The 211,765-nt window shown below is 43.2% G+C and overlaps 3 protein-coding genes across 7 annotated transcripts; 1 reads left to right on the forward strand and 2 right to left on the reverse strand.

Moving 5' to 3' along the window:
* The first annotated feature begins 7,213 nt into the window (after nt 1-7,213).
* Nucleotides 7,214-12,560, forward strand: ZCCHC9 (zinc finger CCHC-type containing 9). 2 transcript variants are annotated; one of them, XM_050987244.1, is made up of 5 exons: nt 7,214-7,518; nt 8,690-8,840; nt 9,067-9,159; nt 10,069-10,137; nt 11,636-12,560. In XM_050987244.1, the coding sequence occupies exons 1-5, from the start codon at nt 7,258-7,260 to the stop codon at nt 12,049-12,051; spliced, it is 990 nt and encodes a 329-aa protein (XP_050843201.1). In that variant the 5' UTR covers nt 7,214-7,257; the 3' UTR covers nt 12,052-12,560. The 2 variants fall into 2 exon arrangements, with proteins under 2 accessions (XP_050843201.1, XP_050843202.1); XM_050987245.1 differs by having other exon boundaries at nt 7,218-7,518; nt 11,631-11,970.
* A 1,285-nt stretch (nt 12,561-13,845) lies between these two features.
* Nucleotides 13,846-37,388, reverse strand: ACOT12 (acyl-CoA thioesterase 12). Its single transcript, XM_030237429.2, has 15 exons — nt 37,280-37,388; nt 34,660-34,729; nt 31,362-31,422; nt 30,295-30,396; nt 28,264-28,396; nt 26,023-26,173; nt 23,264-23,383; nt 22,496-22,646; nt 21,305-21,360; nt 20,882-20,942; nt 19,517-19,600; nt 17,647-17,780; nt 16,588-16,716; nt 15,481-15,607; nt 13,846-14,679 (listed from the first exon to the last, which is right to left on the reverse strand). The coding sequence occupies exons 1-15, from the start codon at nt 37,386-37,388 to the stop codon at nt 14,545-14,547; spliced, it is 1,623 nt and encodes a 540-aa protein (XP_030093289.1). The 3' UTR covers nt 13,846-14,544.
* Nucleotides 37,389-40,941: 3,553 nt separating this feature from the next.
* SSBP2 (single stranded DNA binding protein 2) lies at nt 40,942-176,690 on the reverse strand. 4 transcript variants are annotated; one of them, XM_030237598.2, is made up of 17 exons: nt 176,482-176,690; nt 144,219-144,291; nt 140,105-140,166; nt 138,842-138,926; nt 85,442-85,531; nt 73,128-73,187; nt 71,405-71,471; nt 71,141-71,211; nt 69,035-69,126; nt 64,968-65,016; nt 63,935-63,970; nt 62,010-62,064; nt 60,383-60,453; nt 59,580-59,658; nt 58,398-58,426; nt 55,530-55,628; nt 40,942-53,215 (listed from the first exon to the last, which is right to left on the reverse strand). In XM_030237598.2, the coding sequence occupies exons 1-17, from the start codon at nt 176,538-176,540 to the stop codon at nt 53,186-53,188; spliced, it is 1,107 nt and encodes a 368-aa protein (XP_030093458.1). In that variant the 5' UTR covers nt 176,541-176,690; the 3' UTR covers nt 40,942-53,185. The 4 variants fall into 4 exon arrangements, with proteins under 4 accessions (XP_030093458.1, XP_030093459.1, XP_030093460.1 ...); XM_030237599.2 differs by having other exon boundaries at nt 69,035-69,102; nt 176,482-176,688; XM_030237600.2 differs by lacking the exon at nt 85,442-85,531.
* Between the last annotated feature and the right edge of the window lie 35,075 nt (nt 176,691-211,765).

Here is a 211,765-nt window from a genome sequence, read left to right on the forward strand (position 1 = left end):
CTTGGGTTGCAGCAGCCTGGCCCAAAACCCAGCAGGCAAATCAGTTTGCTGATATTCTGCATCTCACCTAAAACTGCCCAGCTCCAGTCCCCTCCTGCAGCTCTCAGCTTCAGAAGTAACAGGGTTTGCCTCAGCTGCCACTCCCCAGAGTCCCTGAGGATGTGCTGCCACTCCGAGGGACATCTCCGTGGTCTCCATGGTCCCTGTGCTCAGCAGCACAGCGGAAAGGAAAAAACCAGCAAGTGCTGACAATCCCACTGATTGCTTCTCTTTTGCATATGGAAACACAGCGTTTCAGAGCCAGAACACCAGCTCCCAGGCAGGTCCCTGGGTGAGTCATATCTGCAGAGCTGTGGCTGGATGGCTGGCCCATAACTGGCTACAGACTTCTAAAAGTCACAATTGGAAGCTAATTGAGAGCTAGATGGTGAATTAGCTGCTCTTGAAAATCAGCAGCAGGGTGTGCTCAGAAGGAGGGCAGCTGAGTGCAGAGCAGGCTGGAGCTTCCATGTGATTACTGCTACTTCCTCATCTATGCTGGGTGCATTCCCTAGCATTTTGCTGCTGGCTTTCCAAATGGTGGTTAATAATAGTAATTCTGGGGGAGGGAATCAGACTATTGCTGATTTTACATAGACAAATAAGCCAAACTGGAAAGGCTTCACTGTTAGCCCTCCAAAACTCTCAGCTCAACACAAAATCCAGCTGAGGCCCAAGTGTCCTCAGATTTTAGCCTGTATTTTGCTTTTCTCCTGCTGACTTGCCAACTGCTGATGGGCAGCAGCACAATGTCCAGCAGGCTGCCCCTTGCTAACAACAATCCTGAGGGGCTGGTGTGCGGCTGATGGCTCTTTCAGTGCCTTTAGCAGCCTGCAGGATGAGGTGCATCACTCACCAGCCAGTCCACTGATGGTACCACATAGGAGCTGGAGAGCAGGGCTGCTCTTCAGACAGTGTTTCACAGTGCAAATGGGCTGCTGGAAACCTCGTGGGGTCCAGCAGAGGCACAGCCTGGCAGGAGAAGGTTAAGAGGGTTTAATGATGCCCACCACTGTCTGCAGCAGGGGAACACAGGCTCAAGGCTCTCCTTGGGGGTGCAGAGTGACAGGACAGGAGGCAACAGCCTCAGGATGAGACACTGGGAATTCCTGTTAATTATTAGAGAGGGCTTCTGCCCTGTGAAGGTGGTCAAATGTTGGAACAGACCCAGAGATGCCCAGAACTCAGGGAGCAAGGTTCTGATCCCCACTGAGGCTGGGGTGGGACTGGTGGGTGTTTTGGGATAGAATCCCTCCAGAGCCCCAGCCTACATAAAGGTGTGATTCCTGGCTGAAACAACCACTGGAAAATGCCTGAGATGAGCAAATAACCCAGAGCAATGCCCTGGCCATCCCGTGCTCTGACCAGACAGGGAATTGTGAGTCTGCACAAAACAGGGACACCCAGGTATGACTTACCCCCTGCTCTGCTCCAAGTGTGGCATTCTCTGTATTGCTGGCTTCCAAGCATGTCCCTCACAACCAAAATACTCCTCCTCACACGGATTATTTTCCAAAGGGTTGCTGTCAAACACATTTTCCACTCCCGTGACCTTTCTCTCTGTCCATGATCTCTGTACAGCCAGCAAGAGCAACTCAGCTGCTTCACATGAATGGTGTGCTTTCATTCTTCATGCCACAGTGCTAATAATATTTTAAATTAAACTTGGACAGTGACAAGTCAATGCAGGATGTCTTTGCTCAGTCCTACTCCCTCATGACAATGCTCAGGGCAGTTTTCTGTGTGCTTGGAGCCTATTCTCCCCTGAGTGGAGCCCAGCCTGGGGATGAGGTGTGGGGAGCAGGGTCTGTGCCCCTCAGGGCCTTCAGGGGCAGCTGGAAGGTGGCTGCTCTGCTCCACAGGGATATGTTCAGGAGAATGAACTCATCCTTGTGGAGCAGAGCAGCATGTACCATGCACAGTTTGTTTCCTGCTGCTCCTTGAATGCTGCAGCAGGGAACAAACAACCTGAAAGGCTGTGTGCCCACACAAAGAAAGAAAAGCATACAGATAATGACTCAACAAGTAAATATTAAAGGTTCAAAAGCTGGGTTTGTGCACTAACTCTTGACATAAAATGCTACTTCTTGTTTCTCATATTTATTTTCTCCACGCCACAAGTACTGCACTGCTGAGACCCTTTTATGCCAACAAAACTCTGCTGATAGACTCTGATTCTCTATAAATCTTTGAAATTTATTTGATTAAGTGCCCCAGGAGCTATGTGCCGTGCCTCAAGCACTTCTCTAATGCTCTTGACAAAGCAACTAAGGATCAGCAGAAATAATCTCTCAGGTCAAGTTCCATCAAAGCCCAAATGCATCAAAGCCCACCTGTGCTCCATTAGGAAGTTCATGAAGGGTGAGAACTGGGCAGGAATTTCCCATTACAAGACCAGAGAAAACAAGCACTTTAGATAAGATATTGGGAATTAGGAATTGTTCCCTGGCAGGGTGGGCAGGCCCTGGCACAGGGTGCCCAGAGCAGCTGGGGCTGCCCCTGGATCCCTGGCAGTGCCCAAGGCCAGGCTGGACACTGGGACAGTGGGAGGTGTCCCTGCCATGGCAGGGGTGGCAGTGGATGGGATTTAGGGTCCCTCCCAACCCAAACCAGTCTGTGAAGTCTGTAACTACAGCAGGAGTACCTGATCTCACATGTGACACTTCACACCTGAAATCCTTGGCTGCCCCAAGAACAAGTGACAATGGGCTCTGCAGGTTCATGACTCTGTCACTCCCACAGGATCCACACTCACCTGAGCATGCCTGATATAATGATTCTCTGGAAACACCAAAACCAGAAGGGAGCAGATGACATCAGGAATGACTTACAGCTGATATTTATATGCAGAATTGCTTTACAAATGAGATTCACTGGAATGCAATTTAAGAGCTGCATGCTCATCTCTCTCCTGCAATGCCTCTTACAGTCTGCCTGCAGCCTAAGGTTTAACTAAAAGATTGAAGACTTAAACAGTCACTTCTTTTGCTGCAAAAATGCCTGTGGGAAACACCAAAATGCACTGCATATGGCACAGAAGTCCTACCAAGCCAAATCTCCCAAGAGTCACCTGCTGCCCAGCCTAGTGCTGATGACTGACATCACATTTTTAATTCACTCTAAATTGCTACACAAAAATATTGAGCTCCTAATGAGAAAATATCAGTTATATTACAGTAATAAGTCTATCAGTAAACAAGGGTAATGTAAGTTTGTTGGTTTTTTTTTATCTACCCACTGTTCAGGGAACTTAGGTGGACCCAGCAGAGAGGGGAAAAAAAGCTGATAAATTATGCCAGTTAATTTTTAGCTATTTATGTCTATTCTGTTTTGAATATGCTGTAAGTTTTCAGTGTACACCTTTAAGAAGTATCTGTCTTAGCTCTCATTCTCTCATTCCAGTTTTACGTTCTGCTTTCTGAACCAGCATTTGGGCTTTGAAATTACTGATAATCTACCTGGTACCTGGCCATACCTGCATAAACTACTGGCATATTTTTTAAAAAGTATTTGTATTTATTTTTATTTTGCTGTAGAAATGAGGAATTTATCCTTTTTTTGACCAAGAGGAATATAAAAAATTAGTAAGACTGAAAAGACTAGAGCACCCTCCCTTGTTGATCCCTCTGCAAGGAATCTGTACCTCTGCTGCTGCCTGCAGTATCAGCCTGATCCTTCTCCTTTTCTCTGTGAAATGCAGCAGTTTTCCAAAGTACAGCCAGTCCTGCAGGAAAGGATTGTATCCAAACACAGGAGGATAACCCACTCCTCTTTGCTCATCCATACCTTCCACCCTAGAACTGACAGCTTGGTGATCTGAAGACACAAGCGAAGTGCTGTGGAAATCCAGTTTAAATTCATTCATCTCCTCACTGTGAGTTTCTGGAAAGAACAACATTGCATTCTCCCGTGAGAGAACAGTGTTTCCTGCTCAACAGGTAGCCACCAAAGCTAAAACCAGGGGAAAGTCTTGTGCTGTCCTGACAGTGAATGTCTAACATTCCAACTTGAGCCAGTTCCTCAGACTGTCATTTTGATACAAGAATAACAAACAGCAGCTTTGCAGGGGAAAACAGCCAAATAAAATAACTGACCACAGACCTTAACCTTCAAAGGCTTCAGTCCACCCAGGCACTTAAACATTTCCCTGAATGTAAACCAATAAACATCTGAGTTGATCCAGCAACAACAGTCAACGGAGCAACTTATTTAAATATTGTTAAATATTTGTACAGCCTGGTAGAAATGACATCCAGTGCTGGCCAGCTGAGCAGGCTCACTGAAGGGGATGCTGCCCTGGCTGTAGCCATCAAAATTCACAAATATTTAAGTTTAAATATAGCACAGGTAATCATTTAAAACTGAAAAGAAAGCAGAGCAGTAAATGCTGAGAAATCTGTTCATCTTATGGAGAATAAATCAAAGTGAACCACCTGCACAGGAGTCTAAGATTATTGCAGATGTAACAGAATTTAAGAGGGAACAGGGTCTAATTTTCCTTTCTCTCCTCAGGCTTACATTCAAAGTAAAAAAACCAGGAAAATGTCACCCTGACACTGCCAAGTAGTATGAACTACCCAAACCATACAGGCAAAAAAGTGCTAAAGTGGTTCCCCTTTAGCAGAAAAAACCTCCTTTTTGGGATATGAGAATTATGAATGTATGAACACTGTGCTGTGTTCGGACAGTTACTACCTGTTTCTTAGGAAAATTTAAAAAAAAAAATTAAAAAAATTTTTAAAAAGAAGTTATAATTATTTGCATTGCTGCTGTCTTGCTCACAACTCACCTGGTGCCCAGGTACAGGGGAGCTTCCAGCCCAGTAATGTCAACCTGGAACAAATCCCAAACCAGTGCAAATTTAAGCAGGTGTGGCCCCTGCCAAATCAGTGATATTTGAGGTAAATACTGTCTGACTGATTGAGCAGGAAGGTGTTAAATACCCTTTTCCACTGCCTGCAGAGCTGGATCTAAAGGGTGCCTGATCCTGCCCAGACACACACATAAAATTCCAGGCTGGTAGAGACAGAACAGCACATTTAGGACTTTATCAAAGTAAAAAGAAAGCAAGTTGCAGGAGCAACGGGGACCTCATGCTGTGGCTGAGCTGTAACTACACCAGCAAAGGAGGTGGTTTTAATTTTAAGAAGACCTACTGGACCCTTCTGGTTGTATTTCCTGGCTTTCATAAGTTGTTATTTTTGTCTGCAGTCAGGGCTAATTGCTCTCAAACGCGTGCTCGCCCCGCCAGGCAGCGGTGCAGTGTAGAAAACTCTTTGTGCACAACTCCCTCTAGTGGGCTCAAAACCCCGGAAAATCGGCAAAATCCGCGAATTCCTCTAGCGAGAGACGCAAGTGCTCGGGATAACTACTAGAGGAAGTGTAATATTCTTTATATATGTTTTATATAGTGTACGTACAATGCATAAACTTTATAACACCAACCAGGAAGCGTCATGGGGATCCAGTGACGTGCTAAAAACACAAGACTGCAGCAGCCTGACTTGGGCCAAGGGGGAAGAATTACATGGGTCAAATAATGGCTCATAAACGTTAATTTCAGCTGCTGAGTGGCCTCCTCCGAGAACACAGCCAGGGATTTACCTGGTCACCCCTCACTGTCCCCAGGTGAGACCCCACCTGCAGAGCTGCCCAGCCTTGGAGGAGCCCTGGGGCTGTTGTGGGGCAGGGCCGGAACCCCAAACCCTGAGCTGGGCTGGGACCCCAAACCCTGAGCTGGGCTGGGACCCCAAACCCTGAGCTGGGCTGGGCTGGGACCCCAAACCCTGGGCTGGGCTGGGACCCCCAAACCCTGGGCTGGGCTGGGACCCCAAACCCTGAGCTGGGCTGGGCCGGGACCCCAAACCCTGGGCTGGGCCGGGACCCCAAACCCTGGGCTGGGCTGGGACCCCAAACCCTGAGCTGGGCTGGGACCCCAAACCCTGGGCTGGGCTGGGACCCCAAACCCTGAGCTGGGCTGGGCTGGGACCCCAAACCCTGGGCTGGGCTGGGAACCCAAACCCTGGGCTGGGCTGGGACCCCAAACCCTGAGCTGGGCTGGGACCCCAAACCCTGAGCTGGGCTGGGACCCCAAACCCTGAGCTGGGCTGGGCTGGGACCCCAAACCCTGGGCTGGACTGGGCTGGGACCCCAAACCCTGAGCTGGGCTGGGCTGGGACCCCAAACCCTGGGCTGGGCTGGGACCCCAAACCCTGAGCTGGGCTGGGACCCCAAACTTGTCCTGAGCTGGGCTGGGACCCCAACCCCTGGGCTGGGCTGGGACCCCAAACCCTGGGCTGGGCTGGGCTGGGATCCCAAACCCTGGGCTGGGCTGGGATCCCAAACCCTGGGCTGGGCTGGGACCCCAAACCCTGAGCTGGGCTGGGACCCCAAACCCTGGGCTGGGCTGGGACCCCAAACCCTGAGCTGGGCTGGGACCCCAAACCCTGAGCTGGGCTGGGACCCCAAACCTTGTGCTGAGCTGGGCTGGGACCCCAAACCCTGGGCTGGGCCGGGCCCAGAGCCCAGAGCCCCGTGCTGGGCTGGGCCCAGCGTGGGCAGCAGGGCAGGGGGGATTCTGCCCCTCTGCCCCTCGGTCAGAGCCACCTGCAGAGCTGCCCCAGCCCTGGGCCAGCCCAGGAAGGAGCTGGAGCTGCTGCAGCCAGGCCAGAGGAGGCTCCAGGATGGGCAGAGGGATGGATGGAGCAGCTCTGCTGGCAGCCAAGGCTGGCACAGCTGGCACTGCTCCCCCGGGCAGGAGAAGCTTTGGGCTGAGCTCAGGGTGGCCTCGCAGGGCCTGAAGGGGCTGCAGCAAAGAGGGACAGAGACAATTGCCAAGGGCTGCAGGGACAGCCCCAGGGAATGGCTCCCAGGGCCAGAGGGCAGGGCTGGCTGGGACCTTGGCACTGAGGAATTGTTCCCTGGCAGGGTGGGCAGGCCCTGGATCCCTGGCAGTGCCCAAGGCCAGCCTGGACACTGGGGCAGGGGAAGGTGTGCCTGCCATGGCGGGTTCCCCACAGCCCCTCACGCACCGGACAGTGGGGCAGGGGAAGGTGCCCCTGCCATGGCGGGTTCCCCACAGCCCCTCACACACCGCCTCCTGCCCAGCTCCCCGCTCCGCCTGTCCCGGCTCCCGCTCCTCCTCTTCCTCCTCCTCTTCCCGTCCGTCATCAGCGTGCGCGGTCCAGCCGTGCGGGGCCCGGAGCCTTTGCCGGTGCCATGACCCGCTGGGCCCGGCGCAGCGCCCCTCCCGGGGCCCGGGCGCTGTCCGCCACCCCCTGGGAGCAGCTGGCGCCGAGCGCGGAGCCGGAGCCGCCGCGGGCAGCCCGGAGCAGGAGGAGGAAGAAGGAGTACGAGAACCAGGACGTGAACGGGTTCGCGGCACACCGCGGGGAGCAGGAGGAGGAGGAGGCGCGGAGGAAGGACAGGCGGCGGGAGAGCAGGAGGCTGAGGAGGCAGGAGAGGAAAAAGAACGCTATGGTGAGTCCTGCCCTGCAGACACGGGAAAAAAGGGAGAAACACTTTATGCTCGACGTCTGGGGAGTGTGTCAGCGCCCTTGAAGGGCTGGCAGGAACAGTGAGCAGAGTTACACCCTTTGTAATAAAATGTGTGGGGTTAAGGCTCGGGGGGGATGCCGGTGGCAGCGTGTCCAAAGCAATGTAATCAAAGCAATACAATTACAAGCTCTAATTCCTTATAAAGCTCACACAGAGCACAGGCTTCACTCTGTGGGGAAGAGACAGTGGGTTCAGCTGATCCCACAGGTTATGATGTAGTCCTCCCAAATGTTTCCCCATTCCTAACCCACTTTTATACTGTTTAGTTTACTTTTAGGTGGAGATTCAGTGATTTCAGTCACACATCTTAGGGGTGGTCGTACCTGGGGAGCGGGTCGCTCAGGGTGACCCTGGGCTGGGATTTGTTCAGTCCAAAGAGAGGGATTTCACCACAGCTGCTGATCCCACAGAACATCCTCCTTTATCTCCCTTGGCTTTCAGCTGCTGTGTGGCTGATCAGATGCAAGGTTCCTTCCTCTGCAAGGGTTTTGGCAGGGCTGTGGGGTCTCTGCCCTGCTCCACCCTCCTGTTAGTCCTGCCTGGATTGTGGTGTGTGTGTGGGGGGGTCCCATCCAGGGAGTAGCCGCTGTATTTTCCCCTGAAATTTCCCCTTTTAACCCCCAGTCATTTTCCCACAATGTTGTTAAAAGACAGCCCCGTGTAGGAGGCACAGGTCTGTCTCCCTGTGGTTGTGCTGCTGTGGGGCTCAGCAAGAGCTCAGCCCTCCCCTGCCACAGGCACAGCGTGATTCAGGTGAAAGAGGGGAAGTTTGGAACTAAAGGTGGTATTCAGCTCCAGCTGTAGCCTTTGGCATGGCTCTCCTGGCTCAGCACTATGTCTGAGGATTCCCCAGCCCCTCTTGGTTCCTGGGTGAAACTAACTCAGGTAATTTCAGTGTGTGATTCATCAAACTGTGTGTTGCTGGTTAAAGAAGGAGAAAAGTGTCCATGTTTTGTGGTTTGATGGCAGAGCATAAAGTCTCTTCCTGGCTGCTTTTTCCTGGGGACAAAATGGTCTTTGCTCTTTAGGCCCTGGGATTTCCAGGTGTTGAGTGCAGCTCACAGAATTCATCACTGGGTTTTCCTCTTCCAAGGTGTGTTTCCACTGCAGAGAACCTGGCCATGGTGTGGCTGATTGTCCTGCAGTGCTGGAGAGCCAAGACATGGGGACAGGGATTTGCTACCGCTGCGGATCCACGGAGCACGACCTCAGCAAATGCAGAGCCAAGGTGGATCCAGCTGCTGGTGGGTCTCAGGAATTGGTGCTGTTGTGAAGTGCTTGGCTCTGAATTGTCTGGGTGCTGACCCTGAAGCTTTGTGGGATAGAATTTTAAGTTTTGCAGTATGAACAGGGAGCCTGACAGTAATTTATAGCATGAATTGATTAAAATACTGTCATTGCACTTTGTTGGGTCTGTGACTTCACCAGGGTTTTGATGCGGACCATAAACCCTGTTGTGGAATTTTGCAGGGCCATTTCCATATGCAAAGTGTTTCATCTGTGGTGAGATGGGACATCTGTCAAGGTCTTGTCCGGATAATCCCAAGGGCTTGTATGCTGAAGGTGAGTGTTCTGATTCACTAAATTTAGTAAAAATAAAATTTCTGTGTCCTTCCTACCCGATACAGAACAAAGTAACTTCAAGAGAATGAGAATGTGGCTGAAAGGAATTCCTGTGTATCTTTCAGTAGAAGCAGAGTAATTCTGGGGAATTCGTTGTCAAATAAATTACCTGGGGATTTCTGTTTTAAGGGTAGGTTTAGTATTAAATGACGTGATGGATGAGGTGCAAAGTGTGAGACATTGCTTGTGCCTCAGCATCAGGACAAAGGAATAAAATCCTGTGTGAATGTAGGCAGTATATTTACATGCACCCATGTAGGTGGTAGGAACATTCCCACATGGTAGCTTAAAATTCTGGGAATTACAAAACATGGACTCTCACTAAAGGGAGAAAATCTTCAGTCTGAGCAACTTTAATGAGAAATGGGGTCTAACTTTGAAAGCTTCACTCCTCCATTGGCTCCAACAACCAGCATTCTGTCTCCTGGTGTTTCCCAGCACAAACGTGGAGTCTTGGCAAACTCCAGAGGGTGATCTTGCAGCACAGCTGGAGTGGAACAAAAATCACCTTGCTTTCAGGTGTTTGTGTTGTGGGATTTTGTGTTGTGTAGCATTTCACATCTCAGTACAGTACCTGCAGTTTGATTACTCTCAGGAGCACCTGTCAATTTTGTAAGTTCCTTGGAGTGTGGATTTCAGCAGAATTCAGCCTGTTTCTCCATAAGAGAGCTTCCAGCAAATCAGAAATACCAGTGAGCAGTGGCTGGAATGTGTGGTGCTGTACAGCACAGTGTGATCCCAAACAGCTCTTTCTCTCACAGACACAGGGAGGGTGTTTGGTTGGGCATTTTTTGGGTGTTTTATGGTGGTTTTTCCCCTCAGATGAGTAACAGCTCTCTGTGTGAACAGGTGGGGGCTGCAAACTGTGTGGCTCCGTGGAGCACTTCAAAAAAGACTGCCCAGAGAAGCAGAACACAGGTGAGCTGCAGGGCTGTGGGGTGGCTGTGGGTGCAGCAGGGTTCAGCAGCTGCTCTGCATGGCTGTGCTCAGGGAAAGGGCTGTGGGAAGAGGGCTTGGAAGCAGCAGAGGTGACCTTTTGTTGGGACACTCAGGGAGGGTGTGGAGGAGGCAGTAAATTGCAGTGCAAAACTAAGACAAATCTTTTTGTGAAACAGAAAGTTCATCTTGTGTGTGTCTGAAGGCCATATGAAATAATCTGTATTTTTTTTTGGCCAGTAATTGTGCTGCTGTTCATGGTCTGGCAGCTGTACAGCAGAACTGGTGCTGCATTTTGCAGATCTCAAAAAAAGCAGTGGAGTGGTGGAGCTGTACCCAATGCCATGTGCAGGGTGGTGGTGTGTGCAGGCAGGTGTGTCAGGCTCTCAGGACAGGGACAAGGAAGATCTGTCCAGCTGGATTCACAGCTAATGAACTGCTTCTTTACGTGTTCCTCAGCTATCCACGTGGGTGGAAAAATTAAATTAAGTACCCTAAACCCCCACTGTCCTACAGGTGGCAAAGCATCCAGAAAGGGTTTGAAAAATGATCCTGTTACTGGAGTGGTGACACACTTGTGCATTTTTCTACTTTGTTTCTATGACACTTATTATTGTGCCACTTTATAATAAGCCAATTTGGTGAAATTTATGTAAGAAATATTCTCTATATCTGATCCTACATTTATGATATTTTTAGGTCTGAGACCATAGGTAGGATTCTAGGTATGTTCTGCTTTGCCAGTTTAGAATGGGTCAGATTCAGTCTGAATTGATGTGACGGAAGTTTATGACACCAAAAGACTCTGAAATTGCCCCAAACTCATCTGCAAGTAGCAAGGCTGTCCCCATTGAGTGACTGATGTTTTAGAAGCCTGTAATTAGATTTTTTCCTACCTTTTTCTGGTAAGTTTAGCATCCATAATGAGGACTGTAAGTGCTGTTTATTTTCCCAAGGGACTTTTTTCAAAACTAGCGCCACTGGTTAAAAGCAGTTGAGTTACTTGAACTGTGACACCACTGGCAGGAATTATGAGAATTGTGATATTTAACATCAAGTGTGCATTGTGCAGGGTATGTTCAGGTACAGGAGGACAGGTGAGAGCTGGCAAAGAAGTACAGCTTCCAGTTTCCTCAGGCAGATTGGGCCAGCCTCAGAGGTTGATGTTGGTTCCTGTGGCATTCCCTGCAGGCTCAGCCCAGCTCGGGGCTCTGGGCTCGGCCCAGCACAGGGTTTGGGGTCCCAGCCCTGCCCCACAGCACTCCCAGGGCTCCTCCAGGGCTGGGCAGCTCTGCAGGTGGGGTCTCACCTGGGGACAGGGAGGGGTGACGGGTGAATCCCTGGCTGTGTTCTCGGAGGAGGCCGCTCAGCAGCTGAGGTTAATGTGCCGTGCTGGGTGTGCTGCCCTGCTGGGCTCAGCCCAGGCTGTGCAGCTGGCAGGGCTGGCCTGGCACTGCTGTCCTGTGTCCCTGCAGAGCAGGTGACAGTCGGGCGCTGGACCCCCGGCCTGAGCGCGGACCACGAGGACGTCGCGGCCGCGCCGGCGCCGCAGAGAGCAGAGCCCAAGCGACCCAAGGTTGTCACTTTCTGAAGGCTCCTGCCTCTCAAGGAGCTCTCCTGCGCTGCTGCACCCGAGCGCTGACGATGGAGACTGGATCCAGAAAATCAAGCAAGCTGCAGAGGGACTGTTGGTTTGCTGTCTCCCCTACTTTTCCTGGTTTGCCTCCCAGACTCGCCTGGCACACTGTAAAGCTGGGAACAAGAGGAGCACAGCAAGTGGCTGTTTTAATAAAGGAATTGTGGGTGTTTTCTAAAGGCTCTTGTCGGATTCTGGTTTGGTTTTGCCTTTTCCTTTTAGGAGTAATGAACTTATTCCTCAATATTGTTCCAGCTTGAGAAGTCTTGTAGTGAAGCTGTAGATCAGCCCTGTGGGCTGCCGGGCTTGGGGTGCAGTTCCTGATGGTTGTAGTTGTAATTATCAGCCATTAACCTGATTGTTGTGCACATTGGGTCATTTCAGCTGTTACTGACAGAATCCAGCCCTTCCTCTGAAACCTCTGGGGAAACATACCCCTAAGGAACTGGAGAGCAAATGAGAAGCTTTCTTAGATTATCTACTTCTTTTTCAAAGAAAATGCTCAAAAATCTGCAGTGTTTTCATGCCTTGGTGAGCTGGGAGTAAATTTTTTTTTGGTTTTAAAATAAAAAACCTGGTGGATATTAAACAGAAAAATTAAGAAACCAACTCCAGAGTTCCTGCATCCACCAGTGTTACTGGAGAAGTGCACCCTGAGCTCCCCTCACATACTTTTCTTGCAGCAAAAAACAAATACGGGGAATTATATTGTGTGGAGATATTTTATATTTGTACAGGTAAATATTTTTAATAAAATGTTGCTAAAGAATACAGTGGTCAGAGGTCGTATTTTAGATTTCTTGGTGCTGCTATTGAGACTTGAGATAGGGGGTGTACAATTACTATTAATAAGAGCACATTTTTAAATGGGGAAGAGGAGTGGATGTGAATGAAACCAAGGATTAATAATGGAGTTTTAGTTAACAATTGGATAACAGCTCAAAGACATTTTGGACATTTTGGCAACAGACATTTATCCCAGCTTAGGAAGCATTTCCCTTTCTATTCTATGAATTAAGTACATTGTTTAAAAAGTATCTTTTAAGATAATTTCCCAGCTCCTTGCCTCTGTGATGTGTTCTTGTGGATTTGGCCTGTCCTGGTGGTACCAGTGCTGCCCAGTGAGGGCTGGTGCAGGCTGTGGTTGTGCAGCTCCTGAGCAGGGGCTGATCTCCAGCTCCTGCAGAGTAATCAGAGCTGTAACTGCTGGACAAAACCACTGGCTAGGTGCACCCACTGCTATTTCACAGAGGCATGGGGGGCTGCAGGAAGCTGTTTGGAAAGTACCTGTGAAAGGTGCTGCTTCTAAAGGTGAAAATCCACGAATTTACGGTGCTGGGTGCAGCAGCATCTGGACTGGCTGTGTCCAGAGCCAACATTAGGGGTCTCTCTTCACCAGCGCTGGGATCCCGGGTTACCTGTGCAGCCCAGAGCTGCTCTGCCATCACCTGCCTGCCACAGGGCTTGGGGACAGAGCTGCCGCCGGCAGGGAGCTGCACCCTCGCAAGCTGGGAGGTGGCACTCACCACCTTGGTGGCTTCTGTGCTCGGGAGGGGCTGCACTTTGTCCACGTGAGGGAAATGCTGATTCAGAACGAGATCCGGATCTGTGGTCCCTGCTGCTGAGCCAGAGGCCTGGAGCTGTGTCTCACCCTGCATTCCTGGTGAAGCACAGCCCGGTGGGGTGGCCCAGCAGGCAGAGCTGTGCCCAAACGGAGGCACAGGACAGGGGACACCGGAGAGGTGACACCCCCAGGGCTCCCCTCGGTGCCTCCCCTGCCATGCTTCTCCCGTGCAAAGAGCTGGTGGGTTCTGTAAATCCCTGCAGCAGGCTCTGGTCTGGCTGCAGGGCACGCCGAGGGTGTGTCCCGTGCCAGCCCTGGCGGTGGTGGCACTGCAGTGACACGGAGTGGCAGTGCTGCAGCTCAGGCCCAGGCCCTCGCCAGGATCCAAATGCTGATAAGACACTTGCTGCTCTGATCAGGCCTCCCTGAGCTCAAAGAGAGCAGCACACAAAGCAGACACACCTCAGCACCGCCCTGGAGCCATCCTGTGTTTGCCGGGGACTCCTGCTGTGTGTTTGTTTCAGCCTGGCACAGCTGGCACAGCCTGGAGCTCAGGGCTCTCCTGCAGAACCCACCAGCACTGCAGGGCAGCGTTCTGCACCCCCAAAAACCGGGGTGAAGTCTATGGTGAGCCTGTAACCTCAGAAACAATAATTTATTGGGAGTCACAGACAAAGGGACGAGTACTGAAGTACAGGCATTAGCAAACACTAATTTACATGGGCTGTAATCAGATTATAAATAATGGTGTGCAAGGACCTGCACGGCCAGGTCAGAGCACTGGTAAAGCTACTTGGTAGCACTGGTTTCTGCAGATTACAAGGGATGGTATTTTAAAACTGCCTGGATGCCACTCTAGGTAATGTAACATTAAAATAGTGAAATAGTCTTATGAAATACAGCTCTACTGAGCCAAGTTCTGCCTCCATTTATATAAAATTCATTAATGCAATCAAAAGCAGAATCTGTTCCTTAATCTTTTTTAAATTAAAGATTGAATTTAGAGCCTAAGGCCTAAGCTTGGTTTGATAGGAAATGCTTGTACCAGGTATTTTCAGGCTGAAGGCCAATACTGACTACATGATCTGAAGCAAGTCATCTACAGAAGAATGATCCACACCCTTGCAGGAATTTCAACCAGAACTGCTTGATAATTTCCAGATGTCCCATCAGAAATCTGCTTTTAACTTCAGCACTTGCTGTCTTCCAGCTCCAAGAACTTTATACACTCCAAAGCAGTGTCTTCAATGGATTTGGATGAGCCAGTAAGATTTGCAGCTAAGTAAGGCATAACTCCTGAAGTCACTTGATTGAAGTAACACACCTGTTTGAACAAAAGTAAATGAAACAAAAAAGCCTATGGATTGCAAGTTAGCCATTTCTTTGCAGAGCCTGGATGAGTACCACAGCTCTTTTGGATGTAAATAGAAGCACACAGTGCTTGTGAAACTGAAGGCAATAATTTGCAAAAAGGATGCCTTTTTTACAGCACTCCAAGTGATCTGGATGTCCTCGCTGCTCCCAGACCCTCCAGCATCTGCAGGTAAATGTACAGAGCAGTGCAGCAAGAACTTGTGCAAAACATGTTAAATATGTGTGCTTTGTGAGCAAAGCTGTTGCTCAAAAAAAAAAAAGGAACTGCAGCCACAAAGAGCTGCTCAAAGTTTTCAGAAATGTGTTTTCTTCAATGGAAAAGTTTTAGCCTTCCCATGGCAAAGAAGACTGGCATGGGTCCAGAGATGGGAATCAGATTGTATGATTGCTGGCACATGGAAGTTCAGGCAAGGAATTTAATTTGAACTAAATCCTAGGCCTTTGTAGTCAGTGGAGAGAGAGACCCACCACCAGAGACCAGTGCAATGAACATCCTCTAGGGTGTCTTTTTGGAGTCAGTGAATGACTCTGGAGGGACAGGGCAGCCTCCAGTGCTCGGTTCAGAGCTCATTTCTAAGTCAGTTAGAAATGGCCAAAGCTGGGCAAGACGGACTCCACACACCCAGACTGAACTCCTTTCTTGGAGATATTTTGTTGTTTCTTCCACAGACTGTCAGCTCAGGTGAGGTGACAGCCCCAGGGCAGTGGGGACAGGACAGGGGGCACAGCTGGGCCCTGCAGGACTACTCACAGTGCAGGAGCTGCTGCTGTTGCTGTGGATCTGGAACCCAGCACAGAGGATTTCACTCCTGCAGAACTCCGGGCTCGGGGGCACCGCCCTGAGGGTCACCGACCTCACAGCCACCGTGTAGGGCTCCCTGCAGGGCGGGGACAAACATCACACCCTTCCTCTTGCTGAAAACCTCCTCGGCAGTGACTACCACGTGTCATTTTCACAGGAGGGCAGCGGAGCTCGGGTGTTTTCAACGATCCCGGTTCAAAGCTGGGGCCCTGCTGAGCCTCAGTGAGGCTTCAGCACAGACCCCAGCCCAGGAGACCTCTGTCGCAGCCAGAGAACAATTCCCCACCTTTTCTTTTTAATTTACCCTCTGCTCTCTTCAGCCCACGCTTACTGCATCAGGGAACAAACCTTACCCAGAGGCTTCACAGTAAAGGTATCCAAACTCCTTCAATCCCCTCATGGAGGGGGAAAGCAAGCACAGTACAGAATACTGGCTTTTAGTGCTAACCTGAAGAATTACTGAATGTGAAAAAAGAAACAGAATAAAGACGGGTAAAATACACCAAAAGGTTCCATTTGCCCATGTCTCACTATGTAAGAACAAAAGATCTAATAAAAAATAATAAAACATTAAAAAGCAGGGTATGTTAAACTGAGCAAGGGACTTGACAGAATTTACAGATAAAATAAATGTGTGAGGTTTCAAGAACTTCCTTGACTAAGTAAAAACTGTCACTACATGGAACGGGAGTACAAAGTCACTTCAAATAAAGAAAAAAAAACTCCAGCCAGGTGCTTCAGCCCACTGACAGGCTCTCTGGGACATGATTTTTTCTCCATTTGCCCATTTGTAATTCTGGCCTATTTGCCCTCCTGGTAGACCACTCCCAAAGAGTCATTATCAGAGAATCAATACGGGACTATGCTAAAAATTTGTGATGATCTGGATTGTTTTCATTGCACCTTCATATTGCAGAGCAAATCTGGCTGTACAAACTCGGGCATCACTCCTTAGAAAGTAAAATGCCCTCTTTGTCACCCAGCAACAGATCAAGGTGACAGGACTCCAGGCTGTGGCCCCAAAGTGCTCAGAGTTAAAATCAGAGCCATACTCACTGTGGCTGGCAGGGCTGCCTTTGGGACACCAGAATCACAAAGTCCCTGGGCTGGTGGCCTGCTGTGGGGGCAGAGGTGACGTGGTAGATCTTCTCCTCTTCACTCACAGCCTGCAGGACCTCACATGTGCTGTGAAGACATTTAACACACACCTCAGGCCCTGGTGGGTGCAACAGCAGCTCCTCCAACAAACTCAGTGCAAACGAGCTCCATCCTGACACTGCACCTTTCATCTTCCAGCAGCAAGGCAGAGAGAGTGAAACACTGAGGTTTTCTGCAACACCTCACTGACACTATTTCTTTAGGTTTTGTTTGTTACAAGCTGTAAATTCAGTAGAGTTTGTAGTTTTTTAAACATCCCTAAAGTTCCACTTCCACCCTCTGGTAAAATCTTTCAGCATAGAATAACTAACTGAAAATGCTTCACCATATCAAATCAGTATAATTTCAATTCAGCTGTCTCTAATCACTATTCTACACCATAAAAGGCAAATTAAAAAACCTCAAACACCATTTAGAGCCATTCCTAAACCCGTTTCAAATCATACAGACTTTCAAACGTTATTTTTCTGAAAATACACACTTTGAAGGACCCCGTTTCTTGATTTTTCACTTTGACTGTACAGTGAAACTGAGCATCAGTGTCCCAAACAGCACAAACAGGAAGGAATCCAGCTTTTCCTTAATTTTTAAAGCCAGCACACACAATATATCCACCTCAGTTCTTACTTTAAACTTTTTTTTACTTGTTTTGGGTTTTTGTCACTTTTAACATACACATGTCTAAGACTGGAGCTGTGCTCATTTGAGGAAAAGATGACCTCTCCCTGTCCTATCCCTCTCTTTCGACAGAGCACTCTGTGGTTTGGAACCAGACTAAGCACAAACCAAATTTTACTTCTACTCCGAAAAAGCCCCATAATCCGTATTTTGACTAAGAAATGTTTGATGTCAGACCCTTACAACGCTTTGTTCCTAACAGGGCAGGGTCTCACAGGAGTGTCTGTGACAGAGGAGTGGCCAGGCAGCTCAGGGCCCCAGACAAGGACAGGGTCTCACAGGAAGTGTCTGTCCCAGCGCTGGCGGAGGCTGAAGTCGGACAGGAGGGAGAAGGCCACGTGGGATGGGACCTTCACCTGCATCTCCACCTTGAATGACAGCACAGCACCTTCCTCGTGGGTCCAGATTTTCACCTGGGAAGACAAAAATTGGCAGCGTGTATTAAAAACCAAGGATTATGACTGTAAATGTTTAGATGCATAAATGTTACACATTTAGGACTATAGGCAGATTTTTTCAGGAGTTCCTGGGAAATGCCACACACCTTTGTCCAGGCAAATCAGCCACACATGGCTTAGCCCTCTTACCCCAAGAGCAACACAGCACTTTCCCTTTGCAAAATATCCTTACTTTTCTCCCTTGCTCTCTTCTGTGAAGCAGAGCACCCAGAATTACAGCCTGAGTAACTACTTAAAATCACAGTTTTGCATCTCTTGTCCCCCACCTGTACTATCTTGCCTTGATTATTCTGGGTCTATTTCTAGTCATAGGCCTAAACCCCAAAACAGAGATTTCAAAAGGAACAACCTGTACATAACAATGCATGCACAAGAAGGGTTTGTGACCTCCCACAAGCCCCATCAAATGGAAGAGGATGGGTACAACAGAATGTTTAGAATTAGAGGACTTTATTCCCAAATTCATGTGTTTTATTACTTCTCAAATCCTGAGAAGTTTATCAGATTTTCATTTCCAAGTGATGCAAAATTCATAAGGTTGAGGTGTTGTTTTGGGTTTTTTTTTTCCTTTTTTTCAAAAAGGAGCAATCTTTTGTTTTTTCTGCATTTCTGCAGCAACAGAGATTCTGTATTTCTCTGGATTGTCCTATCTAGGAAGAGGAAATAAACCCACACTAAATCCAGCAAGCACCTTGCTGAAGTAAAGTTTGGTGTAAAATTAAATGCTTAAGAGCTTTTAAAACCATCTGCAGGAGGTCTGCATCAATACTCCTCTAAGGCACAGAACAGAAATCATGTTGTTCTAGTCTTCCAGACTTGAGAAATCACAAAACAAAGCAAGAGGTGCAGCTGTCAAAAACACCTCTCTGCTAAGTGAACACTGGCAAGGCTGGATTATCTCTGCAGCCTTTCAAGTCTTGTGGTTTTGTGTCAAAGACATCAAGAATGCCATTTTTCTACCTTCAAAAACTGTCAAATCAGGTTGGGATCATTCCAGTTGCAGGGAAAAGGGAACAACTCTGCACTTTAGGATCATTCCCCCTTGTGCAGTCCCTCTCCAGACTTCCTGTACCTCCCCCTTTAGGTGCTGGGAGGTGCTTCAGGGTCTCCCCAAAGCCTTCTCCTCCCCAGGAGGAACAGCCCCAGTTGTTGTCCCTGCCTGTCTCCAGGAGCTGGTTCAAGCTTGCTTTTCCCAGCACCAGAGTAGCCTGCTGTTTATTTGGCACAGCAGTGTTTACTGAAATATTGAACCACTGGAACAACCTACACACAGCACTGGCAGCTTTGCCATCACTGGAATCCCTTATGATTTGTATCTGCTCTTACTTAAGTATCTTATGGAATGTTTCATAGCCTGCAATGCACAGGAGGTCAGACTAAAATACTGAAAAGGTCGTTTATTGTCTCAAAACACCTCTGGATCAGCATGATCTGGAAGTAAACTGCCAGTCTCTAGCCACATTTCAGAAAACCAGCCCTGGCAGATGGCAGATGTCTCTCCATTTTCCATGCACTGCAACAGGGTTAACACCAGGTTTTCCCCTGACTTTCTTCTGCTTTTCCTAGCAGCATCATCCTCTGCTAAAAGTGGTTTACACAAGTGTTCTCACTGGTTTTGGGTTTATAACAACATTTCACAAACAGGGAGGTGCTTTGCTTTCAGATTTCTGTAATTTTTTCTCTGCACTTACATTATCCAGAGTCTTGGTTATGTCCCACCCTGGTTTTCCTGCCAGGTGTGTCAGTGCAGCTATGTTGCTGTAGCTCAAATATGCCTGAAACACAAAACAGGTGTCTGAAAATGGAGAGGTAAAGGTGCATTTCACTGAACATTACAGAAATGAGGTGGTCTTTTTTCCATCATTATGCTCCAACTGCAAACAAATGTTTATTTTCCTTGTAAGTGAAAACACACTTCAGTAGTTTCTGAATTAAAACACTTCCAGTGGCTTCCTGATGCATCACATGGCTGTTGGCAAAACGATTTTAATTAAAGGACAACAAAACACTATTTTCAGCTTCTCCAGTTATAAAGCTGTGAAGAACAACTTTGACCACCAGGGAGACAATACAGATAACCTCTCAGACCACTGAATTAATGGTTTTGTCCATCATCCTCTTAAGAAATTAGAACCTACTTGAAAAGTAACCTCTTCTTTGCTACCAAGCTGGGTCCATCTTGGCAATTGTTTTTCACAGCAGGCTCACAAGCAAAGAAAATGCAAATATTTCCATTCTTTATGCTTGGCTACAGTGGATGGAGTTCTCATTTAACCACTCTATAACGAAATACAGGCCTTAGGGTCTTTATTGACAGGTTTTGATTTCATAGGAAATAAATCATAACCAAGTAATTTTTATCATTGTGCGCATATTTACATTTGTTGTTCTGAAGAAAAAGAAAAAAAAAAAAAAGCTGCTTTAGCCACAAAAACTGGACACTGAAACAACATTTAACTTCTCTATAAATCCACCTAAATTCAGGTTCAACACCATTCAGTGCAGGACACGGGCACAGTCAATGGCCCAGCATGTCCAAACCAGAGACACTTGGTGCAGGGAATCTGGGGATGAACCAGGATTTCACCTCTCTTTCCACGGATTTATGCTATTCCAATGTTCTTCTCTCTGTTGCTATCTCTCCCCCCACTTTTAGCCCTTACTAAATGGTTTCCTTAATGCAATTTTTCAGACATTCTGTGGCTGGATAAAGACAAAAACCAAAACCCCAAACTACTTCCTCTACAGGAGAATTTAGCTTTTACAACAGCTGGGGACACTGAGGGATAAATCTGCAGGAGACCTTAAGGGACCACTTGTATGTGTGTGTCTTAAAGACGATTTTATATCCTTTCTATTGAACTTACTCTTACAGCAGTAGTGAATCATCTACTCTCTCTTTTTAAAAGAGGAATTTCACTGTGTTACACATCCATCCATTCCTCATGACTGCCACAAAACTTCAGAGGGTCAACTGTACTGCCACAGCCTGAACAGCTGCTTCACACACCCCAAAAGGTGCACAAATACAGTTTTTTTATTCACCTACAGATTACCTGGTTGCTTGTCTCCCAGGCATCAGAGGGCTTGTCTCCTGTAGCAGATAGCATGCATTTTCTAAAACATAATTAAAGAAAGACAGTAGCATAAACTGGTCCTTTATACGTCTGTGTATGCTAGGAAAAATCAGTTTCTATAGGCTTAAGTGCCTTCTAAGTACAGGTACTTTATCAATTTTTGGTTTGCAACAACTTTTTCTTTCCAAGAAAGACAATGAAACACAATAACCTCCAGAGCAAAGTAATTTTGAGACAAAAGGCCTCTTAACAATTTCAGTGCCACTGAAACAAAATTATTTGTAAATGTAAGCCACATAACAGTCATATATATACATATGTTAAGGAGAGTTCAATTACTTTATTTAGAGGACTATGAAATTAAGTTTTCGAAGTCAAGACCTGCCAGTGACCCTGCTATACCTGGTGAGTCGAATCCTCCTCCTGGCAATAGCTCCGTGGTACCTCCTCACACCGTCCTGCATGGAAAGTGAATCAGAGAGCAACAAATCTCATTATTTTAGAACAAAGCCTGAAAAAAGACAATTAAAAATTATTTATTCGACATGGGCACATGCCAGAGCAGAAATACAAGCAAATAAAGAGTAATTGTGCAATGGTCTTTCCATAAGCTAACCCAAGTAAACTGGTGGTTCACTTTTTGCCTTAGCAATATTATCTGAAATTTGAAAAAAAAAAAAACAATGTGATAGAGGAGTTGTATTATTGTAGCATCCTCCTGGTGCTCTTTGGTCCTAAAGCAGTTGCAGCTGGGCAGAGCATCAAACACATTCTGATGTTTCTAAATGTGCCACCCACCAAATAAACAATTAACCTAATTTATCATCATCTGGTGTTCAAAGGACAAAGGAAAATTGTATTTCTCACAGTCAGTTTCTCCTCTTGGGACAGCCTGCAATGGCAGTAGTGAAACTTACTGCCCCAGTGAGTACATAAGACACCTTGATTCATTTGTCTAGTTCCCATCCTATAAAAAATAAGATCTCTTATGTTAAAAAATAATTTCATTTCTGCCTACACTAGCTCTCTAAAATTCTTGTAACTGGAACAGGAAGATTAGTGACAGGTCTTAACACAGCAAGTAATTCAAGAATAGCATTCAAACTCCTTCAAGTGCTTCATGAACCACTTTCAGGGAAACATGAACTGAGATCTCCATGTCAAAGCAACTGAAAAGCCCACCCACATCATGGGATTTGATTCCCACAGACTTCTTTATTCACTCTATTTCTCATCTTTGTTAAGGGTTTATAAAAATAACTATTCAATGAATACTTATAAATTTCATCTACAGTCAGTGGAACATGCATGAGATGCAGATAAGTGGAAAAATCTCCAAACACATCAGATTCTTCTTCTCTGTCCATCAACCCAAGAATTTCTAGTCATGAGGATCCTCCACAGAGCCTCTCACTTTTGGAAGACAATAACAAATAACAAATGTTACAATAATAACAATAACAAGTGTTTCACTTGAGGGCAACCATTTCATTTGGAGCTTTTCTCTCCTGCAAGAAGATGCACTGCAGTGCCCTGCTTGGTCCTTGCTTCCCTGGGAAGGCTGTGGTGACCACCCCACTCCTGAGAACTCACCTGAGTAGTGGGCTTGACCCTGGGGAAGGTGAGCAGCTCCCCTTGGTCACTCAAAGCATTAAAAATAAGGAATGCACTGTTAATGTGCCGTGGCTGGTCCTGGATCCACTCCTCACAGTTGTAAGCCTCCACACGGACACCAACCTCCACACTGAAAGGACAGTTTAAATAAGTCACTGAGCTGCTGCCAGTGGTGCAGAAGCAGCCCTGAGACATGCTGGAAAGGACTGCAGTACCTCCAGGTGTGCAGGAAGCCTGACTCAAATACCTTCTGTAGCATAGCAAATCAATTACTCAACCTGGACAGGCACACTTCTGAAATAAAATAAATGATGGCAGCAGCTAAATAGCATTTACAAAAATAAGCAATAAATAGAATGCAGTCTGTCAACCAATGCCAAGATGGGAAGATCCTGGCAAGAAGCTGGCATCTTCTGAAGAGTCAAATCTCTGGGAGCAACTCAGCCCTTGCAAATTGCTGAATTTCAGAGGAATAGTTATTGTCTGAATTTACAGGAGTGGGATTTGGTAACAAATGATCTTTAAACTGGAAGTCCGAGAATAATTTGTTTTAAAACTTCCACTGATAAAAGTGAAACAAAAAAAAAAAAAGGCACATATAGGCAGTTACAGATATAGATGTATGCCTCAAAGTCCCACCTGAAAAATAATTAATTCACTAATGAAAATCCTACTGATGAAAGGTGAAACAAACAGTGTCGGCTGGTGCTGGAGATGCCCAGGGAGACAAGGGATGAGGAACTTTACCTGTTGTGGAAAGTGTTGTTGACAATGGCATTGAAGACCAGGCGGTCACCCACAAAAGATGGCCCCCAGAATTTGAACATGTTAACTGCCTTCAGGATGGGGTGTGAACGACACAGGCGGCTGAAACAGAAAGCCAGAGAGACAGACCAAATCACACAGCCAGCCTGACTGACTACAGAAACAGGGTTTGCAGGAGCTGGAAGGTCACTAAATTACACTGATCTACTCCATGCTAGCATGTTCGGCTCCAAGAGCATGCAACTCGAGCTTCAACCATCATAATACCACTTATGTCATGCTGTTTCATCTCCAACACGTTTTACAAACACCAATTAATTCTCACTGCTTGAGACTGCCCTCTCTTAAAGCCAGATCATGAACCCCTTACCTACAGAGTAACCACTTACCTCACAGTTTCATTAATTTCTGCACGGGGAGCAGGCTCCTAAGCAGTGTAAAAATGCCAGACCTTAAAGCCTTTAAACAATTAAAGGAAATCTGAGTAGAAAGGCTGAGCACCAGGGACAGTGTCCAAGCAATGCCCTGTCAAGTTATCTAGTCATAATATTTGTACTTTTTTGCTCGTTTTTAGATTCTTTCTGCTAGTGTGATATGAAATGAGACTAAAAAAACCCTCACATGGCTATCAGATGCAGTCTGTGTAAACAGAATCTTGTTTCCAAGCTCTCTGGAGCAGGCAAAAATCAGGTTTCTTCATCAGTTCCGCATGTATTCAAGGCCCCTCACTTTCTACTGGGATGTGCATCACAGGAAGAGAGAACAATATAGAATATATGACATTTATTTTTAGCAACACACAGCTCTCAGTGAGGAGCCCATGTGCACGTCTAGGATAGATTGTTCCATGGTGAAATTTTCTAAATTTGAAAATACAATTTTGTAGCACTTCCAGCTTTTAACTCAACTGCACTTTGAAAACTAATGTACCGGTATTGTTAAATGCACACAATTATCTGCAGCTAATTAACTGACTGGTACATCTCTTCAATAGTCTAATACATTTGAATTACTTTGTAATTAAATTAAAATAATTTGCTCCTCTGATTTAAAATGCTAAGCGTTGATTTTATTTACCATGTTCACTCTAAAGATGCAAACACCATAATGATGAGGAGAGGAACAAACCAGAAACCAGGCTTAAATATTCATTTCTTTCCTGGAAAAGTACACCCTGAATGCTTTTATTGCAAATGTAAGGAATAAGAAAGTATCCATCAAGTTCAAGCTAATATTACTAATATTCAAATGGTTTTATTGCTGTCTGCACTATTTTATGTATTGACCAAAAATAGGTGGTGGGGAAGTAAGAAGGACAGTGCATGACCTTTAAAATGCCCTTAAAAATTAATTTTTTCGGGCTTATCCCTCCTCTTCTGTTCCTCCATCACAGTCTGTGGCCATAGAAACTCTCACCTGGCACCTTCAGAGGTGGGGTCTAACTCTGAGTGGCCTCACAAAAGGTTCACAGTGAGAGCAGTTACTTCTCAAGCAAAAACTACAACATCTCTGCTTTCAACCAGCCTCTGACACCAGCTATTATTCCTGAAATTCTCAACATGACTAATCATGTTTGACATTAATTAGTTCAAAGAAAATTTGTCCAATACTCCGTTTGCTGGTGTCTCCCTTCCTTTTTTAAATCTAAATGTGACTCCCACAAGGTAAAATTTATCAGATGAAAACAGGTAAATATTCCGAGTCATATTATGGCAAAAAATCTGCAACAATCCCTTCAAGCCACTGGAATTGCACATGGGGGTGAGGTCAGTGCACTCTGTTGTTACTAAAACAAGTTGTTTATCCAACCACTACAGAAAATCTGTTGTTATCAGTACAGCCACTGGCTACAAATCAAAACCATATGAATAATGAATGGAGAAGTCATTTAATTATTAAAGATAAAAAGGGAAAACATATCTAACGTCCCTGCAGTGAATTAGGTCACTCAGTATGCAAAGAGAATTCAGACTGAAACTTGAGTGCTGCTTACAAAGAAGCTTTGTGCAGTGTCCAGGAACAGGAAGGAAGACAAACAACGGTTTGACTCCAGGGAAGAGGAATTAAGTGATTATGTGCCCGGGTCACACTGACAGGCAGCATCACAAAACATACTTTGTTCTTTCCACCTGAAGATGCCCGAGCTCTTTAAACTGCTAAAATTGTTGCAAGCCATAGGATGTGCAACTCAGAGGGACTGAAAGGTCAAGTGACTTGCTGAGGGTTATGCATCCATTCTGTGCACACACCAACAAAACAGAGCCTATTTATGTGGATCCTTTTTCTCTGACTTATTTTTCTTCTGGCATCACGAGGATCTGCAGGCTAAGTTCTAGCAGGCTGTTCATTTGTGGATGTCACTTGATACAGGGTGAGTATTGGTTTGATCCTGGTTAAACAACTAACTTTTTTTCTAAAACGCTGCACCAAGCACAGGGAGAGCAGGTTTCTGTTCCTGTATCCAATGTTAGCTTTCTGCAAAGATTCCCAGGAAGGTAACAGAGCCTCTTTTGCCTTAGGCTCTGTATGTGTAACAGAATAATGTCTGAGTCTCAGTGGCATGGCATGCTGTGGGAGATGTACCACTTAAATAGTTCAAAGACCTCCTGTAATGTGAGGAGGAAGACAAGTCACAAAGGCCTGGGTCTGTATTCTTTGTAAAATAAACCCCTGTGAAACCTTTAACATTAAAAGCACATCCACTTAGAACCACATACAGAGACAATGCTGTAGGAAAGTACCTTGCTGAAATGCTTGCCACTGTCTGCATCCAAGCCATGATCTGGCCACCAAAAGTATTTCCATGATGGTTTGCATGAGTAGGCAGGACAAGCTCAGTGCTCTGTACGTGGGTGTGCTCAGTTGAAACTGCATCTTGTTCTTCACAAGCATCTGAAACAGAGCAGCAATGCATCAATGAATGCTTTCAGAAGAAAGCACACCTGGTGAAGAGAGCAGCTTGCTTCAGACTCAGCAAAAAGAAGAAAACCAGAAAGGCACAGAAGAGCCTTGTGGTTTGCAAGGGAAGCAATAAGAAGCTGAACATTTTCTCTATTCTCCCAGGAGCTGCTGCTGCCAGCCCTCAGTGCATGCCCACATCCCTCTGCCAGGGGCAGCCCTGTGTCATTTTGTCAGGGGTAGTTCCTTGTCAGGGGTAGTTCTGTGTCCCACTGTCAGGACAGTTCTGTGTCAGGGGCAGCTCCTGTCCGTCTGTCAGGGGCAGCTCCTGTGTCCCTTTGTCAGGGACAGTTCTGTGTCCCTGTGGCAGGAGCAGTTTCCATGTCAGGGGCAGCTCCTGTGTTGCTTTGTCAAGGGCAGTTCTGTGTCCCTGTGTTAGGGCAGTTCCCGTGTCAGGGGCAGATCCTGTCCCTCCGTCAGGGGCAGCTCCTGTGTCCCTGTGTCAGGGGCAGTTTCTCTGTCAGGAGCAGTTCCTGTGTTGCTTTGTCAGGGGCAGTTCCTGCAGGGGAGCAGCAGCTGAAGCCCCAGCGTGTGCTGCCTTTCAGGGGCTGTCAGAGCAGTTCAGCACCGACTGAAATATCTGTCAAAGACTGCACTGTGTGTGTGATGGGCACCTGTACAGGTGTGTATAATTAAGACTAGAGCAGAATTATTTCACCTTGTTACAAATTTTGTAATTGCCTGAGACAACACTTGCCTGAAATGAGGATCTGAACCACCTTGTATTACCTGAGCATTTCTGATGTCACTTTCGAGTGTTTAGCCTTGTATCCTCACTTTAATCTCAATTCTTTTCAGTGGTGTTTTGCAGGAAGATTTAGTCATGAGATTACATCAAGTAATTTTAAAAGTGCCTATCTTGTGCTAGGAGCTGCTTGACCTGAATTGTACTTTTGACTTGTGCCATAATTAGCCAACTTTGTGATTATGTAAGCGTGTGGAAACATTTGACTAACTTGTACTTTGGACCTACTCAAGGTGTTCCCTAAGATCCACTCGTCAAATAAACCTCACTTTCAGGGTATGATTTGTACATATGCTGCTACCTAGCACCTAGCAGCCTTTACACACAATGTTCTCTCCTCTCTTCTCCCACTCTGCTTGTTCTGTCTCCTTAAGGAGGTGAATTAGTGCTACAATAACATCCTTCAAAGAAGCTTCCAGGAAAGGCAGTGGAGACAAAACCCATCGACCTCTGATTTGTCACTCAGGTTATTAAACTGTACCCTGTGAGACAGTTACCATGAAGACAAATAGCTTATTTTCTTGTACCAAGCAAGACTCGTCAGTTCTACAAAGTCCTACCAAATTGTTAAGGTTAGATCTTTGCTTATAACACGTTTAATCTCTCCTCACTAAAACTACAGAATGCCTGTTATTTATACATGGAGCTACAGCTCAGATTTTCCAAATACCAGCATATTTTCTTAACTGCTCTGAGTAATTTCTTTTGTGAGGGAACACAACAACTTACAAGCACAACTTTCCTTAAGAACAGAAATTTCTACCATAAATAAAGAAGAACCTGTTTCTATGTTCCATTCTTCTAACTTTTTTACCTGTTCTTACCTCCATGTAATGAAACTTCTGCTTGTTGGGAATCATCTCAGGGCACAAGTTCTTAACTTTTCTTTCTGGCAAAGACATGGCCATAAGCCTGAATGAAACTCATGCTTCTGTCTCCATCACAGCTAGTGTCACAGAAGTTTATTGCTGTGTTTATTGCTGAGTTCTGTGTGACCTGTGAAACCTCACACACAGAACCACGTGAAGATCTGCACTGCACATCTATTTAATGCATGCCTGGCCTACAACCCTGTGTTTTTACACCTGGAATTTTTGAGTGACAAAGAAATACCACTCTGTTAGAATAACTCACACCTCTAGCATCTCTATTCACAAATCTGGCACAGACTTTTCTACCTGACACCACCACCCCAAGGAGATGTTTTGCCTGCTTTTTTCCTTCCTTCCAGCTGCCCATAAGTGTTTGTTCCACCTTCTGTGCTGAGTACAGGAATCACCTTCCTTATTGCTCTCCTGCATCAGCTTCTGAAAGACCTGGACATAGCCCAGACGGATTCTTCTCCTCTCAATAGCCAGGCTGTGCTCCAGGTGGTCTTCTGCAGACAGAAGCTGTACAGGTTTTAACTCAACCTGTGCAAATGGAGAGGAAAGAAACACAACAATTCTGAGCTTCACAATCGTAACAAAGCACACTTTGAACTTAAAATGGCATCAGCATTTTCCACAACTTTTCCCTATCAGCTGTCCAAGATGACAAGTTTAATAATACAACTAACAGGGAGTATAAAGTTCAAGAGATTCTGCATTATCCTTTCAGAATAATTTATTAAAACTCAGTGACAAAGTGCTTTTGGCTTATAAATACAAACATTCACAAGAGCACACAGTGTTTAAGACAGTTCTAATTTAAGAAAAAATAAATAAAAAAGACAGGAAAATATGAAGAGATGAACTTAATATGAAGGTTTCAGGATAGAATTATTGAACCAGAAAATAAATTCAGCTGCACTGGTCAGTGGTGTCAGTGAAAATTCCTGTGTATTTCAGTTCAATGACAAACTGCATCCAAAGCAAATGCAGTAATTTTAAGGAAATTACTGTATTTGGATAATTACACCACAGGTGACACTGAGCAATCACTTGTGAGATTTGTCTAGAAGGCCTAGTCTCATAAGCATTAAAATAATGCACAAAGCAGTGCACCACAGACAAATTCAACATTTTTCGTCTTTCAGTGCTGCCACTAATGTTGCTCAGCCTTTGACTCTTCCCTCTAACCCTCTTCCAGATTCATTGCCTCCTTTCCAGTCCTTTTCAAGAGCTTCCCAGATTTTCCCACATGGCCCAGTTAAAAAATTAAGATGGTGGTTATACTGACATTTTCTCTGTACAACCTTAGAAACAGTTGTTCAGAAAAGTGGATTTGAAAAAAATATTCTTCAATGTCTCTAAGACTTTAGTTTGTGATGGAATTTGAACTGAACTCTCAAACTCCCTCTGGGACATTCCTGTCTAAAGCCTAATCTTAGTTAATCATCACCAATTTAATCCTGAATTAATCTCCCCAGAAATTTGTGCAAAAGGTAAACAGGTTTATGTTATGAGTATGATATCAAAGTAGTAACAAACAAATCTTACTTGATAATATTTTAGTGCTATCAGGGTAGCAATTTAGCCATTAGCCCTTCAGAGACAAGAGCTGTACTTTAGTTTTAGTGAAACTGCTCCAGTCTGTTTCTTCTCCAAACTGTGGCACATCCTCACAGAACAGAGAGCAGCAGTGAGTGAATGTATTAATTGCTCATGGGATGACTCTGCCAGTCTCCAGGGGATGTTTAACAGCCAGATGTGCTGTCATAACACATGCAGTGAGACAGGAAAGTCAGATCCAGGATGACACATTCAAGAAAGCACAATTTTACATGCAAAGGGAGTTTACTAAGAGGGTCTGAGGAGTGTTTGGCCCTCCCTACAAGACTGTGCCTGTCTGGCACAGTGATGTGAAGGCCAATGGTACCATGACTGATTTCCAAACACCTCCAGAGAGCCAAACAATGGGGAGCAGAAACAGCCCTGGCATGAAAACCAATCAACACAAATGGCAAAGAACCAATTTAGATTGGAAGTGAACTTAAAAATAATGTCTTCTGTCTGAGCCCACCCTGCAATCAACTTCTGAAAAAGAGAGAGATTCACAAGGATCTCCCTTCCACTGCTTGCCTCAGTCAATACTGTAGCCCCCCACAAAGACCTCACTTCTATAATGAACAAATGCAAAAGGAAATGGAAATAGAAATAATAATAATAACAATAATAATAATAATAACAATGACAGCAACAACAACAACCTAACCATTTCAGACAAACAAATCAGAAATAAACCCCCAAACTCTACCTTATAAAGCCTGAACTTCATGCTTTTTTTGTATCACTGCTCAGAATAAACAGTGTTTCTGCTGTGTTTCACAACCTGAAAAGTTGGGTTATTTCACAGAAACAACAAGCTTAGGAGAAAACAGGAAAAATACCTTTCCACCACCAACTGGTTTGGCCACATATGTTGCATATGCCACACTCACAATCTTTTCAGCATTTGTTAAAACATCCTGTACTGTCACCTTGATGCCAACCTACAAGGAAGAAGGTGGTGGAGGAAGGAGACAAAAAAGGTATTTACATCATTGTCAACTGATGTGAGACAATACAGTGCTGTTCTTATCAGTCCCTTACACCTAAAGGGAAAAGGTAAAAAACCTGCTCTAATCACTGATACATCTCTGGTCATCACAATATTCAGTCAGCTCTGAAAGGTTGTTTAGTGCCACAACTTTTATGTTTGTTTAGCAACACGTGTAAGGTAAAATTACAAAAACAGGAAAGACACTTAAATGTAGTTTTATGGATATTTTCTTCCATTTTCTTATGTAGCATTTGGAGTCCCCATCTGAGTTTCTAAGATCTATACATGCAAAAAAAGTGTGTTTAGGGGTGCAAAGCAAAATGAAACACTTGAATGTGAAACACTGGATTTGATCCTGTGGCACAGGCCTGACACACATCAAAATTCCGATTTTTTTCTAATTTTTAGAAACTTTTGGAATACATTACCTGTGACACGCATCACTCCCATTAAAAATAATGGGATTTGGACACAGCCACAATGCACAAAAAGCACCCCCAGAGTTTAGTACTGATTTGAAGTGATCAGGCAAGGCATTGCATGCTGACTGCAGTATGAAGATTGAGATCATTGTACACCTGAGATCTGTACATTTGTATCAGAAGTTTCAAAAATGCTTTGAACTCCACCTATTCTGTGGATCTGGCCTAGACAGCAGCACCTATCTCATCCTGGCCACTACACCTGCCAAAGGCTTTAATTCTTCAGGGCCCAGTTGCTACTCTGACATGGATTATTTCACAGGAAACACACAACTGTAACACTCTGAAAGCAGTGCCATTAGGCAGTGTTATTGGTCAGATATGTGCAAATACCTGGAGCAAATAAACCTGGACCCACGCTGTGCTCCTCTGCTGCTCCCACCTCTGCTCTATTCCTTCACCATCTTTAGAAAAAAGAGTGATGCTCTCTTACCTCCATGCTGGTTTTGAATGCTCTGTTCACCTTTGTTCTGATGGCAATAGTTTGTCCAACCCTGTTAAGAAGAGTAAGACCTTACAGCAGGCAAACATGCAGCTTTATAAGGGTTTGAATCTGCCTCTCTGTGTACTCCTAAAAGTAGTGAAGAACATCTCATTAATCAGTCTGAGTCTCCCACACTGCACTGAGAATTCACTGAAAAAAGTGAATTTTTCACTGTGTTCAATTCAACACTGTTATTCTCCAGTTAGACTAGGTCAATAAAATTACAGCCACTGCACAACCTTAATGGCAAGATTCCTTCTCTCTGCTGGTGTCTGAATGGCAGCAGGTGTGCTGCAGGTACACCCAGAAGTTCTGGGTTTTGCTCACAAGCATATCCTGCACACATCACTGAGTACATCTAGCTGCAGAAGCACTCAGACACACTGCGCAATATGTGCACATGAGGAGATAACCCCAGGGAAAAAGTGCTCTTCAAAGACATCTCTAAAGGATGGGGAGAGAGTTCATGTTCCAAGTCTTGGCCAAGAACAGGACTGCTTGTCCCTTCTGTGCTAACATCATCCCTCTGAAAACCACTCTTCCCCATCTGCCTACCTAACACAACTAAACAGATTTTTTATTTTATTATCAAGTAAAAATTATAGAAATTTTAGATTACTAGATGATTATCTAGTGTGATTTCATTATATTATCTATTATTTTACTACATTTTAATTTTTATTACATTATTTATTTTATTATTTATTAGCTTTTAAATTATCATTATTACGTCAACAAAATAAATTTAAATGAGGAGGTATTTTCTTTCCTTCTGGAATTCCTAAAGCAGCTGCTCCGTGTTGAAAACAGGAGCAAACCATGTTTCCAAACCTCTCAAATCCCAGCCCTAAGCAGTGCTGAGAGGGTGGGAGGAGGGCAGTTTGCCCTGGTTTTCCCAGTGAGCAGGAAGTAAAAGGACACGATGTGCAGGGTAAGCCAGAGCCACAGCCAAAACAGAAGGGTGTCAGGCCACTGCCTCCAGGGAATGCAAACTGAGTTACAAATGCTAAAGAGCAGCCCTGGGGCAGGAAAAGTGGAGCTGAGTTCAGCCAAGACTGAAGTAAAGTGTAACTCAGAGCACTTGGGTACTGACAAGACATTCACAGCAAAGGATTTCGCACAGTTGTTACCCCAGATTATTAAAAAAAAATAATAACAACAGTTGCTTCCTAATTTAAATGAATGAAGTTGGGACATTTAAAGGTAAAGGCTTATTCCATTGCTGAAGTAGAATGGGAAATAGGAAACCTGCTCCTCCAGAGGACCTGACAGGAGCAACAAACTACACAGCAATTTTCTCTTTCTTGCTCTCTCCCAAGAACACAGGTGGAATCCTTTGGGTGGACAGGGCAGGGGGAATGGTCAGTGCAAAGAACCAAGACCATCTACAGGTGCACAGCCCTCATTAGCTTCTGCAGAAGATGCTCAGAAGCAGTTTTTGCATCATGCTTTGCAAAGAAAGAGCAGAACTGTTAAGGCAGTTATTCCCAGCTGCACAGCTGAGGGAGCCACCAGCTCCCTCCCAGAAAGGAGAGTGGGCAGAGCTACAGATATGCAGGGGCAGAAGTCACACAGCACCACACTTCCACTTAAAACTGTGAGAAATTCACCAGAATGAAGTGAGTATCATTCACATACAGAACACTAACAAAATTTAAATAACTGCAATTTAAAATCAGATCAATTTAAAATCAGCAGTTCAGTAATACACTGAACTGCTGTGTAGGACAAGAAAAGGAAGAGGTTATCATGGTATAAAGCTAAGTTTTGAACTATATAGATTGTGACAATTTCTCTTTACATCTCAGCTGAAATAAACACAGAAGACTTAATCCCTGCAGAAGATTTAGTAACCTGGTTAGGTAAATAAACCCTAGAGTAAGCCACTTACTTAAAAAACATCTTATTATTTACCAGAGAGAGAAGCAAGAACTCTTTTATTTATGCAAGATGTTTGTATAATGAACTAGATGTGGCAAAATTTAGGAAATTGCACAGTAAACTACAAAAAGGATGTTAGGGATGACCTGGCAGAGAAAAATAATTTCTTAAATGATTTCTTTCACAGTTAGAAGATTGGTACCTGAAATTCTTGTTACAAATGGAACATTGGTATTACAAGTGAGAGAAATAGAAATATTCAGAAACAAATTTGGAAGGAAAAGTATTTTCATCATATCCCAGAAGCTGTGTTCTGCTGTCATGAAACAAGACAGAAAAGTGCTCTGAAGCTACTGACTCTGAACTATTACACCTGAAATGGAAACATTACCCTAACTTTGATTAGTTTTCACAAACAGGATTTTTTCCTAAGGACAAAATTAGAAATATAAAGCAATTCATTGCAGGACAAACACTTCAATATTGTGAAGCAGACCAAGAAATTCTGAGTTCCAGAAATGGTATGATCACGTTCTTTTCTTTGTCCCTGGCTTTAGTTCTTACTCTATTGGGCACTGCTCTAACAGTCTCAAGTCTGAGTGGATACTTATTTTACACTTATGAACAGTTTTTACTGCCATCAGCTGTACCTCTGGCAGCCAGTGTTGCTGTGTTCACAGCCACAACAACTGCAGGTGCTCTGCTCCGTGCAAGCAGGTCTATCCCATCTAACCACTCCTTAATTGCTAGACTGCCTTGTGTAAAACCACACAAAACCCACAAAGTAATGGCTTCAGGTTTCTGTAAAGGTATGGTTTAGGAATAAAGGGCCTATTTCCTCTGACGGTGTCTTTTATCCCACTGAAAACCATGAAAAATGGTAAAACCAGTTCAGTCCTGTGTTATTTCATAGACTCAGTTAATTCAGTGCTCAGTGAATGTAAAACATTTATCTTTTTTATAAAACAGCTGAGAGAGAAAGATGGTAAGAAATGAACTGAAGGAGACCTTGCAACAATAAAAACACTGATAACAGTAAGTTTATAGGTAGTATTGCTTATTTAACAGAGATAAGCAGTGGCCTGCAGCCATTCCCTAGAGCCAGAGACCACTGGGCCATCAGTTTCTCACCAGGCATCCCAGCTGCCAAGTGAAGTTGACAAGGTTTACTTCTGCCCTGTGAGATGGATCTGCTCTCTGGGTGGGTCAGGCTATCACAGGTAGAAAAGAGCAGTTTTGAGACTTAGCCCTGTGGCTCTGGTGAGTTCATGGGTCTGCTATCTCCCATTTATAATGCCTCAGTTTATCTCTGCCAAACGAGGACCTGCAGAACGAAAACATCTGACTGTTGTCAGCTGGTTTGTACCTGGCAGCCTCTTCAAACTGAATGTCATCCATGGACGCTGTCACGCAGGACACCCCGGCATGTTTCTCAGCTTCAAAAGAGACACAGGGGCACACAGTTACCACTCTGCACCTGCAGGGAACTATTCACCCGTGGGCTGGTGCCTGACAGGCAGGGACTGCACGCAGCAGATCCCTCTTCTTCCTGGGAGCACCATAATGCAACTCTGCAGGCGCCCCTTAGGAAAAAAAGAGAAGCTAAATAAGATTAAAGTTTACATTTTTGTCATGATTCTGTTGTAAAGGGTGTTTGTATTTATGGGTACCATCAGGAGACGAGACTAGATGATAGCCCTGTCTTACTCAGTTTGAAAATTTACACCTAAGGTCTTTTTCTAAAAATGAACATTCTGGTAAGAGAGCCTTAACAAGCATTTTGAATGACAGAAAGAGTCACAAAGTGGTACCAAGCTCACAGAAAGCTCATCATTCTCCCTCAAAACAATATGTCACCAGCATCAGCTAGGGCAATCCAGTGGGGAAGTTTTATGTCAGCAGAAGATTCTGAGGTAGGAGATAGGAGAAAAACCTACTTATTAGTAGGTAAAAACCTTAGCTTATTAGTGCAGTCACAACAGTGGAAAGCAGATAAGTACATGTCCTTAGTGCTGTACCAAAAACGCAGGAATTACTTAAAAACAAAGACAAAATTTAGAAAATTCAAAACCAGAATTCACCTGCTGTAAAATATTTTCACCTAAATTTGAACTGTTAGTAACCTCCGTGGGGAACATTTGGCTGTGAAAAAGAGCACGTGTTTTTTGTATTAATTAGGAAAGCTAATCTGGAAAGGGTAAACATCTTATTTACTGTTAATATTTAATCACCTGATAGTTAAGTTTTACAGCAAGTTAATATGATATATTATTTATTTGACCATAGCACCTAGGGCTTCAAGTCAAAAGGTAGATCTGCAGTGTACTAGGAGCTGTAAAAACACAGAGAACCTCTGCTCCAAAGTCCTGAGTGACAGAGGCAAGAGAGGGGACCAGCAGGAAGCCTGAAAAATAGCACTGCACAGCAGGCAAGAGCCCTCACTCCCCAGCAGCCCCATATTTTTAGTGAGCATCACAAGAGGAGCTCAGAGAAATCAGATGTTTTATATCAAAATCTGAAGACCGCCCTCTGAAAATACGAGGGGAAAGCACAGCCTCTCCTCCAAAAACCACTTCTGAGGGTTAAAACACTGAAGGGCTGGAATGGAATCACTCCCTCGTGCTCCTTTGGGGGGAGCTGCCCCAGGCGGCTGTGGGTGCCAGCCCCGCTCGGGCACGGCGCTGTCACCGCGCCGGGGACAGCCAGCCCCGCACCCGGCACCCCGCACCCGGCAGGGGCTCCGGAACGCCGCCAGGCTCGGTACCGGCTGCTCACGCGTGCACCGGGGCCGCTGCTGCCCGCCAGGCTCTCGCCGTGCTTCCCCCGCAGCCTGCGCTCACAGCACTCGCCAGTCACTTGTACGAGCTTTGGAAGCCGAGATACAGGGAGACACGGAGTGCTCTGCATGCTGGCTGGATTTGTGGCTATTTCACAGATCCACAAAATGCCAGAATAGCTAGGGCTGGAAGAGTCCTCTGGAGATCATTTAGTACAATCCCCAGCCAAGGCAGTGGCACCTTTCCTTCTTTTTTGCACACAAGTGCCAATAATCTTAAATTAGTACTTTCCTTCCTTCTCTTACTTATCTTTTACCACCTCTTTTCTTCCCTTCTGCTGCTCCTTTTTAAAATTCTCCTCATCCTCACGTTCCCTCCATCTTCCTCGCTCTCCTGTGCCATCTGACGCCTCACCCTCGTGGTGTCTATTCCTAACTGGTCCCCAAATCTCCTGGGCTCCTCCAGAGAGAACTGGAGCTCCTGGAGTGGGTCCAGTGCAGGCTACCAGAATGACTGGGGGCCTGGAGCATCCTCCTCACCACGGAAGGATGTGGGAGCTGGGTCTGCTCGGCCTCGGGAAGTGAGAGAGTCCTTCATCCATGTGTACAAATGTCCAGAAAGGACGTCAGTGCATGGATCAGGCATTGCTTGGTGGTGCCCAGCAATGCGACGTGAGGCAAGGGGCAGAAAATGATGCCCTGGAAGTTCCTTCTGAACATGGAGCTGTGTCAGGGTGGAGATAAGGGAAAGGTTCTTCCCTCAGGGGGTCGTAGGGCACTGAACAGGCTCTGCCGGACCTCCAGGAGAGTTCGGACAGCGCTCCAGGGATGCCCAGGGTGGGATTGTCGGGGTGTGTGCAAGGCTGGGGTGGACTGGGTGATCCTGTGGGCCCCTTCCAGCTCAGAGAATTCTATGATTCTGTGATGAAGAACTTTTTCAGGGAGCACTGAACACACTGCCCAGAGAGGGTGCGGAGCGGAGCTCACCCGTCCCGTCCCAGCAGTGTCTGTACGATCCTCTGTCCCGGGCTCTGGGATGACCCCGACACGGGACAGGATGACCACTGTGGCCCCTTCCACCCTGCCCGGTGCTACCTCCAAAGGCCTCTCTCCCTTCCACGGCATGACACCTTCCCTCCAGAGCCTCCCCCGGGCGGGGCTGTCCCCTCCCGCTCCCGGGCCAGCAGGGGCCGGGCCCCGCTGGCCGTACCTGCGAGGCAGGCGGCGGCGTCCATCCATCGCAGCAGCGGCCCCGCGCCCAGCTCCCCGCGGGGCCCGGCGTGGGCCGGCAGCACGGCTCGGCACATGTACACAGCCATGGGAGAACGCAGCCCGCTCCGCCCGGCACCGCGGCCAGCGCCCGCCGCCGCCTCCGCCTCAGCCAAGGGCGGGACCGGCCCGCCTGGCGCCGCGGCATGGGGCGGAATCGCCTCCGCCGGCCTCCCGCGGAGGCGGGACGGGCTGAGGGGAACGGGAGCCCGGGGTGAAGAGAAAGAGCCTGGGCTGAGGAGATGAGGGGGAAGGGAGGCCGGGCTGAAGGGAAAGAGAGCTCGGGGCGAGGGGAAACGGAGCCTGGGATTGGGGGGAAAGAGCCCAGGGAGAGGGGCAAGGCGTGGCCGGGATTAGGGAGAAGGGATAGTCGGAATGAGGGGAAAGGGAGCCCGGGTTGAGGGATTAAGGGGTAGCTGTGATGAAGAAAAGAGTCGGACGGGGCTGAGGGGAAAGGAGGGCCCGGGATGAGGCGAAAGGGCATGTGAGGATGCGGGGCCAGGGGTGAGGTGCTGAGGGGAAGAGAAGTGTCTGGGGCTGAGGAGGTAAGAGGTAGCAGGGGTCAGGGAAAAGGGATGAGAGTAAGGGGGTCTTGGGGATGAGAGGGTGGGGTGCCAGTGCTGAGGGGAACCATGGACTCGTTTGGGTTGGAAGGGACCTCAAAGCCTACCCAGTGCCACCTCTGCCATGGCAGGGACACCTTCCACTGTCCCAATGTCCAGTCTGGCCTTGGGCACTGCCAAGGATCCAGGGGCAGCTCCAGCTGCTCTGGGCACCCTGTGCCAGGCCCTGCCCACACTGCCAGGGAACAATTCCTAATTCCCAACATCCCATCTTCACCTACTATCTCAGTTTGGAGCCATTCCCCCTTGTTCTGCCACTGCCTGCCCTGGTACAAAGTCTCTCTCCAGCTCTCATTTAGACCCTTTAGGTACTGGAGGGTGGTCTCAGGTCTCCCTGCAGCCTGCACCTCTCCAGGCTGAGCAGCTCCAGTGAAGGGGGTGCTGGTGGTGTCCAGGGCACCAGGGACTGGATATCCCCTCCACTCCTACCTCAGGATTCCTGAGGTCACCTCACGGCCTGGCAGTAGCCACAGCTAGGTTTGGTCTGTCCACTGTCACTGAAATGCCTCAAATCTGGCTCATATTTTCATTTTTATTTCTCTTTTGGAGTCATGCCCTCTTGTGCTGTCACCAACTTGACATCCTAGCAGATGCATCCAGGGCAAGCATGTTCCCATTCCAAAGGCAGCGGAACCACTGGCACTTCCATCATGGATGTTTGGATTCCCACCTCTGTGGCCACAGCCCTGGTCATGTATTCCTGCAGGAGTCAACAGCTCGAGAGACCACAGAGAGCTCCTTCTCTTACCTCCTCCTCCTCTTCACACGGTAAGGATACTGCTGCTCTTGCACACCGTGAAAATAGAAAGCTCTGCTGAGGAAGAGCCGAGCAATCACTTCGGAGCTGTCAGGAAGGTCAAGGTTTTGCTTTTGCCATGGATACAGTGTTATTGCTGCTGAAGGCTCAGCCACTTTGGGGATGCTCAGTGCCTGGGCTTGTCAGCTCTTGGTGAGGCAGCTATTTTACTGCAATGTAGTAGAGGGTATAAACTGTAAATGGTTTTCAGAAAAGAATGCAAGGCTTATATTTGACTATTGTGCTGTGTGGTTTCACTGCAGCACCAGGACTGTTTTCTGTAGCCCTTCCTTACAGCCTTTCCTCCAGGTAGTCACTGTTCCAGAGAGGGCTTCCCATGTTTCTCAGAAACATACATCCATGAGATCCATGAGTTTACATCGTGAACTCTTGTTCATTTAAACATTGTTAAAGATCCAGCTTTAACCTATACCAGCCAGGAAAATTTGAATTTTAACAGAGTTTCTCAGTGCAGTAGGGGTTGTCTTCCCACACTGTCTGTTACTGTCACTGCACTGCTATAGCACTATCTCTGTTTCTATGCACATACTCTTTTTATCAAGCAACACCACGGCTGTATCATCTCAGTTGTTACATTTCAGAAGATACTGGCTCTGAAAATCAGCATGTTATGCTATGCCCTACATTTATTTTCATCCTGTTGCTTAAAAAAAAAAAAAATACTGGTGTGTCTCTCCTTCTCTGGCTTCTGTGAAGGGAAAAACCAGCCTGTCATGGCAGTGAGACACCTTGGCCTTGCCATCTGAAGAGAGTCTGTAAAAGGTTTGCACCCAGTGTTTTCCCCTTCCTCAACTGCTCAGTGCAGATGACAAAACCTCAAATTACCAGTTTCTCACACTGTGGATTCTGGATGCCAGAAGAAAAGGTCTGTAAACAGAACTCAACATTTCCCTATTTAAAAAACCCCTTACATTTTGTCTCCCTAGGCCAGTAATTTGTACGTTTTTTTTCAGGTTTACCTTGTCACGCTCAGGCATTCTCTAAGATAATGCTGTTTGTTGTTCTGTTGAACACAGTCCCAGTGATCAGGTGCCTGGCCTGGTATGGATCTCTTGTTTGCTGTGAGATGAGGAGCTACAAAGCTGCTGGAGTCACAGGGGGGCAGAGTAAAATCGAAATGTGCTCACGTGAACAACCTGCAGTGTTGGGGTGAGGGGAAAGAGGAGCAGCTGGAGCAAGGGAAAGCTGCTGTTTCAAAATCACACCTCTGATATGCACATAGCTCTTGGGCTCCAGGGAAGGAAGGCTTCATTCAGGGGGTGTCCTGTGGGGAACAGGGATACAAATAAGCAGTGCCCGTGGCAGGCACACCTGGGCAGTGCAGCCAGGTACTCGCACTCTAAAATGAGCTTTCCTAAATGATTCTCTGCTTTCACAAGCTGCATTTACTCTGCCCTCCAGCTACAGAGATAGTAGCTAAAGGAGCGTAATGGACTGCAAAGAAACCACTGAAGCTGACTCCTGTAGTTTCTAACACAGTCTCCATTGGACTAAAACAGTGTTTTACAGCTTTTGGTGCTCAGGTAATAGCTGCCAAGTCGTACTGTTCTCCTTTCACTGCTGAAAAAGAAAAATTAGGCTGCTGGCACCAGTGTGGTGGTTTCAGTTTGAAACCAGGTAGAAACATTAATTTTGTGTAGTGGTTTTGCTTTGTTAATTTGAGATTTTACTAATTTTGAGGTTTCCTGGCTAAAGAGTGTACTAAAGAGTGTGGTGGGTTTGGTGGTGGTTAATTATTAGTGTAGTTCACTAATAATCATTTCCCACTTGAAAAATACTTTCTGTGGCACAGCTACAGCAGCACCTGTGGCATCACCGAGGTACTGGACCTAAGGCAGCCCTTGTGGAAGCACCTTTTGTGCATCTTTTCCAGTTAATAAACAACTCAGTCTTAGATGTGAATATATCTGTAAAGTACAGTCATTAGAGCTAGCAAGAAGTGCTCCAAAATGCATTGTGTTGGGAATGTTTTAGATACAGATGACAGCTACTGCAGTAAATCAACTGCACTACAGAGCTGTGCATTTCTGTAGTCAGCATACTTCTGTGCTCCAGAAACAAATGTATTACTGCCTGAAGTTATAAATAACCTTTGTTATTTACGGAAAAAAGGTGTTTGGTTGCAGGGTTTTTTTGGGACACAGCTTGTGAAAATACAACTACTTCTTGTAAAATGAAACTTTATTCTAAAATGTATCCAAAATTGCAAGACACAAGCACCATTAAACAGATAAATAGACATATATTTATATACAGAGAGCATCAAAACACAAAACAATTGTTAATATAATTCTTATACCATTTTAATGAGTATCCATCAATAAAACTTTACAATTTAAAGGAGACTTTTCAGTTGCAAAACAGTTGTAAAATCATATGTATAAATTATGTTTACTACAATTCCAATGACAGAGGCAAAGTAAAATACAAAAATAATAATCAATACTGCAAATTCAAATACAAACCCCAAAAGTAATGCTGCACAGGTACGTATGTACACTGGATGAATTCATGCAGCCAGGCAGTGCAACAAATTAACTGCTGAGTTTAACTTATCACAAAATGGAACCACCATGTCGAAAAACAGAAGAAAATATACTTTTGTAATAAATCATAGTGCATTTTGAAGTTAGACTTTATAAAATGATTGTTGAGTGATATACTTCTAATATTCCCCATGTGATCTGAGATCCCCCCAACTCCTTTTTTCACAAAATAAAATACAAATGACAAAAGCTAAAAACCCCACTGTAGAACGGAGTCTGATGTACTGGTACCATCTTGAACACATTTGTTTTAATTCTTGGTATCAGACTTGTTTGTAAGTGCCCATGTCCACAGGGACATGAGTTTTTCCTTGCTACCAGAAGTAAATCTTTCACGCTCCAATGCTATCTCCATAAACTGCATCTCACACGATGCTTAGACTGCACTGGTTTGAAGAGACACAGCTGAGCCTTGAAAAAAGAACCCTTAAATCCCTATGCAGCACAGAGAGAGTAAATGGAGGATAGAGAGACCTCATTATTCCTGAAGCTCCTATCCCTAATTGCTTTAATTACATAAACAGAGATTAACATAAGAGGCTTTTATGGCTTGGGTGAAATTTCTGCTAATTTGCTGGGCAAGTGCGCAGCCCATGTCTCTCCACAGGGCTTTGCTTTTCACAGTGCAGAGGGCTACAGACTCTTTTGGTTGGTGAAAGGAAGCCTCAGGTAACTATATAGAAAAATACCTCTGCAGTGAAAATGTGGTCAAGAAACAAAAATTCAAAACAGAACCTCTGGATAACTGTGACTTCTTGTGTAACAAAAACATGGCTGTCACCTTTCAGGTCTGTGTTGGTTGGTGTAGCATGAACACGTAGATAAAACTGGTAAAGTGTCAAAATTATATGAGATACAATTACACAGTCTGACAATTTTTTCCTTAAAATTTTAAGTGATAAGCACGCTCAGTGTTTTCACTAGGAAATTACTGCTGAAATGCTACATTTCGTTGCTGAAAAGACATTTATAGCAGCCTGTAAACTACTGAAGAGTTGCTTCCTGCATCCTTTGTGATTCCAAAACCCCCCTTTGAGCCATCACTAACTTCTGAGTTAATGGGAGTTTTGAGCAAAAAAGGGATGCGGAAAACCACCTGTACTGGGTAAATAATGTAGCAATTTATACAGCAGCTCTTCAGATCTTCCAACATGCAAGCACATGTAGAGAGAGGCTAAGAGACAGCATGCACTGCAGTGTTATGTCATTGTGCTTATGTCTTGCTGAGGGCACTATGGCATTTTCACTCAGAAAAACAGAAATGTTAGCCCCACAAGACTTAAAGAGCCAATATTAATGAAGCCATCAGCTACTGTTGCAGTAAAGAACACCCCAAAAGAGGGAGGAAGTTTGTCTGCTTGTAGTGTATACATACTGAAGCTGAAGAGAATTACAAAGGCACAATACAAGCCTATATTTCTGGTAAATTATATATATTCATACATTTCTGTTCATACCACCTCAAGATAGTGAATGGTACAATAATAACTGAAGGTACAAATGTTAATTGAAAGTGAAGCTCTAACAAATAAAGGACTGTTGGAGAACATAGCTCATTACTTGCTACATTTCTACTCTTCCCAGGTGGTGAGCTCATCCACCTTTCCTCCACTGGCTGACAACAACATGGTGACCCAGTGAGGAAACTGGAGCACCATCAGATGACAGACAGAATGGCTTTATGCATCTGAAAAGGTGTCAGTGAGTGGCTGCCACAACAATCTTTCCCACTGCTTTACCTTTGGCTCAGAATTCACAGAAAAACCAGGAACAGCAACTGGAATTTCATACCCATTCTCATGCAGAGCCGAGGCTGAGATAACCAATGAAAGTAGCATTTTGGTTAACTTCAGCACTCAAAAATATGAAACAGCAGAGCAGTACCAGCTCATCATAAGAAACAAACCTCAATTTTTCATTTGCAGCTGCACAAGATCTGTATCATATCCAGAAGCAAATGACTCACAACTTAGGAAATAAAGTGAATGGATCAATACTGCTCCTGTTAAACTCATAAAAAGTGACACCCACTTTTGTGTGATGGAATTACAGGGCAGCTGTGGAGACGACTGCTGTCCCAGCCCAGCTCTGAGAATGTGGATGCCTGATGAAAGTGGAAGGTGCAGCTACAACATTTGAGTTTTAACCTGGAGCTGTTCCTCAGCTTGCCACAACAACTGGCACAACTACCGTCAGGATTTCGTACCACAGGTAATGGGGAAGGGATGGAGGGGACCGAGAGGAGGAACCTGCAGGAAGCAGGCTCTGCTAACCCACAGTAACGCTGCCTGCAGATCTGCTCTATCTGACATGGGATATTCCCTCATCTCCAAACCAGCACACCAAATCCCAACATGTTTATCGCACATTTCCCTCAAAAACCCTATCAGAAACTGCCAGTACTACATATATTCTCACAATCCTCAATCAGCACCTCCTAGATTTATTCCTTAAAGCTCTCAGGAAAGGAATCTTTAGCCACACGTGGAAAGCATGAACATTAATACCTTAGTTACAAGCTCACAGCTGAATTTAAAAGCTGCATATGCTGTTGCTGGTGTTGATTGATCTATGCAATGGTTTTTCCCTGTGTTGCTTCCAAAGAAAATCAGTGCAGGTAACAAGGAAGCCCACTCTAACAAATACAGGTTAGGTTTCCTAGGCAGAGCTAATCACTCTAGAAATGTTTCACCAAGTTGCAAGTTCAAGCTACAGCTGTTCATCAAAATCGAAGTAAAAATAAAGAAAATAGCACTACAGGGCAGAAATCTCATGCTTGAGATTTAATTCAGAAAATCATCTGTAAGACACTTGGATTCAGGTTCAAAGGAGCTGCATTATTCTTGCCCATTCCAAGCTCAAATAAATACAAGTTAGTGTAGAGGTGTGAGAAGCCAATTGTACACACTTGGATTCATCCCACCTAATTCCAGCCGTTCATCAGTGGTGAGGGCAAATGATGCCATAATGCAGTCTTCCAGAGGCATCTCCACTCGTGTCCCTCCTCTGACTGACACACAAGACCCAGGCTGGTAATTTTTAGCCAGCTGAAATTAGGGCAGGATGAATCAGGCCGCAGCATGGAGCGGAAACAAGTCTGATGTGGTGGCACAGTATCACCATGACAATCCAGTCTGTCACAGCCCTGTCTGAGGCTCCCAGCCAGACACGCTTTGGGTCACTGACCCACACCACCCGTGCCTTGGCAGCTCACAGTCTGGCAAGGAGCTCATCACACACCGAACAGTGAGGCTTGAGTTCATGACGATCCCCCAAAGCAAGATCTGGAGCCACCTGGGATGGCAGCACTGCCAGGCAGCTCTGGTGCACAGGGACTGCAGCCCTCCCAGACAGCCCAGGGGCTGCCCTGCAGAGTTACACACAAGGTCTGGAGGGGTTTGCAGCCGGAGTGGTTACTCATCCTAACACAACATGCACACATGCCCATGTATCCATGTGCTGTGGGAGTTCTGCATCCCCTCGCCTTGGCTAGGGCATGGGCTGGCTCTTGGCAGGAGCTGTCGGTAATGAGGATGAAGCACACACTGAGGAGAAATACAGCGTTCTGAAACACACATTTGTGAGATCCCCAATAGTATCAATAGTAACGATTAAGGTCAGAGGCAGTATCAAGTTTTGCATGCACTTTCTACATTAGTATTTATATAGACAAGTTTCATTCTTGCTGGTTTGCAAAATTACTGAGGTTTCCTTTACTTCCAGAGACTGGAATATTGAACATTAGTTTCACTTATGATGCTGAAAGTCATTCTTTGTCTAAAATACACCTACAAATACTTAGTATTATGGGACAGGGATTGCCCTGTTGTTCTCTGTAAAGGGCTCAAGTAACTGTAGAAATGTTTTTTGATCTTAGAAATACAGGGAATTTCTCTACAAATTGGTCTGTAAGCATGAGGAACACTTATTGCAAGTTCTCAAAGTCTTACATGAAAGGGTGAAGGTGCAAAGTCATTAAGACTGCCTTGATTCTAAAGATTAGCCTACTCATTTAATTAAACTATCAACAGAAACACAGAATTTGAAGTAATCCATGTAAGAATCCCCTTCAACTTTCCAAGCTTCTTTGCTTTTCCCATCGTTGCCTTTCAGACTAGACAGGACTTGAAATTCTGATGTCAGAAACCAGCAAAGAACACACAGACATTTTCATGTCTTTGTTGTGTATCATAAAGTACTGTAAAAAAGAAATGCAGAGTCCCAGAATTCAGGTTATTTTTCTCTCTCAGTAACCAGACAGAGTTCAAATCTCCTTAAAACACCACCTCAGGTAAAGCCTGCGGTGGGTGGGGATGAGGACACAATGCAGAGGCAGTGCTGTGCCTCTCATATGTCCCTAGAGATGGGCTTCTGTCTTAGCACTGCTGCAGTTTGTGAGGAATGAAAAACACACCAGCTCACACATCTTTGTAAGGCAGCAGCCTGCCCAGGTGCTGTGCCTGGGGCACCCCTTTGCCAGGGGACACTGCACAGGTGTGACACCTCTCAGGTGTGCAGGCACAGGCACCTGGGATGCCCCAAAACCTGCAGCTGCCAGCTCCAATCCAACCCCAAGCTCTCAGAAAAGGATATGAACTGGGTTGAATTCTCTTACATTACATTTAATATTTCTGTAAATGGCTTATAGATCTGCTGTTTGAAATAAATTCTGAAACCACTAAGCGTGCTTAACAGAGCTTCAACTCCATGTGGACAGTGAGTTCAGAGGACAGAACAAGGACTGTTGCAGTATATAATACACACGGCTGTACAGTCAAATGCCACCTCTTGCTTCAAAACAAGAATTTACAGTAGCAAGCAGTGGTGGCAAGATTTCTTACACAAAACCTACAGGAATTTACAGGATATGCATGGATCACCCAGGTTATAACACCAGCAACAGACAACACAAAGTATCTTGTGCAATGTGAACAAAGTTGACAGTAGTTTACCAATGCTGTAAGTAATTCACATAAATATGCTAACCCACCAGCTAACAAAACTTACTCCTCTTTCCACCAGAACCAGATGCTTGTACAGCAATCCATAAAAACAAAAGTTGTTTGTTTTTGTGGTTTTAGCCAAACATGCACAAAGCAGATGCACTACAAAGGAATACTTGTAAAAAAACAAACAAAAAAATCCCCTCAAAACTGGTGTCCAAGCACACACAGCAATTGGATTCATGCTTCTCAAACAGCCATGACAGAGCCAAAGTTTATTGTATGGGTGCTTTTTGTCCTGGAAAAATAGTAATATAAAAATTCACTTGTTTTATAACTGACAGAGAACTCCAGCTTTACGTACACCACTCTTCCGTGTCTCTAATTCTAGCCTTAAATCATGCCAACCCTACTTTGGGAACTTGTGTTCTCTTCCTTATTCGTTAATGTAAATGCAAATCAAATCAAAACTACAACATAATCAGAAAAAATAAAAAATACTAGAAAAATGAAATTGAAAATAGCTTATACCTGCTTTTGGATGTTATGTCTCTTGACAACAATTTAATAACACCACTTTGCTTTCCCACTAAACCACTGGATGTGCTCTGTGTCTCTGTTACAGAGAACTGTAGTAAATTTCTACCTCAATTAAATACATCCTGTATTTGGGATTTTATTTTCATCCAATCTGCAAGACAAAAATGAGCTTTTCTTTCAAGATATTTTCTATCATTGTTAGGAACCATCTCGTCTGATTTGTGAGTATGTGGGATGCTAACTGTCCCGATCTCAAGCAGTGAGAGCTCTCAGGATGCTGCACTGCCACTCCTTATCTGGTGTTATACTCAATTCCTCTCTATTAATGAAATAAACTCTCAGCAGCAGGGCTCTAGTTACAGGTATGAACAACTTCCTGCATGCTTGTTGGGCAAAATACTCTTATTTTTGTGCAAAGATCTGGCACAGTACATTTATTGGGGAAGTCCAAGTGAGAGAGGGTAAACATGAAGATTAAAACAACAGAAGTGAAGCCTAAAATATCCAGTTGTCAATTTGACTCCTCAGGGGTCAGAGCAGTTGTTCCACAACAATACTTTTTCCCATCAGAAGCAATTACTGATGATTTCAGTATCTCTGCAATAGCTCAAACTCCCAGACTGTACAGTCTATTTCCTAGGCTATTGAGAACACATCACCTTTCAAAATCCCCATGGTTTGTGCTGTTTCCCTATGAAAGCTGATGCTAAAACTGCCAGAATTTTCTCTTAGCAAAATCCATTCTATTGTCTCAGCATTGCAAGAAGAGTTGTGCAAGTTCTCAAGAGAACAGCGAGGTAGCGAACCAACACCTTGTTTCTGGTGGATAACTGCCCAGTCCTGAGCCACCTGACCCTGGGAACAAGCCTGCTCGACCACTCAGTCACTGCTCTGAGACCACAGAACCCTGAACCATCCATGGGACACACTGAAAACACTGAACAGGCCAATTAAACCACTCTGTGACTTAGGCTTTGGACAAGGTCACACAATTCAGATGTCAAGCAGTACACTTTTGGGGATGCGGAAGGAGCTTTCAGCATGAAGTCCAGCTGTATTATTTATAGCAACTAGGCAGCAAATCTCTTTTTTATCTGATTTCCCCAAAACCGTGTCTTTCAGCAAATATTTACAATGCTGAAGTAAGATAAAGAAAAAGAAGGTGATTTTCCTTTTGTCTCTCCGTTTCTTTTGTGCACAAAACTGAAATAGTGGCTAGAAAGTGACCATTTCAAATTATAACTGAAAACTGCATTTATTAAATTTGAAAACATGTACCCAAGAAAACCTTTATACATTTTTATGGCAAGTTTTCCTATTACATGAGAGGCTTTCTTACACATTTTAAGCTTAAATGAAGAACAGCAACCAAACAGAAGTTTGGAATAAAACTGCAAAGCTGTTGGCTGTGTGGAGGGAAACTATGGCCGCACAACTGAAAACAAGATGAAAGAACAAATTCACAGAAATAGTTCATGTAATAGTGAACAAAGCTCTAATAAAGTAAGAAACAGAAGAAAGCCAAATCTGCTCTGCATGTCAGTACTATTGATACATAAACATGCTCCTGCACTGGTAAAATCTGTGAAATAATGTCTTCTTAGGAAAGACTTAATTTGAGCTCTAGACTGTCCATGTTCAAGCATGGGTTTAGAGTACTACAGTCCTACTTTTGTAATTTCCTGAAGGATACTACCTGTCCTTAGATCTGTTTAAAGTTAACTACGTGCAGGCTCAGTTTGAAATCAAGGTGAAGCTGTTGGCAGGATCAGAATTTTCATGTGCTGAGTAGATGATCCAATTATTTTTTCTAGATATGCTACTGTAATTTGTTTCCAATATGTAGATACTATAGAGGAGTGCACTCAAAGCAGTATTTTAAACTCTCTTTTCTTATTTTTCAGGTTGAAACATCGTTTTGGTAATTTCAACAGACCCTCTGTATTTTTCTCGATGTACTCAGTTTTTACATCTGCCAAATAATGTTACACCACAGGTAAGTTATATATTTGACCCAGACTAGGGTGAAATCTTACCCAAAAAATGACCTTATGTGAATGGTTTCATCAAAGTTTCAGCAGAACTGGCACAAGCAGCACTTTACAGAACTGTGCCAATATCTGAAAAGTAGAGAGAGCTGCATACATCAAAATTTAAACCTAACTGATTTATTTCTGAATTTCTAGAGTTGTTTTGAGTCACTAAATCATGAATTGGATCCTCACTGTATGGTAACAGTGCTGAAATAGTTTATAGGGGTTTATTTGAAAGATGTGCTTTGTCAGGATTCCCATCCTTAAGGCCTGAGCAAACCCAAGTGTGTCTGTGTCAGCACCCACAGTAACATCACCACTTATGGTGAATTAAAGAAAAACAAATTTACCTGTACGTTTTACATCATTAAGGTATATTTTACACTCTTGAAATGCAAACATGTAGGGTGAAGTACTGAAGAATCCAGTCCATACTAAGCCATGGCAACAACAGTGGATCAGAGCTGACTAGGAACAGGGGAAAACAATTAATAATTAACTGACACAGAAATAAGACCCTGTGTAACATGTATCAGCTGGAAAGTCATTTTTGAATAAAGTGATCGACATTAAATATTGTAACAGCTGGTCCCTCATTAAATCTAATTCCCATCATTTGCACATGCAGTATTGCCACAGAACAGAGGAGAATTCAATGGGTTTTAGGCAGCTCAAGAAGCTGTCCTTTGATGCATCTTTAAAGAGGCAAGCTTCCATTCACTTCTTCCCAAGTGGATGTAAAATAAATGACTAGCCTCCGTATTTCTCTTTGGGTATTCCAGTTGGAAGGGAAAGGAACAGCTGGATGTCTTGGGACATGGAACATTCAACCCTACACTATGGGGAACAGGCTGAAAGCCTGGAAGTTGTTACTGTCTCTGAGGATCTGACATGTTGGGTGGCCAGGGCTCTGCAACCAGAGGGCTTCCAAATAAAAAATGGAATTTCTGGGGGTTTGAAGTACAACTTCCAAACTGCAGGTTTTCCTCATTCTCAGGCAGTTAAGAAAATAATGTAATCCCTACATGCAAATATCCAGGTGTTTTGTTAATGCATGCCAGGCCACATGCTTTACCTGTGATTCAGACAGCTTCTTCCTAACCTCAGACCCCGCAGTGAGACATGGCAATAAAATCTGGGTGACGTGGAGATACATCTGGATCTGAGCACTGCTTTCCATAGGTTTGAGCAGCAGGTAAGACCTGGTTTCACTGTGAAGTCCACAGGTGAATCCAGTTTCAGCTGATTTCTATAAAGCTGGAATATTTGCAAGAGTTCACAGAGCACAACAGATCCCTTACTCTCCATTTCTGCTACTGAAAGATTTGTTCACTTCTGTTTTTAAAAAGGCTTACTTCACCTTTGCCTGAAATACCCATTTACAGAATCACCTTCTATTTACTTCCATACTAAAGAGCAAGATCTATCTAAAAACCCAGTGCGAGAAGATCTACTGTGCACCACTTAAAATAAAATTCCTACCAGAGCTGGACAAGTTTTGACATTATCAACAATGCTGTTGCATAAGGACAGAACCAAACACCAGTTACATTGCTCCTGGTATCTGGAGCATAAAAAATGTAAGTGGGAGCAAAAACAGAGTGCTTGGGAATAGTCTTCTTCCCATATTGATACTCTAGATACCATGAACATCCTACAAGGATTTGTAAGCAAAGGAAAGAAAAATGAACAAGCAAAAAGCCCTGTGCATCTTAAGAAAAAATAATCCAAAGGTGTAATTTAGAATTTGAGTAATTAGCACATGGGATTGTTTTCTAATGGTTCAGCTGCAGAACCTGGCCTCTCCAGGAGCCTGGTAAAGCCTTGGTCTAAGCATTAGTGGCACCAGCTGCTGCCTGTGGGGCTGCATGGGTGTGAGAAGTGCAGGACACAGTGAATCAATCATGTGCTGAAATGCTCCTGTATCAAAGTGAGGATAATGTATTTTAATATTGATATCCAATCTGTGTCAGCAGTTCCATGCACAGGTTTAAAGGTCAGACTTCATCCTTCCATGGTGCCCAACAGCTCACTGACCTGGGAATGGCCTTTGGCACTCGATGCACTGTTCCCATCTACCTTAGGCCACCAGCAGTGACACCATCTGACTGAAACTGGGCCAGGAGGAGTCCTTGGGTCCCTAGAAGGCGACCACAGATAATACAGGTGGCCAACCCAGGCTGCAAGGACACCTGGACTCTGGGTGTAATGGGGACACACCAGTGGCGTTAGTGACAACAGCAAAGGGTCTGAAGAAATTACACCTGATTTTGTGTTTGTGATTCAAGCCAATAGCAGGGTCTGCCAGCATCTTTGGAGACAGCAACTAAGTGTTTTCCAAAGAGAAGCAAATGAATGTGACCTTCACAATCAGTAAGAATACAGTCTACAAAACCATATAATGACTATCTAGGTCATGTTTACATCTAATCAAGTAGTTCTTACCAAAAAGTAATGCTAACAAAATCTGTGATACTTCAATGTAATTTTGATCCTCTGAGACTTTCATCTTTGAGTAACCCTAACAAGAGAGTAACATGTTAAGTCTTTTTATTTCCATATATCATACACGTATAAAATATGGAAATAAAAATTAGTGAGGAGATTGTAGAATTCCTTACACATCCAGCTACCATCACAAGCCCATCACATATGGGTGATATTCCTTTACCACAAGTTCATGAAAGAGAATCCCCTTGCACATGGATATACCATATCCCAGAACTGCTCCTCCTCTGCAAGTGGCTCTTCTGGAATTAAGACCAAGGAGAGGAAGTTGCTGTTTGTCTGTAGCACAAATTTCTGCTGAGCCACTTTGTGCCTGCACTGCTGATCATCAGCCTTTGTATCACTACAAACTGAAAACCTTTGTTTTCCTGGGAGAGCTGAAAATCATCAGGAACTAAGTAAAAGTACCATAATCTTGCTTTCAGAGCTCTGCCTGAAGAGAAATGGGAATGCTTCCAGAAGCGTTTCCTTTTGGCCTTTTTCTGCATTCTGGCCCCAGCTTTCATACCTAAATGGATGTCCTCCTTCTAAAAGGGCCCTGTCCTTTGTTCCTCTTCTGGTCATGGCAAAAGGTAACACCCTCACAACAAGGCTAGTAGTCATAAAAAGTTTACTGTGGCATTTTGGCTCAAAAAAAAAAAAAAAAAAAAGGCTGCTGACTGGAAAGTTTTGTGGGAACTAATTCTGGCAGATATGGCAGAAAACACACATCCAAGCAGCAGGGTGACCTGATTTTCTAAATGGGCTTGGGAATTTCTGTTTATAATTAGGAACACAGATTGCTCATATATGTTTGAGAATCACCGAAAATGGGAAACATAATTGTAAGTTGTTGGAAGATGTTTCGGTGATAAGGACTCTACTGTCTTTCCACTAACTACCACCCCTACAGAAGACCATGCTAAATAGAAAACTCAATTCCAAGGGCAGGAGAAGCCCTGACACTTTATTGCTAGATTCTATAGCAATTGGAGCTCACTTACAGTAACCTTATAGTACTCTATATAAACTGAGAAGCTTGTATCAAATTCAGGCTTCCATTTAAAATAGATATTGCAGATATTAGGCTTCAATTAAAGAAGAAAAATAACCTTCAGTGCTTTTTTTTTCTCTTAAAGGCAAAGTATCAAAAAAAATCCCCGAACTAGGTGGAAGTTATTAAATTTCTCCAGAAAATTAAGATGAGCTTTCTTCTATTTCTTGAGACAGTACAATTTGTGAATCACAGGGTAGCTGGTATCAAACACAAGGTAATGAAAGCTCGTATAAGCAATTTTATTCCTATCCATAATGGCAGACACTAACAAAATCAAAAGAATTTCTCCTTTGAGTTCAACTTAAAAAATAACTTATAAAGCAGTGATATATGCAACATAAAACAGTTCAGGATGGGAAAAGGAAAGCAAATTTTAATAATTAAAATGTAAACGTGGAAAAAAAAAAAGGAATAAAAGTCCCTACTTCTGATTTCTACATAAGATGTCATGTGATCCTATTTGACAGTGTCCTGGGGTCGGTGTGTGTGTGTGTGTTTGGGTGTCACACACACACACCCCATGCTGACCCACACATGTACACACACAAGACAGGCGCTGGCAGCTCCACCTCGGGCACTTCTCTCATGCCACTCCTTACAGTTGTCTCAAGCATGTTTGGGACCCACTTTCTTGACAAAACAGGGGAGATGGTAGGAAAAAACAAAAAAACAACAGGTGGGTCTGATTGTGTCTGAGATCCTTTAGTTAAACTGTACACTGGGACGAATAAATTTCTTCTGCAGTAGCTCTCTGGAGAGGGCCAACTCACTGTGGTCTTCATGGCGACACTTGTGAACGGGTCACACGCTCATTGTCATGCTAGGGGAGTACTGGAAAAGAGGAATCCACATTTTAACAAACATTCTTACCCCCACCCACAGGTAGCCACAGGTAGCAATGGCTTCAGAGCTCCTTCAGCTCCCTCCTGAATCTGTGCTGCTGCCTTTCTTGGGGCTGCAGTTCAGTTTGTGTCCCCAGAACTTCTGCTGTGCTTCTCTCATGCCAATACAGCCACTGCTGACAAGGGCACCGGCCCTGAGGCCTGCTGTGGTGTTACCTGCGTGCTGTGATGAACCCACACCTCACTGAGGCCTCCCACTCCCCTTCCTGCCCACTGCTGGCTACTGGGGAATTTACCTGGGCAGGTGTCTAGTCTGAAACAGACTGGCTGCATTCGTGGCTAGCTGAACCACACAGGATTTTGGGGAGGTTTTGATTACTTTAGGGTAAGAAAGGAACAAAGATATGTATGACTGTGATTCAGGTAGGCTTTTGGTCTGTCTTATTTTGTGGTAGCAATTTTAGGGAGCAAGCTGAATCACCAGTGCTCATTCTCCTTTATGTGACCCAAAAATCCAATCACCACATCATGTGATTGTAGTGACACAAACTGAACTGCAGCCTTTACCCACAGCTACAGCCACTCTCAGGTTAGCACTGCTTCACTGAACTAATCAATGGGACACCACAATGCCTAGAAGAAATGTACATCCATACACCTACCTTGCTTTTAAATTGAAAACTGTGGACTGCAAAAACAGTTAATTTGGTCCAACATCCTCTAAGTCGAGGAAAATGTTCAAATGCAAGAAGATCAGCAGTTTGAAAATTGACAGAAGAAAGAGGAAAGATAAATTTGCCTGTGCAAAACCACATGTGCCCTACATATCCTGCTGAGTCTTGAGTTCCAAGCTGGCCATTTCCAAGTCCAAGCATATAGAAAGAGTATTTTATATGGGTCTTCCCTGTACTGTAAATTAGACAGGTCTGACTACCAGATCTGAGGCTTAAAGCAAAGCACCTGCTCAAGTAATCTCCTGCATCTGAGCCCAGGTATCTGGGGAATCACTTTGGGAAAGGAATCAAAGCATGGTCTCAAGTTGTTTAGGATTTTCAACTTGTTATTAAGCCCTGCCTTGCTACTTAGCCCTAACCAAAATTCCCGGTGAACTGAACAGCAAATCTCCCTGAGAAAGGACTCCATGATAACACCTATTCTGAGCAGCCAAGTGGCAAAACATGGATCAGAAAGCAAAGCAGTCCCCCAGGACGAGAGAGCAAGCAGTGTTACAGAGGCTGCAGTCCCTGGGAGCAGACAGGGACACCCCTGGCATGTGCCATTCCTGCCTTGCAGGCACACATCTCAACAAAACCTTGAGAAATCTGAGTCCCTGGCTCTTGCAGGCAGCACAAAAACACCCAGAACCCAGGGAGTGCCTGAGAACAGTGATTGTCTCCAGAGTACCACTGATGTCCTCTTGTTCCCACAGCCCTGTTTCAGTGACCCTGGCTGCCCTCAGCACAGCAGAGTGTGCCACACTGGGAGTCAAGGGCTGCCAGGAACAGGGACCACATTTCATGGAGCCTCTGTTCTTACTGCCATTTTGGCAGATATTAAACATTGCTCTTTTTAGGTTGTGTATGACAGTTTTCTTCAATACTCCACACAACCTGAATGTGTGCCCACCAACAGCTAACTGGCAGAAACTCTTCCTTTTCACTAGCTGAAAAAGAAAACCTCCCAAAGCCCCTCAAAATCAGATTCCCAGGAAATTCCATGCTGAGATCTAACAGAAGCTGTTTACTGAGCAGCAGGTCACCACTGGCACAGGTAAGGAGGTCACACTCCTATTGAGGGACCTAGAGGTGGATTCAGAGACCCAGCCTCAGGCACATGAGTATGACAATATCACAGTCTAGCTCTGTAAAATGTTTACAACACATTTTGCTGCTTTTAGCGTTCCATATATATAAAGAAAAAAGAAAAAAGCGTAATTTTCCCCAGAATGAACACTAGTGGGAACCTCTGCCTTTTATGGGTGTAACAGCACACTGCACCATGGAATCTGCTGGTGCTCTCATGACAGACTTCAGTGTAAACCCTGCTTTTTCACTGACCTCGTGGCCCACAGAGTTTCTGCAGTAAATCTATCCCTCCCACCTATTCCAGCTTCAGCTCTCTTTTCCACAGCATTTTTTATTCAAATCAATACTGTAATTTATGAAACTATTAAAAAAACATGCAAGACATAGTGCTGCACTACAAGCACACTACAAAACTTGTGAAGTTTCTTTTTCTAAACAAAAGGGCACAGAAACAGGTTCACCTTTGCAATCCAACAACCCAGGTAATGAAATACTTACACTCTCACTCTGAAAAGGGTTTAGGAAGTTTCCACCCATCTCACTGTCATCCCTGGGAGTGCCAGGCTGGTTGCTCATGCTCATATTACTGGGAGAGTTCTGTTAAAAAAAGATTGCAAAATACAGATTCAGTGCTGCAGGTTTCGGTTCATTTCCAGCCTCACCAGGTGAGCCCAGGGCATGCTCCACACAGAACTTGGTGCACTCAGGTGCACTGGGCCTCTCAAGGATGAGAAATCAGCCACAGCAGGGTTCTGCATGATTCAGTCACTAATTTTAGTCTGTTAAGTACTGTTCTCTTCCCTGAAGCAAGGATTATTTACCTGTGCGTCATTTTCAGGCTATAGCCAGCATCTGTTTCTGCTGAAGTCCAGAAAAGCTACAAAAGGCTGCAGCAGGGATATGAGGAAGTTCTGTCACCACATTATATCATGTGGTTGAATGCAGCCACGTCTGTGAGCCCTGACATATGTGAGTTATGGGTATGTACTTAAAGATAGACAAGAGATGCACTTAAAGGCAGGATGGATCAGGTCTGCACTGACCTTTGCACAGGCCTGAGGGCTGCTCATCATGGTCACAGTTCACTGAAATAGTAACAACCTAAAGCCTTCCAAAAATTCATTGTTACTCCTTTCCTTAGTGCACAGAGACCTCTGCAACTGCAGGAGCAGAATGGGTGAAACAAGGTAACTGCCACAGAAATTACTGGGCATCAGCAGCTCACACATGGTGATTGTACACACTACCATCAGTCAGGTGCTCTTACAAAGCTGCTTTCCACCCTGCCATGCTTGGACCATGGGCAATCCTCTTTCCATCACTGCTACATCTCCTACTCAAAAGACTCATGGTGAAAAAGAGTAGTCAGGGAAAAGAAGGAGTGAAACCATGGACCTCATAATGAAATACTTACATCGATGACAGTTCTTTCCTTGGCTTTTTTTTTTTTTTTAATCAGAAAAATGGAATGCAATATAAATATAAATACCAAACTAGTTACATACATGACCTGCAAGAAGAAATTCTTTACCAGCATCTGAAATGCAGCTCAGGGAGTCAGGACAAAAGCCCTGCCTTAGCCCTTCTGCTTTCTTCAGTCCAATTCAGTGCTCCCCCAGCTGTGATCCCTCAGGCCATGGACAACACGTCTATCAAAGACAGCTGAAGCCTAACAGGGTTATGGGCACCAGTAACAATAACAATACTGACATCAACTGACATCAGTTAATCAAGTCTGCTCTCCAGATATTCAGGGACCCACAGCTCAGAGAAGGCTGCACCTACTGCCCTGTCTCTGCCACTGCTGCTGTGCCCTCAGCAGCATTAATGCAGGGCAGCCCAGAGCCTGGCTTACACAGGAGGTCAGGCTACACAGTCACAGCACTCCTGCTGGCCTTGACATCCAGGAACATACAGACCTTGCCACATTTATTTTGTATGATGCTCCTGCACTTTTGCCTGTTCCTGGGGGACTCCCCCTATTTCATGTTGCTCTGCGTGGAACCAGCTTTGGCATTCTGCCATTGCTGCAGCACGCCAGCCCCAAAGGGCCACATTCCTGGAAAAATCCCATTGTAGTGACTCCCCCAGGCTGCTTTTGTGGCCACTTGGGGTCCAGCACTATAGCTCCAACCTGGATTTTCCAAAGCAAGGGTGCCCCTGATGCCTGCACAAATTCCATGGGCATTGCAATAAATGCAGGCTGGTAATTTTTATTTAACATGCATAATTTCAGTTCATTTACTGCCCTTGTCTGAGCTTACTGTATAAAAAACTTTATGTTCTGCCATTCAGCTAATTCAGTCAAAATCTTCTCTAGAAAGCTATGAATTCTGTGAGCTGTACTGATTCTGCCAGGACTGGATCCATTTTCTATGGACAGCTGTTTTACAGGCAAAATTAACAGCATTTTTCTTTTACTTATTTAAAAAACACATAGATCAAAAGTTATTTCCACGAGTTATTCATGCAGGCAAACATATTATGAGACTTTCAGGTAAATTGTTTAGGACCCAAGTTTTCAGAGCTGCTGATACCTGTATCAGCATATACTGACCAACTTGCAGTGGAACACAGGCTTTAAAAATTATCCCATGGGAATGGAAATGTTTTGGATTTTTTTCCCTGAAGAAATGCTGCAGTTTGCAGTCAGATAGTGAAGAAAAACCACAGACTGTGATAGAAATGTGCTGTATGCTGGTCACCTCAGAGGAGGGTTTTACTGAATCCCTCACTGCACAGCTCAGCACAGCACAGCTGAAGCAATGGGCTCTTTTCTTCCATCAGTTTACATCATGAAGAGTCTGAAAATGTTATGAAATTTAGGAACACAGGGTCCTCTTTATTTATGCCCCTTTACCAATACTACATCAGCTCATTAATTCCTAAGTTAATGATGATCACATCCATAAAAGTTTTATTTTTACAGAAGTAACGTATTCAAGTATTATTTTTGTAGATGCAAAATCCCTGCAGATTAAACTCACATCCTTTTCCAGCTATTTAATAATCGTGGCATCAAAGCAGTGCTTCTCCTGAAAGTACTTCTTAATCCAGGTTTTTGGAAATTTATCCTGAGGATTAAGATATTAACATTACCTTAGAGGGGTGACAAACCCAATCCTGCGACACCCTAAGGAGATTGTCCCAAACTTACATTTGACTAGAATTGATTATAAGAACTGGTTTCATTTATTTTAAGAGCACCAAAGACTACAACGTGATCAATCAGATTATGAACTGGAGGTAAATATATATAATATAGATGTGGTAAAAAAGTTTAACAAAAAGATTCATAATGGAGAAAAAGGAAATGAGTTTAGAGTGAACACTCTAGAAATTCCAGATATTTGATTAGATACTCACTTTGGAAATACTGTCCATGTCTCCTGAGCCTGAAATTAAAACAGACAATTGCTCAGTTAGTTTTGAGCTGAAGCTAATCCAATATTTTTTTTTTTTTCACAGAAAATACACAGTGCAACATCAACACTTTAAAAAATAACCAATTTAGTAAAAGTTTACATTTGGTAAAGAATAATCCACTGAATCCATCTGAGGCTCCATCAACTGTTGCTGCACTATGTGTACTGAGTATCTCGTAGAAGAAAACAGATGATCCTGATGAGCAGAGTAATGGAAACCAAATGAAATTAAATACAGTGAGTGCAAGACTATTGAAAGCTGAGGGCTTTTTTCACATGCTGTAGCTTTCACCTCAGGTAAAGCAGAGAATAAGGGAAATGCAATTTTAGGATGGATGAACGAAGAAAAGGGTTTTTTAGCAGCAAAAGACAGGCATTTTCAGGGAAGACAAATTCTGGAAGGGTACTGAGTACAAAACTAGAAGAGATCACAGCAAAACCATCAGAAGTGGAGCTGTGGGAGAAGACAGAAACAGCTCCTTCAAACACTCAGGCAAACTAGAGCTGAGAAGGAATATGATTTCTCTCTCCAAAACTTCCAGATACATAGATGTTATCAGGAGTTATTTTGTCATGGCCCAAAAGGATAAACTATGTGCTAGGTACACCTAAAATTCTCTCATAACTGTTGCAATTTAATTTTTCATTTTAGCTGAGAAGAAAAAATTCTCAACCTGCAGAAAGCGATAGAGAAAGGTGTGGCTGCCTCTCACACAGATTTTCATTGACTTGAATGCAATGTGCATCATTAGCAGTTAAACCAAGTATCCATTTTAGGATTGTAATAGGTAAAAAAGGCTGTAAAAGTGTCCCTATTTAAAGTAATCTTAAATTGCAGGGACACGTTTCCTACAACAAGAAAGTAATTCTCTTTAGGAGATAAAGAGAGGCCTTTGCTGAATTGTTATTGTTCACAACAAGTCTGCTCACTGGGCCTCAAAGGCTTTTTTTTCCATTGCCACAGCCTCTTCAAATCATTCCCTTCATCACCTCACTGATGTACACTGATTTTTTAACATACATTTCAACAAACTGTCTTCCACAGAACTGTAAGAACTAGTCACAGAGAACAGCAGGGGCAGTGGGAATTCAGCAGGCTGTCAGGATTTCCTGTGGCTGTTACCTAAAGATCCGTTCATGTGGTGTGAGTCCATTCCACCCAGTCCACTCATGGGTCCATCTGAGCCTGGCCCCAGTGGAAACTGCAAAAGGAGCAGGCATTTAAAACTGCATAATTATTTATCACACAACCTAAGAAAGAGAAAATATTCCTCAGGAGAAGGGGGAAAACAAGTAAGGACAAATCCTCAGCTCTGAATGAGAAGAGACTCTCAAGTCCCATTCAGACCTTTAGGAGAAGATGTCTTGTGAAGACTGGAAACCAGCATTTTTGGGGTCAGTTTCATTATTTTTGGAGACTGTCATCTCTGTAGGCTGGAATCCAACAGAGTAATAATTTATTATTTACTTCAGTATTGTTTTTATATGACTTTTCAGACTGCTGCTGGCCTATCCCCACTGGAGTTATAGGGAACTTTTATAACTCCCTTAAATTCATCAGTGATTAATTAACAGCTTTCAAACCCCACCTGACCTATCCTAAGTTGGAAAGCTCCTCATTTCCTTCACAACTTGAGCAGTTTTCTATCCAATTACATAATTAACCTTAAATTTGGCTCTTCACACATTTAAAAGATGCTACCATTATAGCCAAACAATCTGCACTTTACTGCATAATGGCTTAGCATATCTACTTATATTTATCTTTAAGTTCTACTGGCAGGTTTTTTTTCCCAGAGGCCTATAACTGGAGAGCCACCCATAAAAAAGGAAAGCTTAGCAATAATGATAGCTGCTGGAAACACGGTGTTTGGATAACAAAAGGCTGCACTACTCAAAGAAAGATGTAAGAAAATTCATATTTACATTAGGTCTGTTGGGCCCAGGTGGCACAGCGTTCATTAAAGTGTACATGTTGTCTCCCGAGTTGGTTGAATCTGTAATAAGAGATTATTTTAAGTGCTAAAATACACTTTTCAATAACATTACTCACCTCATACATTTCCTGTCATTTTGTTCATATTATTACTGTGCCTCAATGCTATACACAGTGGCAATATAATGGCAGATTTTATTCTGTTTCTATCCACTGCACCACACAACAGGGCTATGAAAAGAAATAATTGCCATGGTCCCCAGGTGACTACTTCTGGGCTCTAGCTTTATGCATGACTGTTAAAAGGTTTATAAATCACCAAGAATCTGTAACTATTAAATTCATAAAGTCCTGTTTCCTGTAGTTCTAAATTTCTTCACTCATCTTCAATATTACTCATAGAACAGGAGTTTGTTTCTTATCAGTACTTCCTGTTATTTGTTTTCCATCTGTAATAAATGATAAAAAGCTTCTCCTCACACAGACTGAGAGTTACAGTTTTTCACTCTCATCCCCTGTCAAGTCCATATGAATCTGAATATATCCAAGTCTTTGGTGGAACACTGTGCAAAGATCCTTCACTCCTGAGGGAGGCTTTAGCTGATCTATCTTCATGGTACAGCTTGGTGCAATGCTTGCAAAAAACCCCAAAAATGACAAAAGCTGAAAGGATAATGACCTGACAAAAGTCTGCATACATCCCTAAGGGGACAGTGTGATTTTAAAAAAAATATTGGCAACTCTGGAAAATCAGTATCTGCACAGAGAATAAGAAGAGCTCAGCACTCTGCACCAGCCCCTCCACAAGCCCATTCCACACCCAATGATATTCTATGTACAGCAGGAAGATAAATCAAGGATTTTGTCTACTAATCAATATTTCCAAGATGATTTTCTAAGCATTAATCCAAGCTAACAATTCCATTATATACAGAGCACTACATATCACTAGAACTAGAAAGATGCTGTCTGAGGAAAAGGGGAAACAGAAAGGTTTTTAGCCTGCAGTAAAATCAGCCTATTAAGTTTTTTTTAATATTCAGTGAGGCAGGCAAAAAGTTCTTTATCCATCAGAACCTTGTGCAACACACATCCCTGACTGTCCCCAAATCTGGAAAAAAGCCTGTCTGCTGTCCTGGCTCTTGTCAGAACACACAGGGATGGTTGGGCTGTGGAATCTTTGAGCTGCTGGTCTCAGAGCTGAGTAAATACCCTGGCAAAACTCACAGGTAGCCAATTTCTAAGTGTTTTCATGCTTTGGAAAACAGAACTTCAAAATATCTTAGCCTTAGGTTGCCTTTTTTGTTGGTTCATTTTTTGGAGGGGTTTTATTTGTTTTGGTTTTGATTTTCATTTTGACATTTTTAAATCTCTAGAATTGTATGCAATTACATTGTATACTGATGCAGTAAGTTTTTATGGCCAATTTGGAAAATTCCCTACCGTCCTGTGCTGGAGAGGTTAGCAAGTAGGAAAAAAACCTGATGCAGAAAATATAGACCCATAAATTTGTTATCTGATTCTTTATTAAAAAAAAAAAAAAAAAAGAAAAAAAAGAAAGAGGTGTACTTCCTAAAATCTCTTTAAATCGTGTTATTTCCAAGTATATTTCAGTACCTGCAGGACTAGGCATGATGGGTGTTCCTGGTGGCCCTCCACCTCCTGGAGGACCCTGGGGAGAATAAAAACTATCAGTTAGCATGAATTAAAAGGTTAGAAAAAACGAAAAACAGACACACAAAAAACACCCACATCAAGGCATGTATATTTTTTAAAGTTTTGGTTATTTCCATGTCACAAATCTGATCAAGACTAACAAACACAAAATGCTCTGGCTGTTAAAAAAGAGTTTTAGGGTTCTTTGAGCTTTCTCCAGGCATTTTATTCTAATCACCCTAATCATTTACTAAGCCCAAAAACATAACATCTTGCTTCCTATGTTTGTTGAACCCCTTCAGAAAACATGAAAAACCACCAACCTCCACTTTGGAAAAAACGCCTACATCAATAAAGTCAATAAATATTGACCTTCTCTAGCAAAACATACATAGAAATAGAAATAATTATTATTTTCATGGCCACCATGGATACGACTGTGCTTCACCTCTTCTGTTAAAATGTAAAGCAGCAGATACTGTGCTCAGACAGGGATATCTTTCCAGTGGCAGTGATTACAAGGGTCTGGGTTTTCTCTCTGCTTACACAATACTGTCCATACATTTTTTACCTCCAAACTTTTTTCCCTAGATTTATATCCACATTTTATCCAAACTCATATGACTCCCTAGGCATCACAGGCTCTCCATTTACTTCTTACTATATACTTGTGTACTAGCTCACTTACTTTATTTTTTTAAGGGCTCTCTCTGCATGTTTTTAAACATCAGATAAAAAGATGTAGGAACAACTAACTGACCATTTATGAGAAAAGTTACTTGTCCTTATTAACTTTTTCATCTCACTTTCAATTTGCTTTTACTTTCATTGTTTTTCCCCTCTTAGAGAGTTTCTTGGTATCAATTATTTTCACTCTGAGAATATAATACTATTAATGTATACAAAGTACATATTTGTATATTTATACATATTATATATACTTCTATATTTTAGATAAGTTTTTATATCAGTAGATATTAATATATTATATGCAGATTAATCTTATTAAGTTCTCAAAGTGAATAATTCCAGATTACAAATCTTTTCACTGAAAACATTTTTTGTAGGAGCTCTCCAGCCCATCCCTCATCCCCAAACACTCCCTCTCTATGAAGTCAAATATTCCCAAAATGTCTTTAAATTCTGCAAAAACAGAATGTGGCAAACCCACAAAACCTCCTCCAAACAGAGAGAGCTCTGTGAAATTCTGCATTGAAAGAACTGATTTGGAGACAGCAAATGCTGAATGTTTCCACTACGTTGAGACAAAATGAAGCCTATAGTTGCAGACACTTGCAAGAATCATAACTTTTCCCCCATCTAATCTTCTAAATAAATGACAAAATAAATTTCTTTTAATTATATAATTTTCCCCCCTCAGCCTGTGACACCAGCCATGTGCATGTGATAAAAGCAGAATAAACAATCTGCCTTAGAAGAGCTCCTCAGCCACACAGACAACCTGAGTGCACCAGCAACTACAAGAGTCTAAAATAATAAACGAAGTTAATCTCCAGTGGCAGAGACAAAATCCAGCTCTACACATTAACAGCTTTTTCCTGCAGAAGTTCAGGAACTCTCACACAACAAGGTTTCCTGAGAAAGCCAAGGGCCTCTTTGTCCTTCATTACTGTAGACAATACCTGGTATGAGGTACAGAAATGTTTTTTTCTGAAGTGAAGCAGCACTGAGGGCAATTTGGAGCAGGCTGACAACGATTCTGGTGCTGAGCACCCACATCTGCACCAGAGGAGGCTGGGAAACCTTGGTGCAGGCCAGATGTTCAGCCCCCTGCCAGCACACGGGGGCTTCCCTCAACATCTGGGCTGCTGTTTCTCTGCCCAAATGAGCTGTGATATCCAACAAACACACACAAAGGCACTCACCACGTAGTTCCCAGGAGAGGCTGAGGAATAAGGTATCTGCAACATCAACAGAAAAAACAGTGATTTTGGGTCCCTCTGCACTGGGATGGGCTCCTGCAGCTGCAGGGGAGAGCTGATCCAATTAGAGTAACTGAGGACATAGCTAAAGTCACGGGGAAATGCCTCTGCTGTCAGAATGAACACCTCTTTTCAGCAATTTCAGAATACTGACTAAGAACACAACAAAGTACTCAAATGTTAAGGTGTAAGATTCCTAAGACAGTGCAGTTCATAAGGTGCATGGACTCAGGCAGCACAGACTTGCATTTCAGTCAGCAGGACATCAGTGTCAGCCAAGCATGAACTGAATTTGTATGTTCTCAGAGATTCTGAAAACAGTCTTGACCATGAAAGGAGAAGCTACCACATTTTTCACCTCAGAACACACGGGCATTTATATCCATTTTTTATTTATGTGTTTTTAAGGACAGTGTCCTGGAGAAATCCTGTGAATTATCTGGTTTCCTTCTCTGTTCCTGCCTTTGCTGTTATTCTCTCCAAAGGAACACAGGCCAGAGCTGCTGTGGGAGCAGAAACTGTACTGACAAACACACACTTCTCTACAGACAACTTGCCAGCCAAATTAGTGTTACAAATAAATCTATTATTGAACTTGCCAATTGGTTTCAGGAACTGTAAAGACTTCAACTATCAGCTAAAAAATATCAATTTTAATGGAATACATGCAAAATAAAATTGAAGAATGTCACTAATAGAATTAAAAAGCCAAAAGTGAGAAAACTAGGCAGGACTGTTTAGCAGGGCAAGCCAGACCCACCTTATCCACCTACAAATGCCAAAAATGGACACTTTTAAACTCATGATCTATGATCCCTGAATGACAATGAAGATTTTCTGCCTTCTGGGGAAATACCAGACACTGCTGTTCATGCAGGATCCCAGGACAACCTTCATGTGACAGCAGGGCTGGGCCTGGCATGAAGATACCTCCCTAAATATAAAGATGTCAAATAGATTTGTAAGATTTACTTACAGAATTGGCATTGGTTGGGTTTGGCCAAGGTCTACCACCCCCAGGACCCCTGAAACAGAAGAATAAAGATGAGACACAGAACCACCCTCATCCTTTGACCAGCTCTGAGGAAAAGAAATCTGAACAACCTGCTTCCAGAGGAAGGAAATGGCTTTTTTCAGGCTAAGGTGTGTTTACAAACCATAACTACAATAAGTTAAAATGCAAGAGCAGAATTTTTGTTGTTGCACTGCTATTCAGTCATTTGGTGAGTTGATTAATGTATTTACTACTCAGAAAATAAATTCAAGTAATAAAATAAATAAATGTTCAGTCCTAAAACCAGTAATCTTGCTCACAGGATTAAGCACATGCCTGAAGTGCTAAGGATGCACTCATTCACTGGATGTAGAATACTGCAGTATAGCCAGGTTTCATTAGCAACACTTGTGCAATTAGCTAATAAATGTTTTGGGAACACCTAATTTATAAAAGAACAAGACACACAAAATAGGTTGCTATGACCCCTGTATGGTGATGATGATGATGATGATGGTGAGCATGATGATAACAACAACAGCCATGATACAAATTTCATGTATTACACCCAGAAAATCCTCAGAGGGTTTTTCTCACAACTTTTGCTGTTATTTTAAGTTTCTCACCCTCAGCAAACCTTGGAAAAATATTTTGGGGGTGAGGCTTCATCTCTTAACAACACAGAGGGGACTCAGACACACTAGAGGTAAAATCTCCAGGCTCACAGTCACAATGTCTGAAATCCAAAGTTATTTCTGGGAGTACCAAGAGCTCCTGCTTATTTACAAACAAGACTGAATCACTGCTTGAAGGCCCTGACAACAGAGAGGCAGAGCAGATGACAAAACTTCCACATTTTCCATGGCCTTTTGGCCTCATTAGCTGTAGAAAAGCAACATTAAGCACTGCAGCTCGCCAGGCACAGGAGAGAGACTGAAACAGACAGAGAGAATCACCCTTCATTAATGAGTTCTGAGTTTTCTAAGTCTTGCAGAAATAAAAGCTATTAAGTGCATACATTGCCCGAGGGATTTAATACTGAATCTTATTTTTTTTTTATTGCATTGTTGATGAAACTATAAAGGAACAATCTCAGGAAAAAAAAATCAACAGAAAATTTATTTATTCCCACTGCCTTTATTGTTGGAATGCTAGAAATCAAGACTGTTGGTATGGTCTTCTGTATCATTCAAAGAAAGACTGAGAGAGGAAATGCTCCTCAGGTCAAACATTCAGCAATTTCTCCTCTGCTGATGATCACATAGTGAAATATTAACTTTTATTTTTTTTTTGTCTTGCTGGTCTTTTTCTTATTTTTCATTGGTTTATTGGATCCTCTCTGTCAGAAAAATCAGGAATATTTGTAACAACATTGTTTTCACCCCAAACCCTTGCACTCATTTCTGTGACATTACTGACTCAGAGACAAAACTGGGGTAAGCCACAGGAATATGGAAACTCAGAAACTGCACTGAGACATGGGAACTCACCTTTCATCTAAAAAGCTGTTGGAATTTTCAGATTTATTGAACAGCTTTTAGTACAGGCTTAGAAATGACTGCAGCAGATTCTGCTGGAAAGCCCCATGGATGTTGTGGAGCCAAATGCTTACAAAACACACAGGAAGCCCCCCAGACTGCAAATTTGCTGAATTTTTTTATAATTCCATGCAAGAAGGTCTTTTGCCTTTTACTAAAAGGTCATAAAACATAACCATACAAGCACCAATTCCAAAACCCTTCACCAATTCTCTGTTGCTATGACCTTTTGTTTGGTTTTTTTTTTTTTTTTCACATAATTTTTTTAGAGTTTATCCCGTTAGTGTCAATTCTGGCTTGAAAAAATAAAAGTCTGAAATTCCAGTTTCCCAAGAGGCAAATATATTCCATCAGGAAATGAAACATCTAGACTCAAGTTTGTGAATTGAAGTTAAAAGACAAAATCACACCTTTTTCTTTTATTTCTTTTTAAATCTGAGGCATGACTGAGATATTCTTAGTGCTTGAGACAGCACTGCAGGTCACCCAGGGTGTTAAAAATCACCAGTGAAATATAACACTGAGGCTCCCTGAAATCTGCCTTTTTCTTCCAAAAACTGGCAGGGACATGAAATCTTCCTAAAAATGGCTGTGCCAAGTTCCAACTGAAAAACTTACAGCCTGAAATGAAGTTACTCTGTGAAGAACATGGGTTGGGCATCAGCTGTGTCCAACAGCAATCTGATGGTGTTGCTGCTGACAAGGGCAGGAATTACCAGCAGGGCTGCAGCTGTGGATTCCAAGGGCAGAAATGTTGCCTTATGAGCCCTCAGGCTGCCCTCTCTGATCACAAACAACACCTTCTCACCCAGAAAAATTGGAACATTTCATCTGGCAGATAGCCTGCTCTTAACCAAAGCAGCTTCCCCTGGCATTCCAAGGAGGAAAAGCTGGATTTGAAACTGCAGCTGTTTCTGTGGAGCACACAGTTTTGCACTTGACACTGGCAAAAACCCAAGAAAATTAAGGACAGAGCAGTGGGAAATTGTCATGTAAGGCAAACACTCAGGGAGGAGGGGACATCCTCCTGTACAGGTGAAATGTGATTTTCCCAGTGACCCACAGTGGGTACAGGGTGAGGGGAGCACCTCTGGCTCCATTCTCTGCCACTGCCCCCAGGCCAGCCCTGAGTCTGAGGCCTCACTACAATTTTAGAGACAGCAGGGAAACACCCTCATGTCCTGAAAATGCAATTCAAAGGATCCCAACTCAGAGCAAACCTTTGATAAAACGTGTTTATAAAGAGCACAGTGTAAGTACTTCAATCCACTTTCTCTCTTTCTGGTATGCCAGGAAATCTTTTTGTCATACAGAAAACTCTTTCTTATTTTTCCTGGGGAAACTCTTATTTATGTGAATACATAAGTTTCAAAATATTTTATCTATCCCTCAATTTACTTCTGGAAAGTTAATTTCCTTTTTTTTTATACAGTCTTCTGCTGAGGAAAACCTCTACGCTGCCTATACTTGACTCACACTGGTTTTCAAATGTCTAAATACTTTTTCCACATCAATTTAACTGAAAACCATAAATGCCTGCCCTCAGAAAGGCTCCTAGAATTGTCATAAATGCCCATTTGTGATTTATATGATAGAGCAACAAACAACTTCAGATTTTAATTTATTTGCCTCAGGATTTCAATGTATGTCTGGAAATCCAAACCCATTAGAGGTACTGCAGATTTTTAAAAACTACATTATCTATGTCTGTACCTCTTTGACTTCTTCAGGGATAACTTTTCACTTGAAATTAAAATTATCATTTCTTATTTATGTTTTCTATAAAAAGTAGACTAAAAATGGGTATCTATGATAAAATGAGAAAGCATACAGAAATCTTTACTGTTTTCTTAATGTTACATCTGAAGTATTTCTACACATTTAAAAGGGGGGCTGTCTTCAGGGATACAAGGTGCAACACCCTGCCATGGCTACATTCACATTTAGAATAAATCTGAACTCAATTATATCCATTTCCACCAGATGATTTTCCAGACCCAGAAATACACAGAAACACTGAGAGAAATGCACTCATATTTGCAAAGCTCCTCTATCTGTTTGGACTGGAAATAAATGTATTTAAGGAAATAAGAACTGCAGTGGAGGAAGACTTTGAAATCAATTCTGTCTTTCTTACAAATACTTCTAGACAAAAGCTATTTTGCTACAATTAAGTACTGGTTTATTTTGCAGAGAAAAAACATTCCTCACAAGATATTTAGTAAGTAGGAATATAAATAATGGTCCTTTTTAAAAATGCATACAAGGATATATCAGTCATTATATTGACAACATATTCTCAGTATTTCAAGTTTGATCTGTGAAAGAAACTGAGTATTTGTACAGACTTGTTAGGACAGCCAAGGCTCCTGTAAGACCATGGGTTCACTTCTTACAATTGTAATTACTGGTCACCAAAGCACGTTCTCCTTGCCTTGTCTGTCCCAACTGCTCCTTCTGCAATGCAATAATGGCATTTCCTAGGCACAGTAGGATTTGTGTTGTGCTTACATGTTCATCCCAGGCATCCCCGGGCCACCTAAAGCGTTCAGAGGGGGTCTCATGGCACCTCCATAGTTCTGCAACGACAACCAAGGGTCAGACTACCACAAAACAAAAAAACAAAACCAAAGAGGAGGGGGAAAGAAAGGACAGCAGGTTAATGACATCCCTGTGCAACTGCTGCCAGGACAGGCCATGCCATTCATGCTTTCAGGATTCCCTGACTGTTGACTAAAAATTGGGATCCTTAACCCCAAGGAGAAACAATACAAACAACAGAAATTGGCTAAGAATGATTAACATGGTTTCAGGGGGAATTATACTATTTACACATATTGAGCTCAAGTTAATGGCTAGTAAGGGTCAGGTTTTATTAATGAATTAAACTTCTAAACCAAGGCAATTCAATATCAAAATCCCCTACTAAGATTATGAGATCTTAAATGGCATTATTTCTACCTAGATTTCATTATGTTTGTACAAAATTAAACCATATGATACAACTTTTCTAATGTACCATTACATTTCTCTTTCCATGACTCAATTGTAATAATCACAGAATCCCAGGATAGGACCTTAAAGCCCATCCAGTCTCACCCCTGGCCTGGGCAGGGACACTTTCCACTATGCCAGGTCTTTGACAATCAAAATGAAGAGTATTTAATATGATAAATCATGTCCTAGCAATGCTAACAAATTAAATTCCCAACGCCCATACAATCTGAGTTTATGTCCTGATGCCATGACCAAAGCTTGACTGCACTACTTACACAAAAATATAAATAAAACCTATTTTTATTCAATGGAATAGGAGCAGAACAATCTGTCTCACCTGACAATTTTCCACCTTAGTTACTGCTAATCCTAGGCAGATTTGCTCCTCTGCCCTAAATAACAGCACTGCCCCCCATACAGGTGTCCCCCCAGAGCAGGGATGCTCTCTGCAGAGCTCAGGTATTTGCTGATCCAATTATGGAGTCATTTGTGATCTTAAATTTTGTGGGCTTACATTTTGTGTAGGTCAGGAGGTTAAGCACAAGAAAGAAGCAGCTTACAAAAACACTGGTTAAATGACGGCAAAAATGGAAAAATTATCCTCCTAAAAAGTGGCAGGAGATTTGCCTGCTGTGTGACTAATGGTGCTGCATAAAGGATCAGCTCAATCTCATATGGCAGCACAGCAGAGTCTCTCTTTCTACCTCCAAAATTGGCAAATACACCTCAGTGCCACATAAAATAACTATTTAATTTTACATTTCTATATGTTTTGCTGGCCGCTCAGCAGAGATTGTGAAGAACTGCACAACTGGTTTGTAGCAAGAGGACAGTTGTGAACAGACTTGGAAGGCAAAGCTATTCAATAATTTAGAGCTTAGTTGTTATTCAAACAAGAAGCCACCAGGGAGATTATCTGAAATGGGGAAGCAGAAATGCACAGTGTGGGCACAACAAGCACACTGTGAAACAAAACACTGGCAGCACCAGTGAGGAACAGCACCACCCCCGTGCTGCTGACTGGAGTGCTGACAAAGCCCAGAGGAAACTCCTGGAGCTGTGTTCCAGGGCTGTACCAGGACTGTTGGGTCCCTGCCTTGTCCCTCTGGGACAGAGCCACAGGGATGCTCGAGGTGGACATGGGGACAAATGGTAGCCTGGACATCTCACTTGTCACTAAAATCTCTGCTGCTTGTGCCAAAATTTAGATCAACAGTGGATGAAATGAAAAGTTTACAGAATTTGGAGTGGTATTTTTGGCAAAGTTAGAAGGTATTAATGTTTTCCTCCTAAACAACATAATCAGTGAGGAGGAGGAGGAAACACCTCCTCCACTCCTGGTCTGCCTTACCAATGTCAGTCTTTGATTACAACACACACTTTTCTAAAGAAAGGAAGTTAAGGGATGTCTCTTCTAATCCCAAATATTTATGAAAATGGCAGATTTTTAATCTCAATTTTGTACAGCTGCAACTTAGAACAGATTTTTTTGGTAAAACAGGAGGTTTGTTTTAAAAAGAGATTACGAAAACAAGTCCTGGGACTCTCCAAGCTAAGCAAAGACAGAATACAGACTAAGTATAGGCTTGTCACTAAGGATAACCCCTCTGCAGAAAATACCTGTGGTCCTAATGGCACCATTCCCCTTGGAGGAGTCATCCTCTGCATAGGCCCACCCATGTTTGGATGACCTGCAAACAAAATATAAAACACATTATATTTGTATATGCAATACACAGCTGATTTAATTATGCAAGGCACAATCACCTTCTACAGCTACTTGTAATGAATCTCCTCTTTCTAATTAACAAAAAAGCCTAAGGATCAGCAGGAGGAAAGGTGCCAGTCTGTGAGGACAGCACTGAGGAGGGGTCCCACACTCACCCTGCTGCCGTGTGGGGTCCATCCCGCTGGGCAGGAGGGGCTGACTCCCTGGGACACCTCCGAGGGCCTGAGGCAGGGAAAACACAGCATAAACCCACAGAATGCCTTGAAATCCATGCTAAAGACACAGCACACACGTTTCATTCCTAATTCCTGGATGTTCCCTCTGAGTCAGGTGTTAACGTGCTTTTAAATTCCCACATTAATCTGCCCTCTGGGTTTACTGAATTAGGTTTAAAGCTCATTTTTACAGGATTTTACCTGCAGCTGGGTCAAGTGGAAAAATGCTTTTATGAATGGATCTTTGTAGCTGATCCATGAGGTGCTATTTAGCACTTCAAAGCACCATCACATTTTCAGTAAAAATGTATCCTGAGTGAGCAGAATGTCAGAATGGTTTGGGCTGGAAGGGACCTTAAAGCTCATCTCCCTCCAACCCCTCTGCCATGGGCAGGCACCCTTTCCACAGTCCCAAACCAAACTACCACCTAATCACAATTTGGCCCTTAAAGCTGCACCACAACAGTTTCTTGCTCCCACACCTGCCCATCCATGCCATACCTTGAGTAATGTCAGTGCTGCTAATGCAGCAATTAATTAATTTGGCATAATGTGAGTGCAGCAAGAGCTGCAGCTGACTAGAATTATGTGACTACCTTCCACTCTGGACCGAAAATACCACAGTGTGCAGAGAAAAACACTTCTGAAACCAAACCTGCAGGCTGGCAGCACTTCCAGCCACCACATCCCACCTGCCAGGATTCACTGAGCTCAGGCACAGAGGGTGTGAAACCCAAGCCCTTGGCTCTGGAGCTCAGACACCTCTGGCTAAAATAGTATTGGGAAGTGTAAAAACCAGGAGACAACTGAGTTACAGCAGTAAAGTGTTATCAGATATTAAGTGCTAATGGCACTGCACAGATGATAACCTCATCAAGGTTAATTAAGTCCCCCAGTGCCCTGGTGAGACAGCAGCCCTGGATCAGGTAGCTTTACCTGATCCCAAATATCACCAGGCAGAGCAACACCTGGACAAGTCTTGCCACCTGATACATCCAACTCACTGAAATTTAGATTTTCTAACTTCTGGTGATAGTGTGTCAAAAGTAATGACACATTTGTTGAAACTGTGTTACACAAATATAAAAAACAGCCAGAAATGAGGCTGGGGTATAGTGTGACAATCGAAAGGCAGTCCTGGAAACCAAATTACCTGTTCCATTTATCCTTTCTACTTTTCCCAGTATTGTAAATGACCTAGTTTTCCTCTCAGAGCTCCACTGATGTTTTCCTGTCTGCTTGTCTTTAACTTTTCATCTGCTGACAACTCTTTCTCCTCCTCTTTCTGCACTATGGAGAACTTGAAAACACGAATGTTCTCTACTTCCAGAACCCTCTTCTCACAGATGGGCCAGAAAAGGTCCCTGCTGACGAACAGCAGCTCATTACTCATCCTTGTCTTGCTGGCATTGCACATCCTTAGATGGAGATGAGAGAAAATGGGGAATTCAGTGCTTTTAGAAAGTTGCCAGAGTGTCTTTGGGGGCCACAGAGCACTTCATGCGACCTCTGTCTCACCAATAATCCCCACATTCACTGTGGAATAAATATAATTGGTAAGTGCCCCAGAGATGGGCAGGGAGAGAAGCCTCTGACACAGAAGTGAGCAGCAGAGGGACAGACCCTCCCCCCGGGCCAGCAGAGCAGCAGGGACCAGCCTTACCTGGTTGGGTATTCTGAGAGGTGGCCTTGGGCCTCCAGGGTACCGGGGGGACATGAAAGGCTGCAGGGAGAGAGGGAACACTGCTGAATCATCCTGCTCATCCTGAAACCCATCCATCCATCCCACCCTGTGGCACTGCCACGCTCACACCCATCCAGCCTGAACACTCCCTCAGAGAGCTCTGGACATTTTTCCACAAGGTTTAGCAGTATTGCAGAAATTCAGAGATTCTCAGCCAACCCATCCATCAGGATAAATTATTTAACAATTTGTTTCAGCACTTTTAAGTGCAGAATATAAAAAACTAATGCATTAATAGTGAAGAATAAACCAAAATGAGACATCTATACTTTCCACAGGAGAAGGAGGAAAGGTGGAACCTTGGAAGATAAAACGAAAGTGTTGCTGGGAGAGTTCAGAGGTAAGGAAGATCAAAATAATTCACAAACACTTTTCATTCCCTTCTTCATAATACAATGAAAAGCAACACAAAATTTAACCTGTGGGGGCACAGATTCCCAGTTCATGATGCAAATATTTAGAATTTTTCTGGTTTCAGTCACCATGTCGATTCAGTGCTGTGTTCCTGCCATGCCTCCCTGCTCACACACTGGATCTCCTCTCTCACCCCTCACTTTAAACCCAAATCTGGCACACCATCCACACCTTGAGAGGTTCTGCTGGCTCTTGGCTACCCCTCAGCTACCTCATGGCCCACAGACAAGGCCAGGCCCCCAGATAATCAGGTGGTACTTGGCAGCAAAAACACTTAACTTCTCAGCTCATTCCACCCCAAAGTGTGGCAATAGCCTAGAAATATAAAAAGATTAGTGGCAAATCTACAGGGAAAAGGCACAAATATCTGACTAAACAGAAGATGAAGAGGATGGCTTTGGCAAGCAGGAGTACCTACAGCTCCAGAAGAAAGTGAAGAGATAAAAGTATGCTGTGTCTGAGCACAGGCACAAAAAGACTGATTGAGAGTAGCAATAGCTAGCAGAGAAACTGCAATTATTTCACCAATAATTACTACTGGAATTTTTCCTATGATCTTACATCAATAAATTAATGAAACCTTTCACATCCTGGAATCAGATGAAAGCTGAAATAATGTAACCTACATAAACACACACTCAAAGTAGTGCTAGAAAGCAATTTAAAGTACAGAGGGTTTACAAACTGGAGAAGAAAGTCCAATAACAATTGTGAATAGATTAATAAAAAGATACTTGAAATGATGTGCTGTAGAAGTGGGAGGCTCCTTTGTGCATTTTCTGATGGTGAGAACCTCTGATAAGAAAGAGAAAGGGCTGTGCATGTGACGAGGCCCTCTGAAACAGTAGAACTGACAGGAAATTAGAATTTCAACCATTTCCACAGAGGTGAACCGAGTGCAGCCACTCCAGTGAGGACCCTGGGTTTGACTTGTCTCCTCCAGCAAATGAAACTCAACTGTAGTTACAGCTGTGCAGCTCAAAAAAGGGGAAACCTGAATTGTCTCTGAATTCAGCCATATCTAAAGAGCAGAAACAGCCGACTAACATGCAATACTAATAAAAAAACTACTCCTTCCAAGGCTACAAATATTGCATACTGTACATATTCATGTTTCTATATATTGCCCTCACACCCAGGTGGAGCTGCAATCAGTGACAAGCAGATTTCAGGTAGTTCCTATGGTTTGGCTTTCCAAAAAAATGTTACCAGTACAAACTTAAATACTCTCATTTTTCTGTCAATGACTGAACTTCTCCCTCTCCACTACCAATGTATTGTATATATTGTATTGTGTATTGTATGTATTATTTGTCCACAAAAAGGTTCTACCAAGAGGTTTCAAGGCAACAAAGAATTTGTGTCCAACATTTTAATGAAAATATATTAAATTCTCTCAGCTTTTCATGACAGTGGAGTGGGTTTAAAGTCTCCACACACATTATTGAGCACTGGATTCTGAAAGACACAAACTCAAGCAGCAGAAACTTTGTGCCGTGTATTTATTCACCACTTCCCTGTCATTTCCAGAACACCTGGCATTAGTCTCTGAGTTAGTTTTACTTTAATTTCCTCCTTTTTTTTTTTTTTTATTAGGAGTTGCTGGCATGTCCATTAGGGAGGAACCACTCTGGGCCTGCACTTCTTACAGCAGGCATCCTTCTCTCCCTGACTCTTGGCATCTTCTCCTTCCCCTTCTCCTGAACTCACGGGGCTCAGAACACTGGCACTAAATTAAAGCAGTGCCCACAGACCCTGAACTGGTCACTCAGATCTTGCTTCTGAAGGTGGAAAGAAGATGTTTGCATGCTGAACACTTTGACATTTCTGCCTATTGCCCCAGCCTTGTGTAACTCAAAATTCAGCATATAAAATGCACTCAACATGGACGCTCACACTGAATTTTCAGGAAGACAGACTCTATTTGTTCTGGAGTTAAGCTTGAAAAATACTCAATAATGCAGCAGGCAATTTCAGCTGTGGGCTAGGAAGAAGACAGAGGGACTAAGATCAACTTCTCCAATGGAGTTCAAGAACTGGCAGACAAGATAAGGTGTCAGGAAAAGCAGAAGAAAACACTCCAAAACAAGCAAGGAAACAAACAAATGAACAACAATAACAACAAACAAAACAAAACCCCCAAAAGACAAACCCTCAAAAAAACCAAACAAACCCTTCAAAAACCCAAATAAAAACTCCCAACCAGACAAAAAAAAAACCAAAAAAAAACCCAAACACAACAAAACCCAAACAACCAAACAAACAACACAAAAAAAAAACAGGAAAAAAACAAACCAAAGGACACATAAAAGACTCAACCCACTTAAAAACCAAACCTACACAAACCAAACCAAACCTCCTGCAAAATCCCTCAAAACTAAAACTTAAAAATGAGACAGAAACCAACAAGCAACCACAAAAACAAAGGGGAAAACCCCCGAATTTAAAACAAATCCCAACCAAACCCAAATAACCAACCAAAAAACCCCCCAGAAATGAATAAAACAAAGAAACAGGCAAGCAAGCCAGACCTAAGCCACTGCTGAGAGTGGAGGTGCCACCAATATCTGCTGGCAGCAATATATTGTAATTCCTACCCTCAGGCATGAAATTCACTAATTTGGCATCACAAGATGTATCCTGAAGGCTGCCAATCCTGCAGCTGAGAGCAAAGGAAGAAGAAACTTCTACTAAACTGAGTGGATAAAAAGCCAGAAAGAAAAAATATTTGTGTAGTCACTGCGGAATATTTGCATCTACCACCCTAGAGTGAAGGTTAAAATAAAAAGTCAAAAACCTAAAAGGAAGAAAGTATTAGAATACTAGAATAATAGAGATGACACAAAATGAAATCAGGGTGTGAAATCTTAAATTTAATAAGCTTCCTGCTCTTACAGCAACATTTCGTGTTGAATTGCTAAAAGTACTTTAAAGAAAGGCAAGTTCAGGCACCTGAATGATGGTGCCAGAAGCTGTGGCACTTTTTTGTTATCTCTCTGCTCAAGAATAATCCATCTGTGTACAAGGACAGCAAAGGGTATCTCATAACCTGTGTGTTTAAAGCAGGTCTGGGGGGTGCGTGTGCTCTGCAACATCAAAACCTTCTAAAATCCTATTTTTCTTGGTTCTCAACACAACAGAAAATAAGTTTGTCCGTGGGAAAGCGTTTGAGAAAGCAATGTGAAGCACAATGCCCTCACTGCCCACATTTTGGTGCCAGAAAATGTGATTTTACTGGAAGCATCCAGCAGGAAGCTGATGCCATGAAGGCGTGGAGGCTGGGATGTTTTTACTCTCTTCTTCAGTTGTTCAGGAGACTCTCAAATATGATGTGGATCAGTTTTCACTTCCACCTAATAGTGGTGAATGAAGGCATTCAGAGAGTGATGTTCTACTAAGCATGACATACTGCAATAAATCTATTGTTTCTTTAATCTTACTTCCCTTCCAAAAGCTGGCAGTGTGATTTACTTCCTTCCCAGATACAGGTTTCTTGCACTGACATTTTTATCCTGTTTTTCCTCATACCTTTGCATTTATCAATCACATTTTGTCTCACATAAATTTGTAAAATTTACAATAACCCACAGCCCAGAGAAGTGATTCTGAATATTTAAATTCCTATTGAGACTAAATTGACTGTAAATATATTGACCACAAATTAAAAATCACATGGTGAGACACAGCTTCACACTTGGTGCGGAGAAGAAATGGCAATAATTGATTTTTACAACTCAGCCACCTACAGCACAAACATAAACACCACTTATCCTAGCAGCTGAAAATGGAACCACAGACCTTATTTGTACACACTACAAGTGATCTTAAATTAATTGTGCTGCTACTTGAGGTGCAAGTACTGGAAAACAGTTCAAGCTGCAAGAGACAAGGTGGCATTTCCTCTGGTAATTCTGAAATTGACCCCATCTTCATCTATCCATTCAAAAGTTCTAAATGATCACAAGCGAAAGAATCCAAAAATCTTTGTTCTCCTCTCTGTTTAAAAATCAGTAGCCAAGTCACACATTCTGTGTAAAATACAATTATTATTCACCTTTATTGTGTTTAAACTCTACTCCAGACTAAAAGGTTGGGCATCACTTATTGCTATGATTATTAGTATCCAAATGATAAAAAATAAGACTGCTGGCCATTTTTATTTCATTTTCCTATAAGGGTAAATAATATGTTATTATAGCTCTTTAAGACTCCAGTGTTTTAGGAAACGCTCCAGAGGTGTTTTACACCTACATCTCCCATTCCCAAACCAAGGGGGGATTTCCCTCCTCCTTGGACCACTGGGAACCAGTAAATATGTGTGAATTTAATTTATCCAAGTTACCCTGCAATTCATTTTTCATTTCATTGCTTTTTACTTTTTAGTTTCCTCTGTGATTTTTTGGTGGCATCTCTCTCAGCAGTAACAATCACTCAAGTTTCAGGACACTCTTCATTAACACATTTTAGTTTTAACCAGGACTAAACCCAAAATTATTTATTTCTGAAATATTTTAGGGATGAAATTTGTGTTGCACACTGCACGTCTTGCAGTGTGCCAGTGCAAACCAAACCAGCTGATTTTAACTATGATATTTTACATAAAAACGTGTTATTCTCAGCAGTGAGAGAGGGTTTCTCTCTATCTCTCTGGCCTTTCCTGATGACAAAATCCATTTCCATGAGCAAGTTCTTTACTGTGCTTCAGAAAAAGATCCCCAAAAAATAATTCCTGCATTTACGATTTTCTAAGAGCAGACTGACAACTTATAAATAGCAACAGTAAGAGACCTGATTTAATTCAGAATAAGAGCAATTTTTTTTTCACTAAATTGAAGAGCTCCTTCCACATCCAGAATTCCAAGTTACAGCAATACTTTTAAAATATAAATTTAATGTTTATCCCTGGCCAAGATAGAAGGACACTGCAACACACACCTTGTTTGGTGTGGAAAAAGGTAAAAAACCAATTCCATGCTTAAAAGAAAGAAAGAAACAAACAAAACCAATTAGAAAAGCCACAAACAAAATGTTTGGTCCCCAGCTAAACATGTGTCTGAGATGCTGCAAGCCAGGTCTGCTTTCAGATGATCTGTAGGAAGTGCACTGTTATTATATCTGTGTCACTTTGTGGGGAACATAAACATCTGAAGCCCAAGAGTTGATAACTGTGAGAGAAAGCTGCTAAATTCTGCATGTGATACCAGAGGAATTTTTAAAATACATTCAAATTTCATAAGATTATTTATAGGAATTATTATTACTTAGATGAATTTTATATCGGGTAAATAGTTTTTATATTAATGTTATTAAATGCTGATAGAAGGGAAAACAGAATATTTCATACATGACAAGCCAAAACATCCCAGATCACCTTAAAAGCCCTCAAAATAAAAATCTGTTCATTTTTAGAACTTAGACATCATCCAGACAGATGACTGAAAGCATTTTCCCCAGATTGAAAACCTGATTTTGGTACACAGCTGATTCTTTGGAACAGCTGATTAACTCCTCAAGCTGAGCATTTTAAATTTGTTCCCATAGTTATGGGCAGTGAAAGCATTGCCACAAGTGCAGGGTGGGAGTATTGAGGGCAGCACATCCTGGATAACTTTACTTTTTAGCAGTTGACTTTATTGCTGGTATTTAGGGAAAGGAACCCAAACAGGAGAAAACCACAAACTACTGACAGATCTTTCTAGATGATAATACCCTCTCACGTAGTGTAGTAACTCAAACCAATTTTAAAAAACTGAGTATTTTAAAATGCAGAGTGATACTGCTGAGGACAAAAATGCACATACGCTAATTCTGCAAAGAATCAGACCTATAATTTTATAATTTTGAGTATTCCCAGACTGCTCCACTGGGGTGGGTGTATGGACATTCCATAAATACAATAAAGTTCTTCCTACCAACTGAAATTATATGAACTCAGAGGGGAAAAGACCCCCTTAAAATTCTTATTTTCAAAGTTTCTCCAGGCTACCAAAGCTGCTGTCTCTGCTCCCAAGCTGCACGTGCAGCCCTGGTGATGTTCCATTCTCCCATCACCATCTTTTCACAGCCCAGGACAGTTCTCTGGCACTTCCCTGCATCTGCCCTGCTCAGAATCTTTAACTTTTCACTCCTTCCCCTGCAATTGCCCCACCTGCTCCACTGGAATGAGGCTGGCTGTGACCCTGTGCCCAATCCAGCTAATTCTGCCCTTCTGTTACAGTCTGTAGCTACCTCAGTGTTACAGAAAAGGGAACGCTGCAGAAATGGGGAAGGCAGGAGGAGGATCAGCACTGGGAGGTGGGTGATGGATTCTGGGGCAGATAATGAGCTGTGGCTGCTGGAAGGGAGGAGACAAAATATGGAAAAACTCTGGAAAACCAGGAGACTGGGTGAGCATTAGGAGGAGAGCTGCAAGAGTTCCAAGGGACTCAAAAAGAAACAAAAAGTTTTTAGTCTGACAGAGATACAGGTGCTGGTTCTGCACACACCAGGCTGAGCCACAGCACATCCTCTGGCTCCAGCTGTGACAGGGATTCCTCATTCCCTGCACAAATAACAACTCCAGTGGATAAATCACTCCAAAATGGCTTTAAAGAGGTGCTGGGGGAGTCCTTCCTTTACTTGCTGTAACCAAACCCTGCATTTATTGGGTCTGGAATACAAACTCTATTTTTTAACAATGTTTCATGGCATGACTTTACTGTAAATATGGTCAATATTAACCATGAACTAAAATTGTACATTGCAGAGATATTTTACAGCCTTACACTGCACCTTACAAATCCATTTTCTTTTCATGTGTAAGTAGTTCACCATTTCTGTTTCAAAACGCAGGAGATGCATGTTACTACTTTTTAATTTGCTGGCTTTGCTTATTCTCACTTAACTAAGTAATAAACTTTGATTTATATTTATTTACATATGGTAGATATATATTTGTGATATATTCATACATAACCAATATAAATGGTTTTTATATGTTTATACACATTTATATGTATTTTCCTGCCTAACTTTACTACTTGCAATATATATTTATATCTTAAATACTAATGCCAGGCAGGGAAGTAAAGTCCTTTCTGCTCATGTGCCTTACTGTAATAATGCTCTCCTGAAGCATTAGGTCAGCTCTACTATGGCAAACAAGGCTAAAAATAATACTTGAGAATAGCATGGACTGAGGTAAAACGAGCACGAGCATCTGCCACTAGATGGCAAGACAGGCTCACAGTACTTGGCAGGGCTGGGTTCAGGCTGGTTTTTATTTTTTTTTCCCTTTATATAAGAGGAATATGTAACATTTGTATTTCAAACATGGTGTCGACACTTCTCTCCCATGCCATTCCAAGTTTATCTGGTGATCTGAAGTTGGTGAACGAAGCCAACCACTTGAAAAGCCCTTTAGAAAACACAGGCACCACGGAAATAATGTTTAGTGGTAAATTGAACTGGAAGATTTAAAAAAAAGATCTCTTTAATCTCTTTAAAAGAGAGATTTTAACAAATGTGCTGAAAAAAAGTAATGTGTTTAAAAGAAAGGGCGCTTCACTCGTGTGAAAAGGTACAGACAAGTGTTAGAGTTTGACTTTTAACAGAATTACCAAATTAAACAAATGAACTGTCAACTGCAGAACAACCTGCTTGCCCTACAAGTCCCATCAGGGTCTCAGGTGAGTGCCTCTAAAGCCACTCACACTCCTCACACAGCCAAACCTTTGGACTGCCAGGGGATCGAGGAGCAGAGGACAGCTGGGGTTTAATTAAACATACATTCAAGGGTTTCTCCTGTAGCAGAGCAAAAGCAGCAGGCAGGGTCAGACCCTGGGCAATGCTGGGCGCCAGTAACTTGGAGAACCAATGGAAAGTGCCCCTGCCCACAGCTGGGTTTGCAATAGGAGTGGCTTTAAGGTACCTTCCATAACATTCTATGCTGCTCTGTTTTAAACTCTGCATTTAGGAGTGCTAAAACTGGAAATTTATCTAAAAGGCAAATAAAATCCTGTGAAATCAATAGTTTACATTCTGTTTAAAAGCTCCAAACACCTCAATGAACACAGGCTCCCAAATTTCCCTCTGCCCTCTGCTCATTTGCTTACTAACATCGTCCACAAGGATCAAATAAATGGTCTGCAAAAACACAAATGTAGCATCTCTCAAATTGTTTAGCTGCCTTAAAATATCAGTGAAGAGCAGGATGGAAATGGTCCTCAGTACCTGAAGAGCAGCAGCTGCACCTGCAAGACTGGATGTGGAAACCTGAAAGTCTCTGAATTCTACGACCTGAAACTCTTTGACACAAGTGGAAGATTTAACTGACTGTAAATGAGTTTGTAAGAGCCTTGTGTAAAGCTGTGGCTGCTGACATTATATACATCCACTAACATTAGACCCAAAGGTAATTATTTATTAAGATCTTATTCAGTCTTTCAGCTGCTCAGTTGCTATGTCAGGGGCAGAGAGGGCTTCAGAGCCAGGGACAAAGAGCAGGTCATGCTGATATCCATGACTGGCCATATGAAGAAACTAACAAATTACATCGATTAAAAAGGTCTAAAAATTACTCAGAAAATGTCCCAGATGATTTTATCTTTTTACCACAGTAACTAAGTGCCTTCCTCACACTTTACCTCCATGTCCAGGATGTTATAGACGGGAGAGCTGGATAAGTATGAGGTATTTCCAGACTCAGGCTGGGGCTGGTTGGGCACTTCAAACATGTATAAATAAATTCATCTCGGCTCTATGCTATCTAGTATGGTTTCATTCCTTCTGTTGCCCAAAGCAGGTGTTTGGGTGATACTACTTGGAGTTAAGGAGTCCTGTATGGCAGAACTCTTGTGCCCCACACATTCAGTTGTTGCTCCTCATGAACCGAGAGCAGGCTCAGCATCTGTTTCACACAGTTACTTCCAGAGTCCCACTGCTGCTGAGACTGAGAGAGGATGAAAACAAAAAGCATGTACATGAACTTAAAGCTACATTTAAACACAAGCAGACCACTGGAGGGAACTGAGGCACATGCTAACTCCACATAAATACTGACTTTTGAAATTTCACTTTTGACACTGCAAACAATTTCTATTGAAAATGGGAAATCCTACAAGCAAAACCTCAAAACCTCATTTATTTGATGACAATAGCAGTGTACAACCCCACCACTGTGCCATTATTCTGGACAGTCAGCACTGCAGTGACCATCACCCCTCACCTAAACTGAAGTATTAAAGTGCAGCTACAGAGGGATGTAAGACAAATTCAGCTGCTGGCTGCAGAACCTCTGCCTCTGTGGTGCAGGCATGAAGTGCCACAGGTTGCTAATTAACATCAGTGCTAATGGTCTACCTGCATGAGAAAACCTCATTTTACAAAGAGCAGAGTTTTACCACATACTGAGAAAGACTTCTCCTGTATTTCCCTACCTCCACGTGCTACACTAGCAGACTGCATTATTTTTTAAATATAAAATATATTCATTTTCTTCTATGGAAAATAAACGTCTCAAAAATCATGTCAGAGGTCAGCAGTGCCGGCCAAAATTGACTCCTGCTGTTGTTTCTTCATTCCCAGCACATTTCCCCCCTGGACTGCGACATTCCCCTGCTCTGCCAAGAACTCACTGCAGCAGCAATGATCCCACCTTGCTTACATCCCTGTGAGCGCTCAGTGCCCACCCAAAACATGAGTGCAAGAGGGAAGAAATTCAAATCATCTGTGACCCCTGAGTTTCTGCAAGCAGAGCTGGCAGGTGCTGGCTGTCAGCAGCTTCAGCTCAGCCCAACCCAAACAACTCCTGAAAGCAACAACAGGCACCCTTATCATTCCAGGGTGACCTTCCAGATACATTTCAGGCTAAAGGAATTAAAATGTTACGAGGCCTTTATGGAGCAAAGTCTGAGTGCACTAAATATAGACACAAGCACCTCTCTCCTTCTCTGCCCATGTGGACTGACTCTGGAGAACGAATTGTTTGCCATCATATTGCAGGAGTGAGGGGCAGGTCTCAGCTCCACAGAATGAGGGTTGCCAGCTCGCAGACCAAGACAGATGAGCCTGTTCTCTCTGGTTTGTTTTACTCTGGGATCACAGCAATTGCAGGGGAGGATGCAGAAACAGCCTGTCCAGGTAAAGGTCTAGCAGAACAGCAGCAGCCGTGAAGGAAGGAGGGGGTTTTCACCATGAGTTTCCCTTTCTTGCCTGTGATTTCACCTGCCTTTCAGAGCAGCAGATGATGCCCCTCCATTTCCAAGTTTCACACATGCAGGCTCTGTCAGCCAGCACATTTCCTTGTCCTGCGGCGAGCTGACCTTGGTGAGGCTGAGCTCTGATGAAGGTTTCAGAGCCTGGCACCAAGTGCTGCCTGACAACACCCACAGCAGCAGCAGCAGCAGGGCTGTCTGCACTCACAGCCTCACACACTTCAGGCTCGCACTGGGATGGAACCCTCTGCATTTTGGCTTAGCTCCCCTTGCTGGGACTGCTCCCAAACACATCAACGCACCCACTACCACACCTGATTTCCAAACTTAAGCATTCTTAAGCACACAGCTACAGCAAGAATTAATAATGTCATGGAAAATGTTCCTTTTCACTCTCAGGCCTTGTAAAAAGAGCAGGATGATGTTGTGGCTTCAAGTCAGACTCAAGACAGATACTGGCATACAATGAGACTTTACCCGCACTCAACTTTCTATCAGATTGTCTTTCTTACATCTTCAAAGATCTGGAGGGGCTAGAAGTCTATTCACACTTCTAAAAACAAAACTCCCACATCCTCCTTCTGCAAAACCTTTAAAATAGTTACTCTCTCCTCTGTACTTCACACACTTGTCCTAGCTGTGCCCCTTCCCCATCTTAGTAGTCATCAAAGACAATAACAAAAAAAGTTAATTCCTCTGACATCACAACTGAAGTGGGAGGCTAAAGTAAAAAACAAAAAAGTGAAATATTGATATAATCTAAAAATTAAGACCAAAATTATGTGCAAAAGAGCCTACCTAACCAGCTGCTCAAAGCACTAAAAGCAGAAATAAATTAATTAATGAGTTCTGCCAGCTCCTGAGAATTTTGTGACTGGCAGCAGCCAGATATTTTCCACTTCACTTCCAAGTGCCTTTTCATTCATGTATTACAAATCAAGCCTCAGTTTGCCAGTGTGGAGGGAAACAACTGAGTTTTGGTGAGGAGGAGATGTAAGCCCAGCCTGGGAGCGGGGCAGCCTCAGGTCACAAACACCACTGGGCTTGCACTGCAATGTCATTTGTTCCACCATCGCATCCCAAAGTGCTAAATGGGCGTGCACCTCCATGCAGGACAAACCTGAACAGAAGCAGCACATGGTCTAAATCCCTGACTTATGTTTTCTAGGCAGTGGTGTTGAGATCTTCAAGGTGCAGGGCAGTGCTCACTGGGATGGTGTGCATTGCCCAGGCTGAATTCCCACAGAATCCCTCAGGAATCTGGCCTGTGGCTTTAGCACAGAGCTGAACACAACCAACAATGTTCTGACTTTAAATTCTCCATGGAATGTTATGTTTATTATCATAAGAAATTATTTTAATATTGCACTCAAGCATTTTTTGATCTCTGCTAAAAGCCTGGCACCATTTCGTGTTCTGTGCTGTACTGTTTCATAAATTAAATACTTGTCAGTCAGGTCCCTTCCTTCCCACCTGTCCACTTCTGTTTAAAAATAAACTCTCAAATATTGCACCACACAGTGAGACACAGTTCAGAACAGGACCTTTTCTACAGACTTGCAAACAGTATTACAGAGGATTGTCTATCCTAGAATTCCTGTAATCATAATTTTTTTTTCTGAATACCTGAAAAAACCCCGGTGGTACTGGACCTACTGGCATGCCATCTCCTGGGGGAATGTTTCCTAGCACTGGGCTGGGAGCTGCTGCAGCACTCTGAAAAGAACAAAGGGAGAATAAACCTTTGTCATTGCATGGTAGGCATTAAACCCCCCCCAAAAAACCCCAAACCTGACCAAAGTGCAGAAAGTAATTCTCTGGATATGTCATTATGCCATTGTTTCATCTGAAGGTAAATTAAAATTGTTTAGCCTTTTGTCTATACAAATACCATGATTTGTTGAAATAACAAATGTTTTTTTGAGGGAAAGGGTGCCAGAGATTGCACAGGCCAATTAGGCAAAATCTGAATGATTTTGAAAAATGTTGTATCTGAGTGCCTCTACATGCACCAATGTGAATGTAACTTGCATACTTCTTGTCTTATGTGTATGAACGGTCTCACACATGCACAAGGATATATACAGAGCATAAAGAAAGTAATTTATGCATTTTATCAGCAATTTCTAAGCACTTCAAAGATAATTTCAGCAGCCTGTAATATTTTTCCAGAACAACAACAAGCTTCAAAACAGGGCTCTGTTATAAACAGTACAAGAAGGGATGCTCATGATTCTGCTGGTAATGCTCAAGATTTTACCAACCCCAAAAATAACCACCATGACAAATTAGAAGAATTCAGGTTACGTTTTGGAAGGGAAGAGAAAAAAGGGATTTCTAAGGAGTGAATCAGAGGATGAAATTAGTTACCTTTGCAAATCCTTCAGCTGGAATAAGCGAGTAAAGAATATTGGACCTGGTAATTTACATGCAGGAGATTGTCACGGAAAAGAGAAGCCAAACTGCTTCTGTTGTCATGTGTTGGAACCTCAATTACTTTTAATTTCTAGCATTCTTCCTTCCTACGATGTGTTTCTGTATGGCATGAGGCTGAATCACCTATAAATGCTCAAAATCTTGTGTGGAAGTACTGGAGCACACAGAATGCTCCCAGAGCCACTGGCAGGTTACTAATGACCTGCCAAAGCCTGCTCTGCAAAACACACAGATATTAAATTATCACTCTATTTATTGTGCCCTCACACTCTATACCCTAAAGATGAAGATCTGGAAATTGCATTTCCAGGTGTTTGGCACCATACCTAGGAAAGGATGGAGTAATGCTGGAAAGATCTGAAGACTGGCACAAAAGGACGGATGACCTTTTTTCAACCAAGCAGAAAGGAAACATTCAGTTAATCACCACAGATTTCTTCATGGATTAAGCTGTGTTTTAGAATTAAAGTTCTAAACAACTAGCAGTAACATATTTAGCATCCAAGCTCAATTTTCTTTGGAAAAGTCTGGAATGTATCCCTGAAATATAAAGTCTGCAAAAAAACTGCTGGATTTCAAAATGAGCGCAAGGCTTTGAATCATGAAAAAACCATCTAATAAAGGGTATTATCTATGCAAGGATCAGTGCTAAAACACTGTAGAATTGCAGCTGACAGGGAAAGCCAGCCAGGTGAGCTGGATCCAGTAAATACTTTGGAATTATAACCACAAATCCTGCAGAGAGGCCACCACAAAGCAGCCAGACCAGCCAGAGCAGCCGTGGCCAAAAAAGGTGGTGCCCTGCCAGCCGCTGCCACTCATGTCAAATAATTATTTTTGTATCATTTCCATTTCTAAAGGAAAACAGGAAAAAACACAGTTGGTTTCTTGCTGCTTGGGGTTTCTTTAAGGAAATATGAGCTCTTTAAGCATCAATGTGCAATAAACTGATGAGAGGCACAGTCTGAGTGGAACACGTTGGAACCACTAATACAGGTACAGGTTTTCTGGATGAAGGATGACAAGAGCAGCACCACTGATGGAGAAAATCAATGATGTTAAAAGCCTGAGCATCTCCAAATGCCCCAAGAGCCCAAGCTGCAGTGGCTGACCAAGGAGGAGCAGCCCATTAAAGGGGCACTGCTGGGTTTATTACAGCACCATCATCCCCCAGTGCCCTCACGAGGCCACCTCACTGGGCATGGCATGTGCCACTGGCCATGGCATGTGTCCCCTGCCAGTCCTTGGGCTCACAGGGGAGGGAACAGCCCCTTGGGATGAAGAGCTCCCACAGGGATACAGCACCCTGCTGTGGAGAGTTCATGCTTTTACCCACTTTGAAAATTATCCTTAAAAAAAACCCCAGCAAATTTAGTTTAAAAATAGAGGGGAAGGGAGAAATAATGACTATTCCAGAACAAAGGAAGAAAAGGATTAAAGTTATAACTGTTAGCCATTTGCTGGTCTAAAAAGGCTTTGTAAGAAATAGACCTAAAAATAACATTTTCATAATTGTCTCACAGAGGTGGGGTTTTTCCCCTGTTTCTGCATCTCCCCTGGCACTGACACCAGAGGAACCCAGCCGCGTTCCTGGTGAATCACCAGGAACTGGCAGGGAGGGACTGGATGTGCTGCGTTTGATTTTTAGGGGATTTAGAGGATGTTCAGTGCCTGAGGCTTGATGGCCCTCCCAGGTCACAGCACCTGTGCAAAGCCCCTGCCCTGCCCCTGTGAGAGGAGGCAGGGAGGGAGGGAGGGCTCCGAGTCTGCGAGGCCACAGCAGCAGGGCCATAACCCTAAGAATTCTGCTGTTACACTCCCAGGTGTTACAGAAACCTCCATTTCCACCCTTCATTATGCAATACACTGGGGCTTTTTTTCTGTTTTCATGTTTGTTTGGGATTTTCTTCCCTGATGGGCAATGAAATCCCAAAGCCAGAAATAAAGTATTTTCAGTGTTTTGGGTATATTACATTTTCTAGCTTGTGCTAAATAATGAATCTTTAAAGAACTTCTACCAGGTAGATCAATAAACAAACCTGCAACTGCTGCATGGAAATATTCTTATTTATTCTATCCTGATGAATTATTCATTCTTTTTCCACAGTCCCATAGCAAACCATGGCCTCCTTTTGCATGCCTTACAAGTTGTTCATCATTTATACTTCCATTAGTTTGACATTTTAAATATTTGCAAATTGCTTTCTCTGCTTTTCATAAAAAGATGAAATCGGAAAATTTAGATGGTATAAACTCCTTGTACAGTAGCTTACCACCTTAAAAATGGAAATCTGTATTTGCTTTTGTAGCTAAAATAATGAATTTATACTAATGAATTTATAATAATTTACAATTATTAATTAAATCTATGTACCTGACAGAAAGTTATTATGGTCATTCCTTCTCTACCCAAGCTACTCTTGGCATTGCAAAAATAGATTATTATAGTAACTAATAAAACTACCTATGGTTTGGGATGGATTTTATAATAAAGAAATCCCTAAGTAAATAAAATGTGAAGTAAAATCATTTAGCTATTCCACTAGTATAGTATCTGAGGTATAAAAATCCAGAGATAAACCTGCAATGCTCATTTTTTGAGGCCATCCCAAGAAGTGGCTGATGAGGGAAGCTTGCAAAGAATTTCACTTGAAACCAAAAAAAGCTACAAAGGAATTACTTGACTTTATAAAAATCCTCACCTGGCTCTTTCCTTCACCAAGACATTCAATTTCAGGTATTTTGCTTACACTAAAACTTCCTTATTTTTTATCTGAAGTTTACCACATGTTACTAAATTTGTCCACTCAGGGGAGAGTTCTGTTTTTAACAAATCTCACTAACGGGAAATGATGTAATCTACTGGATGATGGAGGGGAGGAGCTGGACCCTACAAATAAAAGTGTTAGACACCCAATTCCCTCATTCCCCTCGCCCTCCTCCACGTCAGCCCTAACTCTACTGTTATGATTTAGAACACAGTGTTTTCATATATTCATACAAGAACCAAACATGGCATCTCCAGACAAAGATATTCTGCCACGGATGGTACAGACACAATCAGCTGAACTAGAGCAGAAAGGATCAAGGTCTCAGGATATTTTTATATGCTCTGGTATTGAGGTAATGAAACAAACTGAACAGTGAATGTGGAATGTGAAGGACAATGCAGGAAACCACAACCACGTTTGAAATGGTGAGAGCAGCACAGTCAGAAGGAAAAACTGAAAATGTCAAAACTTAAACAATTGCTGGGCTTGGTTTTTTTTTTCTTTTCTCCTTTTCTTTTCTGGGGACAGGGGGAAAATATCCGGTACATTAACTTAGGAAATTATGGGAATTAAGGAATTTAAACATAGTTGTACGTTGTTTTTTCTTTCTGGAAAGACAAATGATGGATGATTACTACTTCCAGTCATATTTACCACATGTTTAATTTCTGGTCATTGATAGCTTTGAAGTGCCAGGCATACTGCAGCCAGTACCATAAAAAAAATACTGAATTTCCTTTTGTAAACACTTCAACTTGTAATTTACCAGGTCCTCCTAAGACACCAGCTGGTTCCTGTAACAGACCTTCCCTATTTGCAACCATCACAAAATAAAAAGCATTAAAGGAACGACATTGATTAACCACTAGCAACGTCGTTGTTTTCTCCAAGATGGAACATAAAACTACTCATCACTCTAAACAACAAAATATATACAATTTCAAAAACTTTAGATAAGTCCCTGTGCCTTTTACATATGGCCTTGAACATGGCTGCACACCCAGAAGCCAAAACCCCCAGACTGAGCAGCCTTGATTTACTCAACACAGATAGGAAGGTCATGCCCAAAAAAGATGGATTCATCACACTGGAAGAGGCAGGTAATTTGAAAGATCTGGATCATGAGACCTAATTAAACCCTGGCGTAGCTCCACTGATATATATTTGTCTAAACTGCTTAATTTCTGTTGTGTAACAGGAAGGCGTTCACATGACTGCACAAGTCTAAGAACTGTAACTGTGGAAGGTCATTCCTTACAACTTCTCCGTCTTCCTCCAATCCCAGCTCCCTATGGTTTCATCTGGACTCTGCCTTTTTACTTCTCTTCATTCCATCTTATTTGTGGGTAATAAAGAATAATAAAAATAGTGATGCCATCAAAGCAGATGAAAAAAAAAAAAATCACATTTATTCCTTTTCTTGGAAACACAAAATGGGTTGGACCAGCAGATGTGGTCAGTTAGGGAAGAGCAGATCTGTTGCTAATGATGATGGTGATGATAATGAAGGTGTCCTCTGAGACTTCCCCCATCCTTCTTCCCCATGAAATAATTCTAGCCCCAAACCCACCTGACTCCAGCAAATATCTGAAGTGGGATCACAGTTTGTATCTCCGTGCCCAGTCTGGGGGTTTCATCCTGCTTAGCTGAGTCAGAAAAATTTCATTACGGTGCTAAAAACTGGCTACTGAGTTGGAATAGAAATTAATTTTGAGGAAAGCTTTGTTATCAGTCAATAAAAGGACTTCAAATTCCTGTTAAAAGACAGCATTTTCATCCTTTCTTTCTGTTGGATTACTTAGAACATAACTTCCAGACAAGGTTTTCTCAAAATTATGGTTTTAAAGAAAAGTTATTTAAACGAAATTTTCATTATTGCCTGGAAGTTAATAAAATCAGTACTCTGAATAGGTATCAGTGAACTGTTCACTGACAAAAAGGTGCAAGAGTAATTTGTGGTGTAGATTTGGAAATAAACCTATGACATTCTTTTGAATTTCTGCCCATTCTTCTGGGTTATTTTTTTACAAAACAGACCTGTACGGAAAGGCAGAATACCCAGCTTTCCCCAGCTGGAGAATCACAGAATCACAGCATGAGCCAGGTTGGAAAAGACCTTTGGGACCATCAAGTCCCAGCTATGGGCCAACACCTCCTCACCCACTAAACCCTGGCACCCAGTGCCACGTCCTGGCTTTGTTAAACCCCTCCAGGGACAGTGACTCCTCACCTCCCTGGGCAGCCCATTCAGGTGAAGTTCTTCATGAAGATTCAGAAATAATACTTCAAACAATGCTTCCAGCCCGTTTTCTGTGAGGGTGAGGGCACTCCTTTGAGGTGGGTTCCCAGGCCTGTGCTGCCCGGCCAGGTGTGTCTGTGTGCAGGGTGAGGGTCCCAGCCCAGGACCCTCCCGAGCTGCAGCAGCACCGCCAGCCCCAGCAGGAACCACCACGCTGCCAACAACAAAAGCCACTTGAGGACACAAAACGCTGCTGCTGTTGAAGCCTGGAGCCGAGTTGCAGTGATATTTCAACAAAATGACTTCTTTTCCAGAAGTGACACTTACACCCCTCCTCCAGACTCCCTGGAGACCGAGGCAGATTTGCTCGGCAGCCGCAGAATCCTCCGCACGCTCCCGCGCTGCTCTCCTCCTGCTTCCCTCTGGGATCACAGCAAGGGCCACTGCAGACCAGGCTTTGACCCCTGCCTGCCCCAGGAACATGCTCCTCCTCACACAGGGAAGGCTTCGGCCCCCACACGTTCTGTCTCCAGCTGCATTTTTGAATTCCAGATATTCCCTGTGCTCAAGACACGCCACGCTGCACAAAGAGGATGATCGCTGCTCATCCTTTCCTCCTTCTTCCCCAACACACTCTTCCATTTTTTTCCATGCTCTACACATAATTCATGGTTGGTACAATTGTGCTAATTGGACTAGTATGACAAGACTATCTCATACCCCGACTTCCCCTAGCAATTAAGTGGTTGGCACAGTGTCTTTTAATCATTTAATTAATCTAATTGTTAAACCCACTTTATTTTCCAAAGATTTTAAGATTGCCAGAGTATTGTATCCCAGTTCTTATGGCCCAGCACTCCACACGAGTCAAGTGCTTTTCCATTTTAGGAATATAGTGATTATTAAGATGAAAGTTTTTCTGTATCTCTCCGTCCTTTCCAAGTTATGAAACAAATGAATAAATATGCTGTGAGCTGAAAGACTAAAATTTGATTATGAAATGCAAAGTAGCCTGGTTTGGGGTTATCCTCAGGTCGCCTGGGAATGATTCAGCAATGCTGGCAATATATGCACAACTTCAGAAAGGAAAATACACCAAAACCCCCTCAGTAATTCCCTCACAATTCAAAATGGATTTCTGTCTCCATATGTAGCTGACTGGAAAAGTCATATGCACAAAAAGATAAATTTTACTTCAGAGGGACCTGAATTGCAGAATTTACTTCATGATGAAAATGTTTTTCAGCTTCTCCAGAGCCTGAAAAATTGTTCCTTTGCATGTTCTTGTCTGGACCTTCTTGTCATGAAATTCCTCTTTAATAACCATTTACTAAGATACCAACCATGGATACATCTCTTCTTTCTAAGAGTGAGCTCCATAAATTATTCCTATGTCCTAAAATGTGAAAACATCTGACTTCACAACACTGTAATTCTGACAGCCAATTTTCATAGACAAAACCTACTGAGGCACCCATTTAGGGGTTTTATTTGAACATTACTCCATTATCAATGGAATTAGTGGTACATAACACATAACACAATGCACACTTTACAGTCTCTAGCCTGAATTTATTGCTTTAAAACCAGTGGTATTTCTTGTGTGTGCAGGTGCTGATGAATAAATACTTAATTTCCTAACAAGTACATGTTCATTTGAAGAAAAATAGGACAAATTTAGAACTCATGGAAAGCTACCCTCTAAAGTATCTCATTTTTCTCATGCTAGCTGAATATCTATCTTTGGATAAATGTAACTTGTTGAGCAGAGAGTTAACACCTCTAAGTGCTAAACCAGAATTAGGCACTGTGCTTATGAAGACCTCACATTTTCCTGCTGGTGATTATTTGCTATAAGGAGTTATAGGGAAGAGTCAATGAGCAACAAAAGCCCCCCAGGCCACCCTAGGGGGTAACAAAATTCAAGGAATTTCCATCCATCCATCCATCCATCCATCCATCCATCCATCCATCCATCCATCCATCCATCCATCCATCCATCCATCCATCCCTCTGCCACAGACAGCAGAGGCAGAGCAAGGCTCCAAGGATGTGGTTTTTGGATGTCCTTTTGGGAGGAAAAAAAAACAAAAAAACAAAAAAAAAAAAAAAAAAACAAACCAAAAAAAAAACCACAAAACACCAAAAAACAACCAAACCCCACACCCCCCCCAACCTTAATTCCCTTTCTTTGGGAATTTGATCCAAGAAAACCAAGCCTGAGAGTGCCCAACACACATCCCAGGGCTGGTGAGGGTCGGGGCAAAGAGAAACAGCCCTGCCAGGAAAAACCTTGGCTCCAAACGTGACCAAACTCGCTGGTGCCCAAGTCTCACAGCAGAGCAGGTGAACCTGTCTCAGGTGGCTCCTCCTCAGGGAACCAATTATTTTACACCCCGTGGTGTGAAAATCCATAGCAGTGATAATGAGAGCTTGAATCTTCCAGGGTTAACTACCTCCTACAGCTCTTAAGCACACCTTTAAAATCCTTTTCTTCTGCTTACTTTATTATTATTCGGATTTTTTTTCGGAGGTGGTGCCCACACAGACACTGAAGGGATGGTGATCCATGCACAGCTATTCCACCTGGCTGGTCCATGGACTACTGGGTCACCCACACAGAAAACAGCAACTGACAGTGTATTTTTAAATACATTATGTTATACAAGGAACAAGATTCAAAATTCAGCTGATGCAAGAATGATTGCTGAAACTTCTGCTTCACCATGTAATTATTCATTGCACTTCATTAAAAAAAAAAAAAAAAAGAAAAAAAAGATCAGCTAAACCCAGGAATATGGTATGAAAAACTGCCTTCATAAACAGTTTTATACATGCACAGATTGCATATAGAAACAGACTGGTTTTAAATGAGAATTATGTGTATATGTATCTTCACTAAAAATGCACATTTTGCAGTGAAGGAACCGTTAAAAGCAAAGCAGGTATAAACCCCCTTGTTTATATAAATAAATCAGGTCACATTACACTGATCCAAAACAACAGCAAGCCTGTTTTCCCAAGGTCCCTGACTGAGTCTGTGAGTGCAGACCTGTCAGGGTCACCTTCACCTCAGCACTGCGTCCAAGACGGCCTAAAACACCAGAGATTAATGTGACCACTTAGTGGTTGCAATAATCCATATTTCACTATATATAAAAAACTGGCTTCCTCCTCAGCTCATACAGAGAGGCTTACAGAAGGAAAAGGATAGATATATCCAGTTTAGCTCTGTTATTTAAAAGAATTATCTACAGGAGAGCAGCAGTCACCCATGTGCCACCTGAACAGCCCCCGGCCCACAATGTCTTTGGAATTAAATTTAGACTCCAGGTTAAAACACAGCAGAATGAGAACTATGTAATGTACAGGCTGGAAACAAGAGAAAATGAGAACAGAAGTCAATTTGAAACATTCTCCCCATACTGAAGTACAACAGAGGCCTTTTCCAGGAGGAGGAAAATGTGGCTTTTATTGTGATTGCTGTAAACGGCAGCCAAGGCACAGAACTCTGAAACTCCCCCATTCCACCATTTCCTCTTCTTCACTTCCATTTATAAGCATTCCTATCCCTCACAACAACTCCAGCCTTCTCACTCTCTGGGGACTGCAGCCCATCACATAAAAAAAAGCAGGTTTCTGCAGGCAGGGGGTCCCAGGGGAGGGATATTAATGCTTCCTACAAAAGCTGACAAAACTTAAGTGTCAGGTAACAGTGGATAATTGTGGTACTTCATTTAACTGCCTCATCTACCCTAATAGCCTGCACAGAGCAAGTGCTGATGAAAGGGACTGCAGGTTCCTGGGATGGTGAAGTTTCTCTCCTGCAATTAACTTGGAGCTGCTCACCTGTGTGCTTGATGTCCCTTGTGCCTCCAGCTTCATGTGAAAGGAACAGAAAACACTTTTGATTTTCCCTGCCAGTCCCACTGCACGGAAGGGACTTTCCAGGATCTGTTTTCCAGAGAACATCCTTTTTTGTCATTCCTTGTGATTTCCATTTGCATGGATATTTTACGAATCAAGATCATACACATCACAGGCTGTTCTTACTCAAGTTGGTACCTCTTTAAAATGTCTGGAGAATTTCATTCCTACCCCAGTCTATTTCATCTGCTGCATAATTAAAATGTTACTACTGCAGCCTGAAAATCCAAGCGAAAGGTGCAAAGCTTGTACAGAAGAAGGACAATCAAGGGGTTATTTTTTCCCTTAGGGTCCCCAGTTTGTTGCTATTCCTGCATGAACTTGTGTTTGCAGCACACTCTGTGCAATTGTACACACGGCAAAATTCACATTTAGCACGACCACATCAGATTGGTGAAAACCTAGCTAGAATAGACTGCATGAAAAAACTTGTAACTTTCAGACTGAAAACCACCCTAAAACACTGTACAATGTGTGAAAAAATGACAAATATCTGAGTTTAAATATACACAATATGAACACTGGAAATGTTTTTTTACTTCTCAGGCTAAGGTAACACTATCACAAACTGTTATCAGCCACAGGAATGAACTTGTACAGGTTTTTCAATTATTTTTAAAATCCCTCTTTATCCCCAGAACAGTGTGTGCATTTTTAGCATGACAAAGGCACACTTGATAAAGCACTGTAAAAAAACATCCAAAACCCCAAACAGTGTCTTATTACTTTTCTCAGTGTAATTGTTAAATCCTTCTCATCCCAAACAACCCTCAACTCTACCAGTGCCCATTACTGTGGTCCTCCTCAAGCACTCAAGTTTTGAGTGTATTGGTTATTTTGAAGCAGGAAACAAGGTTTTAAAAAAATAGAGTTTTTGCTGCAATACAGTGCCAAGGTGAAATTACAGGAGGCAAGGAAAGGCTGCTTGGTGTTTTCCAATTTAAGTTGTGCCATGACTGGGACATGAAGAGAAATATGTGTGGTACCTGCAGGGAGACTTGGGGCTCCCCCAGAACCCCAAACCTGGCCAGGCCCAACAGGTCTCACCCACACCTGCAGCCGGGAGAAGGCTTTTGGGGTGACCTTTGGGGGTCTCAGGACAACGGGAGGATGGGGAAGGTAAATGCAAATGCTCCCATTAGTGCAGTTCTGAGTCACATCCACCCCCACAATTAAAGAAGAAAGGGCAGAAGGTTCAAAATCTCACTGCAGAGGGCATCTTAAAACTGCCCAGGGGTCTTAGAATCCTTGTAACCAGCATTTCATTCCAGAGATGGGAATGTTTTGCACAGGCAACCCTCCCCCATGCACTTTTTAGGCTGTTGCTTTTGGCTGAGGCTGCTGCTACAACAGGAAATAAAAATTATATTACTCAGGAAGGAAGCTAATGAGTTTCCCCTCCCCCCAATGCCATTAGACACTTCCTGAATAAAGGAGAAGCACATTAATATAAAGAACAGCCCTACGTGAGCAACCAGGGGCTGAACAGCTCCGGGATTAAAGCTGAATTCCATCTCTGGATGGACCAGGAATACCAGGTCAGCTGCCCTGAGGCACCACCTCACTGCCTGTGCCTCGTCCATCCTGCGCTCAAACCACCCAAAATCAGCCATGATTTCATCACTTCCTCTGGGACAACATGCCAGCAGATAAAACAGCTCCTTGTAAGGAGTGTTTTCCATTTGCTTACTCTCTTCATTTTGCTTTATTGTTCTGAATTTAAGAGGCTGTTTCATAAAACCCCAAATCCGGGCTTTTATTGTTCAGTTTGTTTTAGGAGCTCTTTAAGCTGAGGGATTTCCCAATCTGGGAAATATGCAGAGGCCAAAAAATAAACAAAATACCCAACACCAGATTCATGGAAGCTCAGTGACTGGCCCTGCCATGTTATTAACAGTCAGCACTATTTTAAAGATGCAGAAGCTTCTTCAGTGATCAGAATGTAAATATTTTTGTGTCAATATTAAGACTTGTGTCATCAGGTTTGCAATGTAGTTCATCTGCATTAGGTACTTTGGATTGTTACCTCAACTAATTCTTGGCATGTTGGGTTTTTTTTTAAATCAAGTTACAGAAAGTTATTTAACTCTTTTGCAACTCTGCAAAAAGGTAAGCGACGACCATCTGAAATTTTAAAAAAAAAATTGCAGAGGAGGGAAGTGTTGTGCCTGTTTTCAATCTTCACAGGAGCAAACCTTCCCAGCCAAGGAGCACCAGACAAACAAAATAACTGAGTTTAGAGCTATTCAGCATGAGCTTTTGGACCACCCCAGCATGACCAACAGTGACTGCTGCAGCACTTGGAAAATCTACTTTTTTGCTTTGGCTTATCCTGTTCTCACTCCCTTTTCTTTCCTGGCCAACAAATGTCTTGTTTTCTTGCCTTCTTTAGGCTCCTCCCAATTCCTCGATCCACCAGTACTTTTTACCTCTTTGGATTTACTTTAGTTGCTAAGACTTAATGAGAGCCTTGAAAAAACAAACCAGATTTTTGAGTTTTACTGGCAAAAATGAATGGGGAATAAAAGTGTCCCACCTGGTACCCTGTCTCTGCCACAGGCACAAAAAGATAAAAGTAACGAGAACAGAAGGATTTCCTGCCACAGTTTCTCCAGCTTCTGTACTCTGTAACATCTTCTGTATCAAAACTATGGCTCATAGAATTATTTTTTTGTGCCAATCTGAGAATTTTAATTTCAGACAAGATCAACAGCATAGAGAACAAAATAACTGAAAGTGTAACTGACATCATTTTACCTTTACCCATCCTCTTCCGAGTGTTACAATACATCAGTTGTTTTATTGCACTGATATGATAAAATGGGAGCATTTCCTTATCACACTGAGACACTTCAGAGTGTGTCTGACACTGGATGTTACCTTTCCACCAGGAGCTGAGACACTTGGATTTTTGTGCTTCGAGGAAATCGAGATGCATCAAGAAGCCACAGTGACATGGGGCATGTGGAGCCTCAGGATTTAATTACAGGATCCTGTTTTCTAAAGAGAAGCCACACAAAACCATGTTTAGGAGCAGCAGGAATGTGTGATTTAACCCATGTGGAATAAATTCCTTTGCTCCTCACTGTGGACGAACACCGTGTTACCTATGTCCATGAACAACACCTAAAAGGCAAAAAGATGGGAGGGTGGGGGGGAAAGAAAATAAAAGAACCCCACATCTTTCCTTTAAATTTGTTTATGCATTTAGGAAGCACAGCTATTATTTCCAGCCAGAACTAGCAGCCTTTGGCCACAGTTCTGAACATACCTACGGAGTGTTGTGAGCAACAGAACAAGTTTAAATTATTGAAGAGGAATTCTCCAGGAAGCAGAAGGATAAGCTGGGCAGAGGCCAGCACTACCAGCCAGGTTTTGTCATGGGGACCCTACCGTAGCTGGAGACCTGCACAACACAACTCTTGGACAAAAACAATACATCACTCACAGCAAAATAAAAAGTACACAGGTGCACAAAACACCCTTCCACATCCCTTCCTCCCTGAAACTAAATGTTAGTGAAAGGGTAAATTTCAGCTTGTGTTAATTCTACAGAAAAGCAGGATAACTCTGCAAGGAATTAATGCTAAATGAACCAAAATTCCCCCTAAAAAAAAAAGAGATTGTGGTTTTTTGAATTGTTTGCCACATGGAAAATGTTACATACTCTAAATTTGAGCAAAATATATCTGTTTGAGAGTGTTTTTTCACACTCCTCACAGAGCCTGTCCTTAATCCCCTGCCAAACACGCAACAGCTCCCAGCCTCTCCCAGCACAGCCCCTCTGCTCTGTGGCTCCTGATACCAGCACACTGTCCCAAGACCAGGCCAAACTGCAAACTCACAGAACGTTTACCCACAGTTTTTCTTATCAGTTGCAGCTAAGCAAGAACAAAATCTAACCTTCAGACGATCTCCCAATTTGTCGCCCTACAACTCAACAACCACCTTTTCCTTCATTTAAAAGGCAATGAACATTACATTTAGAAATGAAGGCACTAAACTATTCAATTTCTCTCCTTGGTTTATGTGGGGGACTTTTTTCTGATAACATGTTGCAAACACTGCAAAAGGGACTAAAGATCTCTACGAGATAAGAAAGGGTTTTTAAGTAGCACAGGATTTTTTAAACTTTGGCATTCCACAGGGCACAGCCCTTTTTCCAGCCTGCAGGTGATGCTCTGAGCCCGCCAGCCCCAGCCCAAAACACACACACTGCATCCTTAGATACAGATAAAATGTAAGTATTCTAAAAGGTGAGGACAAAGACAACAAGAAAACTTTATTCTAGGGGTTTGTTCCCTCCCTGGGAAGAAAGGACTTCCAAATGATGAAGCAATAATTACTCTCACACTCTTATCATTCATTTCACATGCCCTGTCATGCTTTTTGTTCAGAGAATTGCTCCACTAGGTTTAAAAAAAATCATAACTGCTTCATATCCATTTGTAATTCAGTAGAGTTTTTCTTTTTTGGTCTGTCATACTGACACTGTCACTTAATATCCATATGAAGAGCAAGCTTCCTTTCACCTGGAGATCCCCAAAGTGCTGGGCACAGAAATCTGTTTATCTTGATGGTATTCAACATCTTTGAAATTAAGATACGAATATTCAAAGAATGCCTCCCACACCAAGCCTAAAGATAGAAATTTTTCGTTCCCATTGTATATTCTGAACTCCAGAGCTGGCAGTTTCAGAGTTCGGAATTTCTGAGTGCACCGTTTTTCTTCAGAAGAGAGAAAACACCGAACAATGACTTCATCAGAGCTCAGAAAGTATTTTAACCCTTGTTTATAATTACGTTCATTTTGTGCTCATACTTTTCCTCAGGGAGAAACCCACCTGTTCTGCACCACTTTGACTCATTTATGGAGAATAAGCATAGCATTTATGTAGCACTAAGTCCTCAGTTCAGAGCCACATGATACAGCAAAACCCTTCTGAACTGAATTTCCAGAAGTAAGACATCTCAGTTCTGACAAACTGAGTCATTGTGCTTCACTGCTGATTTCAAATAATACCACTGAAACAGAAATTTTAATATTTACAGCTCATAAAGGCATGGCACAGGGCTGTTTTGAAACTGAATCCAACTTTGAGGCACTGGAACAACATCAACTTTCAGCTTCATAGCAATGGCTGACCAAAATTTAAATAATTAACTAAATAAGGAAGGGGGTGGGAAAACTATCATCAAAGTAAAACTAAAGCCTTTCTTGATACAGATTTTCAAAAAGAGTAAATGAAGTTCTCTGAAAAGCCACATTGTTATTTAATGGTTCCTAACAGTTTTCTACAGCCCTGCACATGCATTACCTATTTAAATAAATAACAGTGTCTGTGGTGTAGTAATAACAATGAAGGGTATCTTAATAGAAATCAGCATTCTGTACTTGGAGGGGCAAAAAACTCCAGACCAAGCAGGATATAACTTCTCTGGGGACTGAGGAGACCTTGTGTGTAAACTGTCAACTCCTTCCTCTTCCCTCAGCAGCAGGAAAGGAAACATTAAGGGTGGGACATCACTTGCTTCTCCTACAAAGAAATCCCGGGGATCTCAGATACCACAGAAAAAATACCTGTATCACTAACAGAAATTATTAATTTTATTCAGCAGGGAGAAAAACAAAAGCCCTGTAATTACAGTATTGCTAGCTTACACCGGAGGAGAGAGGTGGAGTAAATATAAAATAAGTACAGCTGGACTCTTTTTACTGCCTGCTAGCAAAGAGAGAAATAAACCCCTAGGATAAAGTTCTGCTTAAGAAATGGAGCAAGCTGAACTGGTAAAACCTTCCCAGAATTTAAGGGAAGAGAGTGCACTTACAGCCATCTACTGTGCTTGCATCTGCCCCAGCTAAATCTCACTTAATAAGATTTATGGCAATTTCATTCAAAATTAAGTTATGTTGGAAGAAGAACTTCTTACTCCAAAATTATTTCATTTATGACTTACAAGCAGGTACTGAGGTCAGACCAAACGGAGGGCAGGGAACATCTGATCCTTTTTACTGCAGTGAGTGACTGAAATTAAGAGTTTTAAAGGGATGATTTCAGAAAGGTCCAAGGTCCAAACCAATTTCTTGGTTTGTCTCCTGGCGCAGCCTTTTCCTTTGTTTTTCACAGATGTCAACCAGCCTGTGACAGACCCCCACGGGCACCAGCAGCAGCTCCTGCCTGGGGTGGTTTCAAACCCATTTCAGAGCTTCCCTCTCACAAGGGGGTCTCTAGAAGAGCTTTAAAGAAGGCATTTGTTTCAAACATTTGCTGTGCTGGTGGGAGGAATGGAAGGGCTGTGGCACGAGCCCCTGCACCATGAAAAGCCCCTCCAGCTGGACCCTGACCCCCTGGCCATGCCCAGGTGTGGGCACTGCTGGCCCTGAGGGGCTCTCTGCAAAATCAGTGACCACACGAGGGTCTTGGTTAGCATTAAAAGATGCTACACCTCCCAATGAGGCATCGCCAGATTTCTTTTTTTTTGTTCCAGAAACTTGGAAGTAGCCTCATTTGAGGGGATTAAAGGATAAACCTCAAGGATTGTGATGAAAAGACAGAAAGACAAGGTAGGGTTTTACCCACACTTGGCTCTGGTTGATCAGCACAACCAGAAGAAGGTACTACTTTTCTTCTGGGAGAGGCAGCTAGAGTCATATTTAATTTTTACTGCTGCCACAGTAAAACAGCTTTCAGTGATGCCCAAATCTGCATTTCAGACTGTGCACAGTGCATCAACTCATCTCAGTTAGCAAGATCTTGTATTAATTTTGCTCAATATTCAATTTACAATAAACACACTTTAAAAGGAATTAAGCACTGTACATGACTCCTGCTAGTTTCAAAAGGTATTTCCAATTAAATACAAGGCAACACCTTAAATAAAAGAAAATACAGTAAATTCTACACATATAGCTGTCATCTGATGCAGAAGAGTAAAACTGTGGCCAGTATTCATAAAATAAACAGTCCTTAAAGAGCTTCCTTGGGTAATGGGCACAATCCAAGCAGAGTTTTGAAAACAGATGATTTCCTACCACACCTGGAACAGAAATATATCTAATAGATATATTGTTGGCCTCACAAAGACATTCTAGGGCTGGTAGTACAGCTCAGAAGTCTGTGAAGACAAGCTCAAAAATAAAGTGAGACTCTTTGTTTGATAAATAATATTTTTCATGTTGCTTCCTAAAGACTCTCTTATTTCAATATTTGTTTTTTGAAAGAATTCACTGAAACTCTACTCACTTCAAACTTCGAAGACACCAAGATGACCAGGGCTCAAAACTTAAATAATGAAATACTAAGCAATCCATTTTTGCGAAGAATCCTACTGAGCAAAGTTCCAATTTAATGGTATGATGTCTTCTGAGGATCTAAACACCGAGGAAAGAAAGCTGGTAAATAATAAAATTTTTTCAGAAAAGTATTATGAAGTTCATATAGGCTTGAAAAGAACACGAAATAATAAATTCCTCTCAAATTCCAAAGAGGAGAAGGCAAAAATTCCCTGGAAATGTAAAATACAAAGGAAAGTAGAAACATGTCCATGATTGTTAAATTATCAATACTGCCTTTTCTTCATAATACAACCTAATTCATTCTTTGAAGACCTGTTTAAGTCCTTAACTGAACAGGTATGAGTGTGAAGTTATACAAAGCCTGTCCTAAAAACAAAAGTGTACAACATTATGTTATTTTTAGATGATTTTTAGAAATAAGCTTTTAATTATCACCTACTTTTTGGATATCTCAAAGGCTGCAGAACTATTTGAGAGCACAAAAATGTCTGATAAGTAACTGAAGTCAGAGTCTCATCTGATGCTAAAACATTATCACATTCTGCCAAGGTGCTGTGCTAATGGCTGTATGGCAAAAGTACAAAAATCAATGAAAATCTATTCAATCTAAAAGGTGCTCTCTTTTTTTTCATCTGAAGAAACACTATTAAAAGTATGTCTGCAATTCACACCCTCCATGACTGGATTTAAAAAAGAAAAGAAACTGAAATCTTACAACCTGTGACAACATCTGAAGAGCCTTGATAATGAGAAGGGATACACCCCAAAAAATTGATTTTACACAAGAAACCTTGCACAGTGTCAGTCTGCAGAGTCATAGGTGGTGAACATTTTCTGCAGCTGCAGAAATGATAGATTTCTAACAAAACTAAAGCAGGTGGAAATGTTCTTCTGAAATATGGCATATCAGTTATCCACTTCTGAAATTATTTAGAAAATTAGCATCCTCCTCTCATCAAACCAGGTCACTTGCATCATTGTCTTTAATTTATTTTACAGCTATAAAGGAAAAACTTAATGTCATTATATTATATATGGGAACCTCATTAAAAACATCAGAAATTTCACAACCACAGGGAGAAATAAATCAATGGAGCCAGGAGGATTTGGGACAATTCATTGTGGGACCTTCTGTTTTTGCAATATGTGTTTGTGTGCACAGGATATGACAACAATTTACAGCAGATTAGTAAAGATTAAAAAAAAATTAGAAGGCCAAAGATTCCAAGTCTGGGTCATTAGGCTATTGGAAAGTAAAAGCCCAGGCTCACAGTGCTTTAAGGCACCCACAGCACTCAAAGCACCTTCAACTTGACTGCTGCATTGGAAAGATTGATTAGAGGAGCACAGAACAGGAAAAAGAAAGATTATCCATTTGTTTCCATGATGAACAATGATAATTGTAAAACAATTGCCAATATTTAGCCAATTCCCTTTAGGATTGGGCTCTTCCAATCTATTTCTCTGCTGCAGGTTACATGGAGGCCACAAGGTAAGTAATTTTGGGTATTCTGGAATTGTTTAATTAACCAAAACCAAAGACTGACCTAACCACTGCTGAATAAAACAGTTTCTGCCCATCATTTCTAGCCTAAAATAATACAAAAGGATATGTTGTCATGGAAACCAGTCTATCCCAAAGGTATACTGCATTTTTCTAAATCCAAATTATAACAGTACCCACATTTCCCTTATTAGCAGAGATAAAATCTTTGTCACATTACACTGGGCATGGCCTCCACAACTAAAACCAGCCTAATTTTTAAACCAAATTATTAAGCACAACTAAAAACAGCCTAATTTTTAAACCAAATTATTAAGTAATGGTAAGAAGTATATATACACTATGAGTTTGCTAATATGCAAAGGTATAAAATCTCTAGACAAATATGACAACGAATGGCAAGCCACACAAGAAGACTAAAAACACCAAGTAACTGAAAATAAAAAGATTAAAAATCACAAAGTCTCAAAAAATTAAGAAGTGAGTGTTGATATCAGCTTTTGGCTTATTTTCCAGAACTTTCACATTACCTTGATTCATGTCTGGACCTCAATGCTTATATTTATTTTATTTATTTGCTGCATCACGGTCAAAATCTTTACAAGCTGAAGAGTGTCCAGTATGTTTTGCCCAAACACCACTGAAGATTAATTCAAAATGGCAAAAATCTTGCTCAAATCCTGCAGATTTAAACACAATTAAAGCTTTTGTTTGCTCCTGAAGAGGCACTGTGCAAAGCTGTGATAGAAACTGCCCGGATCCAGGTCAGTTGTGGAGCAGCAGGAAACCAGGCAGATGCAAAGGAACACCAGCCTCACTTCTGAGCAGATAAAACAGGAGCTGCTCAAGGGTTTTAGCTACAGACTGTCTCAAGAACGTTCCTGCAAAAATGTGTTTATAAAGAAAACACATTCACCTGGTGAAAATGGGAAATGGAAGATGTCTGCTTGCTGGACTCCAGCAGACACAAGCTCAAGAAATATTCCTCTGAAGAACCAGGACTTTCAGCCTGCACAAAGCAGGAGCAGAGCTACAAAAAAATTGCCAAACACCCAAAATAAGAAGACAGGCAGAAGAAGACTCTCAGGTCCCAGTTTCAACTCTTTGTGACCACGTTGGCTTATTGATGCTAGGACTCTCAAAAAATACACTTGGACTTGGTTAGCCTCTGCATGGCATAGCCCAATGTAGAAAGCTTCTCCAAACCTGCCAAAATCCAGGAGGATCTGGTACAACAGAACCTCCTTGCTGCTAGAGGAGCAGCGGTGATGGGACTGGGGAGCCATTCAAGACTCTGATGGTGGAGGAGAAATACTTATTTATCACTGTGAAATACGTGGCAGACAAGCCTAGAAACTGATTTGTTTTAAAATTCAGCAGATAGTAAGAACAGGTTTAAATGCAATTTATTCTGGTGACCCATGCTGCATCTGGAGCTGTTCACGAGGGCTTGAATCTCTGCTGAAAATGAGGCAGAGAGGGAAATCGACCTGCTGTTCACAGCACCTCTGTTCCCATGGCCACACAGAACCTTTCCTGTCTCACAAAAATAAAGCTGCTAGGGAGTACAGCTGGGGGGAAACCGGGCTCCCTCCTAGGGCATGAACATTTCACTCTGCTTTCCCATGAGAGTTCAGGCAGTCAGTGGCTTTGCAGCACTGACAGGTATTTTACCCAGAAACAAATAACCCAAAGGTGGTAACAAAGCTGCTGCTCACCTGGGGATTTATTTGGACCTCCACCTCACACTTTAAATTCCTACACCTGGCTGGACACCCAAGCCTGTGATTATTTCAAATGTATTCCTTTCAAAACCACATTGAAGTGACCCATGAGGCTGCCCATGGTTTGGGAGGCTGCCTCTTCTGAGCTTCACATCTAACACCAGAAAAAAACCACAATACGTGGAAGGGGCTCATGAGATACAGACACTCAGTACACAATGCTGGTTTGGTTTTTTTTACAATAACTGTAATTATCAAAATGAATAATCATAATGGTGGTTTTCTGCTCTACAATCTTCTCCCCTCTCTACAGACTTCCAAGAAACCCTGAGTGATATTGTACAAGCAATAGCAGACTTCTGTGGGCATGGTTTAACTTTTTTGTTAAATAGCACTTTGGTTGCTCAGTGAGAACATGAACAGAAATGTCATTTTACATAACTTAAAAGATGAAAACCTGACAGTTCACTGTCAACAGCTGACTTTTGTGAGCCTAATAAAAATTTATAGTGTAAGATACATCATGGCCAAATAACACAGATTCTATCTGAGTCTGGCCTACAGTTCTTCAAAATTAGCAAAATAAAACTTCAATTTCTTTGTAATTTCACAAGACTGTCATGAAGTAAATTGAAACTGGAGAAAATTTTACTTGAGATTTCTGTTGAGATTTATAAACTCTATAAAGTTCACTCATGGGAATTTCCACCCAAACACTCTACCAAAACATCATGTATTTGTTGTTGCTAATCATCCAAACTGGATGTTTTTTAGATCATACTTAAGCAAACTACATCTTTTTCTAAGCCCCCGTCGCAATCTTTCAACCATTTCTAATTAATGGCAACTAACATAACTAAAATAACTCACACTCAGAAGCTTTTGCAGTTATGGAAAAAAAAGTTCCAACCTGGCCCTTCCCAGCAGTTATAAATCAGTACAATCTTTCCTAAAAGAACATTGGTTATTTATTTTTTTCCTGAGTTTCAGCATGCACACTCTGAGGCACACGAAACCATTAATCACGTATGGAAAGCCCATTTCTTTATTCACACAAGACTTGAACACAATCAGTGTGTGGGACTCCTTACATGGATTAGAACCTACAAATTTATGGTATTTAAGGTTCTATGTGCACTCCACTGGAATAAGGTGTGATTGGGGAATTCAGAGTCTGTGCTGCTGCCAAACCAAAACCAGTGTCACTGAATGCTCAGCAATACCCAAAACTCTCCAACAGCTCCACACTGAGCGCTGCAATGTGACAGGGAATGGAGAACTCTGACATTTCCCCACAATCCAGCAGAAACAGTGAATAAAAGAGAGCTACAGTGAGAAAAGAAGCCAATTATCTGGAGTAAAGCAGTGGTGATGGCAATCAGGTACACCGAGATTCCTCTGACTCCATCCTTACTTTTAGTTAAACAGTTGAAACTTCTCAGCCTATATTCATCTTTCTGCCTTCTGAATTTAACTCCATCTATATTTTCAGCCTCCTTCCCAGCACTTTGTTTCTGGTTCCAGGCTAATTGTGTCTTCAGACACCACTGCCTAGTGTATTCCTTGCATAATTGCCATTAAGGCAAAATTGTTTTATACAAGTATTGAAACCAAACCTTTTGTGCCTTTACCCAACAATCAAAAGAACAAACTTAAGCCCAAAATCCAGCATCTAAACCTCTTTTTGTCAGATGCTTTGTGATGTTTTTTTTCCATGCTGGTAAAGCCACAGCTGTTGCCGAGTATTTTTAAACACAGGAGCATTTCTTTTTGTGCTGCTGAATAAGATAGCCAAAATTTAAAGTGACAATTAATTAAAGCTCATTATTGTCATAGTAATGGCAGTGTAATGTGTTTAAATGGTACTTAGAGATTGTGTCTTCTGAACTTGAAATTAATTACACCTGTGCTACCTGATTTACTCGAAAAATTACGGCCCTTGGTGAGGCTTAAGAAAATCCTGACTTGATCTCATCTGTAACCCCTGTATTTTTAAATAAAGGACATATCTAGAGACAAAATATAATGAATATAATGTAAACCATCACCCAAACTAACAGAACGCATGACAGGATGGCAGCAAACAACATTACAGCAACTCACTTTACAACTGCTGTTTTCAGGAATTGGGTTTATTTCTGTAATAAATGATCACTTGGAAGATTTATAACTCTGTTTTAAGGTAAGTATGATAGGAGTAGTTTCCCTCAGGAAGGACTGCAAGATTACATCAATAAGCAGGTCCCTGCTGATTCTTTTAACCACTTAGGACTTGATGTTCTGATATCCAAGATGATTTCCTATCAAACTCAGCAAATACCCTTTTTTGCTGTGACCTCAGAGAGGTTTCAGCAGCCAGGCAGCAGAGCAGGGAGCACAGAGGCAGAAGTGTCCTGCTCGTACAAACAGCATTTGGATGCTGTTGCTTCTGCTCCCTCTAAATTTTCATGGATTTCATTTGGAGGAAAAAATCCCTGACAGTAGCAAAATGTAAGATTCTCACAATTACACACATTTCCAAGGACTGTAAAAAAATTCTACTACCCAAACTCAATAAAGCAGCTGTACTTTTACAGGAGTACAAGAGAACATTTCATGGTTACAGTCCTGGAGATCCACCACATACTGATATTTTCCCTGAAGTGTGCTACCTAAGTAGATGAAACACCACAGATTTTTTTTTTTTTTTAAGCCATGAATGTTTCATGCAACCAAGGTGTCCTAGTACTTTTGTCACCCTCTGCCATATTTCAGATTCATATAAATAGTCATCTGGAGTTGAAGAAATCGTTGAGGTTTTTAATCATGACAGTGCTTTATGTCTTTCACATTCAAGAAAAAGTTGAACCTAAGACTCATAACTGTGTAGAACACAGGTGAGCAGCATCACAAGTAAAGCAGAATGGTTTAGAGAGCTGGAGATTAAGATCAAGAAGGAGTAATGCAAATATTTGCAGCAATCTCAATTAGGAGTTGTCATTCTGACATAAAGCATTACAGTGTGAATGGTGTGGTTTTCATTCAATCCAGCTGTGATTTATGATGCATACCTTTACATTTGTATTTTCATTTGTATATTCATTTTCAAACTCACATATAACTGCATTTATATGTGTGTGTAACACACTGTTCAACACGACATTGTGCTTTATTCCTAGCAACACACTACACTGAAAACTTCAGTAATTACCTGTGAATTTTTCAGAGGTACAGTTTTACTGTACTACTTGCTCTCAATGCCCAAGATGAACTGTAAAAGTGTCTGCTTCAAGAGCTACCACTTTCAACTCTTGCTACTGCCCAGACAGAGTTCTTCTTACAAATGTAAAATCATGTAGAATCCCTCAAAATAAGGCAAAGTTATCCCAGAATCATCAGTTTGATCATTGTGGGGAAGCCTGAGACAACAGGAGAAGATGTAGTCAACTAAAAGGAACTCTTTCAAGGTGTCCCACAGATGTAAATAAGCCAAATAAACCTAATATTACATGGATTCTTAAAACGTAGAAGAAGGAAAAATTGGTAGCTACTTCCCTTTGCTTCCATAAATTCTGTATGCATTGGAACCAAGTCCTCAGCTTCTTCCAAATAACTTTGTTCTTATCTTTAATATCTTTGATATCTTCCATTTTGGATCCCTGCAAAGCTTGCAGTGCTGTCAGCATCACTGGCACTGAGAGCAAGTATCCCCATTTTTAGGAAGTACTGCAGGAGCACCAAGTAATTTAAGTTGGAGGAGACTCCTAGAATTCCTCTACTTCAGCCTTCCCAAAGCTGGCTCAGCTGAGTGGGAACTTGACCAGACAAGCTCTGAGTATCCCAGAAAATGACACCACAACTCCTCTGGGCAACCTGTGCCAGAGTTTTGTCAAAGCTGAGGTAAAAAAGGTTTTCCTTATTTTTACCTGGAATTTCCTATGTTCTGCTCAAACCTTGTTTAGGTCAAATCACCCAGCGGAATGGACTTGTGAAATAATTTCCCCATTCATACAACCTGAAAACATACAAAACATGCTCTCTGTGTGTTCAACTGACACTGTCATTTTCTTTTTAAATGAGAGAGGAAATGAATTGTTATATGAGAATCACTGGATCCACCGAGCACACTGCATTTGAGAGGCAAGAACATGACCTGGAGGGAGAGTTCCAGACTGCACAGTGTAACAAACCCATTCATATATTTCAGCTTTTTCATGGAACTAACAGAAGGCTTCAACTCCACCATTCCCATCCGAGGTACAAGTGGAATTGAAAATCCCATCTCACTGGGAAGAAAGGAGAAAGATAGAAACATTGGAATAGAATTCATAGTTACAAATTAAATAATTAACAGATACAATTTCTTAGGATAACTTACTCCTGAAAAAAAGCTTATTTTCTTTTCCAAAACATAAAGAAATAGAATTAATGGCTTTTTTATGTGGTGGAAAAAAACCTGAAGCATGAAGAAGTACATGTAAGCTGAGTTTGCTAACATGCAAAGGTATAAAATCTCTACACAAATATGACAATGAATGGCCAATCACACAAGAAGACCGAAAACACCAAGCAACTGAAAATCAAAAAACAAAAATCACAAAGTCTCAAAAAATTGAGAAGGATCTGAGTGTTGATGTCAGCTTTTAGCTAACTCTGTGTCAGTTAAAAATGATGCAGAAAAATGAAGTGCACAGTAGAATCTCCCATGGTTCTGCTCCCAAGAAGCTTAAATGCTCCGCAATGACCCCTCTTGTCCCACTAAAAGCCAATTTTGTCAGTGCAGCTGATCTGACCTGAGACCTCACTGGCCACTCCACCCCAACAGTAACTGGAATTTTACCAGTGGAATTTTGCCCCTGCCAGCAGTAACTGGAATTTTCTTTTTATCCTCTTCGAAGGCTTGTTTACAGGTTATTTTTGTGGTTTTGGGGTTTGGTGTTTTTTTTTTTTTTGTTTTGTTTTGTTTTGAGACCATTAAATGAAAGGAACAGATTCAATGGCTCTGACATGAAAATATCTCGTAAAGGAAGAGCTTTAAAACCTTATCTCACTGGATTTAAGGACTTTGATACTCAAGAACAGAGCTGTAAGAATTCAACACAAAAATCCTTGTAAAATCTGAACTTAGGGATGTAAGGAGAAGTTTGGACATGAGCCTGGCCAAGATTTTATCTCCTGAATTTGTGCTGAAGCTACTTTGAGAGAAGAACTTGTAGGTGGACATTATAAACCAGATTGAAGGACAGTATAAGCATATGCACAGATGGACAGATGTCAGAACCTGCACATGTTACCATCCGAGTAGGACTAAAACTAAATTAATTAATTGTGGCACCCTTATTTTGCTGTCATTTGTAAATATTAGGCAAAACTTTAATGAATTTAAAAATAAAATTCACACTAATAATATTTTTTCTGGCAACAGATGTAATAGGTAATTATGAAGGCCTTACTATTCAGACTCTCATAGTATATAAACCAAACTATTATTTATTTATTATTATTAAGAAAATAAATAACTCATGCTTTGAAATCCACCATTAACTGAGATACCAGGAGCCAGTCTGCTTTGTGGCTTGAGGCTTTTAAAGGCGTAGGGTGTCAGCAATTTTTTTAGAGAAAGAAAAACTTCTTCCTCTGTTGGAATTGTATTCCCTTTTATTTGTGACACCTTTCAGCTTTGGAAAACACTGAACATTTTCTCTTCTCTGCTCATTTTTAAGTGATTTTCTAACTAAAAGCTCAAAAACCTGTCACAACTCTTCCAGCCCAAGACTGTCTGTGACCAAAGGAGGTCGATCCCATGAGGACCTGTGCAGACCCTTCATGGAACGCTGGGAAACACAGGGAAGGTGAAAGGCACTTGTACATTCATGGGCATTGAAGGAGTGTTACCAACAGAATTAGGCAATTTCATGAAGCTGGAGGTTTCAGTAGTGAAGGAACAGGATATCAGTGGTGAGGAAACAGATGGGACAGAATGGCTCTCAAAGGGATAAAATTGATTAAGTGTTAACCTCAATATGGATAGCACACCTACAAATTAACAAAATATACATTTTAATCAATCTATGGCAGAATAAATATATAACAATAATGAGTGATTATGAGAACGTGAAAGCAAACATAAATGTGAAATTTGAAGAAATTTTGGTAAAGCACAGGAAAACATTGATGTCAGTCCAGAAATGATCCGTGAGATCCCAGCTGGGACATGGAAAACTGTGACCATTAAGTAAAATTAATTTGGACTGTAACAGAATTAAAGAAACACAGAGGCAAGAGGTTTGATCATTAATGGTGGTGGAGAGCTAATCAGGCTTATATGGCTATTTATGAACCATAGCTAATTTCACAATGGACATTCAGAAAACTGGCAGAACCAATTCAAGACAGAGCACTTTCATATTGAGAATATTCTTTTGATTCTGACATCCTTTGAAGCAAAGTTTTATACATCTGTATCAAATTAGCCAAAAATTAAGAAATTCAACCCCCTTCATGGTTTTGGATGGGAGGGGTGGGGTTGTGACAACTGGTTTACCCAAATTTTAATACAAAATCATCAATTACAACTAAAATATGTATACGTTAATATAAAGTTTGTTTCAGCTTCTGGGTTTTTTTGCACAAAAGTCTTCTTTACATCTGCCACTCTCCTAAAAGTTGAAAAAAATAGTAAAGATGCTCATGCCTGTGTTCCTACACCACAGTATTTTGTAATAATCTTGTGCAACGTGGTCAAAGGGTCTTGTGACCAAAATAACTCCAGATAAATTCCTAGCAAACAGAACTGTAAATATTGTTGTACTCCTTTTGACTTTGATCAGGCTACACTCTGTTAGCCTGGCTGAAAACCTGCCCCAAAATATTAATGTCAAACTCTGATTGTAGCAGAACAGAATGGGGAGGGGGGAAACAGAAGACTGAGAAAATTAGGGTAAAGTGTTTTTTGAAAATTTGACCAGAGCAATGTTAGTACTCAAATTAGATTGTTTCCTTTACTTTCTATTTAAAGTGCTAATAATGTACGTTCTTTAATATTTAAGACCATTAAAAAATTTAGGAGATGGCAATATTCACTTCCCCCATTTCACAGGACAGCAGGTTTGGGGAAGAAGTGTTAAAAGGATAAGACAATGGCAACAGGGGGTGCAGGCAGGAGATCCCAGAGCTCCCAGCCCCACATCCAACCCTTTTTATGACATTATTTCTTCCTTAAACCACGTGTTGTACTCATGATTGCAGGTAACTGCAGCAGGCCTCTGTGTAAGAATGACTATTATTTTTAAGGTCCCAGAAAACTGTTGCTTTGGATTCAAGGATCTAAGAAAAAACACTTGAGGAAAAGCGGAAAGGAAGTGGGGGGAACTACGGAAAAAGCAATCGTGTTCAGAAACAAACATTTTCTTGACATCTTGTTTCATCCACAAGGTGAGGAGAATATCTTACCCCGCCCACCTGTGGTGCAGGGCAGGGGAAGGTACTCCAGACAAAATGGCTTTTCTAATGCCCACCTAGAGAAGTGGAAAATTCCATTTCAGCAAGAGACACTTAAAAACTGCTCAAAAATCAAGAGAATATCCTTGAATTTCACATCTATGATGCTGTTTTCTAAAATAAACAACTACTGCTGATGTGGATTCTGTGTTACACAGAAGTATTTTAAGGATCTTTAAGGAAGACTCCTACAGGCTTCAAGAGCTAGTGATCCACAGGAGCAAGAGACCAAGGAGCAGGGACCTGCTGGACAAAGGAAAGGGACAGAAACAAATGCACAGGCAGTGGGAAAGGAGAGGTGACCTGGGAAAAGTCTGCAGGTGAATGTGGGTTGTGTAGGAATTGGGCTGAGGAGGGACAAGGCAGAGCTGGAGCTAAACCTCTCAAGGGACACAGAATAACAGGAAATGCTTCTACAGGTCTGTCAGACAGAAGGTGAGAGTGGCCAAGCCACTCTCCAGCACACCAGAAATGTCCTGGCAGTCAGGAGAAGTCCCAGGTGACTGGAAAAAGGGAAACGTTGCTCCCTTCTTTAGAAAGGGTGGAAAGGAGGAAGACCCTGGGAACCCTGCCCTGCCAGCCTCCCTCTGTGCTGGGAAGGTGCTGGACAGCCCCTCCTGCTGAGGTGGGGGGCACAGGAGGGGACGTGGGACATGGCCTCACCACCAGCAAGTCCTGCCTGACCAAGCCCATGTGTCACCACGATACTTTCTGAAAAATCCTCTTTGTCCAGGATTTTCTCCTGGGAAGCTGAGAAGCCTCAGAGAGGAATGAAAACAACAATTATCTGATTTGCTTCTCCTGTGTTTGCTGCTTTGGAATGTGGTCTGGAGATTGTTTACCAAGAGGTGAATGTTTGACTGGTTCCATGTGAATTGTTTTAATTTAACAACCAATCGTGGTCCACCTGTGTCAAGGCACTGAGGAGTCAAAGGTTTTTCTTTATCATTCTTGCTAAGCCTTTTGATGTATCCTCTCTCTTTCTTTAATGTAGTTGTAATATAGCATTCTTTTATATAATATAATAACATACAATAATAAATCAGCCTTCTGAGAACATGGAGTCAAATTCTCATCCTGGGGACCCTCAGAGCACCACACCTGTGGCTTTCTCTGATGGGGTGGCTGCTTCAATGGACAAGGGAGGGCTGCAGATGGCATTTACCTGGACTGCTGCAAAGCCTTTGACACAGACCCCCACAACATCCTGCTCTCTGCATTGGACAGAGATGGATTTGGCTGCTGTGTGCATTAGGAATTGGCTGGATGGGCACACCCACAGGGGACTGGAAAACAAGTCAAAATCCTGATGGACACCAGTGACCAGTGGTCTGTGCTGGCACCAGTGATATTTAATATGGCATCAGTGACAAAGACAGAGGCATCCAAGGCACCAAGCTGACAGACATGATGCAGGGACACCCCTGAGGGACAGAATGACATCCAGAGGGACCTGGACATCCCAGAAGTGGCCCATGGGGATCTCAGGAAGTTTAACTGAGCCAGGACTGGTGCTGAGGCCCTGGCACAGGGTGCCCAGAGCAGCTGTGGCTGCCCCTGAATCCCTGGCAGTGCCCAAGGCCAGGCTGGACACTGGGGCTTGGAGCAGCCTGGGACAGTGGGAGGTGACCCTGCCATGGCAGGGGTGGCACTGGATGGGCTTTAAATCCCCTTCCTACCCCAGCCACTTGGTGTGTGATTCTGTGATTCCATTTTACATAACAACAGGATTTAAACTCTAGTGAAATACCTACTTGTTTCTCAAAGATAGGACACAAACCACAAAATTATGACTGCTTATGTTCTCTTGAGAAAAAACACCCAAACAAACAAACCCCAAAACCTAAAATTACTCTACAATGGGTAAAGCAGCAGCAAAAATTCCTGCTATAAAATGCCAGTTAATTAATGTACTCAAGCTCATACTGAATTACATTTTCTCCTAAATGATCCCAACAGCAATGCTCAGATATTTTCTTTCTCCTCACTCTGACTGCATCACCTCACGTTTATTCTGGAAGAAACTCTGCCTCAAAGACATTGTCTGCAGCTGCCTGAAGTATTACTTTATACAAGGGGGTTTGTGCATTAATACTACCTGAAAGAAAAACCAAAGAAGTCCCTTCACTCTCTAGAAATCTCACAATTCCTTTCCTACCAAAAGACATCTGCAAGTGTTAAATAAAAAAAGAGTATTTTAAAACATAAAATATCTTAAACTAAGGACACTTTGATGTGAAAACAAAGTGCTCAGACACTACTTTGGATAGTGAAGAAAAGTGTCCTCTTCACAGGAGTGCTGCCACACAGGAGTAATGGAATGACTGAAAATATTTCTGTATTTTATCTTTTTAGAGGACAGATTTCAGGAGGCATCAGCTGATGGAGCAAGCAACTCATCAGTGAAGGGTTAAATGAAAAACTGTGTCACAGCAAAGCTATACAATTTGTTCTCTTACATTAAAAATGAATATTATGCTAAGATTATTTAATCCTGCCCTGGTTCAGAAGGTTTCCACGCCTTCTGTGAGTTCAGGCTCTGCACTGAAGAGCTTCCCATGGTGAGTACACAGGCAACCCTGAGCACACCCCAGCCCTCCAACAGCAATAATTTAATGATCTGAGCCACCACCAGCAACAGGCACTGCATGCACAGCTTCGAGAACATTAACCTCCTCCCTCACCATTCAAAATCCAATTACCCACCCAGCCTACAAGCATCACAATTACTCTTCATTAAAAAAAAAAAAAAAGTCAGTAGCATCTAATATTATAAATCTAGCACATTGTGCAATTATTTCCCATAACGAAGGTTCCATTTGAAATAATTGTTCAGAATCCTTTCTGCAAAGCAATCCCAAACCAAAGCTGGTTCTGTGTGGCCCAAAAAGCACTTTTATCCTAGGAGTATGGGAAAGAGGTTGGAAGGAAGAAAACCTCTGGTGGTTGCAATGAACATTATTGCACACAGAAGCCAGATGAGGCCCTAACACACATTTTTCATGATGAGTTTATAAAATTTTCCATACTGATTCCCACCCTGTTTATTATGCAAGCCTTACACAAGCTTATTTTCCTGTGTTATCACAAATAAATTGAAACTGAGAGAGATGGTGGTTTTTTATAACTAAGGAGAGAACTTCCTCAAATTGCAGATTCAGAAATACTTTTGGCTAAAAGAAACTGAAAAAAAAAATCTCACAAATACAACATGAGAATGTTAAATACAAGAGGTTTGTGTGAGAAAAACTGGTTGGTTTGAGTCATGGATTTCCATATCATGTGAACAATTAAGCAGTGCTTTTTACAGATGGTGCATTTTGTCAAACTTTTAAACAATTATTTTCTGCACATATTAATTTGTATAGCAATTATATTATTATATATAAGCAGGATTAAACATTTCAGTGGTAGAAGTAGAAACCAAACAGCAGTATGCCAACAATTAGAACAATTCACTAAGCTCTGGAAATGGTGGAATTTTTCAAGGACAATTCTAAGAGGTGTGTAAGATGCTGAACCATACAAGTTCTGAACCGAATATTTATGATATTCAACACCCACTTCCTAACAGAGATGGTTTAAAATTATTCCATCTGTGGATACAGGCACTCAAACAGATGAAAATCTTTGATCATAAAGGGCTCACCAACCTTACTGGAGCATCACAAGATCCAATAGCCAGAGGTTACAGTTATATTGTTAAAACTGAGAATTATTCAGCACTTAAGTGCCGTTTCCAAGAAGTCAGGATTATTAAACACAGAACTCACTCACCAAAAGAGGCTGTGGGCTTAATATTGCCTGGCACTTCTTCAGGTAAGCCTTTTCTTAAAGTTATGTTCCTACCCACTTTGAGAAAAAAATTTTCTGCTGTGCCCAGAGCCCCACTTCCTCTGCTTCTTTCCTTCTTTTGCCCTGGGGAGAAAGGAGACGCTTCCTCTGCCCCAGTGTGCTTGGAACAGCTGTGACCCTGTGTGGTGGCACCAGACAGGGCAAAAAATCCTCCCCAGTGAACCTGCAGTGCTCCAGACCCTCTGCTCCCATGGTTACACCTGTCCTGACAGCGCTGCACTTCAGGGGCTGGTCCTGACTTTTAAAGAACAGACTGCTTATTTTCCAGGCTGTTTTTGATAAACTCACAAAATTAGTTTAGTTCTCTTTTCCCTTCTCATTTTCCCTTGAACACTCCTGGCTTAAATTGACATTCCTTACTATTCACCTCATGAAAATATTTAAGAATTCCCTGTGTTTTTTTTCCTTTGAAGAGCATTTTTCACTTTACTAGTTAGGCATCCCATCTTACCTGTCCTTGCTGTTCAGTGCAACACTGACCTTTAAGAAACTGCTGGTTTCTTCTCAGACCATGCCTCCACTAGACCTTTTTAGCTTTTAACCTCAGTGTCTCTCTGATTAACTATCTGGTTTTACTTCCTCTAACGCTTAGTCTCCTCTGTGTTGCCTCTTGGTTCTCTATCTCCCCCTAGGATGTTGAATTTAATTATACTGTTATTATTATTAAATTGGTGGCTCAGCCATTCCATCTGAAATTAACTTCAGTTGGGTATTTAATATTAAATTGAGAATAATGTGGGCTCACCAACTAACTGTTCTGGAGAAGTTCTTTAATGTGCTGAAAAAACATACCTGAAGTTTTGTGCTATTCACCCACTTCATTCCTAACTGAAGTCCTCCATTATTGTAACAATGTAGACAAGATTGCACAGACTCTCCATCCCTCTCTGCTGGCACACCAGTACCCTTTCCTTGGTTCATGTCTGAATTATGCAGTTTATTTAGTTTCTTTCACTCGGGGAATGAAACTCTGAGAGGCTTTAAATCTGCCAGCTGACAGTGGCTGTGTAAAGAAATAAGTGAAACTTGAATAAAATAAGCATTACTCCAGCTATAGACTGACTGCCACTCCTCAGTTCTCACTTCCACACACAAATACACAGCAGACCTGAAAATATGCCCCAAAACATCTATACTCTATTTAACCTTTGCCTGCAGGTGCTGATAAATTTCAGCCTGTCTAAAGGCTTTTTTTTAATTTGCAATGAGCTCCCCATGCCTATTATCACCTACCATTTGCAGTTTGATTAAAAAAAAAAAAGACTCAGGCAAAACATAATTGATGATGGGGGAGATTGTATAAAGAAAAAGGAGGTAATTTTTACTACAAATAATTTATGATTTAAACAGAGACAGGAGATCTGAGAAAAGGACAGTTATGCCAAGTTTACAGATAAGAACCTGAGGAAGAGAAAATATCTTCATACAGAATTCTGCCTCAGAGGAGGGCATTTTCCTCAGTCCTCCCCACTTGACCCCCATGAGGAGATAAAGATGTATAAATAATTACAAGGTTATCCTTTCCTTCTGCACTGTAAGGGAAGGAATAAAAGGAAACCACTGGAAGTCCTCCCTCTACCTCTGAACCAGCTGATGGAAAAGGAGTTAATCAAAATATATAAGACCTGAAAACCACACTCAGCAACTTCTGAGTGCTCTCTTTTATGGCTTTTAACACTTTCTATTTTGCCATTTTAAGAACTTACTGAAATTCTTACACCCAGACTACTTGAAAAGACCAGGAACAACATTCACTGTCTGTGTTTACTGTCTGAACATATTCCCACATTCTTTGATTAAATAAACGTTGTAAGTGCAATCACACTTGTTCTTTATTCTGTATGGTACCTGACAAATATAATTTCTGCAATATATGAAACACAGTGATTCTGATACTTAAAAGTCTGATGGTGAATTATGAAAGAAATCAGTCACACACCCCAAAGAGGCTGACTTTGAAACTGGAAAATTCTGTGTCATTGGCAATGCCAGGAATAGCTTCCCAGAGGACTTTTTAAATTCCTGTATAATGTGGCTTTATCACTGCTTTTTCTTCTGTGGCAGAACAATAATTGGAATTATATTAGAATAAATAGAAGTTTATTTCCCTCTCCAGTGTAGCAACGGAAAACTTTTGCTGCTAGTCAGGTGGGTCTCTCATTTGGAGAGCAAAGAGACAGGAAGCAATGCCCACAGAGTAGGAAAATTTAAAAATGTCTCATCTAAAATACACTGATAATAAGACATTACCTGAGATCTAAGCTTCCAGAGCTGAACCTGTGGCCAAGGGTTCACTTTCAGGCTGTATCATGGCTAACTGGAAAAGTTAAAGCTATGTTTAAACAATCTTGCCTACCTTTATTTATCTATTCTCCTTATTCTTTCTTATTCTCTTTCTTATTCTTATTCTTATTCTTATTCTTTCTTATTCTTATTCTGTCTGGATTTTCTATTATGGAGTCCCTATTTTACTCAGACAAGATCTTCCAAATCTGCATAGAGAGGGCAACAGCTCTTTTTTTCAATGATGCTGAGTGGAAAATATTTTCTCCTTTGTTTATTCTATTTTTCCTGTGCTGTACATGAGGATGAACATCCAGAGTATTAAAATAACTCAATCATTGTTTTAAAAAACAAACATGTGCACCCGAGGGAAATAATCCTTCCTGAATTTCTTCCTCAGATCTATCCAGACCCAATTCTGAGAACTCTTTTTCTCTTAGAGATGAGAGAGGAAGAGACGCACATGCTCTTGCTTCTTCATGTTTAAGGTTTTCTTTTTAATTTCTCTTTGATATTTCAAACTCTGTGACGAGTTTCAACTATAAACTCTAAAAAGTAGGCTTCTCTTTTCTCAGCAAGGGGGGTTACTCTTCCTGCTGGGAAGGGCAGAAAACAAGCTAATAATGTTAGGGTTTTGTGGAACCTCTCCTAAGTTTGGGATGCAGTGAAGCTGCACTTGAAGAGGGACATTAAGGGTTGGTTGGTTGGAGGTCTGCAGCTTTGGGAGATAAGGGATAACCTCACTTCCTCTGCATGGAGTAGGTATACAAATGGTGGGATTAGTACAAGAAGTGGCAGGCAAGGATTTGGAGGGGAAAAAAAAAGGAGAAAAACAGTTTTTCCTTCTATAGTCAGAACAATGGATTCATAGCCAGGACACCTGAAGCTGCAGAGAGTGAACTGAGACAAAACTGCAGAATTCAAGTGCAATCCATTTCAGGGGAAAAAATCCCAATACATTTAATAGCATCCTTTGTAATCTGTAATATTGTTAATGACACCAATGAGACTTTTTTGAGAAACAAGACTACTTGACAGTTTTTAGAAAAGTTTCTAAATCTTGAACAGATACCCATGTAAAATTCCAAATCAATTCCATTACCATATTTGAACCCACAGCATACAGCACTGAAGTGGTAAGCAAGTTCCTTACACAAAAAAAACATACTAAGGAGTAGCTAAAATTCTTCCAACTCAAGTTGCATTGGTCTTTGGGAATTCAGAGATTTTTTTTCCAAAAACTTTCTAATGTAATAGGGCATGTCTTTGACTCATCTGATCTATTTTAATTCAGCTCCCTGGTTTAAACATTTCCCATGTCCAGTCTTTGGCCATGAGGTCTAATTCACTCTCCAGCCAAAGATGGGGCTGCCCCTGGATCCCTGGCAGTGCCCAAAGCCAGGTTGGACACTGGGGCTTGGAGCAGCCTGGGACAGGGAGGTGTCCCTGCCATGGCAGGGGTGGCTTTGAGGTACCTCCCACCCCAACCATTCCAGAACTGTGATTCTAAGGAGTTGCAACATTAAATTCCAGAAAATCTCCCTTTGAGGAGAATGGGTTTTCCCTCCCCATTTACACTTACTCTACTTACAAAGCCTGAATATTTGACACTAACAGAACTATGAATATCTGGGAAAAAAAATTCTCTTCTGCAAAAACTGAAAATGGTCTCTACTCCTTTGGTTTAAATATAAACAGAGATTTTATTACTTACAATTATGTGCAATGGCTTTGGTCTTGCTATTGATTTTTTTTGGAACTGATAAGTATGAAGGAAAGAGAGCAAAATTAGTATTTTTTTTAAAGACTGAAGTGAGGAAAGGTAGAAGTGTCTGTACAAGGCTTGTTCCCAGGGTACAGAAGGGCAGCAGCTGATGTGAACAGATCCTACTCAGATGGGAAATTCTGGGAAAAGAAGTTATCCAAGCTCTGCAAGTCAAGACATCCTTGTGTCATGTTAACACTAGAATTATTTTTTGTTCTGCCAAATATAATGAGGTCTACATTGCACCAAACTGAACATATTCTTCCTAATGACCCCAAGCAGGACTGTTTCTGAAGAAATCCCCAATTGGTCTTCCCAAGACAAGGCAAAAATAATTACAATGTCTCAGACAAATACCCTGAATATTTCAGCTACCAGAACATCCAAGACTACAAAAAGAAGAATACAGAGAAATAGGACAAAGAGAGAGAAAATAGTGACCACCACACAGGCAGCAGACAAACCATATTAACAGTGCATTTCCCTGATTGTAATGGATAAAAAACACTGAAAACAAACAGAATCCCCAATCAAGACATGAAAGTCAAGTTTAAGGATTAATCTGGAGAATGGTAACAAGTGAAGCCTGATAATATAGAGACAGCTTCTCTTTAATAGAAAGAAAAAGCACAAGACTAGAATGATGGTTTTAAAATCTACGTAGGAAGGGCAAAAATAGTATTATGGCAGGTTATTTACTTTTTACTGGTAAATGCTAAGTGTAGAGTGTGATCTCTTAAGCACAGAATCAACAACCAGCAGTGGAAAGTGCAAGGAAAGTAAGTACCAAGTTAGAGGCAGGATTTCTATAGAGGTGCTCTATTGTGGGGTATTCTATATTTGGGGTATTCTATATTTGGGGTGCTACAGCAACCCCAAATTTTTGAGGGCCAGAGAAAAGCACAACTCTGTTATGAATATATTGGTCAAGCACAGAGACGTTAATTTCAGAGCTACAGAAAGACTTGCATGAAAAAATTTATATATTGTGACTGGGAAACACCTGCAGATCTCAAAGCATTCCTGGCTATGGTAAGAACAAGGGAAAGGAGACATCAAGTTTAAAGGGCTGAGGGCCAGGCAGTCAATGAAAATGAGAATCTTAGTTATCCCAATCTCCTCAAAAGGAAAGGTGCAAGAGAAAGGCTAGGATACTGATTTGGAGAAAATAACTTTTTGAAGATGTGAATAGGTAGAGTTATGAAGACAGGAGCTGTGTCTGTGTTTGGAAATGACCAAAGAGTGAATATAGCCAGAGGAAAAGGGGCAGAAAGATGAGAGAGGCTAAAAGGTGAGGAAAAGTCACTGTAGGAAACAGTGCCGCAACATCTGGCAAGTCAGGAGGTGAACTGACAGCCAAGCCATCAATGGCACTGAAGGAAGCACAGGATAAATGAAGTCAAGAATGGATCAGACCTTTCATGTGAATAAAACAGGTGAAATCTGAGTTGGAGAAGGTCCCTCATGCCTGTGAAGGAGAGGTGCCCCAAACACACACAGCGAGAGGTTAAAAGCTGATGACAGACAGTGATGTGGCTCAAGGAAAAGGAAATCAGAATTTTTTGTGTGTGTGCGTGTGTGCGTTCTTCTAGACAAGAAGGATTAAAAACCTTTAGTTATAAATCAGGAGGGAATAGCAATTATTAAGAGAAAGGTGAAGAACTATGCAAAGAATGCAAAAGAAGGAAGCTAAACAACTGCAACAAGCAGCAGGAGAGCTACAACCCCTTCCTGAACCTGTGACAGAACAAAACTGAGCAGGGAGAGGGGAGAAGGCAGACCGAAAGAGGGGGAAAGGTCACACAGAGTGTCGCTGTGCTGTGATTTTATCATTTGTAAGACATCAGTGAAATCCTACAGAGAGAAGGATGGGGAGGGCGACAGCCAGGAGTTCAGCAGCAATCCAGAACCAGAGGAGAGAGAGCCAAGGGAGCTGTTGGGGGATGTGGAGATGTGAAGCTGCTGGGTGCAGGGATGGCAGAGCTGGAGAGAGAGAGAGAGAGAGAGAGAGAGGAGCTGGATCTGTGTCCAGAGGAAGCGGGGCTGGCCGCAGGATTTCCGCAGGGATCCGGCGCTGCCGCAGCCCGCGGGAGGAAGCGGATGCTGGGAGCCTGCCAGGGACAGCAGTTGGTAGGGGGGAAAAAGAGAGAGGACAGCACAGTTTACCCAGGAGCTCTGTTCAAATATGTGGTTAGAGGAGGACAAACCCAGGAGTCAGAGCAAACAGGGTGAGGACCTGCAGTGTTTGCTCCTGCAGAGCTGGGCTGGCTGGGGATTTCACGTCTTGCTGTGAGACAGTGCAGGGGGGGGAAGCAAATGATGGATGTGCAGGCTGAAAACCACAACGTTAATTACCTTAAAATATCAATTATCTCCAGAAAATCTCCCCTTTGATCTGGGGAATTCCAGTTTCTCAGTGGTAAAAACAACCAGAGCTGGAGGCTCCTGAGCTATTCCTGCACATCTGAGCCACCTTGATCTAGAAGTGGTTTTGATCCCACACTCACTACCACAGGTTCTCAAACAAAACAAAAAACAGTGAATTTTCCATCTTCAGCTTCACATTCCAGCAGGTCAACATTCAAGCAGTTCCTGTTCCCACCCACCATGCAGTTGAAGGCTTAAATACCCCCTTCCTCCTCCTCCTCCTCCTTCAGTCTCTGTGAGGAGCAGCAATATTAATTCTGGAACATGGGATTGCTTTCAGCACCAATGCTGCTGAAAGATACGGGTGGGCATGACATTATTTCACCAACTGAAAACTGAAATTAGGGACAGTTCTGATGTGAGACATATGGATTATAATGCCTGCATTCATCAGATATATTAATGTTTATATATCTCCAGACGTAATTTCAGCTTCACTGCAGTGCAATCCACCAATAAATACTATCTTAATTTGGGACTAAAAAGGAATTTTAAAAATAAGAAAAGGTTCCCTAAAACTACCTCACAAAATTACTTATTCAATAATCACCTGGGAAATTCAACTTCAGGTGCAACAACAGTGATTTTTTTTTAAAGGGCTCTATACATTACCCTGTGGAAAATATTATCTTGGGTCTTGATCAGTTATTCTGAGAGTTTAAATTGCAGGTTTTTTAAGTACTCCAAATCCTAAACAACCTTGCAGCAGACCTTCCAAATATCCAATAAAGTGGCAGTGAAGAAGCAGGCTTACAAATCAGGACCTGACAATTTAGGTTCTTGGATTTTCCCCAGTCCTCCTGAAATGAACAGGAACTTTGCTATACTGCAGGAAATCAGATTTTGCTGGAGAGCAAGGAATTTACAAATTTTCATGTATTACACTTCGTGCTGGGAGCAGTGTTTGAGGACCACGTACAGACACAGTGCAACTTAATACGAAAAAAGGGGTTTTATACTAATCAGCAAATGAAAGCTTGCTTCCAGAACACCAGTACAAAAGTTCCAGTACAAAAGTACCACGCCACATGAATTACTCAACACAATTCAGCATTTCACTTTGCATCTACAAAAATAAAAGTACTACAGTGACACAGCGGGTGCTGATTGCATATCTTCAGAAATAAAAGAAAAAGAAAACCCCACTGGAATAACTGAAATACAGAAAAGAATGTCAGCTACTTTAGGCAGCAGATTTAACTTTCTGGATATAATAATGAACTCTTAATTTTGGGGGTGCTGCTTAATTAAAAAGCTACCAAGAAGATCACAGATACAGGCAATATTGGGCAGTTTTGATCAATACCTAGCACAGCAATTAAAACAATAGCCTTTTCCACAGTTTGACAGTGGATATGGGGCCCATTTCTAAATTTCTTCCATTCCATAACAAGTTCTGACTTCAGTAGCTGCTTCAGCACAAAAACCCCTTGACAATATTAAGCTGCAAACTGCTGAGCAACTGGAACAAAGAATATTGACAGCACTGCTTGGGTCCCCAAAGAGAACATTTAGAAACCAAGTAACTGGAAATGAGACTTGAACCAATTCTATGGTTCATCAAACATCTGCAATAATATTTGATTCTAGTGCAGTTACAGGGAGTGAATCAGAATGTCTGTCAGGCTGGGATTAAAAATTAAAGCAGAGGCCTTGGGTTGTCAGGAATTCATGTTTTAAAGGAAAAAAAAAGGAGAAACATATATTTTAAAAGCAAATTCACTGATCAGTGGAGGATCACAATGTGTGGGTTGAAAAAAGAAGGAGAAAATGTGTGTATTTTGTCAAGGCTGATAGCTAGTCTGAAGTCTGACATTTCAGCATGCTTGAAAGCAATACTTGAGACTTTTTTGACTGTTCTTATAAAGATACAAGTGGTTTGTTACATCACTAAACTGCATGATGGGATGGATCTGCCTGCACACAGCAAAGCTGACATGAAATAAAAACATCAACTAACTTACCTTAACACAGCTTCAGAGAAGTCAGGACTGAGCTCTCAGACAAAGGGACATAAAGCACAGGTCTGGAATGGTCAGTAATGCAAGGAAAACACAGCTAAAACAAGAACCTGTGCCTTGGGTTATTTACCACAGATAAAGGTGTTTAGAGTGGTCACCTCATCTGTGTGAATATTATCTAAGTTTAAATAAATCAAAACAATGCATTTTAAAATAAAAATCTTTAAAAAGTAGTAGTTTAAATAATGTTTTTTCTGATCTGTAGGAAAGGAAAGTGTAGGAAAGGAAGTCATGGTGTTTCGGTACTTCATGACAGTGGGGGGAAGGTGTGACCAAAAACAGCTCCTGTAACTTGTGCCCATGAGTTAAATCAGAATTACAGCTCACTTCTGGCAATTTCTGCAAAACCTTTCATTCTTTACAAATAAATATGTTTGGAGATTTCCAGGTTTAATTTACTATAGGTAGGTCTCTGGAAAACAGGACAAATCAGCAATGGCACTTTAAAAACATTGTTGTGTGACTGTTTTATCTTTTGTACTGACCTTCACTCTGTTTCATGACCAGTTCTATTAATTATAGCAATTCACGAAGAGTCTCGAACACGAAGTATTTCTGCACTACTCCTACCCTCATGTAATGTAATTCCTGAATCAGCACCAGTAAGGGTTTCCTAAGCCCTTTTATTTCCACAGAAATCACGCTTTATGATTAACAACTCCAACAAAATTTTGTGTTTTGGGGCATCTGAAGTTTCCCTGAAGACAACTAGAGGAACTAAATGTCACCACCATGACTTCCAAAACAAACGAAATAAAGTTTAGAAGCTCCAGGATGAAATAAAGCACCAAGCAACGGCACAAGAATTAAAATGTTCAAGGAAATGTCCACAAGACAAAAATGGACACATTCTATTTCCAAAGCTCCAACAGCTCCATGGTTTGCTTACTGAACAAAAGTGCAACACAGAAATTACTACCAAAAAAAGGCAATTCTAATTCACAGAACTTTTCTCCTGTTTAGGCAATGGTTTTGCACAAGTGCTTACACCACCACAAACAATAATTCAGTTTCTGCTACCAGGCAATATCTTAATAACTGCAGCATTTTCCAGCCAGTTTAATAAAGCTGGAACACATTTTCTAAGGTGTATTCTTGTCACTAATAAATCTAGAATGTAAATGCAAGTTTACTTCTTGCAATATTTCCTTCGACCTCAACCTGAAATTCTGAAAACTGCAAGCAATCTAATTGGAATTACTGTGTTTTACTGTAACTTTTCTAAACTAAGAAGCTCCTGACAAAACCAGGATACATCATCTCTTTTATGTGACTGGTTTACAGAGTTTGGTTAATCCAGTATCAGGCATGTATTAAAAAAAAAAAGGCTCTTTGTTAAGAAAAGAGATTATTACTACAGATAAATGCCCTAACTCAGCCTCTCAAATAGGCAGCTTGATTTATGGCAGCTGGAGCACCTCTGGAGTTCATCTCATGTCAGGAACAGCTGCTGCAGACTCCACATTTTTATGTCAAAAGAAATAAAAGAAGAAAAGAAAAAAAGAACCACCAACAGGGTACTTATATTATCATGTACCAGTAGCTAAAATTTAAGCAGGCATAGCTGAGATGTAATTCATGATGTCAGAATCATCAGAACACAAATTACTACCTGTTTCAGCTCCTGCTCTCATTAAGGCACAGGACAAACTCAGAGGTTTTACCACCTTTCAAATCTTAAACCTGATGTTAATAATGTTAACTGGGCCTTTTCCAGTCCACACTATTAACAAATCATCACCGCTTTGCATTTGGGTAGCAGGAATATTGAGAAGAAAGAAGAAAATAAACATACCAAGGTGATAATTTTTTCTCTTATTTTTTAAGTCGCAGGCTGCTCACAAGTGAATAATAGAGTTTCTGGAGGGCTTTCTAACCCAGAAGCATGACCTAACCAAAAAACTGTCACTGACAAATGCTGCAAAGACTGAGGTGGGGTCTGAGAGACTCTTCTGGAAGGATGTCAAAGTTCTGCACACGGAAATTTGTGTGTCTGTATGGGATTTAGGCACAACACAGCTGAACACAGGTATTTAATACAAAACCACCTCCATAAACCCTCAGTTCTGTCACTAGAAAACTTGAGAGGTGCCTGAGTGCCACAGCAGCATCACAGAGCCATTTCATGGACAGGTATCTTGGAAAGACAACTCAGCTACAACTGCTGAAGTTTAGGAAAACATAAAGCAACCAAAAGTAGGCTTTTAAAAGTAATCTTAAACTACAGGTTACCCTTTGTAAACCTATTACCCATATTGCACAAAAATGGAAAGTTACATGTGTTTGTGTGTTCTAGTGGCAACAGAAAAACAATTTATTAATGATCAGTGTTCCAGAACTACCCCTGTGGGGTGAAATAGTGAAATAGCATCTGGTAACAGGGTAGAACAAGAAAAATCGATCAAAGCCCTCTTCTGCAATCACCCTCTTGGATACCTTAGCCTTCAATACCATTTTCTTGTGTTAATTTGGAATTCAGGAAACTGAATAGAAGCAATGTCAGCTTTACTGAGGAAATTTCTTTTTTTTGGTACCTAATTATTTTCCACCATTCACTCAGATCATGTTTTCTAAATAATCAGGCTAAAAAAGATTTTTTTTTTTTTTTTAAATAAAGTTTAGTTCCTTGTACAATTTTAAGGAACACGATTTGGGGAACAGGAGCTTCAGCAAAACCCTTAACACACTGTAGTGCTGCAACAATAAATAACAATATCCATCTTGTTCCAGGAAGAAGAAATCCTGCACATTATCAGGATAAGCCAGCAAGGATGTCAAGTAGCTACACTTTTTCCTGTCAAGAGGAAATCCAACACATGTGCTCCATACAGCAATGGGAGGACAGCAGCTGGAGCAATAAAAATAAAGCAACTGGAAGTGGGATTCACAAAACACCTTGTGTATACAGAGCAACACAAAAATATGAAAATACAGGGAAAATAAATAAAATACTATAAATTAGATCATAAGATGGAACAAAAAGCTTTTTGCAGGGATATCTAAGGGTTGTCCAGCAGCCACCCTTTAATAACTTTGTCCTTGTAAACAGAAAATTTGAGATTTTCTTTGCCACACAGATAACTGGGAAAGGGTGTCTTTGCCTCAAATACATAGAAAAAATCCACATGAAATAAATTGATAGTTTTGTTACAGAGAAGTACCTCTAAAACGGAGCAGTAAATAGGAATGACCCACTGCATCTGTACTGTTTTCTGTGACCCAGCTACTGCAAACATGTGTGGCTCTAATCAGAGTATTAACACATAAAATGCTACTCGACCGTGAAATTGTTTCCCAGGTGAGGGCCAGAATTCCTGATCCTGCTGTTGGACCTGTCCAGGCAGATCCCAACATCTGTGCAGAGCTGGGACCAAGCCAATGGGGTCGTGCTCCACGGGGACTCACTGCCTGCCTTTACAAATCTCACTGAAATTCTACTCGTGTAAAACTGATTTATTAAGTGAAATGTCTCACTCAACTCTATGCATACGCAGAGTCTGTGCATTTTTCTGCCACTCTTTTAACAGAAAAGACATTAAAATTCACCTCAGGGGTTAAATTATTCCCTTAATTATCTACTACGTAAGAGCTCAGTACATTTCAGACTAAAATTTCGGTTTGCAATATGGAAATCAGATCTGAAACCAGAACTGGAAAATGTTTTCCAGATCCTTTATGCCTCAGAACATAATATTTATTATCTACCTTATAGAGAACTTTGTCTTCCACTTCCTGTGTCAGAGAAAACCAGACAGGTCATGCACCTCTTCTGGTGTGAATTATGCACAGAACTACTTTCTTGGGTAAATGAGCCTCTGATGGGTTACAGACTGCTGCATCTGAATTTTGTTACAGGTATCCTCCCAAAGTGGCATAAATCCAGCCTGTGGATGTTGCTGTGACAGCGCTTTGAAGATGTACACTGAAGTTAAGGAGGGGTCACAATAAAACAGGCTACAAGGACAAAGTGCAGTGCAAACTTTCACCTTAAGTCAAGTTAAATATTTTTTGTTCTCTTTGATTATGCCCCTCTCTAGAGGGGAGAAAATGGAGATGAAATGCTGTACTTTATCTATCTGTATGCACTACAGGTTTACCGTTTTCAGTGGTTTTCATGTTTAGAATGCAGAGATCTCAAAATAAGAAAGATTTCCAAGCTTTCCTCTAAATGTATGCCAATCTGCAGAGCTGCACGTTTCTTCTCAAGCATCACATCCTGTGCAGGCCCAAGGAGCCATGTAAACACGAGTGCCTGTAACACCCAGGCCTTAATTCTGCAGAAAATGCAAAACAACCATTATCTGCTCCCTGTGACTCGTGTTATGTAATGTGCATCTCATATTTAGTGTGGTGCTTGGATGTGACAGTTCTAGTCAGCCATGGATATCCGTGTTCCCTCCAGAGGCCTCCCTGCCTTTCCTCCTCATTACTTCACTTTTCACCACCTCTCACAAGGCATTTGTTGTTCAGCTGTTCTTATTAAGAGCTGCACGTCTCCTGCAATTTGTGATCTTCAGGATTCATCTTTCATCATATTAGAGAGCAGATGGAAGTTGTAAGTCCTTGGATTTTCCAGAAATGTGCTAAGCAAGTCTGAAATGAGTCACTTAGATGTATTAACGGAGCAGTCGAGCTGATAACAAAATCTGTGTTTGGTATATTATGCAGACCTAAGACTCTCACTTTCACTTTTGCTTTTCATGAGGCTAAAGAAGATTGCATTTAGGTGAAGTGCCTCCAGCCTGGGCAAACAGGAAAAGGAAAATGCTTCCCATCAGTGCAGCTGTGCTTAACCTGGTGCAGACAAAGGCATGGCCACACACCACACAGAGGCAGCGCTGCTGTTGCCTTTTTCCCAAGCTGGAAATGAAACTCAGGACAATTCCAGTCAGCAGGTATTATAGAAGTGGACCTTTATTTGGAGGCCTTCAGGGGCAGTTATGGAAAGGTGTCTACAAAAGCCCACCCCCAGAGGGGTGAGGACATCTTAGAGGTGTCAGGAAATCAGTATCATTGATAAAAGCACCAATTAGGAGGAAAGTGGTGATGGAATTCCCCCAGGTCCAGCCCCTGCTCTGGAGCCCTCCCTTGGCACTGGCTGCACTCTGTCCATTAAATGTACCCCCAAGAGCTGCTCTCCACCTTGGGAGCCAGCAAAGAACCAAGATAGCACAGGGGGTCTGCACCCCTGGGCTTGGAGCTCTGGAATTTTCTTTTTCTTTAGGGAAAGGCCATGGAAAATTACTGGGAAATCTAGTCACTGATACAGTAAGCTACAGAGTTACAAATAAATGTGTGAGGGATACAGAGAACATAGAAAAGAAAAAAGGCAAAAATCAAATTGCATCAGTGCAGAGCCACAAAACACCCTTGTCCTCAGCCCAAGACCTGACCAGCTGAAGAGGGACTGCTCAGTGCAAACCCTGAACCATAAACATCAGGAAGGACCCTGCTGTGGAAGATGAACCATCAGGGGGAAGAACAGGAGGGGGAGAAGAGTCAGCAGAGGGAGCAGGCCCTGGAAAGGCTTAACCCAGCACTTGCTCCCTATTGATCAACTGTTTGTGCTCTGTTGATGTAAGGCATTATGTACAATCACTGTTAAATATTAATGCCAGGAAATCTCCAGCTCTACATTCAGAGTTAGTCCATTTAACATTCCCAGCGTTACTAAGCTACAACTTGACCTCCTTTAGTGACGTTCTGGAGTGCTGTAAGAACATATTGTGTGCACTCTGCCATGAGTAAGGATGATCTGTATGTCAACAGTAACAAATAAAATGTTTTTTAAAAACCACTACTAAAACAAAAGTTTGGAAACAGGACATTTCTCAATGCTACTTAAACTTACTGTAGACTGTATCTTCTCAATATTAAAGGTGAAATAAATTCAAAATAAGTGAAGCTTCTACAACTTTTGAAGCAATGTCTAAAATCCAGAAGGTCTGCACTTCTGTATATTGAATTATTACATAATTCAATGCACCCCATAAAGTTTGTATATGCATAAGTGCTTTCATTCGTAAAAGAAAAAAATATCCTCTCTCCTCTGAAACCTCGACTTTAAGTTCACTCCAAATGATAAAGTTTAAAATTTAAACTGCAATGCAGCTTTCACTACAGTAGCATAAATAATCCATTCGAGCAAATGAAAAAATTAAAATTTGAATGAGCAGAGTTCATTCAATTGCAAGACATTTCACATAGGATCCATTTAACAACATTACTCGAAGAAATGGCTGAAGTTGAAAGTTCTTCATCAGGACAACCACACAGGAAAAGAAATTGCAGTGCCCTGGGATTTCCATTGAACTAGTCAGAAATTTCCTGTGGAGCCTTCTTCCAGACAATGACACATCACATCTTTAGAGCAGAAGGACCTCAGCTTTATTTTAATTATAAAGAAAGCCCTTGACTTCAGAACACAAAGAAATGAATCCATGGAGACACCTGTCAGGAGCTAAAGTATCTAGTAAGCTAACAGTCTGTCTATCAATGTTAAAAAACCCCAAACAAACAAAAAAAAAACCCTTACAACCAGATTTTACCTCTGTTTTGGAAACAAATTAGGCTACTCGAGAAGGCTGTGAAGCAGCCTGAACATTCCAGCCACTTCCCTTTGCCTTTCAGCCTCTACCTCATCGTGTGAATTCCACATTATTTCTTCAACCACTCACTTCTCCCTAAACTTCCTGTGCCTTCACATCCCCCTCCTCTCCTCCAAGCAAAAGAAAACCAAATTTTGTCCCATTTCATGAATTTGGCATGAAATGGAACAAAATTCTGCATAGAGTGTATATAAATGTTTTGGTGCTCCACTCTAAATAAATACTATTTTTCACACAGAATGTTCCCAAAGCCTGCCCTCATTAAAATGGCTGTTATCTCCCATTGTTTTCAATGAAAGTTAAGCTAAAATGGTTGTTAGAGAAGAGGAAAAAGAAAGAAATGTGTCCACTGCCTCCCTCTGGGAACCATGAAAGATGAGCTAAATTACCTTTGGGGAAATGGTGGTTCCTTATCCTGTCTGAGGCTTCCACTGAGCTCAAACTAATTACTGTTTTACTTCTAAATTCCAAGGAAATTAAATATTCACTCAAAGAAGCACAATTGGAATTTTGGGGAGGAAATGCTGCTTGTGCTCTCTGAAACAAGTGGCTGAGTTCTCACATTAAAAGAGAAGCAATGCACAAAATTACCTGGAAAATTACCTCTATAAAGAGAAAAATTATGTTGGCTGTAAGAAGCAACACACTTCTGTATCAGAGCTTACAATGAACATTTGTGACAGAGCAGCTCAAACCCAACCATTATATTTTCTAATAATTTATGGGAAGGAATGATGAAGAAAGATGGTATGAGCAGTACCAGCACATCTTCCCTCTTTATGAAAATGTAAGAACAAGAATGCAACCTGGGAATTTCTTAGCAGGAAACAGGAAATTAATCCTGATTTTCCCGCAAAAAGAGTCTCTGCAATCCAAGGGGAGTACCAATTGCTCAACTTTGAAAAATTTCTAGTGAGCCAACAATACTCTTGGAGATCCAGTGCAATATTCTGATATTCACTCATAAACACCTGACACCAGGCAATGTTGTTTGCAGACTTTGGGAGCTGGAACATGCTTTTAACTCATCCTTTCCATACTATTCATGAACAGCTACTGAGCAACACAATTAAACAGATGGGAGACTGAGGCAGCCCAGCTCACCTGTGTAAATTCTATGTAAGACCCTCAGGTGGTGACCCACCTTGTCCTCCCCAAACCTCCCAGTGAGCACTGGCCTTCATGCAGACAAACAGTGTCCTATACCAAGGACAAGAATCCTAAACGTTTGTCCAGTTTTCACATTCACTGTATTTTTGACAGCACACATGAGAAAGTCAAGGATGCACCACCTTGGGAGATTACACCAAACAGTATTCTGCAAAAAATATGGTTTGTTAATTGTTTACTGTTGTGCAATCTTTAACCATATGGATTACTTCATGTGTTCAGGTATGGAATTTCAAAGGAAAAGCAAATTCTTTGCTTTCTCCTGGTTTCCATATCTAAGAACACATTTTACTGCACATATACCTGAACACTGTGAGACATGATCTCCACAGAATGAAAAGAGCAGCAAAGAAAACCACTTCATTCAATATTAAATATGAACACTGCTTACACAAAAAGAAAGAATACAATTTTAACAATGAATGTTTGAGAGGAAATGCTTTTCACTTCCCTCTTAACTACAAAAAGAATGCTACGGCCATTTGATAAATTTCTTCTACTTTTAAGAAATTACCTGTTCTCTACCTGGACACAGGGACTATCTATATAGACAAATCAATTGTCTGAAGAACATATTCAGAGGGTGAAATCACTGACTTAGGGCTGATCAGTAAATATGCAAAGGGCCTTCCAAAACTTTGTGGAACTCAGGTAAGGAACTAACAGGTAACTCAGATCTGCAGCACTGCCTCTGGAACAAAAGCCCTGGAGCAAAGCAGGACAACTTGTCTTTTTTTTGCCCTTCTGTGGGAGGATAAGGATGATGGGGAGTTTTTTTTTCCTTAATTTCTGTTTTAAGCAGAAAGAGTTTAACATGCATTCTCCGCAGAAACTGACAGCTGGAAACCAGACCTAGAATTCCATTTTCAGCTATAAAAGCTAGAAGCAAAAGCTGCCCTAGCTAGGCTGCCTGCAGAAGGTCGCAGTAGCAAGAGATGGGTCAGGCAATCAAGAATGAAAACAAGTTCCTCCATCCCTGATGCACAAAAGGCAGAGAAGGAGGACAGCAGTTTAATGAAACCAGAAACAAAACAGTTCTTTTGGGAGAACAGTCTGACGGGCATTTCATGGTAATCTGTAGTCCAAAACAGACATAAAAGTATTCACAACTCCTCGAATACTGAGTATTGATAATGATTAATTAAGGGGACTTAGGGCATTTAAAGTATGCAGTGCCTCTTAGTTCTGAAGGGAGATGGGTGCAGAGAATAAAGCAGTAATTTCTCTCCCCATAAAATCTAAGAAATAAATGCAGAGACCCAACTTTTCTGAAGAGAGGTGCACAGAGATTGAGCAGCCACCTCAAATGTCCAAACACTCTGCTCAGTTGCCTCTAGGCAAATTTTATTTCTCTACTTATGACCTTTAAAAGGAATAATCTGGACAAAACCAATGACAGCATTGTCTTTGGTACACTCTACAACACTCTGTCACAGAGCTCAGCACTGAACTGTGCCAACAGGGCAGAGGGGATGTGGGCCCAGCTCATTTCAGTCTCTGGAGCAAGGAGTGTGTCTGTTTTGTTACCCTGTGCATTACCTGGAATTCTTCTGGGAGACACAAACACAAACCAGACACCTTTGCCCATAGCAGAAGTGATCTTTCAAAGAGCTGGGGAGAACTAATCAAACCTTACCCGGAAAATAATCAAGATTTTAATACAGCTACATGTGAGAAACAGTGTACCCCTTCATTGCACCACTCAGAAAAACTTCCACTGCCAGGAGTGTGAGATAACAGGAGCACAGAAATTTCTGGAAAATAAAAATATCTGAACTGCTATGTACAGAAATCATCTTGTAAAGAAGGGTTTTCAGATACCACCCCTTTCAAACCCAGAGATGGGGATGAATGGCCCGGCCTGAGGAAGAGCAGGATGGTCATTTGTGGCCATCAGAACATGGGGTACAGTTAAAAATTCAGGCTTTATTTCCCCTTTTGGACACAGTTTTCAGCTTGGAAAGAAGAGGAAAGAGATGCATGTTGGATCTTGCTTCTCTCAGCAGAAGATCTCATAATGTGGAAAAATGAGCTCTTAACTAGAGAGGTGAAGAAATCTCCTCAGGACATCGTGAAGAAACACAAACCATTCTACACTGAAGACTGAATTTTGCCTCAGACCATCCATGAACATGATTTCTCACAAGACTTCAAAGAGTGCAGAAGTTCTTCTCCAGGAAAAAGTAAAGTAACAGGTACCCAGAAAAAAATCACGGGGATTTTTCTGCTTCAAATGAAGCTACTCCTACTGAAATGCCTGCAGTATTAACAGGATGGGTGGGCAAGCAACAGTTTTCTTTCCTGAGTCACCTGAAACAATTTCCAATTCTACATGAAATATCTTAAAACTTCCAGGCCAGGAGCTATCTCCCTGATCCAGCACATGCACATTCATGACATGAGTCTTTTCAAGCCCAAAAAAGTGATAAAAATGTACCTAATCAGTTCACAACCTTGTTCACTCAGAAGGAAACATATCCAGTGGCAAATCTTGACAGAAAATAAACATAAAATCCATTTTAAATATGGGGACCTGCTAATACTTAAACTCAGGATAAGCATGGAAAATCTTCTTTATAAAGCCAGAACGGGGCTTTACTTTTCTATTTAGTGGATTTTTAGTAAGATGAGCATTGTAGTGCTGCAAGCCACAACACACTGTCTGAGGGGGGAGAGAAATCAAACAGCATTAATCTTACAGTTGCATTTCAGATCATGTAAAGCTTGTAAGTAAACCTGAAGAAACTCAGTTATTCTGTGCATTCATTTCATGAGTCAACCCTGTGTGTTCCTGCCTGACTCGCAGCTATGTTGAGTGAGGCAGCAGTATTTCCAAATCATTAAATCATCTGCAAGTGCTTTCCTCCTCCATCAAGCATTCCTAAGCCTTTCTCTCTCCACAAAAGCAAAGACAAGATTATTTCCTCTCCAAACACAGCCCACTCAGCTACAGCTGCCATGTCTGCAGCAGCCAGACCACGCACCCCTTCAGCAGGAACGGTTTTTCTTAGGTCAAGTGGAACACATGCCTAATAAAAAATTCTGAATTGCTCGTATGAATTAATAAACAAGCCTTCTGTGCTGTTTTGTACGTACAATAACAGTTTTCAGATATGACAGCACAGCTACAGATGCTCTACTACTTGACCTGCAATGTAGCAGTGGCGTTTTGATTTACCAGCCCCAGCAGCCTCGGCAGGAGGAAGAATCCAGCAGCAGCTTCTGATGGTTCCCACTGATGGTGGGATTTTGACCTCTCCACAGGCAATGGCAAGACACTGTGTGGATCAGGATTTCACTCACTACATGTTCATCTTCCTCTGCTGTGAGATGTGCTTGGCTATATCCTACTAATACCATTTCTTGTTCTTTGACATGAGCTTACAGTGCTACCTTAAAATACCAGACACACAAACCATGATAAAGATTGTCCTAAGCAAAACCTAAGTGATAACAAGGAGCATTGTGAGTCTTGTGAGGGATTAAATAAATTCATCCCAACTGTGACAAAAACAATGCAAAGCTTTTCCTGCCACCTTAAAATACTGAGAGAGCAGGTTTTACAAACACCAGGCAAATTAATTTCTGAAATAAATAAAACTGTTTCTAAAAACAGTGTTCATCCTGTCTTGATGTGCAAACAGAATCATACCATGATTTTATCTTTTCTTCATCAAGCATGACTTTATACAGTGAGTTAATATTCAATCAGAGTTGTAGTACACACCAAACTCACATTCTCTCACTTTTCTTGAATTATGACAATACATATCACAAATGAGCAATGAGGCCATGTAATATTCCATGGCCTGTAGAAATGTTAATAGAACATGCTAAAGGAGGTTTCTAACTGCTTTGATTCACCTACTCAAAATCCTAGTATACCTCTAAATGTAGACTCAATAGTGAACTTACTGATCAGTTAAACTCTCCTGAGCTTAAATGTTTGTGGAATCCTTTTAGACTCCAAATACTTTTCCACCAAAAATTTCCTCTTGCTGATCATTCTGTTTCACAATTTTGTTTCATAACCATATTTACATTTTTTGGATTTTTGGCTTTTGTTACATACACTTAATTTTGAGAACACAATGTCCCCCCCCCGAAGTCAACTGTTGTGCTTTGGATCTGCCCAGATTTAAATCTCCAATGTCATTCCTCACGGTCTTACACTATTCCTTGTAAAACAACTGCTCCTTCAGTGGGGAATTAAGCCTTCCTCTAATAACAAGGAACCAAAATATTAAGTAGCTAATAGTAATAGCTAAGTCTTTTCTTTTTCCAACAACTTTTTATTTACAACAGATTAGGACAAAATGACCACAACTATTGTGCTTCCAAGAGATACCTCATTTTTAATTTGAGGAATGTACCTTACTAAGTTGGCTGACCTTAACAACTCTGTGGGTACAAAATGTCCTTAAACTTTGTTCCTCTCTCTGATAATTATTTCTTTCATGAATTATGTTTAGTGGTCAGCATAGCCTGGACATGACTGTGCAACATTGTCCAAGCTCCTTAACCAGTCACCCTCACAATTTAATCACCACTACAGGGTGTTAAAGAGACACTGCTGAAAGATGCTGGGTATCTCTGACTATGCTGATGGTGCATTCAGAGTCTAAGGTGGTGTTTACAGCAAATAAACAACAAGGCAAGATCACCATTAGCTCACATGCTGTAGGATGCCAAGCCATTACCAGATTTTGACAACAGAAAATGGAGAATGGTCACTTTGCTGAATCATTTCTGTTGTTCCCAAACTGTGTTTATAAGACACTGGGATAGGGCAGTCTAATGTCAGTTTTATCCGTAGAAATATTTTTTGGCAGTAACTAGACACTATTTGTGAGACAGACCTGGAAAAGACTCAAGGAAAGAGGTTTCACAGTTGTAATGTGAGAACTATTCTCACTCAAGATTCCCCTGTTGTGTTTTGAATGAAGTCTCAAAGGCAGCAAAACTGTCGTGGAACTTCTACCCTTTATTCCTCTGTTGTCTTTGACCAGCTGATTTCGCATTTAACTTATTCTATGTTGCTTGATTGTTTATTAGGGTGAAAAATCTTCTGGTTATTTCAGGATACAAAAACATATGAACCACCCCAGTTTCAGCCAGGGTGGTCCTGACAGAAGCCAGAGATCAATTCCACCTACAGAACAGTCTGTTCTTATGCACGGACAGAGGACAGATATTTGGGCAGGTCACATCCATGTTTCCAGCTGTCCTGTGCCTTTGTGACCAGCCTCATGTGTCCATGGCATGAGGGACAGAAGGACACTCTTTATTCTGCTCTAACACGTGGGACAGCACCTTGATCTCTGAGACAGCTTCCAGGAGTCACCCATATCGTCCTGGCAACTAAGAATTAGGAGCTCCTAATTCTAAGGTATCCCTAGGAAACTGAGATTTATGCATGAACACCACCTGTGTTTTTGTGCCACTGCAGTGCAGAAATACTTCTCTATCACATTTACACATGCAATTCATGAAGCCATGGTAAAGACACACAAAACTTACATAGTCATGAAAGGCTTTTGCTTCACTCGAGTGTTCACATGTTTCTCGTCTTTCTGGAGCTGCACAGTAGAGATCCCAGAACACACTGCAAGGGAGAGTTACAGGGATAGTGAGAGTGTCACTGTGATGCTCATGTGCATTTTATGGCATACACACACCCCACATGGATGTTCCCATACAGAAACATCACCTTCCCTCCAAAGAATGGGAACACTCTCCTCTAAGGAAGAATTTAGATTTGTAAATCATCTGTGAGGAACTAAGCCCTGCCATCTGATCTCTGAGGCAAGCAGTGCTGTACTCCTTGAACACCAAGGAGTACAGACCAAGAATCTGGTGTAATATATATGAATACAACAGGTTTTACTGTGCATTTAATCTCATCCCTCCAGCAACTGCTCAAACGACTTCCACAAAGCATGGGAAAGAATGAATTAGTAATAATGTTGAAAGGAAAGAAAGTGGAGAGAAAACTGGGAATCCTTCCATGGTCAAGGTTCCTGGAATCATAGAACAATTTGGACTGAAAGGATTTTAGAGCCCATCCAGTCTCCACCATCCGAGGTTTCTCTGAGCCCCATCCAGCCTGGCCTTGGACATTTCCAGGGATGGGGCAGCCACAGCTGTGAAAGAATGGTCAAAGAAGGACACCCCACTTCCCATGCAGCTGTGCAAACCACTTGGGTTCAAATGGGACCACTTCAAAACCTGTGAATTCTTGCACTCCTGACAGCTGAGCATATTCTCTGCACTTCTGCATTTCTTCAAACACAAACTTGTTGGCTATACTAAAATAATGAACAAATACCACAGCTACACAGCAGTGCCTGTGAGCACTCATCTCCCCTGGGGAATTCTACACACACAGCTATGGACTGCAGACTGAGCAAGCTCACATCCACACATAGTCTGTGCATTTACTGTGTTTTCTTTCCAAATGCAAGTATTTGTGATATGCAGAGTGACTCCTCAGCTGTAAAACGTGCTGGAGGGTGGTGAAGAAGGAAAGCCAGGCCACCTCCTTTCTTATCAACACGCTCTGCACTATTTCTGTTTTTCTGTATCCAATATCCAGTATCTTTTCCTATCATTTGATTTTCTGTACCTAATTTTCTGTTATTTTATTCCTTAACAAGAGAATGCTTCTTAATCCTGATCCTCTCATTCTTTTACAGTGTTCACCAGAATTTCTTGCCTCCAGCAGCTGGAACTGGACATTAATGTATTCTAAGAAAATCACAGGAGAAGAAAACTGGTACTTACCACCACCAGGAATGCAAGAATCCTGGGGGCTCCCCCAGTGTGATGTTTTTTTCCCATCTTATCTAAAATAAAATGATAAAAACAGAGGGGTACATTCTTGTGATCATTGTGACTAAAAGGCATTACATAATTCAGATAGAAAAAGGATGAGGAAGAGAAGATTCCACAGTTATGAGACACTTTATGGTCATCAATTTGGATGCTCTATTTACTTACTTTTCTATATTTATTGATGTAGCTGATACTTTAAATTAGCCCCTCTTATGCTAGGGAAGCACAGTTTAGAATTTTATTCTTTGGGTTTTTTTTTTTTTTAATTCGGAATATACTGTGTACTATTTTAAGGTCAAAAATGCATGATTAAAAAAGTGATTATTAAGTACCCTTAAAACCTGAAATCTTTTCCCATTTGCAGAGGACTGATGCTGTGGATTCAGCAGGTGGCACTCTTCCCCCCGCAGCCAGGGCCAGCAGTGTTTTATAATCCTCAAGGAGTGCTTCAGTCACAGGTAATGTGGCAGAAGCGAGGCAGCACCACGCCATAACCCAGCTCCCACCACCCAGGGAAAATGTGGGCTACTCTGGCTTGCTCTCCTGTGCTGGCAAGCTCTCCTCAACACCTGCACTGCCTTCCCACCAAGGAAACTGGTCTGTTTGAGGCTGTTTTCCAAGGAAATGCAGTTTAAGAACTCTCAGCTCCTGAATTCAAACTTTTGTTATTGATCAGGGAACCCATCAGACAACACCAATCACAGCAACAGCATCTGTTTCTCTGCAATACTTCCCAAATGTTGTACCTCAAGTATAATCACACAACCACCTTTTCAATGCCAGCTGGTAGCCTGTTCTTAACTCCAAAATTAAATGGTTTGGGCTGTCACAAAGCCCACACAACACTGCCCAGAAAATGTCTCATGTTAGAACTTGGTGGATCTTTGGTGCACACTTTGCATTGTGTGCACTGCAAACTCCTCCAGTTACAATGACACACAGCATAATTTCCTGTCCAACTCTCTTAAAAAAGGAGTTGTTAAAAGCACAAACCATATTCTTCTCTACAGACAGAAGCAATGGCAGACAAGAAGAGGGTTATTTTGATTAAATGCTTAAACAGCCTTAATATGAAAGAAATTTAAAGTGATAGATCCATATTCAAATATGCAAAAATAGATAAAAGCATAATATTAAAGGTGTTCATACTGCCAGGGTCCTTCCTAAAGCTGGCATTTTTCAAAGGGACTTAAAATTCTCCACTCACACTTGATTTTCACATCCAATTCTTAGGAAATGCAAACACATACAGGTTCTGTCAACAGCAGAATATATGGCTCATATGCCTAAAACTGTTGTTTGGACTTACCTGAAAATCCATATAGAAAATCTCAAACATGAAGAAACCTAATGCAATTTTGACAGAATTGTATGAACACAGCTATTAAAAATAATTGTGCTATTTTAAATTGTCTATAAAAGATAACATTGAGCCACTATCACTTGAGTTGGTAAAGCTGGCAGACAGAATGAAAACCAACACGCCTCACACAGCAGCTAATACACAAAAAACATATTTCACGAAGTTCCTGAAGTGCTTAAGTGCTTAAAGTTCCTTAAGTGCTGGCAGGAAAAAGTGATGAACATTTGAAAGCCAAAGCCACTACAAAGGTACTACATACACTTCACATACACTTCTCTGAGGCACAGCTGCTCCTCGTGCACCCTGGGAATGTCTCGGAAATACTTGCATTAATAATCAGGAACACACAGTACCTCTGAGAAGATTCAAAGTCACATAATGAAGAGATGCATTGTACAACCAGAATGAAAAAGGGGCTCCTGAAGCAGAAATATCATTTGCTTAGCAGTAAAAATTATGTCTGTGAAGAACACCCACATTATGTTTGAGCAGTGATTGTTTTCTTCAAAGAAGGGCCTGGTGAGGAATTTACCCAATGCAGGTCTTTTGTGGGTCCTGGGACATAATCTCATCCTGAGAGACTGACTGGGAGGAGGAGACTGAAGGAAATGTGGAAGTTTGGGACTCTTTTAAAGGATTTTTGTTTCGTTTTGTTTTAAGTATCTTTCCTTGTGTCTAACATAGCAGATGCAGTCTGTCTGATCAATGGGACTTATGAAGAATTATTATTTATAGAAAAAAAAAATCTTCATTGTCAAGTGTACTGGTTAAGCTCATAGCCAGGGAATGATTAACTGGGAAATGCCCACCAACCAGGTCCAGCCAGGCTAACGGAATTATCCAAGGCCGGAATCTGATTTCCAGGATAGAAGATACATGGGATAAGGATCAGCTCTTCAAGGGAAGCATACAAAAGTCAAACTAGACACAAAGCATGACATAAACACGGGGATGCTCAGGACAACCATCCCTAAGTGACAGAGTATCACAGTGGAATCATGGATATCCAAATTCTATTTTCCTTTAATATGGTTCCATTCCACTGAGTCGCAGTCAGTCCCTGGCAAATCTGAGAGAGGACTCTTAACCTTTAGACACCACTGGCTGCCCTACAGCTCAGACAATCTGTGTGTGCCCTTCTTTTAAGCCCCAACACTCAGCTTTAGAGTTAATCTCAACTGTTTACCTTTAAAATGAAACCCACCCAAACTCAAATCCAGCCCAGCAGTCACAGAACCATTCACAAGAACTGTCAGCACACTCACCCTCCTGCACTGCTAATTAGTGAGGGAAATAAACTCACAGCTCATACCTCATACCCACTCTGTGCACTACTAATTGTCCCTCACCTGTGTTTACATCTCTTGATGAGTACAAGTCTTACTTTTGAAGATTTGATATATCCTTACATTTCAGTGTTCAGACCTGAGAGCTTCTCTGTAACTCAAGACTGAATTAGTTCTAAAAGCTGAGTTTCAAGACACCGTACTTAATGTTTTCAGGAAATCCAGATGTCATACCAGCTATGCTTCTGCCAACTGTTCATTTTGCAAAAACATCATAAAAACAGAGTGAGCAAAATCTACCTTGTGCAATGCATTATTTACAAAAGACAGCTGCTTTGGAAAAGCCAAGATGATACTCTACATTTTTTTCTCTTATTTTTCCAATGCTTTACCACAGAGATAAAACAATTGTCAAAAACATGCTTTATTATAAATGTAAACTGATCCTACTACAATTCTACCCTTTTTCCTTATCTGTGCTTTGTCAGTTTTGTGTGAACATCACAAACAATCCTCTGGATTTTCATTTTCCCCTCTTCCATCTCCAAAATGTCATCACCAGCATAATTTAATTGGCTTTTGAAGGAGGATCAGTTAAAGCAGCAAATTTTCCTAGGACAATATCTTGCCTATTTTTTCCAAACTTCTGCTCACTATTCCTATTATTACTACTACTACTATGCTATTGTTATTATTATTTGTTATTGTTATTGTTGGTGTTATTATTATCTTGTATGTTCTTGTCAAAGATTAAAAACAATAATAAACCCAGAAGACTTCAATGTGTTCAGCACACATTTGTATCCTAGGGCAAACGTAAAATGCTGATGAGACACAATTTACTTCAACCTTCATAAGATGCATACAAGTCTTTGAAAAGACTAAAACAACCCAGAACTACTGTGTAAAGGTAAAAATTCCATTAGCAGTTGAAAGTGTTTAAAAAAGCAGGACCTAAGTGGTTGTGGCCATCATTGATTCAACAGATGAAAAGAAGTGAAGTGGTTAAAAGCATGGTGAGAGTACAGAGAGATCAGCAGTGCTTCAGAGAAGGAGAACTGATAGTGCATGACAGTGGGATGTAAAATACATTTAGAAGGGCCCATCATTCACAATTGGAGATATCAATAGTAAGTTAAAAGGTCATCAAAACTGAGTACCATTCAAGTGTTCTCCAGCATGCCCACTTATTAGAGAAAATAGATTAATCTTCTCCAGTGCAGAATGGGGATTACAAACCACAGCAAAAATAGTCACACAAGATCATGTAAAATGACATGGCAAACTGGGTTCCGGAGGATGAGGAACAGTGGATTGAGGCAAACTGATACCCAAGGTCCTCACTGCTCTTATTCTAGACCAAATCATATTTATTTCACTTGTAGGCCCTCGGATGCCATGTAAAAAAACTCACCTCTGATAAAAATGTCTGGGCTGATTTCTGTGCTCCTACATGGAGCAGATATTCATATACGTACAGTGCTAATCTGAAAAATAAACAGAAAGGACAATATTTAGCATTGTGCATTTGTTTGCTCCTCTTCTTCAGAAATAAAGGATTATCGTAAGTTTGAGATATGCCCCACTGCCTTCCACAAACCACAATGTACTGAACATGCCAAATCTATTACTACTACCACAATTTTTCAACTAGACATGCAGGTCAATCTGACCAGAGGTGTTTAACAGTCATTAATTAAAACATTATTAAACCCCCAAATTACTTAATGTCAACATTTTTAATATTTGGACAAGTGCCCAGAGAGCCAACAAGTGACCCAGTGCTGCTCTGAGTGAGCATGCTTACTGTAAATACAATATATTCATACAGCGTCACTGACTGCTTTTCCAGGTCAACTTTTTTAGCATGTGGAACGTGTCAAGCTGTTAGCACACTTGAAAAATAGCCCTGTGGTTTTTCCAAAACACATGGAAAGTTCAGGCTGCCTCAGGAGAAGCACTGGCAGCCTAGATCCATGGCCAAACAACCACAGCTCTGCAGCGAAGGAAAAACAGACCCTGAAATTCATCCAGACCTGGGCTCTGGTGGCAGCAGAGCTACAAATGACTGCCAGAGCTCCACATGACTCCCCAGAGCCTCCTGTTTGTCTGCAAGCCTCCAGGCTGCCAGGAGGAAAATGAGGAGAAGGAGAAGGAGGAAGGAGAAGGAGGAAGGAGAAGGAGAAGGAGAAGGAGAAGGAGAAGGAGAAGGAGGAGAAGGAGAAGGAGAAGGAGAAGGGAGAAGGAGAAGGAGAAGGAGAAGGAGAAGGAGAAGGAGAAGGAGAAGGAGAAGGAGACGGAGAAGGAGAAGGAGAAGGAGAACGGAGAAGGAGAAGGAGAAGGAGAAGGAGAAGGAGACAGGAGAAGGAGAAGGAGAAGGAGAAGGAGAAGGAGAAGGAGAAGGAGAAGGAGAAGGCGAAGGAGAAGGAGAAGGCGAAGGAGGAGAATGTCTTTTATATTTGCTACCTGCACTGTTTCTAAGAAGTTAAAAGTATCTGAATGCACGTAGTGATACACAGCTATTCTTATTTGAAATAATCTCCCTATTAATTTTCAAAAACTTGTAGACAGCTACACAAAGAAGAGAGGGAGAGGATCTGTCTTCCTCTTCAAAACCCTATGCCATGTTCTCTGTGATCACTGTCATCAAGGCTCTGCTGGAGCAGTAATTATTGCAGTGACCTATCAAGTGTGAAATTTTAACATTTCGGAGAGACCTTCCCCAAAAATGGTTTTCACTACTTGTTTGTATTTTGTACATGCAACACATCCACGTATTACTTTACTCTCTGTCCAACTTCAAAGGCAAAGATGTACTTTTTTTTTCTCAAATTAAATACATATATATCAAACATGTGACTAGTTTGAGCTCTAAGTACTGTGGAGAGAGGGAACTCTTAAGAGTTGACTTAATTCTTCCCAGTTCAACTACCATGCAAATTTTAAGCAATAAATGTTGTAGACTAAATCTAAGACAGATGTAAGAGACAGAGAAAAAACGCTTTTCTGCCACAGCCCATACATTCTGAATACCCAGTAATGCTTTAAAGCACCTCATTTGTCTTGTGAGAGTTCCTTTATTGTTCTTATCCAAACATGAAGCCTGCAGTCCCGATAAAAGGGTTTGTGTGATCACATCCTTCCTGCCCCGTGAAGGAAGGGGGAGCAGCACAAACCCCTGGTTTGCTGTGGGGGGTTACAGCACTCCCACTCTGACTGAAAGCTTTAGCAGACAGGGCACCTTGATGCCCACACTGACAGCACAAGGCCTTAATGCATAGAGAGGTTTGTGCCTCCTCTCAGGACTCTGGGGTGCCTCCAGAGTGCTCTGGCACAGCCCAACATCCCTGCCTGTCCCCACTGTCTCTGCTCCAAAAACACAAGGTATTTCAACACTGCAACAAGACAATCCTAAAACTTTTGACCTAAACACATAGAATCTGCTAATTAAGCACAATGCTACCTGTTAACATCTCCAGCTCTGTGTAAATGCTGTTACCTCTTGGTAACAGCAGCACAATGAAATGGTGTTTAATGAGTGCGTGGAGCGTAAATGTGGCAGATTTCAGCAGGCGGCTTTAAGCTTCCAGGTTGATCCAGCTGTGATAAGCCCCAGACTGCCAAGGGTTGTGCCAGGAGAGCTGGGACCACCTCTCACCAACAGATGTGGGACAGGAGCACAGCACAGAATAACCCCATGGGGTCTTACTAGGTCTGTATGGCTGCCCCAGCCCTGGTTATTGTGCTCTCAGGAAGCCTTTACAAATGTAACTATGTTATGGGTTCATTCGGAAATAAATGCATTCACCGCAGAGATCAAAAGAGAGATACTAAGGTTTCACTGTGCCACAAGGAAGGATCAATGTGAAACTGCAAGAACTGATGCTCTGGGGAAAGACAGCAGAGACGCCCAAAAAGGTGCATCACTGTGTAACAAGGAGGAATACCAAAATTACAAACTGTAACGACAGGTGAGGAACAGAAAAGACAAAACCAAGCTACAGTTCAAGTGTGTACAATGAACAAATTAATGAACTATTTCACATCTTGTCACAAGACTAAAAAAGTATTAGTGAGGTGGTCTTCAACACCAAAAGACATGGGCTTGAAGAGACATTTTAAAAAGACAGTTTTTACTCATTAAACTGGTGTGAGAAACCGTGCAGAAGAAGCAAGCAGACATATGTTGAATTTTCACATTTGCATACTTGTTGACATCCCATGAGTAATGTGAGGAAAAAATATTTCCAATCAATTTATGACAATGCTGCAGTAATTTCTGTTAAAGACATGACACAGGCCAGAGCTCCCCCCTCCCTGCCAAGACAATTAGAGCACACATTCGTCTGTACCCTGATGATACATTCACTCCATTAACAAACAAAAAAGGTTACTGCCTGACTCATGTTGCTAACCTGGTGCACTTTGCCTGAAGTTCCTGCTCTAATTGGACAAGGCATTCCTACATCCCACAAGCAGCAACTGAATTCCACAGAAAAGAACCATTTATGTGGTTCAAGCATTTATCTGAATTCTACCAGGAAATAAACAGTAATTCCTCTAACTGTGCCGTAGAAATTACATTCCTACATTTTAAAGGTGGGGAGATGCAATTAGCTTAATGAGAACCTACAACTCAAGCCTTGCAGCACTGTTTCCATTGATGGAAACATGGTAAACTCACCCAATTCCAAACCAAAAGACTAAGACTGCACATCACACAAGTGTTCCCACCACTTCCTCCGTCACCAAGAGCCACTATGCTGCAAACATCTGATGCTGGATGTAAAAAAATAAAGTATCTATAATGGGAATGTTCCAGATCTGAGCATCACCAAGATACATTTATAGCATTTTTAGATTGTTAACACATAATTTTTTGAAAACTCTTCCTGTATGGAGTTTAGCATATGGCACACCATCCATTTAACTTTTGGTGGGTTCAAAACAGTAATTAAAGAACTAGAAAATCAATATCCATACATAATTGTAAGTCTGAGTGAAGCAGCTGAGCAAGAATGAAAAGCAACTTCATAGAAGAGATCTTAAATGTTACTCTCCATGTTTCAGAAGACCTCATGTATTCCCAAATTACTACTCTGTTCTGAGAAATAGCTTTTCTGTTGTTTTCAAGAATGTTTATAGACTTCAGTTCAAATCTATATTTCATTTCAATTCCTAGGAATCTTACTCATCTCACATTCAAATTACAAATCCCATTCTCTAAAACAAGACCAAGTAGCACTAAATCTTAGCATGTTTTAAATGGAGTTTTTCTGAACAAATTTTCTTGATTCCACTAATTCAGTACTTGAAAACCTGTCCCGAAGCTCCTGAAGGCAAGCTGCTTTTACCAAATTTCAACAAACACCAGTAATCAATCCTTCTAAGGAAGTTTATTTAATACGCCTAACTACGCTTTCTGGCCTATTTGGTCATACCGACAGTAATTTTTTGCTCCTTCTCTGCCCCTCTTTTTAGCACATTTATATGATAATATAATTTGTTAGTATATTAATCAAGTATTTTATACATATACATATATATAAAATCTTTTTCTACTCATCTCACCTGAGATTTATGTGATTCAGTCTGCTGTCTACCACCCACCTGAGAGAGGACTGAGAGGGCTGGACAGGAGACCAGATAAGCCATGGCTTTGGATCAAAGTCAAGCACTGCCTGAGAAGTCCATGAAACCTTTTCCCTGTGCTTAGGCAGCTCCACGATGAGCCTCGAGGCTGCAGGGATTTCCCTGCACACCCCAGCACAAGCAGCAGCCCCAGGGTCACCTGCACATCCCACACACCGCTGACATTCTGGGCTGTTCAGCCCGAGCCAGCAGGCTGCCCTTGCCAAGAGGCTCCACTGAGGCCACTCTAGTGCTCCCTCTCACAGCTCAAGAATGATCAGCGTCACTGTGCGTGCCCTGTGTCCCATCAGCAGCCTGAGTGGTGCTCTTAGGAACACCCAGGTATTGAATGGAACACAAGCACTGGTAGAAGAAACATTCCTGGGGTAGAACCTCGATGTTTTCCTGGCACTGGAGTGTCCTGAGAGCTCCTGCACTGCCTTACAAACACATTTGCCAGTGTCAAATGTGATCAACATGATTCACACACAGCTATTCCTCCCTCCCTCTGCACATAGCAGAAAACACTTTCTTGGCATTCATCCAAGCAACATCCAGTGCTGTGAGGAATGGGGGCCTGGTGGTTCTTCCCAAAAAAAGCTGATCCTCTCTTCCAGCAGGCAGAACTACCTCTGGTCTCTTTTCCACTTGACCCCCTACAAGATGTCCCAAAAACTGGCCTCCTGAAGTGAGGCCACCCTCCCCTTGGTTACTGCTCTGATAGCACAATAAACAACAGCAGGGTTTTTCAGTTCACCCACATACTTGCAGCTTGCTTTTGGGTATGTATGTCCTCATTTCACACACTTTTGCTACTTGAACTCCTGCAGACTTCAAACACCGGCACAGCCATTACCAGCCACGTGTTAAGTTGAGCACCAGTGTGTAACTAAACAATGAATAGATATTTGGTATGCACTGATCTTTTGGGAAAGATCAGAGATGTGTGCCGTGGCAGTGTCTGCAGTCTCCCCCACAAGCACTTAATTGCATGGTTTTACATATTTTCATCAGCTAAGGACGCCTTGGTTTGTGCTGTCACACTGCAGCCTTCCCCACCTTGCTTTTATCAGACTCTGGCTGAATTTCATATTCGTTTTTTGTCTCCAGTCTCAGCTCGTAGAAATTACTACAGAACCAAATTACTGAAGAATCAAAACACTCTTCTGAAGGCTCCAACTTGGCTAAGATAATTTCCATTGATTCCCAAATACCTCATCAAAAGGCAAGTTTTCTTGATGACCTCCAAAATTTCAAATTTAAAACCTGTCATTTTTACACCTATGTTTTGCATATATATTCCTCACTATTTCCAGTAGTTTCACAGGCTTCCTAGTCCATGGTTAAAAAAAGTAATGGAAAAAAAGTAATACATTTTATGAAAACATATTGATTTTTAAAGACTCTAAGTAATTTGGCTTAACCCATATAAACTACACAACTTACCATAATAAAAAAATATTCCAAATGGCAGTTAAAAAATAGCTACCTGCAAAATGCATTTTGAAGTGTAAGCTGAGACTTTAATAAAAATACTTGAGGTTCCACCTCTTCCTGATAGTAAAGGTAGTTACCTTGGTCTTCCCTGCTGCTTTCAATGGGACAGTATTGGGTTTTACATGTTATTTTGTCCCAGGTATAAAATTTCCTGTATTTAATAAGTTTAATGCCATGACCTGGCAGTAAGCAAAGGCAGCAGCACAGACCTGGCACGGAGAGAATCACAGAGAGCAAAGCAGACACACAGTCCTAACCAAAATGCAAACTTGAAAGCTTTAAAATCACAGAATTACTCATTGATATATGACATCTTAAAATATTACAGCTGTTTCTGAAGCAGCTGCTTGCTCTGAGTAGAAAAAAACTGTCTACAGCATCCCCTGGAGAAGGCTGAGGAGGAGGAGGGAGCAGGAATGCACAGAGCAGCTCCCCAAGGACGAGCTGGATCAGCAATGACTGCCTGGACATGCACTGCCCATCAGCCTCACTGAGCAAGCAGCACCTAATTTGATTTTCATTCATACAAAGAAATCAGTGTTTCTGAGCATCCTACAAGGACATGGTTTTGCTAGTATCCTTCCCAGCCCTTCTCAAAGAATGTACATTTAATACCCTGTCCAAAGAACCCCAGGATATTTAGGGATGGACTGCTGGTCTCCCTTGTAAGTGTCATCACCAATGTTGGGCAAAAGCATTTATTCCTCTTTTACAGCAGATCCTGGTAAAACCCAGATGCAGATGTTAAATGCAGACTGTGCCATTCCCCCTACTCACTGCATGCTCCAGTTATGTGTTCAGATTCTGTAAAATGCAAACTCTGCACTGAGAGCTTGGTAGGATGCCCTGAAGAGACAGTAACGAGTCACCTCATGAATTTTATGGGAATCATATGGGATGGTGACACACAAGACGAAAATCCCTGAGTATCTACCTAAAAAGTAATGGTGGAAAGTAATTTGTATGACTTATTATGAAGCAGTAAAATTTTCTTCTGGAAAGAGTAAGTTCTGAAATTATAAGAGCGAAGGTATCAGACCTCAGAAGTCAAAGACATTCAGGGAACTGGCGGAGAGACTTTTTTCAGGAAAACACATAACCTGGAGAAAAGCAGTGCAAGACAAGCATCAGGTGCCTCAGGCTAAATTAAAAAAACTGCTGGCAAATATCACTGGAAGACAAGTAGGAAATAGTAAGAGGTTACTCTGGCTGCATCCAAAAATTCATTAGTGATCCAAGACTGCAACAGCAATGAAGAAAGTAAAGTCATGTAACAATATTAACACCATTCACAAGTATTTGCATCAGTAGATGACAACTGAGCCTCTCCCTGGAAGCATTAAGTTTTCCCCCAAAACTGGGAGCTGCGATGCTGTTCCTGGGATCAAACCACCTCCCATGGCTTTGAGACTGCCACCTGTGCTGGGTGGCAAGTTCTGCACTGGGGACTGAGGTGGAGGAACTCAAGGCATTTCCCTACAAAACAAAAGCAAAACAGCAGCCACCCCAACCAGCAGAAGCTGTCTGTGTGTGAGGGCAAGCACACCTGGGGAGGTTCTCAGCACACCTGACCTGGATGTGCAATGCTTGAAGCACAGATTTCTCCTCAAATCATTGTGGTCTGCACACAGCCTGCTCTGGCCAGACCCACACCTGCCTGCAGAGCTCCCACACATCTGGCTGGGTTCTCACCTGCTCAACCCCCACGCTCACATCTGGCTGGGCTCTCACCTGCTGAGCTCCCACACATCTGGCTGGGCTCTCACCTGCTCAACCCCCACCCCCACATCTGGCTGGGCTCTCACCTGCTGAGCTCCCACACTCAGGGATTTACATTCGTGCCCACTCCTGGCTGGCAGAGAGAGCTGGAGGGAGATTCTTGCTGCTCTCTCAGACTGGACCATGGCCCAGAAGGATCAGCCAAGACCCACAATTACTCAATGTTTCCACTCAGCAACATCTCCAGATAAACTGGAGCACACAACCTGAGCCACAGCTCACACATGATGACTTTGCTGAGCCTCCTGTCCTCTCAGACTGCTCATGGGATGGTTTAATACCCAAATATGTGTATTTTACAACTTTACAGATAATTTTCTTAGACTCTGAACTGGAAGTTACCAGAAACACCTTCCTACTGAAATGCAGGTCATAAAAAGTGGTTTTCTATATCCTCCCACAATCCTTTTATAATAAGAATACTTTCCAAACAAAGAATCCCAGCAACAGGAGGAAGGTATTTGAAAATCAGGCTCACAAAGAGTTTATCCACATATTAGAAACCCCCAAACTTTAAAAAACATCAGCAATAATAAAACCTTGCAGTACTGAATTTCTACTACCAAATGTTTGACTAACAGTCTAGAAATCTGAAGGCTAGCTGTCCAAATTGCTACCACTGGCTAGTGTCTGAAAAGAAGAAACCAGATACAAGAGAAAATAAATGGGAAGTATTTGATTCTCCACTAACAGCTGATAGTAGTAGAAGAAACAGCTGTTTGGTAGAAGAAGCAACACTGAGTTCTTTTTATGAAACAGGGAAAAGAGGCAAAACATTTGTCACACAGTCTCTGGCTGTGTACTTATTCTAAATCAAAATTTAAAGGGCATAAGCATGCAAAAGACTCCGGTTCTATCATGTGCAGGACCCAATTCAGACTGGTAGTTCTGCTCTTAGTAGTTATAAATGCATTTCTGTACATGACATACTCAGTTCAAAAAAGGGTTGCCTTACACTTGGTTTACAGGGGAAAATAGAAAATTCTTTATTTTCTTAAGTATGTATTACTAGAATACTCTAATCCAAACTGAATTCAGTTATTAAGTTAACTTCATGGATAACTTCGCAAGCAGGCAGGACAAGAAATGCAGGATGTAAGTCAATGTCATGTTGCCAAAATGCAATTTTTGCAGCAGGTAGACAGGAAAATAAGAGATTTCAACAGGGCACGGACAGGTTTTAGGATGCCAGAAGTTGGCACCAAAAAGTATAAATAAGCATATAAATAAACAGATTATGTAAAAAAAAAAAAAAGGGGGGGAGGCAGAATAAAAATGAGAGGGAGAAAACAAAAGGAAAAAGAATTCCAGATGGGCTCTTCACAGCCAGACAATTTAAGGTCCTAGAAGTGTACACTTCAGTAAACTGATGTGCTCCAACACTACAGCCCAACTAATGTACCTGACTGAGCCAATACCTGACCACAGCCACTGCACAACAATTGCAAGCACCAAAACCCCTGGGGATCACCATCCCTGCCACTCCAGGCATAGCAAAGAAGTACCTGAAACTCTCAGCTTGTGATCAAAAGGAAAAAGATAGTGAAGATGTCTTAATGAAGTCTAAGGTTTACAGACTAAAAATACTCCATGGTGAGCTCCATGCAAGAACTTAAGTCAGTTTTTCTAAGGAGAGTTTCAGAAAATGTTTTTTAATATATCATGAGTGATGAACATTTCATGTAAAAGTCCTCTGTAATAACAGTGCAAAAATAATATACCTTCAAAATGAACTCAAAAATGTTTTATTAAATATAAACACCGGTTTGCTTTTTGTTCATGTGCAAACTCCTGCCTGAGCACAATTTTTCATTTCTTCTCAGTGACATTTTAAAGAATTCTGATTGAACTGCTTGAGGACACAGAAAAGTTCATTAAAAAAAAAACAACACTTGCACAACTTCCATGTGTTTTTCACTTCGCAGTTAAATAGGAATAGAATATTAAGATTTAGCAAATATTTGTATTTAGGATGCTGTTTACACACCACCTGAAATTGAGATATTTATGTGGTATTAAAGAGATTCTGCTCTTAAGCCACAAAGTACACACACAGAATACCAGATTCATGGAATGGTTAGGCTTGGAAGAGATCTTAAAACTCATCCTGCCCCACCCTGCTATGGGCAGGAACACCTTCCACTGCCCCAGGTTGCTCAAAGCCCTGTCCAGCCTGGCCTTGGACACTCCCAAGCACATTGCAATAATTACACTGCTATTCCATGCTTCATTTATTGCCTTTATCCTCCTTTCTTCATTTTCCCTGTTTCTGAGCAGTAAAAGAGAAACTGATCTTGAATTACTCTGGAAACTCTCAAAAGCAGATTTCAGTGTAAGAAGCCGGCACACGGGAATTACAAGGAGCAGAGAACCGGGATTTGCTTTGCAGATCCTTATCTTCGACAAGACTCTTACCTGCAGAAGGAGGGGAAAGAGACTTTCTGCTTTTTCTGTAGCCTGCCAGCATTAACTCTGCTGTGGTGTGGTGAAGTGCTGGTACTGCCAAGGGTGGGAGAGGGGAGGGAGATGTTCCAGGACTCCACCAAAGATTCTGCACACCCCACTTCCAGCACCAACTGATGAACTAAAGCCCGTTAAGATCCTTTTACTCTTTCTACCAACTATATATTTTTATCAGCATACACAAATAAATCCATTTATGCCTCCCTGTTTCATCTTTCATACACAAAAAAAAGGATAGGATTTTTCAGGCACGACCACTTCAGTTTTACAATGCATTATGTTCAAATCTCAGCGAAACTATGTTTATGCCACATAAAGCTTTTATGAAGAAAAATTATGAGTCACACTGTAATATGCACTTTTTCAAAAAGAAGTATTGATGCAGGATTCTAAACAACTGCAAAAACTCAGTGTGAAGAAAAAGGTATCAAATTTGCAATGAATAGCATTAAAGTGAAAAGGAAATCAACACTGGAGATTTACTAAGGAACTCTCCTGTTTCTGCATTAACTGTTCACTTGATAGTGAACAGACCAAAAAAAAAAAAATCACAAAAATTTCAGCTCTCAGCTAAGTGGTGAATATCCTTCACTCCTGTCTCACATCTGGTGGAGACAGACTGAAACAGAAACAAACACACTATACCTGAAATGAACAAAACCAACCAGCTACCATCAAAGATAAAAAGACAAGGAAAGGCACACCACAAAGACTCATTACTAAAAAAAAGCTTCACAATATATCTGTCATATTAATTCACTACTATGTATAATGTATCTACAAAAGTTTCTCTCCTCAAAAGGTAACACCAGAAACACATCTCAAAAGAAATTGTACATACATACAAAAATCTGCATTAAATGCAACATTCAATTTGCATCAGATGGCTACATTAAAACCAAAAATGAAGAAAATGTAACTGTTTAAACTCAGAAATTATTTTTCATTAGGAATACCATTTTTCACTCTCAACATCACCCAGACTGTGACTTCAATCTAAATCTTGTACTCAAGTTGAAATACCCTCGTTTATCTTCCAAATTATGCTTGATGCTTGACTTGGTCTTTTGTCTATTCAGAAAACACACATTAGTTTCTTAAAATATTATTTTATTGGTATATGACAAGAAGACGGCTTTTCAGCACAGCACCAGGCATTCACAGCTCTGGATTTCAATTTCACCTCCAAAAGCCATTCCCTCCTCAGCAGGGTTTTACTAGAAGGCTGGAGTCAAGTCCTGGAATTATATTTAGTACTAACTATAAAGTATTTATAAATCTGCATTGAGTAAATCAAATGTTTAATATATATTTTAACAAAGGGTCATTTGTTATGGATTTTAGGGCAGCAGTTAGACAAAACACTGTCTTTAACACCTTCCACTGTGTGCTTATTGCCATACATAATACACACTCTTCATGCCTGTAACCTGTTTAATAACAGACATTAATTATTTATTAGCCCTCTATAAACAATTTATAAATGTACTCTTACTATAAAGCATGACTGGACTGGCCTTTACTCCCACAACGAAGGCGTCTGCGGAATTTTAACTGCCGCATTAGGAAGCAAACCCCACTTATAAAGAACTTAACAGTAATACACATTTTGGGATATAAAAATGTAGCCAAACAGGACAGCTCATCATTTATCTCAGAATTCAGTACTATGTAGAGAATTTTCCATAAATTTATGTGAGGTGGTTATAAGAGCACTGCTAACAAAACTAAAGTCATGTTTAGGTCCAACAGAAGAAATTTTTCCCTAGCTTTGTCATGCATCTGTTGAAGAAGTTTAATTTTCCACCTTGGGTAAGCTGGAGTGTCCTACAAATACTCTTTTTAGCAAGATCACTCCAGGCACAGCTGCCTAGAGTGCCTTGCTTGCCCAGGAGAGAGTGAAAATTTCAGGAAAACTGAGTGTTTTGCCACTCAAATTTTCAACAGCTTTGGAAATAATGTTGAACATTAACTGAGGGTCAGTCTTCGCTTTCAGACAGCTGACGTTCTTTATATTTTTAGTATTAAAATCAGTTAATAGTTTTAGCATGTACAAGGCATTTTGTGGCTCCTTCTGGCACTGCACTGCTTTGATTTTTCTATAAATGTTAATTCTTCTTGTGTCAGAACTGCATTAAATTTAAAGCAAATCCTTACCCCACAGCAAAACACAACAAAAGTTCCTTAATGGCAAGACACAGGGAACAACACTTCCCTCTAAGTTTTTCAAGTCTACTGTTTGCACCTCTCCTCTCTAGGATTTTTCTCCAGCTCAGTGAGTAATCAACCACAGCTTTGTAACACTGCTAAAGCTTGTGGCATTTTTCTGATTAAACTCAGAATTTTCCGTATGGAATTTTCCTTATGGGACACGTCTTTTCTGAGCAGCACAAGATCTGAGCAAACTGGTGGCACATCAAACCCAAAAATATCAGTGGTGCTACATGTGTTGCCTGTGTTGCTCATCTCTGAGAGCATGTTCAGGAGAAAAAACTGCAAGTAAGACCACATGCAAAAAAATTCCTAATCAGGAATAAAACAGCACAGACTGTTTAACTCCTTGCTCCCAGTGGTGCGGATTTCCTTCAGGAAAGAAATGCTGCACCAGGGAGACATAAAATACAAATAACACAAAGGCTCACATCATAAGATGAACTCATGCTGTTCAAAACTACTCATCTATTTAAAGTCAATGAGAAATATAAATCATGGTCAAGGCTGCTCTTTGTGCGTGTAAAAAATGCCTGTCCTTAACAGTAGTGTCCTCTTCAGATATAAATTACGCCTTCTATGTATCATCTCACTTAACATGGATGCACAAACAAGAAAACAAACCCAACAACTTCATGCCCATATGAAGCTCACAGGATAGAGGACAAGGGAGTAACTGTGCAATCTGAATAAAAAAGAAGCTTTGAGTTCACAAATGAAAACTAGACTAGTCGTTGCTTATAAGATGTGTAAGGAAAAAGTAAGCAGAGATAACACAGAACATTCAGGTAAAAGAAAACATTAGGAAAGACACAGAAGAAAAAACACAGGATGACACACATTATGTGGCATTTAAGATCCTTAGCAAGACAGCCCAGAGCTGGATGGACAGAGGTACCAGGTGGGAATTCAAGGAGCAGAGCTGGGGGTGAGAGCAGCAGGAAAGACCACAGCCGTTCTGACAACACTGGGTTGCAAGAACTTCAACAACCCCTAAGAGCAGCCCCTGGTCTCTTCCTGGCAAGGAAATCGAAGTGCCAACACAGCAGAGAATTTCTTGGGGTTTCCATCATGCCTGTACATGTGATGCAGTCTTTCCACTCCTTGGTCAACAAGACAAGCCCACACAAGATTTGCAGTCACTGAAAAGGTCTAAGCACCCTCCAGGGTGATGAAAACCACACTTCAGGACTCTCACGCAGCTATCCAGTCCTTTAGAGTCCCTGGAGATGCACAGCTTTGAAGGTGTCCTCAGACTACAAAGCAACAATCTAAGGTGGGGGAAAAAATACATGTATGGGAATAACAACTGAACAAGCAAGCCTGAGATAAAGATCTCTGAAGTCCAACAGGAGCCTCAAGACAACCCTGGCAAGATCAGCACAGTTAAAAACTGCTCATTATTTCACAATGTGTTCCTTTCCCACTGCTTCTGACCTAAATAATGTCCTTGCTTTTCAGGAGGTGGGCACTCTGTGGCTCCTCACTGCTCCCTCTCTCCAGGAGAGGACAAGCATCACTGTGACTGCAACCTAAACCCAGGGACTCTGCTTCTGGTGCCCCAAAGAAAATGGCAAACACCCCAAAATGAACAACCCCTGAAAAGGGACAAGAGGTAGATAAACATTGAACTGTATTAACCATGAGACTGCAAGAGATGGAGACGCACTTGGAATTGCTCATCTCTACAGTGTCTGTCAGACTCTTTTCATCCCTGGAAATGTGGGACTGCAGGAAAAAGGGAGCAGCATGAGGAGAAAAGGGAGCACCTGGAGGTACAAGACTCTTGCTACAGTGAAAGTAACATAAATCTGAGCCAGATGCAGCCCTACCTTTATAAATTATTTATATTGGGAATTCCTGCATTTTTTCCAATCCTCCCTGAAGCTGCATGGAGAGGTAATTTTTAATAAAATATATTTTCCAAAGGTAGCTTGGGCATCAACCATCAGAACAAACTGAAGCCCCATGAGAGCTCTGGGACTGACACAGGAACATGTCCAGGTGGTTTTGGAATGTCTCCAGAGAGGGGAATTCCAGGCCCTCCCTGGGCAGTATCCCAGGGCTCTGCCATCCCAAAAGAGAAGCCAGACCCTGCTGCATCTCCCTTCCAGATCTGTGAGGATATTTGGGACAAGCTGCTCACCAGCACTGGCCACAAACATTCCTCAGGAAACCCAACCTTGCCCTTCATGTCTTCAACTCTCAATGCCACACTAAAAATCTAAGTCAAAATTTTGACTCACTGCCACCTCCTGATTTCCCTGGAAGGCCACTCACTAAAACAGAGGAAACTTTCCTCGGTACCTTTCACTGTTTTAGTAATCTTACCCATCCACTTGAAGAAACGTGAGCCATTGCCTGCCTGTTTGTGAAAACCTCACATGGAATTAATGAAAGCAACATTTGCTGCTTGTTCATGAGTTTGATCACACTTCTACAATGATGATCTCATTAAACCATCCAAATATTAGAGTTTTGGGTGGGTTTTTGGAAGGAAGATACAAGAAGTAACCATGATTTCTTTTTATATTCATCCTTAGCCAACATTCTTAGCTAACACTGAAATAATTACAAAGAATTGTTATATGAGATAGTTGGCTCTCACAATTAGGATGTGGACATTACATCCATGTTAGGAGAAGTTTTTGTAGATATATAGTTATATTATTGTAATATGTCCTCCCCCCCACCATCATTATCACAGGACAGCCTGGGACCCCCAGGCTCTAATTTTTCCTTATTTAGTGCTTTTCTGGTATTTTTTGTTAAAGTTTAATAAATCTTCAGAAATTTTAAAAAGTAAGCAGTGGTTTCTCACAGAAATGCAGGAGTAAAGTTATCAAGAGGCTGCAATTTTTCATCATTTACCTCAGATCTGAATGTGCTTTCCTGCTTTTTTCACTCAAAAGCCTGTAAAACTATTTCATTTAAAACAGTAGAAGAAAAATACTGTTATCATTTCAATATGTGTCAGCTGTTCCCACAACAAATGTTGATAAAGTATGTGATGTTTTAATTCAGAAAGTTACTAATCTCTGTTACAGACTTCATATTCATATATGGAAGCACCAAATGCCTGGATAGAGTATAAAACTAAGGTGGATTAGACCATGGTACGGACAAATCCTGACGTGGTATCACCCTCCTCAAAACAAACTAATATATGCACCCCAAAAACCACAAAAACACTCAAAACAAACCAAAAACTCTCAAACCAATACCCCCCAAAGAAAACAAAGAAAAAAAATCCCAACCCAAACAAAAACCAAGTAACAAATACCCCAGGCCAACACAGCAAAAAGAAAAAAAAAACCAAAACCCCCAAAAAACAAACAAAACAAACACCAAAAAATCCCCACAAAACTCAAAAACCCCACCCTAACTAAATATATACCACAACAACAAAAAAATCCCATCCTCGAACTCCCAAATCAGTGCTTGTGACTTCAATCTCGAGCTGAAGCACTCAGTACACACTACCCTAAACTAGGAATATGTTCCCCTCATGCTTCCATTCCAAGTATTTGTGTGTTAATTCTAAAAACAGCTTTTCAGAGCAGCTCCTGAGGCTGGTGCCTTTCCCCTTCTCATGCAACCTGTGACCTTTGCAGGTGAGAGGAGGAACATCAGCCCCCTGAGGCGCTTTCACACTTCCCTCAAGGTGAACAATGGGCGGGTACAAACTTCACAACAGCAGGACTAAATTTCAAAACCAGTAACCTGGAGATGGAAGATTAGCAGGAGACACTCGATAACGACTGGTTTGACAAAGCACTCGAAGTTCCCCAAATTCCAGCGCATCTTGCTCCACCTGACCCCTGGGAGGGTGATTGTCTCCCATTCATCCCACCTGGGCTAAAGGGTTTTGCTGATGCCTGCGTTTTGTGCGTGTTCTACATAAATACATATTTATCTGTTGAAATCTCTGCTGCTTTCTGCGGCCAAGTTGATCTGGAGGAGGGCACAGCTTCATTCTTGCTCCAGTTACTTCCCTCCCCAGGGCTGCCATGAAAACAAAAGAAATCACATGGATGATGATCTTGTCAGGTCTCATCAGCAAAGGAAGAGCCGGCCTGGTCATTATCAGAATAAGGGATTTAAAATAGAAGCTTAAAACAAAACTACCGAAATTTTATACACCGAGCTGAAGTCACTCACTGCAGCTTTTCTGTAACAAATCCCTTTCCTGAAAGGATTTTGCAAAACTTTTCAGGTTCGTGAAGGACCACTGGAAAAAAGTGGTACAAATGGCAAAACTAATGAGCCAGCTGCTCAGTTTATTTAAGATCCCTTAGACTTGCATGGCAGTTTAAAACAAGTTGCACAGGCAATTCAGTCAGCAAAATATATTTTAAAAAAAATTTAAGAACTTTATTAGGACTGGATTTGCAAAGAGAAAGAAATTTCCAACCAAGATGCCAACATCTATTAGCCTGCCACAAAACAAATAAAAGTAATGAAATTTTGACTTCTCACTACGTGTTAAGAAGCTTAAGATTAGCATTTGGTTAATCCTTCAGTCCCACGGAGAAGCCCTCACAAGGACCAGACAGCATTCTGGCGGTGGCCGTGCTGCCCCACAGCTTCTCAGCAGCATCACTCATCAGGGAGCAGGAGACTGACAGCTCCAAACAAGAGCAGCTCGCCTGAAACAACCTTGTATAATGCATATATGCACCCAAAGGGGCACAGAGACCCTGTGTGCCAAAAGGCTGAGGTGATAGCAAAGGGGGCAATATACAAAACCGGTGCACTTACAGTGAGCTGAATCCTGCAGCAGAGACTTGTGTCCGAGGAGGGACTTGTGACTGCCCACTCTCAGGGAGGAGCAGGGCAGGAAGGACTAAACAAATATTAGTAATTTTTTAATAAAAAAATAGATTCAAACATTTTGAAAGCCTTTGGGCCCACACCCCCCAAAATTACCCCACCACCCACAGTACTATTTTAGGAGCCAAGTTTAAGGCTAGATTCAGCTTTGCCAGTGGCTACTGGAAGGTTCAGGGTCCCTAAGGGAATCGTTGGGTAGTGAGGAACTGCTGCAGACTTGCCAGGGCAGATGTGTGCCCAGCTGGTCTCAGGTAATGGGATACATCCTGGTGGCCAGAGCAGCCTTTGAGCAGCTCCAGCTCCTGCCACAGAGCAGACTGGGACCAGAGCACTCGGACAAAGCCTCATCAGAGAAGGTAGAACAACTCCTCTCTCTGCAGAGCAGGGGCTGTGGCATGTATTGTCCAGTACATGCACACACCTTGGAGGGGATGCAGAGAAAAGGCACCATGGTCCGTTTCTATACAACAGCAAATGCCATTTAATTCTCATTAAAATGAGTATGAGTCCCACCACCTGCCCCTCTCACCGCCACCTCCCAGGCCCCACAGGGACAATGCTGGAGCAGCTGATGGAAACACTACACTGAGACAAATCTACAGCTTTTCATCTTGAGTCTGAAACTTTGTTGGGAAAAGGGAAAAGAACTGATGACAGTAAGATCTTTGAAATTATGGTTAAACAGGCTGAAGTGGATCTTAAAGGCAAAAGGTCAATGTGAGTGCCTTTTAATATTTTCTTTCAAAACAGTGTTCATGTGGGTTTCAGGGAAGGGTAAGGTTATTCTGAAACTTGAAAATGCTGTGTGTAAGACGTGCCATCAAGTACAATTTCTGGAATATTGAAGAACACCATCAGACCACAGAAAAGATAACCAATAAGATAGTAACATTAGTAATAAGACTGAGGATTCTGCTGCTTGGAAAAAGAAAAAAAAAAGGGGGAAAAAAGAGATATTTCTAAAGAAATACTATTCTTTAATGCAATATCCCATTTTATGATTCTTGACTTTTTAGTTTATTTACTTCTTTGTGGTTTTAGGCAGAAATCAATAATGTCTATTTTTTTATACTAACACCACCTCCTAAAATAAAAAGGAAGCTTCAGTGAGAACACAGCTATGGCAGTATCAGTCAGAGAATGGAGTAATGAAACTGATGCAAATACTTCAGACCAAGACTCAAACTTCCCCCCAACCCTGAAGTGTTCAGTTTCCTGGGAGTCAGTGTGGGCAATTTGGCAGGCATGCTCATGAATATATTAACTGACAAGAACCATCCTCCCCCTCCAGTTAATATATATCAGGAGGAAAACATGTAGAGAGGCTCAAATAGCTAAATATCTCAGGCTAAAAATATCAAGAACTCCCTCAGCTGGAAGTTGTTAGCAAGAGCTCTGATAAAAATAAGGAACCAGGACAGCATAAATTCTTTCCTTTCCCTGCAGAAAATAAACTACATTTGGGAGGAAAGTATTCAAAACATAATAAAAGAGGTGACTCACCCCTTTCAACATGCAGCACACAGTGCACGGAAAGGAGGGGAGGGGGAACAGGGATGCAAACCCAGTGCGGGAGTCCTGATGCTCCAGCTCACCTCCTGGAAGGACCAACAGCTCTGCCTCACACACACCCTGCCCTGAGGGACCCTGAAGGGCTCCAGAGTCCCCAGAGACAGTAAATGACCACACTGAGTGAACGGCTGCTCCTGGATCTTTCTCCTGAGGTTAGTGGGATGCCCCTCCAGAAAGCTCCCAACACCTCCAGCAGGAACTGCAAGGCTATGAACATTTAAAATTCACCTCTTAGCCAACAACATTTCCAGACATAGGCTGCATTCTTAATTTCTTACATATTTCTCAAACTTACCTTGATGCAGTCCAGTGAGAAAACCCAGAACTAGCAGAGCCAGCTTGGCTTTGGTTTGCAAGCAGACACACGCACATCACCCAGTTCTTTCATTTTTGGGCAGGCAGGATATCAAAAAGCAAGCCTAAACCACCTACATTTAACAGCCTTCCACACTCAGAAGAAAAAGGAGCTGAGCAGGATGGGCTTGTCTCAGCCACAGAGGAAACACAGCAAACATGGTGTCCTAGGACTACTAAACCAGAAAGTAATTTACAATAGCATCCCATTCCTTCATTCTGGATGGAGCATTCCACATAAAGAGAAATGATCTGGCTAAAGCACATCACAAGCGCTCATCTCACCATTTCATAATCACATAATTGACATTTGTACATCACATTGGGTCACATGCCAGAGACACTCAAAAGGGAGTGGACCTTTGGATCTTTCAGAGTCATCTCCAGTGCCTCCTTCTCTGCAGCATCCCATAGCAGGGAAGGATACTTCTGCACACCATCTCCATTTCTTGTAGAAATAAAAACTCAGGAAAGAAAGAAAATACTGGTGCAAGACTGTATCTGAACATCACTTGAATGCCAAAGAGATTGATAGAATTTACTTAATTTTACAAACTGCGTGACACAAGTAAAAAATATATAACTCTGCCACTAGGAAATACTCAGATCTCAGCCACCTCAGAAAGAAATTTTCTTGGACTTTAGAATACAAATACAGAGCAGTAGGAGTGGACTGGAAATTTATTGTTTATTAAACTTGAATCTTTGAACATAAAGGAAAAAAAACCATGACTAATGTAAGGACATCTCAACATCTTCACAGAGAATCGTCACAGCATAAATCATGGATTGTATCACATCCTTGAAAGAACTTTTTCTAACAGTTTGTTACAGTAATTTTTCGATTTCACATGTTGGATGAAGACACACAGAGGTTCTGGGAAGCTTCTTGTGCTACATGGTGGGTTGCGGGAAGAGATAAGAAGGTTTGTCCCAGCAGCACACCTGAGTACCCAGGCACATTGCGTATTAGCTTAGAATGGTTATCTGTTAGCATGGCAGCCATAAGGCCGTGGGGCAAAGAGGGTTCAAACACACTTTGATCCTTGGGATGGCTTCTGTATTGTTTCAAACAGTAGTACACCTGTCCTGTGCTCTTCAAGTGCTCATGTTCAGCTAAAATATCTGCCAGCTAGCTTAAGAGCACCAGTTTTCCACCCATCTGAGATCCCTCCACGATCTCCAGAATAGAACCCTTCATCCTGGTTTTCATGCTGCTTTCAGAGTTACCCCAAGCCCTGGAAACAGAGTGTGAGGTTTTGTCATGGACCTATGCAGAATCAACAGAGCTGAAAGGAAAAAACCCACAAACTAAAAAGTGGACAAACAAGAAGGAATAAGCTTTTGGAGCACAAAAGCTTCTTCAGGTCACTTGGCCTGTCAAAAGATAAGAAAAAACACTTTTCTCTTTTGGATAAACTCATGTCAGTTGCTGGGGGTGCTGTAGAGAGAGAACCATGGATGAAGCTTGATGGGGGCATTAAAAGTTCTAGCACCAGATTAGCATTAGGGCAGTAGAGCATTCCCAGACAGTTACACATATGGATTGCTCTTGCTGTTTTCAGAGGCTTTCATTCACATTTCTCTAAATACTCAAATACTTTGCTTTAAGAAGCTGGGTTGTTGGGTACTCCTTTTGTTGGTCCTGAAAAGAAGTAAACACAGGTGCTGAACATAAAATCAGCCTTGGTGAGGTAACTACAGTCATTATACAACCAACAGGTAGGACACAGTTAATTTTGTTTCCATACCAGGAAACATGACAAGGGTATAAAAGGCTGCCATTGAACCAGCTCAAAGGTGGACCAAGAGTACAGTTACTCTATTAACTCTGAAAATACCCCTTTTAATTTTATTCCATATTTGAATCAAAACTGTTTATTTTGTCTTTTTTTCCCCACCAATCTGCTTCTGTCATGCAACACACGCAAGTGATGCCCATTTGCCTGTTCTAAAGACAGAGATATCAATCTTTGATCTATAAATATTATTACATGAATTCATACATACACCTATTAACACAAATACAGGCAACACAGTGACAGAAACTGGTGCTGGGAGAATGCAATGGTCATCTCTCTTTCAGCTATGTTAACTCTTTAAATATGGCCCTGGACTGGGAAATGAGAAACAACAAGAAATTTATGAGCTTGTTATAAACTGCCTGTCACAGAGCTGGACTGAAGTTTAGCTGTAATCCACAGCTGAATCACAAAGGCAGGAAGAACATGAACACATTTCCATTTTCAGGCTGCAGAATACACAGCAACTACTTTGCCAAGCTGCACTGTTGTTGGTCCCTTTACTATCATTTCTTGGTTCCTCTCACAACACCCTCGGAATGCCTCAGAATAAGGTGTCAGGAAGCCCCAGGCACATCTGACACTACCATGGGTTAGGTTTCCCAACACTTCCCTCAATTAGTTTTTCACTTGTGCCCTGAATTACTGAGGATTTCCAATGTTTGTGCTGAGCATTAAGTGCCTGTGTTCACTTCAGCCCACAACCATTTGCAGAAGGCAAAGCTCTCTGTAAAAACACACCACACCAGAGAGCCTGTCTAATTATGCCTTGTCCATTGAATGTGTACACTGCGCAAAGAGAAATTAAACAGAAACTAATACCAAAATACTTCCACAAGCTCTGTGTGTTTCCCTGTGGCTGCAGCTGATCATCCCCAGTGCTGCTCCATCAGGGCGCCCCTTATGCACGACCTGCTCTCTGAAATATGGAACAGGTACTCCCACAAGCTGCTGCAGGCATGACCCTGGATTTTCAAATTCATTTATTTGGCTCACAGTCCAAGTATGGAAACCACAGAGTCCTTTTTTGACTTTTTGAAGTATTTTGTAAGAGTTTTACTAGACAGTGATATGAGTGAAAAACTCCTCAATCCACTAACACTTTTTTACAGGAAAAATACTTCTGGTTTTATGGCAAGAAAAACTTCTGTCTATTATTTGGGTTTTTTTTTCCCTAAATGAGTAATCACACCCAGAATTGGAGACTGACACTGGGAAACTATCTTGCTCTTTCTCTGTCTCTTTTTCTTTTTTTCTTTTTTTTTCCTAGTTTAGAATTATTTATTACATAACTACATGCTTACAGGTCTGTTTGGGGAATATGGATAACATTTTTTAAACTATTTTTTGAAAATTACTGGATTTAATGGGAATACATCTGCATCCAATACTCCAGTCTGCTTTTGTTTCTGATCATCTATTTGGAAAAACTATTCAAAATAGTTTTTTTATGTTCCTCAATTGCAGTTGGACAAATAATTTAAGTCTTGCATCTTTGAAGCACAGGATAGTTTTATTTGGGGGCGGGAGTTGTTTATTTGGGTTTTGCTACATTATAATAGCTCATATTATTTCTAAAAATATTTTGAAGTACATATAACTAGGTTTGTGGATGCCCATGTCTACACACAATGGTCTTGTAAAAGTAAACATCTTTCCTTCATAAAGAATTAGATGTACATTTAGCAAAATCAGAAGTGACACTGGATATGAGGAGCTGCCTCAGAAGTCAGGAACACCAACGTGTTTTACCTTTCAGATCTGCTCGTCAAGCCCATTACCATCACCAGAGGCACATTTCCAAACTTCCAACACTGCTCTTCATCTCCTGATCAGAAGATCTCCTTCATCTTTTCCAGCTTTGTATTTTTGCTAACCAACTGTCCTGTGTGCAAGCTCTGTGTGTTTATTTGTTGATCATATACTTCTACTCCAACCCAAAAAATCAACTCATATTTGCATTATTTTACAATGTGCATACACATTGGAAATTATTTTACAATGTGCATACACTTTGGAAATTATTTTACAATGCGCATACACACAGGAAAACCAAATTCCTCAGGCTGCAATAGATGCCTTTTAGTTTTTTAAACATCACCTTCATGTACATGTATCCTCTCCAAATACACATTTCAAGGAATATTAAACAATAAACAATTAAAGGAGCCAAGCAGTTCAAGAGACACATGAGACAGAAATCATAACCCTCACTTCCAGGGCAAATTCAGATCTGGCAAGGGAGTTTCATAATTTCTTTTAGACCTGATGAAATGTCAGTAACTCACCCCCACTCCAAACACTCAAAAAGCATCTGCACCTCCCCACCAGCACCTCCACTCAGAGGCTGACCCAAACAGGAGCCATCAATGGCAGGCCCTCACTCTTTGAGAATTAGCTGGGAGAAGAACACAAGTAACATGTCTAGCACGGAGAAATCAGGAGAGGCTTTGGGTTCTCAAATCCTGCTGCTGCTGCTGCTCCAGGGATCTGATAAAGCCCCGCAACTTCTGAGGAGAATCAGGGGGCAGCCTCACCTCGATCCTCACAAATCTCCCCATATTTATGACACAGTCACACACCCTGTCAGCCACACGATCCACCCTGTCCCTACACTGTCAAGAACAACACAGTTATTAAGGAATTAATAACACTCCAACATCCTACTCAGAAGGCACAATCCCTCCCAAGGAAAGGAAAACAGGCTGCTACAGTTTACCACTGATGTTGCTGGAATTTTTTCCTAACCTCTAAAACAGGTTTTTGAGACTAAAACCCAGCACTTTCTTATAAGCATTAGGCTGTTTATCACAGAAAACATAGACAATATTTTACTTTCTTCTCCTATCTGTAAAAATGCTTAACTCCAGCAATGGAACATTCTTGCTAACTTTCCAAACTCACTATATCAATATAAAAATACACCTGCTAGTAACAAGACATTATCAATAGCAATATAAAATTAAAATTGCATGCGCTGGCATTTACATATACTGGTAACTCCTTAGTACTGATTACTTATTGCTTCTGTATTTTCAAAACACTGGATTTTTCCTATGAAAATTACAGGGTTTTGGTTTGGTTTGAAGGTGAAATGTATCCCAAGACTCCGAGGCATTGGAAATAAAAATGGAAATACTGTAACACATAGGACATTGTATAATCATTAACTTCTTAAATTTCTTTCAAAAAAAGTATTTTATTGAGGAACAGGAGAAAACAAGAAAAGAAACAGTGAAGCCTAAGTAGAAAATTACTACTTAGCCATTTAGGCTAAGATAAAAATCAGCCATTTAGACCTGATAAATCCCTTTAAGAGTTTGGGGTTAACATCAAGGGTTGTACTTCAATCAGACCCACACAAACTCCAAAAAACACCAAGGCACAAGCCCAAAGGCAGATTTAAAACCTAGCAAGGGCGGGATAAAGCAGCCTATGAATTCAATGCATAGAGGAGCTAAACAACCCTCACTATCCACAACCACAGCTGAAAAACTATACCGGCCATCAGAAATGTGATTTCTGAAATCTAGATTTCCTCAAATTGTAATTTTCAATTGATATTTGTACAGGAAAGAAGGTGGGGCAAAAAAAGTGTGGTGTCACAGTGTTCTTCCACAGGTGGCTCCAGCTTAACAATAAACCCTCAAAAACTCTGGGACTCTTGCCCAAAGAATGATTGAGACAACTTTGGAAAGCCTAGAGAAAAAAAAATGGGCAAAATAAATTATTTTAATTAAAATTTTTGTTCTTTTATCACAAAGTAGGCTGGTTTTCCTTGAGAGGAGATGTGTATGTCAAAGCTGTGTGCAGCTGGGGCTTGGAGGAGCCAAAAGCTTCTCTCCAAGAAGCTCAGGTCACTCTGGGCACAGGGGAAGGATGGCCAAAGGGAGAGGAAAGGAAGGGCTTCAGGGATAGAAACACCTTCAAAACAGAAAGGCAAGAGGCTAACATTATCTGCCACAAAAAAGAAGTATCAGCTCAGTTTGGTTCACCTGAGAGAGCAGGTGAGAGCAGGCAGTGGGTGAGGAGGAACAGGTGGAAAAATTAAAATACTAACTTTTGACTCTTAGCCTATCACATGATACCTGCATCAGCAAACATCTTCATGAAATTAAAAATCAGGGTACAATTACATAAAATAAACTATGGAAGGGTCACTAACAGCATGTTTCTACAGAAGAGAGAACATTTCAACAAAGCTCTTCCTACCCTAAGCCAGCTCCACTAAAAGACTTTCATTAATGAGTGCTATGTAGAAATACAGAAGTGTACATGACAAATCAGGAAAAATTACAAGCCCTTCTGGGGACAGGAAGAGAATAAGGAAAGTTAATAACAGAAAATTCAATACAGGCAAATGCAGAGTACCATGCTCAGGACTAAGAAATCAAACACACAAATATGAAATGGGGAATAATTGGCAAGGCAGCTATGTTGCAAAAAGAACCTGGAGGGCATGTGACTGCAAAAATGGATTATTTAAAAAACAAAATAAAACAACCCCCCCATACAAACAAACAACTCCCCCAACAATAGCAACAATAAACATGCAAGTGTTCCAGGGAGTATTAACAGCATTGTTTTATCTATATTATGTCAAATGAAAGTTAATTATTTCATTCTGCTCTGGATATGCTACTAACAATATGGAGAAAAAGTCCAGAGGCAAGAACCATAGAAGGTGTGAAAGGGAAAAAAAAATGACCCACCACAAAAATGTTCAGTTTATTTTTATATCTGATGGAAAGTGAAAAGCTAAGACTCCCTGCTCCTGACTACTGCCATATTTCAGTTTCTTAGAAAGGGACATTTTATGTTCTCACCTTCTCCCTTCCTAGAACTGTAAGTGAGAAATACCTCAAAGACTAGAGAAGCCTGGACAGAGGTCATCAAGACTTCTGGATTAACACATTTGTTGGTATCTGAGGGTGATTTTCTCCCAGGAACTGAATCAACACCTACCCACTGCCTGAACAACCTGGTGTTAGGGGTCAGTGGCTCCACAGCGCAGAAAAAACCTCTCAGCTGTGACTCAGCCTGGACCAGCACTACTTCCTGGAATGTTTGTGCACCAAAGAAAGCAGGAAACAAGTGGTCCTAACCCCAGGCAACACAGCTGGAAGGCTCTGCAGACCCAGCTCCTGAACACTGATGGAGAAAAAACGTCATCTGCTTTTGCCCAAAGGAGCCTTAGCAGAAAATTCTTAAAAATAATGTGTTTTGAGCCATTGCTCGTGACCAGCAGAGCACCACACGAGGCTGTTCAGGGCAGTGACCCTTCCCTGAAGTGTCTCTGCTCAGCCACCCCAAACCACAGAACCAGGCATTGGTGAGCCTCTCTCCCTAAGCACAGCACCCTGGAGGGGCCCTGCTGCAGGTGAGTGTGCAGCTCTCCAGCCTGGATCATTTCAAGTGCATTTCCCAGTTTGAAGTGTACCCACAAGAGAGACAGCAGTTTCACAAAAATACAACATTTCTACAAGCTCCTTTGGCATCTCATCCTGTGGCAAAAGAGACAGTGGAAGCTGTCTTTATGCATTTCTGGTTTATGTGATACTCCAAGAAAGAAAAATAAAATAAAATTCAGGGCTACACAGCTCAAATTGGGGACCCAATAACCAATAAACATTTTTGTCTTTTGCTTTTCTGCATCTTAGTGCCACTTCCAAACTGGCTGTCGGTCAGGAGTGGCTTGATGCCTATTTTTAGAGGTGAAGCTCAGACACTGTGGAGCTGGGCACCAAAGAAACAACACAATCTTCCTGTAGGAACAGCCGTATTATGAAACAGCAAGGCAGCCATAAGGCACAAACCGCAAGACAGCAAAATAGCAAATTATCAAATAGCTGCTCATTACCAAAACAATGCTCTTCCCTGCACAACAAAAACCCCACAGCTTTTTTTTTTTTTTTCCAGAGGGAAAAAAAACAAATCAGTGAACATGCAAATGAGGGCAAAGTGAGAAATATGCTCCATGTATATCTGCATTTTCCAAGTTAAGAGAACATTTTTGGGAATGCAAGTACAGTGCCCAGACACTGCAGAGACACACTGTTCCAGCTGCTTCTGAGTGGCAAATCCTACCCTTTCCTTCCGGGGCTCTGACATCCCTGAGACACAGCTCCAGGACTGCCACACACCCCTCGGTCTGCTGCCATCTCATAGGTGTGGGTCGGTTTTACCCTGGAGACAGCAAATATTACACCCCTGCTCTTTCAAGTCCTTCCTGGCAGCAAAGGAATGGTCATTTCCCAGCACCTGGAAGGACAGAATGTTCCTCCTAGCTCAACAAAAGCCTCCCACTTCCTGACCTGCCTCCTGGCTGTCCTGGCTCTGCTCCCTCTCGCCAGGTCTGTGTCCCTGGTCCAGATGCTGCAGCCTCCTCCCAGATCCCAGACCCCAGACCCCCGATCCCAGGGCCATTTCTCTTAGGGAGCAATTCTCTGTCTTCCCTCTCCAGACTGACCATTTCCATCCCATTTCCTCTATGCTCCCTGTCATCCTTATGTCCTGGTACCTCACAGCTGCACACTCCAGCTGCTCACATCTCCACTTTCCTTCCCACCCAGCCCCAATTTTCCTCCCCTCTGATCCCAGGATCTGCTGCCTCCCAGCGAAGATGAAATATTCAGCGATTACAGTCAGTAAGCCCTAAGCATATGCAAATGGATCTTTTTGAAAAGGCTTGTATCCTGGCTAAATTCAGATGCTTTGTCATGCAAATAGGAGAAAGACACATCTCTGGAATCAAATCCCTCATCCTTTTCTTTTTCAACCAGATTTAAAGTGTTTTGAAGGAGAGGGGTATCATTGGTCTCCCACGGTAATAACTGAGAAAACTTTTGGAAAACACCTATTGTCTTTGCCCAATTTTCAAAATGGGCCACATTTGAAATGAACTTTTACACACAAAAAAAAGTTACATGAATCGGCAAAAGGCTTAAATATTGCACTGTAACTTTTCTACCCAAACAGTGGAAGTTTGGCAAAGTCACTGAAATCTTGGCTGCTTTAATACTTGTGACAGTATCATATGCCTGTAATTTAAGCAGAACTAATTTCTTCTGTTTAATCTGAATGGCAGCACATACATTACCTGACACATTTTCATGTGATCCCAAGACACCTGTGCAGAGTAACTGAGCACCTGAAGCACATGGCCAATAATAAATACTGATAAATAGCTACTATTTCCAGAGCCCTCTCTTCTGCACAGTTTATTAAAATGAATATTCTTGTAAAATGCCAGATGTTCACAGACTCCCTGAGCAGCACAACTGCAACTTTTACAAGTTAGACCTGATGGATACATGTCAAACCCAAACTTTACAAAACAGGCGGGATTAAACTACAAGATTTGTCTTCAGAAGGATTGCGGGGGGGGGGGGGGGGGGGGGGAAATTAATGCATCTTTTACCACAAAATCTTAAAAACTAGCTGGCCACTTCCCAGGGATGAGTAGCAAATTCATCACTGAAGCCAGTTAATTTTTATTTGATTCTTATTTTTATGTAGTTTACAAACATTGCAGTTGAAAAGATGACTTAACTGTGTAAATTTGGACAATACAGTCTTTTCAAATCTGAGGGGGAAAAGAAAACCATGAAAGAAGACACCCAAAGAACGCCACTCATACCAAGGAACTGTACATACAAACAGGAAACCTCTCAAAACAGACCTGAAGAGAAGCAGTATTTTGATAAGGCATCATTTTATAAGAAATTAAATTGCAGTCTCTAGTCATCCATCTGGGTGTCTGCCAAGCCCCAAGAAGGTTTGGGGCTTCTTGGGAAGAGCATTAGTTTGGAAGATCACTGGAATATGAAGAAAACTGAACTCAGAACATATATTACCACCAGAATTTAGATTTCCTTATATGTTTGTTAGAGCTGCTTTTCTACATATCTATATTCAACCTGGAAGTATTATTTATATATAAACAGACAGATATATTTGCAAATGGAACTGGTGTGGTCTGGTCCCTTTTTTTCTGAAAGATTAACAGTTTAGAGAGTTTCACCATTCAGTGAAGTGTTGTCATGTCCAAGCTCCTAATCTGAAACAGTCGTATATTAAGGAATAAGAGGGGGAAAAAATGAAAAAAGATTGGTCAAAGTTGCTGTGAAGAGGTAACAACAGAGGATGTGCAGATTCTTTTTAGTCTTTTTTCCTTTGACAATAGTGGGGTCTGAGGTGGTGTGGTGAAGAGCTACTGTTTAACACAGTTTTTCCATCCTTGAGCAACGGGGATGGACACAGCTTAAAATTAAGGCACAGCTGTTCCAGAGTGAGAGGAAGGGGCACAAAGACTCTTTTTGTGGTTTGTGTCTCTTCACCTACCTCACACCTCACAGGTATCGTGTACCCTTCCCTTCAGTGTTTTATCCAGCTGTGCTGTGCTGTTCCTCTCTGGCACAAAACTGGGTATTGTTGCCCCCAAACTCATCTACCCACACTTCACGTGTGTTGTGAAGCTAAACAACACGGGCAGTTAACCCCTGAGGTCAAGCAGAAGGGACAAAGAGAAGGACCATAAAACAAATGCCATCTTGGAACTGAAACTCTGCCAAGGGCTATTACAAATGGCTGGCAAAACTTTGTTCGTTTTTGTTGTAATTACATAACCTCAAAGGACACAAATACCGACTGCAGCACACAGCAAGACACCGTGCTACAGGAGACACTTGGCACTGGGTTGCTCTGTAAAACAAGTATCACAAACAGCAGCTGAACAACACACATCTTTTCCACACTTGGTAAATAAGCTTTTCACACCCTGGTCCTCTCACTGGCACACATCCTCATGGGGAACACACATGGTCCACATAATCAGGCCATTAAAAACTGAGGGAGTGTAATTTTTTTAAAATTTATTTCCTCAATTATTACAAGTGTATTTTGGAGTTACGGGCTACATATTTTAGGCACTTAAAATCTTGAGGAGACACGCCAGTGTTCAGTTGAATTTTCTGTTCTAAAAAGTTTTATATTAAACATAATTATAATTCCACTTTTCTTGATTAAATAAGTACTTATTGTATCAGTCAAACATATGTATTTTTCTCTGTAGTTTTCAAATTAACACAATCTCATGCAGAAGTCAGAGATGTATTTTTGTAGAGATATTTAATTAGACAGCCACTTCTTTTTGAGCAGAACAAAAACTCATGCATTACCTCGGGACAAGCATTTCATGGCTGTAAAACTGTCCTAAGAGGGGAAAAAAAATGCAACCACAGTTTTTTGGAAGTCAGAAAGAAAGCATATGAAAATGGCAAGGATGTGATCTGATCAGAAAGAAGAAATTTTAACAGATGAAATACCAAAAAAATCTGGAATGTAGACTATACATAATGGTATTCCACATCATAAAGCAAGTCTCAAAGCTTTTTTTTTTTCCCACTGGAGGAAGGAGGAGAAGGGTAGAAAGAGGATGTTTCTAACTCCCAGCTGAGTTAATTTGTAAGGAGATGCAACCATGAAGTTTCTGACCAGTCAGGTCCACGATCTGAAAGCAAACCATTTCAGTGTTTTGCATAAAGTAATCTACACATGAGGAGTCCACATTTCCAGCTGTTAGTTCTTACTGGGAGACAACGTGTATTTAAATCGAACAGCACCATCTAGCAGGTCCTCACAACTTTACTGAGGAGGGCAGTTGCTACTTGACAATAAGTCAGTTTGGCAGGCTTGCCCTGAAAATTGTTAAGCATTTTCAGACCAAACAAAATATTACGTGCTTTATAGCACCAAGAACACCACAGAAAAATCAGCTGCAATGAAAACAGTGCGACTGAAAAGTGTTTAAAGTTTCGGCCCCACGACCAGAGCAGTTGTGTGTGTGGCTTGCACCGGGTAGCTTTTGCAAAGCAGAATTAAAACAACATGATCTTCATCTGATCCGATGCACAGCAGCCCTATGGATTTGTTTTCAGTTCCACTGCGAGATCCCACTGTGCCCTTCAGTGATTTACCGAGTGTATTGACAAACACCAGCAGCCATGTAGCACGAGGAAATGGTTTAATTCCCTAATTTTGCTAAGACAAAATAAACAGTGCTTCCACGAGCCGGCCAAGCAATTATTTTTAAAATTATCCCTCCGCTGGAACTAAGAAGTGCCACTAGTTGATCAGATTTCAGAGCCCAAGTTGTGCCTCCCGCTCCATCTCAGCAATTAACGCTTCCCGGCAGGGCTGCCTCTGTCTCCCTCCACTTTCCCGTGGCAAAGTTAGGTGTGAAATTGTCAAACGCCTTTAATTCCCCTTCTCCTGCAGAAACAGAGATGCCTGGCCTGCTGCTGTCGCGGGAAGCGTGCATGCCAGCCTCTGGAATTAGGAAGTCTTGGGGAAAAAAAAACAAAACAAAACAACAACAAAACAACCAAACAAAACCAAAAATAAAAACGCACGAAAAGAACTAAACCAACATTACCAAAAAAAAAAAAAAAAAAAAAAAAGAAAAAATAAAAGGCAAAAAACCAATTGAAACCATCAAACCCAAAATTCCTAAACTCACACGCACGAAAGAAAAAAAAAAAAAAAAAAAAAAGGAAACCAACCAACAAACAAACAAACAAAAAAAACTTTTAGGTGAAGGTTCAACACCAGCTGCCTGGAGGGAAACTCCTCGGCCGTGCCCGGAGCGCAGATCCCGGGTGCTGAACCCGCTCTGGAGCGATGCGGTTTTTGGAACACAGAGGTGCGAACCCGGTCGCTGGCAGGCGGTCTCCGCCTCCGGACCCCCTCGGCAGCCTCACCCCGACCTTCCCACCTCCGGTACACTTCGTCCCCCTCCTCCTCTTCTTCTTCTTCTTCTTCCTCCTCCTCCTCCTCCTCGCACGGGCTTTTCCTCCCCCTCCACCCCCACTGTGCCAAACCGGCCTCGGTCACGCCAAGTCGCGGCCGCTACAGGACAACTTGAGGAGACGCCGTCCATTCCCCAAAAACTGCGTTTTTCACCCCGTTCTCTCGGCGGTGCCCGTGCCGGGGGCACCCCCAGCCCTCCCCGTCGGGCAGCGGGCAAGAGAACGCCGGAGCGCGGCTCGCCCGGGCGCGTTATGCGCAATTAGGAATAAAAAATAATAAAATCCCAGCATGAGTTCGGGCAGGCAGCGGGAGCCCGGCCGGCCCCGGGCGGGGGGCGCGGTGCCCGCTCCCCTTTGTGCGGCAGGGCGGGCTCGGAGCCCCCCGAGAGCGAACAATGGGGGGCCGCGGCAAAAGTTGCGAGGCGGCGAGTTGGGACGCGGTCCCGGCCCCCTGCCCGGGCTCTTTGTTACCGGAGGGGTCCCGGCACCTTGCGGGGCCGGGCTGCGGGGCGGGCACGGCGGGGCAGCGTCCCAGCCGAGCCGGGGAGGACCCCGCCGCGACCCCGGCCGAGCTCGGACCGCGAGTCCCGGCGCGGGGACCCGCCGAGCGCGGCCGCTGCCCCCCGCGCCCCCTCGGCCGCGGAGCGCCGCAAACTTTGTGAGGGGGCCGCGCGCGCGGGGCCGGCGGGCGTGTGGGGCGGGACGGGGAGGGGGGGGGGGCACTCACTTCTCGCGGGCCTGGCTGTCGGACGGGACGCTGCTGTTGCTCTTGCCTTTGCCGTACATGCCTGCGGAGAAGCTCCCGACTGTCACGCACCTGTCAACCCATCACCGCCTCCCCGGGACCGGCCCCGTCGCCACGGTGACGGGCGCCACACGCGCCCGCCATTGGCCGGGCCCGCCCCCCGCGCGGTGATGGACGGGGCGCGCATCCGGCCGGGCGCGGCCCCGCCCCCCCCCCTCCCCCCCCCCCGCCCCCCCCGCGCGCCGCTCCCCGCGCGAGGGGGAATTAGAAACGGTTCGAGAAGGATTTTAAACAACCGGCTGTTCCCGGCGCCCGCCGCGCCCCCCGCCGCCGCGCCGCCGAGCGGGGAGCGCGCCGGAGAGACGCAAACTGCGGACCGGACTCACGGCCGGCCCGGCCCGGGCAGCGCTCGAGCGCCCGCTCCGTGTCCCCAGCCCGACCCCCCCGGCGGCCAAGCGAGCCCCCCACCCCAAAAACACCCCCCAAAAGCACCCCCGAGGGTCTCTTCGCACCCCTCACCCCCAGGGGAAGGGACACCCCACCCAGGGACGGTGGAGAGCGAGAGCCGGGACCGGGCTGGAGGTGGGGAGGAAACATTTCCTGAAGCGAAGCAGCGTGTCTTAGAGTAGCTTAAAAAATAATTTTAAAAAAAAATTTAAAAAAAAAAAAATAAAAACCACCCACGGTCTGAAGAAAATTCAAGGAAATGCTTTGATTTTTTTTTTTTTTTTTTTTAAGTTACAAGGCAATAATTGCGTGCTCCGCAGAGACGGCAGAGAGAGAGAGAGAGCAGCCACTGGGGCCATTTGTTACTTGATTTCTCTTTTTTTAAGTACCCGAAGCTCTGGAATTTTTTCCGCTCTTCCTCCTCAACCACAGTCCCAAATTTTGCAGATATCGATGCCTGCTTATGTTTAAACTGAAGCTAACCTTGTAAACCCACTCCCGTGTGTGACCCGTGGGAGGGGGGCTATCAGTATTTCGGTGTTTTAAGTGAGCAATGCCAATCCGTGTTTGTTTTTTGGGGTTTTTGTGTGTGTGTGTGTCAAATGCACCCATCATCTATCTCCCCGCCGTGTTGGCAGGCAAATGTCAGGAACAACCAGGGCCACGAAAAAAAAACCCGACCAAAATTCGAGCAGGGAAGTTGTGCCAGACGTAGACCACCAGCATCTGTTTATCATTGTTGGAGCTGCAAGGGGAAAAAAACATCCTCTGGATCCTGAGCTGCCGGAGCGAAGGGAATGGTTGGTGAGGTGAAGCTGGGGAGGGGGGGATTAGGAGAGTATTAATGAGCGGCTGGAACAAATTAGCGAGGGAGTAGCAGAGACAACAGGAAGGAGAGGCTGGAGAACCCGAGGTGCTCGTGGCAGTTCCCTGCCCGGCGTGGGATGTGTGTGCTCTAGGAACCCACCCCAACTATTCGTCAGATTGAAACAACACGGCAACAAAAGACATTTTGTGCCAAAGTTGGTCGTCTCGGGCTTTCACCCCATTGCACGATTTTTAAAAATAATTTTGTTTTTATTAACAGCGTGAGAGTGTGGTTGGAGTGGAAAGAAGTAAATTAGGCTGACATCATTCACCCTGCTTGGGGCCGAGGCTCCTGCTCCCGAGTTACACCCAGGAAACCAGAGGAAGCGGGTTCTGGTGTGAGGAGAAAGTGGGAAAGGAGAAAAAGAGGGAGGAAGGAGTGAGTGGAAGGGAAGGAGAAGCCGGCAGAGGAAATGAAGGACGAGGAAACGAAGGATGCGAAAAAGAAAAAGCGAAGTAAAAGCGCAACGCGCGGTGAATTTGGGGGGAAAGACCAGGGAGAGAACCTGAGAAGCTGCTGCAGGGTGAACCAAAGGGAGGCGTTTTGCCCGCAATGGGGCAGAGGAATTGCCACAAGCGTCGTGCCCGGAGCTGAGGTGGCGGCCGGGCGCGGCAGGTGGCACTGGGGGCGAGCGCGGGTGGCAGGACAGGGCACGGGGAGAGCCCGAGAGAGAGGGAATCAGGGCGGGGAGAAAAAAGGGACTCGGGCTGTGGGTAAGAGTTAAAAGAAGGCTGCTGAGGAAAGGAAAGGAGTGAGCGTGGACATCCTTGGTCAAGCCGCAGGGGTAGCTGGAACTTCGGTACAGATCGCCCGCAGCAGAACTTTGATGCCAGGGTTTGCTCGCCCTTGGGGAAGGGCGGCATCGCCCATCAGGCGGGATGAGTAACTCCTCTCCAAGGCTCCCCTCTGCCGCCCGCCAGCCTTGGTATCAGCAGGGCTTTCACACGGAACTGATAACGGTGGCGAAATCCTTCCCGGGCGAGACAATCCTCCGAGGCTCTCGTTTTGTTTGCCTCGATGGTTTTGGTTGATTTGTTTGTGGTTTAAGGGTGGGGGATATCTCGAGAAGGCGACTGCGTCAGTGTTGTGTCAGCCCCGCGAGGGGAGAATTCTCTCTTCTGGAAAAGGACAATGTGGAAGCGTTTCCCAAAAATGTGATGGCGAGATAGCTGTCACGTCCTTTGGGTGTGCAACCCAGGACGGGACTTTCGCAGCTGAAAATGCTTTGTTCCCGTTTTCCGTGTGACTTATTTGCATCCCCGTGGTTTACTTTGGTCTGAAGGGCCGCCAATGGGTTGTGCAGATCAAATTGTGATTTGGGGCAGAGCGGTCTGAACTTCGGGAGGGGCCCTGGGACGGGAGCAGGACAGGAGCGAAAACGGCGAAGGCGAAACGTTAAACGCTAAAAATTCTCTTCACAGGTCTGCCTCCCAAGCTACCATTAACATTCAGGTGATGACTTTGTAATTTTGCTCAGAGATCCTTCAGTGGGAAGCGCAGGAATGGCGCAGGCCCGTGTTTAGGGAGCAGGTGGGACGCGGAGCCGGGACCCGGCGGGGCGATGCTGAGCGCCCCTGCCCCCGCAGGAGGAACGCCGTGACCCATCAGCACCACGCCAGCAAAACCCCACCGCCAGAGTGGGCACAAAACCACCAAACTCCGCTGGGTGGGCAGGGAAATAACCACGGAAACCCACCCGAGCGGCGCTCCCGGGTTCGGTGTGCCAGGAATTCTCCCTCGGGGGCGCGTTTTGCCCGGTACCCCTGCCCCTGCTCCAGTCATTCCGAGCACAAACACCGCTCTCAGCAGGAGCACTGGGATCTCATGAGGCCGACGCTGTAATTAATGAGATTTGAGGCGCGAGCGCCGAGACAAAATTCGAGTTTCCAATATCGGCAGTGAGGATCCAGCCTTTGTTACAGAAGGGGATGAGGGGTGGCGGTACTTTAAAGCTTCTCAGTCCGACACTGGAAAGGAATTCACAATGTATTTTTAGAGTGTTATAAAAATCTCTTACATAATGCTGATTAATTCTTCGGTTTTAGGGAAGAGCACTGGGCTTTGTGTGTAAGAGTGTTGACCAGCCAAGCCACTGAAAAGGGCTGGTTTGGGCTGGATTTTTCTTTTTTCTCCCCTTTAACTTTTTCTTGTATATAGAAAGCTGCAATTATTCAATTATTACAGGATTTTGCTTTTTGTTTGGGCGTGTTATGAATATTATTCTGGAAACTGCCTTATTCTTGGAAGTTTTTATCATTTTAAAACATATGCTATGTTATATCACCCTGTCTGAGATACAGGATAGCTCCAAACTGGGTGGTTGGTTTTTTTTCCCCCTCTCTCTTGCTGCAGCTAGTTAGAGTATGGATTAATGTTAAGGATATCTGCAGTGAAACATTGCTGGTGTGGCTGACTTAAACAACGTCGCATTACAGGATCACACTTTTATTGATACACCAATATCGACAATTACTTTGTATTTCTGCCCATTCCGTTGATCCTCAAAAACCATCGATTATTCCAACTGCCAGGTTTCACACAGCCCTTAACAAAGGGCTGTTCAGGAAATTAAGTCAGTAAATGCTACCCCCTTATTTTAATTCCAGCTATCTATACTTATTGCTGTGTAGCTGGGAAGATTTTTTGGGCAAGATATCATGGGAGAGAGACGCTTTTGTTTAGTCTTTTTCAACAAATACGTGACCGAGGGAGCTTTGAAGCCTTTTCTGAGGAATCCTTGCTCCTTCTGTAGAATGTTTAATCTTCCTGTGGAGTGCCTAACTATGAGGCTCCTTCTGCAGACTTTCACTCCCGTGCCATACAGATGAGCAGGGGTTGCTCAGGTGATTGAACGAGTCCTAAATCGTTGCTGGAGAATGGAGAGAGCGGGAACGCTCAGGTCAGAACAAAATCTTTATTTGCCCCCTCTCTTCCACCCGGAAGGAGGGGGAAAAAAAAGTAATTTCTGGCTCAGGGGTAGGGAGGGATAATCCTTGTGGGTCCCCTCCAGCTTGAGGTGCTCTGTGATTCGGGATCTCAAAGAAAGGCTTACCAATAACCCAATAACCCCTCGCACTTTCTGCTTCCAGCAGGAGCCACAATTCCCTCCTGCCTCTGCAGAAGGAGCCAGGGTGATTTGGCAGCCTCCTGTCAGACAGTTCATCCACGAAGGGGCCAGGGGCAGCACAAACACCATCAGATGGGAAAGCAAAACTTGCTAAGAACAAACCTTCCACGGGTTTATTGCTCTCACTGCCTGTGCTGGGGCTGTTCACACACAGTTGGAGAGGGGAAATTATCTGTGCAGGGCACCCAGTGCCACACGGTCTGAACCTTGCAATGGAAAAAAAGCCCCACGTTTCTGTGTACTGGTTTCCTCCACAGCTGCTTTTCCTGGTGCTTTATGTGGTTTCAGCCCTGCCTGGTGCTGTTTCCACTGGAGGGGCTGCCACAGCCTCTCTCTCTTCACACAAACACTCGTGAGTGCCTTTGGTGCTGGCTGAGGGTTGAGCTTCTGCTGCCTCTCATGAAGAAAAGTTCAAATCCAGTCTTCCTCTTCTCCCCAGTCACATACTTTGACTTCTAGAATGGGAATTGATACTTTTCTTGGCGAAATGTATTTGATAATTGGGTTAAAATTATGTCTGCATACACATAAACACCCCTAGTATGAGAGGTCTCCCTGATTTCATTCGTTAGCTCCTTGTTTTAAGCCATTTGGTGGAAATTACATTTTACCAGACAACCCAGTCTGTGTGTGGGGAAAAAATAGTATGAGAAAAAGTAGATTGCCTTAGTTATCAATCATTTGAAGGATTGCTGAAAGTCACCATTGCTGGCTCAGTGATGTGTCACATCAGGAATGTGGCTCCTTGTGCTGCAAGTGACAATCTACAGAAGAACAACTGCATGAGCACTGGGGATACAGGTGGATGTGAGGCTACCTGGGACCCTGATCCTGCATGAAGCTCCACATGGACAGATCTCTCTCTGCATGACGTGGGTGCAGGGATTCACTAAAGGACTTTGCTGCTGAAGTGCCTTAGCTGCCACTTTTAGCAGTTAGTGCTGCACTAAAAAAAAAAAAAAAAAAAAAAAAAAAAAAAAAAAAAAAAAAAAAAAGCCCAGCCAGAAATCACATTAGCAGCATCAAAATTGCTTTTATTTTCAGGGTCAGTACCCTCAGCAATATGCTGCAGGAAAAGGTTGATCCCAGTATGGAGCTGCTGATAATTCCCAAGTTGGTTTGACATATGCAGGCTGCTGTCGACTTCAACAGGCTTATTTAACACATTTGTTTCTTTTGGGTTTAGGATTAGCCAAAATGCAATTTTGTGAAGCTGCACTGACGAGGTTGCCTGCAGTGGGCTGTGGGCCTGGCAGGGCTCAGGCTGCACAAGCATGACAGCAGAAAATCTGCCCCTTTAGCCTGGACTTAACCATGGGTAGGGCAAATAACCTCTTCAGAAGGCTCAAAATTTTACATTTATTAACGTCTGCTCATAAAGAAGAGACTCTGAAGCAAGCAGTGGCACTCAAAGTGAAGATCTGGAAAAATAAATGGCCCAAGCTGTGAGGCTGTGGCAGCTTTGGCAAACCTTTGCAGAGTTTTATAAAACAAACTATGTTCTCTTCTCCGGGTCGGTCTCTGCATGAGGAGTTCATACCCAGCTCAGAGGATGAATGGAATGGTTCTCCCTCTCCCTCTCCACATATTTACTGAGCACATGCTGCTGAATTAAGTGCCATCCCTGTGCTGCACCACGCCAGCCGGGCTCCATCAGCACACCCAGCCCCTCGGCAGCTTCCCTGCCTTGCTCCAGGTGTGCAACCCACAGGAGGTGGAGATCACTCCAGCCTGCTCCGTGGGCTTCATGCTCCAAGGAGCTACCTTCTCTGGATCTCAGGAATCACAGGGAATAAAACAGCTGTCTGTGGGCCTGCTCTGCTTTTCAGCAAGCACAAAATGTGCCAGTGGACCCTGATAGCCCGCTGTGCCCCCACTGGTTTTCCACACCAAGATTTGAACTTCTTCTGCTTTTTATGAACCATTTGGGGCTTTTGTGTTCAGCTGAGGAAATACTGAAAGCTGAGAAAATTTCACTGTTTTGGGCCCGTGGATCGAGGAGGGGGTGGTGATGATGATAAAAAGCACTGGCACATGTCAAATCCAAGTGGTACCAGGTCTGACTGGTTATTTAACAGCTGGCCCAGAGCAGTGTTAAGGTAAGAAAGGAAATCACAGCATTATTCATTAATTTATGCTTATGTATGTTTTGTTTCTCTCAACACACACACACGTGATATTGCTCATATATATTGTTCATCTGGCAAGGAAGAAATAAAAAAAGAAATTTATACCAGTCTGCATATGTGTTCAAAAGCTTAGCAAATTCTCCCAGCTCTGCTGGGGATCAGATTTCATGAAACTGCAATAAAAAAATCCTTTTTTACCTTGTCTTTGTGTGTTCTGAGGTGGGTTTGTAAGGTTTGAATTACTGGGTAATAACCAAGAAGTCTCCTTTTCATGAGCCTGCAGCTGGGAAATGGACAGTTTAATATTAATGGAAAGAACAAACTCTTCTCCTTTCTCTCTCCTTTCTTCTCTGCACTTCTGCTTCATCGTTTCCTTTCCTGAGCTCCCTGTCCTGGCACTGCCTTTGTGGGAGTCAAGGATGAACTACAAACCAGGAGTAGAGCCCAATTTTTCAAATTTTCACTCAATCACTACAGTGAGAGTCAAATGACACCAACTTGTGAACATTCAGGATAGAAAAAAATCCACTTCTTTGGCGTGTCTGCAATTATTTATTTAAGAATATCACATGAATTTGCAGACTCCCCTTCTGAAACACTCAATAAGTGCCCTGATATCAGTGTGCCAGGGGGAAATATGGGAATAAGGAAATAATCACTCCTGGCTTCTCAGAGAAGAAAAACCCTCAGTGATTGTTGGGAATTACTTGGCACAAGTGATTGAATGGAAGTAACCAGCACCACCAGTCTGTATTTTGGAGTATATCCACTTCAGGTCCATCCTGGCTCCACTTCCAGACAAGTTCAGTGGGAAACTGAAGTTAAATACCAAGGTTGGGCACATTGCCACTTTTTTATCTTTACATTTAAGGACTTATTCACATCCTTTTCCCTTTAAGCCAAGTGCTGGGAATTCAGTGTGATGGATAAGGGAGGACAACCCCAAGTCAGGCTCTCCAGGGACTTCTGGGTCGAAGGTAAACATAAAGTTCACTCTTTTTTTGGGGATTTCTGGCATGAAGGAGCTCTTGGCACCCGAAGGGCTGTGGGAGCCTGTTGAGAGAAGTCATGGGGCTGAACTGAGAGAGCTCCAAAAGGTTTCCTGCTACTCCAGTTCTGGGAATAAATTGTATACTTGGGGAAAAAAAAAAAAAAAACCACCAAAAAAACCTTTGCTGATGACTTCTCTGCTGGTTTCTGAGCTCTCCTTCCTGTGTCTAATCCTGTTTTTTAGGGAGCTGAACACAAGGAGCTCCTCTGGCCTCGCTGGGTCCCTGGAGGTCTGTTCCCACAGCCAGAGCTGTCCTGGGGCTGCAGGCTCTGGGTGAGTGCCCAGGGGGCCTCTCTGTCCCAGGAAATGGGCTGGGAATGTGGGTGTGGGAGGAGAGCCCAGCCCTGGCCCAGTGGGGACAGGGACAGAGCCAGGGATGTCCCTGGGATGGGACAGAACCAGAATCAGGGATGTCCCAGGGATAGAACAGGGACTGAACCAGGGGATGTCCCTGGGATGGGTCAAGGACAGAATCAGGGATGTCCCTGGGATGGGTCAAGGACAGAACCAGAACCAGGGTTGTCCCAGGGATGGGGCAGGGACAGAACCAGGTCCTGAGCACAGAAACATGTTGCTTCAGGGCTGTGAAACACACAGAGCCTTGTCCCATCTGTTCTCTCCTCAGCTCTCCACACACTTGCTGCCTGCTGTGGTGTTTTCCTAGGATATCTGAGTAAGGAGGAGCCTGAAATCTAAGGTGAATTGTGTTATTTAAAATATCCTTCTTTTATGGTCAGAATTTATAGCCCAGCTTCATGAGGCTTGCCTGACCTGTGGCTCCCTTTTCCCCCTGGTGATTTAGAAGTGGCCTTGAGAAGCAGAGAGGTTTTAACTCCTTCCATTTCCTTCCATGTTCTGGCTTTTTCCCCCCTTCATTTACTCCTGTGCTTAAAAAAAACCCCACAAAACCCCAAAATATTCTTCCATCAGCACAAGGTTTGTCTGGCCAGTGCATCCCAAGGTAGGGGTTTCAGAGAGGGAGGATTTTTTCAGAGTGCATTGTTCTTGTGGCTGCTGCTGGCAGGCAGGAGCTCAGGGCAGGGAGGCAGGAGTGGAAATCTCCATGGCCTGGGAGGGCACCATGTCCCATGATGACAACTCACTCCGTTCCAGACCCTGACCAGCAAACAGGGATGTGGAAGAGGAGGGCTGTTTAATCTCCCTCCTTGGCCTCGGGGGTTTTGGCCCAGAAAGAGGCAGAAGTTATATGGAATTCCCAGAATACACCCCTCACTGCATTGGCTGTAATAGGATTTTTTACTGTGCAAGGAATGAAATATCAGGCTCTCATTGTTATCTTTCCTCGTGCAGCTGTAAAGAATTTATTTGTGAGTTTTACAATATCCAGAGGTGGTTCCTTTGTACCCTTTTCCAATAAAGTTGAAATGCCAAAAGTCCTCCGGTTTGTTATTGCTCTCTTTGCCCAGCACAGAACCCTTGCAGCAATGCTGAGACTGGCACCTCTGTCTGATCTTGAACCTCCTCCTAGAGAGACCATCCTGGCTTCCCTGCACAGCTGGGAAATCCTCCCAATGCCACTTTCCAGCCTGCCCCAGCACCCAGGCTCCTCCAGCATCTTGCCGTGTGTGTTTGTGGTTTTGGGGACCTGCATGATCTGATGTGTCCCTGGCAAGAGTCTGGGTCACACTTTGGGTTTTAGGCATTCTCTGTTCACTGAATTCAAACTCCTCATCAGCCCAAAAGTGTCCCACCTTAGAATGGAAAAAAACCCAAAAGTTATTTAAGATGGTGGGGATAAAAATGCTTCCCTAGGAGGAGTTTCCTGGAATACCAAGGACTCAGGGAACCAGTTCATTTCCATCTGCCAGCTCATGCTCCGTGTGCCAGCTTGCTCCCTGCTCTCCTTTTTTACCATTCCTTGAAGACTTTGGCCCTGATTTCTTGCTGCCTCAAGGGGAATCAGGAGCCAGCAGTGGTGTGGCTTCCCAAGCACTCCACTTTTCCATCCTCAGTCAGTGGCTGCTCCTGAGGATTGCTCTGGGTTTGATACCGTGGGTTGAGCACCTTTAATCCTGACAAACACAGCCCTTGTTTATAAAAAACCCTGCCAGTATAAGAGGTAACATGCATATTGATGAAAATGACAAATTAATCCAGCAAAGAAATGCACAATAATGAGGAGATTCCATTGATATTACATTTCTCCTTCTCCCTACGTGCTGATTCTTTGAAAGCAGTTTTAAGGAATACCTTTTTTTTTTTTTTTTAAAATAGGATGGGACTTTTTTTCCCTCTCTTTCGATGAATGTTATGAATCCCCTTTCACCTCCACAGGTGGTTGTCATGTCTGGGGGAACAACACAAGCTAAATTCAGCTGTGGCAAGCCTGATGGTGCTGGGGAGTGAGTTTCCCATTGAAACCAGGATGGTTTGGAGCAGTGTGGGACTAGGAGCTGCTGCTGAGGAATGAGGAAACAACAAACCCAACATTTCTTTGGAAGCCACGAGGGAAACAGTGAAGAAAATCTTTGATTTAAACCCTTCCAGTGAACCTACCTCACAGATATCTCTGGATTTTCCACAGGCACCACCCAGCCCTCTCCTCATTTGAGAAGCACTTGGACAGACGGATGTCAGAACAGTGGGGGACTAATAAACTGTTTCAAGGTTCCCAGATTAGGTCTGCTTGGAAATTAAAAATAGATTTATAGATGCTAGCATCCAATCTGAATGTTGTCCCAGATTTCCATGGTTCCAGCGGTGTCTGGCTCCCCACACAAACAAAAATGCCATAATTTGTTTTCCATCCTCTCTGATGTCAATGTAAACAATCCTTTGGATGGGTCTGGATGTCTCTCTGCATGAGGACGAAGCTGAACTCTGCAGTGTTGTGAGAGTTTATGAGAAACAGAAGGGGAATCTGACCAGCCTGGTGATGTGGTCCAAGCTCTCTGAACCTCAGGGAAGGTCTCACTCCAGGAGGAGCTCACCAGGGTTCAAGAGTGTGCTGCACTCCCTGTTTCAGGGCTCACTGGCAGACAACCACGCCAAGACTGGGGTCAAAATGACCAAAGCAAAGGTGTAGGAATGGCCAGTGTTTCACACAGTTCACTGTCTCCTGAAGGTATTAACATGTTCTGTGATGATATTCTCTTTATTTCAACATTTGGGAGGAAAGTCAGTTCATACGGGGCTATGTAAAAACTCAGGGAAGGCAAAATTCACCCCATTCTCCCCTGTTTGTTTCTATTTCTTTCCCATCTATTCCTATTCCATTTAAAAATAACCTGGTGCATCCTTCCTGGAACACACAGATATATATATATACACATGTCTATTTATATATATATACATGTATATATGTATATACATATGTAGTCTTGGTTCTTGTCTTGCAATTTGAATTTGAATCCCATCCACTGCATTTCCCAAGGAATTCTTGCATTCAGACCCAAGTTACCAAAAACATTTGTTTATTGATTGCAAACAATCAGTGTCAGCTGAGTGAGGGCTGGAAGCCCCTTTCTCAATTGACATATTGGAAATATTTCAGGGCTTATTTTTCTGAAGGAGCTCAGGTAAGCAAGTGAATGGGAATGAGTACAGCCTGTCCTGCTTTTCCAGGAGCTGGGAGTGGGAATCCAGGGGTCAGGACACCCCAGAACGAGGGATGCTGGAGCTCACCTCGGGCACTCTGGAGCCCCCACCCTTCCTGCAGACCTGGCTCTTCATCTGGAAGTCCAGTCACTGCCTGCTGGGCTCACAGTGCTGCTCACCACAGAGGGCTCAGCACAAGCTGCTGCTGGAATTGCTCTGTGGTCAGCTGTGATTCTGGGAATTAATTTCCAGGCTGCTGTGAGGAAGTTTATGGCACGCTGTCTCTCCTCGCTGCCACAAGTTGCCCAGGACCTTTTCATGCTGGTGCAGAGGGTTTTAAAATATGCACTGGCTTAGGCACATTATTATTCTAAACATCTCGAAGTTCTGTTCTCCCTCCTTGTCACCATAGAAATGATTATACAATTACCTCCCCGTTCCTCCTGACAAGGGCTGCCTGGGGAGGGACACAGTGGCTCTCCAGGGCACTCAGGAATGGCTCCACTGCCAGGCAGACACCTTCCCTCCACTTCCCAGGGCCTGGCAGGGAAGGAGCAGGTGCCATCCAGGCTGGCCAGACCGATTTTGGGAGGAGCAGGGCAGGCAGGCTGTGGGCACCTTCCCTCCTGCCTCATCCTTGGGGTGGCTCCTTCCTCCATCCATGGCACACTTTGCATTCCCTCTTTTTAAACCTATTTCAGGTTAATCTTTTTAACCCTTTTCAGAAATTTCTGTTTCTGCCCCGCTCTTCTCCTTGGCAGAGTTTCTTCCCTATAGAAATAATCTTTTATGGATCTTCAGTTCAGGGTCCAAGTTCCCAACAAGTCCAAAGAATTCCCTTCTCTGAGCAGCACATTCTCCAAGAACTCTCTCCAAAGAGAGCCCTTTTCAAGTTCCAAACTCTGCCCAGGCTGGTTTGTTCCTCCTTGTCCAGAAAAAGTGACACTGAAGCATTACATAAAATATTCTGCTGCGGTTTGACATCTTGTTCTGAAGGCATCATCCTGAAAGGAGGTATTGACAAACAGAGGTAATTTTAGAGAAGGAGCAAAGCAGAATGTCCAGATGCCAATGTGAGAGGATTTATGTTTTTATATATATATACAGTAAAAATAGCCTGGTTAAAAGGCAACCATGAGGCTTTGGCAAGGTCCCAGCATTTAGAGGCCACGAGAATACAAACACAAATGGCTTTTACCAGTCAGTTCAGGGATATTGCAGCTGACTCCAGAAGGAGCTTCCTGAGGGAAAGAGGGATCCTTGGGGCTTGCACAGAATAGCTGACTGCAGAGAAAATGGCATAACTAGGCAAACTGTGTGGAAATCAATAATATACATAAGTCATTGAAATAAAGGGAAAACTCCTCGCAGCCGACGTCCAACAATGTTCTCAAAGGAAATGGTGAATAGCTCATCCATCAGAACATTTACATCTCATTTGGATAAAAACTGGGATTTTTTCCACATGGATTCCCCCGGCCTCTGCCAATTCCTTGAAAGCTCCGTGGGAGCCTCAGTGGGGTTTGGTTACACCTCAGCAGAGGACGAGCCCTTATCCACCCCATGGAGGAATAATATTTCTCCTGGCCCCCTGCCACCAGCAGCCAGACCTCAGAGCTCATCCTGGTCCTTTCCCTGGCACTTCTGGTGCTCTGTCTCTCCTGTCCCTGTGGTTCTGGTGCCTCCTGCCCTGCAGGTGCCGTGCCCAGCAAACCCCATGCCAGGAGCTCCCCTGCCCACTGCTCCAGCCTGCAGCAGGCACAGCTGGAGCTGCTCCTGCGTGGGACCACCCTGCACCAGCTGAGTGCACAACTTGCCTCTATTTTGGCTCATCTCACCCGGTCAGGGCAGGTTTGCTGGTGCAAGCTACCAATTTGTTTATCTTTTGTTCAACAGTTAAGCACTGGAAGCTTCCAATCTAAAATTCCCCAGTTTTCCTAAGACCTTTCAAGTCAACTTTCAAAGGCAGTCTTTTATTGCAGGGTTATAAAACCCTTTACAGAGAGAAAACTTCAAGCCTGCATATTGAAGTAAAGTGTTTAAAGTTCCTTTTTGGATTGTGAACCTATTATTAAGGCAGGATGGGAACCACTTTTCAGCCTGTCCTCTGCACGGAGCATCCAGCACGCCAGAGCCCAAAGTGAAGTCACCTTTTTGGATTAGGCACCGACCACAGAAGGCTTAGAAATGCCACTTGTAATTAAAAACATGGTGCCTGGATCCTTGTGTCTTTATTGAGGTGAAATGGCCACTGGAAGCAATACAAGTTGAGGCTGAGGAACAGCAGCAAGCTCTTGTCCTCTGTTTTCTAATATACTTAACTGTTTATGGATGCTGGGGAAGCTTTGTACATTCTGTATGCTTCAGCAGTAAAATGGGTGCAATTTCCTCCAGCTCTGACAGTGATTGTGGCAACAGCCAGTGCTCTGTGAGGCCAGGCACAGCCACCTCTCCCTGTCCCCTTCCCCGTGCCATGGGAGATGACTGCCAGCCCCTCAGCCTGCAAAAACCTCTGAGCTGCTGTCCCGGCTTTCTTTTTGTTTTTTCAGCTTTATCTCCTGTGTTTCTGCTAATGCCTTGTCTACTCTGTGGATCAGAGACTTTTATCTACCCGTCTGGAAGGGCTTAGCACAAGGCAGCCCTGATCCTGCCCCAGCAGCCCAACATCAGCTCTAATTGCACGGCACTTTAATTCCTCAAAGTGTTGTGCAAACTGCAGGGGCTCGGCTCCTGGTGGGACCCAAACAAGGGTTGGGGTGAGACGTTCCCTGCCAGGATCCCCTCCTGGGGCTGGAGCTGGGAAGCCACAGAGATGGTTCCTTACCTGTCACCAACAGCCTCAGCAGCACTGAGCTCTTTGCAGTCACATCTTTTTCAGAGGGTTCCCCACTCTGCCACGAGCCTTCCGTGCCCAAGTTTAGGTTTCTTTCTGATGAGGGCTCCCAAACGTGCTGAATTTGGCACAAAGTTGTTTTGTGCACTCAGCAGACCACGAAGCAGAGGAGAAGTGCCAGCAGCTCATTAACCCTTGCATCCCCTCCTTTTACCAGGCTCATTGTATCATTTTCCAATCCACAGAGGTACCACGGGAAAGACTTGAGGGTCAAGTGCAGCATCCCAGAACTGCCTGAGAGAGTTGGAACAGGGAATTCCACCTGATGGGATGCAGCTCCTGCACCACCACACCAATCCATGATGCTTCCCGTTTGAACAGCAGCCTTTAATTTTTACTTTATGGGTTTTTTTTTCTCTGAAGTGCACCTGTAAATGTGGTTGTCACACTCTCATGGAATGCTCCACAGCAGAATCCCAGCCCACAAGCAGGAGTGAAGTTGGGGGTGAGAACCCGGTGGTGGTCAGGGGGCAGCCCAGGTGACATCCAGCCCCTGTCACCACCAGAGGAGTCTGGAAACCTTGCAGCCTGCAGCAGGGGTGGGAGGGCTGAGAACAGCTCTGATGTGGCACGATTTAATTCTGGCTCTGCCCGTGAATCAGCAGGACCTGGAGAGCTGTAAATCCTGGTGGATGTTGCTCCCTGCTGCTGACGGTGCAGGACGGTGCCACGCTCTGTGCTGGGGATGTGCTCAGCCAGGGCTCTGCTGGAAGGGCTCTGGATTGCTGCCACCAGAGCCAAAACCCCTCGGGGAGGTGACATCTGATGTGACATCTCGAGCAGGGCGTGCCTGGTGGCCAGCAGAGTGACAACACAGGTGCCTGCCCCCCCTCCCTGAGCCAGGTCTCCACCTCTTGGATTTGCCCTGTCTGTGTCTCAGCCACAAGTACAGGGTTTTTTAGTCAGTTTTAAGTGAATGTGAGGGTTCCTCTGCTGCCTTTTGGAGTGCAGGATGGAGACAAGGAAAGCAGGAAAAGCAGGGATTAACTCAGTCTCTGTTGCCTGCAGACAGGTAGGGCAGAAATCACCAAGGAAATCTGTGTGTTATTACCCAGCTTGGTTAACAAAAAATTAATGTGATTGACGCATTCACCAGTTTAATTGTGTCTTAAAACACTTCACAGGCAAAATCTGAAAGGCAGAGGCATTTCTGCACTGAGCCAAGGAGCTGTGAAGGAGTTGTCTCCCGTGCATAGAAAACGTCAAGGAAGGGAAAGAGGGATGGGAAATAATGGGGGAAAACCCCCTGATTTTGGTGATAATTCTTTGCAGAAGCACTGATACTTGCAAGCAGACAGACACACTGCTTGCTCAAGGAGGAGCTGGAGGAGTGGGGTAGGATGGAGCTGGGGGAGCAGGCTCGGAATGCAGCAGCTGTCAGAGGGCAGGGAGAGGGGAGCACAAAGCCAAGGGCACTGCCAGGTGTGGAGCTGAGGAGGAGAAGCCAGAATGAGCACATGGGGTGCAGGAAGGGTGATCCTGTGCTTGGAAGGAGGAGGTGGCTCCAAGGCACCTGTCCAGCTCCTTCCCAAGGCTGCTCCCTGAGGTGACACCAGCACGTGGCCAAGGGGAAGAGGGGTCAGGTTCCTCCATCCAGCCTGCAGGAAGAGAACTCCTGGTGGGCTGGGAGGAGTGTGCAGGGCTGGAGACTGAAATCACACAGAAATAAATGCTCACCATCATCCAGGGGCAGCGTTGATGGCACCAGGCTTCCCTGCAGCACCTCACCAGGAAGGGGCTGGAGAACAGCTGGAGAGCCACTGATAAATTATGGCTTGTCTCCTGCTCCAGACACTGCCTGAGCATCTGAGGAGCATGATAGAAATCTGTCCTTAATGATCACTGACCTTCAAACAAGAGGGGGAAGAAAGCCAGACCCAACCTGACAATATCTTCTCTGAAGATAAAAAAAACAACAACAAAAAAATACCTACCAAAAAAAAAAAAACACCCAAACAAACCCCTATCCAAAACCCCCTACATTTAACTGGATTCTCATGGAAGATCACGTGTGCCACAAGAGGATAAATTTGGAGCATTCTCAGTTCCAGAGTGAATATTTTATATAAACAGACTGAACAGTATAGGAAAAATACAGTGCTGTGCACAACAGCAATGCTCAGTGAGCTAAAAAACCAGACTGGGCCAGATCTTAGTGATAATTCCCAGTGCAACCTATTCTTGAGTCTGAAGTCTCCTGAGAGACCCCTTACATAACAGGAAATTGTGGATAATCACAGAAAATACATCAAAGCCATTTCAGATATTTCTAACACAACATGTACTAAATGTTATTTGGTGGGGGGGGGGGGAGTGGTTGGAAGTAAATGTGCAGATTAGCATTTAGGGTTGTAGGTTTTGGGGTTTTTTTTATTATTATTATTATTTCTAATTTTGTTTTTATTTTGAGTTGGTTGGAATGTCTCCCCCAGGAGCAGGGGCAGAGGGATTTTGCAGGGCGTGGAGTTTCTGACCAGGCTGTGTGTTCCATCCTGCCCGTGTGATCTCCACGGGAGAGCACGGGCAGGGAACAGGCACGGAGGATGGGAGGCAGTCAGGGAACATTAACTGCATACATGCATAATTATGGCTACAGCGACCTGATGGAAATTTCGCAGGGATTTCAAAACGTGTGAACCTTCCCCGAGCCCTCTCTGTGCCCGTGGCAGAGCAGGAGTGGTAAATGATGCCGTGGGTAGGTGTTAATGCATTTAATGCACCCTGGAATTGCAGCCGGGGCTTTCCAGGGAGGGAAACCGAGTGCTTTGAGAATGGCAAAAGGCTGCATCAAACTGGGTCTCGTATCCATCCCTTCCAGGCAATAAAAGGGGGAAATGCCAGAGTGGCTCTGGCTGCCACCATCCACTGAGCCTTCGCTCTGCATCCATCCACCCATCTCTCCCTCTCTCTTGTTATCCTGTCTTCTGGAAGCGTTATGATAATGTAAAGGTGGGAAAACTCACAGTTACCACGGGGGTTTTTGTTTGGTTGGTTGGTTTTGGTTTTTGGGGTTTTTGTTTGGTTTTTGTTTTGATGGGTTTTTTGTTTGGTTTGGTTTGGTTTTTCATTTTTTTGGTTTTTTTTTGGTTTTGGTTTTGAGTATTTTTTGGGGGGGGGGTTTGTTTTTTGTTTTATTTGGTTTGTTTGTTTGTTTTATGTGTTTTGTTTTGGGGTGGGTGTTTTTTGTTTGGTTTTGTTTTCTTTTTTGGTTTTTTTGGTGGGTTTTTATTTTCTCTGTGTCGAGCTAACTTAGCCAGAGCTGGGCTGCTGCGTGCTGTGGGGTTTCCACAAACGCTGGAATCGATGGCACAGAATCCACCGTTCCATGGTTTTACACCAGCCTGCCTCAGTCTAAGGTCAAACTGGAAAAGTTTCCTGACAAGAGCTGCAGGTCTGAGGCTCTGCCTGGCTGCTGGCTGAGCTGAGCTGCAGGGGTAGAACATAACCCGAAAAAAAATCCTCTCACAGAGGGGAGGGGGGAGGGAAAAAAAAAAAAATCCACAAATTTAGGTTAAAAACAAAAGTTATGGCAACGTAAGTGCCTGTAAGTTTTGCAATAATCCTCCAGTACTTTTTGCATCCCAAAAGGCTCCAGATGTGACCAGCCACTGCGAAGTGGCGAGTTGTTTATCAGCATCCTGCTCCGCAGACGGGCACCTGTAATTCCACTCGCGCTTTGCATCAGCAGAATTGAGATATCCAGGAAAAAAAAAAAAAAATAGAAAGGAAAAAAAATCCCCAAAAAAACCCAAAAAACCCAAACCCCAAAACTCTGCCGAGGCAGGTGTCTGGGTTTTGAGGCACACACAGGGACAGTGCAAAGCCCTGCCTGACACCTCAAGGTGAGGCGGGCTCCTCCCGCGGGGGTGGGGGTTTGAGGGTGGCTCTGCTCATGAAAAGAGTGGAAATTAATAAAAACTAGCGACTCTGGGCGCTGCTGTTTGGCGCTGGATGTTTCCCAGGTCTTCCCCAGCTGGGAGGGATGAGGCTGCCCACGACCCGCGGGCTGCCTGGGTACCTGCGTGTCTGAAAAATGCTGAATTTCGGTCGTGCTCCCTTCCTGCTCCCTGGCCTTTTCGCAGCTTCGTTTCTGGTTTGGGGAACAAAACTTCCTGTTGATCACTCCTTTCTAAAAACGAGTGCCACCCTCTTCTTCATTTCTGCAGGTGGTGAACTCAGTTGTTGATGGAAGCCTGCAGATGAAACTGCTGTACTCCAGGGGCAGATCTGTATTTTCAGAAAGTCACCTCCATGTTTGTGTGAAGCACCTGCCAATTAATATGCTTAAAAATATCACTGGAGTTATGTAAGATCTTTAAAAATCCTTCTGCTTCTTGACTCTGCGGCACTTCACCTGTGACTAAAAGTCATCAAGCCTCAGTGTGCTTTAAAATAAACTCAAATCCCAAGCAGCCCTAATTTAATAGAAGCAAGAAATGATTAACCCCTTCCCCTTGTGCAGGATTATTCAAACCTGCCCATGTGGAACACAGCCTGATCTTCTCTGGCACCCCCAGCCATGGTGCCTTAAAAGATGACGTTCTTTTATACATATAAAAATTATGTATCATTCTCCATGAACGATGTGTGGGAACCTTGACACTGAACACTTTATTGGCATTGGGATGGTGATGGCTGGGTGAACTCCAAGCTCAACACACCAGACCAACTGCCCATTCTGATTCCTCCGTCCTTCACATTTCTAATTTTCTTTTTTAAAGAAAAGTCTATATGGAAATAGTTGTGGCAAATGGATTTTTTTTTTTTCTGGTGCAGTTTTGAAGGGGGGAGGTGAATGACTTTGGTTGTGAGCAGTTACAAACACACCCAAGCCACCACGAGCAACAGGGCTGAGTAAACCTGCTGCTCACGGCACCTTTAAACACATTTAAACACAGTGGGATTTGTCTAATATAAACATTAAATCCTCCATAGCACTGTTTAATACACAGGGTGTTAGAAAACATAGAGGTTTTCTGGTTTAAAATTATAGAAATACTGGAATTGGGACATGGTGTTTTCTCTTTCAGGAGCCGATTTGGGCTGCGGGCATTAATGAGATTTTTTTTTTTTTTTCCCTTTGTGAGCTCTGGATGAGGCTTTAAGGCAAGACTTATAAATAAATAAACAAATAGATAGATAAAGCCTCTCCTTTCCCATTTGCTGCCCACTTAGAGATGTTTAGGGCTGGAGCTGCTGCTGCTCACCAGGTGCCCCGAGCTGGGCAGCGCCGGCTCCTCCTGCAGCCTCGCAGCTCCAGCAACCCCAAATATATTTAGACAGATGACTCGATTCCCTCACCGCAAAGATATGTGAGTAGGAATTGTTGTCTATCTTGTAAAAACAGTGCCACGCTTGTGCATGCATGTGTGGGGCTGTTAAAGGTTTTACAAGGTGCAGGGGAATGCGCGGCTGCTTATCTGGGGCGGGGAGGGATCCAAAAACCCAAAAACCCCAAAAATCCCTCCCCGGGCTGCTCGGGGCTCCCTCTGGAAGGCACAGACCTGTCACACCCTGCGCCCAGAGGTGAGCACTCCGCCCGGCTCAGAGGGAAGTTTTGGGAGCAGAGGCTAGCTCCGTTTACATCATTAAAATCCTAATGAGGCTGTAAATCAGGGCAGGAGCGTGGTGGAGGTCGATAGGGTTGGGTGGGTTTAAATGGCTGGGGAATTTCTCTGGTTTAGGTGGGAACACAGACCAGACAGCCAGACCTGGAAGGAAAAAAGGGTTTCACGTTCTTGGTGAGATCTGAAGGGTGTAGCAACAACTGCCAGTTTTGAGTCAGATTGTTTGGCTTCCCTCTGAAAAGAGATAATAGTGAAGATGTTGGCTGTCCCAAATCACATTGGCCAGTAACAAATACCTTAAACTGGGCTAAAATCACTAACCAAAGTTTGAATTATTCTTTTTTTCCTAAGCTATCCTTAATAGAGTAGTAATTAGAACTGCTTATGTATACTTCAGTTTGCAATTTCCTTCAAACTATTAACAAAACCTGATAACAAGACCTGATATATTTCCCAAGATGCACCAACACGATTACATTTTCCATTACCTCCCTTCTGTAAGCAAGCCTCAATATCTCAAATATTACATAACGTGGAATGATCTGGAAAGGCATTTATGCACTGAGAACCTTGGTTTGAATCTGAAGTTTTAATTAATGTGTTTAATCAGTGCTGCAGTGTGAGAGGGCAGAGTTTAGAAGCTGGAAAGGGCAGCCCTTCCTGTGGACCCAGTGCAGACCACTGGTTTCAGTGGAATCCTCCAGGCAGCACAGCCCATGGAAGCAGCCTCTCCTCTGAGCTGCAGCCAACTTGTTTTTCTGTTCCTTAAACAGTCCTGCAGCACTTGCCAGGAAATGCAAGAAAATAAAATGACTCACTGAAACAGTAGTTGTTTCCATTGGAAATTATTAAAACAAATGGCAATGTTATCATATATTAACTTTAATATTAACATTCTGCAGCACAGTTGTTCCTGGTGGTGAGTGGCAGCATCTCAACAAGGACCATTTTGTCTTTAAAATAATATTAATGTGAGCTGCTGCAAGCGGTGAGGATGCCTGATGCAGCAGTGCTGACACAAGGCATGGAGTGACAATCTGTGGCCCGTGGAAAAAAACCCACTGTCTGCTGAGCCAAGCTCACATCCCCAACCTGCACAGCAGCAGGGCTGTGATGTAACTGTGAGGCTCTTTCCTCACAGGCACTGTCAATTCCATGTACCCCCACTGTGAACTGTGTTTGTGTCACAGACACACAGACAGGATGGATATTAATTTTTTTTTTTTTTTTTTTCTCCCCAAAATGTGAGGGGAATGGCTCTGAAAGACAAAATTCCAGACAAGGTTTGGAGGCTGCCAGGGAGAATTTGCACATCAAGGATGGCACTGAGCAGAGCAACAATGGAATTGTTGCAGGTTTTTCCTCTGCCACGATCCCAGCCCAGATTCTTCTGTTTCCTCTGAGATTCCTGTGCAATCCCTGTTTCCTTGATCTCCCAACAACATCCCAGCACTTCCCAGTGGCTGGAATTCCCCAGACCTTGGGGAAAGGACAGCATCCCAAGGAATGGAGAGCTCTGGATGGTCCTGCCCTGCTGGAACTGCTGAGAGGGATGGTGGTGGCAGGTTGGTGGTGCTCTCTGAGCAGTTGTTGTTCAACCAGGAGCTGGTGGCTCCTAACTAAACACAACCCCAGGTGTGCCTGGACACCCGTCCTGACGTCATGATTGCGTCATCAAGCATCCATAAAAACCAGCAGGGCTTGTCATGAGGGCTCTGGGGGGAGCACTTGCGTCTGGCAGGCTGAAATATACGTGAAATTTCTGAGTTATTTGCAGTTTCTGTAAACAACCCCGGCAGCAAACCTATTAGCTGAAACATTCACGCAAAGTAAACAAAAGGAGCACAAACGTGGCCAAGTCAAATTCAGCTTTCTGTCTTAGTAAACACTTGTGGGAGCGCTTTGAGAGGCACATTGCTCGCTCTGCCTTGGCTTTTCAGAACTTCTAAAGAGTGGTCCTCACAGAATTAATAAAAAAGTCAGTATTAAAGTATGTAAAAGTAGATAAAAGTGTATAAAAGTACACCTGCTCCCAAACAACAGCAGAAGAACTTCTATAAAAACAAGAGGATGCAAAGAAACAAAGCCAAGCAAGAGTCCTGCCCTTTTTACCCAGACCCAAACTATCAGTTTTCAACCCCAGCCCCTTTTTGGCTGCTTTCTGCCCCACAGCAGAGAGGGGCACAAATATTCCCAGTGCAGCTCACCTCAGCTGGTTTGCCTGGACACATCTTGTGCCCACTCAGGCAGGCTGGCTGTGGGAGCCTGCAGCCCAAACTTCCCCTCCCTCTGACACAGGGCATGTCAGAATTTGGAATTATTGGGTAAATGAGCGTCACGGAGGAGTTTTCCATCGTTTCTCATCACCAGTTTGACACTTTGCAGCAGCTTATGGAAGAGGGCCAGGTGATGGATGGGAGGGCACCCGGTGGACACGGCTTTTGGTGCCAAAAATCTGGATTTCCCCCGGCTCTGGGGAGGGAGGACACCTCCAATGGCAGGTTGCCTCCTAGTGCCACGCTCAGGAAACGACCGAGAGGTCAGAAACCACCAGCGCCAGGGCAGGTGTTTCCTTCGCCGTGGATTCCTCACTCATTGGCATTTGGTGCCTGCCTTTGCGAGTGGATCGTAGTTTTCAAACAGAGTAAAATTATCCTAAGCCCGCATCAAATAAGAAATCACAAAAATGTGGTTTTGTCCACCACAAAAAAATGTTGGTTTTGGTTTCTGTCAGGAGTTAAAGACCTGTTTTGTGAAGTCTGTACCAGGGACATTCTGCATGTTGTTTTCTTACTTCAACACCTACTATAGCTCAATCAACCACTGGTTTTAGTTTGTGGTGCCACAAACCATTACTATCTCCATCACATACAGGGTGAGAACAGGAAGGAAACATTTGTCCTAGTTCCTTTCCCTGTTGTGCTGAGGATGTCTTCTGGAACCACCACTCCTCCATCCTCGTCCCGGAGATGAGATCCATCATCTTTGCTTCTCCTGGCTCTCTTGGCAGAAGTAAACGCAATTTCTTTTACCTCCCAGCCGTTCCAAATCCTGCAGTGAGAGCAGCCGGGCGGGTTTCACACCTCGCACAATTGCAAAGGCACTTCGGGCACCCTGACAACGCCCTCCTCAGCCTGCTCCAGGCCGAGGGATTTGTGGCCAGGAGCAGAACTTAGAGGACATCGAACACTGGGAGCAGCACAAGGGAAGGGTTTGTACCTTCCCTTTCCAGCGGAGGGAATGGGCAGGGCTTGGGGTGCCTGGGGCAGGGCTGGGGGGACTCTGCAGGGCTGGGGAGGTGGGTGAGGAGCAAAGGGGGCACCACCAAGGCTTCACCCACCCGAGACCTCCTGGGTGGACACAGGAGCATCCTCACTTGGAGCATCCTCACCTGGATGATGCAAACAGCTGTGAACAGCCCCACAGCGCAGCGGGGCCGCTCTGCTGCAGCACCGGGTGCGGAGCCTCCTTCCCCTCCTTCCCCTCCTTCCCCTTCTTCCCCTTCCCCTCCTTCCCCGGGCAGGGCGAGGAGGAGGCAGCCCCGAGGGGGAAGGACAGTCCCCGGAGCGAGCAGACTTGCGGGAATTGCGGGAATTGCAGGAATTGCGCTTCCCGCAGCAGCTGCGGTGCCAAGGTCTGCGAGGAGCACCACCAAGGAAGTGCAATTCTGCCAATGTCTGCTGGCTTTGGGCAGACCTGCTGGGGAAGGTGGAACAGGAAAGCCTGATCAATATGAGTGCCTGGCAAAAGGTTTTGAGAGTATGGAAACTGTGAGTGAGGTGGAAATGGAAGCAGCTCTGAGATCCCTCAGTTACTGAACACCTGGAAAACAATGGCATGGCCAGCTGGAGGGAATCCCTTTGGATGGAGCAACACCTTCTGCTTGCAGGCAGCTCCAAGGGGCAGAGCAGACCCTGCTGGCCTGGCAGGAGGGCCCAGAGAGGAGTTTTTAGGGTTTAAAATGGAACACAGAGTGGGAATGTAATGATTCTTACGGGCTGTGTGTAAATGCTGTAGGATTTGTACCTTGGACTGGATTGGTGAGTGAGAATGAGAATATTCAGCCCAGGAGATTTATTGTATTGTAATGGGTACCTCGCTCTCTCTTACCCTCTCATCCTCTCTCTCTCTCTCACCCTCTCCACCCCTCTCTTCTCTCAGCCCTGCTCCAGCTGTCCTGGCAGCTCCCAGCAGGGCCCTGCCCTTGGCCCTGGGCAATGCACCCCAAGTTCCAGCCCTGGCTGCAGAGATCTCTGCTCTCCATCCACCCCGAGTGCCCAGAGCCTGGACACCCCAAACCCCTCTGCCTGCAGAGCCTGACACAGCACAGGCAGCAGTGGGAGCCTCAGGCATTCCTGCTCACCCCCAGAAGGGCAGAACCGACCCCAGGTTCTGTTTTCAGCTGAAGGTGGGAGGGAGCTGCTGAGGTTCAGCTCTCCAAAAAAAACTGCAGTGAAATCGTCTGGAGGAAGAGGTTTGACTCTCTCCTGCAGGATTCATTGCTTCCCCAATCAATGCAACATGGCATTACAACATGTTTGTATTGTGACTTCACTAGCTTTTGTTATGTATTTGAAATATAATAATATTCGATAATAGTTCATGGCAGAGTTATTTTTAAAATGTATAATAGTGACAGCATTCAGACATATTACAGACTTCATTTGAATGAGAAAAAGTTTATGATTCACTTGCCTTACAGAAATTGTATTTTACTGTCATTATCAAAATTACATTATTTAAGTACTGCACGATTTTCATACCAAATTATCTTTTCACGGGAAAAAAAAAATCACTGTGGTAAATTACAGTGTATTAAAATTCTGAACACCATTGTCATATTACATTACAAACATTCTTTGTGCATTGTTTCTTCTGCTGTAGCTTTGCTCTTTCATCAGATATAACCCAAGATGAGATGCACAAAACTGGACTGAATGGGGAAGAAAATGCAGGAGATGCTGGTGCTGGGATCTGTTATGCTAAATGTGAATGTTAATCACCTGTGTTCCATTGTGCTTGCCTTCCCATGGACTTCTGGGCTAATTTTCCTGGTCCAGGATGTTACCAGTGTTTTTGGGTAGGCATGGATTAGGTTATTGTCTTAGGGCTGGAATGGCTGGGAGGGCGAAACCAAAGAAATGCAGCAAAAAGCTGCTTTTTTGTGGAGTTGTGAGCAGTTTCCAGCAGAAATCTGGAAGTCTCTGCCCACTCTGCTCAGCCCCAAGGCCTGGGGAAGGGGATGGGTTGGATTGCTTGAACTCAGGGGTGGCTCTTACTGCTCCAGGTGGGTTCCTAATGAGGAAAATTTAAGGGAAAACAAAGGGCTAGTGGCAAGAGGAGGTGCTGGCAGCCCAGAATTTATTCTGTGGAACCATGCAGCATCAGACAGAGGCAGAACTCGTGTCACAGTGACTGCAAAACCAGCAGGATTTCAAACACACCTGACTTTTTCAGTATTTATCACAAAAGGCTGTGGTTGGAATAAACAGTAGATTGTCACCCAATGGGTAATGTGACAGTCTGATCTCAGTGCTCGTAATTAATGGGTAATTAATTCATTAATTCAGAGGCAACTCAGCAGCTGAACAAGCCAGCTCTGCCCTCCTCACACGGGACATCCCAGCCCCAGGAGGGAATTCCACCTCCACTCTCTGTCCTGGTTCTGTGCTGGACTCTGGGGCAAGCCCCACTCCTGAAACCCTCATTATTTGTCTATTTGGTTTTATTATAAATCATTATATATAAAATATCTGATTATTGTATATATTTTTAATATAGTATTTTATATATAATAAATATAACTATAAATATTATGAAATTGGTTTTATTATTTCTGTGGGAGGAGCTGCCCCATCAGTCAGAGGAAGATCAGGTGGAACCACCACGGGTTGGTGTGGGAGAGGAGCAGAGCAAGGGCAGTACAGGGCTGGTCTGTGAAACAGGGGGCTGAAACTGTGGCCCCATGAGAGCAGCACAAGGAGGGCTGACGTGCTCCACGCTGAATTCCGTGGGGTTTCACTCAAACACAAACCTGAGCCTGGTCCCGCGGAGGGAATGCTGTGCTGGAACAGGCGGGATGGGCTGTGAATACACGGAATTCCAGAGCAGCCATTCCACCACGCACGGAGAGCAGAGTGTTCTGCTCCACCACAGGAGAAGCTCTGGAACCACTGGAGAGCCAGAGCAGCATTAGTGAGGGCAGGGCATCCAGGGGTAGGCAGGGAGCAGCAACAACCTCTTGCATTTTTAATCCTGATGTCTGGGCAGGGGCTGAGGAGCGAGTGCAACTGACAGCAGGGGGAATGCACAGGTAGACCTGCTATGGCTGGTCACTGAGGAGGCCTAAAAATGGGGAAATCTGGCATTGAGAGGGGAAAAAATGTGGTTTGCCATCAGGGGCAGCCCCAACTGGGAAAATCACATCCTCAGTAGGGAGGCCCATGTGCTCATGATGGAGGAATTAACTCCATTTCTTCAGAACAGAGAGGGAAAGAACATGATCTTTGGGATGGCAATGTATTTTGGATTATTCTATGCACACTGTGTAGTGCCCACACACTCTTCCTGGTATTATTGTATCCCTATAAATCCCATAAATTAAATACATTCAATACATAGTGTTACTGTGCTGCCCCAAAATCCGCATCACCATTGAAAACCAACTTCACCCCACCAGTGCTGTGAAATCACAGATAAAAACAGGACTCTTGTCCCAACACCATGGTTCTAAGTCAAACCCAAGCTTCCATACAATTCCATAGGAAATAGAGTTTTTTAGCATGCACAAGACAGGATTTAACTTCTGGTAATTTAGGATGCATTCCAATCCAACCATCCAGAAAGGCCAAATTATACATAATAAATGATTGCTGAGGAAGAGGTATCACGTTATCTGTCTTGTCCACAGCAAATTATAAACCTATTCCAAACCACAAATGTCGAGTTCTTAATCAAAGAAAACTGCTTCCAATAATTTAGCTGCAGGTTTTTATATATCTGTGAAGACGTACGTCAGTCGGAAAGAAGATAAAATGTTTTTAGAAGATCAAATGTTGTTTAAAAATTCATATTGCTTTATGCCTCGGAATTGTCCTGGCAGGCCTTTTCATTCCCCTTCAGCATGAAGGCCGTAGGCTCAGCTCTGTGGTCTCTGCAGCCAGAAATAAAAACACAGAAATGTGGATTTTTTCCCCCACCTGGATGATGACATCACGGGGGCGTAGCAGCAGCCTCTGCACAGCCAAGGTGGCAGCGAGATCCTGCTTCCATCATCCCAGCCAAGGCCAGGCTGGCTTGGGCAAGGGGGCTAGGACTGGGTCCCTGGGAGGAGGAGATAACGAGCCATAGGCAGGGATGATGGGGGGGATCAGAAGACGTGGAAAGCCTGGCTGGAATATCATTAAAATCTTCCTGACGGTGAGCGCGATTGTGCCGCGGAATAATCCCGGCAGCGCTGCCAGGGGAAGGTCTCGGGGCAGCCCCAGTGCTGCTCCAGAGCCAACAGAGCTCGGAGAGGACATCTCCCCACCCTTCAGAGGGCTCCGGGGTGAGCACTGCAGGTGAATTCCCCTGGAGCCACGAATTCCCAGGGATTTCCCCAAAATTGCTGGGAATGGCTGTCAGGAGCTTCCCCAGCCAGGCAGCGCTCGGTGCTCCTCTCTTGGGCACAGCTGAGCCCCACCAGAGGCTCCAGAGGCACCTTCCACCTGGTGCCAACCTAAAAGAGCTGCAAAAACCCCCAGATGTGGCCGAGCAGCCGGGTCATTTCACCCGTGGAGGAGCAGGGGTACAGAACAAGGCTGGATATTATTGTTATTGGATATTATTATTATTATGGTTATTCCTGACCATGGCAGAAAGGCAGGGGAGCTGCGAGCCAGGGAGCACCAGGCACTCGAAACAAGTGAGGAAACAGTACTTTTCTTTTTTTTTTTTCTTTTCTCTTTTTCTTTTTTTAATTTTATTTTATTTCTATTTTTTCCCCCCCATGCATCTCGTGTGCTGACAGCCCCTGCCTCTGCTCCCTCCTGACAGACAAAACTTGCAGGATTATGAACTCAAGCTGCTACCTGGCTCCAGAAAGGCACCACGACCAAATACTGCTGGGAAGTGCCTCTACACCAATAATCTCACTCAAATGTTGCTGGGCAGGCACCAGTGATTAAATGAGTTTTGATGCCAAAAAACAGCAAAGCACCACAAATGCCAGATATTAAAAATCACATTTCCCCAGCAGCAAACATGCTTTTGCCCTTGTGTGAATCCCCTGCACCTGGGTGTTTTTCCCAGCACTCATCCAGCCCTCCAGCCTGTCCCTCTGTTTGATGCTCTGCCCCACACTGGCAGATGCTGATGTGAAAGTTTCTGCCTCCCAGTAAAGTTTCTGTAGCTCACTGGTGGGAGGATTTGTACCCATTACTACATGTACCACAGTCCATGAGATGTAGAGATCTGCAGCACTCAGCTGAGGCTAATAAAACCAGATTAAATAAAGCTCCTGTGGGGTTTTTTTTTAAGGTAAATTTATTAAAACCTCAAGATCACTGCATAGGGAAAAATAACTACACACCTCCTCAGTTTTTAACTTGCTGCACATGCTGGTCTGTTGGAGAGGGTTTATCCAGCTACTCTTTGTGATTATATCAGTTTAGCCCAAAGCAGAATGACCCAGTGAAAGGAGTTTCACAGCTCCTTTTTGGCATTTGAAGTCCTGTGCTGTGCTCCTCTGCCTCATTTCCTCTGTACCCCTGAATGGTGCTCCCCTCTTCTTACAGCACTCTCTGTTCTTGAGTTTTGTTCCACTTTGGGTTTCCACAGCCCCAGCACAAAGTCTGTCCTCACCCTGTGTACTTGCTAGGGTGTAATTCTCAGTTTACTAACTGAATTCCAACCAGATTTTCAGAGTTCTCCTAATTTTCAAAAAAACCTCTGAATTATCCCCCTGCCCTTGACCATGACCTCCACTTGCTGTTATCCTCAGAGGAGAGAAACTTTTCCTCCTCTGTTAACTAAGCCATTGCTAAAACCTGCTGTACAGGGAAGAGCCCCAGTGTGAAATCCCATTTGATAATCTGTTTCTACTTGGATAATGTGGCACCTGTGCTCTCCAAACACATTTCCAGTAAGCTGATTAGCAGTGTCCTGTTTCCCTGCCTTGCACACAGGGACACAAACCCACCGAGCCCAGAGCTGGGCTATGCCCTCTCATTCCTCCTGCTCCTCCTGCCTGTGGCTCTGTCATGGAAAAAAATCAGTTTGTTTGGACATGACCTGCTCCTGACTAATTCATCTTGCCTGCTGCTTCCCTCTTTGTGGTCTTTTAGAAGACTACAAATATTTTAATTAATCGATCCGCAACTTTCTCATTTGATTTTGTTCTTCATACTACGATGCCTTTGAAATGCCTGCTTGTATTTAATAATTTTTTTTGTCCTGGCCTACCCTTTTTTTTTTTTTTTTTTTTTAAAAGTTTGACCTAGTTTCCAACTTCCTGCACTCTCTTCTTGTGTTTTAAGGCCTTGAAACATGCCTGATTTAGCTACACTCATTTCTAGCCTGCTTCTGCATTGCCTGAGTTTATGGTTCTGCCTTTAATACAGTTTTTTTAAAGGATCTGTCAAACCTGTTGGCTATCTCAGACCTGCTCCCCAGAAAATCCTTCAGTTTCTGTGTCTTTACTGAACAATGACTTCCTGACGACCGTTTGTAAGCTGATTTTCCTCCTGTTTTCCTGCTTTCCTACCTCCCCTCCGGAGCAGCTAAATTCCTGCATTTCCCCGGGTTCCAGTGTTTTCACACAATTCCATCAGTTTACAGAGGCATCATTCACTTCAGCTGTGCACAAAATCTGTGATTTTTCCTGTTACTTTCACCCACCAGCTTAGAACTCATCCATCTTCTTTCCCACCCAGGCCTTGGGACAACCCTTGCATCATCCTGATTTTGGAGAAAGCCCTCTCTGCTGCCCTCCCCACCCTTCCAGGGAAAGTTATGCCCTCACAAATTAATATTCCAGTCATGTAAATTACTTGAGCAAGTGCCTGCTATGCTTATTAACTTGCAGTTTTGATCGTGCACCAAGACTTTCAGCCGTTCCTGTTAATTCCCCCACTTTTTTTGCTGCACAAAAGTGTAAGGTATTGAGTAGGTGGCTCCATCCTCCTGCTTGTCCCTCCACTAACCACAAATATCGTAATGTTTGGTATTTATAAATATGGCAAATGTCCCCAGGTATTCCACTTGTAGCCCTTTGGGCAGAACTTCCCCAGTGACACTGTTCTGACATGCCACAACTACTGCCAGGAGAGTGAAAAATCCTGGGTTCTGGCATTGCCTTTTTCCCTACATTTTTGAGGATGGACGTTGCATTTTTCCTCTAATATTTTATATTTTTTTCCCTGGTAATTGCGAAAGGAAATAATCACAAAGACTCCTACAGAATAATGTGTTGTTAGCAGAAGTCATCAAGAACTCCACTGAAAAAACTGAACAAGGGACTAAATTCAAAGGTGGTTTTCTAAATGCTTTTTAAAATAGAGCCCAGTTTTGATGAAGTTATGCAAAATGGGAAATTTTCTGCTATTTAATAATATTAAAATTCCCTGGGTTATACTGAAGCTCCGGAGATACTTAGAGGAGCTATTAGGGAAAATTTGGCGGGATTTAGGAGAGTCTTTCAGCATCTTGTGAAAGCACATTTTCTACCAGATGTTTGTAAAGAAAGGAAAAAAAAAAGCTTATTTTGATTCCATTGAATCATCAGCTGCATGAGAATCTTTGTCTTCTGAAAGCCCCTTAAGCACTTTCTCTGGATCAAATATTAAGAGAAACTTCCATTAATTAATACCATTTTTTTTTTTCAGTGGGTGACAGAGATTGGGTTTGGAGCTTCCTCAGGAAATCTTCTGACAATTTGTAAGACAGGTTCTTCTTTTCTGTCCTTTTCCAGTTTTTCCAGAACATCACTAGCTGGAGAGCGGTGGAGTTTTTAACAGCAGCAGAAGAACGTGGTTTATAATGCACACCTTCTCCTGTCACAAAATTACGTGAAAAAATATCAAAATAATCTATTTTAATGCCACCCATAATTACCATCACCTAGTAAGAGCAGAAGCACATCACATTCCTGTGGAGGAATTCTCTCTCTCTCTGCTCAGGCTGTGCTGAAGCACGATTTCCAAACCCACTGCTGCTGCTGGTTTCCAATGCTTGCACTTTATTTCACCTTCCTGACCAACACCAACACCTGCCTGTCACCATAACCAAGCCAATATTTACCTCCAGTGGCACTTGGGGACAGGGCAGCCACCAAACCTCCAGCAGATACAGCTGGGTGGGTGTCCTGGGGTCTGTGTACAGGGCAGCCCTGCTGGGAAGGTGCCTTGAGCTGCTGGATTTTCCAGCCCCACTCTCATTCCATGGCTGTGGCAATGGGAAGGTGCCAGCAGCTCACAGCCCAGGCAGCAGGCACAGAACTCAGTGTTCCAGCTCCCTTTGGAAGTTTTCTGGCCAATCCCACCCAGCAGAAGCACACTGACAGTGTTTGTATCTGCACAGGATATATTCTGCACTGGCAGTGGTTCCATCCCACCCCTGCAGGCACAGGTACCTCTGCTCAAACAGTGCTGCCTTATTTCAAATTATCTCACCTGCTTGTGAGCCTCAGACACAGGCTCAGAGCTCCTTTATGAACTTAGAACTCCCTGATATCTCACTGGACAGACTTTCCTACAGCCTGGGGAGTCATTCCAGACAAGCACTGACACACAGACCATTGCTCTCTTTGTCCTTTTCCACTTCTCCCATGACTTTTCTGCTGAGCAATCTCACGGCTGCTGCTCAGCTCCAGTCTCAGCTCTGCTGCCTTCTGCAGCTTCCCCAAACCCCTCTGGTTCTGTAGATTCCCTCAGGATGGGTGTCCCGGGGGTCTCTCCCGAGCAGCTCCAGCAGCTCTCCCACCCCTCCAGATGTTTGTCGCCACCGCGGCCGCCCACGGGCACAGCTGTGCCAGCGCAGCGCGGGGATGAGAGGGGATGCTCCGAGCCTGGGGGAGGGCTCGGGGTGCTCTGAAGCAGCGCGGGGGATCCGCAGGTGCTCTGGAAATGTCTCGGTTCGCTCACCCCGAGCAGCTCCTCGGCCCCTTCTCTGCTCCCCTTCCGGGGCAGCGCGGCGGTGGAGCATCCTGTGCCCACCTGACCCCTCCCGTGCCAGCGCTGGTTTAATTAGCCCAGCTGAGGGTTAATTACAGTCCAAGACGGCGGGTGAAGCCACGGGGCCGAGGAGAGTGGGTGACAAACTTCCCACGGTGAGCTGGATTCAGCTGGGGCACAGGGAATTGCCTCCGGAGGTTGGGATTGTGCTGAGCACGGGGTTGGTGCCCCAGAGATGTTTCTGTCCTTGCTGGGCTCACCCAGAGCCGGGGCCTTTCCCTGCCCCCCCTGTGGGACACGGCCAGGACAGGGGGGCCAGGTGAGCCCAGGTGAGCCCAGGGATGTCCCAGCGCCTTTGGCACCGGGCACAGGTGGGACGAGCAGGGAGGGGAGGAAGGGGAAGTTGGCAGGGTGGGTAAGAGGGAGAAGGGGAGGTAACGAGTGAGGGTTGGCAGGGTGAGGAAGAGGAGGGAGGGGAGGAAGGGGATGGTGGCAGGTTGGGGAAGAGGAGGAAGGGGAGGAAGGGGAGGTTGGCAGGGTGGGGAAGAGGAGGAAGGGGAGGAAGGGGATGTTGGCAGGGTGGTGTTTGTCCTCCCGGGTCACTGTCACAGGTGAGGGGGCCCTGCTCCCCAGGAGCTGCTGAAGGGAAGGCAGGGAATGAATTCTCCTCTTGCTTTGCCCATGTGCATGGCTTTTTCTTCCCTGTCTTTATTTCAACCCAGGAGTTCTCTGTGTTTTACCCTCCCAGTTCTCCCCCAGTCCTACTGGCAGGGAGTGAGCAAGTGTCCATGAGGGGCTTGGCAGCTGTCTGGGGTGACACCACGACTCACAGACACCAGTGTCAGTCCTGAGCTGGTGGAAACCCAGGAACTGTAGCAAACTCACAGCCCAACCCAGCCCACAGCCACCTGTCCACACCTGATCCACAGGTGTCCTGGCTGGCAAAGTGTCCCCGAGGGAGCCAGCCTGCTGCTGTGCCAAAACAGCAGGATGACCCCTCCCAGACAGCAAAGTGAGAGCCAGCTTGATGGGACAGGGGTCTGCTGCACAGCTGATGTTCTGCTGGATGTACAGTGGGTGACATCAGTCTCCCAGCCTGAGAAACCCAAGGCACCAACAAACCACCACCAACAAATGCACCCACAAATGTAATTTCAAAAGTGTGCTCCACTGGGAGCATCCCCAGCCCGAAGAAAGTGACCCCACGGTTTGGAGCAGCTCATTAATTTGCAAATTCTCCCCAGCACAAAACAAACATGGGTGTATCACTCAGGGATGGGATCTCCTGTTCCCTCTGGTGTTTGATCTGTCTCGGTAGCTGCTGGAATCAGATGTTTCCAATAAAAGTTCAAGGAGCCCTCAGTAAAGACGTGCAGTGATCTGCCCAGTATCTGTCCGTATCTGACTTGTTTGTTCTGAGATTGAGGGAAGATTTGGAACCTAAGGTTTTATATCTCCCTCTGTACATGTTTGCTTTAGTTTATCTGCTCTGATTTTGAATGTTCTCGCCGCTCATAAAAAAAGTCTGCTTTCTTTTGTAGCTTGGAAACTGCTTGACCTCAGTTATCTGCTGTGGCAATGTGTTCTCTCATCTGAAGTCATGTGGTTTGATAAAATGTTTTCTTTCATTGGTGGTGAGTTTGTAAATACTGATGTTCCACTCTCCCTTTGTTCGAAACAGTGGGAGCAGAGGCTGTCAATATTTTTTTTATTCTGCAACAAACCATGAAATCAGCATTGGCATGGCAAGTCAGGGCAGAGTGATCCTTCTGCAGACACACTGCCCAAAATGCCCTGCCAGTGCATCAACAAGATCATGAAGTTCTTGGAAACAGAACCTTCAAAGTATTGATTTTTAGTTAGGATTAACTTTTAGAGCCTCAGGAGGAAAAAAACCCCTGTAGGATAAAGACCTGAAAGGGGCCCTGTGCTTAGAAGTGGATGATTTCTTCTCATGACCTGGAAATCTTGGAGGGATCCTTGGAGTTTCTGAACCAAAACTCTTTCATATCTGAACTCCATGCAGTTTTTCCAAGTTTCATGTTATTTGTGCATGAGAAAACTTTGGACACAAGGTGGCAAATGCTTGAAGCTGCTTTGAGTGGGAAAAAGGAGAAGATGGCTGAAAAAGACAAGGAGCTGATTCTTGTGAGCTGCAACCTGAAGCAAGTTTCTAAGCAGCAAGACCAAGCATGTTAATTCTCCTGAGGTTGTAGAAAAACTTGAAAAGATAAACACATTTCAGTCTTTTATGGGTTGCAGTAGCAAGGGTTTGGCTCAGGAAAACCCCAAACAAAATATGCATATAGGTGTTTCATGGGAACTACAGAATTTAACAGGGAATCTGAATTAGGGAGATGGTGGGTCTGAAACAGGAAGCCTGTTTGATGGACCTGGGCTAGAGGTCTGAGCTCTGGGCACCACCCGTGAAACCCCCATCTCACTGAACTCCTGGGAACTCCGAGTCAAGCCTTCAGCATCTGGATTTCAAGTCACCCACTCCTCAGAAAGAGAAGAGTTAATGTTCATGTGTGTGTCTGTGTGTCTAATCAAAGTGCTATCTTTTTTATACAGCAAAAAAAAATCAGGCATTAATTAGCAGGAAGTACTGGAGTTGGGCAGAGAGCCGTGTGGAGAATGCAGCTGAAGGAGCAGAGTGGACCAACCTGGAAAAAGCAGGAGACAGAGCAGAGTCCTCTGAGTGATGCAAAGCAACAGACTGGAATAGTGAGCCATCCTGAGCAGGGAATTAAGCAAGGAATGAAAGAGGCCAGCTAGCCAGGAGGCAGCAGGGCTCACCGGACAGCTCTGCTTTTAATGAGCCTCTCGCAAGCCACACTTGCAGGATGTCAATAGTGCTCATGCTGCATCTGTTTTATTTATGGATAGACGGATCTCCGTGGCAATGGCAAAGGCAGGAATATCCCAAAGGCAGCCAGCTGCCCCTGCAGCCCTTGCACGGGATGGAGCCGTGTCACGACATGGTGGGACAAGTCACGACAGGTCCTGAGGTGGTGATGGATGTGGAGATATGGCAGCTCCTGAGAAAGGTGGCTCTGCTGATGGCAGGGATCATCCCATGTGCAGCAAACGCGAGCTGAGGGGCAGCCTTGTTTGTAGCGGGAAAAACAAGAGGGACTCGTCTAATTGCTGCCCCCCAAAAATTGAAATACTGCCCAACTTCCTAAAAAACCGGCGCTCCCAGGGAGGTCGCTCCATCCCGGGAAGGAGACAAGCAGCTGTGTCAGTGGGAATTCTGGGAATCAGGCGTTCTTTAAGACAGAAACATGCCTCTGAGCATGTACCCGGGGAAGCATTTTTGAATCCAAAGGGTGCCGTGTGCTCGAGGAGGAGCAGAACAGCCTCCCGCGCTCTGCCGGCCCTCCGGGACCGGACCCGGCTCCCCGGGGAGGGGCCGGGCCGGGCTCTGGGCTCGCGGCAGGGCTGGGGCCGGGTCGTGCTGCGGGGTCCCGG

Source organism: Serinus canaria, chromosome Z, assembly GCF_022539315.1.
Source record: "Serinus canaria isolate serCan28SL12 chromosome Z, serCan2020, whole genome shotgun sequence".
NCBI lineage: Eukaryota > Metazoa > Chordata > Aves > Passeriformes > Fringillidae > Serinus > Serinus canaria.

Excerpts from the sequence above, each read along its gene's own strand:
- ZCCHC9 (XM_050987244.1), top strand. The coding sequence starts at position 7,258 with ATGACCCGCTGGGCCCGGCGCAGCGCCCCTCCCGGGGCCCGGGCGCTG. Across the intron at positions 7,519-8,689 it reads AGAGGAAAAAGAACGCTATG|GTGTGTTTCCACTGCAGAGA; the intron begins GTGAGTCCTGCC and ends TCCTCTTCCAAG. Across the intron at positions 9,160-10,068 it reads CAAGGGCTTGTATGCTGAAG|GTGGGGGCTGCAAACTGTGT; the intron begins GTGAGTGTTCTG and ends CTGTGTGAACAG.
- ACOT12 (XM_030237429.2), bottom strand. The coding sequence starts at position 37,388 with ATGGCTGTGTACATGTGCCGAGCCGTGCTGCCGGCCCACGCCGGGCCC. Across the intron at positions 20,943-21,304 it reads AGGAGGATTCGACTCACCAG|AAAATGCATGCTATCTGCTA; the intron begins GTATAGCAGGGT and ends ATTATGTTTTAG. Across the intron at positions 19,601-20,881 it reads CCTGGGAGACAAGCAACCAG|GCATATTTGAGCTACAGCAA; the intron begins GTAATCTGTAGG and ends TTTGTGTTTCAG.
- SSBP2 (XM_030237598.2), bottom strand. The coding sequence starts at position 176,540 with ATGTACGGCAAAGGCAAGAGCAACAGCAGCGTCCCGTCCGACAGCCAG. Across the intron at positions 140,167-144,218 it reads CCCAGACATTTTTATCAGAG|ATAAGATGGGAAAAAAACAT; the intron begins GTGAGTTTTTTT and ends ATTTTATTTTAG. Across the intron at positions 138,927-140,104 it reads TTCTTGCATTCCTGGTGGTG|TGTGTTCTGGGATCTCTACT; the intron begins GTAAGTACCAGT and ends TCTCCCTTGCAG.